The 273053-nt window shown below is 34.9% G+C and overlaps 2 protein-coding genes and 1 non-coding gene across 4 annotated transcripts; all 3 read right to left on the bottom strand.

Moving 5' to 3' along the window:
- Window positions 1-38492: 38492 nt before the first annotated feature.
- Trnal-aag lies at window positions 38493-38574 on the bottom strand. The gene has a single exon. It is a non-coding gene; the product is annotated as a tRNA-Leu (tRNA).
- A 13987-nt stretch (window positions 38575-52561) lies between these two features.
- LOC120625079 (glutaredoxin domain-containing cysteine-rich protein CG31559-like) lies at window positions 52562-166068 on the bottom strand. The gene is made up of 5 exons (XM_039892001.1): window positions 165839-166068; window positions 128372-130071; window positions 91745-91978; window positions 57580-57645; window positions 52562-53226 (listed from the first exon to the last, which is right to left on the bottom strand). The coding sequence occupies exons 2-5, from the start codon at window positions 129890-129892 to the stop codon at window positions 53050-53052; spliced, it is 1998 nt and encodes a 665-aa protein (XP_039747935.1). The 5' UTR covers window positions 129893-130071; window positions 165839-166068; the 3' UTR covers window positions 52562-53049.
- A 7060-nt stretch (window positions 166069-173128) lies between these two features.
- On the bottom strand, window positions 173129-201233 carry LOC120625414 (guanylate cyclase soluble subunit beta-1). Of its 2 annotated transcripts, none has more exons than XM_039892471.1 (15): window positions 201185-201233; window positions 182117-182148; window positions 181325-181398; window positions 180796-180896; window positions 180467-180585; window positions 179906-180061; window positions 179149-179302; window positions 178378-178532; window positions 177894-178025; window positions 177348-177430; window positions 176927-177097; window positions 176424-176661; window positions 174781-174918; window positions 174441-174598; window positions 173129-173947 (listed from the first exon to the last, which is right to left on the bottom strand). In XM_039892471.1, the coding sequence occupies exons 2-15, from the start codon at window positions 182117-182119 to the stop codon at window positions 173827-173829; spliced, it is 1803 nt and encodes a 600-aa protein (XP_039748405.1). In that variant the 5' UTR covers window positions 182120-182148; window positions 201185-201233; the 3' UTR covers window positions 173129-173826. The 2 variants fall into 2 exon arrangements, with proteins under 2 accessions (XP_039748405.1, XP_039748404.1); XM_039892470.1 differs by lacking the exon at window positions 201185-201233 and adding an exon at window positions 183897-184033.
- Between the last annotated feature and the right edge of the window lie 71820 nt (window positions 201234-273053).

Raw genomic sequence — 273053 nt, forward strand, 5'->3', positions numbered from 1 at the left:
AGACAGCAGCATCGCGAATAAATTTACTTTTATTAAATAATAGAGAAGTCTTGTTATACATAATTTATTTATTCAATTAACTGATTCCCTGTTCCCATATAACTGCTCCTACATTTATATTTCTTACAAATTGTATGCCACTTATCGTGGCTATCGTACAGATCTATATTTACTAAGCTATGAGAGTGATAGTAGAAACACAACGATCAAATCCAACTCCACCCTATCCCACGTGAAGTAACGCGTGTTTTGTCAAATCAAATCTTAGAATAATGTAAGCTTAAATCACGATACACGATATGACGTGTTCTAGCGCGTGTTTCTGAACAGAACCTAACGCCACGCATCTGCCAGATACAATATATATGTGATGTCACTAACAGGGCGTGGGCATCACACGGCGTTAGGCTCTACGCACAAATGAAATATTTTTGACAATGGTCTAACTATTCACAGTAATATTGCCAGTGCGAATCGTATTGAAGCATTGAAGTTTTGATTAAAATTATTGTCAATACTTATACAATAATTAGAATGTGTGGTAAGCTTTGGTTCCTGGCGTGAGTGGCACGTGGCATTGTTATGCCGTGGTATGGGGAACGTTGTTCGTTTGCTATTTATGTTAAATATTGTGCAGTGTACACAGCACAGCAAATAAAATTAACTATGAGATGTTATCACTGTATGGACGATATTTAGAAACATACATATAAGAATGACAGTGTTAGCCCTCGTTTTTATACAATGTTAAGCGCACTAATTCGTATGCAATTGTATAAATTGTCTACTTCCCAGGTCGATCATCACCTAAGTAAGTATTGTTATGTGTTTCTACCATTAAAACAAGATTGATGTATAACAATAGCACAATACAAGATGTATTTCGCACTTTATTTAATATTCGAGTCATGTAAATGGATCCTATCACTTATCCTACCCAATGTTCCGCGTCTCTTAAATAATGTATTGAAGATTTTGACAGTACAATTTGCATGGATGAGAGATTATTTTTGTATGATGACTTCGTACTTAATACTTTAGTCTTTATATACTGTAAATCTATGCTAATTTAAGTACTTGTACTGGTTTATGAATAAAATGTTGACATTTTTATATGGAGTTTTTATTTCGAGGGTGTTTATCTTTAAGATAAGTTACATGATATGATTTAATACTAACGAATGAACATAACAGTGCCAAAATGCAAGTGTTCTATTAACTGCTGACTCCAACTTTATGAAGTATAACTGTTTCCACTACCGATACCGATAATACAGAGCTTCTAGGTGTAAACAAAATCAATTATTTCAAAATAGATATATTTGGAGAGTGTGACCACACGGATCTTGTCGTTGAGATCCGGTGATGACACTCTGGGTTTGGAATGCGATCGTTAGGCTGATGTTCCACCGATATAAAATAAATAAACAAGTAAATAAATATACTACGACAATACAAACATCGCCATCTAGCCCCAAAGTAAGCGTAGCTTGTGTTATAGGTACTAAGATGACTGATGAATATTTTTTATGAATAATATACAAAAATACTTATAATGTACAGATAAACACCCAGACACTGAAAAACATTCATGTTCATCACATACATATTTTCCAGTGGTGGGGATCGAACCCACGGCCTTGGACTCAGAAAGCAGGGTCGCTGCCCACTGCGCCAGCCGGTTGTCAACGGACTATACGAACAGATTCTATTTTTGATGATAAACTGGTCTAGACAAAAGGCAGCTACTTACTGGTTGTACCGAGGCGATCCAGACCGGGTTTCCGTTGGCTAGTTCACCGCTGATTTAAAAAAAGGAGACGCAATGCCGTCTGGATGCAACGTTTCCCTTAGCTGATGTTGGCTTACACTCGTCTCACACACTCCACCAAACTCCGCCGTGTCGAATTAACTTTGTTGTTGGATGTTGGTTATATTAGAACATTAATGCTTCTTTTTGCTCGGATTAACAGCGTTCGCGTAGGTAGTTCGTTGACAACTCACTATCGGCCGTGGCCAATGGGCATACGTGTACGATCAGTACACTCGTAAAGCGAGCTCTGCCATTGGCGCTAGACCAGATTTAGAGTAATGGTAGGAAAATAATGGAATGAAGTAAGTTTGAGTGAGCCGTAAGAACGGATTGTATACGCGTAGCGTACAGAGAGTTTTCTTAAGAACTATTTGCCATAAGGCATCATAAGGATTGCATCCTTAGTAGTTGGTATCTTATGGACACCGTCGAATCGCATTGCATCCTTGAAACTTGAACTCTCAGAAATGCAGGGGGAGAGTGTGCCTAAGAACTTTTTGCCGTAAAACATCATAAAGATCGCATCCTTCGTAGTTAATATCTTATGGATATGTTCTAATCGCATTGCATCCTTGAAACTTGAACTCTCAGAAAGGCAGGGGGAGAGTGTGCTTAAGAACTTTTTTCCGTAAAACATCATAAAGATGGCATCCTTCGTAGTTAATATCTTATGGACATGTTCTAAGCGCATTGCATCCTTGAACTCGCAGAAATGCAGGTTTCCTCGCAATGTTGTCCTTTACCGTTAAATCCCAATCCCAATCTTAAGAGCGTGGTTTTCGATGTAATTACAGGCACATGAGGATAGGCCCTGGGTGTTGTTCCTTTACAACGCGTCATGAAAAACACACTTAACTTAAGGTTTGTAAAATAATAGTGTAATGTAAGTGTAGTAGAAGTAGACTGGATAATAATTAGGCTGATGGATTTGAAAGACATGTTAGAACAAGGTATTTGTAACATACTCTCGGTTACGTAGCAGCTGTTAACTTGATTAATGCTGCTAGTAATTCGTCAAACAACAGACAGCAAACTCTCTTAGGTATACAGAATTATTAAGTAATTGAAGCAATGTTTAATATACGAAAACATAAACAAAATCTGCTCGTCTCCTCATTTAAAAAAATAGTTTGTTTGTTGGTGCGCCCTTATTTCACGTAGCAATGTATCGAAGTGATGATTTGCAAATATGACTAGCTGTGGCCCGCGACTTTGTCCGCAGTTTTTATGCCTGCGGCAACCGTTTATTCTTACGGTCTAAAAGGATCCAGGATGCGGTCTACTCTGTGAAAAATGTTGTCAACATCGCTTGTGCTGTTTCGCAGTACATTTTTTATAATAGTTTGTTTTAGCATATAAATAGTTTACAAAGGATAACTACATTTTATCAGAAAAATAAAGGGTTCCCGCTGGATTTTTAAAACCTAAAACCTCTTTTAAATAGAAGTCGCGGGAAACAGCTAGCACCTAGTACAAATTCAAATCTATATATATAAAAGGCAAAGGTGACTGACTGACTGACTGATCTATCAATGTACATTTTCGGTCATTTGGCGCAGTGGGCAGCTACCCTGCTTTCTGAGTCAAAGGCCCACACGCACACACATTCGATTTCGATTCCCACTACTGGACAATGTTTGTGTGATGAACATGAATGTTTTTCAGTGGCTGTGTGTTTATATATAAGTATTTATGTATATTATTTCACACTAATTATTTATCAGTTATCTTAGTACCCATAACACAAGCTAAGCTTACTTTGGGACTAGATGGCGATGTGTGTATTAAAAAAAAACTGATTATCATGAAATGTTGCGAATGTGTCGTCAGGGATACCGAAATCCTTATCAATCCCTTACCGGCGCACTACAGGGCTTGGATTCTCTCAGAATAAGAATTTCAAATTCAAATTGAAATTTAACTATTCTTTATTTATGTAGGTCTATCACAGGCACTTATGAAGCGTTCATATTTACATCAAAATTGTGAGATTGTGAGCATCTTTAACTTAAAGCTACGAGAGTTCCAAACGCGCCCTGGTCTAAGTCGTGCCCACAATAAACTTAGCCGGGCTATTTTTTTTGTTATCACTATCTCACAGCCACAATAAAATTTAGCTATGAAGTTGGAGCAATTCCCAAACCAGCCAAGCTTTTGTATCGTTTTTTTAATCTTCAAACGCCGCTAAGAGCATTTTTCAATCATGCAGCTTTGCTCACGATATTTTCCTTCATCGTTAAGGCAAGTGTTATTCAATTGAACAAGTAAAAAACAATGGGACTATTATTTCCGAAAAAAAAATACTGTTCCCGAGGGATTGGAAAATTGTTTTAAGGAAAGGACAACTCGACGTGATTGATTAAATCTACATTAATGTGCGCGAAGTCGCCGACTACTTACTAATATTATAAATGTTAAAGTGTTTGTGTGTACCTATTCTGCTCGACCACTGCACTTACTTTTGCAAAATTTTGCATAAAGATAGTTTGTATCCTTAACACGGACATGGGACGTTTTAATCTCGGAAAAAGTAAATAAAGATACTATGACAATACACCCATCGCAATTTATCCCCAAGGTAACCTTAGCTTGTATTATGGGTACTAAGATCACTGAATATTTTTACAAATAATATACATAAACAGTTATAAAATACAGCTTAACACCCGGACACTGAAAAACTTTTATGTTCATCACACAGATATTTTCCAGTTGTGGAAATCGACTCAGAAAGCTGTGTCGCTTCCCACTGCGCCAATCAACTGTCGAAACGGTTAAATCCAAAGAAAACTTCCAGCAGCAGCTTGTTCATGTATATTGTGTAAAAGCGCAATATGTACTCTCGCTTATGTAAAGCCCGTTAACTATGGCGCATGTTTCGTCGTAGTAATGAATATCCTATTTCCTCCGAATTGTTTAGATGCAGTAACGACATCATAACATTGTTCATCACAAATGTTTGCTCGTTGTTGCAGGCTTCTATGGTAACTAAAGATTTTTTACTTGTATCGACAACTACAAGTTAGTTGACCGCATTCTCACCTGCCATAGCCCTTGACCGCATTCTCACCTGGTGGTTAGCCGTACCGTTTTTAGGGTCTTGGATTTGAACAAGCCCAGTTACCTAAAGGACTAATTTGACTCGTCATGACCTTTAAAAGTTACCGTTCTTGTTGTGCCAATTGCTAAAGAAGAAACAATATCAACTCATATTTGTAAAACACTACGATTAAAGTCAACACGCGAATTATGATAGGAAATTTCGATTGTTATTTGGTTGGATAAAGAAGTTTCTAAGCGCTATTTATGTGCCAAAATAAGAAAAAAAACACAGCCAACCATTATTAAATAATCTAGATTGTCTCTGCTAAATACATTAAAATTTTATTTTTTGATTGAAAGCATAAAATAAAAGCCCTATATAAGCCAAAGCGAGACCTTCGATCGTGTACGAAGACCCGATCTGAGCACGATCGTGATATTTCGCCGCTTACCCATAGAGCAACACCAATAAGCCATTCTATCAGCCAGTTGCTACCACAGAGTCTACCTGCCAAAATAACGTAGTGCTTGTATACTCATTGTCCATACATTATTGAGCAAAACTTAAAATATTGTGTTTATTTCCTCATTGGTATCAATAATAAATTATTTTGTTACTTGCATTTTGGAATAGTCGAAAAAGAAGAGTTATTTATTATAACGGCAGCCCGGCTTTTCGGCTTCTTTGCTACTACCGCCACTGGTGGTAGCGGGCTAAGCTTTCCCTAACACGTTAGCAGTATGGCAGTACAGTAAATCCATACCCCTGATCGTTAAATCGAATAGCGTCCGTGTAACCAGCCAGCCTCTCACCAGTACAGACCAGACCAGAAAAAAAAAGAATCGAAACTTAAACCCACAGCGATCACCACTGCGCCAGGTAGGTCGTCAAACCTACCTTATCACACTTACTTTGGGGATAGATGGTGATGATAGACGCTAGATGATAAATATAAATATAAGTATATATAGTGTGTGTACTTGTATTTATATTTATTCCGATTTTTTTCGTTAATCCTACTGCTATATGGTTAGGACTAGGCGCTGATTGCATAATGGTTAGGACTTTAGTCCTTTGCAATCGAAGGACCAAAGCCAGCAATAAACACACTGCTATACAATTCTACAACATATATGTGAATTAGTAACAAATATATGCACACGAGCGTCCCGCATACAGTTTACGCAAACATCTGGTCTGGTGTGTTCTACACAATCCTCTAAACCAGGGCTTCCCAACCTGGGCGCAACGGCGCTTTGGTGCGCTTTAGAATGTACCGCGCCTTCTATACTTCAAAAAAATAAAGAAAAATTTTGAAAATTGTGTGGGGATCACCGAGCGCAGCCGTTGTCATTCCGTAGTTTTATCCCACTCTGTAGTTTTATCTTTCTTTATTCTTTGTTAAAATTTATTATTAATTATTGTTTTATTAGTTTCATCATGGGGATGTTTTATTGTTTGCGTCTATCTGCTTAACTAATGCATTTTTTGATCTACTCCAGTCTTTGTGTTTTTCTAATTCGTCCTTTTTTTTCTAACTGTGTAGTGGTGTACAAATAAAGAGTTTAAATAAATAAATAAATAAAATAATTAATAATTACCTATCTATTTCGTAGCATGCAGTTAGCAAAGTTAGGGTGCGGGCACCGTGACAGATTTCTTAACTTTTAAGTGCGCCGTTAGGTTATTAAGGTTGGGGACCCCTGCGCTAAACGTGTAATGCAATGCATAGTGTGTGTAAACACACCAGGCGGGGTAGCGCAAAATCCATTAAAATACCGTTGTTTTCCTTCAACTGAAAACGCACATTAGAAAAGTAAGAGGTGCGTACCGGGGTGCTTAAGCTTAATTTGGCTTAACAGCCCGGCGTTTTCAACGGCAATGTTCACACCCGTGTTAGGAGAACCAAAATGAGGTTAAAGCCTAAGAAGACAGTTAAGTAGTGACTCCTAGAAGGCGCTGAACGTTTTTAACAAACGAACTGTATCCTATGTTTCTGTAGTTATTCGTGACCGCTGTTATAGACTACAGATCTTGAAAATCATCCATGTAGATCATCATCATATAAATTCATTACCGGCCCACTACAGAGCACGGTAGGGTATCGACGTATCTAGCGACAGGTTTGCGACAGGCGTAAATCTTGCAATCACTGCTGTCAACAGTCACTTTTCCATACAATGAATAAACAAAAGTGACGTTTGACAGCAGAGATTGCAAGATTTGCGCCTGTCGCAAACCTGTCGCGACATACGTTATCACCCTGAGGGTATCCTCCCTCGATGAGAAGTGGTTAGGGCCGAAGTCCACCACGCTTGCCCAGTGCCGATTGGTGGACTCCAGTCTCCACACACCTTTGAGAACATTATGTTACAAATATTGATTTTGATCTGTGATACAAAATAATAAAGTAAATCTTGTGTGGGTTTCACACACGGCAAAAGTGAAACTTCTGGAAAGAAAGAAAGATTTAGATGAATAAAGAGTATCAGTAGTATTGGGATATTATTAAATATTATTGAGTTTCCATGTTAACTAAAATAGGAAACAAAACGTGTAATGCATTCTATCTCATTCTCGCCCCTACATTTATGTGTTTCTTTCTTTATCGTGACGCCACTTTGACTTTGACTTTCCTATGCGTAGAGCTACTTTAGTACCCTAGCAATATTTTCTACCTCGCACACCACTTAAGTGGCAGTGTGAAAGCTGCCTTACAATCTAATCAAAATGAACTATATGCATATCAAACTAATATTAAAACGGATGAACCTAGTCAGTAACTAGTATCAAAAGTACTCTGACGTGTCAAAGGTACTCTTTAACAGACACGTGCTTCACTCTGAGTCTAATTTAAACGCAGGTTGAGTATAACTTCCAAGTTACCAGGACGTACCTTCAATCCGAGATTGGTTCCAGTATCAAAGGCATGGAACTCATTAAGATCCTGAACTCAAATAGTTGTGAAGATTAAAGGTAGTGTCGCAGTAACTAATCACGATTCTTCTAATTCCACTTATATACCTACCTAAATATGAGTAGCATTTCTTTGATTTTATTTGTGTTTAAAAAATGTTTTATATTTTCTTAACTGTCCTTAAATTTGAGGAAATATAAAACATTTTATAACGAAACATTTACGAAAAATAAATTGTGTGTCCAGCGTGGTGATTTTGGGAGAACCTTCTCGTTCGGAGAGGCCAGTTTAGTCCAGCAGTGGGCTGGTCATTGAGAGATAAATTTAAAGATTTTAAAATAATGACGGTGTATAGTCAGTAAATATTTGAAAAAAATGTTCATAAAAAAAATTCTAAATTTAAGAAAAAATGCAATAAACATAAGAAGTAAGAATAAAGTTACAGTGCAATATACTAGGTTACATAAAATTCATAATTCGTATAAAGGAAATTGCATACAATTCTACAATAATACTACTCTTAAAAAGTTCAAAGTTATAGAAAAGTCCTATTATAGTATAAAGGACTACCTAATCGATAAAAAAGCTTGGGTGTAAATTATTGCTCTAACCAGGTTGCTTTTCTAATAATTTTAAATGACATTGTGAGATGGTGATAACAAAAAAAAACACCCGGCTAAGTTTGTAGCGGGCTTCTTCTTAGACCAGGACGCGTTTGGAACCCTCGTAGCTTTAGTTTTAAGTTTACGAATGTGGTTATCGTCATCATCTCACTACCGTGTAATTCTTACGTACGCATCTAAAGTGCCACCTATGGGCCTACTTGAATAAAGATATTTTTGACTTTGACTTATTAGTAGAAAACATTTATAAACATATCTTGTACTATTCACAATATAAATCAAATTATATAAAAGAAGAATATTGATATGCTGATAATTTTATAATCACCTTTGGTGATTTTAAAAGATTGTTACAGCAAAACTTAGGCTGATTTTGGCCTCAGGTCCGTTAATATAGGGGTGCTCAAAATATTTCGAACGTAACTAATTTTATAAAGGCCATTTTGATTTTTTTTCTTTGGACTACTGGTCTGTACTTTATATTCAAAGAACTGATGAAAACAGGTTTGCCAAACCTTTTACGGACGTGTCTTGAATTTTAAACTAGTTTTAAGATGTATCTAACGAAATTAATTCAATTCCTTTTTTATTTTGATACGCAAAACTCCAACAGCTCTATACGTGATAAGCTGGCATAGCGAAAGATATCCAGCTATTATAAAAAAAAATGAAAACATATTTTTTTTAGAATGCAGTGAACGCTTCTTTCTTATAATTATGAATGCTTAGATTAAATAGCATAACGGACAAAATAAATCCTTGTAAAATGTTGCTACTCAACAACATTCGCATTTATAAAACCAACAAACTCAATTTTAAATTGATAGCATTAGTAATTGTTTTAAATTAAAATAATCCTGTTTATTATTTCAAGGCGGAAGATACTGCAAACCAATACAAAACATCATCAACATATTTTACCATCGTTAGATGGATCAAATCTAAAAATGTACTGTTTCACTAAATAGCCTGTGATTTTCTTTTGCTGGATAGCGATCGGGTCTTAATTTTTTTTTCAAAAAAACATATCGGTTATTATATGCTGCGCGAAATCAAAAACTTGTTAGCTGTAGTAAATCCATTCGGCTACCAAATATGCACACAATTTCACTATATTTTCAGGATGATTCAAGTAATGTGATTGAGAGTCTTAGAATATTAAGATTACATTAGCTGTAAACGAGGAAGCAAAATTTTTATTTTAATTGCTTTTTCCTTTAATTTATATATTTCATATACTATTAACATCCAAGTGCCAACGTTTTGTCACCTCTGCACCAAACTAAGATCCAAAGTTTCTCGTTACTTAAGGAAACCCGATACATAGTCGTTTTGGAACTTTTTGTTAACAAGATTCTAACGTTTTATTGTGCGAAGAAAATCTAGGTACCCCTTATACCTTTGATATAAGATACGAATCGAAAGAAAAGATTTTTCCATTTTTTCTTAACTTGACACAATTTTGTAAGAATCCTTTCAGATCATTCTTTTCATGATTTCGCCCACTTTTTTTTTGAATATATATTATTTTAAGAGTCAGGTGAATAATATGTAGGAACATACATGTAGTTTAAAAAGGTTGTTTTTAAATTTAAGAAAATGTTGAAGTAAAAATAAACTCGCAGTCCATACTACACAAAATTAGTTATTCGTTTAAAGGAAACAAAATACCATTTTAAATGAAACAATAGTTGACGTCTTAGAGATGTCTCTTAAAAGTTCAGAATTTGTAGCTTATAGAGAATATATAAGATTACCTATATGATAAAAAAGCTCGGGTATGAATGATGACTCTAACCAGCAACTCGGTGTAGTTTTAAACCGAACGTACAAGATGTATAGTAACATAAGCATAGGAGTTGCCGAACTGTACTAAGTTAGGCACTATTAGTTTAAATTCACACTGTCAGATTCACAAACACAGGACTTAAATTAACTTCTATAAATAACTCTTACAACGTGCCTTCTATTCCAATTATACGGACGCCCACGCACTAAGATATTGTCTTTGAGAATATTCCTCGTTCTATTTATACACCACCGATGATCGTGTATTCTATAAATAGGTCAAGGATGTAACCTTGGGTGTAAGTAGGTCGCTTGTTGCCTCCGAGGTTGCTATTGAACTTGAGTCGATACATAGCCACTTCCCAGAACGCTTTGAAATCGAAAGAGTCGAGCTTTAAGTTATTTTTGTTGTCAAAGGGTAGGGAGCGTGGATGTAATTGGAAATTTACAGTGTGTCTTTAAACGGTACACAGCGAGACACGATGCGACGTTAGAGTGCGATTGCATGGATCTACGATAATAATGTATCATCGGTATCGACGAAATGACCAGTACATGGCGCGGGACACCTCTCAGAACGAGAAGGGTATATATAGCTCACACTAGCCAAGTGCGGTTTGGTAGTCATCTCAAGGCTTTGAGAACATTATAAAGAACTCTCTGAGGCGTGCTGGTTTCTTCAGGATTGCCGCCAACGTTAAAGCATGCATAAATCTGATAATTTAGAGGTGCTGGGAATCGAATTCCATCACCTCCTACCACAAGGCTAATCTTTCTGATTTAACAGAACATTTCCTACACTTATTTTGCGCGACAAAAAAATTGCACTTTGAAAATGGCCCCCAAATCAATGAGCCCAAAAACGTCAGAACCGCCGTGATTTGTCGAGGAGGTGGGTTGGGTTACAAATTCACTTTTATACCCCAATTCATTTATGGTAATGATTTTTGAATAATGCACAGAAACCAAGGTTTTTACTTGTACAAATGTACTTTAAATTGCGCGAATCGATATAATATAACGACAATAACCATTTGGATACCTACGTTGGGGTATATGTAGGTTTAACTTAGTAAACTCAAGAAGATTCTCACATTAATCGGATTTACGAATGTTAATTGAACGTATATTGCCATCGGTGTGACGATCCCATCCCATCCCAATCCCATCGCTCTATTTCCAAAACAGAGCTATTAATATGAGATCGTGCCAAAATAATCGGTGCTCCTATCACTGGAAAAATCAGAAGACATTGATACAAATTGGATCGTGTTAGTAAATTATAAAAGTAGGATTCATTTTAAGTTAATTAACTTGTATTCATATTTCTTTGTGTCAATAAAATCGAACACTTTATGGTAACATTGCGTAGAGGGAACTGACATTTGACCCCAATAATCGGTAGACTTTGCGACTGTTAAAAGGTCAAAGTCAATGTGTTGGCAATCGGCAACGCTTGCGGGCAATTATCTGTTCTATACGCGTATTAAAGCTGAATTTTGTTTGAACGCGCTAATTTATTTTGTAAAGTGGTTTATTGACATGTTTCTTCATTTCGTGTTACAGTTTAAAACAGGGGGCTCACGTACATCACGTAGCAGTACCTATTATTTCAAAATTACAATTTGATATTATATATCTTTACGCAGTGGCGTGCATAGAGGGCAATAGATACTTAAGGGTAGGCTTTTTATAAGTATTTATAACTCGTACTGGAGATTTTCTTCGTTTTATATCATTTGCATACCCTGTGCATACCCTTTATGCACGCCACTGTCTATACGTTGTTTAAAAAGGGTTTTTTTTTAAATACAGTTCCGGTTTTTATTTCTAAATAAAAGCACGCACTGTATTAAAAAAAAAACACTTACTAAGTTATCGGAGAAAGCCCCAGGAATAATACATTACCGTGAACCGTTACATTAACGTCTGTCTACGTAAATTGCGGGTTTTATTAGCGGTTGAGATACTGCAGGCATGCCCTAAATATTTCCGGCACCAAAATATGAACAGCGTTTAGAGAATAAATAACATGACAGGGTGACGATGTTATTCCCTACGCATAGCTTCGCTTACAACGCTGACTCAGCGATAAAATAAAACACATTTCTCACAGGAAACAGGGTAATATTTTTAGCGAAATGTATTATTTCCTGACATTTCAATACTCCAAGGAAATCAGAGTACTACAGAAATTATTATTGCACATAGCTTCGAGCATGGAATTAAACGAAGAAATCGATGATAATCGTTTAAATTTAAAAGTATATTTACTCATTTCTATATTATCAAATCATTTAAAATACATATTTACTTTATCATAAAACCAAAATCGGATCAAAAATTATTTTTTAACGAAGGCACATCGCAGATACCTTTAAAACTTCATACATATTTGTTTTATTAATTTGAAACTAAAGCTAGGAGAACAAACCACGATAATATTTTTGGATTGGTCGATATTATCCTGGTATGTACCCGTTGAACTATATTTAAGAAATGTTGATTAACGACAAACATCTTAGTTTAAAATCTATAAAGCACGGAGAGTTCCAAACTTGCCCTGTAAAGGAGCCCTCAAAAATTAAACTTTTCATCACCATCTCAAAGTATAGTAATTATGAAGTTGATTTCCTTGATCTTTAATAAAAAAACCAGCCATAACCAGTTTTATGCGATAGCGTTCCGGTACGATGTAGCGTAGAACGGGAACGTAATTCCGCTGGCGGCATTTCCTTACTTCGTTGTTGTTTTTCTTCTTTTCCTGTCTCTCATAGCCATTTTGCGCACGTAAGCACTCGGCTTTGTTTTACGTTGAAAATCAGAATTATTATTATCTACATTTATTATTTAATATATAATGAAATAAACATTAATTAAAACCTACATTTAGTATATAATGAAATAAGGCAAAGTGACGGCTTCTTTTATTCAATTTCATCTGTGCTATCTTGTCAAAAAGGTTGTACCTATATAATTCCGACCCACTTACTCTCATTAGTGTTTAGGTGCCATATTGCGTACTAGTAGCAGCAGGTAGCAAACGACTGCCTGTCGCTGGCAATGTTTCGTTAGCCGATTTCTATAATTTATTGCCAGAATTTATCACGGAACGACTCAGATGATATTGGTGACATTGCAATACATTACAGGGTTAGGCGGCAGAGTTACCGACAATGGAATTTCTTAATTGCTTTTTTATTGCTTAGCTCTGGTGAAAAGGTTTTCAACGAAGCTAAGTTTTTTAGACCTTAAAGGCTAAGTTCACATACTTAACTTTGACAAAGATCACTGCTGCTTAGCTGGACCGCAAATTTCTAATGAGACGGCAGCTTAAAGAGCGTGCCGTGACCGGATTTGATTTCAGAAAGTTTCAAATGACGGGTCAAACGGGTTATAAAGAGCTACGTGACCGCTCTGTGCACTCCATTTCTGAATTTTTTAAATTTTTTAGTTGCCTTAATAACCTAACCCATCAGTAATCCCTAAATATTTTAAGGTTATTTTTATTTCAAATTTCAAAGTTAGCCTGTTATTAAATAAATAAATAAAATAAATAAAAATCGTTTATTTCGTTTCTTACATTGTAAATGATACATGTTGTGAAGACCTCCAAGTAAGCATCAAAATACCTGTGTCAGGAGGCATTACTCTTCCATAGCAAAACAAGTCAAAATAAAAATAAAACGATTGAGTAGTGTGTCTTGGTGTGTATGGTGTGTTTATGTTTGTGTGTGTGTGTGCGCATGTGTGTGTGTTTGTGTGTGTGTGTGTGTGAGCGTGCGCGTGTCTGCATGTTATTTAGACGAAAATGTGGTAAAAAATAAACTAACAGTTTTTTACCTGTGAAGAACTTCGTAAATATAGTAGGTACATATGTAGTAAATTAACATAACATTTTTTTCTCCATAAAGAACTTCAGAAATCTAATACACAAGTAGTATATTATGTTGTTTGAACCTTATTTTGGAAACCTCAGGTACTATTATATACATCATAGTTTGTATACATTTATATTCATAATGTGCGTGTTTTATGTTGTTGTAGGTATAATAATAACCATAGTCTATATATATATATATGTTTTCTATTAGATTAATAAGATAACGAGAAAGTAAGTGTGTACATACTCCATATGTGTATATTATACTCTAGGTTTCTCTATTAGGATAAAAAAACGACACGTTGCAGATTTTACTCCTAAAAAGAGTATAAATTATTACTGCAAACAATGAGAAGCATGAAAAATGAATATTCAAAGAGAAACTAGAAAACTATTCATAATACAAAGTTACATATACATATTCATATAAGGGATAATGAATGACTATTCAAGGCATATGTTACTTAAAACCTATTTACATACTGAGCAGAAAGGCGTCCCGTTTGCTGTGACTAATGTTCGTGAATTATTCACATTCCCGAATTTCTGAAAAAGTGCTCCAATGCGGAATTTATGAAAAAGCGGTCATGGATTCTGAGTTAACGATTATTTATTATCACAATGTGTTATTGATCGATAGATTAACATAGAGGATATCCGAGGATAAGAAAACCTTTTAATAACAAAAGAACGAAAAATAATAATAATTATTAAAATGAGTAGTGTGTCTTGGTGTGTTTATGTTTGTGTGTGTGCGCGCATGTGTGTGTGTTAGTGTGTGTGTGTGAGCGTGCGCGTGCCTGTATGTTATTTAGACGAAAATGTGGTAAAAAATAAACTAACAGTTTTTTACCTATTTTTTTTTTCATTTAATTTTCCTTACTTATTAACTTATTTACTAATAAAAATATTAATAATAATAATAATTAATCGAACCTAAAAATGCTAACATATACCTATTATCTCTTAAAGGTTTTGGTTTATTTTAGTTAAATAATTACAGATCGTTTAAGTATGGAATATTTTTTGTTCAACTACAAGTTCGCCCGTCACTGCTATTTTATCTGGTGGTAAGTTATGATTAAATCTAAGAAGACGAAAGTTTAAGAAGATACCGTTAGGGGAATGGTTTATGGGGAATTATATCTATTGCCCTTATTGGTTTTTACACGCCCAAGTACCGAGTGCCTAACATTTAGGGGCACGGCTTTATCGGTATCGTGGTAACTAACCACAGCCAAAGTCTCCGACTTAAAAAATAAACCAAAAAAATACATTAAAATAGTCTGAAAACTGAAAAGATGAAAGTAAATATTACGTTCTACTCAAAGTTCAGAAAACATATTCCGCAATTTTATTTGCGATTCTTTTAATTTCTTAAAAGGACATATATCTTTATTAAAAGACATCTCAAGTTTGTTTACATTTACTTAAGTACCTTAAGAATCCATTTTACTTGCTTACTTACATTATGCTGTTTAAACTGGCAGCTGTAATCAGCTAAATGGCGTGTGCTATTGATTTAAAATTACGTTTAAAAATCAATAGAATAACCTAACCTTCAAGAATGCAATTGGATGCTATGAAATATACAATGTAAGGTAGTAACCACATAATATTCAAGTTCTCGCAGACATTTTCCTTACTTATTTACTAATATCGAATAGCTATTGCCCGCGTTCTTTGTCCGCGATAATACGGTTGTCTGCATATCCCGTGGGAACCGTTTGTTTTCCTAGGACAAGAAGCTTGTGTTACTTCCTGTCCTTTCAATTAACTCGATGCCAAAAATCATGTTGATTGGTCGCTTAGTTAGGGCGTTTAATTAGGACAAACAATCGCATTTATAATTTGTTAGAATTAAGACCAGATATATTATTATTATTATTTAACTCTTTATTTGTATACTATAACATTAACATATACATAAATATAAGAAAAACAAAAACATGAAGAAAGAAGTAGAATACAACCTTATCGCTTAATAGCGATTTCTGCCACAACTGACATAGTATTTCGGTGCCTTTGATCTCGCGGGAAATGCCGACATCTTCTAGATAGCGCCGAAAGAGCGTATGGATGTAATGTAGGTTCCTTAATACTGAGACTAGTAAGGCTCCTTCTTCGTCCTGCACCACTCCGCACTATCCACATGATTGCTCTGACTTCGTGGATATTGACCGTGGATTTTGGAACTCTCTAGAAAAGAAATATGTCGAGCAGTGGACGTCCATCGGTGAAGATGATGATGATGATGTATTGTCGGGAACAGTATCGCAACCTGCAAGTTGTTATTTTAGTTTAAATGTTCTTTTGAGGTTTCGAAACACATTCGCGTAGCTAGCGAAGCATAAAACTAGCGAAGACATAGTTTCATATCTTTGGAATAGGCGTCATAATTGATGTCACTAATTTTTTGTATCTTTAGTCAAAACGCATGATTTTGCTGCGACAGTTGCTGACACTCGAGTTTGACGAATGTTGTATGGAGGTGCGAGGTCAAGAGTATCCATGTCCTACTTCACTTTAGTGTCCATCAATATTCAGTTATTATGTTACACTAGTAGAAAATTGTCTTAGCCTTCTAACTACGTTTGTTCATAAAAAATATATACAAATTGTCATAATATAACGTGATGACTAACTCTTAGGTATATGCCAATAATTTCCTTTGATGTTTGAAAAGCGATTTAAATCGCTGAGTAAGTATAATAAGAGGGGGAATAAAAGTGATTCAAACTGCCTCTTTGTTGTAGTGGTTAGCGTCTTCGACGACTACGGATCACGGGGTTCCGGGATCGATTCCCCAGGTACTTGCATGCTTAAATTTGAGCACGTGATGTTGAAGCGTACTTTTTAAGAACGAAAAAACTTTTAAAATTAAATACTTGCTGCACCCTGCGGTGTTGCCCGCGGCGAATAAGTTTGTATTACACATTTTTTTTTAAATTGCAGTAACGTGTACAAACCGTGAGTGCTACTACACTCAGTGCCAAAGTTGATAATATAAATATAAATAAATATACTACGACAATACACACGTCGCCATCTAGCCCCAAAGTAAGCGTAGCTTGTGTTATGGGTACTAAGATAACTGATGAATATTTTTATGGATAATATACACAAATACTTATAATATACAAATAAATACCCAGACACTTAAAAACATTCATGTTCATCACACAAACATTTTCCAGTTGTAGGAGTCGAACCCACAGCCTTGGCGCAGAAACCAGGGTCGCTGCCCACTGCGCCAATCTGCTGTCAAAGTTATAGTTTATTTAGTAATTCGGATTTTCACACATTGTGCGGGATCCATGAAATGTTACGTAGTAAAATGTAGCTTACCTGTTAAACTGTGGTATTTTCTCCCAACTACTACATACATACATTACTTGTGTATTATAACTATGAAAGGTCTTAAACCGCACTAACCTGCTTTGTAGATATTCCTTTCCAAGTTTGTCTGAGAGCGATCGCTCTGGCGTTAAGACCGCCTTTGCATATTTTTTTAAGTATACTTTTTGTGTAATCTCTACGTAACTTTCGTAAACGAAGTGGGTATCGCAAGAATTTAGTGGCCTTTCAATTCAATTTTTCATTTCCTATCTCACAAGGTCTTTGATCAGAATAGGGCAAAGAGAATTTAAAGCACATTATTTTATATCTTGAACTTAGAAACTCACTTCCGGATTATATTAAACCGTTTGGAGATAAGGTAGACACCATATTGAAATTAGTACAGCGGATATTCAACGTACATATTAAAAATTTGAATTTTTTGATACCTTTGAAAAATTTGTATATGTTCACTAAATTATTTCTTAATTGAAGGAAAATTGTGTTCAACCTTGTCATTAAGAAACTCATCAATTGTATAGCAATTGATGAGTTTCTTAATGACAAGGTTGCTTGGAAGCATCCGGCTCCGCTTTCAGCTCTCACAAGATAGAAAAATGAATGTTAAAATGCAAAATGTAAATTGTTGATGTTGGAAAAGAGCAACTGCTGAGTTTCTTGCCGGCCTCTTCTCGGTAGAATCTGCCTTCCGAACCGGTGGTAGAATCACTACAAACAGACAGACTTGAAGTTTCAAAAGTGCTTATATTAGGCCTACTTGAAATAAATGAATTTTGAATTTTGAATATCATCATCATCATCATAATGAAAACATTACCGCCCCCCTACTGGGCTACACTGGTCCCCACTCCGAATGAGAAGGGTTTAGGCCGTAGTCCACCACGCTAGTCACGTATGAAATATTAACGAGAACATTTTTCCTACACCGTAAATCAAATGACATTCAATTGCTTCAATTAAAAACGCGCGTAACCCTGAAAAGTCAAAGATGCATGCCAGGAATCGAACTTGGTCCCCCAAAGCAAGGCCAAAGATCTAACCACTTGGCTATATCCGCTCGGACGAGGCATTTAGTTCTATAAAACAAAATTCTTGAATCGCTTTTCTAATGGAACATGGTGATACCGGAGCCTTGAACGCTGTCGTGACCTCATTACCCATCCCCGAGGGGCCGATACGCTGTAGATTATCAGAACAGAGAGCTTCTAGAACAAAGGAGTCCGCCTAATTAAATTGTTGAGGATATCGTTAAATTGTTAGCACAACGTCCGACACGTGGCTTTCTTTTGTCATTTACGAGTACAATGTTGATAGATCTTTGCTACACGACTGCCCAGAGAAGAGTGTTGTTTTTAAGGTTTCATGAATGTATGTGAGACGATAGCTTAATCGTTAAAACTTCAGCCTAGCTTCAACTTTCAGCCGGATAGTTTGATGATGAAGTAATTTATTTATTTTCCATTTCAATTATTTATCATCTCTTTTCTATGTATAGTTTTGCAGATATTTTTATTTTGCTGTATTAGTTTAATAATATTTCTAATTTATAATCAATGTTTTGAGGATCTTCGCCCAGCGGTAAGCGCTGTGGATTCAAGTGGGAGGCCTCGGGCCTGGAAAATTTCTGAATTTTCTCTAGTTATCACTCTACCGATTGAGATGTGCCGGTAAGCGATTTAGCGTCCCGGTACGATGTCGCGTAGGAACCGATTAGAGGTGTGGGTTTTATGTAGTAACATACCCCTGACAGGTTAGTCGGTTACTATCCTAGACTAGCGTTTTATAATAGTGTGTGTGTGTACCATCCCCCCTCAGGTGATATCAACCAATTCGAGGATGTAATGGAAGATGTCCTTAAGCGATTGTGTATGTCTACTAAAAATGTAATAGTATACGGGGATTTCAATGTTGATATCTTATTACATAATACTACTACGACTAGGTTGTTAAACTTATTTAAATGCTTTAATTTGAATAATGCTTTCGATGAACCTACTAGAATCACAGCAACTTCAGCATCTTGTTTAGATAATATTTTTTTTAACTGTGATATCTTAGGTAAATCGATATTAAACAATTTAAGGTCAGATCATTGTGGCCAACAAATTACTGTTGTTGGTACAAATAGAAATAAACATATTGTTAAGTACAGGCCGATAACTCAGAGTAAACTGACGCGATTTGAAGGTGAAATATCAGCCAAAATTCCTGCTCTCTTTTTGGAAAACTGTCATCCCGACAATCTTTATCGTACGCTTTTCAATGAAATAGAAAGTGCATTTAATAAAGTATTTAATATTAAATACATAGATTCTAATAAAAAATGAGGTTTAGTGATTGGGCGACTATAGGCATTTACAAAAGCAGGGATAAGTTGTATGAGCTATATGATGAAAAACAATACAATCAGACTCCAACTTTCCTTGAATATGTAAAAAGTTACTCCAAAACATTTAAAAATGTTTGTAGACAAGCTAAGTCGCTATACATTAAAGATCGGATAGTAAAATCTGAAAACAAAATACAAACAACCTGGAAAATTGTTAATAATGAATCTGGGAAAACTAAATCTCGAGACGGAAATTTTGAATTAATTATTAATAATAATATGGTAACTACTGATACAGAAGTTGCAAGTACTTTTGAAAACTTTTTTCAGAATGTTCCTATTTTGTTAACAGATTCACTAAATTCCTCACCTACTGCAGCTCAGAATTTATTAAGAGGCAACATTAATGAGTGCAAAGTTTTATTTCATTTCAAACATATAGATGCATCGGATATCAGTAAAAACTTCAAGTTGTTAAAATTAAAGAAAACAGGTGATATATGGGGAATGTCGGTAAAGGTAATATCTCAAATTATTGACGTCATTGCTCCTCTTTTAGCCATAATTTTCAATGAATGTGTTGATTTAGGTACTTTCCCGAACCTAATGAAACATAGTAAACTCATTCTTCTATTTAAATCTGGTAATAAAAATGATATAAACAATTACAGACCTATCTCAATCTTACCAGCTCTTAGTAAGATATTTGAAAAAATTATATTAAATCAACTTTTATATCATTTTAATGTAAATAACTTACTACACCCTGAGCAATATGGCTTTACTAAAGGTCGTAGCACAACGGAAGCAGGCGCTAAACTTATAAAACATGTTTATGATGCCTGGGAATGTTCACAGAACGCCATGGGTGTTTTTTGTGATCTATCTAAAGCTTTCGATTGTGTTGATCATAAAACCTTGCTTCTTAAGCTAAGCCACTATGGTATCCAAAACGTTGCACTAAATTGGGTTGCCTCTTATCTCAGCAATAGAACCCAAAGAGTTTGCATAAATGATGCAAAGTCTCAGGGTTCAAATACTTCAATGGGTGTCCCACAAGGCTCGATTTTGGGTCCTTTTCTATTTTTAGTGTATATAAATGATCTACCGCACCATGTCAGTGGAACATGCGACATTGTATTGTTTGCAGATGATAAATCTCTAATTTTTAAGACTGATAGGAGTAAAGATAACTCTGACGAAGTAAACCGTGTTATGTCGCATGTGTCGCACTGGTTTACAGTTAACAACTTACTTTTAAATGCAAAAAAACAAAGTGTGTCGAATTTATCTTACCAAATGTAAAGAAAATTGATAAAAATATAATGATAAATGGTGAATCACTAAAAATAGAGACTTCCACAGTTTTTCTGGGCGTGACCTTGGATAATAAGCTACAGTGGGGTGCCCATATAGATTCACTAGCGGGTAAACTAAGCTCGGCTGCCTACGCAGTCAGAAAAATTAGTCAGATTACTGACGTTGAAATAGCTAGGCTAGTTTATTTTGCGTACTTTCATAGTGTTATGTCCTATGGAATCTTGTTATGGGGTAAAGCAGCTGATATCGAAACTATATTTATATTGCAGAAAAGAGCTGTACGGTCAATATATAAACTTAAATCACGCGAATCCCTCCGTGAGAAGTTTAAAGAAATAGGCATACTTACTGTAGCTTCACAATATATTTATAACAATATAGTATTTGTAAGACAACATATTAGTCTTTATAAACAAAAAGTGGACATAAACAGTCGACTTACAAGAAATGGTCATAAATTAGTGTCATCTGCATATCGTCTGCGTAAGGTACAGGGATAATTTGTGGGATTGAGTATACGCTTTTATAATATGATTCCTAAGGTGATTTTGGACCTGCCAATGCACAAGTTTAAAGAATTTGTTAAAACACATTTATTACAGCGAGGTTACTATACAATTGATGAATTTTTTAATGACAAGGTTGCTTGGAAGCATCCGGCTCCGCTTTCAGCTCTCACAAGATAGAAAAATGAATGTTAAAATTCAAAATGTAAATTGTTGATGTTGGAAAAGAGCAACTCCTGAGTTTCTTGCCGGCTTCTTCTCGGTAGAATCTGCCTTCCGAACCGGTGGTAGAATCACTACAAACAGACAGACTTGACGTTTCAAAAGTGCTTATATTAGGCCTAATTGAAATAAATGAATTTTGAATTTTTTGAATTTTGACTATACATCATATACCAGAACTTGAAGAGGAATAAATAAAAACTCGTTACAAATTAACATTGTTACCAATTTAACGAAATATTAATGTTCCATAAAAATACTCCCATACTCAACACATTTGGCATACACTTTTTGCTTACTAATGTCTTGTTAATAATATCATAATAATTAACGATGCATCCATCTCACAGTTAAGATAAACTTTCACGATGCCACTACGTAATGGACTCATGCCTCTAAGGACCAAGTTTTACGTATATATAAACTAACAGTAATAAAAACTATAGTTTGTGTAAATTTTGAAATATACGGCAAAGGATACAAAGATCAAGGATGTACGGACGATCCGTAAAACGAGATCGTATTGATTGTTACGGAACACGAGGTATTTACCGTAAAAAGCGCCGGATTTCCGCCGGATGTCTCCGTGGGATCACAACAAAAGATGTACAATGGGACGTACCTCCCGTTATCCTGACAATTGGACCTTTGTTCCGCAAACAATATGTCCGCTATAAAATACATTTTTACTCGTTTTATTTTTTTCTGTTCTGAATTCTTTTCGCTTTTTTTTGGTTAAAAGCTTTTCGCGTGTAATATAATCCGTAAAGGTTTGACGTGGATATGTCCACAGTATTATAGTTCAAATCGTTTACAGTGCAAGCCATAGCGCTATGGAATGCGCTCCCAATAGACATAAGGCAGTCTAAGACACTTTGTATTTTTAAGAAAGCTGTCAAAAACCACTATAGTTTGCATTGAAGACGACTTGTAATAGTATTTACTGTTGTTAATGTATTTATGATATGTTATAGTATATATTAGTTTATTATTATTTTTTATTTTTTTAATATTTAATTTATTATGTATTATTTTATTTGTGTAATCTAGTTTAAGTATTAGTATGTAGTTATTAGTATGTATTTTTTTTTTAATATGCACAACCTGCAGTAGGTTATCCTTTTGTTTTCCTTATCCTAAGGTTGTCTGGAAGAGATCGCTACAAAGCGATAAGGCCGCCTTTTGTATACTTCTTCTGTCTGTGTTTTTTTTTATTCTTTTTTTGTATTTTTATTTGTGTGCAAATAAAGAGTATTAATAAATAAATAATAGTTAATTCATTTTTATGCAGAGTACAAAGCCTACGCCTATCCGGCTCGCAGAGTAAGTTAAGTTGTCGTCATGTCCTAGTGATTATTAAAAGTCTAAGTCAAAACTTTCTAAAAATCATAGACAATTGAAATCGTACCAGTGGCGTGCATAGAGGGTATGCAAAGGGTATGCAGATGATATAAAATGACGAAAATCTCTTGTACGAGTTATAAAAAACTTAAGGATTGTATGATTTACTTGTATAACAGGTCACCCCTTAAGTATATATAACTTGTAGTATTTGATTTTCTTCATTTTATATCATCTGCATACCCTGTGCATACCCTCTATGCACGCCACTGAATCGTACATAGAATTTTTTCCTTTGTAGATATTTGTAGTGAGATCATTGTAACCCCTAACATGATCAGTCATTGTTTGAATGAATGAATGAATATACACACTTTCATTTACACACCACAAAGAGTACATAAAAAAGAAAAGTATTATAAAACAACGTTTACAATTTGGCGGCCTTATCGCTTCAAAGTGATTTTTTCCAGGCGAAGATAAAAACTACAGAAAATAGTAAGGTGTCGCATATATACATATTTAATATATATAAAACAATATTAATAACTAAAGACCAATAAATAAAAATAATAGATAAAAATGATATTAACTTAAAAATAATACAAAAAAAGGTTATGACGTAAATAAAGAGCTGTTACAATTTACGTCTCAAAACGCATTGCTTCCATGTTTTCGAATCTAAGATTTCAATGCAATAGAGAAACATGATTGATTGACTCGTAAGCGGGTTCAGCTACGGATCACGAGATCTTGGATTCGAATGCCGGGTCGGGAAGGGACAAAAATTTTAAGGTATTGTGTATTTTCTGTTAACCATTTATTAGTACCAGCCCGGAGTTTGAAAATTGGCAGTGTCATCCCTCGTGATCCGGAGAGCACGTTCAGCTGTCGGAGCGGTTATTATCATTTACTTGCGATAATTGTCTTTAAAGCCCACCTACCCGCATTGGAGCAGCGTGGTGGGTCAGTTCTCTAAAACCGTCTCTGCTGAGTAAGAGGAGGCCGGTGCCCAGCAGTGGAACGCTAATAGGCTGATGATGATGGCTCCGCATTCAGGTATTCGACATTGCCTTCTTATATATAGTATGCGATCGATTCCGAAGGATTTGCATACATCTACTTGTTACATCCGTGTCGTCACGTAACCCGTTAATATATTACGTGCATTATCCGAACGTAAAATCCGGACTTCCAGGAAAATAACAGGGTACGAGTAAACCAGCTTTGCAGTGACTGATGGTTTTCTCTGTGAACTAAGTATCACCTGTCTACGACGTAGTTATATAACGCTACTAAAATTACTTGGCTGGTCAGATTTTGTTTGTTGAGTGCATTAATATTGTTCTCTCTTTTGTTTTTATAATCTATACTTATAATAAAACTGTAACTGGACGAATTCTGTACATTTAATATATTTTGAAAATTTTGATAGGGGGATGCTTTATAATAGAAACTGAGTCCAAAACAGATTTTTATTTAATTTTTGTCTGTCTGTCTGTCCGGGCATCACGTGAAAACTACTGAACGGATTGAAATAAAATTTGATATAGTGGTAGCTGATATTCCGGGTCAACATTTAGGATACTTTTTATCCAATATACAATAAGTTTCCTTCGGGAAATAGGATTTAATTTTTTATCAATTTTACTTCACAGCTCCGTTAAATTTTAACCGATTTTAATAGTTCTAGCTTTTTGAATGACTCATACGCAGACGAAGTCGCGAGGGTCCTCTATTATATAATTGTTGCCTCGTTTTTTTACGTGTTCTTTTCGTGTTATAGTTCCTATCTTTAATTGGCGTCGACTAGAATAATCGTCTTCTGCTATTATCTACTGCGATCCCCAGTCCGGCTGGTGGACAGTGGTTATGTGAAAACCTGGGGAGGGGAAGGGAGAGACCTTTAGTCCAGCAGTGGACTATCATATAGATACATTTTTAATCACATAACATAATGTTCCAATAACCGTCAGGTTCTGAACTTTGCATTGCGAGGCTAGAAATATTGAATTTATTGCAAAATAAATAACATTTTTTTTATTATATAATTTAACAATAATGTTATTAAATATCCAATAAATACAAGACTATTGAGTTATACCAGTATTGGTCAGATTTGGTGTCAAAAGTGAAGAGTCTGTAAAAGATCCATTCGATTTAATTAGAGGTATCAGTACAATATTGCAATCTCTCACGTATATTTTAATCACATAAAGTAACGTTCCAATAACCGTCAGGTTCTGAACTTAAGTGTATTTGCATTGCGAGGTTAGAAATATTGAATTTAGTGCAAAATAAATCACATTTTTTAAGTATATAATTTAACAATAATTGAATTAAATATCAAATAAATACAAGACTATTGAGTTATACCAGTATCCGTCTGAAGAGTCTGTAAAAAGATCCATTTGATTTAATTAGAGGTATCAGTACACTAAAATTGTAATCTCTCACGTATAAATTCATCCAAGCAAAGAAGTCTTTAAAAGTATAATATTGAGAACTAGCGAAGAAAATCAACATTTCAACTGTAAACAACGTCCGAACTATTTTCAATCAAAACAAAACCCCGATGAATAGAGTGGTTCTAGAAATCTAATGGAGCAAATATCCGCCGTAGCGTGGAACAATAACTTGCGGAGCGTCCGTTAGTTTAAGGGTTAAACTTCGCTCGATGGAACTTTAGTAATAACACATACCGCCGTTTAATATGCGAAAGTTTTTATCGGCGCTCTAATTCCATTTAGTGTCTGTCATTTTTCTTCAATGTTGCCAGTTATGATCTTTTAATGGCTGGCGCACGTTATGACTGGTCCCAACGTGACGTTCTGAATTTAAAAATATGACCTCTATGCTTTCAACGTATATGTCTGTCATTTTTTGTTTCATGGCTCCCCTGGGCCTGAAGCCGTCGAGCCCTAGTCCTCAAGCTCGAGCTCTAAAGCTTGCTAGGACCCTCACTAGATTATCAGCTACGATTCTTTCCGAAATAATTGTTAAGTGACATTTTATTTATTTATTTAGCAAAAAGACACCCGTAAATACATCACAGTTACCCAATTCGTCTCCCTTGGGCTATAAACAGTATTCAACAATTTAAAATATTAAATTCAAACATATAATTATCCACTCTACCCATCCTCTTATAACATTGTATTTTTTTACATTTTCACATGTGCTGTGGCACATATTCATTTGGTAAAAACACCCGGGAACCGTTCCAGAACGCTTATCAGTTAAACCGATCTGACGAAATTTGTCAGACATAGAATGCTATCTAGGCCGGGAAAATTAACAGTCCCGCGGGATTTAAAAACTAAATAATCGTAAGCGAACCTACGGTATATGAAACTTAAATTTTGTTTTGTTGATGACGAATGTATCATACTAATCATTATAGCAAAATTTATAGAATCGGCTCAAAACTTATGATAAAGTTTTATTAAATTTAATATTAAATAGCACCTTGCTAAAAGGTCACGGGATCAAATTATTGGTCAAAGTTTAAGGTAACAGTTACTTAAAAAGCAAAGCGGAATAGATTTTTTTTTTTTTAATTTCAAATTGTTTTTGTTTTATGCGTATTTGAGTCTTATAGCGTATATCCACGACCACTTATCTAAGAGGAAGCCAATGACACTCAAATTATTATTATCGGCCCAATAGGGGCTTCATAAAGGTAGAACATCTTTTCATACTTACATTCATATACATTACTCTCCATTAGTCGGATCATCATCAACAGACTATAAAAGTCCAGTGCCAAACGTACCAAAGGCCAACCCACCCATTGCAGAGCCCAATGGGTGGGTGGGCGTTGGGCCCATACTCACCATGCTGGGCAGTCGGTTTGGTGATCGCAGTTTATGGTAGCAGTAACGGCACAGAGGACGCTGGTTCCCGTTCTCTGTTATATTCCTTTAGTCGCCTCGTACGACACCCGTGGGAGGAGGAGGGGTGGTGACAACTGTATTCTGACGTCACCACGTGGCACGGCGGTAGTCTGGTATATAAATAAAAACATATCCACACATCGCAATCTAGCCCCAAAGTAAGCGTAGCCTGTATTATGGATACTAAGATGATTGATGAATATTTTTAGTGAATATTATAAATAAATACTAAAAAAAAATACATATAAACACCGAGACACTGAAAAACATTCGTGTTCATCACACAAACATTTTCCAGTTATGGGAATCGGACCCACGGCCTTGAACTCCGAAAACAGGGTCGCTGCCCACTGCGCCAATCGGTCGTCACTAAATGTAAAATAGTAATAAATCAATCAATCAAAATCATAGTATCGGCTCATATATCACCAGAGGTCACAAGGTTATATTTGTTTCAGTTTTAGGTGACATAGGTTACAATATAAAATGTACGTAAGAAAGTTCTATTCAAAATTTACCCCTGAGTTGACGGCGAAAGACAGACTGTAATCAATCAATCACAGAAAGTTATTTTAGCTCGTTTAAAAGATATATTACTATACTTTATTACATATTTTTTTCATAGTTCGGATTACAGAGTATACAAAGAAAATAATATTTATTAATTATCTATGCTATGCCATGAGGTGGACTATCTAATTGACCTATCAATTGTAACTATAAAAATAAATATACTACGACAATACACACATCGCCATCTAGTCCCAAAGTAAGCGTAGCTTGTGTTATGGATACTAAGGTGACTGATGAACATTTTTATGAATAAAAAGCATATAATACTAATAATATAGAGATAAACACTGAAAAACATTCATAAAACACTAACAAAAATAATAAAATTAAATCGTGATGAAATGTGTCATCTCTTTTTTCAAACGTGTCTCATTGTAATAAGGACCTTTGAAAAAGTAGATCGAAACTGCAACGTTTCCCTCTAGATCATAGATGATGCTACAGTCGCTATAAGATTGATGTAAAATGCATATACAGTCGCTAGAAGATTGATGTCAATCGGCATTGACGGTAGGAGAGCCCTTAATAGCTTAATTGGAAAAAACGCTCAGGCCGCGTTTGCCAGAGAGTCGCAGGTTCAAATCCTGTCGGTTCCGAAAATATTTATATGCATTTTAAATTTATAAAACATTCATGTTCATCACACACACGTTTTCCAGTTGTGGGAATCGAACCCACGGCCTTGGACTCCGAAAGCAGGGTAGCTTTCCAAAGCGCCAACCGGCCTTCATTAAAAACTGTAGTTTTATAATAAGGTTTAAGAAATGGCTGTGGAGGGTTGATAAAAAGTTACATAAAATGTACAAAGAACTTTACAATAGAGTAAAACATTTTCTGTGATCAATCATTCGGGAAAAGGGCGAGGAAGGTGAAAATGTTTTACGTACAATTCTTTACTGACGGAGCGCGTCGACGCGTAGACATGACGGAGATTTTATAAAGGAAATTGAAATGAATCTTTCGAGATGTGATTTAATTATGTAAGCTTGTCAATTTCATTTTCGCAATATAATTCCGCCGCCCCCCGCCCAGAAATCCTGCAGAAAAAAATGTATGAGCTCTCTTAAAAAATGTATAAGCGGCTAAGATACAGACAGAGAGATAAAAATGAAAAAATAAAACAGTTTTGGCTTCAGTATCGATTCGTTAGGAAGTTTGAGCCCTGTAAAACAATTTTCACAAAACAACCGCGGACGATCTGACCTATAAAAGTCTCACTTGCCCCCCTAGACCAGAAGCTGGTTACGCCCATGCTCCGGAGGATTATTAAGATTTTTTAGAAAATCAATATATCCTTAAATAAGTCCGTCGAAAGATTCAAATCCATGAAACGGTGATCCGTTATTAAATGGTTGGGCGAGAATAAATTATATTCTACTATCTATTCATTGCCGGGTTCGATTCCCTGCAGGGACAATTTAGAAATTCATAATTTTCGCTGGTAATCTGACCACTTGGTCAGATTGTTAATGGCTTATTTGAAGCGGAAATAATAAAATATACTTATATTTAAATAAAATGTCAAAACTGTGAAACGCCAATATTTTTTATGGGCGTGTAATTTTCAAAAACAGAATAACGGCCGAGTGGCGCAGTGGGCAGCGACCCTGCTTTCTGAGTCCAAAGCCGTGGGTTCGATTCCCACAACTGGAAAATGTTTGTGTGATGAACTGGAATTTTTTTCAGTGTCTGGGTGTTTATCTGTATATTATAAGTACTTATGTGTATTATATTCGTAGTATATTTATTTAACTTCCCTCACTGACGCAACGGTGCGCGCTGTGAATTTTAATAGGTAGGGTCCCGGGTTCGATTCCCGGCAGGGGCAATTCGGGTGGTAGGCTTCGGTCGTGGCTAGTAACCATCCTACCGACAAAGACGCGCCGCTAAGAGATTTAGCGTTCCGGTACCATGTCGCGTAGAAACCGATTAGGAATATGTGTTTAATATAACTGCCATACTCCTAACAGGGTAGCCCACTACCATCTTGGACTGCATCATCACTTACCATCAGATGAGATTGCATTCAAGGGCAAACTTGTAGTGGAATAAAAAAAACAATATGAAGATATTTTCGAGAAAAAGGTTTTAGACACGTGGATAAATAAAATAATCAGACAGACAAATAAAACAATCTTAAACTCACCCTGGTTTAAGCGGTTTTCTAGTTTCAGGTACAGAACCCAAAAACACGATATTTCAAGTTAAATAAAACCTCAGGCAGGAATTAATTCGCAGGGCACTCACGTTCGCTCGTTATTTGATGGCGAACGACGGGCCAACGTAATGGGATATCAGTGCCCTTAGCACATGCTTTGTACGCTTGCAATCGTAAGCTCGTTTTCGAGTTTCGAAGCATATAACATCAGAGTACAATGAAACTTAAACATCTACATTTGGATATGACAATATATATTTATTAGTAGGCTTATAGAACTGTCCGGCACTCTGCCACAGGTTCTTTTTATGACAAAGGTTGCCTGTAAAAGATTGCTTGCAGCACTAAGGTCGCCTTTGCATGCCTACATTTTAATTTATACACTGGCAATACAACTCTCTATTGCACGCAAGACATAACAGACCGAACCTTCATCTGTTTCTTTCTTCTTTGAAAGTGCAAAATCGTCCGTACGCTACTGTTAATGCTTTTGGAGAAAAATTTAGGTTTTTTACGAATAAAATAACACTCATGTTTTCTTTATGCATTAAAAAAAATCGGAATTTAAGCTTGCCTGTCTTTCCAATGTATGTTTTCATTTAAACTTGTTTTTACTTTGGAAGTTGATTTTTGATGATAATTAAATATTGTGGAATTTCAAGTGCACATTTTGCAACTGATATTTTGTCTTCAATAACATTTATTGTACACCACACACAAAATACAAATATGATGGAGCGTTAAGGTAGAAAGTACAATTTGGCGGCCTTACCGCTTTTAATATTATAAAGTAAATAAAAAATCAAATACATTTTATTGTAATAGCTCGTTAAATATACATTTAACGAGATGTTATTATGGGGCACTGTATAATATTCATAGGAACTATGTAATTAAATATTGTCACTGAACTATGCAACAGATTGAAAACAAATTGATAATACTTAAAAATTAGAGTGAGATTACGTAATTTTTTCTATCGAGAAAATTTTCATATTTTTATGTTTTCGCTCATCAGGGCCCTTGGAAATATGATGTAGTTCTGATATGTTTTTTTTTTTTTGGTAAATAAAACTTGATGAACTACTGTAAAATCAAATCTAAAAGTAGCGAGTTTGCTTTGTACCCCCTCTTAAGCGATTTCTTCCAGGCAACCAAAAACGTAGAAGAAAATACTATAAAAAATTGGTAGGTGGTACAACATATAGGTACATATATTTATGATTATGACATAAAAAATAAACAAATATCCGTATTAATGTAAATATTAAATAACCAACAATATATAACAAAATATACAACAAAATAACATATATTCAATAATAATAAACATACCAATACAAAATAAAAAAAGAAAAGAGAATAAAATATAAATAAAAAAACATATTAAAAATAAAATAGCCCTTATTAAATAAAGAAAACCTATTCATACAATTAGTGATCCTTCACTTATTTATGAAAGGTACTTATAACTTTTAAAAGTAAATAATAAATTGTAAGTTAAAAAAAACTACTTCGTAAAAGTTAAATGATGGTTATAGACGTGGTGTAATTTGTACTATGGGTAGATATTGGTCTAAACCTGGGGGACCTAGGGGTAAAAAAAGTCTGGTCTTTAAAGATCAATAAACGAAAGGGCTCAAGGTAGGTAAAGCAATAATGAACGTTGGCAAAGACGTAAACAAGAAATACCAAAATGTTTTTATTATGACTATGACGTTGTACAAATTTCATATTTATTTATTCTGTACGAAATGACGAAGGGGTTAGAGGGTGCAGTTGACAGCCCTTAGGAAAGGTTCCTCAATATAATTCTACGAAGACCCAATGAAAACCCTGTGGCATGGCGAGTCAATGCCGCCAGTAAATAAGCAGTATCTTCCTCCAACTGTGGGCAGCTGCGTAGGTGATAGACTGAGTGAGTTGGAGCCAGGTAAGCCTGTACATTCACATGTCATATTGTTGATGGTATGAATTTCAGAAGGCAGCAAGCAGCGATGTGGAAGTCCACGGAATACCACCACATTATCATTCCCAAGAAAAATCATTATGGTCAGTGACATTGAACAATGTCAATGATTGGAAGGGCTGAAAAAAAGTACTTACAACATAATTATTTCCGGATTAAAACCATGTTTTAAAGCGGTGATAGCAAAGTGGTTAGAAGTTCTGCCTCCCTTTCGGACGAGTTCTATACGAGGCCTATCAGATAGACGGGGAAATTTTTCAGATTTATGCGCATTTTTAACTAAAAAAAATAAATTTCTCTTGCTTTAAAGGTAGGGAAAACATCGTGAGGAAATCTGTATGCATGAGGCCAATCTGCTATTTGCCATCGTGGCAACCAATTCTTTCTAAAAGGAGATTCGTGCCCAGTATTGGGTTGTTAATATTTAATAAAACAAATACTGCTTTTCTAAGAGTGAAAAAAAAACAGATACGTAAAACTCACCTCATCAGTTTTAAAAATATGAAAAAAAAAACAATATGACGCTTACAGGGCATTCAACCTGGAAGAAAGAAATCCATAGCGCACCTCTGCGCTTGCGGTAAATCAAGATGGGTGGTCGATCTAGTTTTAGTTCAATCAACGAGGACTGTTAGGTCTCACCAAAGAAATTCAAATATAGAAATCTAGAATTCGAAATTCGAATCCGTTGTACAGAATCACGTGAACACGTGACCGTCATGTGATTCACGCTTATGTGAAAGTGACATTGACTGATAATGTCATCTGCTCCAGTGGGCAAATGAGCGAAACAAGGGGAAACCTACAAAAACCAAATTAACTTAGAAACATCCTACCAAGGAAACTTCGACTTTATATCAAGCTCTGTAAAACTTATAAAGAATGCATTTGTTAAATAAATAAATGTGATGTCCACGTGGCTTAGCAAACTTATTTAAACAAGTTGATTGCTTATTTTGTACCGTATTCTCAAGGGTATAGGGGTCAGAATGAGTTCAAATTGTATTTGTATACAATGTGAGCTATTTCAGATGTCAAATGAGTCGTGATAGCGTAGGTGGTAAAAGGGTGGTACGACAGATTAGCTTAAAGAATAGAGAAATAATTAATGAGTGAATAGTTTTAATATTCACGAAAAGCTTTGATTTAATAAAGTACAACATTTAATTAATTAGTAATATCTTATATGAGTTATTTTATTCAAATATTCTGAATGGAAGCTTAATGTTATCATATTGAATAATATCAAGGGTTACTCGTCCTTGTGACTCGTAATCTGTACGTTAAACCTACCATTTTTTTGTTTTTTGCAATATTATGAAGCCTAGAACAAATTTTCCATAGCCAAGACTATTTTCTAACGTAATTATAATTTCCGGTTAAATCAGTTTAGTCTTTCCCATCGTGTCATCACTATTCCTCAGAGAGCATGTTATGTCACGGTACTTTTTCCACGTGCAATAATAATGCTTAAAGATCACAATGAAGTAGTATCCAGCATCCCACTGTTCTCCAAATCAGCTCCTTATCTTACGAAAGAAGAAGTAAGTGCCCAGCATCGGGACACTTACAGATTGAAAACTATGATTGATAAATAAAGCCAGAAAAAACTCACAGCTACTTAAGAAATTATAAGGTTTACGTACTTGATTCTCAAAAGATACAGTTTCACTTAATGAGAAATTAGATTAACATTAACTTACTTAAATAAGAAATTAACATTGACGGCCGAGTGGCGCAGTCCACTGCGCCACGCTTTCTGAGTCCAAGGTCGTGGGTTCGATTCCCCTAACTGAAAAATTGTTGTGTGATGAACAGGAATGTTTTTCAGTGTCTGCGTGTTTATTTATTTATACTCTTTATTTGTACACCACTCAAGCAAAGAAACAAGACAAAAAAAGAACAAACACATGAAGAATGAAGCAGGATACAAAAGGCGGCCTTATCGCTAAGTAGCGATCTCTGCCAGGCAACCTTAGGATTAGGAAAACTAAAAAGAAAACAAATAGGTGGGGTACACTATTTAGTACATACATACAAATATCTACATACTAATACATAAACCAGACTACACAAATAAAAAAAAATTAAAAATACTATTGATAAATATAAAAAAATAAATATACTAATACATATCCTAATATACCATAAATACTTCAATATGAGTTTGAGTAGATAAATAAATAATAATAAATAATAATAGTCGTCTTTACTGAGCGAGATAATGAGCCTTAACAGCATTTTTAAATATGCCCAATGACTTCGACTGTCTTATGATCAATGGGAGTGCATTCCACAATTCAGTAGCTTTGACAGTGAACGAATGCTTATAAAACTTCGTTTTGTGGAACGGCATGCTCAAAGTCAGCGCACGACTCGATCTAAGTTCCGACTGCACTCCAAGAAATTTAAACTTCTCCTTAAGATAAGAAGGAGTCTTAGGATTAAATAACACACAGTACAGAAGTGAAAGTACATGAAGATCCCGGCGACGGCGGATAGAGAGCCACTTAAGCTTCTGACGAAATTCAGATACATGGTCATATTTGCGTAATCCAAATATGAACCGAATAGCTAGATTTTGAAGACGCTCAAGTTTGTTAAGATAGTCCTCGGTCAAATTAAGATAGCTTGCGTCCGCATAGTCGAGAATAGAGAGAAAAAGAGAATGTGCTAACATAACTTTAGTCGGGATTGGAAGAATGGATCGCAGACGGCACAGCGACCTAAAAGTGCCAAAAGTCCTTCTACTCAAATCCCTGACTTGCACAGACCACGATAACTCTTTATCAAGATGCAAGCCAAGGTCCTTTACAGAGGCACAAAACGGAATTGTGACACCATTAAAATCAACACTAGGTAGATTTCCCCAATCAACCCTTGACCGCATACCAGGGCTTCCAATAATAATAGCCTGAGATTTTGCTGGATTAACCTTAAGTCCATACTGCCTGCTCCACTCAAAAATTTCATTAAGATCGGAGTTAATAGCAGCAACAGTAGAACCAAGGTTATCAAGGGTTGAATGGCGATAGATTTGGATATCATCTGCATACATGTGATAGAGAGAAGAGATACGTTTGGAAATTGAATTAATAAAAATAGCAAAGAGTAAGGGAGATAACACGCCACCCTGAGGTACCCCGGCCGCAACATCACACCAGGATGAAGAGGTCTCCTCAATCCGAATGCGTTGCCGACGACCAAACAGGTAACTCCGAAACCAATCTATCACCGATGGAGATATGTTAATGGAGCGCAGGATACTCAACAAGATATCATAATCAACTGAGTTAAAGGCATTACTGAAGTCTAGCAGTATCAGTACTGTGAGTTCCTTATTATCCATCGCCCACCGAATATCATCAGTTACTTTTACTAGCGCTGTAACTGTACTATGACCAGCACGAAAGCCGGATTGCAAGGGACTGAGAAGTAAGTTTTTATTAAGGAAAAGATGGAATTGTTCGTAAACTAGCTTCTCAAGAACTTTAGAAAGGAACGGTAAAATAGAAATGGGACGGAAATCAGAGAAAGAAACAGGATTGGCCTTTTTAGGCAGAGGGGTGACTTGTGCATTCTTCCAAGCTTCAGGAAATTTGCTAGTCAAGATGGAATAGTTGAGAATATGGGTAAGAAAAGGGGAAACAACATCAAGAATGGGAACGATCATATTACGGCTGACGCTATCAGTACCGACTGCATTCGAGGCGATGGACAATATGCTCTTCTTAACATCACATTCAGTGAAAGTCTTGAAGGTAAAAGATAAAAAGTCTGGAGTTGATGGCGAAGAAAGAATACTAAGAGTACGCTCCTTATTGACACTATCAACTGTATCAGAAGTAGAGAAATGTTTATTAAGGAGTTCAATATCAATGTTGATAGAAGTCTTAGGGGATGATTTACCAACTCCAAGTGACTCAAGAAATTTCCAAGTCTTAGCGGTATCACCGTTCTCGACTGACTTATGGATGTGGCGACGTTGGGCATCTCTACACAATGTATTACAGCGATTTCGTGCTTTATGATACTTTATACGGTTAGCATCGGAATCATTAATTTTATAATTAAATTTTGCCGTGTTCTTCTTATGCATTAGAATTTTAATCTCCTCTGATAACCACGGAGCTGGCAAGTGCTTAAATTTAATTGGTCTTACCGGAGCATGCTTATCATAGAGCTGTGTAATCAGCGTGTTGAATATTTCGACCTTGCGATCAACGGAATCCACATCCATGATAGCCGCCCAATCTAAATGTCTGGCATCATCTCATAGAAGACTCTTATCAATCCCTCCAAAGTTACGCCGCAGAAGAATTCTCGCTTTCGATTTAGGAGGACGTATATTATAGGAGAGATAAATCAAATCGTGATAGGAAAATGCATCAGCAGGACATTGACCATGCTTATTGACGAAATCTGGAGAAGAAACTATAATTAAGTCAAGAAGAGAGGGAGTACAGCCGGGAGAATAATGTGTAGCAGCAAGGGGGAGTAGCGAAAGACTACAGGATTCTATCGTAGCCAGAAGATTCCTGGAACGATAATCATCTTTAAGTAAGCATGTATTAAAGTCTCCCATAATAATTGAATGGCTGTACGAGGGGATTACTTTTTCTAACAGGGTTTCAAAAGAGTGAAAGTAATTGGAAATAGATGGAGGGCAATAGAATACACCAAGAAGGATTTTAGTATGAGATAGGAGAACTTCCACCAGTAAGTGCTCAGCCGCATCAGGAAGAGGGGGTTGAGAAGACGAACTAACAACAGAGAAAGGAATATAGGATCGCAAGTAGATCGCAACTCCACCCCCTCCCCTGCCAACACGGTCATTACGAATTAGCCGAAAACCTGGTAAAGAGAAGGCTGATGAAGGTAAAGAAGTTTTAAGCCAAGATTCAGACACCAAGATAGCATGCAAATTCCGGGAATCAAAAGACGCAAGCATATCAGGAAAATGAGCCGGGATGCTTTGTGCATTAATGTGAACAACATTAAATGTTTTCAGACAATCTGAGAAATAAGAATCAAGGGAGACATTAAGAGGAAGGAAAGATGTACTGTGGAAACTATTGGAACTAGAAGACATAGACAGAAAAAGATCACTATTTAGACTATCAGACGACATAATCAAATAATAAATATTAATATAATAAATATAAACCTAATAAAATAAATTAAAATTTAATAATAAAAAAAAAAAATATATATTAAAAAAAAAAAATATATGTATATTATAATAACAACGACAACGTGTCTTTTAAAACTATATACGAACTAATTTTCCCAATCCGCCAGCTGTAAAATAAATAATGGAAAACAGCAGAAAAAAAACAATTACACAGAAAGTAACAAAAAAAAAAAAAAGAACAAAACAATAGTAACTCAATAAAACTAACGGATATAAAATATTTTCTGACCAGAGTTTATCTGTATATTAAAAGTACTTATGTGTATTATATTCATAAAAAAAATATTCATCAGCTATATTAGTACCCATAACACAAGCTACGCTTAACTTGGGGCTAGAGATGGCGATGTGTGTATTGTAGTAGATTTAACATTAGTCTAGTGGGAGGCTTCGGCCACCACTCTACCGACAAAGACGTACCGCTAAACGATTTAGCGTTCCGGTATGATGTCGCGTAGAAACCGATTAGCGTTATGGATTATATATAACTGCCATACTTCCTAACAGGTCAGCACGCTACCATCTTAGACTGCATCATCACTTACCACCAGGTAAGATTGTAGTTAAGGTATAACTTGTACTGTAATTAAAAACTAGCAGCTAAACTAATATCAGCTTATAATAGGTAAATAAAGGTGGCGCGGTACATTAAGGAACGCTTTAATTTAATCAATGCTAGAGATATTGTACGCCTCTGTGTTCTTATTACTCTGTGTGGAAACCAATTTTCCCGCCTGTGTGGTTTGTCTAACTTCGCAGTACTCACGTGGTACAATTTGATGGCAATTAAATTATTATGTTTCGTACCAGTAAAGGGAAGTCAATTACTCTGAACAATCCCAAACATTGGGTGGCGGCTGATAGGAAATTAGAGAGGTTTTTACGTTAATTTAATCTATAATGTCGCCAATTTGAACCTCTTAGATAAATTTTCCGCTATAATAAATTGAAGAGCCGTGTCTTTCAGGCGTTATAAGTTTGACGTGTGTGCGTCTGAAATTTCATGAAACTTCATGAAATTTCGCACCAAAATGGCGAATTCCAGCTTTTTTTCACAAATAATTTAAGATTGGTATCAAATAAAAGGGCTTGACTTGTAAAATAATGTACATGTGTGTACTTATATATCATTGCTATTATATTATGTTGGAAACGATGATTGTATTACACCTACTACCATATATTTATGGGCACATTTGGATGGCAATTCAATTATTGTGTTTCTTCACACCAATATTAAAGTAAAATCAATTATTTGGAACAATAGCGGCTTAAAGGAAAATTAAGATTTTTTTACTTTTATTAGTCAATAATGGTGCACATAGGTAATACACGAATAAATTAGAGAAATTTGCCAATTTTTAGCATTATTTCTGGATGAATTCGATTCCTATTTTAGCGAATCGTTATCATCGTTGTATCTTATTCATCGCACATACGGACATAGGTGCGACACGCGTTTCATACTAAGTAATAGTTTATACGACTTTATTTTTGTTATTGTTAGAAGTACGTATTTTTTTCCTTGGTTTTTTAATAAAAATAAAAAGAAATTTTTGGCAGCGGTGGGATTCGAACCCACGCCTCCGAAGAGACTGGTGCCTTAAACCAGCGCCTTAGACCGCTCGGCCACGCTACCATGTAGTGCAGACACCAAAAATAGTTAACAGTTCGTTTCTATTGCACAGCTACATAATAAGTAGGCCTAAAAATTTGCATATCGTACACAAATATCACCGTCTGACTTCTATTTTTGCCTACATAAAAAAAATCTATTGCCGTGTGTATGTTATCAACCTATTCATTTTTTTGGGCGGCTTAGGGAATACCGAAACTGATAGTCGATTAATTTATAAAACTAAATTTGAATCAATACATTATATTTAAAATGGCGGTCTATACGAAGTTCACCGGGTAATCTAGTTATAATTATAACTGAGAGGCCATGTAGATTTGTCTCTGAAGATTATCTCAGCGCCACCTACCGGGTTCAAATGTGCATCTTAAACATTCAGGCCCCACCAACCACCAATTTGTCATTATTATTGTCTATTCCACCGATATTGACATGTTGATTGACATTTTACTATTAGACCGTTAACAACGAAAGAGATAAACTACGCTACGCTAGTTTATTGACTGCCAGATAACCCTAGATTCGAGAACCGAACTCGTGACCTTACGATCTGCTGTTAAACACGCTAACCACCAGACAGACGGAGCAGTTAAGCAATTTGTCTGGGTGAATTTATTTATAACTATTATAAACTAGCTGTCCCGGCGAACTTCGTACCGCGCATCATATTTTTTTGATGAATGTTATTATTTTAATACTTATTATCCTATTCCGGTCTAAGAGGAATCCAAAAAATCAAATATCATAAAAATTGGTCCAGCCGTTCTTGAGTAATAAATGGTGTAACTGACTTTTTATGTCAACTCAGACGGGAACGCTGTCGAACGGGATAAACAGTATCCTATGTCCGCCTCCTGGCTCTAAGCTACCCACCTACCAATTTTCAGCCATATCGGTACAGCCGTTCTTGAGTTATAAGTAGTGTAACTAACACGACTTTCTTTTATATATATAGATAAAGGAGAGATAGAATAAAGATTTGATTTTATGTATCTTTGTATTGAATAAATAATCTTAAGAATCACTTTAAAAATTTATTTCATCTATAGAAAGCTGCACGTGAGTGACATAGCTCTACTAAACTAATTCCGTGATCTGAAGATGTTGAATTCAATAGATCTTTTAATTTTGCGCAATAGTTCTATATAAGTTACTAACAGACGGACAGACTGTTAGATCAGGTATACCATGCCTTTCAGAATTGCTTTTATTAGGTACTTCGATCAAGATAAAGTTTTGAATAGCAATCAATTAGAGTCAATAACACAAACTATCTCAGGTATTTGTCTTTACGATGTCTCGTCACTTTTACGATTTGTATTTTGATTTTACGATTCCATAAATCTTTTGTAGCTGCAGTTATTATTGTGAGGTTTGGCTCATTTCATCCAGCACAGCTAGCATAGCCAGGAGACAATTTCCTCCCGGGGAAAGGATAAAACATTATCTTCTCCCACAGCTTTATCAACTATCAGGGCATCGGCGCACAAGTGGAAATAACATCCAAAGATTATATGTATGTGTAATAATAAACGGAAGTAAACTTCTATTTTTTTATGGTCCCGTGCTTTAGCAGGTGGACACGTTAATTACGGTCAGGGGCTCGTATCTTTGTCTCCTGCCTGTGCAGCTATTGTATTAATAGGCTAAGCTAAGCAGGGCTAGCTTAGCCTATTAATATCCCATTGTTGGGCCGTGTGTTGACAGCAGTACCTACAGTTGTCACCACCCGCCTCTTGTTCCTATGAGTATCTTACGAGGAAATATTAATTACTAGCTGTTGCCCGCGACTTCGTCTGCGTTTGTTTTTTGATGTGACATTAAATTTAGTTGTAGATCTAAAAAAAAAAGTATTCAGTATCGCTAAGCCTTAAATGAGGGCTTTGCTGTCCTCTGAGGAGTTCTGTCCTCTATCTCCAACCACAGTTTGGGCAAAATTAAACACATATTATAACCTCTAAAGTAAATTATTAAAATCGGTTAGAATTTGTCGGAGTTATGGTGTAAAATCGTCAAACACTCATCCCCTCTTCCAAAGGAACCGAGCTTAATGTTGGGATAAAAGTATCCTATATTACTTCTAACACTTCCAAGAATACGTGTACAAAGTTTCATGAGGATCGGTTAAACAGTTTTTGCGTGAAAGCGTAACAAACAAACTTACATTGACATTTATAATAGTAGTAGGGATTACGAAACGACTACTGCCATCTACTGCGATCACCAATCCGTCTGAACATGGTGATAATCAACAAACCCTCTCGTTCGGAGAAGCCGTTGTCTGGCTCTGGACTGTTATAATTGATGATCAGCATAGACCAGTCTCTCATAGGAGAGAGAGAGATTTAGAGAATGGGTCTATATACTACGCTTCACTGCTATGCTACGCTACGCTAATGTAAGTTGGCGGGCTCAAACGACGCGGTATTCAACACAAATCCTCTCGTATGTCTACTAGACATGCGATCCAGGGTACAGGAATGAAAAGTGTTTAGGCCGTCAACCACGACGTGGAAGTGCGGATATATGGAATTCCCTCTCCATGATAATTAAATATATTATGCAGAACTCTAAGGCATGCAAGTTTCCTCTCGGTTTAATGAAATGAAAATGAAAATACACTTTATTGTACACCTAACAGAAAATAAATTATAAACAAAAACAACACAATAAAACACAGGTACAATGGGCGACCTTATCGCTAAAAAGCGATCTCTGCCAGGCAACCCAACAAAGGAAAGGGGAAAAAAAACACAGGCTTAAGGGTTAGGTTGTACACAAGAGCAGAGCAGTTACCAAATTAAAAACAAAAATATATATAAATTATTATATCATACAAAGTACAAGCATACAGCACAAAGAAAAATGACTCAAAAGCAAAAAAAAAACTAATTAGGGTGGCATAAAATGTTTTTTAAGGAGTCTCTTGAAAATCGGCAGTGACTGCGCGCGCCTAATTTGAAAGGGGAGAGAGTTCCATAGCTGAACAGCTTCAACTTAAAACGATTTAGAATAGAAAGAAGTACTATGGGAAGGAATTTTTGGGATCAGATTATCTTCAGAACGGAGAGAGCGACAGTGAGAATGACTGAGAAACTTAAACTGTTAAACAAGTTAACCGGTTAAGTTGTAAAACAAGTGCTTTTGAATTAAAATGCATATAACTTTGAAAATTTAGAGGATATGTCGGGGATCGAACTCGGTCCCATCGAAAGTGAACCCGAAGTCCTAACCACTAGTCTAACATCGCTTTAAAATAATATATTAAAATTTAATAATCATTATCTCTTCAGTTACAATTACGTGACACCACGGGCAGTTGAAAACTGAAATTGGACTGAATTATATGTTGGAACCGCAAAACACAATAATTTGAACGTGAAAACTTTCACAAAGCTTTCTGTCAGTCAGCCATAAAATATGTTATTTTATAAAGTAGGTATAGTTCGCATAATTCGCAAATACCGTTTTACTTCACTTGCTTTAAAAGAAAATTCATTGTTCGTGAATGAATACACTTTTATTGTACACCAAAGAAACAAAAAGTAGTTACAAAGATATAAATACAATCAAGAGAGTACAATTTGGTGGCCTTATCGCTACATAGCGATTTCTTCCAGGCAACCAATGGCGTAAAAGGAAAAAACGTAGAAAAGAGGTAGGTGGTGCAATAAATAAGATTTAAAAATATAAATATAAATAAAATATATATATATATATATATAAATATAACTATAATATATATATAAATATATTCGTGCTAAGTTGTATGTATTCTTTTACTCATGTTTCTTTGTTTAGGTGTAATTTTACTCTTTACCTTCAAGTAGGAATTAATTTTGTTCGAAATTACTACATATTTGGTCTTCGGGGGTTTCCTTTACGCTATAAAGCCGCCAAATTGTATACGCTCACGCTGGTATGTTTGGTTCTCCTTTTTTTCAGTTTGTACTGTTGTACTGTTGTTGTATATTTTTATTATATTTATATAATGAAATTATATTCATCCATTAATTTTTACTTGGTCTCTGATAGAACTGATCGCGACATTGTCATAGTGGATTTAAGTTTCATCGTTGTGTTTTGTCCATAAAATTTCGTATTTTGACAAATTTTTTGGAATAAAAAGTCCCCAGTATTCCTGCCCAAAAAACAAGCTCTTCTTTCAATATTTGTACCAAATTTCTTCAAAAATAAATATAAATATACCACGGATACAACACACATCGCCAACTAGCCCCAAAGTAAGCGTTGCTTGTGTTATGAGTACTAAGATGACTGTTGAATATTTTAATGAATAATGTACATAAATACTTATTATTTACATATAAACACCCAGACACTGAAAAACATTCATGCTCATCACGCAAACATTTTCCAGTTTTAGGATTCGACCTCACGTTGGACTCAGAAAGCAGAATAGTTGTGCGATCAGCGATTCCAATAAACAAGTATGGGATGGAAGCAGGTGTAAATTAAGACAAATAAATAACATCTACATGTTTTTTTCCCCGGATTTCACGATTTATAGCAAACTAAGCGTAAATTAAATGTAAACTTTTATACCACAAAATAAATAAACCTCAAAACCACAAAGGCATGAAAAGTCTGTAATTTTCGGCACTGCACAGAAGTAATTCAACACTACATTGTTAGTGAAAAGGCTTTCCATTTGAAAACAAAGGAAATAGTGTAGGAGACAGCAGTTAAAATATAAAAAAAATATATTTTTTTTCCACTACAAGAAAGCCCTTGACTACAAATCTCACCTGGTGGTAAGTGACAAGACAGTAGCGGGCTAGACCATTAGAGAGTATGGTAAACATACCCCTAATTGGTTTCTAAGTCACATCGCACCGCAACACAAAATCGCTTAGCGGCACGTCTTTTTCGGTAGGGTGGTAACTAGCCACGGCCAAAGCCTCCAAACCAAACCAGAGACAATTCAGAAGTTATAAATTCCCAAATTGCCTGGTGTTCAATCCGCAGTCGAGTTATAGTTGAGGCAATCTGACGGACCATATTTTGCTGAAAAAAAAACCGTTTTCGTAGGGGGATTTCCGGTTCAAAGACAAAACTAATCTCAGTGGCGCTAAAAGAGGTCCAGCCGTTTAATTCAAATCAATATTGCTAATTTCGCTTGTTTGATTCGAATTATTGATATCGTTACACTCGAAGCGGTTTACCCTGCCGTAAGAAATTATCACTTCAATTACCTTGTTTGATAGTTCATAGCCATTCGGTCTTTGTACCGCGTATGTGTCACCTGTCGGGATAAATTGGCAATTCCAATTTTTAAGCAAACAAAGTTCCTATTTATCTTGGTGCCGCCTCTTGGACTACAATTTCAAATGTAATGTTACACACACGTTAGTTTTAACGGCGCCAGGGCTGGTTGCGTTAACGGGTAGGTTGTTTTTCCGTATTGTAACTACATTGTCACAACTCAAGGCTAGCTTAAGATGTCGATCGTTGGGTGTCTGGCAGTATCGCTAGACTGCGTCTTAGTGTCGAGACACGGCTAACATAGGCAGCAGAAAATAAAATTATCCTCAGATTATATGCATAAACAAGGGATAAAAAGTTGTCCACCCGCAAAAACACGGCAAGTAGGAAAACGAGAAGTTAACCCCCATTTATTATTGCACGTATAGACATTATTTCGTTAGTATTTCCAACCGTGCCCCCAACGCTCGGAGAGTGTATTTAACTGTGAAAGAAGATAAACATTTTGTCCTTTCCCCGTGGAGAAAATGTCGCCGGCGATGCTAGCCGTTCAGGAGATCTTATGGATATCCTTTTTTTCCCCTTTTTCACGCCCCCAACTAAGCAACCCATAAACTTGACTTTGATTTCATAGTGTTAATTAAAAGGACGAAGAGTATGGTACTTTTTATACCAGGAATACCAACGGTTCACGGGATCTGTGAAAAAACTGCTTTAAATGCCGACGAAGAACACGGGCAATAGCTAGTTGTTCCATAACTTTCAAGTGCGCGACAGAAATGCTCTGGCAGATCAGGATTAATGGAGGCAAACCAAAGAGGTTTTACCTGGGCACCACCATCTTCATCGCTATCCCAACAGATTGACTCTTTGGTAGAAATATCCACTACTATTTTAAAGGGGTTTCCATACAACACAGAAGTTCGACGAAGCCGTCTAGACAGAGCAAACGTGCGGCAAATGTGATGTGGTGCAGGGCGAAGGAAATACTTTTACTGACATGAGTAGTAAGGATCCTACAGTTGCGACCCTGTCTAGACGATGTCGGCATTTACCACGAAATCAAAGGCGTCAAACTGCTGTATATCAAAGAAAAAGTGTTAAGTTTTAACTTTACTATGGAGTGACGTAAATCATTTAGCTATTTATTAGTTATCAAATTCTGAAGTTTGCTTCTACCATTTTGTGGTGGCGGCCATCTTGGATCGATCTAACAACATCAACAGTCTTGACTAATTAACCTTTTTATAAAAAAAAAAGAAACAAAATCAGAACCCGTTCATTCGTTCGTAAAATACGACGCCACAGTCAGATTCACAAACGTACAGCCACACACGCACACACACACACACGCGCACCCAGACCAATAAGGCATTAATTTCCAAAAACCAACACAATTTGTCACATCAATATGATAACCAGCCTACAAGAACTCGCTTTCTAAGAGTGAAGCTCGTTCCATACAGTATTATATTCATCTAACTGAGGCTAAGATGTTAAGTCTCATGAGCTTTTAATCACACCACCGACCACACCCTATAGGCCGGAACATAGCATTGCAACAATGCTGCTTGGCGGCAGAAATAAGCAGAGCTCTGCCACATAACGCTTTCCTATTAGTAAAAGTTTATGTATCAAAAGAAAATATGATCATCGAGAACGATTAAGATTTCGCGGAAGGCAATAACCATACAAAAATACTTTAAAACATATCCTTATATAAGAAGAAGAAATTATTACTTTGTCATTTAATACGCTACCGCCAGGTGTAGGAACTTTTCTTAATACACCTTACAGCGCCATCTGTACACGTGGAGACGCACACTGTAGTGAAACTTGCAACCCCTGGCCCAGACAGCAACGAGCCAGTGAGAAAGGGATGCACGATATATGTTTGCGTGCTAGAGTGAGATGGATAGGTGATATTGACCTTGCGCGCGGTGACGTCATTCGCGACCTAGCTGCAGCTTCCATCCCTTTGCGTGAGTGCGTGATCCAGACCCTGAAATGTATTGGTGTGCGTGTGGCATTGATATAATCAGCAGCCCAAGATGTCCACTCTGGAACGATATAGAGTCTGCAGAAGACAATACGTGCTTTTATGCAACTATTCTAATAAATTAAATTGTATATAAATTGTATAAATCTATTTTAAATTGTATTTAAAAAAAAACTATTTTAAAAGTATTTTAATTATATCTTAAATTATATATTCTAATATGAGAGTCAAATTAATCCAGTGTATACTTCTCTTTGTCCTTAGTGGGTCAGATCGAACTAATTTTAAATTTCCAATCTGTCCGCCCACTTTTTTCTTAGGACGATAGAATAGGATTCAGGCTAGGACGAGAGTATAGATGGTACTAAATCTTTTCGGTCTGTTGCTGACGAACTAGTGTAAATGAAATATGCGATAATTATATTACTTTTTACTTCAAAATTATATATTTTTTTAGTCTATAATTAATAAAAAAAAGCTATTTATCAATAATATGTTATGGATATACAAGATAATGAGGAACTGTAGGCAACTGCGTATCTTTCTAGTTTTCAATAGCAATGTCGTGGAGTTCCGATTTCCCGAACATTAAACTGTGTTTATGTGTGTGTGTCTGGATTGTCTTTACAGGGGCGGTGTGGATAGCATGCAACAGGCAAGTTTGTATGTGTTGCAACATTGATTTCTCGTATAGCAACAGGCGTTACTACTTACTATACCTTTTATGTGTAATATTGTTTACGTTTTGCAATAAAATGTAAAACGCGGTATTGTAAGTTTCTTTACTTTTCATTCCACGAGTTACTGATATCTGTGAGTTCATCTTTTATAACACTAATATACAGTTGACTTAACCACTTACCCCTGTGACATCGCAGTATAAATATAAAAAAAATATGTTGTTTTCTCACTTAATTTGACATAACATTTAGCGCAATAAAACAAAACAATTTGTACATTTTCATAATTATTGGTTTTAATATATTAATAATAAATAACTATTCGTTAGATAAATAAACAATCCAAATATTTTTATCGCATTTTATTTGATATTCGTGTTAGCGATTACGACGTCTATTGTATCGGTCTAATATTTGTTATTTAAATTAATGCTGATCTTTTTTTTATGTTACGGCGTGTGTACAATTGAAGTGTTCATTTTCATTTTGTATACTTTGAAGCGGGGTGGGGTAACTGCAAAGTTATATCGTCCCTTGAATCTTGCCCTGTTAAGAACACATTTCTTCAACGGCTGAAATATAACAATCAATTTTCATTAAACAGAAAAGTCTGTATGTCTGGCAACATTGATTTCTCATTACTATGTGTGATATTGTTTAGATTTTGGATTTTGTAAAAGGCATTAACTGTATTGAACGTTGCGTTAATGTAAGTTACAGTAATTTTCTTGTGTAATACCCGTCATCTACACTGTACAAACTTAAATCTACATTCATCTTCATTCATTTTATATATATTTAAAATATAGTTATGTATTTAAAAGGTATTATTGAATTTTAAGGATCAATAATGTATGTCAGTCTGTTTGTGTCACATTTCAAAAGTGCTTATAAACTGGGCCTACTTGAAATAATTGAATTTTTAATTTTTTTATTGAATTTTAAGGGTCTATAAAAATATCTTTCTTTTTTGACGGCCGAGTGGCGCAGTAGACAGCGACCCCGCTTTCTGAGTCCAAGGTCGTGGGTTCGATTCCCACAACTGGAAAATGTTTGTGTGATGAATATGAATGTTTTTCAGTGTCTGGGTGTTTATCTGTATATTATAAGTATTTATGTGTATTATATACATAAAAAAAATTTCATCAGCTATCTCAGTACCCATAACACAAGGTACGCTTACTTTGGGGCTTGATGGCGATGTGTGTATTGTCGTAGTATATTTATTTATATTTATATTCATTTATTTATTTGTTTTTATTGATCCAAGAATACACGTTGTGTTGTGTTGTAATCTCCCCTCCTCTTCCAGCAGGTGTATAACAAAGCGATAAGAGAAAATAACGGAGTACGGCCAGGAGCGTCCATTGTGCTAGTACCCACTATCTTCTGCAATCACCATCCCGTCTGTCCAGCTTGGTCATTATAAGAAAACCCTGGGAGGGTTTACCCATACCCACCACACTTATGAGAGGCATTTAGTACAGCAGTGGACAGTGGACTATAGGCTATTAATGATTGATGATCAAAGAAGGTTGAATACATCATCTAAATACAAAATCCCATCCTACCGTACAAACGTAACAGTTTTAGTAAGGATAACAGATTGGCTGGAAGAAATGTAATACGATAGTTACACTTACGTTAGTTATAACAGATTATATGTATGTATATATATATTATTTATATATATCCTGCTATAATAATATTATAAATGAGAAAGTGTGGATGTTTGTTACTCAATCACGCAAAAACGGCTAAACGGAATTGGATGAAGTTTGGCATGCATGTAATGGACATGGGCCTTTTATCCCGGTTCCTTAAGTAGTTCCCGAAAGGAAATTGAAAATTGTTTACGAGCTAAGCCGCGGGCAGACAGCTTTGAAATTTGGCTATGGAAAAGGACATGTACTTTTTATACCAATCTCTCAAATAAATCTTCCTGTTGTGGGATTAAAAATTGTTAACGAACGAAGCTTTACAACAATTCTGAAGTCCACGTAGACGAAGTCGCGGGCAGAAGTTAGTTATATATATGTTTGTACCATTCGTATAAATGTATCTATACATCGGTATAATGTTGTTATTTCCCGGCTACCAAATGAGCTGAAATTTAACAGATATTTGAGGTTTGATGATAATAGAGAATTGCGATGCTATTAGCTGATATGATTTCGGAAATTTTCATGCGTTGTCTATTTAGCATTTTTGTATATGTAGACATATTGATTTCTCGTATTATAGAGGCGTAACTTTGTGTGATTATCTTTACATTTTGCATTTTGAAAATACATTAGCCATTATACAGCACATAATGATGCATGTATAATGTATTTGGAATGTCTTGGTTGCCAACCAGCCTTCTAGGTCTTGGATCGACCAGTTCCAATGCATCATGCTGATACTTGGTTTATCCAATGCATTGGTGTTTGAATTCCTTATAACTTGTTTAGAATCCTGGCAGATTATTGACTATTTTATAATGTCACAGTCACCAATGCATTAGAAAGTTCACCTAAAAGCTAAATAGGCCAGATATTTAGAATGCTGGATTCTCAACCACTGGACTTTTCAAATATTTTTTAATCAGCTCTTTACCCTTTACCAACCTGCTGGTAAATAATAGCTTCGGTACTTTGCTGCTCAAAAACCGATCAAGAGTTGGTTTTAATATTATAAAAGATTAAGCAGCGCATTTTGGACAAAGCCGCGTAACTATTATGTACCCAGCGGATTTGCATGCTATGTTCGCATCGAGAAGGCACAATTGTATACACATGCCAAATAGTGAGTTTATGTTAGAGTAAGCATTTGATTGTCAGTTTTGCGAACTAAATAAAATAAAAATAAAATAAACCGACGGTCTTTGATAGTTAATACGGGATTTTTTGAGGTATTTTCTCTCTATATCTTAAAACAGCTCCCTCCACGTCTTATAACATTCGTATAATTTAGTCGTAGTTATTTTAAAGTCAAACATTCAACTAACATCGAAGGGCTAAAGTTATTATAACAACTGACATAGGCCTTTACATTCATCGTTAAAATACCTATTGGTTGCGTATTTTTATACGATGTCGGATCGTATGATATAAAAATCTTCTGCTTTCTTATAATACAACAAGTCCTTCTATTTTAATAGCCCCCAAGACCTTTCATTTGACTTATAAAAACATTTTATGGGTTGGTAAGTACTTTTCCACTTTGGTTTTTAATGGATAATCTCTCGAGAAAAGACTGATTTGCTTTCTCTATTAGGATTCTATCGCCAGGGGGTTAATCCTTACCTCAGTCGTAGGTTCAAATCTGCGTTTACCTAGTAGGATAAAAGTAAATATATAATGATTTACACGCAATACTAAAATATATAATCACTTAGGAATGCCAAGATTAATCAATGAAACAATTAATAGATATAGCCCTAAAAATCGGGAACGCTTGGTAAAACACCCCAATCCGCTGGCATACAGCTTGCTGACTAAAAGAATCAGACGTCTGAAGCGGGCAGAAGTACTTGATACCTTACAGACTTGGGGATACTAAGTCAATGTAAACTATAAAAAATCTACTTATAGTATATCACCTGATTGTAGGTAAAGAAAAAAATTAATAATGAAACAGACTAACAAACCCTCATTTAAAAAAAAAGGTTTTCTGAACTGATTTGGAAACTTCTAATAGCTCTTTGGAAAGAAAAAAGAGAAGAGAAAAGAAGAGAAGAAAGAGCTTCCCGATCGTATTTAATTAAGCATTATATTTCTGCTTCTTCATATATGGAAATTTATTAAAAGCTAAACAAATTGTGCAATGCAGCAGGGTCTTAATAAAACAAGTTTAATATTTTTTCACGATATTGTTATTAAATGAAAAAATGTTATTTACAAAATGCCCTAAAGTTACTTAACATAGTGCAAAATATGTTGTTAAACGTAATTGAAAATTGTAAAATCTATACTCGTACAAAAATAATGTTCTTAAATTGAAACATAAAATTTAGATTAATTTTCATATAATTAATATTCACAATACCTACCTTACATTTTTATAATTTGTATCACATTTTATTTTACGCCGCTATGTAAAAAATATTATTATGTGCTACTTTAAAAGTAATATTCGATTTAAACAACACTATTTTAAAATTCAGAAATAGGTTTTAGATTTTTTATTTATTCTCTAATAATATTCTTGAGCTCCGAAATATTAACCTTTTATATTTCTACTCAAATCAACGAGATTTAGCACATTGGATAATATATTCTTTAGCTTGAGTGTAAATGATACATTTGCATTAACCATCTTTTTTAAGCTGATTATATATATATATATATATATACATATATTTTAACCGCTGGTAATGTTAAAATTACCGAATTTTTTAAAGCGATTATGATATTCTAATTAAGTATGAATGTACTTTATAAACTTGTGGTTCAACTCTGCTATAATGTACCATCAGCATTATTTCGTGCTTTTATCTTTAAGTTTATGTCCTGGAATACTCACATTAAAAAAATTTTAATATTAAATCTTACGTAATGATTTCTTAACGTAAATACAACGTTTTCTAACTTAAGGTATTGCATCTAATTTATGGCATACTATTTTCGATAAGTCTTAACAAAGATTATAATAATTATATCCTATTAAACATACAGTCATTGTATTGATAAACTTTGAATAAAATATATATCTTTATTACCAGTGAGATTTTGTCCGACAAATACGCAAGAGGTGAGATATATTTTAACTTTACAGGCATCAATTGCGTTTTTTTAATCGATAGCCAAGTCCTTTTTTTACCTATTAAGTATATTTCACCAAAATATTATTAACAGAAGTACAGGTATAGTAACTAAATAGAAACATAAGTTAAACACAGTATAAATGATTATATAAAAGTTTGTTTTTCAAAGTATACCAATAACACGATTTACTTTTATTATCACTATATTATAATTATATAAAATCTACCATACTCTATTTTATTCCCGTATAATTGAGCACATAAGAAATCTAAGAGCATTTAATCTTAAACCACATAAAGTAAACATCGTGTACAAATCTCATTGTTGCCTAGTAGTATCATCTTATTTGCAGTCATAGCATTTAATCATAATATTAAATCCACACTCCAAAAAAGATTCACGCCATATAAATAAGGCATAAAAATATTTAAGCAATTCCTATCGTACATATTTAATGCTCGAAACCCGATCGCGTACAGCATAATAGTTTTGCGTTCTTTGTTATGATCAGGGCCTTCAACAGGATTTGAAATAATGGATATTTAAATAAAATTGATTCGGAAACGATATATTCGAGTGCTCCTACATTGCCTTGCACATATAAAAGCACATCAAGAAAGAATACACGTCCTCGCGCTTCACCTGCTCTCCTCCGCGCTTTATGTATGAGATTGAAGAGAGTGGGTATTCAACCCAACCAACGGTCACACAAGCAAACCGCAAGTTACGGACTTAGTTCCCTGACGAAGTCCTCTAAAGCAAACTTATTCGTAGAAACGTCTATTATTAATATTGTTCTGAAAATTTACCCTTACCGATACGAGCACTTACATACCGGTTTACAAGCTTCTACATTTTAAAAGGTTACCCTAATTACAAAGTTCAAATATTGGCATTATTAGAATATTATTCGTAATATAAAGTGTATTTTTCCTAAGCTTGATTAAAAACGCAGATTTATTCTCGCAGAAGCGGGAAAGAAACGAAACAAATTAGACGTTGTTTACGCGATCGAATAATGAAAACGTTGTACAAATTAAAAATCGAGAAAAAACAAGCCATGCACAGTATTTGATCGATATTCTAATTTAAAAAAAAAGTTAATGCGAGTTCTCAGGCTTTTCACATGGCCCATTGCATTTTTTTTACTCATTCGATTTTGAACATCGCTTTTGAACACACTTTGAAATAATATGTGTCTGAATTCATATATATCTATCTACGACTGCTTAGGATTATTTATAATTTTGAAAAACATTCCTTAATTCATTACATATAATAATAAAATAAGAAAAGCGAAAATAATGAATTTTATTTAATAACTTTGCTCTTTTCAGTTTAGCTGTACAATTATATTTCTTCTTTTCTTCGTTACACTGTAGTCATAAGTAAAATTTTGAGCATTCGTCAGTGGCGACATGAAATAAGGAGAATGTAAAAATATAGTTTACATATTATCTAGTAATTTGAAAAGCGTTCAGGAAATTTTCAATAAGCTTAATGGAAAAGTGGAAAACATTTAATATTTTTTGCTTATCCATTAAGCTTATTGAAAATTTCTTGCACGTTTTTTTTCCTCTTTTATCGCATTCTCATCAATTTTGATCCCAGTAGACCACAACAATACTTGAAAAAAGTTATATTAAAAATATTTATATCATATTTTCTTACGAGTAAATATAATATTTCACATCGACGCGAGTAATATTCATAAGGCATCAATCTTCTATACATTTTTTTTTATGTAGCACTTTTTATAATGTCTAAAATATAGTACTATTATTGTCTGACTTCTGTTATATTCTGTAAAAATCGTTAAACCTTTTCAAGAGCACGCTTCACATCTAACGAGGCCAACTTCGTCGCAGTTCATGCATTTAAGAGCGACGAATTCGGCCGTAAAGTGATTTCTGTGTAAACTCTTTTTAGATCCTTTGCAAATGCGACATGGAAGCAAGCGGAAACCACCGCACATTTGACAAGTGTTGCAGGCATCGGGACTCTGAAATGAGAAAATTGTAAAACTTATCATCAAATTTATAAAAAAGTATTTACAGAAATTAGTGATATTTGCAACGTTTTTACGATTAATAAAACGCTAATATAAACAGATTTATTTATTTCCCTGTTAGCATGTAGGCGGTTTATTTTTTACGTTACATTTATTTTAGTTACTTATTATTATTATTGTGTTATCGATAGGTCGAAAGCATTATATCAACACTTAATGTTACATCGTACAAAGCTCACATTTCAATGCGTTAAGTTGAGGGGATTCAGTCGATATGGTGTCGCATATCTTTTTTGTTGGATAAACCGCAATTAGTGATTATTTTATAATTGCATTAGTCGAATACAGAGTAATGATAATATCTTCGAGGATGGGGGAGGGGGAACTCTCGACAAACAAAAACATATTACTCGCAATTAGTATAATCAACGTTTGCGGTCTCGCTCTGCGTCCGAAGGTAAGATTGATTATTTATTAATAATCCATTATGTCCTTTGGATAAGATTGTTTATTAATTAATAATCAATCTTATCCAATATCTTAAGATGGCAGAATGAATTTAGAAATGCTATCCTTAATGACAGGGCTATCGTCAGTACGAAAAGGCATCTTCAGGAGATGTTGTCTTTATAATGACAATTTGTCTGTTGAATTTATTCATTGTAAAGTCAACATCTCCTGAGGATGCTCCGGTTTAGCGAAACGTGCGTAGAGGATACATTGCCGAGGATCTGTTTAGTGTGGAGTGTATGGATTGAAGAAATTATAAATTACACCATACAGATTCTACTGCTTTTCGCGGAGTATAGCAAATTAAGCTTAATTTTCATAAGAATTTTAAGATAAAATGCATAATTTTATGTAGTTTTCTCATCGCGCGCGAAAAGAAAAATGTTGCTACTTTGGATTTTATTATTGCAATTTCCTTTTAATTTTTTTTTAAATAAATTATAGCCTATGTTACTTCGTGATAGTTTAGCTTGCTTGCTTCTTTAGAAATGGTTAAAATCGGTCCAGTACTTTCAGAGCCTATTGGGTAAAAATAAACAAACAAACAAAAAAATCTTTTCTTTTTATAATATTAGTATAGATATAGACTATTACACAATTTAACAAAGTAATAATAAATATTAACCATACTCGCAATAAGAAGTTTTATATCATATCGTAAAATCAAATTTTATGGATTTCAAGTTGATGTCGCAAAATAATTGTTGGCTGTAATATTTTCACTTTCCTGTCATTATGTTATATTAAAAAGCGGGTGGAAAGTAAGTGGTGAAATAGCTACTCGATGAGGTTAAGTGAATATTGTTGGGAAGTATTAATAACTGATTGACCCTTGGCGCAGTACGCACCAACCCTGTTTTCTGCCCAAAGGCCGTGGGTTCGATTCTCAGATCTGGAAAATGTTTGTGTGTTATTAAACATGGATGTTTTTCAGTGACTACTTGTTTATATGTATATTATAATATATTCATCAATCGTCTTAGTACCCATAACACGAGCTTTTTTTGGGGCCAGATGGCTATGTATGTATTGTCGTAGTATATTTATTTATTTTAACAGAAAATAATTTTAACGTTTTTTCCATCCAGGAGCAATAAATAAATAAATAAAGCGGTATAAATAATTAAAATAAATAAATAATAAGGTAAGCGTAGCTCGTGTTATGGGTACTTAGATGACTGATGAATATTTTTATGCATGATTGATTTGAAACATGAATAAACAAAAGAATTAAGAATATATAGAAACCGTTTAGGAACATGACTAACATTGAAGCATCAAAAACCACTCCACTTTAGTGGTGTTTCTCGAGCTGGCGGTTAGTAACTTCAATTCATTTAGCAGATGGCAACAAATATTATACCTGTAATGTTCTAAAAGGTTTTTTCCCCATTACAATGTCAATGTAATGGGCAAAATCGGAAAAGTTAGCAACATTCTGCGGATGTGTCGTAAGATTTGCGCGGGGGGCTTTCTCTGTTTTTAGACAGACTGTACTGCATGCAGTAAATGCTGAATAAGAGTTTTGTATGTGCTTAATTCTGTGAAATAAACTTAATTGTAATGAATGTTTACTAAAATGATTTAATGTTTATTCAAAATTCAAATATTCAAAATTCATTTATTTCAAGTAGGCCTAATATAATATTTCAAGTAGGCCTAATAACTTTTGAAACGTCCAGTCTGTCTGTGTGTAGTGACTCTTCCACCGATTCGGAAGGCAGATTCTACCAGAAGAAGTCGGCAAGAAACTCAGTAGTTGCTCTTTTCCAATGTCAACAATTTATATTTTACATTTTAATATTCATTTTTCTATCTTGTGAGAGATGAAAGCGGAGCCGGATGCTTCCAAGCAACCTTGTCATTAAGAAATTCATCAATTGTATAGTAACCTCGTTGTAATAAATGTGTTTTAACACATTCTTTAAACTTTTGAATTGGTAGGTCTAAAATTACTTTAGGAATCATGTTATAAAAGCGTATACTCAATCCCACAAATGACTTCTGCACCTTTCGCAGACGATATGCAGATGTCACTAATTTATGACCATTTCTTGTAAGTCGACTGTTTATATCCACTTTATGTTTATATAGACTAATATGTTGTCTTACAAATACTATATTGTTATAAATATATTGTGAGGCTATCTAGTTCTTTAAATTTTTCACGGAGGGATTCACGTGATTTAAGTTAAAATATTGACCGTACAGCTCTTTTCTGCAATATTTTATTGTGAACCGAAGGATCTAAAGCATGTCGGTGATCTTATGGTTGACCAATTTGTTAAAATAACAAGAATATTCTAATTTACATATTATGAAACTCTTTGAGCAAAAAACACCTGAACGATGCCCTCCCTAGCGCAGCGGTGACCGCTCTGATTTTAAGTTAGAGATCCCGATTTCTGTCATATCACTAACATAAAAATACGACAAGCCGTTTACGCTCTAGGCTGTGCAACAGAAATATACACATCAACATACATACAAATACTCACTCAGAAACATAACGCAAACCTTCTTTCGCAGTCGGGTAATAATGCGAATAAAAGGATCTACTTTGATACAATGTCTATCAATGAATTTCTACATGATTTTTATGTTCAACGCATGAATAAGTGCTTTTTTTTTTGCCGGGTGAAGTCAAAGTATTGGACAGCACCACGAAGACGATCTTACTGCCATAGGTTTACTGTAACAGAGATTAATTGATCTAGTTTCCTCGCTGTAACAGAAGCAATTAAATTGAACTGAAGGCTCTACCTTGGTACATCGTCTATCAATTAATTAATATAATGTTCAATATTTAAAGCAAATTGCCTATCAATATATATTAATTTGTGATACAAGTTTCTATTACGCTGTAAATTGTAGAGCAAAGATTTACGATGAACTTCGACTTTGCTAAACATAAACCCTTCCTGTGTTATAACTTATGAGTTTATGAGTCGTAACTTACAATATGATTGGGTCAATTTTGCCAGGATAGTCAGCCATAGTCAGGTTAGGCTTCCATCATCATTACCCATAGCTCATTAACATTAATGCACTGTTGGGCAAAATTCCTTTTAAAAACAGGAGAGGTATGTAGAGCTGGTACCCACCCTGTTGTTTTAATGAGGGTTGGCGGGCTTAACCAATTGTTTTCACTAAATAGTCTGATGGCTGGGGTAATGTTTATATGACTTGGTGGCTATCTTCTTACAACACTTACGTGCAGTACCCTACGTTAGTTACAATATCCGGGACACACAGTTTATGTAATTCATGTGATCGGCGAAGTACGGTCGCTTACCGCTATTTACCTAACGATGTACTGGTACTAAGAATTTTCCATATCCAGACAAAGGGACTCGTTATAACAATCACTACATAATAACTATTATATAGAAACAACACAGGGTTGCCGTAGATCTGTTTGGTGTGGAGTATAAGGGTTGAAGAAATTATAAATTACACCATACAGATTCTACTGCTTATCGCGGACTACAGCAAATTAAGCTTAATTTTCATACTACACAATAACTGATCATAAGTAACTTATAAACGTAAATCTTCTGACTAACTGACTAATATTATACATACGAAAGTGTGTTTGTTTGTTTGTCCTCCCTGCACACCCTTACTAAGCAAACAATCGATATAATTCTTTGAATTTAGTTAGTTGAAAGGATGGAGAGTAACATTTGACACAACACACACTATTTTTAGTCATGGAAATTGTTTTTCCAGGATTTTTGGAAAACAGAAAGTTCATATTTAGCATACATTTTTAATTTGATGAAGCTGCACTATTTAGCTCATTAATTGAACAATTTAAATTAAAAAAGATACCTTGTATGGCTTCAGCATTTTCCTGAGCTCGCCGTTCTCGTTCAGTTTCTCGACTGTTTCCGCGTCCTGAAAATAGAAAATTGCTTTCTTAAAATATGTTTTAGCGTGAGTTGAGTTTTAAAATTACAAGCTCGCGAAAGAAGAGAGATTGATTGTTAATCTTGGTTGTATATATTTTTTTACTATTTATGTAACTAGGTTAAGTTACCCTAGGCTGTTCCCATAGGAACTTATAAAAATAATTAAAAACATTTGTTTATAAAACAGTAACCAACGCAGCAGGAACGTCTTGGTAATTCACAATTAAGTTAAGATTGGTATATAAAGTAGAAAAAAATACATGTTTTCTAATTTAGTATTTCTATAATAACATACAATTTAAAATTCGTAACACTAAATCGTGTAAAATACTTAAATAAATAAATAAAAACTTTTATTTAATATATTGCAATTTGCAGGGCATGCAAGGACCATATTGATCTACAAAGTGCCGTGCTCTGTCCATCAACGTGAGGCGTCACCTACGCCGTTGATGGACACGACGCGCCTTTAAGCCTTAAGTGTCTATTATAATGTTATTAAACCGGCAACTACGCCATTCGGACCGAAAAAGCCGGAACACAGCAAGCTGCTTTGTGGCATAAATAAGCAAGGATTGCGGATATATCAAAAGAACAAAAAAATAATGTCAAACTCAAAAAATGTTATTGATGAAAGGATCAGTCGGAGTGTCTTTATCACTGCGATGCTGATCCTTTCCAACTAACCGCTGTGCGTAATAAAGTTCAAAGTTAAAGGGCAAAAATTGTGTTCTTTTAAGGGTACAATACCAAACAAAATAAATTAAATGAAGTCATATATTGAGATTTACACGCTAATATCGATTTGAGATATAATTTGCGAGCCCATGATTAATCTGAAAGCGAAGTATAGCTATCAACAATTGGTTGTACGTGACGCTGAATTTTAGCTGAATCTCGTGTGACGTCATCACTAAACCAACATAAGGTTATAAGAAGCTTAAACATTACAAGCCCTAGAGATCACGTACAAAGACCCCACTCAATTTAAGTACCGATAATCATAAAAGCCCAAATTCGATACGAAACGCGAGAGGATGAGTGACGTAAGGAAAAATAATAAAGGTTTATTCTAGGTGCGTGGGCTGGTAGCTTTAGAGTGCCTTACAGTTGAAGTATATTAGTGAAAATATAGCGAGTAATCCACTCTAATCCATGAACATTTTGTTTTATTATTTATTTATTTATTTAACTCTTTATTTGACCACCACTAAGAAGTTAGGGAAATAAAAGAAGAATAGAAATACATACACTACAATCTCTGTCAGGTCAACCTTAGGATTAGGACAACGCGAGCCAGAAAGGACAGGTGGTGTAAAATTATTATAAAAAACCTACATTCAAATAGTTTAATACAAATGGAGGGTGGTGGGCTGGTGGGAGGCTTTGGCAGGCTAGTTACCACCCTAACGACAAAGACGTGCCGCTAGGCGATTTAGTGTTCCAGTGCGATGTTGCATGGAAACCGATTCGGGGTATGACTACCATACTCCCTAATAGGTTAGCCCGCTACTATCTTAGACTGCATCATCACTTACCACCAGGTGAGATTGCAGTCAAAGGCTAACTTGTAGTGGGATAAAAAAAATAAAAAAAAATAAACAAAATTGCACAAATAAGAATAATATAATGAATAAATATAAAATAAATACTCAATCATATTATATACATAAATACTTAAGAACATAATAAAATTAAAAATTGACTAGGTACTAAAAGTCGTCAGCAAAATAATACGCTTTTAAAATGTAAAAAGCGATTTTGCTTCAAATATATTTAGTGGGAGCGCATTCCAAAATTGAATAGCTCGTAGTGTAAACGAGAGTTTATAGAAATTTGTCTTGTGGAAAGGCATGTGAAGTGCCAGCATTCGACATGATATCAGATATTGCCGTTTGGAGACGGCATATAAGAATACAGCTGTCACCCTTCCTCTTCCCGCGGGTGTTGTGCGAGGCTACTAAGGAAATGTAACGGAAAAAGGCAGTTACGTCTTCAGTAATGACATATGGAGCCGAGACGTGGACACTGACAGTCGACCTGATCTACAAATTTAAAGTCGCGCAACGCGCTATGGAGCGAGCTATGTTGGGAGTCTCTCTTCGGGATAGAATTCGCAACGACGAAATCCGTAGAAGAACCAAGGTCACCGACATAGGATAAGCAAGTTGAAGTGGCAGTGGGCGGGTCATGTCTGTCGTAGGACCGATGGCCGTCGGGGCAGACGTGTTCTAGAGCGAAGACCGCGAATCGGTAAGTGCAGTGTGGGACGACCTCCAGACCGCTGGAGAGATGACCTTAAAAAGGTGGTTGGAAGCGGCTGGGGGAGAAAGGCGGAGGACCGTGTGTGGTGGCGCGCTCTTGGAAAGGCCTATGTTCAGCAGTGGACGCTTGTAGGCTGTTGTTGATGAAGATGATGACGTCGACGTGTGTTAGCTTGTGTTAGCCTGTCCCTTTTGGTGTTAAGCAACACTTTTTTTGCTGCTGATGGACATTGCTGATGGACATTTTTTAAAATTTTACGCGTATGTATAAATAAGAAAAAAAAATGAAAAAATAAGTCTTCGAAAACTATAAATCGAATTGATTAACAAAGTGAGCATCAATGCGAGTGAAATCGCAGGCAAAAGCTTGGATCTTATAAACGCTTTCTCTCTTGACTGTGCACTTGACCTTCGAGTAGGATCTCTTTATAGGGCGAGATACAGGATCCTGTACTTCATTATCATTGCCAATTTTATCCTTCTAAGGCTTTTGACCCCATTTATTAAAATTGCATCAATTTTCCTTACTCTTTTCCATTGAGATATTATTACCTGTAGACGTATAAACCACACCTGTTATCAAAAACATTATGTCAACTTTTGTGACAATATGTTTTAATACAAGACAATTTTGAAGCAAAATTATGAATCCTCTTTATTCAGAAATTTTAAAACCTCGGTTTAATTTATTTGCTTCATTCTAAAGCGAAACTAGGTACAAATTCTTAGTTTTCTAGATTAATGAGTTTTCTAGTAATTGGCGTTGATGAGTCAGTCAGTGAGTTGATAGGGACGTTTTTTATAGATAAGATCGTCAATATCGGTTTTTTGTAGGCATATGTATCCTCAAAAAATGTTTTGTGCTGCTCATACCTTTCTACGGCTTCCCTGCGACATGTTTTCTGTGGTGCGACGCGTTTGGGTCTATTAACGCTGCGGTTTCCAATGCTGGGTCGTGGTCCATCTTGGACCCTAACATCCACCGGTCTTATAAGGTATTAAAATACGACTGTTGTCAGTGGCGTGCATAAAGGGTATGCACAGGGTATGCAGATAATATAAAATGAAGAAAATTTCCAGTAGATATAAAAAACTTAAGGATAGGCATTGTAAGAGTTACATAAAAGCCTACCCATAATTATTTATAGCTCGTACTGGAGATTTTCTTTATTTTATGTCATCTGCATACCCTGTGCATAGACTATGCACGCCACTGACTGTTGTCCAGGACTTCGTTCGCTTATTTTCCCGCAGGAACCGTTTATATTCCTGGAATAAAATATACACTATTGCCAGTGGCGTGCACTTCATATCTGCACGAAGACACTGCCTACTCTAAGAAGTTTATACAACTTATATAGGAGAATTTTTCAATTTTATGCGAACCTCCCTCTTTATGACTACCCTGGTTAACCATAACCCCTATGCACACCACCGCCTATGGCCATCTCCAGAATGCATAAGGTCTTTTCCAAAAATGCATTTTTTTAATCTTGCGGGGAAATCTTACTAGCTGTTTTTCCGGGATAAATATTATCCTATGTCCATTTCCAGGATGCAAGCTACATGCGTGCCAAATCACATCAAGATCGGTTCAACAGTTCAGCCGCACATAGGTAACAAACAAACTAATAGACACACTTTTGCATTTATTATATTAGCATGGAAGTGCTCTGCCCATTGCCCCATAAGCTTCGCGACTATAGATAATGCACATAGGTTGATAAAGTTAAGGTACAGAACTCTAAATAGACAACGGTTCCATTTATTCAATACACGGCTTGCAATTACAAAACCACTGTTAGTTTAATGCCTTTGATACAATTTAACAATGCGCAATTATCTTAACGTTGACGCTCCGGCGATAATAATGGTAGGTATTTATGTTAGGGGAAAAAATCCCGCAACTTTCTCACATGTCGCCAAGCCCATTGTCTGTTTGTTGTATCTAAGATACGTAGAAAATTTGTCACTATGTTTTTGAGCCGCGTTTTTCGCGTTCCCTACAGATATTATAAATGCGAAAGTTGCTATGTGAGAGGTCAACCATTGATCAACTAAAACTGAGTGGATACAACGACACGAATAAGTTGTAGTTCAACTTTTTGTGACAGAGCTAATCCGGGGAAGTACTACCGCCAAGCTTAATTCTTCCACCAAGCAGGTCATAGGTCTCAAGGTTGTCGGTTTAATTAAATACTTAAACTTTGAAACGTCTTTTGAAACGTCAAGTATGTCTGTTTGCAATGACTCTACCACCGGTTCGGAAAGCAGATTCTACTGAGAAGAGCCGGCAAGAAATTCTTTAAAATACTTGGTTAAAATACTTGGTAATTACATTAAAAATATGCTTTTCAAATCTCGAAATCATTTCAAAATGGATGTTAAATGAACGGGAAATTAAACTTGAAAATTATAAACAAAGGGCTTTATACCTTATATTTAAAGAATCAACGTTGGTAGTCCTTTGAGTTCGGTAAAATGTCAAAGTAAGTTGCACTCTTTTTCATAAAGAAAATACCTTTGAAAAGGTACGTCATCTTAAAACGCTGCCTTTTAATTGAGATCCAACTTTATATATATAGAATAAAGTTCAGTTTTCGTTGGCTAGGATGACTTTGCTAGGTTTCTGATTATCTTCGTAGTTCGTATTTGTTTTGTTTTCAGTTGAGCAAGTTCGCAGAATAGGGAAGTTTAATTGAATTGTTAAATGATACCTAGAAGAAGGTTCCATGTAGAGATGGGTCACTGTCGATGTTTTGAAAGTTTAAATGCTATTTTACCGAAAACGAACTAACTTGCAACTAGTTTGAGAATGAAAAGGACAACATCTACATACGTTCCTTGTTTTGCTTACAAGTTCTATAAAGTATGCCCGTTTGCATTAATTTTAAACTTTTCAATTTTATAATAATTAATGCAAAATGACTTTGCGTTGCTTAATTTAAGTGTCGAGCCTTAGAGAAGAGAATAAGCTATCGTCTGGTTTCTCTATATATACTTGAAGAAAAAACTTTGTATATGAAACCTTGTATGAGAAATATACAATTTCCTCATACAAAGTATCATATACAAAGACAGATAGACAAGGAGTGCAGAATAATATATATATTTTTTAAATTAAATAATCAATAATACGCATATGTACTCTTTTTTAATCATTTGGATTATAATATGTTTGAAAAAAAATAGGCAAATCGTCACAGTATCAGTGTCAGTGCATTAGCAAATTCTGTGATTATGGATTCTGTCTTTGACTATTACCGGCGACCACTAGCGGCGACCACTAGCGGCGACCACTAGCGGCGACCACTACCGACGACCACTAGATGGCGATAAATAGCTCATGATAAATAAGTATCTGATAAAAATAATTGTTAAAACTTAGCTGTGCTCTTAAATATATATAATGAGTTAGATGGACATAAATTGACTGAGAATAACGTTATACCCATAAAGCAACAAAGTATAAATTTGTTATGGACTTTTCCAAGACCCGGCTAGGTATCCTTGGGGCTTTTCTTAGACCAGGGGGCGTTGGCACCCTCCTAGCCTTAGTTAACGAAGGAAGTTATTACAATCACTCTAATATAATAAATATGTATGAACGCTTTGCAAATAAAGAATTTTTGAATTCGACTTTGCATTTATATCTAACAATTTAGAGTTATTTTATTAAAATTTAAAGTAACATTATATTTTGAATTCTCTCCATTTGTGGCAGGTTTTATTAAGCAAGTCTAATTTACTTAACGAAACTTTTTAGTAAGTTCTTCGGATAATTTTGAGGAAAGACCTTTGATAAATTGGCTCAGTATAATTGAGAGTTCAGGTGGAAGGCTTTCCAACTTTTACATTATTTGAAAAGGCACAGCGTATTAATTTATCGGATTTTTGGATACGCGCAGAAAAGTGTATCTATTTTTTATAAAAAGAGTATAGAGTTTTTAGTTGTAGTATAAATCTTTGCTATAGAGCTCGTCCGAGGTAGGTCATTTGTGGGATTGAGTATACGCTTTTATAATATGATTCCTAAGGTAATTTTGGACCTACCAATGCATAAGTTTAAAGAATGTGTTAAAACACATTTATTACATCGAGGTTATTATACAATTGATGAATTTCTTAATGTCAAGGTTGCTTGGAAGCATCCGGCTCCGGCTCCGGCTTTCATCTCACACAAGATAGAAAAATTAATTTTAAAATGTAAAATGTAAATTGTTGATATTGGAAAAGAGCAACTGCTGAGTTCCTTGCGAACCGGTGGTAGAGTCACTACACGCAGACAGACTTGACGTTTCAAAAGTGATTATATTAAGTCTACTTGAAATAAATGATTTTTTTTTAATTTTGGTGTACTACTACCTTCATGCTTATTTCATCCGCAAAGTAGCGTTGTTACCATGCTGTGTTCCGGTCTGGAGGGCGTGGTAGCCGATGCAATTCCAGGCACTTGAGGCTTAACACCTTTGCCTTAGGTTGATGGAGACGTTGCAGGTAGTATATATATTAACTAAAACCTCTTATTTATCTCTTACTTATAAATCATATTCATAATCATTCATTTATTGCATAAACTGTACATATAAAGGTCTTATAAGTTCCAAAGTAAGCGTAGCTTGTGTTATGGGTACTAAGAAAGCTGTTGAATATTTTTTATGAATATAATACATAAATACTTATAATATACCTATAAACACCCAGACACTGAAAAACATTCATGCTCATCACACAAACATTTTCCAGTTATGGGAATCGAACCCACGGCCTTGGACTCAGAAAGCAGGGTCGCTGCAAACTGCGCCAATCGGCCGTCTAAATACAATACAACAATAGTCCAAAGGTTTCAATCTCAACCTATGAAATATTATGAAAACGAAGCTTAATTTGATTGACTTAAGTTGACTTTACAATTATTCCTTGCAAAGTCAACATCTCCTGAGGATGCTGCGGTTTCGGAGCGAAATGTGCGTAGAGGATACATTGCCGAAGATCTGTTTCGTGTGGAGTATACGGATTGAAGAAATTATAAATTACACCATACAGATTCTCCTGCTGTTCGGGATATAGCAAATTAAGCTTAAATTCAAATTCAAATTCACAGGCAGTAATGAAGCGTTCATATATTTAACATGTTACACTAATGTTAGTGATGGTGATAATTGCATTCGTTAACTTAAAACTAAAGCTAGGAGGGTTCCAAACGGGCCCTGGTCTAAGAAGAGCCCACAGCAAACTTAGCCAGGTTTTTTTTTTTGCTTTCACCATCTCACAGTCTAGTTAATGTTGAGCTATGAAGTAAGAGCAATTCATACCCAAGCTTTTTTTATTATACATGTAATCCTAATAATATATTATGGATTTCCGCAGAGTAACGCCTGCTTCTATCTAATATTCTACCTATGAACTTTCGGATTTCAGTCCTTCCTTTAAACTGATGAAGTATGGAGGCTTTCTCTTTGTTAATTGTTAACGAATTACCATTTCTAATTAATTATTGTTATTATACCGGATTGTGGACTGAGTTACCGACGTCAGATTAACTCCAACCTTTGAGGGGATTATCTAATTAAACTTCGAAATGGAAACTTAATCGTTCGGTGAAAGAATAGGGCTGTCTGTTTTAAAGTCAGATGCAAAATCAAAATCAGCGGATTTAAGAAAACACTTCTGACGCAAGTCGAAGTCACACATTATTGAAAGCTGCTTTTTATAAGTAGTCACGACGAGCAAAAACTAACTTTGTTATCGAAGCTGTGTTTGCTATGTAAGTGGAAAATCATCGACGCAGAGAAACACAGAAACCCTTTTTCGCATACTTGGAACATGTTCCACAAAGTGCCACACAGCGTCCACCATAGGCGTAGGTGTAAGGTTCACGTGCCTGTTCTTACACTGGCAACCACGCCCTTCAGATCGGAACACAGCAATGATGGTGGCCGAAATAAGCTTGTCGGTAGTACTTCCCCAGATGATTATTGAAATTTCATCACAGACTTTAACTAGTGCCTTGACCGCACTTTGACCCTGTCTTATTGACCACGCACGCCCCACTGACTCGTGCGCTACGCTTGCTCATTAACCTAACTAATAGTAATTCGGAACTGGACATATTTCACACCCCGCCGCTTCAGCTCCAATAGCAAACTAAAATGTTATTAGAGTAGAGAGTAGGTAATCTAAGATATTAATTATATGTTTGAATGTTTTGTTTTATTATTATTTTGAATTTGAATTTTTGGTTATTGTTATTGCTTTTTTTTTTTTGTTAATTCTTAATGTTATATAGTTTATTTTTGTTTTAATTTAATTTAATTTGTTTTTATTATTGCTCGTTCATACATTCTTTTAATAGCCCCGGGGAGACGAATTGGGCAACTGTAATGTCTTCACGGGGTGCGTTGCTAAATAAATAAATAAAATAAATAAATAAATAAATATTGGAAAAGTGCAGTTGAAGTTCAGTGGCAGGGTAAGCATAAAGAAGTAAAATGGGATAGGATGGCAAAATCCTCATCCGTTGCCAGTAATATATACCAGCGCTTCTGTGCGCGTATGAAGTGCACGCCACTGATGACGTTACTTTTAGAAATGCTTAATTCGTTTAAGCGTGTAGCCTAACGTTTTAGGCGATCTCTATAGAAAAAAACATGTTTCACCAACTCTTAAGTTGACTTGAAGAACGGTTGATGTATGTCTAGGAATCTCCTTAGATTAGGAGTTACTTATTTGGGCGAATCGGGCATTAGTTAACTGCTGTTTTTTTTCAATTTAATACAGTAATTTCTTTAATTTTCGAAGAAATTGGTCAAAATGTGGTTACAGGGTAACTTTTTAGCTAATTTAGGCAATAGAACAAGTCTCTGGCCAGCCAGAAATTAAAATACTTGATAACAGAGTCAATTACAGGTGAGACAGAATAGGAGAGATATTGTCAAGAAGCAAACGAAAGAGGTTTGCTTATTTTTTTTTTTCATCCACTATCTTGCTAATACTTTTCAAACATAAACTGGCTTGATAGATCTTGTTTAATTTCTAAAGCTTTTATACTGGCAGCCCATAATAATTTATATCAAAAGAACTGGAATAACTTTTATTGCAAAGGTCATGAACTTAATTAGTAGTTTAAAGTTTCGATGACAATTTTATGTGACAAAATGGCGTTTAAGAAGTTAAAAAAGGTCCTTCTATTTCATTAGACGGCAATTTTTATATTTGCGCTTAAATTTGTAACTAATATTTTATTTCAATGAAATATACGGTAGGCAGTTTCGATCCACACCTCGTTTTATATTTCTAATAAAAGAATTATATTGTTTTTTTGTTAGGTTCTCATATGCTCATAATAATACAACCTTTTTTATTGGAAAATTGTTTTTCTATTTTATATTTTAACAGGTAGATAAAAATGTGTCTAGGGTAGGGGGTACGGCTTCGTTTTTCGGAGTTATTTGCGTTTTTTGTAAGCAATCAAAATATCACTTGCTTTAACGGTGAAGTTAAACATCGTGAGGAAATCGTGATACAGGCCAGTGTGATACGAGTAGATATAATATATAATATTAGTAGATAGACTTAGGTCTACAAACAAATAGATCAACCACAGTAATGGGTCTCATATTTCCGGGTTATCTCTTTTGTAAGAAGCGGATATTTGCGGATCGTTACGGATTTCCGCACAAATGTAAACAATCTACCTTGTACGCTTCAAAAAAATGCTTCTTACAATGATTTACAAAGCTTTAGAAATATGCTCGTGTTAAATGAATGAATATTTGAATCACAGCATAATATAATTATAAAATACTTTACTATTTTAACGTTTATTTAATTAAATTAAGTATGTTTACTAAACCGCACTGGGCCAGCGTGGTGGACAACAGCCTATGATGATGATGAATTAAATTAATTATTTTATTACAATGTTTTTAATATAATTAATATTTTTAAATAAAGTAAGATTATTATTTTTAACTTTTTTTCCTATTTTAAATTTATTTAGCAAAATAAAATGTTTTTATGAAACTGTTTGTTGTGTGCAATAATGCTCATACAAAACAAACATAATCTAATTTAAATAAATAAATATACTACGACTATACAAAATTCGCCTTCTAGCCCAACAGTAAGCGTAGCTTGTGTTATGGGTACTAAGATAGCTGATGAATATTTTTATGAATAATATTCATAAATATTTTATATACCTACAGTAAAAAAAAAAACTACGCCAATACACTCATCGCAATCTAGCTACTTATAAAATACAAATAAACACCCAGACACTGAAAAACATTCATGTTCATCACATAAACATTTTCCAGTTGTTGGAATCGGACCCACGGTCTTAGATTCAGAAAACAGGGTCGCTTCCCACTGTGCCAGTCGCGAAATGCAAGTAAGGCGAGTGCAAATAATCGCAAGGTGAGTTAGATGCCCTGTCCTAGCGTGGGCAGGAGACAATTATCTCACCGGGGAAAGGATAAAAGTTTATCTTCAGCCACAGCTTTATCAACTCTCAGAGCACTGGCGCTCAAGTGGAAATAATATCCAAATAATATATGTGTAATAATAAATGGAGGTGAACTTCTCCTTTTCCATGTTCCCGTGCTTTAGCAGGTGGACACGTTAATTATATCCCCTGTCAGGGTATCGGGGGATATAATTTTTGTCTCCTGCCCTTGCTAGCCCTGCTGGTCAGGTTTCGTTATGAAGCAATAGAAAATTTTATCCTTACTCCGGACTGGAACAGAGAATTTTTAACAGACAATCCCAACCTACTAATTTTTAGCCCGACGCAGGATTGCAGGGCCTCGCTAACGACTAGACCATCGAGGCAGTAATGTAGATCGAATTATTTAAGTACTATAGAATATGAAAGCGCTCGTGGAGGAGGCGTTTTGAATATTCTGTATAAAAACAGTTTCAAACACCGTGAAAAGGATTTTCAGACGGCCTTAGCTGTATAACTGGATTTTACATAAACAGTGCTATGCCAGAATCCATTTAAATTTCAAAACTGGGTTAAAAACAAACACTTGTCCAGGTCAGGTTATTATGCGAAGGCGTATTTTCACTATTCTGTAGTTTACTCAGTAAACATTAGTGAAACAAGTCAGGAAAAGTTAAACACCCCACCCTGTACAGTGTACACTGCTTGCTCAATAAAGTGCTTATATTACATTATAAACCGCAGTTTAGCGATATACAGTTGGTCATAATCTACTCCTGGGTATATACCTCTTTTATATTGAAGAGTGGGAATTTGACCTAGACCTCAATGCTCTTCGAAGCTTGCAGGATTTCGAGGCACCGCAAATTTCGTATTTTACAAAAGTACAACTGTCACAACTTTTAGTCCATTCGCCTCATGTTCCTATTTAAAAAATAATATGAGGCAGTTATGGCTGACTAACTTATGCGCACACAAACTATTATGAAAAGCAGACAATAAATTTAATAACACTATAAGAGTTTGCTTGTACTACAAGCTGTTCAAGAGCACAGCTATTATCTAATATTGGCTATAATTCCGTATGCAGCTTACAGAGTTACTTATTTTATTGATTATCTGTTTTTATACTTCTCTTAATGTTTATCTTTTACAGAGAATAAAATCCGCGAAATTGCCTAGCTTTTAAAATTTTGCGTGGTACTCACCCGTGATAACGTTGCACAACTTTATGATTGTTAAACTGTGACATTAACCGCGAAATTATGAGACACACCTTTCAAACTTAACAGGTAAAATTCCGTTCCCATACAAAAGATATGACATCATAAATACCAAGTAATTATGAACAAAAGAAATTACATCAACATTCTTATTACGAAGCAATAAAATACATAATTGAATAATAGGTATGTAAAAGATACAATTGTAATTTTGAAATGTACAGTCAACATAGTCATAACAAATGACCAATTATAAGTGACCTTTGATGACACAACACCTGTGATGCGCATGAAGGATCTTTTTCGAATGGTAATTGTATTTGTCTCCTAATTTCAACAGATCTGCTGGGAACTTCAAAGCGTGTCGAATTTCGGTAAATATTCTTTCATGCGTACTTACTCAGGTAATTCACAACCGTTTTAAATTTGTAGAGATTTCGTAAGAGAAGACTGTGTTTGGTGCAATAATAAATTAAAGTACTTTTTTATCTAAACAGCTATTGATGCAAGGTGCATTTTAGTTACTCTACTTTTATATCGACCGAAGGCAATTCTTTCATTATATTTTTATGTTTCAGATTTTTTTTTGAGGGTTGTCTGCCAAGCTTGGTGATTAAGGGCAAACCCTTTCGTTCCATGGAGAGGTCGGTCCAGCAGTGGACATATGGCTATTGATGAGTTTATTTTGAGATAAACAAAAAAGTAAAACAGCATCTTTGATGAGACTTTTACGTCATCATTGAATATCCGGAAAGTCGTAGAGTATTGGTAGTTTTTATGGCCCGAAGTGTACCTACTTTCGACATTTCTAATGTTTTCATGCGGTATATCCAAATCTAAAATGTGCAAACATTCTGCTTTTGTTTAAGCATACTACTTACTTAATTTTTAGATTTATAGTGTGTTTCATGCTTATCTCTTCTCGCTAACGTAGAACTATATTATATGAATGAAACAAAGCCTTTTACTTCCTCGCTCTTCCTTTCTTTTCTTTTGACGACCTAGTAGTGGTGATCGTTGCGTTCTTATAAGTGTAAAGTCCCGGGTTTGAACTCCGGCCAATTTATAATTTCTGTATTTTCTCTGGTCTGGTGAGAGGCTTCGGCCTTGGCTTTAAGCGCACTACCTATGTGTTTATTATAACTGCCATACCCCATCATCACCTATCATCAGGTGAGGTTGCAGTCAAGGGATAAATAGTGGAGGCCTAAAATACTCTTTCGCTGGATCACTTAGACAGAGTATGTCATAACCAAGTTACAAGATTGTTCAGTTACTTTACAAGCACATCCTTTTCATAGCGCTGTGTGATGTGGCCTTTACGGTGATGCGGTCACGGACATGCCCAATTTCCAGCTTTGGTCAAATTGCTTTATTTAGGCATCGGCATCAAGACAGACTTTAATGTTTTGCGTTTTAGTTAAGAGATTTAATAGATTGCATGTACACATTGTTATCAATGTCAGGGTATCATCTCAAATTGAGAAGTACCTACTGATGAAGTAGCGTGCGTAAAATATATTCATATTATAGTATGCTTCAGAACACTGAAGGTGAAAGGTGTGAAATTGTTCATACAAAGAGTATACAATGGTTTTTCTAACCCCAGATAGAATACTGTCTGGCATTGCCTCATCAATGTTCCTTTGGAGTTGAAGGTCCAGACATATCAATCCTGATTTTTCTTGATATAGCGTGGTTCGTTCTGCATGTTTGTATTGTACTGGAATCCTTTCTGATAGTGCAAAGGTTGGACTGTCCTTTGATCACGCACTAACGGCACAACGTGTATTAGATTTTTTTGTGGGTTGGACAAGTGATAAAAATGCTATTTACATACAACAATTGGTGTTATATTTTCGGTAATGCATGTATATTATGTTATGTATTAAGGTGTACATAATATAATGTTAACGAAAAAACTTGTTACATTCACGATATTTAAATAGGTATAGAAAAGCAATTTTTAGAATAACCACCGGTAAACATTCTCTATTTACAGTACTCCTGTTGAATTAGGTACAACATAAAGTATGTAAATAAAATACGTAGGTCTTCCACAATATTCGCACAGAGAAATTCTTCACTCTCTGCGAGTATAAAAAGGAATATGTCTTCAGAGTCTACAATCTATATCCTTTCAAACACTAAGGGTGCTTCCATACCTATTCGGACACAAAGAATTATGTCAGAGTGTCGTACCTCAATTGTTTCCATATATCGTAGGCCATATGGAAGTTAGGGATATCTATATCATATAATCCATAGGAATTCTTTGGTGCTGAGTTCTGACCGCACACAGAACAAAAATTATATAAGTGTGTGGACAGCAACGCCTCAGTGGAAAGATAATACCAGTCCAGACAGGAGCAGATTTTTTTCTTTATTCTTTTCCATAGGGAAAAGGCAAAGGTATATCACCGTAACTCGATGTATTCAGCCGTCAGCGGAAAGTATTCGCCTTTTTTTTGACACATTACAGTAAAGTCTGGCAGCTTTTTATTTCTTCTTCTTCTTCTTTGGGTGGCGTGGGCTTTACTAGCTTTTTATTTATTACAGTAGCCTGTGTCTGTAAGTCTGACGTTTGACTGCTCGTTCGGAAACTCACGTAAAGCATAGATCTTTAATAATAATAGAGCACAGCTTATTTAGTCCTGCCGCAATATTTTATTTTCGTTGCTTTTATTTAGTTACATACGGCTTGTTCTGTTTTTTTTGTTACTCTCTGTATAATCGTTTTATATTTTCTATTGTTTTTGTATTATTGAAAATGAGTATGTAGTCTTTATATTGGTATGGTAAAGAATTTTTTAATTGGTATATTAGTTATTTTTTTTATAAATAGTGTTCTTTTATGTGTGTAGTCTGGTTTACGTATTAGTATTTAGTTATTCTTATGTATTTTATTTTCACCTTTTTTGTTTTATTTTTAGTTTTACTAAACCTAAGGTTGCCTGGCAGACATCGCTACTTAGCGATAAGGCCGCCTCTTGTATCCTACTATTTACTTAAAGTGTCTGTTTTTTTTTATTTTCTGAACTTGTACATATAAAAAGTATATATAATAAATAAATCCCGAGTTTAAAAGGCGTAATCTGTGCCGGACGTGAGTCACGCGTTATTTGCAAAAAGTTCCTTTGATCATTCGATCGAATAATAAAGAGATGTCGAATTCAATGTGCATGGCCGAACATTTGTGAAGCTACTCCATAAATTGACTCAGGCAATAATGGGCTGTATTGCTTTATGGTAGGGATGTTTATTGCATGTTGCAATAAATAGTTTATAGGAAGTACCTATGTTCCACGGGTTTTGACGGTCAAGGTTCTTATGACCATGCACGAGGCCTGCCGTATATCATGCCGTTTGCCATGGACTGCACGAAGTGATAAATGGGATAAGTGATATTATATCCATTGAATAATTACTACAGCTAGCTATTAGCTAAGCGTATCTACGTTCTTCAAAGCAGGAACTATACAGGATATGTTATTATTATTCTTTATTTTATGGAATTACCGCTGCGACTATAGAACCGAGTGCGAGAACGTTGAGCGCAAGTTGTACACAAGAAACAGCTGAGAGCTATTGTAGGGAGCCCATAATTATCTTTTCCGGCTACTAATTTTTTGTAACTGTAAATTTATGTATCGTTCAGTAAAACATAAAAATAAAAAAAATATATGTACATACATTTGGTTTAATGTACATGTTAAAATATACGCACTGAAAAAAAAATATCCTGTATATGTTAAATGTTTTTTTGAAGTTAGAACCTACCTAAGCGAACGCAAGTCCGAAATGAATTACGTATTATTAAGACTTATGACTAACCATCCTTAGTCTTAATAAATTGTACCGATTTTTCTGCTTGATTATATTTCAGATCGACAGAATTAACTGCTGGGATCCTCCAGATACTGTTTCTTTATAGATTATTTAATGAAAATTTTAATTTAATAAAAAAAATTGCTACTTTTCTGAAAATTGGATACGAGACTGTATAATGGAATAATTCCTACATAAATCAAGCCTGAAAACTTTAAAGGTCTGTCCGTCGAGGCCGCAAAACCGTCTAATTACCTACCTAGAAATAAACACGCCTCTGTTAGTTATTACTGCTTTAGGTTAGGTACGAAGATTATAGCACCTTAGCTGTATGAGTAAATTGTAATAATTTGTTTGTTTATGTGAAGTATTCCTTCTTGGTTTAGTGGTTAGCTTGTTCGACAACGTACAACGATTTCCGGGATCGCTAACTGTCAGGCTATTAGGTAGTAAAAATTTATAAACATAAAAATTTATATTAAACAAAATGTAATAGTTTGGTGTATAAGAAGAATCCTATACGGAGTGTCAGCGGTGAGGTGCAGCGGTGGTTTCAATTCAAGCAATCGCGGTCTTTTCATTCAGCAGAAAAAAGATAAGAATCGGTACTTTATTTAATTAAGCTGCTTCTAAATTTCAAAACTTTTTTTTCCTCTACCATAAATCATCAGAGAGATGATGATTGCTTATTGCAATCTAGCCTATTTACTTGACTAATGAGTAACTTATTTAAAACATAAACTTCTACTATAAAAAGTTACAACTAAGATATACTCCAATGGCTTAACTCAATATTTTACTATGATTTAGCATTCACTTTGTTCACGTGAGCTTCTTACTTTAGTACAAACACTAGTTTTATTCACTGCACTGATCGACACTACAATTATAAAATTTCTAAAATAACAACCGGTGCAGTAAATGTACTGTAAATTTGTAGACAGACTGTAAATGTCTGGTGCAGTAAATTTTAATTATTTTGAATATTACTTACTTTTACTTTAGATCCAAAAGATTAAAAGGGCGATCGATGTTCGAAGATAAAATGTAGCTGTGTATAATTTAAAATCTTATAAAATTTTCGGAAACGTCAGAATTTGAACCCGTATATTTCCGACAGTTGCAGCCTGAGTGCTTTGCCAGTTAAGCTACGGTTCTCGTATAAGCGCTGCCGAAATCAATATATTACTCAGTTTAATATACGTTTATAAAACTTTGATAAAAATGTAACATTCAAAAGTTTTTCTAATCTTTATATATATATTTCTTGTGTGCGTGCGTATGTCACTAAACTCCTCCTAAACGGGTGGACCGATTTGAATGAATTTTTTGGTATGCGTTTGGGTGGCACCCTGGATGGTTTAGATTAACAAATCAGCCCGACAGATGGCGCTGGGGTCCGCTAGTATTTGTATATTATTTTACCGACATAATTTGAATAAATATGTGTTTAATTTAACTATGCAAGCATTATTAGTATTCAATATCTACTAACATGTATCTATGATACAAATTCCGATATGAAATTATAGACATTACATCGCTCGTTATTCGTATTCAGTACAGCAAGTGTCTAGGTGAAGCGTGCTCAGCTTTTAAATTGAGTTTTACATTACAAGACAAATACGTCGTACGATATTGTTAAGATAAGGTCACTCTCTTATCTTAACTTTGATATAGTAAATAATAAGCCATCTAGTTACAATGTTATTTCCCAGTATTATAACAAGATGGCGCTTTTTAGATTCCATACAAATCCTACTTAGCTTTCAAGTTTTTAAGACCTCCCGGCTGCAACGCTGAATACTATAAATTTAAGTACGAGGTCCCGGGTTTAATTCCTTGCAGGAGCAATTAGGAAATTAAAATTTCTGAATTTCTGGTCTGGCTAGCTTTGGCCGACCACCCTACCAAATTCAAATTCAAAACTTTTTTATCCATGTAGGCCTATCACAGGCACTTATGAAGCATACATACATATGTATACATAATTGTAAGGGATGGTGATAGCTCCGTTCGCCAACTTAAACCGAAAGCTACGATGGATGCAAACGCACCCTGGTCTGAGAAGAGCCCTGAGCAAACTTAGCCGGGTAAGTACCGACAAAGATGTGATCAGGGGTATTACAACTACTTCATACCTTAAAGCAATTGATTTTAATGCTATTTAGATTCAGGAGCTAACGCAAAGGTACAGCAGGCACTGCAGAACGCATCCTATGTCATTGGAGAGAGGGTTTTAAAGCATAGAACACAATGCTCCAATGCAGGTTGAGTGACTTTAAATAATCACATTTCATTGATAACCGAAGGCTTAATGTGCTCTTCAGGGCACGGATGAAATATTGCATGTGATTCGTAGCCAAGCAAATTTGTAAGCCAATTTCTTGTGATTTTAAAGCGTCATCGTATATTTTTATCCCATAACAATACTCGGGGGCCGGCTCTCCTATATATTATTGTCTGTCTTGGGTCGGCAAAAAAGGATTTTCTGTTCTCTATTTTATTATAAGGAAATATTATATTAATTGCTATACTTTTACTGACTACCGTATGGCTAAGCATTGGCATTCGTAATTTACTTTCAATTCTCTTAAGTAAACTGCGTTAGTACTTAGGTTCACTTATTTACCTGCTCTTAGTAACAATAAAAGTGTATTAAAGTATTATCAATATGATAAACAAAAATTTTGTCCTTGTAACTTCAGTTTAAGATAAAATTAACAGCAGAATCGTATCGATATCGGCTGATATAAATTAAAGCTTGAAATAGGAAATGGCGATCAGTTTTTGCTCTTTTCACTTCGAGATGCTATCCACGTTTGATGACGTCTTATAATGACTTTCATATTGCATTAACTTAGTACTAGACGGCAAATATAAATTTGCACTCAAATAGCACTTATTGTGAAGGCCGTAGGATACAGAATTCAAAATTTGTAAGTAGTGTCTAGTCTCTATATCTTTTCCGTTCTTCATTAGACAGATGTGCATTTTTAAATCTTCACAGAGCGCTTTTATTGCAAAAAGTTGACAGTTCCTAATTAAAGCTTAACTTCCGTTACAGGAGGGCGACGTCTATGAATAAAGAAGTAGATGTTATAATAAAGAAATGTGTAATTAGTATTTAAGCGACGTTTTGAAGGTGAACAGACGAGTGAGGAGTAATAGTTTAAAAGCTCATCACCATCATCATACCAATAGACATACCAGTCTAGATATACTGGGAGTTCTAAATTTGACGATCTTGTGCCGCTTCCACTATGACTCTCATGATGTTTTAGGTCATGGAATCGAAGACCATTAGAGACTTATAACTTATGTTTACTTGGTCTACTAATACAATCTTTTCTGGCACGGGGTCACACTCCCAGCGTTTTGGGACCCCAGTATCGAAAAGTTCTACGAGCTATCTGCCCCACCCAATTCCACTTTGAGCTACAACTCTTAACTACTCTGGATCACCAATATTCTGATTTAACACTGCAGAGAAACTCCAAGCGTTTCTCTCTCCATCGATTGTCTGCTTAGTAAATCTGAGCTTTCATATGAGGCACGTTTCACTTAAAGCTTATAATGCAGAGTTAAGCCAGCAAACAGCTCTATTGGAGTTTTCCCTCTTATTTATGTAGAGGTTACCTTATTTTACCTTAGTTCAAGAAGCTATAATAGCCTAGTGGTTAGGACTTCAGCTAAATCATCATCAATAATAAACATCATCATATTTTATCATCTAACTTTAAGTGATGTGCGGTTTAAGTAATTTAAATACCTTCCTAATATTTCCTTCAACCGTGAAGGAAAACATCGTGAGGAAACCTGCATGCCTGAGAGTTCTCCATAATGTGTACAAAGGCGTGTGGAGTCCTTAAACTGGGCCGTGCGGATTTGGACGCGGTGCGGACTTGGACGTGTTGGACTACGGTCTAAACCCTATTTACTGTGGAACCTGTGCCCTTTAACTGCAGGGTACGGGTTTGAGTCGGCCGGTAATGGGTTAATATGATGACCTTATTATAAGTTATTAGTTGTCCGGCATCTGCTACACTAGACGAGTCACGACTAAGAGCAATTAATTGTTTTTTTTTTTAATTCTCATTCTCCCTCTATCTCTTTAATACCTTATAATAAGCAAGGAATAGCAATTCATTTACAGGCTTTTAAGGAATTTGTAATTACGATAACACATAATTTTAGTTTGAGTATAAATAGCAGTGTTGATGGACCCTGGTTCAACATTTAAATACGTCAGGTAACCTTGTTCAATGGGGTTTTAAAACACTCAAAATTAGCCAATTAGATGATAACGGGCTAAGATGGTAGCGGGCTAACTTGTTAGAGGTATAATTAGTCTACGAATCATTGTACTGGAAAGCTATAACGCTTGGCGTCATGTTTTCGACGGTAAGGTGGTAACTAGCCACGCTTCATATTAGACCAGACCAAAGAAAATTCGGAAATTCCTATATTTCTGATAAGAAAAGAAGTGCAAGCTTTAATGCGAATAACTTCATACTCCAATATAAAGTTCGCCATCAAATACCTCACGCAACGGGAGACGACGCGCGACGGCTCTTCGAAGAGACCAACTCACATGACAACATGGGTTTGACAACATAATATCAACATAATATAGTTAGATACTCTGTAGCTATATATAAATAGAAATAAATATACTACGACAATACCCACGTCGCCATCTAGCCCCAAAGTAAGTTTAGCTTGTGTTATGGGTCCTAAGATGACTGATAAATGAAAAACATTCATGTTCATAACAGACATTTTCCAGTTGTAGGAATCGAACCCGCAGCCTTGACTCAAAAAGGAAGGTCGCTGCCCACTACACCAAGCGGCCGTCGATTTATATATGTTTTCAGTGAATAAAATCAAATGTTTTAAATGGGTTGTCTAGACCTCTCTCTCTCTCTGGTCGTTCCTTCATCACTGAAGATCGTGGTCCTGGTGAGATCTCAACTTCGCGTTGGTAAACTGTCTCCATCGGCTTCTTTTGGAGGCCATTTTGGCGATTTGATAGAAGCGGTCCGAATTTGATTTTTTCAACTGGTCTTTTGCCTTCGGTGTTGCCCGTAACTATAATTTTTTCCAGGCTATCTATCCCCCGCCGCATCATGATGTTGATGATTTTAGGAGTCTCAATAAAACCATGATTTTATAAAGATCTTATTTTATAAGGGCTTCTGCATTTTAGCTTATAAGCTTCCGTATTCAAGTCACATTTTAGTCTGACTGTCCGGTCACATTGCAAATGTATCTAGGCATGTAAGATGCTGGTAAACGCGCAAGTTCCATTAGCAATTACTAGATGCTATTATGTAGCCGATATGTTGCAGGTGGCTATGACATTAGGTACTTTATTTATATATCCTTTATATTTTTTTATTGTTGGACTATATTATATATCTTGCCATTCGCGTGTCCACTTTTAGATCCCAAACTTAACTTTATTGTTAAACTTTTTGAGTTATGACGGTTACTCTGATTATATGACCGAGTTCGATACCAGGCACGCATCTTGAAAATTTCGGAGCTATACGCGTTTTAAGCAATTCGCAATATCGTTGAACTAAAAAATATCGTATGGAAATCTTTCATGCTGAATTGAATGTTTTAAGGATGTACAACGTTCTTGAGGGTGTGATCATTGAGGTGTGAACTGCGAATTACGGCCTACACCTTTCTCATTCTGAAGAGACCCGGTAGGAGGGTTTATAATAATGATGCTAGAGTAAATTATATAAAATAAGAAAATAAAAAAAAGAATATAAAAAAAGATTTTTTTTACAGCTATAATTGACGGAACAATCATATAGCCTGATGGCAAGAGGAAAACTATCGCCTACAAATAGATCAACATTTCGCAGGGCATGCTAGGAACACGTCAAGTAACCTGCAACCCTTTGTCTACCAACTTGAGGCGTAGGTGCTAAGCCTCATGTGCCTGTAATTACACCGGACACAACCCCCTTCAGACCGAAACAGAGCATTGCAACACTGCTGCTTAACGGCAGATATAAGCATAATTTTGTACTTCCCCGGACGAGCTTTGTCACAAAAAGCCCTACTGCTACTAACAATTTAAAAAGTTAAAAAGCAAGCTTATGTTTTTACCATGGTTATTTCTTCCAACATAGTTACAGAACTGGGCTATATTGTAGCCCGTTTACGACTCAGCTGCTACAACTATATATTTACGTTACATTTGTTTGCGTTAGTGAGCTGCGCCTGTGTGGGTAGACGCGTGCTCGGATCAACAGGTGAGGTTATCGATTCGTCGTAAAAGCTTAGGCCTTGTTTGCACTGATGCAGTGTTATTGCGCTTTCTAGAACCGTCTGGAATATTCTTTTAAGGATTCCTTTATAGGAATTGACTATACGATAAACTAAGAAAAAGATGGCGCAAATACTACAAAATTATATGTCTTTCTTGTGAAACTTAATTAATTTAATGTTTGTAAAATTAAGAGCTCAATCAAAATGCTTCTTATTGACTTCACTAACTGGAGTTATTTTACACCGACTGAAGTCTCTACTATACAAAGCGTTAATTAACCAATAATTTATGTATTGATAATGACATTCAATCTATGATTTTATTAGTATTTACGAGTATTACTATAATATATACGATCTTTTTAACTGCATACAAAGAAGAGTAAAGCTTTTCAGGTGTATGTTTATATTCTCTATTAATCAGTCTACAGGGAAAACGGTTTATTACTTTTAATATAATTAGGTTATAGGGTCGTAAGATTTGCGTAACTGATTGTCTGACGTCATAACAAATAAAATTGACGGGCCATATAAAATATGCTCATCGCTACCCTTGCGTCGAGGTGGTGCGAGGTGGTTACTTGTGGGTATAGGTGGTGGTGAGAGTTGGTGCTAGATAGGTATTCGGGCTTAGGCACCGAAAAATATCATCAAAGGATATCTGTACACAGCCTAGCTTAGCCGTCGTATAAATTGCAATGAAGCGTTATGCGTCCATGGAATGTTAGCAGGGCAGCTTTGCCGCAAAGTATTACAGTAGGGTTGGGCAACATTTTTTATCTATTTGCCCATACAGTTACTTTTTTATCATCAAAGAATATCCTTCTATTCCCTTTAATCTATTCGATCTAAAGAACAATAAATAAATAAATAAATATAAACGTAGCTTGTGTTATGGGAACTAAGATGACTGATGAATATTTTTATGAATAATATCCATAAATACTTATAATATACAGATAAACACTGAAAAACATTCATGTACATCACACAGACATGTTCCAGTTGTGGGAATCGAACCCACGGCCATGGACTCAGAAAGTAGGGTCGCTGCCCACTGCGCCAGTCGGCCGTCAAATAAGCCAGTGATAAAATATTCAAACATTAATATCTGCATTTAGAAATTTCAAGGCACCTGATGGAATTAAGTATTGATGCGAATTTTTTTTTTGGCGTTATTTATTTGTGAACGCAGGATATATCAATGCGATAGATTTCACTTACTAAACTTCTCGTATATCCTTGCGGTAAGACGAATCACGAATAAAGATGAATCTTGAATCGTCAAAGTCGTTACCTTGCGTCAGTTTATCAGTGAGCTAGCTGAAATTTTAAACTGCAATGTTGTGTCTCGAAAGATTACCACTTCTGGAGTAACGTTATGAAAACTAATGGCTGGCAACCCTCGTTTAGTGCTCGACAAGACAATGCCGGAGTCTAGTCGGTGTAAAATAACAGTAGTCTTATACTGAGATAATTGCACGGGATTGATGTTCCCATTATTGTCTTTCAATTTCGTATTGGACACCTGTTTTATTAAGAGTTAATACTGTTTACAAAAGCGAGTTGCTAATAACTAAAAAGAAAAACCAAAAGGTGGGGTACACTGTTAAAAACATACATACGAATAACTACTGTGTAGTTCATAAACCAGACTACACAAATATAACAATACTATTGATAAATATAAAAAATATATACTAATACATACTCTAAAATACCATAAATACTTCAATATGATTTAGAGTAGATAAATAAATAATAGTCGTCTTTATTTTTAAATATGCCCAGTGACTTCGGCTGTCTTATGTTCAATGGGAGTGCATTCCACAATACAGTAGTTTGATCCCTTGGCACGCCTTACTATTTAGGAGTTACGCGCGTTTTAAACAGTGTTTATGGATTCGATTCGGATCATCAGTTACCACCAGGTGAGATTGCAGCCCTTAGCAGGGCAAAACTTGCATGCCAGAGAGTTCTCCAAAATGTTCTCAAACTCAACTCATCAACTCAACTCATTACCGGCTCTGTAGTCAGCCGGTGATGAGTTGAAAATTATTATGGTATGGTAATAAATCGTTAAAGCTCGTCCTGCATGAGACCAGTGTGGAGTGTCAAAGCTCTTTATCCCACTCTTACAAGGGGGAAAACTATATATTGCATCAAACCCTGCATAGGTTGCAGGTGATGACTTACAAATCTGAGCCTTGTGGTACACCAAAATCGCTTCTAGCTCGCGCTAAATAAGGTAGTTTTCGCAATGCTTTCAGCTTTCGCCCTATAATCTTCAATCCCCGCACATTATCTACTCGTAGTGCTTTTAGTATTGGTACAAAATATATTCTACTAATGTTACGATCGAAACTCATAGGAGATACACGACATTAGTTAATTACTGATTATTTTGGGGACAGACCTCTTAGCCTAGATTTTTTTAATGACTAGCGATTAACTGCCACTACATTTAAGTATCCTTGAAGATACTTATATTGTAGGGAATTCCAGATTGTTACGTTCCAAAATAAGAAAACAAAGCATTTTGTACGCATTCATAAAAAAAACTTGGTTAAAGTTCGAGGTTATAGAAGTTTCATGTTAAGACACAATTAAGATATAATATGTAGTTCAAACGTACGAAGTACCTTTTAAAATAGTAACAATGGAGATTAAAAACTGACGAATGTAGAAAGGCATTTTAAAATGTCAAGTAGATATCGAACTTATTAACCTGTTTAGGACTTAAATTCAATATGTTTAAGGATATAAATCCAATGTATACCGTCTGACCATCGTAAATGGTACTTGCTGGTACTAAGGTTATAAAAGTTTGAGAACAAGAAAAATAAAGTTGTCTTTGCAGTCTAGACACTCCTTTGTCCTACAATCCTGAATATATGTACAGAAAAATGAAATGGAAGAGTCTGTCTGAGATTTTAGAATAAGTAAATAAGCTCATAGTGATTAATTATTAATGAATACATTTACTTTTATTGTACGCCACATAAACAAATAGAAAAATTGTAAATAAAAATTTAACGAAAAGTATACAACTATTCAATTATGTTTGAACGCAAGGTTTAAAAACGTGTGTTAGGACGTTTTTTTCTAACTTTGTGACTGCTGAACCGATTATGACTCGGTTTTTACAGGCTAGAAATAAATAAAAATGATTTATATACTACTTCTTACTCGAGAAATATAACCGCAAGAGTATGATTGGAGGATGGTTTGGATGTATGGAGAAGTACAAAAGTATATTTTTGAAGTCAGAGACAAATAGTAATCTGAAGGTAGATTAATCTTTAGGTATATTGTAAATGCGAAACTGTGTTTGTTTGTTTGTTTGTACTTGCTTAGCGCCCTAAGTAAGCAATCAATTAACTTGGTTTTTCGCATAGAGTTAGTTGAAAAGACGGAGAGTAAAATTGGCTACTTTTTACACAGGAAAGGATTAAGCGTTTAAAAAATCTATGTACTTTTGCTACAGATCACAGCTTATTATGCAAACATTAACTGGCCCATCACAAATTATTTGCGGACAAAGTCACGGGCAAATATAAATATATAACTAGTATAGATAATAATAATATTAAAAGTGCTGTCTTTGGTCTGTACAAAATAGACGTAGTTACCTTCTGTGGAATTTCATTAGTAACTTTCACCCTTCGGGATGAGAAACAGTAGATTTTGTGTTATGAATATTATTTAACTATACAGATATAAATTTATTAAATGATTCTGTAATAGGCAATTAACCTAGGAGTCAAAGTTTAGTTTATTCAAGACTCTGTTTGGACTTGAATGATTAAAAATTGGTACTTGTGTTTCGCAATACAGGCGTTACATGAGAATCATACCTGATTAAAATCTGCGAAAAGATGATGCGAAATTATCCTCTCGTTGATACCGTCTTAGGCTGCCCACACACAATTAATATTATTGACAACATAAATATTGACAATATTTTTTTACCAATACTACAACTCTTCACACGAGCAATATTATTTTTCGTGTGCCCCGTATTGAAGTGACGTGCGTGGGCAGCTTTAGATTTTTTTACAAATATTTGATTCGTCCAGTTATCCTACGACAATTATAATGGAACATGCCTCTCTAAAAAGTATGTACGTTCTGAAATTTTAGTGTCGTTTTTATCGAAATCTAATATCTAACGAGAATTCACTAGAAAACACGAACGACATGTATATTTTTTGCATGAACCACGGTTGTGTAGTAGAGCGTTTGTACATTGAACTTTTTATATGTGCAAATAAGTAAAAAGTCAACACAAATAAGTAATTTTCTCTTGTTTGAAGTAGTAAACGTGCGCTTTATTAGAATAAATAAAGTATAAAAAATATGACAGACAATTCGAACAGGTCAAAATCTTGGTTTCGTTCTGGGACTCGTCGTGTATATTTTTACGTAGAGTTTAGGATGTACATAAAACATTAAATGCAGTCATCATTCAGAATTTAAAGATTGAATCGAAGGAATGAAAGGAACTTAGCAACCTTATTAACAGTACTTACTACATATAATATCCAAATAAGGTCATAACAAATTTCTAGATCCCAATGTACGCTACTCTAGATAAGTGAATTTACCTTTATAGGTAAGTGCAAACCTATATGCTGTATATTCTAACCTTCTCAGCAGACAAAGTGCCAAGTATGTACTAGTATACCTTTTGAATTTTCCAAGAAAATTAAGAAATTAATATAATTTTTATATACTATATTTGTATTGTTTTATATAATGTTTACTTGTCTTTAGTTACAAATATTGTTTCATATATATTATATATATTTATTTAAGTAATGATATATATATAATTATATATATATTTATGTATATGTGCACCACCAACCCATTTTCTGTATTTGTTTTCTTCGCTATTGGTTGCCTGGAAGAAATTGCTATGAAGCGAAAAGGCCGCCAAATTGTATACGTTGTTTTGTTATACTTTTCTTTTTTTTATGTTATTTTTGTGGTGTGCAATAAAAGTATATTTATTCATTCATTACGTCGGATCATCGGTTGTCGTAAAGAAATTTGGTCTTATTATAACCTTTGCAGCAGTTAAAATGGCGAGTGCTGTATTACTATAACTTTCAAACTTTCCGGGAATACCTTTATTAAGATTGGTCCATCGGTTGCCCAAAAAAAAAATTTACCATCTTAAACACCTCTAGAGTGATCAAAGACTATTAAAATTTAAAATTTCTACGTTTAGCCGTGTGGGCAGTAGGTAGTCCGTCAGTCCAAAGTCTTTAAAGAAGATAAAGATTAAGTTACTAAATTTAAATTTTACGTACTTATCCGCCAGAGATATTGTGCGAGCTAGACGGTGTGAGGACGCATAACGGCACCGTGAAATTGCGACGGGCTGCCATGAAAGGGTCAAACGGCTCAGCGAGTTTTGTAAAGCGGCAATGGGTGAGGCACAAAGTTCAGAGTACCGATGGACGTTGGAATTCAGTTCGTTATCCCAATGACACTGATTTTTCGAACTATGTGCCTCGCTCATTGCTATTCCAGCTTTGTTTCTTGATGACCTACTTCAGTTGCAACAGTTCAACGGTTCTCTCTATTTATGGCTAGCTGTTGCCCGCGGTTTCGTATGCGGTTTCATGAGTCCTGCAACAACCGGGGATAAAAGTAGCCTATTTGTTAATCCAGGGTATAATCTATCTTTATTCCAAAATTCATTCAAATTGGTTAAGTAGTTTTTGCGTGAAAGAGTAACAAACATCAATCCATACAAACTTTCGCATGTATAATACAAGTAGGATTTAATCGCATGCTTTATGCATAGTAAATGCTCAATGTAACTTGACCAGCGACAGATATACTTGACGTTTCAAAAGTCCTTAGAAAGGAGGCCTACTTGAAATAAATGAATTTTGAATGTTGAATATATATATAATACGGACATGTCCATAGTTAATTCTATTTAATTAAATAAGTTTCTACTGATAGTAACTTTTAGAAAGCAAGAAGATAAACATAATTTTTTTGTATGTACCGTGAATAACTTTCTGAGGTTTCCTTGGCGATGTTCATGTTAAACATTCAGACGAAAAAATACGCTCGATCCCTTTCTTGGAAGTTACATAAAAGGATCTTGTTTTCCGAATCGAAACAAAAGTATTACGATTTATTAATTATCCTTGGATGCGCTTTTTTAAGAATTTTGGGTAGATTTCAATGAGAGTTTTCTAAAGTAATAAAATAACCAACTAACTATAATTAAAAAAATGTTGATACAAAAATTGACCGAAACATTACTTGTAAAGAATTAGTTTAAGTAATATTTCTAGTTGGTAAAAATCTGTTCTATTGAAATATATAACCATCAATAAAATGTATTTATTTTTTAATCACTTTAATGTATATATGTTTGGTGGTGCTTGGTTGGTTTGGAAAAAAAAGAAAATTAGTTTTGAGTTAGATAAGCATTTGTATGCAAAATTAGTAATATGGATAAAATACAGGAGTTGTACAGAGTATGCAGAAAATTTGTTCAACGGCCCTTCAACGTTATTGGGAAATTATTTGGTCATGTAGAATAGAGTAGTAAAGTACACATTATTCTGTAAAGTGTATATGCCGAAAGTTTATCACATTAGAAATTGGGCCATATTGTTATAGAAATACATGCAGTTTTCGCATAGCCGGAGGCAAGTGTTTGATTTGATATTACCCAAACAACAAATCAGTGTATCTCAAGGGGATGCGCTATACGCAACTCGCTGCAATAATATTTGACCATTAGGTCTGAACAATATACCTAATTGGGAAGTTGTCTATTTATTACTTGTTCTAACGACGAATTATATCTGCAAATATACATTAATGTTGAGTGTTCAACCTTCTGTAGTTTATTTTAAAAGAAAACCGGAGCGCTTTCATCTCACGTAAGACAATATAATAATAGTTAAAATGTTGCTTTTGGAAAAGACCAACTGCTGAGTTTCTTTCCGATTTCCTCTCCGTAAAATCTATCTTCCGAACTGGTTGAGTCGCTACAGTCAGACTTGACGTTACAAAAGTGCTTATGGTAAACAAATGAACTTTTCAATTTAATAAACATTTATAATGTTTGCCACATGTTTCTTGAGATTAGATAAAATCAAAAATACTAACCAACTCTTAAGCTTTATAATATGAAAGTAAAGATACGTGGTGATAGCCTAGTGATTTCCACTTCGGCCTCCCTTTCTGGGGATTTAAATTTGATCTTAGCAAGCGTAAGTTTTAAATCAAAGCAATTAAATATCCCTTCACATAATGATTTGACTATGAAGGAAAACATCGTGGAGAAATCTGCACGCCTGAGAGTTCTCTATTGTGTTCTCACAAGAGTGTTATGTCTAAAAGTCCCCACATGGCCAGCCTAATGGATTACAGCATAAGCCCCATGCTTGTAGTGTATAATGAAGATGATGAGTACATATATTGGTGCAGTGTCACGATATTTTTCAACTAAGTCTTCTTTCTTCTAAGTAACTTGCTCAATGGGTACTAACCCAGCTTTACACGTGGAAACTGCCGATGGTTTATGGAAAATGTAACAATTTTAGCAAGAATACTACTGTATTTCCGATAGCCAGAACTCCGATAGAAATTTCAATATAGCTGGGATTTTCCTTTCCTTGTTACTTGACTAGCACCGAACAATAAATCTTCTGTTGCTTAACAACAAATAACGAACTGAAGGAATTTATAATTACTGAATAATTAGATTTTGGAAAAAATCTGGGAGGGTTCCAAACGCGCCCTGATCTAAGAAGAGCCCACAACAAACTAAGCCAGGTTTTTTTTTTTTTTTATTAAAATCTGCGAAAAGATGATGCGAAATTATCCTCTCGTTGATACCGTCTTAGGCTGCCCACACACAATTAATATTATTGACAACATAAATATTGACAATATTTTTTTACCAATACTACAACTCTTCACACGAGCAATATTATTTTTCGTGTGCCCCGTATTGAAGTGACGTGCGTGGGCAGCTTTAGATTTTTTTACAAATATTTGATTCGTCCAGTTATCCTACGACAATTATAATGGAACATGCCTCTCTAAAAAGTATGTACGTTCTGAAATTTTAGTGTCGTTTTTATCGAAATCTAATATCTAACGAGAATTCACTAGAAAACACGAACGACATGTATATTTTTTGCATGAACCACGGTTGTGTAGTAGAGCGTTTGTACATTGAACTTTTTATATGTGCAAATAAGTAAAAAGTCAACACAAATAAGTAATTTTCTCTTGTTTGAAGTAGTAAACGTGCGCTTTATTAGAATAAATAAAGTATAAAAAATATGACAGACAATTCGAACAGGTCAAAATCTTGGTTTCGTTCTGGGACTCGTCGTGTATATTTTTACGTAGAGTTTAGGATGTACATAAAACATTAAATGCAGTCATCATTCAGAATTTAAAGATTGAATCGAAGGAATGATAGGAACTTAGCAACCTTATTAACAGTACTTACTACATATAATATCCAAATAAGGTCATAACAAATTTCTAGATCCCAATGTACGCTACTCTAGATAAGTGAATTTACCTTTATAGGTAAGTGCAAACCTATATGCTGTATATTCTAACCTTCTCAGCAGACAAAGTGCCAAGTATGTACTAGTATACCTTTTGAATTTTCCAAGAAAATTAAGAAATTAATATAATTTTTATATACTATATTTGTATTGTTTTATATAATGTTTACTTGTCTTTAGTTACAAATATTGTTTCATATATATTATATATATTTATTTAAGTAATGATATATATATAATTATATATATATTTATGTATATGTGCACCACCAACCCATTTTCTGTATTTGTTTTCTTCGCTATTGGTTGCCTGGAAGAAATTGCTATGAAGCGAAAAGGCCGCCAAATTGTATACGTTGTTTTGTTATACTTTTCTTTTTTTTATGTTATTTTTGTGGTGTGCAATAAAAGTATATTTATTCATTCATTACGTCGGATCATCGGTTGTCGTAAAGAAATTTGGTCTTATTATAACCTTTGCAGCAGTTAAAATGGCGAGTGCTGTATTACTATAACTTTCAAACTTTCCGGGAATACCTTTATTAAGATTGGTCCATCGGTTGCCCAAAAAAAAAATTTACCATCTTAAACACCTCTAGAGTGATCAAAGACTATTAAAATTTAAAATTTCTACGTTTAGCCGTGTGGGCAGTAGGTAGTCCGTCAGTCCAAAGTCTTTAAAGAAGATAAAGATTAAGTTACTAAATTTAAATTTTACGTACTTATCCGCCAGAGATATTGTGCGAGCTAGACGGTGTGAGGACGCATAACGGCACCGTGAAATTGCGACGGGCTGCCATGAAAGGGTCAAACGGCTCAGCGAGTTTTGTAAAGCGGCAATGGGTGAGGCACAAAGTTCAGAGTACCGATGGACGTTGGAATTCAGTTCGTTATCCCAATGACACTGATTTTTCGAACTATGTGCCTCGCTCATTGCTATTCCAGCTTTGTTTCTTGATGACCTACTTCAGTTGCAACAGTTCAACGGTTCTCTCTATTTATGGCTAGCTGTTGCCCGCGGTTTCGTATGCGGTTTCATGAGTCCTGCAACAACCGGGGATAAAAGTAGCCTATTTGTTAATCCAGGGTATAATCTATCTTTATTCCAAAATTCATTCAAATTGGTTAAGTAGTTTTTGCGTGAAAGAGTAACAAACATCAATCCATACAAACTTTCGCATGTATAATACAAGTAGGATTTAATCGCATGCTTTATGCATAGTAAATGCTCAATGTAACTTGACCAGCGACAGATATACTTGACGTTTCAAAAGTCCTTAGAAAGGAGGCCTACTTGAAATAAATGAATTTTGAATGTTGAATATATATATAATACGGACATGTCCATAGTTAATTCTATTTAATTAAATAAGTTTCTACTGATAGTAACTTTTAGAAAGCAAGAAGATAAACATAATTTTTTTGTATGTACCGTGAATAACTTTCTGAGGTTTCCTTGGCGATGTTCATGTTAAACATTCAGACGAAAAAATACGCTCGATCCCTTTCTTGGAAGTTACATAAAAGGATCTTGTTTTCCGAATCGAAACAAAAGTATTACGATTTATTAATTATCCTTGGATGCGCTTTTTTAAGAATTTTGGGTAGATTTCAATGAGAGTTTTCTAAAGTAATAAAATAACCAACTAACTATAATTAAAAAAATGTTGATACAAAAATTGACCGAAACATTACTTGTAAAGAATTAGTTTAAGTAATATTTCTAGTTGGTAAAAATCTGTTCTATTGAAATATATAACCATCAATAAAATGTATTTATTTTTTAATCACTTTAATGTATATATGTTTGGTGGTGCTTGGTTGGTTTGGAAAAAAAAGAAAATTAGTTTTGAGTTAGATAAGCATTTGTATGCAAAATTAGTAATATGGATAAAATACAGGAGTTGTACAGAGTATGCAGAAAATTTGTTCAACGGCCCTTCAACGTTATTGGGAAATTATTTGGTCATGTAGAATAGAGTAGTAAAGTACACATTATTCTGTAAAGTGTATATGCCGAAAGTTTATCACATTAGAAATTGGGCCATATTGTTATAGAAATACATGCAGTTTTCGCATAGCCGGAGGCAAGTGTTTGATTTGATATTACCCAAACAACAAATCAGTGTATCTCAAGGGGATGCGCTATACGCAACTCGCTGCAATAATATTTGACCATTAGGTCTGAACAATATACCTAATTGGGAAGTTGTCTATTTATTACTTGTTCTAACGACGAATTATATCTGCAAATATACATTAATGTTGAGTGTTCAACCTTCTGTAGTTTATTTTAAAAGAAAACCGGAGCGCTTTCATCTCACGTAAGACAATATAATAATAGTTAAAATGTTGCTTTTGGAAAAGACCAACTGCTGAGTTTCTTTCCGATTTCCTCTCCGTAAAATCTATCTTCCGAACTGGTTGAGTCGCTACAGTCAGACTTGACGTTACAAAAGTGCTTATGGTAAACAAATGAACTTTTAAATTTAATAAACATTTATAATGTTTGCCACATGTTTCTTGAGATTAGATAAAATCAAAAATACTAACCAACTCTTAAGCTTTATAATATGAAAGTAAAGATACGTGGTGATAGCCTAGTGATTTCCACTTCGGCCTCCCTTTCTGGGGATTTAAATTTGATCTTAGCAAGCGTAAGTTTTAAATCAAAGCAATTAAATATCCCTTCACATAATGATTTGACTATGAAGGAAAACATCGTGGAGAAATCTGCACGCCTGAGAGTTCTCTATTGTGTTCTCACAAGAGTGTTATGTCTAAAAGTCCCCACATGGCCAGCCTAATGGATTACAGCATAAGCCCCATGCTTGTAGTGTATAATGAAGATGATGAGTACATATATTGGTGCAGTGTCACGATATTTTTCAACTAAGTCTTCTTTCTTCTAAGTAACTTGCTCAATGGGTACTAACCCAGCTTTACACGTGGAAACTGCCGATGGTTTATGGAAAATGTAACAATTTTAGCAAGAATACTACTGTATTTCCGATAGCCAGAACTCCGATAGAAATTTCAATATAGCTGGGATTTTCCTTTCCTTGTTACTTGACTAGCACCGAACAATAAATCTTCTGTTGCTTAACAACAAATAACGAACTGAAGGAATTTATAATTACTGAATAATTAGATTTTGGAAAAAATCTGGGAGGGTTCCAAACGCGCCCTGATCTAAGAAGAGCCCACAACAAACTAAGCCAGGTTTTTTTTTGTTATCACCATCTGACAGTCTAGTTAATGTTGAGCTATGAAGTTAAAATTTAGGGTTTAAACTGCCGAACTGTATTAAAGCAGTTTTATAGATCCGGATAAGGCAATGCCCAACAGAGCAAAGAGAGAGAGAGGGCAAATTAGATACATTTATGATACTATATATTTATGGTAAAATGTTGCAGTGCTATGTCATGTTTATATGCGGCTGATTTTTAACTAAACTTACCCCAACATGCTGTCCATCGATAAATAGCTGTGGAACCAGGATTTGGTCGCTTCTCATCCTGTCTCTGATCTCGTCTTGGTACTCGGTGCTCATGAAGACGTCCCGTTCCTCGTACTTCACTAGCAAGTTCCGGAGGATCTTCTTAACTAGGAGGCACCTCTGGTACGTGCTGCGTACGACGCCCATCGTTGTGGTGTATAAAACCACTTTGCCAGCGTCTTTTTCTTTGTAACTCTGTAAGTGAGATAATCTTGTTAATGAATTGATTTTACAATATAAAGTTATTACCAAGACATTGCCTAAATTCTTAATTAAATTAAAAAATATATTTATATTGTTTGTATTACAGATGACATATGGAGCCAAGACGTTGACACTGAAAGTCGACCTGATCTACAAATTTAAAATAGCGCAGCGCGCTATGGAGCTATGTTGGGAGTCTCTCTTCGGGATAGAACTCTTGCAACGACGAAATCCGTAGAAGAACCAACGTCACCGACTTAGCTCATAGGATAAGCAAGTTGAAGTGGCAGTGGGCGGGTCATCTCTGTGGTAGGACCGATAGCCGTTGGGGCAGAAGTGTTCTGTAGTGGAGACCGCGAATCGGTAAGCGCAGTGTGGGACGACCTCCAGCCCGCTGGACAGATGACCTTAAAAAGGTGGCAGGAAGCGGCTGGATGAGAAAGGCGGAGGACCGCGTGAGGTGGCGCGCTCTTGGAAAGGCCTATATTAAGCAGTGGAGGCTTGTGGTCTGTTGATGATGATGATTACAGATTACATTTTGTTTTTGTTTTGATTTTTATTTATGACAAGCGTACCCAGCCCGCTTCGCCGGGCTAGATTTTACTGTATTTTATTTAAACAATAAACTTATATCATTCAATTTTTAATTTAAGTCTCATAATATATTAAATCATTTATTTCTCTCCGTATTCATTCTCTTCTATTCTCTTATTGACTGGGTGAAGATCATTATCTACACCAATGTACACCCAACAATAGAATATCATCATAGTAAATAAAAGCTGTATGTGACAGTTTGACAGTTAAAAAATAGGAGTGCTCCGATCGTCATCAAACTTTACAGGATTACTCGCCAGGTCAATCCGGAGATTCCCTGAAAGTTTCATTGAAATCGGTCCAGCCGTTTCGGAGCATATACGGAACATACCCACACACTTTCTCTTTTATATATATAGATAGATAGAAGATAGATAAAACGTAATGAAAATGCAAACATTTTTGTGCAGGATGGGTTGATTCTTTGGTCTTTTATGATAGATTGGAATAATCCCTTTGGTTTAATAGTTTTGATATTATATCAAAAAACTAACGAAATTTGACGCACCTACTCAAAAGTTATGATGCAGTTTAAGATGATAGCAGGCGAACCTGTTGGGGGATAGAAGTTATATTAAAGCCATACCCCTAATCGGTGTCTACGCGATATCATACCAGCACGCTTAGAAAGGTCAGTAGGTTGGTAACTAGCCACGTCCCAAAAACCTCCCACCAGACCAGAGAATTATAAATTCCCGTAAAGCTGGGAATCGACCCTGGGGACTTCCTTCAACGACCCTCGGTGCATACTGGATAAATACCTATACCTAATCGACTATTCGATAAATCTTCTTAAATTGTATATGCAACTATGCAGGACTTTCTAATAGTATAAGTAAGTAAAATTTCTCTTATCACAAGACTTTCAAAATATTAATGGGCTAATCTTAGATTAATGAATAGTCTCCACTCAACTACTGTGGAAGCCCATTAATATAATGGGTGCTATCATTACCCTCATTATATCATTAAGGATCGATCTAGCACAAGCACTAATTGGACTTTTTAAACTCATATCCAACACCGCGTTCCATGCAAATAGCACAGTATACGAGTTGACTATTTGATAACAATAAAATTGCATATAACTATGCAAAAAACAAGAGCAACATTTTTTGAAATTTTCACAAATGTTTTTTTTTTGCTTTGTGTGATCTTTTATATCCGCTGTATAAAGTATGCAGTGCTGGAGGAGAATGCTGCAAATCCCGTGAACGGCACACAGGACCAACGCATCGAAATTGAGACAGCTTAAAATTACAAGAAGGCCACCTGTCTTCAGAGGATTCTCGAGTTCTACGGTCACATTGCAAGAAGAGATGGAGACAATCTTGAAAAGATATTGGTCACGGGCAAAGTGGAAGGAAAGAAACCTCGAGGACGTATCCGATTTGTTAGTCAGATACAATCCGCCCTGCTCTCGACAACAAAGTGCATACTGCTTTACGGGTTGCTAAAAGCCGAATCAAATGGCACAGAATTGTCCGTAAGATTGGAAGTGGAAGGGGTCACGACCCTCAGCAATGAGGAACGCGACGGAGAGAGCATAAAGTTTATTGTGACATAATATACCCAATGACACTCGCAGTACAAAGATGTAACCAACGTCGTCCCAATTATTAAAATCGGTCCAATAGGAGCGACATAAAAGTGGAACATCCGAACTCAAGACAATCTTCATTTCGGGGTACACCAAAGACTTAGTTACATTTTTATTAGTATAAGTACATAATTTCGTACCTTTGGAATTTACACGTTAAGATGTGTTATTTCATACCAAACATGGAACAATATTCTCAAATATATTTATCTGTTTCTGTCTCTTTTAATTTATTGTGACGTCACATATCACACGTACGACACGAACACTAAGGTCATTGAGAGGAAGCCAATGACGCATACTATTAAAATCGGCCCAAAGGGGCTTCACAATACATACACAGACTATCAAACATATTACCCTCTTGTAGTCTAGTAAAAAAAGGTATAATTGTGCAAATGCAAGCACAGATTTTCGTTCCGTTTTGCCTTTGATTCGAAAAATGCAGGTTTATTGGTCATTAAGTAAGAAGTAAAGCGATATCCGAGGCTAACCGCAAGGCGACTAATGGTACGTTAAACTGGCAACTTGTAATATCATCCTAGGTTCTTATCGCGATGGAAATCTTAACGTAACCATGCGTAAAATGCACTGAGCATGTAGTCTTATAAAAGATGCATTATCAGTGTTTGAAGTTATAAAAGTCGTATTCATAGTAGACAGAGTATTAACAGTGACCCACCACACTGCTACAATGATACTATTATTAAAAGAAAAATGATGAAAGTTAGAAGCAGGTCTTATCTTGCGTATTCCATGAATACAACGAACATTAAGGTTAATTTGCTGTAATCCACGAAAAACTGAAATACTTTTCGCAGGACACATGTAAATGATGATGACTGGGACCTACCGCTACCGCTAGCGTGCTCTCCGAAACACGGGGGAGGAAACCGTCAATTTCCCAACTTCCAGTTGGTAAATTCCTTATACAACAGAATTATTTGTATTTATGTCGCAATTGTTATATATTTCATTTCAAAATAAGAACTCCTTTACAAGATTACTGCATCGCCATCTGTAGGTAATAAGTCGGACTACAAGGTTGTGACTTTTCTTGTTAAATCATCAACCCTTAGAACCGTTTTCTAAACCTTTCACGTGGTTCAAACTTTTCAAACTAGATGGCATCTTACAAAATAATATTTAAAATAAAATCTTTATATACAAAAATGTTATGTTGGTTTGTGTACGCTTCAAGAACTCACAAAGTTCTGCACCGATCGACCTGAAATTTTAGCATGATATATAATACGCATCAAGGATTGTTTTTATCTATTTTTCTAAACCATTTAATCAGAATTTGTAACAGCGAAGCGTGGCAGGGTACGGCTAGTATAAAATAAAAATATAAAATATTAATAATATATATTTTATTCTGTGTTATAATAGTGTAAATGGGTCATAGTTACCAAATAAATAATTATTACTATTACTATATTAAAATAGCATAACATATTTTATTTTTGTTTTATTACAAGACTGCGTTTTTTTGCTGTAGTGGAAAAGCGTTATGGCTTCCTCCGTCCTTTTGGGCATCACTGATTATGCGTAACTCGTATACCTGAACTTAACCCCCACGGCATGTCCAAATATTGTCAACGTCCATGTATGTATGACTTTATTACATCATAACTTCTTGATGTCTGAACATATTGGATTTGACGACCTCCCTGGCGTGGTTGAAAGCGCTGTGGTCTTGCATGTGTTAGGTCCCAGGTTTGATCTATATCTGGAGTTTTTTGGAATTTTATGATAACTTAATTTTCTGTCTGGTCTAGTGGCAGGCTTCGGCCATGGCTAGTTAGCAACCCACTGATAAAGACGTGCTGCTAAGTGATTAAGCGTTCCGGTAGGTTGCCGTGTCTTAGCCATGATGGCTATACAATTTTAATATAAATGGTTAGCCCGCTACCATCCCGCCCGTGGAGTGGTTTTTGATGCTTCAATAATAGTCATATATACGGTTTCTGTATGTTCTTGATTCTGTGCACTTAGTGTCTATGGCACAACATCAAGAGGTCAGCTCCGTGATTTTAAAAAAACCTATTTATTTTTTAAGTTTTCAAACAACCGTTAAGGTTGTTTGAAAACAGTTTATAGAAGCTCTTTTGAGGGATAAATAGTAGATATTAGGTATGCAAACAATCTCGCTCTTCCATACTTGCTATTACAGCAATATTGTTTAGTGGGTCAGTTGGTTAGAACGCATTTGTCGTCAAAGCTAGACCGCAAGTTCGCTCTTGCGTAGGTACACATTTGCGTAACTTCCTATTTGATCCTACTTACTATGTATACTCGAGTCTGGACGATTGCAGAATATTGCATAAATTATAAAAGTAGCAATATTTACTACCGTATCGTATTTCGCAGGATCGCCAACTAGGCAATTTCGAAAATATAAGCAACCTATAATCTAAGGAGATTCCTAGGCAAACTACAACCGTTCATAATATTAGTAGGATGGTACGGATGCATTCGATCGCTGTCCCATATGCCTTGCGACTTGCTGTTATTTGCGAAGAGTTATGTCCTTTATCTCCGATAGTATTTATCTGATCTTAATAAAAATTAGACAATACACGCTTGATAGTATACACTTTCAAATGAAAGAATTATTAAAATGGGTTCAAATTCAACGGAGCTATGAAGTAAAATTTGAAAAAAAAATCATCCCATTTCCTGGAGGAAACTTATTGTTTATCGGGATACAAAGTATCTTATATGTTGACCCGGAACATATACGATACTTTGTATCCACTATACCGGATTTTATTTAAATCCGTTCAGTAGTTTCACGTGATGCCTGGACAGACAGACAGACAGACCGACAAAAATTAAATAAAAATCCGTTTTGGACTCAGTATCGATTATTAGATGTACAGAAATCTTCCAGTCTCTTTGTGAATTATTATTTTTATATTATCTACATTCCGAGCCCTACAGAGAAAAGAGTAAAGGACCTTGATTCTAGGACCATACGTTTTTCTCTGTGTACATTTAAAATTAAATCTGGTTTCCAGAGAAACTCGATTCAATTAGAAATGTAAGCACAGCTGATGTTATGGTTGTTACTGCGTATTTTTGTATAACAATTCTCCTGAAGTACTTATCTTAGAAAGAACTTGTATAACATTTAATTTTTTTATTTTAATGAATTCTTTAATTCGGTTTGTGTGTCATCAACCATTCGTTCGAAGATTTCCACTGAATAATCTAAACAATAATGTTGGTTTATAGTTCTTGACTACTTTATTCACTAACAAAAGCACTGATAAAATTCAATTTTAGGGCTCCATGCATGTTTTTATCAGTGTTATGGTCAATCACAGTACAGTCCCCACTTCCTAGAGTAAGTGGTGATTACCTGGGACCACTTTACCGTAAAACGTGCAATCCAGTTATTCCTAATCAATGTAGGTAGGTACACCTTGACTATGTCATTAGGGGATAGGACATTTACACCAGAATGAATAGTTGCTGTACGTGATGTCGTGTCGTATGCTTAAAACTTAGCGTCAAATAATTTCAAGAACATGTATAGATTTTATTTCTTTTACAATAAGCATCGAGTTTTCTAGCTATTGTTTTCTAAATAAAATAATATTTAAAAAATATTTGTATTTAAAAAAACTGTGATTTTCAGAATATAGAAATATATAGCTAAGTAGAAGAAAAATATATAGATACAGATAGAAATTCTGAAGCATAGTTTATAAAAATCAGATATATGTATGGAATCAATTACCTGAAGAGCATGGAGAGCATAGAATTTAAAGCAAAATAGCACTCGGAATCCCATTAGGGATAAAATGATTATTAATAATGAAATAAATAAAATGATTAACATTAATTTAACATTTGTTATAGGGAATTAAAAGTATTTTAAATAAGGCGAAACGGGAATAGATTTGCGGCCCAGTCATTTATTTGCGTTTGTCAATGTTTACATTGACAAACGCAAATAAATAAATGACTGGAGAGTGATTGGAGGTTTTAAAGAGTGGGTGATTAAAGCTCCTAGAGAAAGAACAAGTATATTATTCACCCACACCTCAGTCGTTTGTTTAAATATATTTGAATACCATTTGTACTTAATATCAAACTTAAGTTTGTATAGTTGGCACTACCACCAGTACGATTCAATAAACTTTACGTTTAGTATTTGAATTTACTGTGGTAGACGTAGTCTATGTAGCAGTATGGTGCGTCCCATAATGAACCCGTTCGAAGCCCCAGGGCACATCAAGTATGGTAATAAATTAAGGTAAATTTTTATTTGAACCCCTTATTTGAACAACCTTAGCCGATTATTCTTTTTGTAAACACCATCTCACAATATGCCGGCAATATAAAGCCGGCAACGCATCGGTGGCTCCTCTGGTGCTGCAGATGTTTATGGGCGGCGGTGATCACTTACCATCAGGTGACCCACTTGCTCGTTTGCCCGCTATTAATATAAAAAAAAAGTGCTTAGCTACAGCAATTCATTTTCAAAATATTCTCCATTATAAGTAATCCGTTAAGTTATAAGTTTGAGAGCAGAATAGAGCATTAGGCAGAGACCCTGTTTTCTGAGTCTAAGGCCGTAGGTTAGATTCTCACAACTGGAAAATGTTTGCGTGATGAAAATGTTTTTCAGTGTCTGGGTGTTTATCTGTATATTATCAGTATGCATTTATATATATTATATTCATAAAAATGTTTACCAGCTATCTAGTTAACCATATCACGAGCTATGCTTATTTAAGGACTAGATGGTGATTTGTGTACTATCTAAGTATATTAATTTATTTATTTAATAAGATTTTGCAGTACGTACTAATCAAATATCGTGTGGTATGGTGTAAAGAAACTCGCAAATCGCTTGCAAGTTGCACGGTATTCAACGGTACTGTTATTCAAATCCACGCTTGCACACCGCTTTGTTATTTACAAATAACACCGTATGGGTAGATGATTAAGGCTTGGCGCACACGGGTCACTACAGAAATTAATGCCAGACGCCTTAACAGAAATTAAGCAGTAAATCTTAAAGAGATATGCCAGTTTGCCATGTGCATGAGGACGAGGTTAGAGCTACGGTTTCCCTTCGGAGGGAACGATTTCAAACCTCGAACTTTTCAGACTTTTGATTTTTATTTATAGTATTAATTGACGAACCAATTACATGGCCCACGTACTATCCAGTAGATAGTACGTGGGGAACCATCGCCTATAAACAGAGTACAAAGTGTTCGTAGAAACAGAGTTCGTAGTGTACGAATGACATGCAAAGAACACAACCTACAAATTGTGCCACCCTGTGTCGGCAGAAATAAACATGGCGGCGGTACTTTCTACTTTTTTTTTTCTTTTTCTTTTGCAATTAAAGTTCACTTGCTTTAGCAAACTTCCGAAAAGGAAACTTCCGTCAAGAAACCTGTAGACCTACGAATTTTTCGTAACGTTCCTAAAAACATGTGCAGTCTACCAATCGGCACTGAGCCAGCGCAGACCACGGCCTAAACCCTTTTTATTCTGAGAGGAGGACATCTTATTCCGTTATTTTAGGGCTAAAGGGAAAGCTCAAAGATAGTCAACGAGAGATGGAGAGAGCCGTGCTCTGGGCTACAAGTTTGATGCAGAAATGAGTAGATCCATAAAAAAACCAGCAATGCTCAACGAGTCGCAAAGCTGCAGTGGCAATGGGCGGGTTTACTATAGGTGCTTATGTATTTATAACACGCTATGCCGTCTATGAATCGATGCAGGCTCTACGGAACCGGTCGGAGCGCCTTGCTCGCCTTACAAGGTCGAATGGCGTCGTGACCAGACAACGGTCGTATACCGTCAATTGTATATTAAGTAAAGAAATAAATTTCATAACAAGCTCTTAATTGAATCGGCTCCTTGTTATTGGGTTTAATAGTTTTAATACAGCTCGAAAAACCTTTAGCAAGATCATTAGAAGACTATATAATTTGTGTATAAATTTAAAAGTAGTGGTAGAAAACTATCTGCGTTCACCAACCCGTCTGCCCAGCGTGGTGATCATGGGCGAACTCTTTCGTTGGGGAGAAGCCTTTAGTACAACCGTGGACTGATACAGGCTACTGATGATGGTAGGTAACAAATCTAACCTCAAAGGTATATGACTTTTTTAAATCCAATTATTAAAAGCCTTATCCAACCGCACACGTTAAACGTACAAGTGAAAACATTAAAAACAATTAAAATACAACAGTTATGTACGTTGTAAAAGATAGTGCTACAAAACCGTGACGCCATAAATCTCTAACACAAATGCAGAAGATAATTTTCGTGTCACAAGAAAAGGGCAGACCTTTCCTTAAACCCCAAAATGTTAACGATAAAAGCATTTATTTTTCACATCAATGGTTTTTGCTTAATGGATTGCTATATTCCAACATAGAACCTCTCCTGCAATGCCTTTGGGATAGATGAAATGAGAAAGCTTACCAACTGAGAAACTGACTAAGAGATAGGTTTTATATACATACGATCATCATACGCATCTAGTTGAGATTGCAGTTAAGTGCTAGCTTGTAGCGGTAATAAAATAAATCTAGCTTAAATTTAGGTATAGCAAATCTAAATGATGCACGTGTCTTAAATTTTTCATTTTGTTTAATGTCTTCACAATGGAAAATTTTATGCTTGATAGTCATTATTCTCATGCCCTCATAGGCGCAAGCCTCATCTTTTATCTGAGAGAGATTAAAAGCTCACGTTTCATACAAAGTTACATAAACATGTTCAATAGCTATATGCTATTGAACATGTTTCAACAGTCCTCTACTGGACTAAAGGCCTCAACCAATGAGAGGGTGCCCATAATGGTGATCGCAGTAGATGGTAGAAGTAGCACAGAGATGATGCACCGTTATCGGTTATATTCTCTTAGTCGCTTTGGACTAGGAAGAGAAGCGGTGGTGACAACTGTATTCTGATCTGCCGTAACCATAAAACGCACCATAAATAGTACATGATATTTAAAACATCTGCATTTATCATCTTAAATTAACTCTTGCAATTATCTCGATATCAGGTGATCATAGCTTAAAAGGAAGTGGTCATATAAATCGAATATCTGAATATTCAGCAAGGACATGAAATGTATTGCAATACATTAACTCGAAGGCAATATCTTTGTAATGCTATATTATTGCCCAATGGTAATGCATTCAGTAATTAGCGGTGGTTATTTCCAATAATAATTTTACGGCGAGCCACTTTTGTTGTGGAATTTTAATTCTTATTGTTGTAAAATATGCATCGTAGTTTTTGTAATGTCTAGTCATTTTGGCAGGTGTGGCCATTATTTTTAGGGTAAAGTAAAACCCGCCATTTGCGCTATAGCAACGTTCCAGCCTATAATGTTACTTCCGGAGCAGGAAAAATGTATCTTGGATGGGAAAATAAACATGTAAATTATAAAGAGTTCCATTGTAATATTATCGTGGTATACCTAACTATTAGTAGGTATTAGGTAGTGGCGTGCATAGAGGGTATGCAGATGATATAAAATGAAGAAAAATAAAAAACTTAAGGATAGGCATTGTAAGAGTTATAAAAAGCCCACCCTTAAGTATTTATAACTCGTACTGGAAATTTTCTGCATTTTATATTATGAACGCCACTAGTAAATACCGTAAATTTTTAGTTTTAGTACTATAATACTCTAATTTACTACTTTAAAAACTGTATATACTGCCCTCTGTGAATCAATAATATCATATTGTATTACTGTTTGGGGAGGATCTTGTACATCTCACATGCTTCCACTTGAGAGAGCTCAAAGGATGGTACTCAAGGTGGCTACTTGTAGGCCCTTTGACCACCCAACTGGTGACCTCTATCAACACTGTCAAGTCCTGACCGTCCGACAGTTATTCATTTACAACAGCATAATGCGGCAACATGCAAAAAACCAATTTAAAGAAAATTTTACCGAAAGGCATAGACAAGACAAAATTTGTGGTGTCACACCGTGCCGAACCAGATTTGCTCAGAAACACCAAACTTTTCTTGGCAGATTCTTATATGATGCAGCCAGCAAGGAGATAAATATTCATTCTTTGTCAAAGCATAATTGTAAAATAAAGGTTAAGGCCTGGCTTCAAACACTAGATTACGATAAAACGGAAAAGCTATTAAGAATTACCAGATAAAATTTAACCGTATCAATATTTAAACCTATCCTTACACACGCACGCGAAACACACACATGCACAGACACACACACACACACTCACAAACACCCATACACCCACACCTATTCACACCCAATTCGCCACACTTATTAAATAATCTATATATTATATCTCAATTCTCTTAACTCAAATAAAAAAAAAAAAAAAAATTAATTGATTCAATAAATATAATAGATTGCAATTTTCATCAATTATATTATTTGAAATTGTAAAACTTAGTTATAAATTATTATGTGCAATAACGGATACCTTCTATCAGGAAGAGATCCAAAAGCTATACCACAAAATCGCAAGATTTTAGCTTAGTTTTTGGTTCAACCATTTTAAATTAATTTATTATATTTTGCATCATTTGAAAAAGAAAACTGTATCTTAGATAAATTATGTTAAATTGGTATTTGTAATGTTTTCACCACAATGAATAAATAAATTTATTATTATATTATTATTATTAATAATAAGAATGGTAGATAGCCTTACCTCAAGAAACTGTGAAAAAATTTGCAATATCCGAAGAAGAAAGAATGATGAACGGGATTCCTGGTTGACAAGGGAATACAATATTTGTGTGAATCTTCGCGAACTTTAAGAGCAACATCACTTGAAACTCTAAGATTTTATTCTAAACGATTCTAGCTGGGTCTTGTCGACATCGAAGGTTCAGTAGAGAAGCCGACATAGTGAAGAGAAAAGAGAAGAAAATGGAAGACACGTTTCACCTTTAGCGTCAAAATAAACGTAGTACCGAAACCACGAGCCTTTAAATTCCAATCCCTTGATCCTAGAACTTAATGAAAGCTATTTAAACACATTGTTTGAAAAAGCCACTTGATGGGCGATCACTATAACTTTAGCTTCACTGAAGTTCCGTAATTAATAACTTGCACTGAACTAACTTCGTTGCTGTTATATTAATTAATCACAACACCTACACAGTTTATGAAGATAATTTTTAATTTCAACAATTTGCAGCAGCTTTAAGAAAAAAACCGCACAGCGCGAGTCAGTTTCACGTACCACGTAAAGAACTTTCTGATATAAAGGTTTCCTGAGGTTTTCCTTCACCGTTAAAGCAATTAACATTTAACTTGCTTACATGTCTTAAAACACACGTATACCGTTGCGTGCCAGGATTCGAACTCCCGTAAGGTAGGCCATCACAGCTTATATAGAATAATAAGTAATAAGTATATATTTAAAAGTGAATATAATATCGCTTCTGTATATATGTATGTTATAATAGACAAACGAGGCAGGCAAGTTGGTTGCAAGCCAATAAATTGTAGCAAAGTTATGGGTATAATGACAAACACAATGCTCTTAGGCCAGTCTTCCCACGCTTTCTGCCCGCCTTCCCTCGTTTGCATTTAACGTGATTATAACATTGAAAATTTGTATATAAATACGGCTATTTATGTCGCTGTCCCGTTGGTATAGTGTTATGCATGTTGGGCTACGCATGACAAAGTCCTTATATCGATTCTCGGATCAATCAGTTTTTTTAGTTGGATTTTTTTTAGTAGTTATTGGGTTTTCTGATATGAAATTGTCAATAGCAAGCAAAGTTTATATATTGGTAATGTCCATCCCTTTACCTTAATTGATCGCGATTATTGTAATTAATAAATTGTAACATTTTTTTTAACCGGCTTATAAAAGGAGGATTTTCTCAATTCGTCGGAATCTTATTTTTTTATGTATGTTACTCGAAGACGCCTGAACCGTTCATTTCATTCACGGATAGGTGGACTATTAGTGGAAAAGTCAATGTGTTATTGCATTACCCGAGAAAGTAATATAAGGAATGAATAACTTACTTAAGACATTGGCGTGCAGAAACAAAACTGCCTGCTCTAAAAAAAAAATTAAATCTCACAAAGGAGAAGATTTTTTTCCATTTTATGCCTCTTCCTTCTCTTCCTTCTTCATGCATATCCTGGTCAAAACCCTAGCAGTGTGCACTATATTATACTGCATATCATCAGTTAAGAAAACACCAAACAGATTTTTTATCTAAATTTTGCTTGGAGCTATATATCTATTACACGATTGATCGAAGGTTAAAACTGTCCAACCCGCATTGGTGCAGTATGGTGGTATTACGCTTTATTTTATATTAAATTTATTTCGTCAACTCCTTTAATATGCAAAAATGCTGTTAAAGCCCATTATCTTGAACAATAAAGACGACAGTGATTAACTCTTACTCATATTTAAGTATGTTTTAGTATATATTAGTTTATTATTTTTTTATATTTATTATTATTAATATTTTATGTGTGTAATCTTGATAAGTATTAGTGTGTAATTGTTCGTAAGTATGTATATAATAATAATACACCCCACCAATCGGTTTCCCTTGGTTTTCCTAATCCTAAGGTTGCCTGGAAGAGATCGCTACTAAGCGATAAGGCCGCCCTTTGTATCCTACTTTTTAAGTTTATTTTTGTTGTGTGCATTGTTTTTTTTTTACTATTTGTAGTTTACAAATAAAGTGTATAAATAAAATAAATAAATAATATGGACCGTATCTGTAAACGCAGCGTTGGTCGACCCCCACGAGATGGATAGACGATATCAAGCGAGTCGCTGGGAGCTGATGGAAACAATCGGCCCAGGACCGTGGATTTAGGAACTCTCACAAGAAACCTATGTCCAGCAGTGCACGTCAATCAGCTGAAGGGATGATATGGAGGCCTTTGCCTAGCCATAGGATATTAATAGAATGAGGATGATGATGAAACAGTAGAACGACGAGACAGTTAAATATATCGGGATATTTTTTTCTTCTCACATAACGTGTAACTTGAACTAGAATGCGAAGTACTCGTACTTATGTAAGAGCTCACCTTGAGTCGCCTACAGTGCGATGGGCCTATTCAATGATAACATTCCGTAGATGGAATGGTCACCGTTAGGTAATCCGCCACCGGGGTCGTTAATTATCTCAGCCATTCGCTACATAGCCACTTATGTGTCCACACACATATGCTGTACTCACGTAATAAGACACACACCCGGCAAACACACACTATATTTTGCTTTATTTTTAATTGACTACAAACCGGCCAAAAAATAGGCATAAATAACAATACTACGGAAAGAAAATAAATTGAATATTTAGAAAATGATTTTAAACGCGGAATCGAGAAGAATCAATTTGTGGTTCTTTTTCAAGGAGTTTCTTTTACAGAATGTTAATAGAGAAAACACTATGTTTCGCGTTATTCATTATCCTAAACAACAAAGCGTGTTAATAACAAAAAGAGTGTCAGATATACTTAATATATATTACTATTTTGCTACTTATAAGAATCCTTAAACGGAGATTTCCGGTGTTGCTATGTTTAAAATATATCTTATTTATAATTATTCAGCATTCATAAAAAGATGTTTTTATTTATTTATTTAGGGTGTATCTATAAAAAAGGCCAAAATAATCTAAATGTCTGTTGTAACGGAGCGCCCTAAATATGTATTTTATTCAGTAATTTTATTAGTAGCGACTGCAAGAATTCATCATCAGTGAAAATTTCAACCAACAAGGTTCTAAGATATAACCTGGTGACGGACGGACAGACAGACTTACGGACAGCGTTTTACCCTTTTGGTTGAGGAACTCTAAAAATGATTGGTTTAAATTTCCCACGTATTTTCTAGCAAAGCTTCTTAATTCATGTTTAAGACTATTATACGAGACGATGCGAGCGAGTCAACGGAATATATAAATGGGTACTCGGCTTCTTCTTTTTTTCCTGGGCTTGTTTCCATACTTGGTCGGCCATAACCTTCGTACTTACAACGTAGTATGGGTAACTTAATGAGATGCTAAATGATGCTTGGCTTCTATGGGATTTAACTAAAACTTTTTGGTTAAGTTGCTATAGGTGTCATCAGAATTTTTATTCACTGGTGCGAAATAACATAGATGTTTCTTTTGCATTTTATCAAGCCGATCAAAAATTCAGAGTCAAAAATATCTTTATTTAAACTAGGCCCATAGGCAGAGGATATGCACAGGGTATGCAGAAACGTGTCCTGGTCTAAGAAGAAGCCCAACAAATCTTCGTCAGTGCTCTAAGTTAACTTAGTAGGTACAGTTACATGACAAAACCTATGAACTGTTAAGTAAGGCGATTTTGTTTGACAATACTGCTTTGTGTTCGCAGCAAGTTGCGAATTTCTCAATTCTTTCAACACCTATGTTAGTGTTAACACATATGACTTTAAGTGATTTATTATACATAACTTAAAAGTCTTAGCACTGAGTGTTCGGTAGTTGTTAGGATAAGTTAGTTATTTATGGGTTTAGAACAATCATTATTTTTAATGCCTCTATGTTCATCGTCATCATCCCATCAACCCATTACTGGCCCACTACAGAGCACGGGTCTCCTCCCACAATGAGAAAGGTTAAGGCCGTAGTCCACCATGCTCGCTCAGTGCGGATTGGTGGGCTCCAACATGTTCTCAACATGTTTCTTCGTGATGCTTTTGTTCATCGTTGGAGCAAGTGATATTTTAATTACTTAAAACGCACATAACTTAGAGAAGTTAAAAGTTAGACGTTCGTGCTGGAATTCGAACTCGGTCCCCCGAAAGTCAAGTCGAGCTCCTAACCAATGCGCTATCACCGCCTCTCTGTTAAGCATATATAAATCTCAATGACAAGACACTTATATTAAGAGTTTTATGGTTAAGCACAACGCATCGTTCTTGAAAGAGGAATATTATATTATGCTGCAGTGCTGGTCGAAGAATTTAAGTAAGGAACTTCTCGAAACAGGAATTATTATGCTGTAGTGCTGGTTGAAGAATTCAAGTAAGGAGTTTTGGCTCTGATAATAGTGATTTGGCTGACGGGGTTGTAGTTATTTTACTCTTTAAGAGCCAAAGTTATAGCATCAGTGATCAGACCTATCTTTCGGATCAGAATTTGGTTTATATGTTAGTTTCAGAGAAGAGCGCGTCCTGCAAATACACTTTCTTCCCATATTTATATAAACCCTGAAAAATATATCAGTGTGGTTTAGGAATAAAGGATTTGAATTGGGACTATCAAATTTAAAAAGGTTTTCAATCCAAGAGTAGCGTTTAGCAAACAAAAAAATTGAGCTTAATCATTAGAATAAATATTCAAGTGACCTGGTAGGTATAGTACCCATTAGTTTACAAAAAAATTATATATTTCTAGTGAAATAATTTTAGGTAAATACCTATTCTTCGTTGGTATTTACCTGAAATTAGGAAAGCTTTCTCAAAACCGCAGCCATTTGGGGTTAGCATCGGCTTTGTTATTTGACACTGTTTACTTTGTGGTAAATTGTTTAAAGTAAAAGCAGTTTAGTATACTATCTTGGATCGTTCTTGAATTTTCTCGTGATTTGTTTAAAATGTTTTAAAATTGAAGACAAATAAATTAGAAGGCATTGACTTTTTCTGCTATTAATATACTTTATAATAATAATAATTAATATACATAATACCACTGAGCTTACCAAGTGCGTTTGGTATTAGTGTAAAATATTTAGCATTGAGAAAATTCACTCGTCACGTAAAACACTAAATTGCTTGTGATTTTGGTTTTATCATAAACTCATAACATTGGTAACATCATAAACGTGTTTGTCTCACCATTTTGTTTCACTTTAGTAAGCAAGTATGTATGAAAATAAAAAAGAAATGAAATGAAAATGAAAATGTAATTTATTGTTATTGTAGACCGCGGCAAAACATTAATTTTACGGGAACAAAGTCATTATCGACTAGCTAGTAATATGAGTTATATTAAAATAATTAATGAGAATAAATAACTATTAATGGACACATTAAGAATTCAAAGAATCGGTCGGACAAAAATATTACAATATTTTTGTCCGACCGATTCTTTATTTGTAAATCTATCTGCCTATTTATAATAATCATGAACGTTTAAACATTCTATATTCTGTCGGACCTTCTACATACCAGTAATGATATAAATATTTAAGGTTTACTATATAAAACAATGATTTATGTACTTCATCTTTCTAACACTTTCGATCGATTCATTTTTAGAAAGATTTGGTCTGCTCCTTTCATAAAATTAAATACTTTTGAGAATATTAATTAATGGATAAAACACATCATAATTTATGTATCAGACTGAATGCAATTTATTATGTATTTTAATTTATTACGTTACATAATTCTGATGATTTTTACGTAACACAAAATTATGCATACATTATGATAAAGGAAATTTCGATTTATTGGGATAGTCAGTATTATATTATTTTAAAGTTGGTGATTCGAAGTGTTACAAAAGTTTAGTTTTGTTTAATATTTAATTGGTTGGTGGATTGACGGCCGATTGGCGCAGTGGGCAGCACCCTGCTTTATGAGTCCAAGGCCGTGGGTTCGATTCCCACAACTGGAAAATGTTTGTGTGACGAACATGAATATTTTTCAGTGTCTGGGTGTTTATCTGTATTTAATAAGTATTTATGTACATTATTCACAAAAATATTCATCAGTCATCTCAGTACGCATAACACAAGCTACGCTTACGTTGGGGCTAGAGTGCGATGTGTGTATTACCGTAGTATATTATGTATTTAATTATTTTATTTATTTATCTGTCCCAGCACGTCCGGTACTCCGGCATCTTGTGGTCCCAACACTTGTATAGGTGAACCGAGTTATGTACACTGCTTATTGCTATGACAAAGTGACTCTGATCTGTCTTTTCATTACCATCGCCATAGTTGACGACCGAAGATAGAAGATCTAAGAGCGTGAGCGCTGGTATCTTATAGGTGGAGGTTCGATAATATATTTGGGACAATTATAAAGAGTTTAAGTAAATTTCGCAACTGTACCAGAATCATTTCTTATTCAAATTAAATTAATTTAGAATAATAAGCAAGGCACCGTTTGTAAAAACACTTGTGGTAAGATTGTGTAGTAATGCATAGTATTAATAAAAAAATAACCAACCTATCTACGGAAATCGATACTGTGGTTTGGCATTAGACTTCCAATCGCATGAAAATGTTAGGGTTGCTCATAGAAACTTTGTATGCTACTTTTAAAAAATGAAATTTAAATTTCTACATGGGTATAATCTTGACTGTCACCATTGTTTAGCGGTTAGCAGCTCGACTACGGATCATTGGGTTCTGAGTTTGATTTACGGAAATAAATTTGGGTATAATAATTTTCTGTCAATAAATTCTATGTTTATATCCAGACAGGAAAGTGGCCTTATCTCAGTTCGTACTTAGAATACTGCGTTAAGCAATCAGTCCAAACTGAACCCGCTCAGTATAAGAGCAGCGTGGGTTGTGTAATTAAGCTCTAGATTTCTTCATCCTATTAGAGTGGAGGCCTTTGTCCACAAATAAAACACTGAACTGCTTCCCATCGCTTAGTAATATCAGGTTCAAATCTGTCACTCAAAGTTCAAAGGTTGAAGTATTTTCACCTGTTCAAACATCGTTTAAAAAAATATGCCTATATTCTTGTACTTATTACATAAATATGGTATGTATGTTTCTGTAAGTTTTTTTTTTTTCCTTCGTGCATCAACCACTATCTACCTTTTTTTAGGTTTCACAAGCTCAGGTTGGCTTCTAGTAGCCTTTGCACCCTAGTACTAAGTATCTTATTTGTGTTTTGTTACAATAAAGTTTCTATATTCTATTTCTCTTCCGAATAGATAAAAGTAATAATTAAAGAATTAAGTAATACGTTCCACCTGAAAGGGTCAGACCAGTAACTCAACCAAACAGTAATCAAATTCATCACTTACTTGTTGAGTAGAGGTGTTCCAAGCTGGTATGTATCATCATTTCGAATGATCTTTATTATTTATCATTTTTAAAAGCGCCAACCCTAACCTTACTTTATGATACCAGTACAAAATCTATCAAGCTACCGTTAGTTCTATTCTGTACTTACCACTAACTTATGGTTAGACCTAAATTTGTTATACGTATATCTTGTAACATAAAAAGAGAAACTAAATTTTCAACCATACACTTTTTAATACCCCGAAATTATGGGTTTAACAGCCCTAGAGGATTGTTTGAAAAAATTAATATTTCACACAATATCATTTCAAATGCGAAGAAGCGGTGAAAGGCCAGTGATTAGGATTTTAGCTTCACTTTCTGGGGTCCGAGTTCGAATCCCATCACGTACAAGCTGTACTCGTTTTTTAAGTAATTTTAAAATATTGCTTGCTTCAACGGTAAAGGAAAACATCTTGAGGAAATCTGCATGCCTGAGAGTTGAGCTCCATAATATTCTCAAAGGCGTGTGAAGTCCACCAATCCGCTCTGAGCCAGCTTGGCGGACTACTGCCTAAAACCGGCTCATTGTGGCAGGAGACCGGTGCCCTATACGCCGGTTATGATGATGATGAAACGAATCAAACAAAATCAATTGGTATTCATATTAATTGATTGATTAAATAAGTCTCTACTTATTGACCACACAAATAAAATAAAGTCAAGGAATTTAAAAAACAGCTTAGTCTAAGCATCAGAGAAAGCAAAGTCAGTATTTTTGCTACCGTTTTTCGCAGACAACCAACGAAAATTTGCACACAAAATATGGCGCATCTATGGTGTACTAAATATGAATAGCGATTTTCTAACGAAGGAACAGATATTAAACAAAAGATTAATAAAAAAATGAATTGTTACAAATTAATCGCATAAAATTAACCGATTTCTTTTACAGTAGATTATAGGTTGACGGTATGCAGCTATGACAAGGCAAATTATAGGTTAACGTGTAACCAGTCAGTTTTCCTGTTAATGTCACAATACCAAAAGAAACCATTGCGTCGGTGAAAGTTAATCGAGTTATAACCGGCCCAGTATTTACTGTATGTCAATGGATGATCAATGGAACAATCGGTGCTAGGAAGCGTGGCGAATTCTTCCTATTGGCGCAAAAAAGCGATGATAGCGTTCCGTTCGTTTGCCTCGTTCAAACACGATGAATTGTTGCGAACCACGTTCTATCTAAAGACATGCATAGAATCAGAATTCAGTCTCGATCCGGCCGGAGTTTTAACCACCCTACCGACAAACACCTCCAGCTCCACGATTTAGCGTTCCCGATTAAGGAAATGGGTTTAATTTAACTGCTATACCCTTAACAGGCTACCACCCATGAACCCATTACTATATTAGACTGCATCATCACTAACCAATAGTTAAAATTACAATTAAAGGTTAACTTTTAGTGGAATAAAAAATAATAATGTGGATAGTAAGAACGGCAATCCTACGAGTGTTTTACTTGCTTATTCATCTCGCATTAACTCTTATAAGAATGCTTTCAAGCAACTCATTTGTGTTCAAAGAAGAAGAAGAAGAAACACTTTTTTACACGCCAAACATTAAATAATACAGAGAACACAAAATAACAACAATAAGAATTACATTAAAAATGTAGGCATGCAAATACGGCCTCATTGCTAATAACAATCTTTCACGGGCAACCTTTGTAGACAGAACCTTTGTTTTATTTGGTTTATTTTGGCTAAGGTCGTCGACGCTGAGCATGCTAACCTGTATGGTAAGCAATTTGCTGGTAGCCGGTATTTTTTTATTCCATTAAAATATAGCCATTGACTGCGTCAAACCTGGTAATACATTTATTCGTCGGGGTTGTCATTAGCCGCGGTCGGAGCCAAGAACAGAGAAAATTCTGAAATTATAAATTCCCAAATTGCTCTTGCTGGGATTGGAACCTGGACCACCAACTTATAAGACCTGCTCCAGAGATCGAGAAAATATGTTAAATGAATGTTATTAACTATATCCAGACGCGAACAACGAATTATAAACGTATTATTGAATCAAAAATTCTAATGTATTGGGGGCTTATTTAAAAAAAAAACGAGCGAGCGATCTCATCAATAGCCTCTAACAGTCTACTGCTGCCTCTCTTAATGGAAGGGATTGCCCATAGACATCTCGCTGGGTAGACGGGATGGTGATCGCAGCCCGTTCTCCGTTATATTCTCCTAGTCGCTCCGTATGACTTCCGCGGGATGAAAAGAGTGGTGGCAATCCTGTTCTGATCTGCCGGTATCACACTGCGCAATTAGTTTGGATTTTATAAATGTTTAAAATGCATATAACAATTTATAAAATTGATATTTCCCCCAAATGTAGGTAAAAGCATTATGAATTAATTAGCTTGTATTAATTTACTTATACTGCACTTTTGTGCTACGTTTTGTATCCTACTTTTTAATCCTGTTTTTTTAATGTTAAGCTAATGTTTGACTTATATCTTACGCTATTATGGAAGAATTATGGCAGTTTCATTTACGTTAAATCGCTTAGTGTTATTCTGTTTTACAATAAGATAGCTGTGGCTGAATTCTCAAGTTTAGATAATCATTATAAATTTGCAAATAAAAGTCCGCCGAAAATCAATCCCGCAATTTCCAACATAACTGTGCACACCACTGGATCAGGAAGGTTGTCAGGTAAAATAAACTAGTAAATTATTACAAATACCGTTCAATCATTTGTACAAATAATAATAAAAATGTTTTTTTACATTATATAAATATTTATTTGAATTTCATTTTATATAATATAATACATTTAACGTTACGGATGGCACGTTATCTAGGGTTGCAACTTTAATGAGGAAATACAGTTACTTAGTTCTCTTTATAAATATAAAATATAAATGGATACAATCGAACAACTACAACCAACACTAAAAAAACCAAAAAAAAAACGAATCATCACTTTTGTGTAAATAAATACAATTTATGTTGATGACATTTTAAATGGACAATATTAGTTCGTATGTTATCGCCAGATCTACACCAATCATAAGCAGATAATGTAACGATACCGTTTACAATAGACAGTGAATTTACAAGTATATTACTTACTCTAGGCAATAATCTAAATTCCGCATTAATTAAATCCATTAGTTTACAGCGATTTTTTACCCCGTATCATGCTAATGTACGCATATTTGTTCCAGCGAAGTGTAGTGAAAATATAATGCAGCCATACAACTTGGTTTTTGTGGGACCATTCCAGTTTTAAAATCTTTATACCTACTTAAAGGACTTGGTGAGCGCGTTGGTCAAACTAGTGGAAAATCCCGAGTTAATTCCCCGACAGGAGCAACTTAGGAATATATAATTTCTGAATTTTCTTCGGTTTGGTCTAGTGGGGGATTTCGGCCTTGCTAATTAACTACCCACCATCCCACTGAAAAAAACATGCCGTCAGGTGATTTCGTTTCGGCACAATACCATACAATATGCATACGTGGAAATCAATCAATGGTAAGGGTTCCATGTAACGGCTGTCTTAGTCTGCGTTGAAATTACAATATTCGGATAGATATTTCGAGATTATCAATTAAAATTAAATTCAAAATTAATAAAGCTTTTGGAACCTCAAGACTGTTTCTTTGTATGACACACCGCATCGATTCGGAAAGCAAATTCTACCGAGAGGACACCGACATGAAAATCAGGTGCAGTTGCTATTTTCCAACATTAATTTATCATTAAAATATTCATAAAACATACAAAGGTTTTCGATACCTGACGACACTACAATAGTGAGCGAGTAAACTACATACTAAGGGTATCAAATAGGTTTTTGGATTGATGTTTCATAAAAGACACAAAAATTATTCGGTTCGAGTTAATGTGCGAACAGTATTAAACGAGTATCTCGCTTTGACCCGAAAAGAATGGTCACCTTAATAACGCCATTCTCGAATTATAAACAGGTGTAGAACAGTCGTAGAATAGTCACGCTATTTATAATTTATTATGTGTGTAGTCATATTTTTTAAGTAACTTAAGATAACTCACTGTACCTACAGAATATAGGTACAGTGAGTTATCTTTTCTTGAACATAAATGTATGCGTAGTCTTTATGTTTGTGGTTATAGTGAAAGTGTTTTTAATTCACCACAGGTTTACGTTAGCCAGCGTTTACGTGTATGGAAAGTGATGATGCAGTTTAGATCAATTTAGGTTCTGAACAGTGGCGTGCACTGGGTTTCTTACCAGAGTATGCATACAGTAGGAAAATTGCACAAAATGGAAAAAATCCTCCTTCTATACGAGCTATATTTCAATTTTAGGGTATGCAGTGCTTTTGTGCATATATGAAGTGCACGCCACTGGTTCTGAATATACATAGAAGTGGTACCTATTGCTCTTAATTTAATATGTTAATACTGATTTGGAAATACTAAGAAATAAAAAATTAGCCGAATTTGAAGAATTTTTTTTTTTTGTATGTAGTTATATAGATTTCTGTGCCGATTTATTTATTATTCATTAATTTATTTTACATCTTGTTAGTACGAAAGGGCCTATAACACTAATTAGAGGGAACTACATCATTTATAGAAAGACAAATGAATGAAAGATGATATTAAATATTATAAAAGACATGATATTAATATAGTGTTACTCTGCAAATATTGAAGTAAAGGTGATGATATGATATTTTACGTTAGTTTTTGGTAAATTTGATTTTGTCGTTTATAAATATTTATCCAAAATATTAGGTAAGCGGAAATCCGAAACATTTTTTTTAGAAACCAGCAACGAAGTAACAAAAAAAGGTTTTTATTCGTATTCTGGAGTACTAAGACAACAGGAAAATCGTGGTGGGATTATGCAGAATACCTTCTCGCCTATGATAAAGGAGCCCTGTGCCTGCGAGTCTTTAATAGGCTAATGATCAAGGCGATTTTGAATTGCTGAAATTCTGTCTAACCACCTAAAATTTTTTTTTTTGTGAATACTATAGCCTATAAAGAAGGCCTCATTAAACAGGGCATGCAAGAACTCGTCCTGCAACATGGCGTCCTGTGGCCACCAACCTGAGGGGCAGGTGTAAGCATAATCCGCCTGTAATTACAGCGGCAATTACGCCCGTCAGATCAGAACACAGCATTGCATCAATGCTGCTTTGCGGCAGAATTAAGCATTGCGGTAGTAACTACTTCCCCGGCTATCACAAAAATGTTGCTCTTGTATTTCAAATAAACCCACGAACCCACATAGGAGCGGCATGGTGATTATTCCCGGTACGTACCCTATCTCGTCTATGAGAGAGGGGCCTGTACCTGTTGGACTTAAATAGGCTGGCTAGGATGATGATTTTTAATCAGCCATGTGATATTAATTTTCAGAGATCCCGGAAAACCGAATAGAGGTACCGTACAGGATTAAAGCTCTAATATCCGTTTTCAATACTTCATCATCCTCATGTCAACCAATCGATGTCCACTGCTGGACATAGGTCTTTTGTAGGGAGTTCCACAATACACGGTCCTGGGCCGCTTGCCTCCAGCGACTCGCCTGATGTCATTTTTCCACATCGTTGGGGGCCGACCGACGCTGCGCCTACCGGTGCGCGGTCGCCATTTCAGCACCTTAAGACCCCAACGTACATCGCTTCTCCGAGCTATGTGCCCTGCCCATTTCCACTTCAGCTTCGCGACTCGCTGTAGCTATGTCGGTAACTATAGTTCTTCTACGGATCTCTTCATTTCTGATTTGATCACGTAAAGATACTCCTAGGATAGCTCTCTCCATAGCCCGCTGAGTGAGTTTTGTTTTCAATGCTTAGTAACGCCTAATCAAAGTGGATTCCTAGGCATACATTTACCTTTCAGGAATCGATTTTCACCAGGCAACTCATATAAGCTAACTTGTCTATGATTCTTGCCACAAGGTGTGGTTTGTGTTTGTATATTCATTTTAATTTATCGTATGATTTTAAAATTTAAAAAAAAAGCCGACTTTATATTTTATTCATCTGCCAAGTGTCAGTTTACGAGTTCCTTAAACATTAAGCACCGCCTAATCGTTGTTTCCTCTACGCATCACCAAAATCATAAGGTGTTCGATTTAAGCGTTCAAAAACATAGGTCTGGAAACTGGAAACCTGTGCCCAGCGTAGAAAATTCACAGGTCGAGGACGTAACTGGAATATGTGGCAAGAAAAAACGATCAGTAGCGACAGTAGGCAATTTAACCAGACGCGTTTCGTGTACGTGTTATGCAAATTGACATTTTTTGTTCGGAGTATGAAAGTGTGCTTAAAATATCAAGGCCGATTTTGAAGTTCCGCAAATATCATGTGTTTTAGACAGAGTGTTGTAAAAATAATATTTTAAATGCCTCTTTGGTCTAGAGGTTAGCATATTCTACTAAAAATCACGAGATTTATGGTATTCGCTCAAACGAGTTAATAAAATGATGTATCAGGAAATTGGCGCTGTCAACCACGATCCTCGCAATCATATTAAGTCGTCGGACTTGGTTATCACCAATATGTGATAAATTCACCAATCCGCAATGGAGCAGCGTGGTGGGTCTGAGCTCTAAAAACTCTCTCATTGGGGGTTGTGCTCTGCAATGGGGTGTTAATAGGCTGAGGAAGGTTAAAGCTTATTTAACATCGCACTACAATCTTTAGGCTGAGCGAACTAAGTCGTAGTATATTGCATAGAGTAGCGGATGAGGTTTATATGGTAAGAAATTACTTTTCATATCTATATTATACTATAGTAGATCAATATGTGTATACCTATATATATATACTATGTGTAATATATGTGTACTTAGTATTAGGATGTATGAGAAAGTGGTTTATTATTATTTTAAATTTAAATTGCTGCACCAACCAGTTCCTTCTGCTTTCCTAACATCAAAGGTTGTCTGAAAGAGATCTCTTTAGCGATAAGACCGCCTTTGCACGCCCCATTTTCTATTCTAAGTTCCTTCTGTGTATGAGTTTACCTTGTCAAAAATGTGTGTGTCCAATAAACTTCTCAAACACAAAGACTGGTATGCGGCCCAAGACACGAGTAATGCTTTGAATAAAATCAATAAATATACTGGATTAATACATTTTTCGAGACAAATTAAATTTTAAACTTTAAAATGCTGTCGAAAGCCCGCAATATTTGAAGTACCTATGTATCCAACATGTTTTATTTTTTTATGTTTAACAAAATATAATTATATCGTTTATTAAAATGTAAATGACATTACACATGGCTCTACAAAATTCATATCGGAAGCACTTTTATTCGTTCCGGTGCTAATACCTAACAAGCTAGCGCGGGTCATTAATTTTAATTCTGACTACAGAGCTAATGTCTAAAACATTATAATGAAGTCTGTGTTTGAATAGAAAGTGAACTTTTGCTTTTTAAAGTGATATAACAGATTTTATTTAACTCATGAAGATGTACGAATTTTATGGAAATTTTAAAATGTTATGCTAATAGGTTATTTTTGATGGAAAGTAATGGATTTTGCAGCAAACGATGACATGTACTTATCTGGCACTGGCACTCAGCCGTTGTTTTGGATTGTCTGTAGCAGATAATTACCATAAGGGTTGGAACAACGTCACGAGGGTTTGTCTGGTGGAAGGCTTCGGCTCTGGCTATATACCAGCCTACTGAAAAAGACGTGACGCTGCGTGCCGCTAAGAAATTGACGGCCGATTGGCTCAGTGACCATAGAACTTCCTTTCTGAGTTCAAGGCTGTGGGTTTGATTCCCAAAACTGGAAAATGTTTGTGTGATGAACATGAATGTTTTTCAGTTTCTGGTTGTTCATCTGTTTATAATAAGTATTTATATATTAATCATTAGTCATCTTAGTACCCATAACACAAACTCCACTTACTTTAGGGCTAGGTGGCGATATGTATATTGTCGTAGTATATTTATTTACTTTTTCCAATGTCGTGTAGACCGATGAGGGAAATATGTCAATTGTAACGACCAGACACCTAACAGGGTAACACCCTACCATCTTCGAATGCAGCATCACTTAACACCAGGCGAGATAGCTATCGAGGGCTAACGTTGGGGTATAAACAAAACAAACTAACGGACAAACGGTTTAATTGTCTTCTGCAGTTTGGTTGTTTGGCAACGAACGCTTTTTAGCGATAAGGTCGTGTTGTTTTATGTAGTTTTTGTATATTCTGTTTCTTGGTGTGCAATAAAGTGAATTTTATTTTCTTCTTTATTTGTTAATATTGTTAGGGAGTCGTCTTACTTTAATACTTTGCTTGATAGAGTACCGGTACACGAGTATGATTCATTTTGCTCTGTGCGGCTATTGGTAGATATATAAACACACATAAATTAGTAATGCACGTTACAATATCATTTATGGAGATTTCATACTTAAATAATTTTTAACATGACTTTAAATTGAAGCGGAATAATTTTCGCAATCACGCGCAAATCGACGCCTTGACCGATTAAAATCGGTAACATTGCATCTTATTTGTAAGTTAAGTGCAAATTCGTGTAGAATGTGTTACGTAAAAACTATTGCTTATTTATCTTAAGTAATAAGAACACCAAACAAATAATTAATTACATTGTGCCTACACTACAACGTTTGTAAGGCGCTGAAATTCTGGACTTGTTCATCAAAAACAAAAGATTTCATTTGTGTACCAAAAATTGCGATGAAAACCTAGTCACTAGTGGCTTCGGCTCCCTACGGGGGGCTCCCTCCCTAGCTATCCCTATAACTTTTCATTTTCGGAGTTATGTGCGTTTTTAATTAAGTTTATTAAAAAGTCACTTGCTTTAATGGTGAAGGAAAATTTTTGTGAGGAAACCTGCACGCCTGAGAATTCTTCATATCGTTCTAAACGGCGCGTGAAGTCCAGCGATCCGTAATTGACCAGCGTGGTGGACTAAGGCCTTAACCTCTTCTCATTGTAGGGGAAGACCCGTCCCCCGTAGTGGGCCGGTAATGGGTTGATATGATGATTTTATAAGATGCCATCTAGTTTGAAAGGTTTGAACCACGTGAAAGGTTTAGAAAATGCTTCTAAAGGTTTAAAGATTCATTCCGAGAGGAGACCCGTGCCCTGTAGTTGGCTGGTATTGGTTTGATATGATTGATTGACGGACGAACAGCATTGTTCCGTGAATTGTTTAGATACTCTGAGAATATTGAATGTCCTTTACTTCATTATAAGCAGAGTATCACTATAGTACACTATATTAATATCATGTCTTTTATAATGTTTAATGTCATCTTTCATTAATTTGTCTTATAGTTGTCCATAAATTATGTATATGTGTAAGTGCCGAACTAAGAAAATGTAAAATAAATAAATAAATGATGAATTTAAATTACCTATGCTATTTTTGTAACGCATCTTTTTTTTATTGATACACGATAAGGCGCCGTTTAAAAAAACGATTTTTCGTACCTCGCCCGTAACATATTTTAGACGGTATTTAAAGATTTAAAGATCCTATTATAAATAAATATACTACGACAATATAAACATCGCCATCTAGCCCCGTAGTAAATGTTATGTGTACTAAGATAGCTGATGAATATTTTTATGAAAATAATACACATAAATACTTATAATATACAGATAAACACCCAGACACTGAAAAACAATCATGTTCATTACAAAAACAATTTCCAGTTGTGGGAATCGAACCCATGGCCGGACTCAGAAAGCAGGGTCGCTACCCACTGCGCCAGTCGGCCGTCACGTAGGTAAAGGTATGTTATATATTTCTCAGCACATTTGTATTCTTTATTCAAATTTGCAGAGAATTATATTAATTGTGCAAAGTGAAGCGGTACAAAACTATATACTTCAATCCTTTAAACTATACATTTTTGTTGTATATTAGCTCAGACAGGCATTGCTCATACTCTTAAGACAGAGGTAAGGGATGTAAGGCTTAGACTCACTACACTGCTCCAACGCAGGTAGGTGGTCATTATTGTTTTTTTTGAAGTTATACTTCTTTTGGCGCGATAGAGAAAAATGATCAGAGTGAATTTTTACGATGCGCGCGCAAACCGACACCTGAATTCTACATCGTAAAGTTAGTTCTAGGTGGCTTTTTATTTTTAGAACACGTGTTTCATAACACACGCAACAGTGTGAATAAATAAATATTATTACGTTAATGAAACCTTTTTTATTTAAATAAAATCTTTTTGATTAATTTTAATATTTATCGTCAATCACTACTGCATTTTAGTTATTTTTTTTCCATACGCCAAAGAAGTATAACTTTTAACGCGTGTACATAAGTACACACACTCTTTTTTTATGGTTTATTATTAGTTTATTCTACAACTGAACAACTTTATTATCAATTTAATCGCTTAAGTTTACTTTACTTTAGTTTTACGAATTAAGACTGCTAAATTAGTTACGACATAACTCCATTAAAAAAAAAAACAATTTTCTAGCAATTGCAACCACTAAAACACTAAAATTAATAACACTTTGAACGGTAATCATAGCAATTAAAGACTGAATACCTATATTATTTGTAATTGCTTTTTAATATAGAGTGAATGGGAAGTAGAGCTTTGGACATTTATATCAAGGTGACACACGGAGGGCAACGATATTATAAAGTAATGCCCATATTTCTTCGGAATCAATGATAGATTGTATTTTAATAGTAGATTTAGGTTGAATTTTTATACCTATATGAAATACTACTGAAATTAAAAAAGTTAAAATTAACGAAAGCCACTCTGTAGGAGTATCTATTTTAAATATACAATAAGAAAACCAAACAATTGGACAAAAGTATACCTTAACGCAGCTTGCAATATGAGTTGGTAGAAAAGTCCTATGGTCCTAATCCTAACATAGCTTGAGTTTGAATTATTGCTCTAAACAGGTTGATCGTGTAATAATTTTAAATGACAATGTGAGATGGTGATAACAAAAAAGAACGCCCGGCAAAATGTCGTGGGCTTCTTCTTAGACCAGGGCGCGTTTGTAACCCTCGTAGCTTTAGTTTTAAGTTTACGAATACCGTCTAAATATTTTTCATATAATGTATGTACCTACGCATCATAAGTGCTAAATACGGGCCTACTTGAATAAAGATATTTTTGGCTTTGACTTTGAAATCGTCACGTAAGAAAAAAACATTATGCCCTCCATGTGAGTAATTCGGTACTTAAAAATTACAGGTTTACAGGCTAGACCGCTACTATTTTAGGCTGTATCATCACTTCGCTAGCACCAGAGGAGATTACAGTTTGTTGTAATGCCATAATTCCCTATCCTATCCTATAAATCATAATTAAATTTAACTTTTCGAACACACTATGTCAACATACCATGTTAATAAATAATTAATATACGACGACATACACACAACCCCATGTAGTCCCAAAGTAAGCGTAGCTTGTGTTATGGGTACTATGATAACTGATGAATAATTAGCCAATTAGCCCCCCCCCCCCCCCCCCCCCGAATGAAGTCCTAACCACTAAACTATCACTGTTTGTTACAGGACATTAAAAACTAACTTTTTGCTAACTAAATAACCCAGCTGTAGGTACATATTTCGACAAACAAACTATAATAACGGTGCTTTAGAAAATAGATGTAGCATCATCAATCAACTCGAAACATAACAAATTGCCAATAATAAGCGAAGTCACAAGCAAAAAGCTAGTCATTTGTTACAGATTAAGTCATAAAGTAGTAGAAACTGCGAGAGTGCGCTCCATTGCGCTAACGACGTTTCACGGAGAGGCGATTTCTCGATACTCATCAGCATCGGTATCGAAATCTCGACTCTCGATTAATATTATAAATAGGTACGTGAGTCTGTTTGTACGTTACATATGACTGCCTCAATAAGTGCACAGATCTTGACGAAATTTGGCATAGAAGTAGCTTTTGTTCAAGCGGGCAAATAATAATCTTTATTGTCTATGGCTTTAAAGCAAAACTGATCTTGACGTTGGTACAATGATAGCTTTCATTTGGATGCAGAAATAATGAGACCGAAATAAATGCGGAAAAAACACACGATTCAGCTTGTTTTGACATTGAATTGACTTTTTTATACCCTTGTCTGGTGTCTTACCTGATGGTTTTTTTTTTTTACGTCTTGTACGGCGACGGCTTACGAGTACGGCAGGGCCAATTACACTAACTAGATGGAACTATATAATTTATGGATAACTATAACAAAAATGAATGAAAGATGACATTACAAATTATAAAATACATGATCATATAGTGTAGGTACTCAAAAATTAAAGTAAAGGTCATTCAATATTCTCAGAGTACCTCAACAATTCACGGAAAAATTCTGTCCACCCGTTATGAAATAGATCCCATTGAGCAATGCTGTCCAAGAGCGCGTGTAATGAGTACAATGAACGCGATGCTTCGTACAACAGTGTTGCAAATGATACAACAGTAGGTATGTGATGTGTTGATGCAGTCTAAAATGGTAGCGGGCTAACCTACTACAGTTACCGCAGTTATATTAAATAATATATAGATATACCATACCCCTATGGTTTCTTCGCGATATCGCACCGAAAAGCTAAATCGCTTGGCGGCATGTCTTTGTCGGTAAGGATGTAATAAGCCAATGCAGAAACCTCCCACCAGACCAGACAAGAAATAATCCTTAATGCCTGTTGGGACTTGAACCCGGATCACTTACGTTAAGTGGTCGTGCGTCGGTAACTAATATAATGAAATAAAATGAAAATTCACTTTATTGTACACCTAACAGAAATTAAATTATAAACAAAAACAACACAATAAAACACAGGTACCTTGGGCGGCCTTATCACTAAAAAGCGATCTCTGCCAGGCAACCCAACAGAGGAAAGGGAAAAAAAACTCAGACTTAAGGGTTAGGTTGTACACAAGAGCAGAGCAGTTACCAAATTTAAAATAAATATATATGTCAATTATTATATCATACAAAGTACAAGAAAAGTGACTCAGAAGCAAAAAAAAAAACGAATTAGGGTGGCATAAAATGTTTTTTAAGAAGTCTCTTGAAAATCAGTAGTGACTGAGTAATATATGTTAATAACTATTATAGACACCAATCCACAATAGGTCAGTTTAGTAGCTCTACAACTCTCTACAACTCTCTCTCCTAAGAGTAGGCTTGTGCCCATCAGTGGGACATTACGATGATGTTCATGCACTATGTTCTTGCTAACATTTATAGAAAAAGAACTATCAACACAATACCAACAATTTGTAATATAAATGGCTAGCCGGTAAAGCAAACAAACTGACGACAAAAAAAGGCATTGTGATTGACTTTTTGTACTATTCAAATCGATTACTGACACAATCCGATACCCATAAATAGAGCAGTCTTATTATACCCTACGGTTTCTAAGACAAGCATTTTTTATTACAACTTTCCCGTGTACAAGTTCTATTGAATCATTGGATGTTTCTTCCGACATGCGTCGTGGGACCTTTAGTTAAGGAAATGGCACTTTTACTTTAATAGCTGCACTTGGAAAAGAGAAAAATCAGGCTTCCTTCGACGTGGTCTATAATTACACTGATTATAAGCTTTCGAGCTCATTAGAGGATGTCAAGTATCAAGAATGTCTGAGCCAATTAATTGCTCATTTATAAGAAGAAAATGTTAAAGAAAATTGATTCCACTATTTCTCAAAGCAAGTAATAGTAAAATTTTATTCCTGAAAAAAAAATGCAATTAAATTAAAGCATTAATATCATCACCTGAGCAATAACCTTCTTTCTCATAGGAGTAAAAGAAGGCAGTTGATGGGCGGCTTCGGCCGTGGCTAGTTACCACCCTACCGAAAAAGATGTGCTGCTAAGCAATTAAGCATTCCGGTACAATGTCGCGTAGAAACTGATTAAGGGTTTAATATTACTGCCATACCCCTTGGATAAGCTATAAGCTTTTACTGATCATGACGACTTCTCAGCTATTAAACTGGAAACTTTTTTGGACAATATTGATAAACTATCCACAATAGCTATACTACTTACGTTACATACCGATACCGTATATTATTTTCGTAAATTTACATAAATTAGTCACGGTTATTAGTAACGTTATTCAAACAAAGCGACGTAAGTACGTTACTCGCTCTATGTAACGCAGGGTTATCTGTTTTATGGAACGTTATCAATACGTTATCGTAAATTATTTATAAAGCTGTTTTATTAGCATTACTCGTTACTAAATCCTACATACTAGATTTTCTGGGCGTAAAACTATACGTAATCTTTTAAGCTATATGTTACGGTATTGACTTGATAACATACAAATAACTAGCATTATCTTACATTTATTTATTTATTTAGCAACGCACCCCGTGAAGACATTACAGTTTCCCAATTAGTCTACCCGGGGCTATTAAAAGAATTTAACAACAAGTAATAATTACAAAACATAAAATAAAATTAAAACATAAGAATAAGCAATATAAAATTAAGAATTAAAAACTAACAATAATATTAATAACAATAACCAAAAATTCCATAATAATAAAAAAAAACATTCAAACATATAATTATTATCTTAGATCACCTACTCTCTAATAATATTTAATTTGTTTTTGGAGTCGAAGGGACGGGATGTGAAATATGTCCAGTTCCGAATTACTATGAGTTGGGTCATTGAGCAAGCGCAGCGCACGAGTCAGTGCGTGCGTAGTCAATTTAGTTTTGCAGCATGGTAAAGCAAACAAATGACGATGATGCGCACTGGCATAGCCATCCGGTACATGCAAACCTATCGACCCTTACATGAAGAAGTCACTTGTTTTGCCCTAGACTAGATTGATCACGTACTGGAGCAACGCTACAGTACGTGATTATACGATGATTATAGAGAAGTGAGTGCGAGACGACGATGTTTAAGGCAGCCCTACTTGAATGTTATTAGTCCCATATTTTTGAAATGTTATAGTATCATATGTTATGCTATACTATACTAAAATTAAAAAGCATGATCGGTATACAGTTGTACACTCCCCACGGTTGTTGTACGAGACGACTAAGGGAATGCGATGAAAGACTGGTAGCAGCGTCTTCTGTGCCACGACTATCATCCACTTTGATTACCATAACGTCTGCCCAGCATGATAATTATGGGCAAACCCCGGGTGGGTTTTTCGGATGAGGTCTATAGTCGAGCAGTGGACCTTTGTAGGCTACTAGCGGTCCCTCGCGACTTAGTCCGCATATAAGTCAATGTCATAAGATAGTCATATACTGTTGCGGACTTTTTTTAAAAACTTTTAAAGGAGAACAAGTTTATCATACATGTTATCATCGAAACTTTAACCGTTTACCCAGCGCAAGCAGCTGAAGTACTCCAAAGGAATAAAAAAACCCCATTCACATTCTTCATTGATGCTATGCTCCTTTTGGTATAAGCGTGATGATATATAACCTATATATAGCCTTTCTGTATAAATGGGCTATCCAACACTGAAATTATTTTTCAAATCGGACCAGTATTTCCTGAGATCATCGTGTTTATTTAAACAAACATAACAAACCCATTCTGCTTTATATATTAGGATTAGATTGGTGGTATAGCGTAAGAGGAAGACTGAATCATCATTTTTTGCTGTTTTATTATTGTTTATTGCCTTTAGAAAAAAAGTACTGCGATTACCAATCCGTCTGCACAGCGTGGTGATTATGGGCAAACCCCCCCTGTTGGTAGAGGCCTTTAGTCCAGCAGTGGACTGTTATAGGCTGTTATTTAAAGGCTGTTATAAGCTGTTATTTAAAGGCCGTTTTAGATTGTTATAATCTGCTGAGTTCTTTGCTGGCTCTTCTCACTGGAATCTGCCTTCCGAACCGGTGGACTGAGAGACTTGACGTTTAAAAAGTGCTTATAAACTAGGCCTTCTTGAAATAAATGAATTTTGAATTTGAATTTTGAATATTGATGATACGTCATCATGTATCCATCAGTAATTTAAGTTTATTTTATCACAGCTCAAACCCAAAATGGGAATGAAAACTAAGATATGCACGTTACTAGTTAGCAAGTAGATCGTCTGCGTCTGCCCTTAGAATGACAATTGGCCTTTGTTTTGCCGCCTTTAGTAATAACCAGATCACCCGTTCATAATTATAAATGTAATTTAGCTGTTGTATTCTTGTCATTAGTACATTGTTTGTACCATTGTTTTAAGAACAACCATGAAGGTTCACAATTTGATTTCAAAACTGGGAACAACTGTAGGTACTGTCTTTAACACAAGGTTGAACTTCGGTTTAGTTGGTCAGGGAGGATTCTCACACGTTTTCAATCACGATATTACAGACAATATCGTATTTGCTGCATTTTATATTGTTTAGTATAGTTTTTCTTTCTGTTTATTTTACAAATGTGGTATTATTTAGCCACGTTAGGTTGAAAACTATATGAAAATAAATAAATAGATACATTAAACAATAATAATCTGAATCTTCCGAATCGCGAAGGTCCAATGTGCTCGCCGAGTCTATGAAGTAGCCGACGTCTACCTTGCAGTATGGCATGGTGGCCGCATTCGAAACGGGATTTATTTTACAGCGAATAAACTGTGGTAGTATTTACGTTCAGAGGCTTTCATTCTAAATTTTTATGAAACGTTTTGCTATGTCACTGAGAAGTTCAACAATGTTTTTCGAGATACAGTATGTATGTACATATTTAGCATTTTCATAAAATGATAAAGCCATTTTGGTAAGGCTTCGGCTTGCCTTTCGTGGAGACCGAGTTCGAACCCCGGCACGCACCACTAACTTTTCGGAGTTATGTGCGCTTTTAATTCGAGCAATTTAAATATAATGGAGTGATGATGATGATGATGAGTCATTGTTTGCTGATAAGATCACTGTTCCTAAATATGATAAAACCACCTTGGGATCCCAACGTCTATTAGTCTTCCGAGCAGCGAGTACTTTTTTTTAAATATTTTTTTTCGGATTGTGTGTAGCTGATTAACCCTAATGATTTTAACAGCGTAACGCAGGCTTGTTGGCGAGCCTCGGAATGGGGCTCTGCCAGGAAGAGTTTAAGCCCTAGGGCTCGAAGAAGCGAAGGGATCGTCGGCCTGAGGGCGCCTCATGTGAGGGCGAACCTCGGCTCAGGCGATGATTGGAGTGTAAGCAGCGAGTTCCAATTTTATCCCTTTAGATAAGCAATTTAGATATGTCGCTTACCCGAAACCCTGATTGCTCCCTTATTTCTAAAGAATTAAACGTAGTGATACTCGTTAGAGCCCTATCACCTGCTAAGTTATTTTAAACTTGCTTATGAGACCTAACTATCTACAATCAACGTCTTTGGAGTAACTTATTACTTTGATCCATTGTTCAGCATCATCATTGTCACTTTTTCTGAACTAAACGTAACTAACTATTAATTTTATTGTTGTACCAACTCGCTTCAATGTTATTGCATCCGAAAGTCATTAAAATGTTTACAATAAACAACTACGTGCAAAGGCTTTCAAACTCTTGACTGTGACCTCTAAAATCAGTTCGTGTAATAAGCTGTGACAGCTAGTGCAAACTTTCGGATTCGTAATATTTTCATAGTTACCGGCCCACTACAGAAAACGTGTCTCCTATCACAATAAAAAGGAGTTAAGGCCGTAGTCTACGCTGGCCAAGTAGGAATTGGTGGACTACACAATCCTTTGAGAAAATTATAGAGAACTCTTAGGCATACAAGTTACCTCACGGTTCGATTTATTCCTTGACCGTAGAAGCAAGTGATATTTTAGTTCGTAAAAAGCTAATAACTTAAAAGTTAGAGGTGCGTGCTAAGATTCTAACTCGGCCCCCCGAAAGTGAAGTCGAAGTCCTACCCACTGGGCTATCACCGTATCACATATGCATATAAAGGGCATACAATAAAGCTATAATTGCATAAAAGGTTTAACAGTATTCAGTGTAGTATGAATACTATTCGACCCTAAGCGTAATTACTTAGTATACACATTCATGAAGTAATTTTGGAGAACTAAATCAAAAAGTTATAAACGTGACTTTGTTTAAACTTAATAAAATTCTTTTACTTAGTTTTTTTTAACAAGAACAATACTATTATAGCGAAATAATGAAAATAAGAAAACAACATTGCATAAATACCTTTGTCGTGCTTTGTATTTGAAGGAATGTTGCAATGCCAGCTCGAACGCGGTTTTTTACACCGCGAATTGTCCCTTTTGAACTTTTTATCGTAGACGGCAACTCTTCGTTTTTGTAGTCTTTTATGCCGGCAAAATACTCCATCTCCGATAGGTCATTGCACTCACTTTTATTTTCACTTGCACTTTTCACTGACACGTCATCGAACTGTTTTTCGTTAAGATGAAAATCGTAAAATTTGTCCGTATCGAAGTAGTGACTGCTGTAAAACAATTGCTCCTCTTTCATTTTGTCCAACTGCTTTCGGTCCTCGTACGTGCTCTCACTTATAAGAGGCGTTTTGTTTAAGGTTTCCGGCAGAGATACGGAGCCGCTATCTAAGGAAACCGCACTATTTTTCATAGACTCTGAACTGATTTTCAAACGTTCCGCACTATTTTTCTTCACCTCATTATTAAGTTGGGATACTAAAAGGAACGATGTTAGTTGTGGACTTTCTTTCGATATATCTGCAGTTTCAATAATACTCTGGCTTACTTCCTCATCTCGCTCAGTCGGCAACTCACTCTCGGTTTCGACGGTGTTGAGTTTCGCTGAGCGATCTCTAATGTCTTGCAGCAGACCTTGAGGTAGAAAGCTACTGTCTTTATTGTTCGCTTTGGCTAACGCTTGTAGCGTTGGTTCGGAAGACTGTTTCTTTTCTTTTTTACTTGCGTCGTCGCTGTGACTTTCGTCGGCGTGCACGCTTCCATTTAACTCGCTACTATTTAGCGAGTCGCACGATATGTTTGAGTCGTTATCTTCGAAATCGACCTCGCTTTGATTCCGTGTCGAGCTAATTACCGTGACGGAAACGGCTTTCTTCGCGGAGCTGGATTTTGACGTCTTCTTTTTTGGGAGCGGCGGCGGCGTACCATCAAGGTCGCTACACGTCCCTGAATCTAAAGTGTCGCTCGGAGAGCACTGGCCGCTCGACATTACCATACTTGATATTGTGTTCACGTACGAGTTACAGTAAATGTACGGAGGCTTATCCACTTTAGATAGATCCTCATTGTCTATGCTCTTCGGCGGTCCGTCAGTTTCGTCGACGTTTATTCTAACCAAGCTACTTTTCTTGGACTCACTCAGCTTAAAAGTATCGAAGTCAATGTCACTTTTCAAGTGAACGCTTGAGATTTTCGGTGCTTTTGGCTTGTCGACATCCGTGTTTATTCTGATAGTCACCACGTGAGGACCGTTCGTGGTGAGTGCGTCTGCGCTGGGCGTATTCGCAGATCGCTCTGGCTGGGTCGCCGCTACGAATACCGTTGTTGTTGGTGTCTTAGAATTAAGGACAAGAGAGTTCATCGAACTTAGAGAGTCCATGTCTGACCGGCTATCGGCGAATCCATTCACTCGGAGGCTAGAATCATCGCTAGTTATTTGTGTAAAAGTAGTCGATCCAGTCCTCTGCTTCGCTTTTGTTGGAAGAGGGGGAATGTACTCGACATTCGGGCGCGTGGTCACCTCCTCCATCATGTTGTTGATTAATAAATTGGCATAATTAAGTAACGGTACTTCCGGTTGTTATTCCAGTCAGGTCTATCGGTTTAGATTGTTGTCGATGTATAAGGCATAATAGTTCCGGTGGCCGGTTAGCTGCCGAGTGTGGGTCAAGAATCCGCACGCCTGCTCCGTTTCTCTCGTGCGCTATTTACCTGCAAATAAATATTTCGATTAATAAAAATAGATACGAAATCTACACTATTCAGTTATTTTTGAAGCGAGACAAAGATTTATAAATATGCGTATTTTTTAATACCAACTTAAAAGTACTGAAAACTGCGAAACTGAGTACGATTAGAATAGTAGACTATTCAGTCCAATTTTGAAATAATAGTGACGGGCAATATGTACAAATTTCAATTTTAATAAACTTATTAAAATAATATTTAAATCAACCTTAAAAATAACATTAAAATTAAATGATTCATTATAAATTATTTTATTGTAATCCATCATATTATTAAATATAATATATATCTTAGTGTAATTAAAATTAACCATAATTAGGCTTCTTATCACTTTCTACCACCGGTTTGTAAGTTAGTTTCCAGCGAGAAGAAGCCGGAAAGAAACTCAGCAGTTGCTCGTTTCCAAGTTATTTTTGCAACACGGTTAGTTGGGTTTAAGTGCTGCAACTCTTAGTGTGCAGTTATGTTATCCTATATTAAAGTAACGAAGCTTTAAGTGCTCTCCGAAAAATGGCGGAATGGTTTGCCAAGTTGCCCAGCCAGTACACCCACCATTTGTAGACACAAACGATTAATTCGAGCTTCGACTGTCAGACCACCGTACCATTCAGCAAAAATACAAAATTTTATGTTGCAAGTGTAAGTGTCGTAAGAATGTACAAGTTATCACAAGAAACACCGCTAAAAGTAGGTGATATTTCATTAACCTTACACAGGTGCGTATATTACGCAATATCTACTCTGAAGATTTGCCTCAAGACGTAATTAATCGCAGAGTAGCCGAAGTATGCAATAAATCGTAACGATACGCCCAAATAAAATTACCAATTTTGTAATTTCAGTATCGTCGCGTACGAAATGTGTGGAGTCATCGTCTCCCTTAACCTTTTTATGACTCTTTGCTGGGCCTCCTCTTTTATAGGAGACAGAGAGTTTAGGAGATATCATATATGCTTTGGCGGGTTTAAAAAAAATATGATCAGTGATTATAATTCTTAAAGTCCAGTAATTGAATAGTGCGAAAAAATTACAGGTTGGTTGGTGATCTCTGAAGCACGGGGTGTACAACATCGATTTACTAACTCCAAGCTGGTATAGACCTCGTAAGATAAATTCATTGGACTATTATTTTTAATACTGTTTAAATGGTTTTATTCAAATAATTTTAGGTGACTCTGAGAAAATCTCCTACACACTTACAAACAAACCTATTTGACCTTATTATTACTACAAGATTGAAGAATAAACTTTTGAGTACGCCTGTACTGTTACGTATTTTTACGGACATCATTCTAGATACATTTTGTAACAGATTGCGTTGAAGTGTATTTTAAGAAGATTCCAATATTCGCTCTTATTTAATAAGATTATCAAAAAAAATTGCACGACAGTGCACACAAATCGAATGTCAATAAATTGAAACAAAATAAGTATATGTAGATTGACGGCCGAGTGGCGCAGTGGGCAGCGACCCTGCTTTCTGAGTCGGGTCGTGGGTTCGATTCCCACAACTGGAAAATGTTTGTGTGATGAACATGAATGTTTTTCAGTGTCTGGGTGTTTATCTGTATATAATAAGTATTTATGTGTATTATATTCATAAAAAAATATTCATCAGCTATCTCAGTACCCATAACACAAGCTACGCTTACTTTGGGGCTAGATGGCGATGTGTGCATTGTCGTAGTATATTTATTATTTTAATTATTATTATTATATATGTAGATGTATTTTGTCTGGTAAGAAAAATTGTGGCCATAGAGGAGAGGAAATTATGGAATATTTGAAAGTATTATGGATAATATCGTCACTATATTATTACCATTATTGCAGGCTGAATTTGCAGAAACCTTTCACCTATCATTCACATTCAATATAAATATAAAAGTTACATAATGTTCACTTTACACTCAATATATTACTTTATTTTAAAATTTTGCTTTAATACTATAAAAAAATACCCAGTGTCTCGGTGAAGTGACAATTAAAAAAAAAACTGGGTTTTCCTAATTTATATTTTTTAACCCAAAGGGACTAGACATTTAAAATTTAGTGCGAGAAACATTTACGGCTTACGGGTTTTTTTTGTGTACACGTAGACTAAGCGATTCGAGATGTCCCAGGTTCCTAGGTTTTTCCTAGGTTTAAAAAAAAAAAATTCAAAATTCAAAATTCATTTATTTCAAGTAGGCCTAATATAAGCACTTTTGAAACGTCAAGTATGCATGTTTGTGTGACTCTACCACCGGTTCGGAAAGCAGATTCTACCGAGAAGAGCCGGCAAGAAACTCAGTAGTTGCTCTTTTCCAACATCAACATTTACAATCATTTATTTGCGATACGTAGTAAATATTTAATTTTGAGATAGAATAAGTTAAAAATAAGACACCGATGAAACAGTAGTTTTGAACTTTACTACGTATAACACATAGTTTGCTTTTCTTTACCTATAATGTTTCTTTTGTTTACACATTAGACAGGGTTATGTTGACAATTGCAGCACTTTCACTGGCCGTTAGAGGTCGAAACTACTTTGTTGCAAAACTGAAGAGTGTAATGTGATTTCTAGTAAGTGTCTTATGTCAAGAGTCATACTATCTACTCATAAATCATGTGAATTTGTGAGAAAATACATTTATTTCAGAATGTATATGATAAAAGCGTTTGCGTTGCCCCCTCAGGTAAACAAGATTCGTTTGGTAATATTTTAGACTCTTAGTCTTAACTGTATTTTGGAATTTCGAAAAATATCAATAAAGTTAAAATAATTATTTCAATAACATCAAATTAACAAAATAAAATGTAAAACAAATCCTAAAGTAAGCAATTTTGTTACGAAATAACTCATCTTAATGTTGATCTTAAGTCGCAATATATAGAGGACCGAAAAGATTTCCAAAAGAACGGAAAAGAATCCAGTATCGGAAAGGAATCCTGTAAAAGAGTTTTAGAAAAAGGAAGACAACGTATAATTTCAAGTAAAAAGAATTATTGCGATATTGTTACTGTTTTGATTTTGGCTCTAGTTATTTATAACGTAACATTAATATCTGTGAGATAAAAATTGTGTGACTAAAATAAACAAAAGGCTTAAAAAAGCATCTAAATCTGCCAAGTACCAAAAAAATACTTTTAGGGAAATCCACCGACGCGACATGCAAAATGACTATAAAATGTTTCCATGAATACATACATGCCCATGACTCTATTACGAATGCACATTATTCAATAATAATTAATATAACGATCAAACGTCACGATACCAACTTCATCGTCCATGAAAAGATATAAGATATTCACATTTTCTTTCTAATGCAGACACGGCAATGGCTATAAAAATATAGTCAATATTGTTTGTTACTTTTATATTATAACAGAAAATTGCTTGGTTATTCATCTAAAGAAAGTTATTACTAAGAGAAAAGTAATATGGTTTTGTGAGATTACTGATATTCTCCGACGCATCCATTTCATTATGATTGAATTCTTTAGAAGTTTTAAAAGTGACAGTATTGACATTCGATTGGCGCAGTGTGCAGCGACCCAGCTATCTGGGTCTAAAGCCGTGGGTTCGATTTCCACAACTGGAAAATGTTTGTGTGATGAAAATGATTGTTTTTCAGTGTCTACGTGTTTATATGTACATTATAGGTGTTTATTTATATATCACATCAACCGATAGACGTCCACTGCTGGACATAGGTCTTTTGTAGGGAGTTCCAAGTTCCACGATTCTGAGCCGCTTGGATCCAACGGCTACCTGCGACGCGCTTAATGTCGTCTGTCCACCTCGTTGGGGGTCGACCAACGCTGCGCTTACCAGTACGGGGCTGCCATTCCAGCACCTTGGGACCCCAACGTCCATCCTTTCTCCGAACTATGTGCCCGGCCCATTGCCACTTAAGCTTCGCGACTCGTTGAGCTATGTCGGTAACTTTGGTTCTTCTACGAATCTCCACATTTCTGATTCGATCGCGTAGAGATACTCCGAGCATAGCTCTCTCCATCGCCCGCTGAGTGACTCTAAGGCCTTCTTATGAGGCCCACAGTTAACGACCATGTTTCAGAGCCATAGGTCATCACTGGCAACACGCACTGTTCGAAGACTTTCGTCTTCAGGCACTGAGGGATTTTTGACGAAAAGATGGCACGATGTTTCCCGAACGCTGCCCATCCGAGTTGGATTCGGCGGTTCACCTCCTTCTCGAAATTGGACCTACCTAACTGGATCGTGTGTCCTAGGTATACGTATTCGTCAACAATTTCGAGTGCAGTGTTCTCAACGATTACTGGTTGAAGCGGAACGTGAGCATTAGACATAATCTTCGTCTTGCTCATGTTCATTCGTAGGCCATTCTGTTGAGAAGCTTATTTATATATATATATATATATATATATATAAAGGTTATGTTGGTTTGTGTACGCTTCAAAAACTCAAAAAGTTCTGCACCGATCGAGCTGAAATTTTAGCATGATATATAATCCGCATCAAGGTTTTTTTTTTCTATTTTTTGCATCAGTCACATATCCGCGACCGCGAAACTACAGAAAGCGAGAAAAACGCTCGCTGCCATATGTAATGTATTCTTTGTTTTGTTTCTCATTTCTCAACCATTCATAAAAATATTAATCAGTCATCTTAGTCCCATAACACAAGCTAAGCTTACTTTGGGGCTTAATCGCGATGTGTGTACTCTCGTAGTATATTTATTTATTTATTAAACAATATCATTATGATATTTACCGATGGATTTCCTCTGCTGAAAGTGATTTTGAGTCCTATGTAGGGAGTTTTAAATTCCTCGGTATTGTACCGCTTGCGACCAGCGGCTTCCCGTTTCGCTTGGACTTAAGACAACATTTAACGGCGCGAGGGTGGCATTACAGCATCTTGGAATCTTGCGTTCATCGACTAATTTGTAATATAAATAATTTATGATTTTAAATTAATTAGTTTGTATTGATGACGAATTACCGAATATACTATAGAATTATGAATATATACCGAATTATATTTGATAGCAGGATAAAAAATCATGTATTCGAATTTTTTATCCGTACTCTGGATGTATTATTTATAAATCATCATAACCAAAGCTATAATCATCTGGGAGATCGGTTGCATAAGCAAATAATTATCATGCATAACAAAAGGAATGCTGTTTAGAATTTTAAGGTCACTCAAAGCTGTTTAAGGTTGTTACGGCAATGATATAAGTGTATTAATTAACGCAGATTTTTCTAGAGTACGACGACTTTTTTTATTGAGTTGAAGATTTAAAGAATGAAGAATTCTCTAATGAAGTTAAATAGTGAAATGTTAATTTGTTCCAAGGTGCTTTAACTGGGGTTGGAGGGTTTTAACGGACCAATTCTGTTGTAAATAAATCTTGAAGTAAACTGATTTAACAAGAAAATTGAAATTGTGAAATAATAGAACTAAGTTTAGACCAGTTTAAACCATTATAATGTTATGCTTTTTTGGAGCTAGTTCCGAATAAAATACAGTCATAAACGATATTAAAAAAAAAATTTAAGTATGGGAATTTATCTGATAATATATTTTCAACGGATCATCTTATCTTAATCTTGAAGAAATGTAGGTTAGTTCACGGGACCGACATTTCATGATAATTCTTGCGATACCCCCATTATTTTGTTTGCATGGTTGCACCCTGATTATACTTTCATGATACGGCCTCAGTTTAAAATAAATATGAAACAGTCAAGCGTGTGTTGGGCCACGCACAACGCAGGGTTCCGCAGCGATATGTGAAACGACGTCCTACAGAAAAGGGCTTTTGTGTTATGTTCAGATCAATATATCAAGATACCAAGATACTCTGAACCTATTTACACTCCAGAATGCCCTATGCGATTTGAACCACTATTTTCTTAGCGTGAACATTGTTAAAGATAAACTTAATTATTATTTTTATGATTTTATTGTCCATCAGCCTATTGCCGTGACATTGTAACTTTTACTAGCCGCATGAAAATGCTTGCCAAATTTCAAAAAGATCGGTACAACGGCAGAAAATGCCCACATTACAATTTTCACGCTCTAAATGTGACGTATAGCGTCACATTTAGATTTTAGTCTATCTATCTATCAATATCACCACATCAACCCATTACCGGCCCACTGCAGAGCACGGGACTTCTCCTACAATGAGAAGGGGCTATCTGTAATACGAGGGTCCAAATAAATAAATAATATACGACAATACACTCATTGCCATCTAGCCCCCAAAGTAAGCGTAGCTTGTGTTATGGATACTAAGATGACTGATCAAAATTTTAATGAATAATATAAATAAATACTTATAATATAAAATATAAACACCCAGACACTGAAAAACATTTATGTTCATGACACAAACATTTTTCCAGTTGTGATAATCAAACCCACGGTCTTAGACCCAGAAAGCAGATTCGCTGCCCATTGCGCCAATCCGCCGTCCAAATAACCAAATAACTAAGACTTTAATGACAAAATCGCTTAGGTAATTACTAGTTTACGGGACACCCTTATGTCTCATATAGCGCTTCAAAATTTATTCTGTTATTTATAAAAAGACAGCTAGTCCAGTGTGTTAAAGCCACTCTGGTTAAACTACTACAGATCAGTTATATAAAAGCACTCGCCACTACAATGATTTTCCCTATTACTACAAAATTAAAAAGCCACTTTGCATCAGTTGCGAGTAAACGCAAGTGGACAATAGTGATCGTTAGTAAATGAATTATGACACTACAGCAGGTGTCCAATTACAGTGGTCGTACATCTATTCCAAGATCATAATCCATATAATTATGATGATGAGATGATAATAATAACCGTGGCCTTTCGAGTTATGCTGCGTTCCCGACATTTGGTGCGTCAAAAGTCACGCAGTCAAGGCCAACGATGCGCCAGCGTATAATATGTGATCCATGACTTGATGTAGTGCGATAGTTACCTTTTGTTAAATTGGTGTAAAAATATCTTAAAAGGAACAGAATTCAAAATCTATTACTACAGGTAAGATTTTAATTTTTTAAACACGTAGGTATGTATCTACTTAAAATAGATAGATTTTAAAGCGACACAAATAACGATCTCTTTCCTTACTTCAAAATACATGGTAATTATAAAATTATATTTTTTAACCTATAACTTTGGAAGTCAAAAGTTTGTTTGTATCATAGTAGAAGTAAAGTCAAAATGTCGAGAGCAGGAGAAAGATTTGTATAGCTTATACAAATCATGCAACTGGTACACAGAATCTTTACAATAGCATTTACGGTTTTTTTTTTATTTAGTTTTTGTTAATACAAATGACAGCGTCCATTTTATAAAGTTCTTACGTTAACACGAATAGTGCTGATTTGATTTCAGAACGTTGCAAAGCTAAAGCGCGATCTGTGCTTCGTGGATACTTTTTTTTTTTTGTAAATTTTTTACCAACATAATAATAACCTTAAACAATAATCCATGACGTGGTATTTTTAATCTATCTCAAAACTCTATTAAATAATTCCGAAAACCTTACTGATATTTGCTTGTTATATATACAATGTCCTGTATTTTGTACATCAAATAACCAAAAATATGGTTAAGAATTAAACCTTTTTTCGCGGACGAAGTCTAGTCACCCACTATAAATAGTTCATACCTAAAAATATATAATAAACTTATAAAGCTAAAAATATGTTGTTTGCTTTATAGAAATAAAAGTACAATATGTACATATATGTAAGAAACCTATTAAAATCATAATATGTTATTTACTACAAAAGTAATTGAATAACGTATACGGTGAAAATAAAATTCTCATTTTTTATTCTTATTCACATAAACGGTAAATATGAATATAAAACTAGTATTAGTATTTAAGTATTCTCTAAAAAGCTACTTTTAAGTCTTTAAACAGCATAGCATTATATTAAGTCATACATGATCACCTTCAAATGACCAAGAGTGATATAATAATTTCCTTTAGCGTTTGAGATGCTTAGTTGCGCAACGCAGTTACTATCAGTATGGCTACATAAATATAATAATAATTAATGTAGTTAATTAAATGTGATATAGGTAGGGTCCGCATCGCCTATAGGAATAACGGGAGCAAAATTTTACGTTGTACATATTTTTAATTTTATCCGAATACATGATATTATCATGGCGGTGAAGATGGAATATAGTATGACAGCATTGACTAATATAAGATTTTTATTATACCTTTTGTTTCCTTAAAGAGGAAATTATGCGGATTCTCCTACTATTGTTTTCGGTTGATATGGTTTTGCATTAAGAGATCAGAAGTATTGACTATAGATAAACGACTAAGACACCGGGAGGTATCTTTGCATCGTTTGAGTCTATGTAGGACGCGTATCGAAAATGCATCCGTATTTATATCGAAATACCAACCAACTCAATGTCATGAACATTGATTTAATCCAATATAATTTTAATTGTTTCTTGAAACTATTTATTAATTAAATAATAATTATAAGCGTATTTGTAAAAATCCTAATCAATTTAATAAATTATCTGGGCAATATGAATGTATAGTTATCAAAAGTTTAATTATTTATCCACTTTATAAAATTACTTTAACACTATACCTAATTCCGATCTCTTAAGGCAAAACCATATCCATACCTGAAAGTACAACGAATCCATTACACAATTATTGGAATAATTTCATTAATTTGAAAGATGATAGTAACTGGGTGCACGTTCTGTAACAAGACCAACTAACTATTCTTTACCTTCTGACGTTCGATTTATTTAGTACAATAATATTTTACACCTATGTAAGTTATATTTTTACATTAGCAAAAAATGTTATGAAGTATGAGCATAATTATAACCTTTTTGCTCCTTAACTAAGCGCAGTGTTCGTAGATCATAGTATTTATTATGCTTGATATTTATTCTCATGGATATATTCGACAAAAACATGTTAAACAAGTCTGAAAGGGAACAAAAACTAGAAATATACAATCAAATAAAATCAAGTTATAAAAACGCTTTGACAGTTAACAAGAGATCCGCGTCGGTGATAAAATTGCAGGTCCTTTTTTTTAAAGTCCCTATAAAAGGTTGTATACAAAAAACTACAATATAAAAATACAACTTTACTAATATGCGAGTCGACCTTAACATACCGCTTCGGATGGATCGATAGAGTGGTTTTACTACTTGCTATATATAGGACGTTTACAAGTTTCTATTAACTGCTTTTATTTATGGGGATGAATAGAAACATAGGCGTCTGAATGGTTCTAGAACGGAAAGTCATTTGCTTTTAGAAAATCGGTTGTCGAATAACTTAGTCCGATATTTTTTGATAACGATGATGATGTAGCGCTGATTGCTGTGGTTTTAAGTTGGGGGTCCGGGGTTCGATTCCCTTCAGGGGCAATTTGGGAATTAATAATTTTTGATTTTCTTCTTGTGAGAGGCTTCGGACATAGCTAGTTAACATTCTACCGACAAAAACGTGCCGCTAGGCGATTTAGAGTTAAGCGAAGATATCACGTGGAAACCGATTAAGTTATTTCAGTTTAATATAACTGCTATACTCTCTTAATGGTTAGCACGTTACGATCTTTGACTGCATCTTCACTAACTACCAGGTCCATAAAGCACGTATGTATTTTAGAAATAGTGAAACAAGCAATCAGGCCGAAGCGTAATTATTATGGTTGAGAAGCAAGTTGCCATGACAAAGGTGCGAGTGTTAAAAGTAGGGATAGCTTGAAATGTACAAAAAGTTTTCCATCTGAAAACCGTAGCCGATTAGGTGAATCAGCTCTTCCTATTCGAATTCCCGTGAAAAAGTAAATTTATTACTTATGATAACGACTAAGACGGAGGTCTGAGTTATCTTTGCATCGTTCGATTCCATACAGGAGTGATGGGTATCGAAAATGCGGTCATATTTATTTCAAAACACCCACTGGCAAAATGTCATGAACATCGGCTGTGAATCAAATATAATTTTAATAATATTTTGAAAGCTATTTATTAATTAACTAAGAACTACTAGCACATTTTCTAAAACGCATATAAAATATCTGGGACACATCAAGTTATAGTTATCAACTGTTTAATTATTTACCCACTTTATAAAATTACTGTAACACTTAAGATGTTATTTTATACAAATTCTTATGTCTTACAAGAAGATCATTGATTACGAATCTTTGAGACATGCCAAGGACATACCTATTTATCCTCCGATACGCGAAGAGTATTAAAATGGTATTATTATATCATTTAAAGCAAAGGCCACTTCACACGGATGACATTTTGTGTCCTCTTTTTCGATCATTTTCAAATAGTTTAATTGTAGAATTATCAAACTATCTTAGCTTAATGAGCTCCTAAATAAAAGCTACCAGTGATAGCACAGTAGTTAGAATCCGGCCTCATTTTCAGGGGGGCTGAGTTCAATCCCCAGCATGGACCTATAATGTTTAGGAGCTATGTGAGTTTCAAGCAATTAGATATAATCATCTTTAGCAGAACTGCATGCGTGGGATTACTGTCAAATGTTTTCCGTGAAGTGTAGTATTCCAATTCACACTTGGCTTGGTGCACTGGTGGCGTAGTAGTAGAGCTATTTATGACAGAGCTCGTCCGATGAAGTACTATCGCCATGCTTATTTATGCCGCTAAGCAGCATTGCAGCAATGCTGTGCTCCGGTCAACAAAATGGTGTTGTTGCAGATGTTATTAGCCTCATTTGCCTTTTCTCGTTATCACCTATGCCTCGATTTTATGAAGACTGGTACTTTGTATGACGTGTATCTAGCATGCCTTGCGAGTGTTTCTCTGTTAAATTCTCTGGTAGCAATAGTTTCCCACTAACCGTCAGTTGGACCATCCTTTTTCCCGTCGATTTTAACTATAAACAAGGTAAAAAAAAATAGCGTGTCCGTAAAAACAAACGAGTTGGTCTAATTGTGACAGTCAATTTCACGCGGGCAGCATTCGTGAAACACTTTGACATATTTTCGTCAAAATGTCGTTGCTGATCTAAGCTCTAAAAGCACACGCTGTCTCTCTTATAGCAGACAGTGCTATAAATGTGTAACTGGATTTTATTAGACTGATGATGTTGATAATACAGGATATCTAGACGGTCGACTGGCGCAATGGGCAGCGATCCTGTTTTCTGAGTCCAAGGCCGTGGGATGGATTCCCACAACTGGTAAATGTTTGTGTGATGCACATATATGTTTTTCACTGTCTGGGTGGTTATCTGTATATTATAAGTATTTATTTGTTTTATTCATAATAGTATTCATCAGTCATCTTAGAGCCCATAACACAAGCTACGCTAACTTTGGGGCTAGATGGCGATGTGTGTTTTGTCGTAGAATATTATTATTATTATGTAACTATGATTGATAGACGCTTATCAGTTGAGACAAAGTAGTTGACTAAATCAGTATTGAGACCGTGGGGCACCTGCTAGAGATATCCATAAATTACGCATAAAGAAATAATTTATTGTGTTGCTTAGTCATAAAGAAACAGGTCAGAAGAATTTTTAAATACGCAGTATTTTTATTCCGTATTCGATGTGTTTTTCCACGGAATATAATGCCAGGTTTCCATATGCGTTTTACCGACGCTCGATATTCACATGTCTATTCGAACGAACTCAATCTGTGGAATATAGCACGGATATAGGTTGCATCCTAAGCATGTATATATGGCTTTTTATACTGGGAAAATATCCTTCGGGATTTCCAGTAAGTGCATGAATATGGAGACAAATGATGCTAAAAATTAGCTTACATTTTGATCATTGTATATTTCGATTAATTAGTTAAGATCTTCGATTAATTAAGGTCTCGGAAAATTATCTTCTGCAGTCAAGAGTAGATAAGTATTTTTCTAATGAAATAAAAACACCTATGTATGGGGACTCAGCTTAAACGTAGCTTGCCGACTAAATGAAGAGGTATCACATTACTGATGCGATTATGAAACATTAATAGGCTAATATATATCTTTTTATGTTTCTTAGCAATGGTTTATGTAATACAGAATCGACAGGTTATTCACCTCAAGAGGTAAAAGAAAGATTACGATCTTAAGTAGGTATAATAGATCTACAAGGCTAAGTGATGGAGTACCTACTAGGAAAGCATAAATAAAAGTAAATACTTGATTAAGAGAATTGATACTATGAAAGTTTCCTTATAACTCTAAGAAATCAAATCAATCAGTTGCCAGAGTATTCAGTGAACCCATGCCCAGTGAAATGTGAAAACAGCTGATGTTTTGGTTTTAACTACATATTTTTTATGGAAAATCTGTACAGTTATTTCTCTAAAAGTGTTTATATCAGTAAAAAGTATTTAAACAAAAGGTTTTTTCTTATTAATATTGATATATTCCTTAAGCTTAATAACCCCTTCCCAACTAGTCTTCTATATCTAGTATAGAGCTATGTATGCAATATGGTAGACTAAGATCCTTAAGAAACCTGCTACCTTAAGAATTTAACATATTAATAACCAGTGCAGATTAAGTATCTTATATTTTATTTGAATGTATTGTAAAGGTCTGACTTAAAAATGCGAGTAAGAATATAAAAGAAACTTTTTAAAAGTAACTATTAGGTATATCATTTATATATATATATATAAAAATTCATCGCAGTTTGTTAGTCTCAGATTCAGTGATTTGGCTAACTTAGGTCTTGAAATATTTGTGGTAACTAATCTAGGTTTAAACAGTGAGAATATATGGAAAAATTTGAAGGAAAATACTAAAATCCGCCATTCTGTCACCATCCCAATATGTAACAAAGTTCGCCGGATCAGCTAGTAAGGTATAAAAGTAACTATTTATTAATAGAAAATACATCAGGTAGAATTGAATTACATGTACGAGTACATTACGAGTTCCATTACAATCATTAATATAAATTTGCTAATTTTAACATTGTAATTTAACTTTTATAATTATGGTTCTAAGGTTCAAACGTTTGAACGGTAAGCGGCAATAAGTTATGAAGTCGTGACTGCTTATTTAATCGAATCTCTTATTAACGGTGATTGGTAATCAATTTGTCCGTATGTCGCTTTCATTTAATCATTTAGTATATGCATGTGTACGTTAGGGTTAGTGAAGTGCAGTGACATGATAAAAGTGAACTTTAAATTATAGTTAGAGATTGAGCAGTCATTCGATATTTGGATTACATATCCAATGAGTAGTCCGCATTTTTAACTTATTACACTCCAAATTCAAGTTTACTAAACTAGTAATGAAAGTAGGTAATAAATAGTAATAATAATAAATAGCATTCAGTGTGACGCTTTATTGTAGACTGATCCGTCCCCGCGACTTTTTGCATACAAATTTTCATCCCTAAATATACAAACTTAAAGGTAGCGTTTTAAAAATAATTAAGTTGAAGTATTTCTTACAAAAGGATTATTCCAACAGGGCTGTAATGTATAATGAGTGTTGGAGGTAAGTTGGCGGTAAGTTGTCGGACAATTTTCTTTTCCTTGTCAAAGCGTCAAATGTCTGTCAGCATCCAATATACTTAGTTTTTGTACAAAGCAAACTGAGGTTTTTTATATTATCATCATCATCATATCAACCCATTACCAGCCCACAACAGGGCCCGGGTCTCCTCCCACAATGAGAAGGATTTAGGTCCACGCTGGCCCAGGATTGGTGGACTTCACGTGCCTTTGAGAACTTTATGGTTAACTCTCAGGACTGCAGGCTCACGATGTTCTCCTTCACCGTTGATAAGCAAGCAAGTGATATATTAATTACTTAAAAAACGCACATAACTTAAAAAAGTTAGAGTTGCTTGCTTGGATTCTCGCAACTCGGTCCCCCGAAAGTGCATATTTATGGCTTTTTACGGTATTTCATTTGGTGCTCTCAATCTCTATTCTTAAAAGGACGAGACAATTAAGGGCTGATAATCTGCTAGCCCCCATTTTACCCACCCAATTTCGGATGGATTTAAGTGAAACCCTTTCTTAGCCGACAAAATCATCCATTAAGAAACCTACCTTCTGAATTTTAATGACCCTAAGAGAACCCATAGAGAAGAAAGACTTTAGCTCCAATTTATTATCTTGCGAAATATTATAAAAACAAAATTCTAATATGGTTAATAACTAAAATAAAGCAGTATTTCATATCCTCGTACTGTGTATAGTACATTGCTTTTCTTTGCAGTGCTTATGTGCTTGCCAGCATCTGGGTGTGAAACATATTTTTAGCGCTACAAATATCTTAAAGACAAGCGACAAAACGAGTTTGTATTATGAAGGCTATGAACAAGGCTTTCGACCAGTTTTAAGAAAATTAATAAGTTTGCTGTTTACTAGTTTACGCGAACGGGTTTTGCTTTATTATCAGGGTTTTTTTTAGTACTTTTTGTTGCGACAACTAAACGCTATAAAATATTAATGATATTTGCTATTTCTTCGTTAAGGGTTGGTGAGCAGTTCCTTCTGATAGTTGTCACAATTAGTGGTTTCTATAGACATATTGGAATGGTTATACAGTAGGTATGCTTGTTTAACTTGATTGCTAATGGAAAACAACAAACGTAGTGGCAAATCTCGATTAAGTGAGATATCATTTCATGGAGGACGGTGTAAGTTAGTTAAAGAATATCAGCCATTTTATGAGCTTACATATTAAAATTGTAATTAACGGCTAAACTCACGTGGATTTTGTCGGAGATTGTCCGACTAGCTTCGAAACCATTCGGGTCTCTTAGTTATGTGAGCTGACATACTATGTTACAACAGGACTAATTCTATTAATAATCCGAAACAATCAGACAAATCTGTTCGGACATTCAAATTTTTTTTTCTTATCACCGCAAAGATCTTAAAAATTTGGCATATATGTAGTTATACCTACAGTGTCTAGTCACAGTGACAGCACCTTTCAAGTGTAAGAGCGTGACAAAACACTGCATTACAATTCCGACGTTATGCCACGTTCATTAAGTACCTCTATATAATACGCTAAGCACGTTTCGCTCCGATACCAGTGCCTCCTCATCACAATTCACAATTGCCAGTCATTAGAACATGTACCAGTCATATTAATTTTCGGCTAAGAAAATATTTGTAGCGAGTTATAAACTCTCTTGCTTAACAATAACAACATTTTATTTATCAGGTTTTAACGTCATTATAAGGACACGAAAAACACGTTTGAACTAAAAAAGGTTATTATTTCATTTACATTCACTATTCGGTACACGTTTTTAAACAGCGTTATCAACTCACTCATTTACCTTTTTGAATTATTTTTTTATAGATCCGAAGCATTCATCTAAAATAAAACTGACGAGCGATTATCGATTATGATTATAATTATTAATATGTAATAAGATTAATATTTGAATGTTTCAGCATCTAGGTATCTACTTTAAACACTGTGAAGGTAAATATTTATAAGACTTTAGTCGTTTCTAAGACTGAATAAACAATCAGAAAAAAACTTAAATCAAAAATAATAATAATTTTATTGAAATCTCATTGCATCTCAAGCGTCGGATCGGATATCTATATACACCAAAGTAGGTCTATATATATTACTAGCTGTTGCCCGCGACTTCGTCTGCGTTTGATTTTGTTTTTAAAGTATTCAGTATCGCTAAGCCTTAAATGAGTATAGTTGTATATACATATAACATGTGACTGTCAATTAATTATAGACAAATAATTAGCAATAAAATAAAATTGTGACTTTACTTAAAGATCTAAGCTATCCTATCTCTTAAGTTGGACCAGACTGCTCACGGTGTGCCAATTTCATTTAAAATCGGTTCAGTAGTTTAGGAGTCCATCGCGGACAAACATCGTGACAGGAGATTTATATATATTAAGATGAAGTCTTTATAATTTTTTGGTCATCTTCATTAACATCATATTAACGTATTGCCGGCCTATTACAGTAAATGGCTATCCTCCCACAATGAGAAGGGGTAAGGTTCAACACGCTGGCCGACGCTGCACCATTGGTGGACTCCAGGCACCGTTGAGAACACAACGGAGAACTCTCAGGCATGAAGGTTTCCTCACGATCCTTTCCTTCACGGTTGGAGCAAGAGATATTTTAATTAGGTGCGTGCTGGGATTCGAACTCGGCCCCCGGAAAGTGAAGTCCAGATCCTACCCACTGGGCTATCACCGCTTCGTTTGATACTTGAACTTAATTTTATAAGAGTTTGCACAAAGATTAGCATTCTACTCTCAAACTACTTTCTCTTTCTTTTTTGCTCTCGAATAGGTCCCACTAAAATTTAATTAATTTTGGTTACGTAGGTTATTATTATAAACATATTTAACGATTTTGTTATAATTGTTGTAAAATAAACGTTATAACAGGGTAGATGTCGTAGATGTCGGTAGAAAAGACAAATTCTAAGTGGACGAAATTGAAAGTAAAAAAAAGGTTTATTCCAAATAAAATTCAAAAGCGCTTATATTGCTTCAAAGGTGTATTCACCTGAGCAGTGAGTAATGGACCGGAAATGCTACCTGAGCCCATCCATACTTTCCAGGACATTGTTATGAATACATCTGCACAACGTAACTTCACATTCTAAAATTTAATTAAGCCAATACCACTCATATGTTGTTCGACGGTGAAATCAATATCCTTTGCCTATTTTACAGACATATTTTCATAAAAGACCTGTATACATTCAACAAAAACATGGGACCCTGACAATTAAGCTTGGAACATCGATAGGTTGGGATTTTCAAGGTTTGGAATTTTTATACATATTAAAGGTTTGGCATTGCAAATATTTATCGTCCCGTAATGTCATTGATATATACTAAATAATTTCCATTCCCGCGTCACCTTAAGGATAAAAGGTATAAACTTTAAGTTTTGCTTACGTACGTATGTGACATGCAAAAGCTTGATTTTAAATGTTTATATTTTAATATTCTTCAATAGTAGTAAAAGCAAATACAGTATTTCGAAAGCGGACGGATAGTAAGACGAAAGAAAGGGTCAATGGACATAACGTCATAAGGACTAAGATATTCTAATGGTTATGTGTCTGATTTCTGAGAAGAGCAAATCATGCTTGCATAGCAAAAGTTTCATTGCATTGATACACGATTTATTTTTATATAAGTGTTAACATCTTTGTTTCATACCTACGTGTTAATGAAGCTCCATGTAAATGTAGCTCTTATTACAATGCAGTAAATCCTTACTTAAAATTAAATTAAAATTCATTGGTCTGGGAGCCAGCATATCGGAATGAAACCACAAAAGTTGCATATTCCTATAAAAAAGTTCTCTAAAGACCGCCATACAAAACCTTGCGTGCCATATCCCAATGAACCGCGTAACAAAAGTACCACGGCTTTCTCTATTAAATCTGACCGAATAAAGAAATCGATTATTCAACATGGGCATTAAGCTTGGCGAGTCATTAATGACATAGTTCGTAATTACGCCTCATTAGTGTTACGTATTACTCAATGGACGTTGTGAGTTGCTTTCAACGTCAGTCAGTTATTATTGGTAAATGGAGTCGGGTAGGGATTCTGATGATGAAATAGTGAAATTTATTAGTACCTCCCTTCTGGTAGTTCTGTCGTCCTCCCTGGTGCAGTGGTGAGCGCTGCAGTTTTATAAGTGTGAGGTCCCCAGAAGGGGCAATTTAGGAATTTATAATTTCTGATTTTTTTTTTCTTGGTGACTAGGTACCATCCTAACGATAAAAACGTGCGGCTAAGCAATTTAACGTTACGGTACTATGTCGCGTAGAAATAGATTTCAAATTGATTTTAATAGTATTAAATTGAGATTTCATTATCGGGAGAGGGTTTAAGGGTATAGAGGCATCTCACTATATATACCGGAGATTTTAACGATTATTGCTGGGATAACAACTGGGACTGACGGCTTAAGATTATCTTCAATGTTCAACTTAGTTTCATAAATAGATACTACGCAGAAATAAACTTTAGGACGCCTAGTTTACTATATGGTATTACCGTTTAACAAGAACTATCTAAATCTGAATCTAAAACTAAATAGCGAGCTGGGGAATTGGAATATAGTATTCATGCTACATCTTTTTTTGAGGTTATTATACAACGTGTAAATAAAAACCGAAATAATACTTTGCAGGTTTTAGAGGTACATTATGTACTATCTCTCAGACGTATCTGTGAAACCGAAAACCTAAAAGTTCTTTAACAAACCACTGCCATTGTTTTTACTTAAAGAAATCAGATACAGCCCTAACATCACAAGCAAAATTAAAGTCATGAGACTTCTGTCATAAGTAAACACTTAGAATGTTTTGAATTCGTTTGTATGGAAAAATAATTATGCTTCTTTTGATTTAATATTTTTACAGGGTTAATAATACTTTGCAGACTTTAAAGGTACATTATGTACTGTCTCTGATACTTATCTGTGAAACTGAAAACCCAATAGTTTTTGAATAAACCACTGCCATAGTTTTTACTTAAATAAATCAGATACAGCCCTAACATCACAAGCAAAATTAAAGTCATTAGTTACTCCTGTCACTTTATCACGCGTCGCGTTGCGTGTGCCGGTCTTTTATGTTCAATAGGGTTGCCATAAGTAAACACTTAGAATGTTTTGAATTCCTTTGTATGGAAAAATAAATAAGCTTCTTTTGATTTAATATTTTTACAGGGTGATCTTCCTTATGAAATACACTTATGCATCCTTCAATATTATTTCGAAATTCTGTTACACGTTGTATACTAAGCAAAAACAAATCTTATCTACTTGAATCATATTTTTAATGAACTTACACATTAACATCTCGAAATACATTATTTTTTATTAAATCAATTATATAAAGGAAGTGGAGCTTAATTCTTAAGGTCATACCACAACGCTTCGTTTCACAACGATTTTTTTTTTAACGGCAGTTTTTATAAACAATAGCGGACGCGAGCAACTACGTCTGTGTAGAATTTCTAACATTCCGATTGATCAAGAAATTCCGCGGTGCCTAAGCCCGTATCCAGAATGCAAGATGCAGCCATACCTTGAAGCAAATTCAAGTAAAAATACCGTATTTATGGATATAGGTAACTTGTAACTAAAAATGAAAAACTTTTTTATAAACCTTTATTCTCTATTGATACTTTTGGTGTTGGAATTAATAAAATCTGCAACACTTGTTTCTTATTGTTAACCTATTACCTATAGCTCTTACTGACGAATTGGGACGTTTACAGTATAGGCGGCTCTTACGCTCATCATCATAAAGCTATTGCCGTCCCACTACAAGGCACGGGTATGTGATACCAAGTGTTGAGGATATAACTTATATAATAACTCTTCTTGTTTTATTTTTATAACACGCATCCGGAGTGAGCAAAGAATGGAATATTCTTCCCAATTTTCTTAATTTATTCTTTCAGTAGTTCACTTTATAGCTATACATTTATAACTGTTAAACAATTAAACTAAGGAAGTAGCGATCAATTTTTCTTGCCATATCACACGGTTCCGTGTGCCGACGTGTTACGTGTATTAAAAAGGACATTGTTATGAACTTATAAGTTTTAATTGATTTTTTATTATAAGTTTATGCACGATTATTATTATCGGTGGCCTTCTAGAGTCGTGAGCAGCGCCGGGTGATCAAACGTAACCGATTCGCGGATATGTTGTCATGCTGCGACTCAGCAAAAAACTGCTTAAGTACGTATCACTTGCGATACTCGATATACTAGGTTCTAGTTCTAAGATTCGTTGAAATTGAAACTTAATATTCTCAGCCTATCAATGTCCAACTGCTGGACAAAAGCCTCATAGGAGACCGAGATGTAAAGCTTAGACGTATTTTTGATCACATTTTATTTATATCCCGATTATCTATCTTGTAATGAGGCCCGCTTCAGCGGGTGCACTTCGACCCTCCAGGATCTTTTGTGCTCAAATATCCCGATTAACTAATGGCTTATCCTGGTCTTGATGCACGCGGTTGGATTACATCAATATTCTTACTTCGAGATGGTATTAAAGAGATCTAGGTAGAACACTATAGTAAAAATTAAACAAGATAATGATTTTGAATGTTTCATCATGAGAATGGGCTTATGATTTCCGTTATAGTTTTACATTATACTATAAGAATGATGAAAGGACCTTAAACCTCCTGTATTTCGTTCAAAACTTTTACCTGCGAAATTTCGGATGTAATAAATGAGAAGCGTTTATTGATGTTTCTTTCCTAAATATTAGTCATATTTTCTTTGCGGTTTTCATTAAATAACCAGTGCAATGCAAATGGGCAAATATTAAATAGCAACTCTTTGTTTCTGAAGCGTATATAATTGTAACAAAAACTCTTCTAAATATAACATAAAGGGACAAATGAGCCGTGTTATACCAATGCCGGAATTATTCATTGTTACTGTCAGTCCGTTTCAATGTTCTATTGAGAGATATGACAGCGTTTTAACTATAAATGCATAGATAATGCAATTAAATAAACTGCTATTTTAAATACTAGGTTTGGTTACTAACGGTATCCGCGAGAGCAGACCTGGGAAAATAAATATCACGGACAGTTCCAGCCAACCAATTTCGGGGATAGGCCCAGGAACAGAAGAAGAAAAATATGAGCTTGGCACCTCCCCCGCTTTGCATATTGCGGATTTTAATACTTGGATATAATGGGTCGTTGAAGATTCGGCTGGTAAATAATAATGATACGAAGGAGACAATAAGATCATATCGTGGCAAAGGGGCGTTAATTTTCACAGACTCATGACGGTCAACGACAGGTCGTTCACACTTCGCACACAGTATTGGCATATAATAAATTTGGGACTTTATTCTACGTAACTGTAAAGTGATGGCGAACTGTTGCAACTGCATGTTGTTCAAGTGCTTGGCATGTTGAACTGTTGATAACGTTTAATATGAAAAATACAGATGCAGATGATATATAAAGCCAAAGAGTTTGTATGTTTATTTGCTTTAAATGCGATGATCTCAAGAACAACAGGTCTGATTTAAAAAATTCTTTCAGTATTGGTTATTTCTTTCGGTATTTTCAGTATAGCCAATTAATCGAGAAATGCTATAGTTTATATATCATCACGTTAAGACCAAAAGGGGCATAGCACCAATGAAGGTTTTTTTTCAAAATTGGGTGTTGTTTTTACTTCGCGGCCGCAGCGTTGTTTGCGTTAAAATTTAGATAAAATCAAAATTGTTCCCCTTTAAAAGTTCTAAAAGTCTGTGACAGCATGTTTATCTTTTAAGGTTGACTTATACGCGGACGAAGTCCCGAAGGATCGTAAGTAGGTTATTATGAATTTCTAATCACATTGTCAAGTTATAATTTAAGCGTGTCCTATTTTAAGCATCAGTCAATTAATGATTTAATTATTTCATAAATGTAATCATTCATCAAATTCATTTATTATTCGTGGGTTCGATTCCCACAACTGGAAAATGATGTGATGAACATGAATGTTTTTCAGTGTCTGGGTGTTTATCTGTATATTATAAGTATTTATGTGTATTATATTCATAAAAATATTCATCAGCATCTTATCTTTGTACCCATAACACAAGCTACGCTTACTTTGGGGCTAGATGGCGATGTGTGTATTGTCGTAGTATATTTATTTACTTATTTTATATTTATTAAAATCACTTTTGAAATCACAAATATGTTTATTTGTAGTGACTTACTACGGTTTTGTCCACCGATCCGCGCTGTGCCAGCGCGGTGGACTAAGACCTTAGCCCCCCCCCATTGTTGGAGGAGACCCGTGCCCTGTAGTGGGCCAATAATGGGTTGATATGATGATGATGATTATGATGACTACGAAAAACAGATGCTAGTTTATGAAAATCAAAGACAAAGATTTAGAGAAGGTACTGTATTTTTTTATCTATCTGAATATTTAAAATTATACCTTTGTATTGTACACGGAGTGGAACGTAACAGTAATTTAACAAAGAAACCCCTGTTTTAACTCGTTTATAGACAAATAAGAAAACTAAGTAATGAAGTTGCGAACAGCAATGATTTCCTTATTAGATACTTATACAGTTTTTTTACATGCGATTACTAGTTATAGCATCTCGTATACCCAGTTGCAACGGATATGTCGTAGTGACCAAGAATCCAAAGAAAAACGTTCCGCAATTAATATTCATAAGGCAATTATGGTGACAAAAGTGGCCATTCCCTTGGTAGGTACACAAACCATGTAAACAAAGTTTTAAAATGACAAACGGCCACTTTCACTGAAGAAACGAATAATAAAAGAGAATTTTGAGCTCGCCAGTTGGTGCGTAACGGAGTATCTTAGGCTTAGGACTCATTCTATAAATATTCAATAGACGCCTTCTATTGGCCAGTAAATAATTAGGTTGTGTTTTTTTACATTTATTCTACTAAAGACAGGTTAAAGTAACAAGGAAAACTGTATTTTTTTGTATATATCAAACCAAGAGTATTCACAAAAGTCTTTATAGTCTAACTTATCACATTCACACAGTCTTAACTAATCACATTCTCTTATATATAGGTATAATTTATTTGGTTATATTTTATTTCTTTCTTCCTTTCTTTTCGAGTTTGGGTTAGTATACAGATCATAAATATTATGGTTAGTTCTTAACCAAATTCCGCTTAACAGCTTGCAAATCATTTATATATAATAATAGAAATCATGTCAAATTTTTGTCACACCTTATCTATAGTCATTAATTGTATAGTAACTTTTATTCATTAAGAATTCCTTTAAACGAAGCAAAGTACCTACAATTGCATTAAGTTCATCTCGGTTTTCGATAGAAAAAAAACACAATGTGTACTTATCTTTACTCTGTGTAGTCGGCAAATAGGCTGCGAATATCGTGAATGTATCGTACAACGTAATAACTACCTAAGTATTATGTTGGTAATTGTCGGACAAAGCAGAAACAGATTTATTGTTTCGCAGATATAGATGTCATAACTCCGCGCTGTAAACGAAAGATGTAATAAAAACACACACAAAAACTCTTTTGTTTTGGCATCTAATGAAAACCTCTGTTGCTGTTGAAGCCTTTTGTTGGCAAAACAATTCGCGAATATTATTTATCATTAAATAAAAGAACTGGTAAAAGCCCAGTGGGTAGTGGTGGTGGGACTTCGACTTCACTTTTGGGGGGACCGAGTTTGAATCCCAGCACCTCTAACTTTTCTAAGTTATGTGCGTTTTTGGAACTCAAATAACACTTTCTTTAATGGTGAAGGAAACATCCTGAGGAAACCTGCTGGCCTGAGGGATCACCGTAATGTCCTCAAAGATGTGCGGAGTCCACCAATCCGCTCTGGGCCAGCGTGGTGGAATACAGTCTTAGCCCCTTCTCAATTCCCATTTCTCTCTTTTTTAAATTCTAATAAGTAGGAATCCACCAATACAATCAAGAATCACAACGTTCTTTTAAAATTAATTTTATGTACAAAAAACAAGAGGGATATTTTGAATATTTTTTTACGAGATCTTTTGTATTTGTCCTATCACAAAGTCCGGGGTATACCTATCCCCACGGACTTTGTGATCCTTAGTTGAATACGCTTAAAGGGACTTCTGATGGCCCTTGGCAACCTCTAGATAATCACAATCATTATTAACTTTTGAACGTCAACGTTCGGAGAGTTTATTCTAAAGCATACGACTGTTCTAATGCTGATTGGTGGGCTTTTAAAATTATCACATGCCATGATAATAAATCTCCAAGGCATGAGGATGGTCACCAGTTTTCATACTCATGATATTGAGGAACTTTTTACAAATCCAATACCTACTTAAGAATTCTTGGCCCGATACGGGAATCAAACATAGTGCTCAACGATCCGCATCGAACATGATAACTAACCGACCAACGAGACAATTTAGGTAGGTATTTAAACCAATAATGCAGTGTGACAAGTTTCGTAATCCAGGGGTTGTGCTCTAATAAAGCCATTTCAGAAGATTTAGCGATTACCAATTCAGCGGTGAAATACAGCATTCTTGGCAACATTCCACGTGGATATGATTAACATAATAATTAGAATATACGTTTAGGAATGTTATAAAATAAGGCCTACTCGAGGATTTATTTGAATTGGTATTTATTTAAATCAATCAGGTAGTTCAGCAATCTTTTCCTCGAGAGTATTAGAAAATAACGGTAGAACAAGATAATGAAGACGCTCGCAATAGACTTTAATTTCACTTCAAAATTCAAAACACAAATGATCCCCTTACATTCGAGCTCCGCCTTTTTATATCGTTGAATGAGTAAGATTTCAGACAGGTGTCAATCATCTTACTATTTCATTAAAAATCATTAAAGTAGGTACGTTGTTATTGTGTAAATAATATTTATAAACCATAATATTATCAAGTTTATCAATTAAAAATCACTTTTATATAGCCATTAAAATATTATATTTAAAAATAGCACACGTGTTTGAAACTATACCCTGTATTTAAATTCAAGTAAATACAATATTATTATAATTTAGGGAATAATTTATTTATTTATTATAACTAATTTACACAGTTTCTTATAAGAGTAATTTGTAAAAGTTTGATACTAATATTGTCATGTTAGTTTTATATAGGGATTTTTATAAAATCGCAATACGGTAACAGCCTAGTGGTTATAGTTTCGGCGTCGCTTTTGGTGGGACTGAGTTCGTTGCTCGGCGCGCACTTCTAATATTTTGTTAGTTTTTGCGTTTTACGTAATTGAATGTCACTTGCTGTAACAGAGAAAGCAAACGTCTTTAGGTAACCTGCATGCCCGGGAGTTCAACAAAACGTTCTATTCTTCTTTCACAGAACGGTATGGAGAAATATGTCATGCCAATCTGCACTGGGCCAGCATGGTGGCCAACCTTTTTATTCTGAGACGAGATCCGTAATCACCGCCACGCATAATTCTGATTGCACAAAAATGCCTCATCCAACACTTTGTACATTAACGGTGGGTCGTTATATGACCAGTTTTTATCATCGGACCCTTAATTTAAAGTTACAGAGGCAAAAGAAAGTCCAGGATGCCTAAGGTCAACAACCTTGGAACCTGTTGGACCCGCGGCAGTCCAGCTTTTATACAATATGCTGTAATAAAGTAACTTTAACTTGTAAGTGGGTATGTATGGTATTTTTGAAGGCAAAACTTATCTTTGTTATTGTAATTTTGAAGAATATAACTTTTGAAGATTAAAAATAATGAACTAGTCGCAGAATTATTAATTCTACTTAATCCTAACTTGAGGTATAACTAAGGAATAAGACATAAATTTACTGATTATAAAAAGTATAATATAGATATTAAAATAGAAGATTAACTGATAATTAAATAACAATTAAAAACCTATTCACTGATCTAGAATACCACCTAGAATTAATGACATTCTTTTTGAAGTAGGTTAAAAATACAAATGTCACAGGAATACACACACATGCATTGAAATCTCCAAGTACGAGTTGATTATAGTTCTAGAGAAAGAAAACCTCAAGTTTTAATCGTATCAAATTGCTTTGCTTTTACTTAATATTGTCTGGGTACAAAAGGCAACAATTCGTTATTTTATTACGAAACTACGACATGTACACGCAACGGTTTGGGAAACGCATACAATAGTTAGTGGTAAAGGTGTGGTTGAATCGAAAAATTTCGACAATCGCACGCTCGATCGACCGGAGCGAGTGAAATTTTCCATGGTGTTCTCTTCCTATTGTTTGCTCTATTTAAAGGTAAAATAGTGCAATTACCTATATAATACTCATGAAGAGAGAAAATCCTTTTTGAAACATATTCTTTATTAAAAAAGTAAAAAGTATGTATAATACTGACTTTAACGCGTTAAAAATGCCTTAGTTAGTAATGGTATTTCTGAACCTCGAAAAGATCTCAGGATAGAATATTTAATCATGATCATAGCAAATTAAGCTTATTTCTTTGAATTTCAATTAAATTAATGTACATTGTGCTAGGTTAATCCTTCATATATTAAAAAAATATATTTCCCGCCCATTATAAGTATTTTGCTTAGAATTATTTTTTGAGAAAAATTCTAAGTAGCTTCATACTACTCAGTGCACCTACTTAGAAATTCTTCTCGCTGTCATTATAGTGTGAACAATGGCATGTTTTAATATCTATTGTTTTACTGAAGGGCTCAGGTTAAACATAAACCATTCCAGTGCAGACGTAAATGATATTGTCTGGAGCTTTTAAACTTATGGCTTGCGATTAGGGTTGTCTCGGTTATTTATTGATTCTATTTTGTAACATTGGTTTTTTTGATGTTTTATAGTTTTTTTTTAATAATATATCAATCCCTCTCTCGTTTTCTGGCTTTTTACAACCGACAGACATAATGATTTATCTTTACTTCTATACTAGTATTACATAGAGTAAAGATTTATTTGTTTCTTTATTTGTAGTCGATAAACATAATAATAATAATTCTCTCATCATTGGAAAGCAATTTTATCCAAAAGTAACAAAGGCTGTATGTAGAGGCTTGAATTCAGTAATAATAAGATTTCAGCCTCAAATTACAGCCTTTGTAAATCAATCCCAAAAAAATACAATAATTTGCGGCCACTGTCTAAATGGCCAATAATTCAAAAATACTTGTTCTAGGAATATCTCTGCTGGGATTTTAAAAACATTCTAACATAAAATAATTAAAGATCGACATACAGAAATAGTTCGATAGTTTGAAATAAATATAATATTTTATAGATTTACGTATAATTTTAATAGCAAATCTAACCTTCGGATAACCTCAAATAATTCTATACTAATTCGCACTGTTGAATATTTAAGATATTCAATATGTTAAACATATACAGCAAAACCAGATTGAAATTTGCAAATCACTTCGAGAAATGTTGAAATAAATGGCTGTCCTTGATTCCGCTCGGACCCTGGAGCCAGAAACAGGTTCCGAAGTCATAACTTTGAACCTCCATCGATGCATAAATTTGCCGCCCAAGATGGATATGATAATTGCATTCCAGGCACGCTGAATCAAAAATAGTATAATCCCCAGGTTTATTTTACGACTTACAAATATAACTATAGTAAGTGCGTCATATTATGTGCATAAGATATAAATTTCTTGTCACGTTATCTTCATTTGGATATGTACATACTGATCATTGAAAGACTTTGAGTATTTATCTTATTATTATTACACGAACCCCGATTTGCATACGGGCACGATTTGCTATTGCTTTGTTAGATATTAATTCGAGATCCGAGGTACTCTTGTATAAGTTATTGAATTAAAAAAAAAAATATATTATGTAGCTTTAGATTTTTCCTTTCGATAATCCAGAAAAATATGGAATAATTCATGGAGTCATCGATGAGAGCAAAAATTCCATATTACTAAACAATTTAACATTTAAAAATCCTTCTTAAAAGTAAGATTTTTAATATCATAGATTGATTAGAAAACAATGAATTAGAAAACAATGATTAGTTACTTGATTCAAACAAAAAAAAAAGAAGGAGTCGTAGTCATGGTTTTTGTAATTTTATGGTATTGTCGTATTCAATCGTGGCTTAACATTAAATAAAAACAATTGAAAAAAAACAAAACAGAAATAACCTGTTTTTTATGCAAATATGTGTAGTAAAATATACTTCTACGACAGAAGAACGCCAGTGAACTGCTAAACTAAAAATCAAACTGAGAGTTTTTTTTCATTTGGCTATAAGCATTTTTCTCTATTTTATCTTGCATTCAATTTGTTCCTGATTCTTCTGTATTTTCATTCATTTATCCTTATTTACATAAACCTAAAACATAATTTTTAGTAAAGTTGTTACCCTTCCTTAGTGAAGAGCACACTGGGCTCGTAATCCCATAATCATATTCAAACACAGGTTGTTGACACGCAACCTGCCTAGTAAGTGCGTATAATCTCTATCTGACATCTTGATTATACGATGCGTCTCGTATTTAGCGGAATGCAAATGGTACATTGCTAGTGCATTAAAATTATCCTCTGCACATGCATATAAAGTTTGCTTAATTATTTTATGTATTTTCTACTGTAACCTGGAGCTTTTAATGTTTATGTTGTTTGTACTCTCGAACAACATACGTGAAGCCACACGAAGCTATTGTGAAGACCTAGATGCAAGTTATAGAAGTTTCGTGAGAGATTTAATCTAATCAGAGAGGTTTTCTTATCCTTCAGTAGAAATATCAATACATTGCATTGAAGAACTCTATCCCGGTGGCTTGCAACATGGCGATTTGCGCAGGCGCTTGAGACCCCCCTAGCATCCGCTTTTGCACGCACGTCTAATGTTGGACTATTTATTTGCTATCAATAATATTAATTTAAATTCTTGATTATTCGATTAAATATTTATGAAATTTTCCATAAAACCGTTGATTACGTAAGGGGTATATTCTCGAACGTGAGTAAAACCACTAATGAACATACACAATGTTATCAAAATGGCAGTTCACATAAAAAATACACGAGCTTACCGCTTACCCATTTACCTGCTCGTAATTCTGATAAACAATGATTAATTAATTTCAATTCTTTGTACCTATGTAAGCGATGATTTTTATCAAATAGAATCAAAATAACGCTTTATTAATTCATATGAGCCTATATACTTTGATAGATTATACATTTTTACATCGTGGTCTGACGATGGTGACTTTAAACACCACCTGACACATTTATTTTACTAATAACAAAATACTTTTTAATAAAAGAAATATGTCATGTGGCAGGAGGAATTATTTTAGTTTTAGTTAATATTTATTACACTACTACAACATTGATGTTTTCCAACCGCTGGGCGTTGTATTTGTTCTATAATATATTTCATATAGATATTTCGTTAATACCACATCCATTATTTTTTTATAATGTAGGGAACAAGAAAGATCGGTGACGCGTATCCTTGCTCTTTCTTTTTTTATTCCCGGGTTCCCATCGAAACCTTACACGGAATGGTTCAACCGAGACGCTTATAGCTTTTAAACTTACCATAAACCATTGGTGAGGAATTCTAAATTACTTCAATTTATTTATAGGTGTTTTAATTTAAAACATTTAGCTGGTATTTACTTTTTATTAGGTAATACGCATGAGTTGATTCCTCTTCTTTATGCTATGGTGGTGTTTTTTTATTATATTCTGAGAGAGCATACTGCAAATCATTGTAAAGAGATTCAAAGTCTGGAAATAAAATTGACTTGCTAGATAAGACTAACTTCGTCTGATGGTAAACAAGACCTTCAGTATAATTATTGCACTACTAATTTTATTATAAGCTTATTTTCAATGAGGGCTAAGATTAAATAGCGAACTGAGACGTTGCTCAGATTTATTACTTTGGGGTTAGACCAACGTCGATTTTCCAACGTTATGCCACGTTTAATTTTAAGAGCCTAAAATTAATTGGTATCTTAGGTATAAACGTCGGTATATACACACTTGTCTGAGAGAACATTTAAAATGTAAGAGCGTGCCCATCTGCTTAGTCCTTAAATTAACACTATACAGAAAAAAACGCACAGCCTATACCGTTAATAAGTAATTAAGTTTGTAATATTATGACAACCCAAACACTTGCGTGGGGTGCACGTTCGTTAACAACTTCATTTATGCAAGCGCATGTTTCGTGGTAAGTACTTGCTTAAGTTGGCTTAAGCTATATCCGCCATGTAGAAATAAATGTAAAGCTTTTTCGCTTTTAAGTTAGTCCGGCGGGTCGTAACAATGATTCTTATGTTAGTGACTACAACCGGGGTCGATGGCTTAACTTGCTCTCCGAGGCAAAGTCAATTTCTTAAAATAACAACTCTGCTAACAGAAGAATCCTGAAGGGTTACCTAGTAATTATTTATAACCAAACCATATCACAGTTTATACCACTAGCAACGAGGTTCTACAGTACACACATAAAGACAGTCATGATGAAGAGCTGTGCATTATTTCAGGGTTTAAAGCGTTTTTGACAAACAAAAAAAGTAGAAGTAAAGCCCCAGGAATCGAAACCAGGACTACGTGATCCGTGCCGCGTGTTAAATTACACGCTAAGAACTAGACCAGCTATTTAAAATATAGTGTGTGTACATAAATGTTTTACATTTTAAAATTACTTAGTAGTAGTAGGTATATTACTACAATTATTACGAACTAGGCTGCTGTGCTACCTCGTTTTGAAATACAAGTCATTATAGAATAACTGGAATATTGACATGGTGCTTTTATATGTAAGATGATACGGTGTGTACAGGATGTTTGGATTTACATCAAATAGGTCAAATGGTTTGAATAACGGGTTGGTTTTTTAAACCAATTTCAAAAAACACCCGTTTTTAAATCCAGGTTACTATATTTTAGTTTTACATCTCAGATCCCGTTTCCCAAAGTAGGTGTACAGGGAAAAATGTTTGTGAAATAATTATAAATATTATGGAAACGGTTGGGTCAACGGTACTTGACTGTTGACAAGGTGCTATTAAGTATAAAATGAGTCAGTTTATACATGATGTTTCGATTTACATTTAGATGATTGGTTTCAAAAAATGTTTTGAAAATAAGAGGTTTTCTATAGTATATAATACTAGTTGCACTCGTCCACTCAACGCTGTGAAATGGGAAAAAAAATTAGCTAAGTACTTTTCCGCTCATCAGACTGGTTTTTCTTAATGTGTAAAATCAGTTTTATGTAAAAATGCAAAGTTCTGTAAACATTTCAATTTCTTTGATCAATTTATTTTTGAGTTTTGTCGAAACATACATGTAGATGATGGACTTTTATAATAGATCGTCGTATCCAATCCTTCGAGCCAACCCGGGATATAAACTCAGGATCTCTTATCTGCACTCTAAACTGACACCAACTTCACAAACAAATTCCTTTTATAAAGTCGTGAATATGATAAATTTTTAAACTTATCGGTCTAGTTTAAAGAATGTGGGACAATGCTTGCTTTCAGTTCACAGTTTCGTTTTATTTTAGTAGTGAAATTTTATACTATCGCGAAACTTTTTTGCTGTTTAGCGAAAGTAGTTTATATGCTTACTCCGGAGTTCAGACTTCTGTGAAATTTTATGTTATTGTTGGTGTAATTTTACTATTCATTTTACTCGGTTTGTTTTCGGTCTCTTAATGTTGTCTTAATTTAAATAAATCTTATTTTTATTACTTTTTTCCTATCTTTAAAACATACTTCACAATAAAAGGATGTGAAAATCTTTCATATCCTTTTATTTGCATTGTTGCATTTTTTTCAATCACTAGTAAGATATGTTTAAAAAAACAGAAAAATTGGCTTATGTTTGTTAATAGGTGCACATTATAGTAAATTCTGTAAATATGAATATTCCTACATGTAATAAGATATCTCGCCACTTTTATCTATTTTTCGAACAGAAGCCCACTGCGGCATCTTGAGACGTGCTCATTGGCTTTTTCGAAACTAACATAAATAGTGAAACTAATCCAATTCGTAGGTGAGACATAGTTATATTACATACACTTTTTATGGTATGGTATAAGATAGTCATCTAAGACATAAAGTAAAGTTTTAATTGCTAGACCAAAATAAACAAAAATATATAAATGAAAAATGTAGAAAATCCCTAAAATTTCAATATTATGTTCATAATTTTAAAAAATATTTATTTTATAAAAATATATTGTCCGCCATTTTGTGGCAGAGGCCATCTTGGACCGATCTTCATCAAACATAGCTAAAAACTCCCAGACCCCCAAAAACATACACTGACATGTCAAACTTATAACACAGCAAGCTTTTTGTCGCAGGAAAATCTTCCCATTGTAAAACGAAAACTACACCTAATGAAGAGTAAGGTGATAAATAACTCAACTAGTACATAAAACTGAAATAGATTTTTTTGTTTAAATATTATTCATAACTTCATTCAAATTGCGGCTATAACACTTTCCACTCGAGTATGCGCGTGCGCACCTTAAGTGTGAGAGCTGGGTATGAGTGACCTCATGCATACGGACATAGATTTTCATACATATTTATGTTTTATTACTTACAATATCGTCACAAAGTACAATATACTTTGTAATACTTAAATAGAAAGCCCGACGGTTTATATTAGAAAAGAGTATGATCATTACCTACTTGGCTGATATGACAATATTTAGAGGTAATTCCGCAAACTTATCGTCATCAGTGTAGGCAAGCTTTGGGCAATTTCGTGTCATTATATTATCTTCATCATTAGCAGCCCAATCAGATGCCCATAGGTTCGGAACACAGATGTTTTCGAAAGTTCCAACCTTTTTGGGTATGGTGTAGACCAGTGGCGTGCAGAGGGTATGCACAGGGTATGCAAATGTTATAAAATAAAGAAAATCTCCAGTAGGAGTTATAAATACTTAAGGGTAGGATTTTAATAACTCTTATAATGTCTATAGTTATGTTTTTTAAAACTCGGACAGGAGATATTCACACTGGTGTAGACAATATCAATAGGTTAATTAGTATCAGTGGCGTGCATAGAGGGTATGCAGAGGGTATGCAGATGATACAAAATGAAGAAAACGAGTACGAGTACGAGTTATAAATACTTAAGGGTAGGCTTATTATATTCTTAAGTTTTTTAAAACTCGTATTGGGGATTTTCTTTCATTTTATATTATCTGCATACCCTTTGCATCCCTCTATGCACGCCACTGATTAGTATTAGTAGGTTATATTATGGGATTCATTCGTTTTTTTGCCCTTTCAATTTTATTATTATGATAGTCACACATAATATAGCAATTTTATTTGTTTAGCAACATTGATTTGTACGGAGTAGGTACGAGTTTATATGCCCGCTACGTGGTTTTACGGAATGACAATTGCTTACAAGTAAAATGACCATGTGTATTGGTGTCAATGTATAGAATATGTGATAATGTCACAACAAAACGTGATAAATGCTACTTGTTACATACATACTTCTAGTCTTTTGAGTTTATTTACAACGCTTTAACGTACACACGCACTACTCTATTATTGATATTGAAATAGAACGGTTTTCTAGAATATTTTGGTTTTATTGCGCTTTTTATTTTGTCATTTTTTTCTGGATATTGGGTACGTCTTATAAGGGTTAGATACCATTACAGAAACTATAAAGGGCCTATCAGTCCATAAAAACCAGTAATGGATCAGCTCGGCTACGACCCGGCTTCAGTTAAGACAGTCCTCCCAAACTCACAAACCAGAATTGGAGCAACCTGTTATAAGTATAATTCCCGTATAAGGTTTTCTATGCCCAACAGTGCCATATGACAGACTCATGATTACGCATTCTCAATTTATATTTTTTCAATCGTGCGTTCGTTTGTGGGTTCCACGCGTTAACTATCAACCAATGTTTATGAAATTTAGCGTACACGCTGTCAGGTACATAAGCATACACATCAAAATTTCCTCGCGAATAAAGTCGCGGGCAATGACTACTGCATATATATGTTAGTTGTATATGTTTTGTGGATTATTTGCGTGTCAGTGCAGTTGCAGTGTCCATCACCCGGCACACCACCACATGAGAAAAGCGCGATGGGTCGTAGCCATTCTGAAGAGTCATCAATAAGCTGATGATGATGAAAACCAGTGTGGTTTTATCAACAGAAACCTGCAGAAGCATGTTTAGTTTTCACTGCTCGCTACCTAAATTTAAGAGGTTCTAAACTTTCACTATTAAATGACTTTACAACTGATATTAAAATCAGTGTAAGCCAACGATCACTTTCTATGTAGATAAATTTAATGGTGTTGGGAAAGATACATTTTAAAGCAAACCTCGTCTCTACTATAATAATTTTTTAACAGTTTACGTGTTGGTTTATACGCGTGAGACTATTGGACTTATCAAGATTAAACTTTCGTAGTTTGGAGATGACTTCATGATTGAGATTATGAGTTTTAGAATGCCATCAAAAATTGTTAAAAGAACCCAAATGAGTGCAGTCCATGGCAAAAGCTAGTTCATTAAAACTGTGCATTATAATTGTAGTTACTGTAAACCAAAGTGATTGTAACAAACATGTAAGTTTGTATACTGGTACAATTGTAACTGCATAATGCATAGCAAGCGGTGATAACCCAGTAGTTAGGAGTTAGAAGGCTTGACTTTCGGGGAGCCGAGTTCGAATCCTAGTAGTAAAACATCGTGAAGAAAGCTACATGCCTGAGAGTTCTCCATAATGTGCTCAAAGGCGTATGACGTCCATCAATCCGCACTGGGCCAGCGTGGTGGACTAAGACCCAAACCCTTCTCATTGTGATACATGTGACCCGTGCACTGTATGTAGACTGTAGTGGGCCGGTAAGAGGTTGATGTAATGAATGCGTAAGTTATAACCAAAATACTAAAATTGTAGAAATAAAAAATGAATATTAGCTGTTCATTATGTAAAGTTCATTAATCATAAAAAAGTAGGGAGCATATAAGAACTTTTAAACGATGAATTATTATTCTATGGTAGCAGATAAGATCTAAATAGATTCCTTTACACTTCATCTAACGTAGTCTTGTTTGTTATGATTGAATAATGATTTCCCATAATGAAATTGAATCTTTGGTGTCTAGCAGAGCGTGACCTGACGGCAAGTAGTGAAAATAACTGGAAGTGGCACATACCGAGTTTATGTTAAATGTTTGTGCCACTAAAGCAAGGCCTACTTAGAAATGCAAAGATTCTCTCGGCATCTTAGCGATTTAAGTTTGCATTGTTTTAAACTCATATAAAATTTAGCTCTTGGTCTAAACTCAGATATTCTATGAGAGTGGAGGCCGGTATTGGGACATTATTAGCTTAGGTTATTCATTGCACTCCAAGTTAACCCTTGACTTCAATCTAAAATCGTAGCGGGTTAACGTGCTAGGGATATGCCAGTAATATCAAACCTATACCCTTATCGGTTTCTGCTTGACGTCGTACCGGAACGGTGAATCGCTTGACAGCACGTTTTTGTTGGCAAGGTAACCAGCTAAGGATGAAGGCCCAGACCGGGCCCGAGAAAAATCAGAATTTATTTATTACCCAAATTGAGGCACTGAAATGTCATCGGTCGGTAATAGCTTACACAGATTATTCAATGCATCTTTAGGGCTTTGGAGACAACATCTATATGATGATCTGCCTTCTAAATGTACGTAAACACACACACACACACACACACACACACACACATTGATCTTCAAAAATACACCCTATGACATAAAATATGTACCTATGTGTGGTCAAGCCATAAAGATTATCTAGTTCTAGCGGTATAATCCACATGTACCTTATACCTACTTGTTATTTGTAATGATAATTGCCAGTAATCTCTTAATTATTGAAATTAATACCCTCTTTGTAATTTTCCTCATTATTTGATAAATAATCTGTTTGTAAAATTATGTTTTTGCAAAACGTCCTTAACCGGATCTCATAACTTTTATAATCTTAAGTCGATAAATCTTAAGCGAACCTACATAATATTAAAATATCGATGACGATGTGCCGCGATTACTCCTGTACTTAAATGCGTTTTAGAAATCTTCTGCACAATATATTTATAAAATTGTAATATTAAGTTCCTTTCAATTGTTGTATGCAATAACTTATTAATCGTTATTACTAAATTAATTTATTTAAACACAAATAGCTTACCAGAAAAATAAAAAGGAAAACATCCAACCACCTGATGGAATATTAGGACCACAAACAACTGTCATAAACAGTTTTCAATGTCACATGCACAACACTAACGGGACACTCTGTATATGTAATGTAAAAGTCGCGAATAAGAAATCGAACGCAATTGGCCGACACGGCTCGTGTTAAACGCAATGAAATTTCGAATCCGCCAATGAGAGCGATGCGCGTGCGTCATGCGCAGGTGACGGACGCAGACTGACTGGTTGAGGTAGTTTCTTAAGTGACGATTAAGTTGAAACGGTGTGCATTCTCCATTCAAATCGACAAGTTTCCTGCGAATTGACAACCAATTATCGACCTTCTTGCCTCGTGACAACACGCAATTATACAGAGCATAAAATCGTTCCTTGAGCCATTCAATCATGCAAAATAAGAGGCACCTGGGCTGCGTACATATGTGTGCGAGTTGATTTTTTTGCGACAGATATGTTCTGTTTTATTTTTTTCGACGACAGGTAGGTAAGTCCCGAAATGTCCGAAGAATAACTTTTGCAATACAGCCTAAGCTAATGTATTCAAATAAGAGATAGCTACATTTTAAGAATGCATTAGTTAATCAGTACATGACGAGATATATGAATAATGGCATACCTACATTTGCTTTAATAATGATGTAATTACTTAATCTACTGTTAAATGGAATTAAATATTCATTTTGCAATGTGGTTTAGTTACGGAGTTAATTAAATTTCGTCGGCTTGATCTTTCTTAGATGAGAGAATGTAGAATAGTAGAATAATCATCAAATAGCTTAGGATGGGCTAAATAAAGCCTAGAATAATCATCAAATACCTAGCTTAGGATGGGCTAAATAAAGCCTAAACAGCGAAGACTAACAAGCGGTGTTAGCCTAGTGGCTGCCATCGGCTTCCTGTTCCGGGGGACCGAATTCGATGCCCGGCGCACACGTCTAAAATTTTAGAGTTATGTGAGGTTTTAAGTTAAGCAATCATCGTGAGGAACCTGGCATGCCTGAAAGTTGGGATAACGTTCTCTGGGAAACTAGGTAGGTATTATCTTTACATTTACGCGTAAATATTATTGACTGTCTAATTGTACTTTACGATATTTAAAACAAAAACAATTTTTACCATTTTTGTCTGTCTGTTGATCCGGCTATTCGGCTATTTAGCGGTCTCAGGAACGGCTCAACCGATTTTCACGTGATTTACTCTGGCACTGATACACTGCCAATAATTTACTTAGTAAGTAAATAAGGTTGACGCGGTCGAAGTTGCGGAGCTACGCTGGTTAGATGGTTAGCTATTCCACAAATGTTTTATTCAATGATTTGTAAGTATATGGAGATTTTGTAATAAAGATATTTTTTATATGGATAAGAATTCAGGCTCTAGTGTGCTGTTAATAATAAGTGGTGTCAATAACAGTCGCATCAGAACAAATAAAAATGATTAGGCTTACGTTAGTAAAGTATTAATAGTCTACAATTATTTTTTTTAAATTGTTATAATCTAAGGCAAAGAAGATGGCCCTAACGCTAAGTGGAAAACCTTCACCTATAAACTAAGCAATTAGCAGGGTATGCGAGGAGCAAGTCCTAAGAGCGCAGCCCTGTGTTCATCAACCTGAGGCGTAAAATTCAAAAAATTCAAAATTCATTTATTTGAAGTAGGCCTAATATAAGCACTTTTGAAACGTCAAGTCTGTCTGTTTGTAGTGTCTCTACCACCGGTTCGGAAGGCAGATTCTACCGAGAAGAAGCAGGCAAGAAACTCAGTAGTTGCTCTTTTCCAACATCAACAATTTGGATTTTACATTTTAACATTCATTTTTCTATCTTGTGAGAGATGAAAGCGGAGCCGGAAGATTCCAATCAACCTTGTCATATTAAACCTTATGTACCTGTTATTACACAGGCATCCACCGAGCCCACAGCAAGCCTTGGCGGCAAAAACGAGCATGGCGATATCGCATATTTCAGACTAACCTAAAGAAAAAAAATCGACAACCCTATCTTAATTTTAGGACTTAAACTAACACGTGTTAACTAAAAAATGTTAGTATATCTACATTCTGTACATATAATAACAAAAAATGTTAGTTCTTTATGTTGTCGCCGTAGTAATCTATGATCCCATTTGTCCTGTAAACACAGCTGATGGTTTGGTTGTCACTCAGTTTTTATATCTGACAACTTTGGATAATTATTTTTCTAAAAGTGTTGATCCCAGGAAAGAATTGTGAAACCTAAGTTTATCACTATTATTAATAATTGAGGTTTATTTCAGTCAAGTTTTACAACTTATTGCGTTTAATCATATTGCAATTGACATAAACATGTATATAAAATATAGAAATAAAAAAAATATGGGTTATATTTTCATTTCTATATTTTTAAATTAAAGTCGTTAAGATACTTTTGTAATAATACTAACAACTTTATGCTGGTATTAAATTTGAATTTTATAATCAGCGTGATAAATTCTGCAAACCTTTGTCGAAATGTTCCTATAATCGACAAAAAGAACAAAAATGTGTATAGCATCATGCAAATAATATGAGATAAGCGTCCACGATTCAAAAAGCAATGATGTCATGTAACTTAAATAGCCGTGTACTAATTAAACACTAGACATCAATAAGTTACGAGCGTAACATTTATTTACAACACATTGAACAGTTATATTATCCATGACGAATGTAAGTTTAAAATAATACGGCAATGCACATTAAAGTTGTGGCAAAGGTTTTTATTAGTACGGGAAAGGCCGTACAAACTTTGACCGCAGTCCGATTTACTGTTAATGAGAAAAAAAGTGGCCGAACGAGTATAATATCTTGTTATGGGTTTAATGGTTTCTTATTTCATCTTCAAAATATTGATCATATTTTTTTATTTGTCATAGGTTTATTCTTTTCTAGGGCCTTATATTTGATTTTTTTTATAAGTATTATTGCTGAGTAGGTATGACATTAACATCAACACCAAAAAGACAAAGTTCATGGAAATTAGCCGAACCCCTGCTCTAATAAATTCCTACCTTAATGGTCAGGTTCTTTGTACTTTAATGGGTATGGATACCCATTAAAGAATTCAGATTTCTAGGCACAATGGTTGACGGCAAAGGGGATCATAGTCTTGAAATTCGCTGCAGAATAGAGCGAACACGCAACGCCTTTTCTAGACTGATAAAATTACTCTGTGACCGAAACCTAATAAGGCTGCGATTAGCCTTATTTGAGAGTACAGCTCTTCTCAGCCAGTGGCGTGCATGCATAGGATATGCAGATAATATAAAATTAAGAAAATCTCCAGTACCAGCTATACATATAATAATACTTAAGGGTAGGCTTTTATAACTCTTACAATGGCTATCCTTAAGTTTCCTGTGCAACCCTCTATGCACGCCACTGCTCTCAGCCCGCAATGTTGTCACATGGTGGGTCTATGTTCTATTTCACGCCCTCCTATCAGTGAGGACGCTTATGATGTGTGAATTTGATAGGCTGATTTGATACCATAACTTCATTTGTAACATAAGAAAAATCAAAGTTGGTGAATGATGTAGGGAAAATGCTTAGTTAAAGAACTGTTTTCTTCTTCTTTAGGTTCCTCTCCAACTAGTGAAGGTTGGCCGTCAGTTTTCGATAATTTTCCGTTTCTCCCGCGAGGCTAAACAGCTGGGCGGCACCCGCGATCCCAGTCCACTCCCTAATATAGCGCAACCAAGACTTCCTCTTGCGACCGATGCGTCTCTTTCCAGCAACTTTGCCCATCATTATCAGTTGCAGTAGCCTGTATCTATCATGCCGAAGTACATGACCTAGATAAGCAACTTTTTTTCTTTTTGTCGGTCTTCCAATGTTCGCGCTGACAACCAACTCATCGCAAGACTTCCTCATTGGTAACCTTTTGAGTCTAACTAATTTTCACCATGCGTCCATAGGCCCACATCTCGAATGCTTCTAGACGTTTCCTGAAATCCTGAAGAACTGTTTAACAAAGTGAAACTCTTCTTTAGGTACATATAATAAAACAAAGTCTGTCTGGGCGCGAAGAACTGAAAAATTACCGAACGAATTTCCATACGGTTTTAACTAATGAACAGAGTGACTTATGCGGAAGGTTTTAGTGTGTATTATAGTTTTCAGAAAATTTAACGATGTTTGTTAAAGATGCCAAATCGAAGCTTTATTGGCGTACGCCGCAAAAATAATTGATGATACAAAAAAATTATGTAATACATGTTTAAAGTAATAATTATTATCTACAAAAAAGTCCGCTAGGCTATACGTCTAGCTATTAATATGTTAAGTCACAATAACTTATAATTTTTTGATCGAAATTGGTGTACAATCGAAAGATGGCGACTTTTCCAAATAAATAGTTTTCTAATTAAGATTGATTATCTACCTGATAATTCCGGTTTAAAGTATTTAAATTGGATCTATTGCTTGAAGTTACGACGGTTATAGAAATGCTAAAAGCAAGAAAAATGACGCGGGCTGCCCGCCCGCGTGCGTTAAATATAGTTTGAAAATAAATCTCGACCCGGTAGGTGGCGCTGCAATTGGGGTCTAGGTCTTGTTCTGACTAATAAGGCAATGCCTAAACAACTAACGCCTAATGTAAGGAGATTCCTAAGTATACATCTACGTTGTGTGTAGATGTTGAGTTGGTGAAACGTTTTTATATATACATCGCATAAATGCCTCAGTTTAGTGAAAACGGGCATAAGATGCCTTCTTGGACTATTTATCTAGAAGTTTAGATTACAATGGAATTGTTATTTAGTCAATTGTTTTGGATACGAGTTCTTTATTTGAGTATCCGATTAGTAATTTTTAGTATAAAAAAATATCTGCTGAGACTCTTTACTAATGAAGTGTGTCTTTTCATTCTACTTTAATTACTGATACAGTGACCTAATCAACAAATTTTAGGACAGCGTCAAAACCAGCCACGGAGATCTTATATACTTAAGTAACTTGAAATTTATTTGTGCAGTGCGTCTGTAGTTTGCATAACTGTAAGACGTTATGAGTCTATGTCCATATTTTAATCTGTGTCATGTATATTTTAACTAAGTATGAAATGGTTTCCTTATTTTATTTTTGAATATAATTTGACTTAAAAATTTACGTTCTGATTAGCTAAATGTTCATATATATTATTACTTTTTAGCTTATCAGAACGTTAAGTTTTTCGGCAATAATAGTATTAAATTTATATTAAAATGTTTGCTGAATTCAAAAGTGATTGCTTTTTTGGAAGTGAAACTTGATTCTTTCGAATTTAAAATCTATGTTAATATAGAATATAGTCGGCGAGCGAATGAGATAAAATACATTACAGATTCTCTTTTAGATGCCATGGAAACTGAATAATATATAGATATCTAATTTAATATTTTATATTGAATGTTAAATCATATTAACTTAGACATTTAAATGACTCCCGTAACGTGCTAGAATGTTTTCCACGATGGGGCCTCGATCATACTAAGATATCTATCCCTTAATCATTGAGGCAATTATGAGCCCACAAACTATATATTCTGTAAGTTGCTTGCATCCCGCATACCACTGATGCTACAGCATCAGCTCAAGGTTCCTAAATCTTCAAAAAAAACTACTGAAGTGTAAGTATGAGACTGTGCAAGTAGGTATAACCCTATTTTCAAGAATAAAATTAGCTTATGATCCGGAGCAGAATATTAATTAGTACCCATCCTAAAACTATCGCGATAACGAAAGCTTTTAAGCAAAAAATACATTTAAAACCTACGTTTACAGCTCCCTCTAGTTTCTTAATACTGTCAAGATTTGCAATCGGTCAATTAGTTTGGGGGACGGACAACCCCACGGATAAACACACGTTAAACCCATTAAAGCCTTATTTTTGCGTCCGAAGTGTACAGTACGCCAATAAGTATACTTGATTTGTTACATTTATTTGGATTTAAATGCCAAAGACAATCAGGGGCTTGGTGAGTTTTCGAGGTACAGATCTCAATGTGACTAAATCTTTATACCCATCAAGCACATTGCACGCGGAAGTCAGTTGCGTATTTGTTTGAAATCCTATTCACTAAGCCGACAACTGGGGAATATACAATTTTTAATTCATTTACAAAACACGCATAAAACCTCTAAAGGCCGTTGGACATAAATGCCTAAAAATAAGCGGCAAGGAATGTCGACGGCCGACCTCGACCATCCGGTTAAGTTGATACAAACCGTTCCACGAAACCGCCAAAATCAAGATTGGAACGATACGAGATTTATCTAAAATGCCTTTCTCTTTATGAGTAACAGGTAGACGTAGATTTGTTTTTCTGTAAGGGATTTATTGATGCCATCTTCGGTTTTTTTTTAAATTTATGAGTTAAGATGTGTTGTATTCACATATGCAGTAGCTGTACTTGTACAAAAAGTGTGGGTGGAGGTTAATTGCCCCGGGCGGCAGATTACAGGGGATGGTATGTCGGAAAACAAAAGATACTGTGGCGATTTTGAAATACGCTGGGTGCCTTCTTAACGACCCTTGCTATCGAAAGTGCTCTAACCTTCACAGGTAAAAACATTTTTAAGAAGCTCTCACTTTTTTATGGCCGATGAGCTACCTACTTAGTTTTAGAGTCCAAAGGAAGCCTTATCTTTTAGGTTGATCTTTTAAGGACAAAATAGTACAGAGATTAAACCCTTCACGCTGCTTCAATATGGTGTTAAAGGACTTGGTTTGAAATTGCTTAATGAATTTTTTTTTTAAACATAAACTAATGGGAAAACAAAAAAAAAACAAATACGTTTACGACATTTATTTTATTTTATTGTAACCACTGATAATTAATGATCATAATAAATAATTTATATTAATCTCAGTTTGACTAGAAAATGATAACAGTTGTCTAAATATTTAATTTTATATCAATCCTCGTGTTGCGTAATTTCAGTGACTTCTAAGCAGCAACTTATATGTATCAACTTCATATAAATTGATTCAGATTACCACCACTAGTTCACAACTGTCTTCTTTCTTTCTTTCAAAAGTTACGCAATACGGACATAATAATATCATAATTTATATTTAAGAAATAAAGTTTAAAATTACAAGAGAATCAATGAGAACAATAAATAAAATGTGAATATCATAGTAACATTCATATGATTTAGGCCTAACAATAAATATGTTTTTTTTTTTCTAAAATGTGAATTATCTTTTAATAATAAATTTCATTAATATCTGACCATCGAAAACAACAATTATTGTGCTAAAGAATAAATATAAACCAATGAAAATAGAATCAATTTTCTATATCAAGCAAAAGCTTGATGAAAATTCTTAGTGAGTTTCTACAAGATACGAAAAGATTGTTTAAACAAAATCTACTACAGGTAAGAAGCCAATATCAATAATATTATTTAGGCTTTTAATTATATAGGCCTATAAGTTTCTAACATAAGCCTTTTTTCTATGACTGCTATTTAAATCACATTATACACTAAATTCTAATAAACATCTATTTGAATATTCAAAACTTTCATAGGTCCTTGACTGGAATAAATAAACTATATATCAATTCATCTAAGAGATCATCTAACTTCGGTTGAATGATTTTTTTGCAAGTAGGCCTAGTTTATAAGCATTGGTAGTACCAGGTTAAAGATTATCTGGCTATTGAAAAATCACCTCTAATGCAGAGACACCTTAAGTTTCATAATATGCCATCTCTTACCGCAAGTACAACTTGCTCGAAGATATTAAAGTTACTTCAAGCGGTTTTAGAAATGTAGACATAAGATTCATAATAACTTTGCAGGTACATAAAGCTTACTAATTCGATCAAGTATTTATCTGGATTAAATATTTTAATCTATGATAATCAACTAAGTATATTATTTGGTATGATTACAGACTTTGTGATACATTCTAATACATAGGTACATATTTTTGAAGTACAGTGCATCATCCTACTTTAGGCATTCTTCCGAGTTAAGAACCAGGTCTGCATCGGTTCGGCCTTGCCTTTCATGGAGACATGACCGCGGTAGGTAAGTTCAAACTGCTCGTCGTAATTGTCATCTCGCATCAGGTAACTGAAACAAAAAGGTGAGGGGTGATATTGCTAGAAAACCCTAAAGGCGAGAGTGTAATAGATTGCGTTAACATAACTCACAACTTTCAAAAACATGAAATTACAAATGAAAAGAGGTCATAAAAAAGGAACCTGTGAAATATTTCATAAAATTCTTAAGGCCAGCATAACGGGTTGGATGGTCACCGGTCCCAAAGACAGACTGGCGTTTAAGTAATAAAAAGCCTGTTACTGCAACTATCGAAAGTTAAATTGGGCTGCATATTGATGTATTTGTTGAAATTTCACTACTTTATAGCGCATCGAAGCTGTATTTTTGATGCTCGATAGCCCTTAACACTGTAGGAGTCCAAAATTTATCACCGTTTGTATCTACCATATCGAGAACTCTGGACACAAGCGGCAAGTTGAAATTTCTACGATAGATTTGTCCAACAGCGGACCTTTGGGATGACAATGATGTGCATTCTTAAAACTGAGTGTCATTGTTTTACCTGTATGTATCCTCGCTGACGTTTATAGTTCCAGGAACACCAGTTGTCTCACACCGACTGGTCAGGTTCACTGTGTTACCAAAAAGACAGTAACGTGGCATACGATGTCCAATAACTCCAGTCACTACTTCCCCAGAGTGAATACCGATCGTTATACCCTGTGAGGTAAAATTTCTTATTACAGAGTAACTTAATTAATACAAACTTATTATTAATATGAAACTATAGTTAGGTATGAAATGTTGTAACTTGCATTGCTCTTGGTCTTGTTATAGAATACACAAATTGGACACAGCCCAAAGTTCCTCTTGGGTTGATAACTGTGATGATTTGCACTCACCACCGGTTCACCATCCACAGTAACGGTTCGAGAAAGATCCATCATTTCAAGAGCAAGTAACGAAATATGCTTCGCGTGTGCCACTTTATATTCCGGTAGGCCGGATACTGCCATATATTTATCACCAACTGTTTCAACCTGAAATAATAGATGTTATTATTATAAGTGTTTTATTTGTGTCTTCTAATTGTAATTAATTTTGTAGTAATAAGTATGTATTTTTTTTAATATGCACAAACTGCAGTCTGTTATCCTTTTGTTTTCCTTATCCTAAAGTTGCCTTGAAGGGATTGCTACGAAGCGATAAGGCCGCCTTTTGTATACTGCTTCTGTCTGTGTTTTTTTTCTTATTCTTCTGCTGCATTTTTATTTGTGGGCAAATAACGAGTATAAATATATAAATAAATAAATAAGACAGCTCAGCTCCCTAAATGTTCATATACTAATTTTATTTATGGATACGTTGAAGAGAAATTTATATGGTGCAATGTATGTGCATGTAATGTGAATATCGAAATTAAATATTGTGTAGTAATCTTTACTGCAAAGAATGAGCTTGGTACTCAAAGCCGTAAATAAAATTTTGAATTGACGACACTGGGTTGTAAAAAATCAGTCTGAGTTGATGTATCTGACCAAACGGCACATGACTGAACGCGTCCCCGCGCGCACTGCGCAGTTTTTCGTTCCCCATCTTGTAAAGTTGACTGTGCGCTCGTTTAAGTTTGATATATATTGTTTACTATTACGTTAACTTTGGCTCTTCTACTTTGGACATTGATTTAAACATAGTGATTTGACTCAATTTTTGTGTTTGTTGTTATATAGTACGAACTCTGTTTTAACATGTTGAAAAGTGGACATATAATCAACAGCCAGTCACGCGAATTGATTGTGAAGTTAAAGGAATACTTTGAACGAACGAACACTTTATATACATAATATATCAATCAAGTACTGATACAAACTTGAATTGATTTTTCGCGAGTATCGAGTACCGAGTCTTATGGTTCCATAACTAGTTACGTCGCGATGACAAATGTCAAAACGGGCCTATTACTTTTTTACGACTATAGTAGGGAGTACTGCTCGATTGTATACTGATCAGCGTAATTGGCATGCCAATGCCGTGTGGTGGCAGATCAGAACACAGTTGTACGAGGCGACTAAGGGAATATAACCATGCCCGGCATGGTGATTACGGGAAATCCTCCCGCTGGGACAGGCCTTTAGTCCAGCTGTAGACTGTTTTAGGCTTTTGATGATGATGAAGTCAAAGTCAAAGTCAAAAATATCTTTATTCAAGTAGGCCCATAGGTGTCACTCTTGATGCGTACATAAGAATTACACGGTACTGAGATGATGGCGATAACCACATTCGTAAACTAAAACTAAAGCTACGAGGGTTCCAAACGCGTCCTGGTCTAAGAAGAAGCCCACAACAAACTTAGCCGGGTGTTTTTTTTTGTTATCACCATCTCACAATGTCATTTAAAATTATTAGAAGAGCAACCTGGTTAGAGCAATAATTCACACCCAAGCTTTTTTATCGATTACGTAGTCCTTTATACTATAATAGGACTTTTATATAAGCTTACGTTTAATGATGATGATGATGATGACTAAAAAATAATTTTACCTACCTTGTAAACATCAGGGTTCCTCTTCGGGTCAGTAAGTACATCGAAGGCTGTATATAGATCGTTGAGCATCTTCACAATCTTCATAGCGCCTTTGTGGTCAATGTTCCTAGCGCAGTAGTTAGCGAAGCCCACGATGCCACTGAAGAGGAGAGTGACGGGGTCGTATCGGCGAGCTGGTACAGGGCGACGATGACGTAACTCAGTGGCTACACTGATTGGCAGCACTGAGTATAGAAGTCTGAAAGTTTCTATGTAAATAAGTAACGCTAGAAATTCTATATTATTGCGAAACCGGGACATTAAATAAAAGGTAAAATGTCACAGGTTTGATTCCTTCATGGGTATTTTTTAAAAAACGATGAATCACCTTCTTTTACTTAGATAAACTGATGTTTGGAATACATATTAGAACGCTAAGTTAAATTATTATATATCAGAGTTATGATTTCTAAGAGAGAATTTAAGTAAATCAAGTTTAGATAATATGTTCTTCAATAACTTACCTATCAGTTTTTTGTTTCTCAGTTTCCAACTCTCGGAAGGTTTGCTGGAGCTTATCAGTAAGTACTTCCAGATTTTGGGTCAACTTGTAATCAGCCTCGAACTGTTCGGACATTAGCACGAGGTCTCTTGTAGCATCGTGAAGTGGAATATCTGAGATGCACAGTCCACGGCTGAAATTATAATAAGTTCAAATTAAGTAAATTTGATTTGGTTATAGCTACACATACTCCTTCATATATTTATGTCGGTCAATCAGGTTTCCTGTACGCATTTTTTTATTTCAAAATCGTTATAGCTATTTACGACCATGGGTGACAGACAAACAGAGTTAATTTCGAATTCACATTTAAAAGATGTGTAGTTATAAATGAAGAGTACCTAGAGATAGGCTTTTATTACTAAAGGCTTAAAGAGGCTTACCGTGTTAAGTCATCAAGGTTAGTAACACTGGGATAACACTGAAAGACAACCACGTCAGTGTCTGGAATGTATAACATTTGACCCTGAAATTAATAATAAATTTGTAAGCGTGTTTGTGAAATCCATTAATATACCTGCCAATCTGCATCATTGACAAAAAGCATACAGTTTTTGGATCCTATTGATAATTATCTGTAACGTAAGAATGACCTAATCGTTAAGCTTCATGTTCCAATTTGAATGGCAGACATTAAATATTAAAGAACAACCTGTATGCAAAAAATAATGGAATTAAAATATTCATCAAAATTCATTTATTTCAAGTAGACCTAATATAAGCAAGACTATTTTGGAACGTCAAGTCTGTCTGTGTGTAGTGACTCTACCACCGGTTCGGAAGGCAGATTCTACCGAGAAGAAGCCGGCAAAAAACTCAGCAGTCAACAACATCAGTCATCTTAGTACCCAAAACACAAGCTACGCTTACTTTGGGGCAAGATGGCGATGTGTGTATTGTCGTAGTATATTCATTTATTTATTTATTACCTTTAACCGTAAAGAAGCAATTTCTTCATGTGGATCTGTGACAGCCATTTCTTCTGCCTTGGTCTTCAATACATAAACAGTATTTATATGCGCCAGAACATTAGCAAATGTCATCTCCAAATGTGGGCGGACCTAAAAATGAGGTTAAAGACAAGGTAGACAGACAGCGAGGGTAAAAAGAGGGTAAAGGGTTTGAGTATAAATGTCAAAATACGTCAAATAGAATCAGGTTGAATAACTGGGAGTCACACTTATTCAGGACATTAATTTATTATGTTTTTAACTTTGCTATATAACTAGCTAAAACTAGACTGCAGGTTTTAGCTCGCCCTGGTAATTGAACAAGCTCGTGATCCAAAGTTAAACTTGCCGACTACGACAAAATTAAGGTTATTGATGTTCCAAAAATAGGAACATAAAATAAGTTTACAGAGAGAACTAAACCAAATTGTTAACTAGTAGATATGCGTTGGTAATATATTACCGTCTCTAAAACGTCAGAGATCTTGCATCCCGGACGCGTTACCCTAGGTAGCAGACGGGAAACTGTGCGTCCTGCTTGAACTATGTTCAGCTCACGATCGAACATCAAATGGAACGGGAACACACGACAGAATGTTGAGGGGCTGACCTTCGGTTCTGAAAAATAGGAAAACCACAATTTTTTAGCATTTAAAAAATAATTAACTGTTATAAAAATATACTTACGCACAAACGATAATCAGTGATCTTATTTATTTTTTTATCCTCAAACATTTAGGTATACTTTTTTCTTTTTTTTCTGATTACCGATCTTGTCAGGCCAGAGCTTGTCGACAATCATGCCCGTGAGCAATGATCAGGTCTAGGTTAGAGCACGCTTGCCTAGGAAGCCATTCACTCTAGCCTTGAAGGTAGCACGGTAGATACGTGGTAGATACGTGGCAGGAAACACAGTTGCCGGGAGGTCAACTGTGTTCCACATCCTACCGTTTTGTGCGTGTTGATGGAATATCAACCACATAAGGTTGCCACCGCTCACGGTGTCTCGCTGTTCTGTGGTAGAACGGGGGAAGAGGGACAATACTACTCTTTACTTGTAATCTGTGTTACTAACATAAAGAGCGATGACATAAATAGGACTTAGATTAACATGAAAGCTTCTGCCTTCAAGGAATAGTTTGAAGAAATATCTTAAAAATATGACTGAATCTAATTCATTATTATTTATAGATAAGCTATTTAAAATATAATCAGTCTAGTATTAAAAACTAACCAAGTGACAAGGTTTCAATCTCTGCAATCTCGGGTACAGAAACGCGTCCTGGATTAGATGTCTCGGTGATAAGAAACTGGACATGATCGCACTCCTCCTTAGTCTTCAAAATATCTACCTTTACTTCAGTTTTGTGGAGCTTGCTGGTCACAGTCTGCAAAACACAGAAAATAGTACTCTAAGCGCAGAAAACCGCTCGAAGTCTTAACCTATTTAATGACTAAAACATTTTTTGGCTTTTTTCATAAGGTTCAAAGTTGCAAAATTTGGCTAGTTTCTTTTTTAATTGGTTACGTCACTATTCAGGGAAATGCTTATAAAAAATAGCCAGACTACCTATCATGGTTCTGTAAGCGGTAATGGCTTTCTCAATAATTTGAAGCTTGCTGGTCACAGTCTGCAAAATACAAGAAATAGTACTTTAAGCGCAGAAAGCCGTTCAAAGTCCTTACTTATTTATTAACCAAAACATTTTTTGGCTTTCATAAGGTTCAAAATTGCAAAATTGCAAAAAATGGCTAAGTTTGTTTGTTTGTAGTTTGTGGGCTCTTCTTAGACCAGGGCGCGTTTGGAACCCTCCTAGCTTTAGTTTTAAGTTAAGGAATGCAGTTATCACCATCACTAAAATTAGTGTAACATGTTAAATATGTGAACGCTTCATAAGTACCTGTGATAAGGTCTACATTAATAAAACATTTTTGAATTTGAAACAATTCCATTGTATAGCTGGAAACTCTCTGAATATTACTACACCGACCTTTACAATCCCGATAACAATGTGCTCCAAGCCAGGTCTGTCCGAATAATAATGTAGCACCAGGGCTCCATCTTCTGGTCTCTCAGTACAACGGAATGATGGTGCACGCATACCAGGATACAAAGTGCCCAAATGGTCATGAAGACCATCTAAGTTCTGTACAGTAATAATAAGTAAATGATAAAGAATAATTATATGGAATTTCACTGGTTGAGAAATTTATATCTTTGTCACAAAAGCGGGTCAAATAAGTGAAGTCAAATAAAAATATAAATAAGTTACTGTATTGTAAATCAAATCGGTAAATTGGTGAGTTAACTTGGTTGTTAATGCCTAAATAAATCCCATTTATTAAGTTATTGGTTTAAAGTTAATGTTCGTTCCAAATATTTTCCAGTTTATGTACAGCGAAACTATTTTTCTTTCATTTGGAAATGATATTTGACTCGACCTATTAAAAAGACTGATTTTCATCAAAGTTTTAACTTTATCTGCTTCATTACACTGTTACACACAGACGAATACTGCGGTATCAAAATCATCATACTTATTACAAATTACCTGTAAGAAATCACGTGGTGTGGCACCAAGAACTTGAAGAATTTTATCATATCCAGAGTCTTGACAAAATTCAAAGAAAGTCATTCCAAACAATTCCAATATAGCGTCTGCCGGTTTTTCTGGAACGGTATACAGAACATATTAAATCACATAACGTTAGCTTATGATAGACAAACTTTTTAAATTATAGTTTGAAATTCAACGAAACAATACAATTTCTTTTCTTCACAACATTATTGTCGTGACTAAAGAGAGATATTACACAGAACAGTAGACTTATAACCTTGAAATATTTAGACTAGTTATACTAGGAAAGTTTATTAGCTTACCCAAAATTTCAACAGCAGCTGTAATCAGATTATAGGTAATCTCGTCCTCATATATCTGCCGTACGAGGAAAGATCCCTCCATAGCCACTTCTGCTTTTTTCCTGAAATTATAGAGTATATATTTTATCATTATTTCGTCACAATAGAAACATTTCTATATTAAGAATTAACTTTTTGAAGTTAATTCTTGTGCTTTGGCACAAAACCTGAATTTTCTGTAGGGGTGAAATAAATATATTTGCACTTGTAATATAATTAATTTCTGTGGAAGGTCTCAATAATTTAATTTATAGAACGTGGACTTTTACGTGTTCTGTACTTTTATTATCCAATCTACATCGCTGGGTTTTGGAAGGCAAAGGTATATTTGTATTTAAAAAGAAAAACTAGGGCAATTTTTGCAAATTTTGGTCACCTGTTCGAAATTTGCGTAATACTAAAAAAATATGAATATGTAATGAGAAATTTATATCTCTAATCTACATAAAATCATATTAACATGCTTATAATGTGAACATATTCAACTTACTTGATTTTTTCCCATATTTCTTCTCCATAGGTTTTAGTCACCAGCAACTCCAAAGCGTAGTTGACAAAACCGTACTGTAATTTAATTACATAATCATGTTACAAGAATCTATCTATATATATATAAAAGAGAAAGTGTGTGGGTATGTTCCGTATATGCTCCAAAACGGCTGGACCGATAAAATGAAACTTTCAGGGAATCTCCGGATTGACATGGCGATTAATGCTGTAAAGTTTGGTGACGATCGGAGCACTCCTATTTTTGAACTGTCAAACTGTCAAATACAGCTTTTATTTCCTATGATGATATTCTATTGTTGGGTGTACATGGGAGTAGATAATGATCTTCACCCGCTCGAGAAGAGAATAGAAGAGAATGAATACGGAGAGAAATAAATGATGTAAGTTTATTGTTTAAATAAAATAAAGCAAATCTAGCCCGGCGAAGCGTGCTGGGTACGCTAGTATATTATAATTTTTATTAAAATTATTGTGAGTGATTAGAAGTATTTCTATTAACGAATCTTATGATTATTTTGTTACAAGAAAAAAGTTAAATAATACGTATTATTATAAAGAATGAAGTAAACAAAATAATAGTAAGCTGGGAGCTGCCATGTGTGTAAGAAGAGTTTACACTGAGTAGAGGCTTATAAAAGTATCTGGAAGGAGTCAACCCTTAAATCGTGGAAGGTGGCATGCAAAAGGAAATCTTGTTAACATAAACTGGTCGTCAAATGTTATAAACGATATAATCTTCGCTAACATCATAATAACAACGTCATAACCTTACCATTTTGGGGGTTTGTTATTGTGGCCTCGAGTCTGCAATGAAAAATTTACACATTATTTTTCGAATTTATCTGATACCCATCTTAATATCTACTTATTTCCACAGGAAGAGTTCTGAACCATTAGTATAATCTGTAAGTTGCCATCAGGGCACCCAAACAATTTTACATCCCAAATCTTTGTAGATATCGATCTCAAATCTCAATGACCAAATAATCACCATCTTTAGTGTTTTTTACAAGCTTCGTTGAATCGTTTACAAACAAAATTCAGAGAAGGATTTATCTTTCTTCAAAGTCAAAGTCAAAAATATCTTTATTCAAGTAGGCCCACAGGTGGCACTTTTGATGCGTACATAAGAATTATACGGTAGTTAGATGATGGCGATAACCACATTTGTAAACTTAAAACTAAAGCTCACAACAAACTTAGCCGGGTGTTTTTTTTTTTCAATTCAAGTTATTCAAGTTCAAGTTATTATTAGCTTTCATTTATTATGTAGCTTTAGTTCAAGTAGAGATAAAACCAGGGTCAAAAATCACTTTGGTTAGCGAAAAAGTCGTCAAGAAATTAAACTAGGTATATCTATTAATACGTAAAGCAAAAAATTTTTACCCCTCTTTACGAAAATTGCGAGGATGGAGGAGTATTAAATTTTCCACACTTATAGTTTATATAGAGAAGAAATGCAGAATGTGGTCGTGTGTGTAATATATTTAACTAAAACATTACACACACTACCACGCATTTGATATGAACACGCATACCTAAATATACCTACTCTTTGTTTGATTATGATTCGTTGGATTAATTTTTTGGATCATAATTAGTTTGATAGGCAAATTAACAGAAGCAATGAAAGCCTTGGTGAAATCTGTGGTTAAAGAAGTATAGTTTTTGATAATGGTCGAATTTTGGAAAGTAGGTGACTACTATCATAATACCATCTGCGGTCTCAAAACAATGTTTATTATTCCACGGGATTTTGAACTTACATTACAAACTCTTGTTTATTGTTCAACAGGAGAATTCATTGTTGTTCCTGCAATCATTTTCGAGTGGCAATATTGCAATTTCATCTATTTCTCGGCGGAAGGAAGTCTTCCTAGCAAACGATTAATGTTTTATAGTAAGTACTTACTATTATTACGAGAAACGGAGTAAAAAGAGGTTTTCATGAACAATATAAAGTAGGAGTTAGTAGATTATTACTTCTCCTATTTTTCAAAATATATTAGGTATAAAGCTACTTATAAATATATGATACTAAAAAGGAACTGATTGAGTAATTATTGCAAGTGGCGCCATCTCTGATAACTTTAAAATAATATTAATGTAGCCACTAGCAGTAACAGCAAGAATGCTGTACAGAAAGGTTTGAGTAGAAGTAGAAACTGCGCAACTCTGTATCACGACAGATGTCGCTACTAGTATTTTGCGCGTGAAGTTTTCAAAAGGCGCAGTTATTATTATTTGGATATAAATATTACAGATTTGACTAAAGAAACTTAAATTTTTTTATGAATAAATTTTGCTGTTATTTAATAATTTTTTATTAAAATTAGAGATTAAATGTATTGATTTTTACAAAAATATCATAATAAATACTTACAAATTGATTTACTTAATTTAATTAATTAATCAGTACGTGTTTTTTATTATAAAAACGAAGTTCCGCTAGATATAAATGTTTAAAATACTGAGTTAAATTGTTTTTGAACATTATAAAAGTATAAGTGTGATGTCAAAAATAAGTGCTAAAAATTAAAATAGCTTCATACCTTTTGATTCTCACTTTTGTAAAACCGATTTAGAAATTTCTACAAATTTCCGCACTGAAGCCATATATTTATAATTACGTAGTGTTTGTTTGTTTTTATTTAGGCCGAAAATTCACTCCCTACGTAACTGCACGCACCAAGAGTTAGGCACCAACTGCCGTGCCATTCGTGAACTACCATAGATAGAATCACAAACTTTTCACGAAAAAAGCCTTTGCTTTCGATAAAATTAATTCTTATTTCCGATTAAATTTAGTAATAACACCAAATAAAATAGTGATGATATAAAAAAATATTATTTTAATGGGTTTTAAATATCGTTTGTTGAAGAGCTATGTTAATAAGTAGAGCCATCTAGCACAGATTTCCATAACTGTTACTTTGACCTACGTCTCACAAGATGTCGCTAGGTGTATAATTTCACTTTAACAAACTAATTAATTTCCGACAAAATAATTCTAACTTTTCTAATAAATTAATGATTTATTACAAAAGTTAGTATTAAGCATAATATTTACAAATGAAGTTTGATTAGTTCCGCAGTAAACAGGAAATCAATCAAAATCAGAATACAAATTGAGAGTAATTTCAAATTAATATATCTCATAGAGATATACTTGTGTGTCTCTCTTTGTGAGTAAGTAATTAGGCTCGCTAATCTTCTGGAAAACGCAGCATTGGATGATTAGGTGGACAGAATATGACATATAGCTGATCGTTGGATAAACATGTGAAAACAACGGCTAACTTTTAGTGAAATAAAATATACGATATATCGCAATACTTAAGTTTTTTTTATAGAAGTCTAAACCGATAACTTTTGCTTTATTTATGAAATCATAACAGTTAAACAAAGAACAATATTTTAACGGGCTAATTACTAAAACTTACCGGTAAATTGAATAGGTTCTGAGTACACTAGACTATTAAAACAATTATATAGAAGACAGAAATATACTTACCATGTAATTATTTATTCTTCTTAAAAGAAGAAAATGTATTTTTCTCAACATCGTAAGTTCCATTAAAGTTAGCAAGTGACAGCTTGTAGGTGCGGCCAGTCCATTAAGGATGAATACTTTGCGAGCAAAAGTATGGAGTTTCATAAAAATTCATGAAGTTAACTTCCCTTCTGACACTTTTATAGGGAGAAATATAAGTTGCTGGCATGAATTAATAGTATTAAATTGCATTAGTATCTCTTTTAGCCAAGAAGTAGAATCTTTTAAGACTCATATGTCATCACAAATAATAATAAATAATTTATTTGTGGTTAAGCTAAACTTTACCACAAATATTATATTAACAGTCGACTTACTAGAAACGTATGTGAAAGTAGAATAATTGAGGCACCTGCATATCTTCTACGAAAAGGGTTGCGTATAAGAACAATGTATTTAATATTATCATAATCATAACAAGTTGATTTACAAACATGAAATACATTACTATACAGCCTACAGCTAAGACAATACTTTTATTTATTTAAAAAAAATTGTCTTTAATAGATAGGTATACCTTTTTCTACATATAGTTTCAATCTATATTAAAATACATTTAATATGTAACGCGTTTATAACATGACAATTTGTAGGATCTTCCATTGCCTTTGATTTTACAGTCGAGGCGATATTAGGGGCGTAAGCTGTAAGCGAGCGCGATAAGGAAGCCGAGAGTGTAATAATCAATGTACCAACCAAACGCGTTTTATACGAAGATTTTCATCACACTTGCTAGGAAAAAATAGGCTTATAAAATTCGTTCTCAGAAAATAACATTGTTTGTGTTTAACAACTCGCGGTTTGTGCCTCGAAAATTATTCCCAGCGCGGCGGAGTGAAATCTACTATCGCTCTGCTTTCCTAGTCAAACTGGGCATTTTAAATTATTAACAATCAACCACAAAGCGAAAATATTAACTAAATTATTAATTACGGAAAATAACACGACGGTTATTTTTCACACGCGTAGGTAAACTGACATATAACCAGCATCGTTCGCCGCATACAGCCAGTATTCAAAATATAATGAAGACAATATTTTCCCATTTTAAACAGGTTTCAAAACATAACTAGTTATGAATTCTTAATAATTTGATAAAATGAAACGTTCTTGTATCATAATTAAAACGGTAAAAATATTTGTTAATTTAAAAAAATGCGTACGTACTATTTTAGGCCGCATGAAAACTGTTTATTGTTAAAAAAAAACTGTATTATACCCGATTAAATTAAATTAAATTAAATATGTTCATACATATGTATATAACTTGCAGTGAGGTTCAAACTTAACTTACTCGGGATATATTAAATAAAGCATAAGTATGGTAATTTTAAATAAAACATGCGTGTCTAAAATCTTGGATTATAAACCCTATGTTGATGTATTAAGGTTTTGAGCAAGTGTGCTTAAAATGAGAAAAATTTTTATTCGGAGTAAAGTCATTGATATAATCTCAATACCGCTCAAGCAAGTTGCAGAAAAGGTCAAAAGTACTTAATCTTTCCGAGGGATAAAAAGAGACTTATAGAGAAAAAGCCGAATTGATTGAAAAAATCTCCATTTAGATCCGTGACATGAACGGATTCGATTACAGAAACTAAAACGCATCCTACAATGTAGCGTGGCCGTTTCGTTTCACTTTCCATTTCCACGTTTTAGGTTTGCAATTTTTAGTTTCTGAAATACTTATGCTGCGGCAGAGGTAACCAGGTTCTATTTATCGAGAAAAACAAAATCATAGATACAATAAAGATATATTACACATTTTAGAATACTGTAGTATCTAAAGCGAGAGAAGCTGCAGGCAAATGCTAATTTTAACTATTCTCTTAAATTATTTATTGTTTTTTAGGTATTTATATATCAGTATGTTATCTTTAAGTGATGTTTTCAGGGGCGGTTATGAACTTTAAATTTTTTTGCAATTAGTTTCTTTGTAACAATAATATAAGTTGGAATGGGAATGTATGTACGTTCACGCACCGCGCAAATTAAAGCAACTCCCAAACGGTCAGTAAACGAGAATTTAAAAAAGTTCAGAGATACCAGATTAATTTCCTCAAAAAACCTTATTTTCATGTCGGAAATTATACCGCGGCCGCTGTTTGTACCTGTACCGCAAATTGCTTTTTCGCATGTCCCCGAGCAATGTAAATGGTAAAACTTCGGATTCACGTTAAATGTTGTTGTCTTTGATAAATAAGGTGTATGTAATGTATTTTTTTTTTTCGTATTTCGTCATGGTTTGTTGGGTGTTTGGGTGACTTCGATCTTCTATCTACTAGAATTGCTTTGTGCAGTAAAAAGAAAATTAAAGTGTGAAAATATTACCGTCACGGAAGGAATAAAATACACATAGAATTAACACAGGGATATCAAGGTTATTCCGGTTGATTTTACTCCTTAGCGGCCTTATCGCTATACAGCTATCACTTCCAGATCAAAAATTCAATAGATTCTACTTATGTTAAAAATATTGATATTATATTATTAAATTTGTAGGTCGTTAAATAATAGGTGTTAGTCCAGTGGCGTGCAGAGAGGGTATGCACAGGGTATGCAGATGATATAAAATGAAGAAAACTCCAGTACGAGCTATAAAAAACTTAAGGATAGGCATTGTAAGAATTATAAAAAGCCTAGCCTCAAGTAATTATAACTCATACTGGACATTTTATTAAATTTTATAACATCTGCATACTCTGTGCATACCCTCTATGCACGCCACTGGGTGTTACAGGGGATTTTAAAGTTTTAACATTTTGGCTTAAATTTTTATAAACTTCTTGTATTTCAATTTTCAGAGTAAACTAATAATGTGTCTATAAAATATGGGATGGCGTTAATAGGCAGGTTGCTTACTCTACGTCAATATCCTTCTTTAAACCCCGTTATATTAAGTATTTACGCAATAAATAGGTAAATATTGTCAGACTTAACGAGAAGGGCCTTTAATGGGTTGTTGGAACTGGCCTACTTTTCCCGCGACTTTGTTAAGCTGCCGCCAAACACTTTACCTTGGTTTTAATTACTCCATTCCATGGAGTTGACTCAGAAAATTGAGTAATATTTTTAAGTTACTTTCAGAAAAGGCTGTTCTTATTTTGATTTTGAAAAAAGTTCAAACTTCTTTAGCCGTAGTGATTTTATATATAGAGGTACAACTTATTTGTTCGTGTCACCGACTTGCGATATGCTTATGACGTGTAACTCCAGACTGGAGACGTCGTATATATGTCACCGTAAAATTTAAAATACCATAGGATGAAATTTCGGAGTTTTTTAACTGGAGAAAGATTCCGATACATATATTATGCATAATAATACGAAAAAATCTGTTACCTAAGTGTCCGGGAATGTTTCTATTCAACTTCTAACCTAACAGCAACTTTATCAACCATTGTTTGTAACATTACTAAATTATAAATAAATAAATAAATAAATATACTACGACAATACAAACACCGCCATCTAGTCCCAAAGTAAGCGTAGCTTGTGCTATGGATACTAAGATAACTGATTTTTATAAATAATATACATAAATACTTATAATATACATATAAACACCCAGACAGTGAAAAACATTCATGTTCTTCACACAAACATTTTCCAGTTGTGGGAATCGAACCCACGGCCTTGGACTCAGAAAGCAGGGTCGCTGCCCACTGCGCCAGTCGAATTATATTGTAGAAAGAATTATAATACAATAAATTGCAAGCAGTATTGTTCATAAACCTTTGAAAGTTTACAACCTCGCAATTACAATTTTGTCTCTCTCACTGTTTTGTTCCAATATTTTCTAGTCTATTACATATTATGTACTAGGTTGTTTAATTAAAAGTCAATGCAAAGTTATAAGTCAGTATATCGTCTGTTAATACTTTACTTCTAAATATTTGTTCAAACGTAATTTATTTTACAATTAAATTTGTAAATCTGCGGTAACACACATGCCAACAAACTCATTACCTTTATAACATTAGTACATACTCGCTAAAATAAGCACACCGAGTTTTTAGCGTTCCGTAAAATTTTCACACGATGTAAAGTAAGTATTTTATGTTACCATAAACCCCTAATGGTATTTTCCCGCCATTCGCCATTCGTTATATGTTTTTGAAATTCTTAACATAACAATAGGTATTTACGTATTTTTTAATAACAAATACATAATAAATATTATATATTCAAATTGAAAGAAAGCGAGAAAGAAAACAGCTTTTCACGCTTCGCATACATTTCATACAACGTAAAGGTTTTTTATGTTGCCATTAATCCCTAATGGTATTTCTCCGACATAAGGTTTTAGTAGGTTCTTTGGTGAAATTAATATGTTTGTATAATTCTAATCATTATAATAATAATTACTTATGTTTTAATATCAAATACATGAATATTAAATATTATAATATTTTGGGTGGTTTACAAAAATCATGGAACTGCTGTTGCTTTCCTTGAGTTATACGTATACTTTGTACTCATAGATTTAGTTTTTAATTCTATCGGCAATCTCCAATGACTGCCCAGCTTGTTTGTAGTATGTTTTAATTTAAAAAAAAAGTTATATTTCACTGTTTTCGTCAATAATATACTGACTTTGTAACGTAAACGCCATACCATGCGTTGTAGGTAAATTGAATATTATCAGGGTTGAAAAAGTTCTAGAAAGTTGTGGAAGGATAAATATTGCATGCGAGGCGGCATGTCGGGTAATGAAATTCCTGTCAGGCTGCAGCTGAAGGCATGCGATGTCAATCGATGTGTGTTCAAGGATACTAGTTTTATTGTCCCGAGCTATGAGCCACATAAATGGAAATTTCATTTAAACTTCACTGGAAAATAGCCTTCTTTATCACCTGAACCTAATGCAGAAGTTAAGTTACGTGTAAGTTCTAAGAGGTTAGTTGTAAAAGAAACCCCAAATTCATATCTTACAAAGTTTAATCTTTTTAGTATCTCTAATTACAACATAGCACATTATAAATTCAAACATCAATATATTTGAACTTATCACACTTTTAATTAACTACAAAGAAATAACTTCTTCAATATTCCCTTGACACTTCTGTCCGTACTCCTCTGTACCTCGTTTTTGGTCTTCCTGTCTTTTCAAATTTCTACTTCAACTTATAACGACCACAGTTTATACATAATTTTGACCAGTCTGAACGAAGATGACTTTTATCTTTAACCAAATGTACAGGCAGATTTGCTAACAGTTGTATATATGTATTATTTATTCCGACCTGGTCTGGTAGGCTTCGGGCGTACTTACCTATCTTTCTATTGACAAAGACGTGCCGCCAAATGATTTAATTTTTTTGTGATGATACAGTCTTGGTAGCGAGCCAATCTGTTAGGGTTATATAGCATTTATATTAAACCAACTAGGTGCTGCCCTATTTATTCGTCCGCGTTTGTTACGGTTTTTTTTAAGTTAGTTAATTAGTTAGTTACGGTTTTAAGTCCTGGGATAAAAAGTAGCCTATGTTACTCTCCACCTTTTCAACTAACACTGTTAAATTATGAAAATTAAGCTCAATTTGCTATACTCCACGAACAGCAGCAGAATCTGTATGGTTGAATAATTGTTAATTTCTTAACAATTATTCAATGTAAAGTCAACATCTCCTGAGGATGCTCCGGTTTCGGTGCGAAACGTGCGTAGAGAGTACATTGCCGAGGATCTATTTGGTGTGGAGTATACGGATTAAAGTAATTATATATCACACCATACAGATTCTGCTGCTGTTCGCGGAGTATAGCAAATTAAGCTTAATTTTCGTAATATATTATGGATTTCCGCAAAGTAACTCCTGCTTCTATCCAATAACACTGTTAATCAAATATAAGTTAATTGGTTGCTTGGTTAGGGCATAAAGGAAGGGCGAACAAACAAACAAAAAAGCACACACAGTTTTGCTTTTATAAAATTAGTAAGAATTACCTTAATCGGTTTCTACGTGACATCGTTCCGGAACGCTAAATCGCTTGATAGCAGGTCTTTGTCAGCAGGATGGTAACTATCCACAGCAAAATTCTCTCATTAAATCGGACAAGTAAAAATTAAGATATTTTAAATTCTCAATTGACGTTGCTGGAACTCAGACCTGGGACCTTCCTCATGTAAAACCAAACCTGTCCGCTGCGCTGCCCAAACAACGCTAATTTAAATGACTTCAGGCCGTTTAAAAATTCTAAGTTCCCTCTTAAATTTCTAAGAGCATTATAATTTTTCCAACGTTCGCAATCTCACTTCAAAATTGTTCATTGCAAAGTTTTTCGATAATTGCTACTAATCCCGCCTCTACATTGGCCGAGTGTAAAAACTTTTCCAATGCTTGCAAGTAATTTTATGTCGGAGATGTGAAAGCTTCGAGGTTGAGTGCTTCGATACACAGTGACTTGTGGAAACTGCTCAAGTTCAACATCTTGAGAGTACCAGATTAAGTTGAAGCTAAGCTTGTGAATGTTGTGCTACATTAAGATACTGAATTAATGCTTATGCTGAACACGATTAGATCTACTTTACGAGGAAATTATACACTAGCGGCTTTACACGATAAGGTCAACGTATATTATGTTTCCGATAAGTAAGTTTTTTTTGCACACTTTCATCCGCAATACTTACTCTTCGACCAACAGCGTCAGAGCCCAGGCTATTACTCCATTGACTTGGCTTCGGGCTTTATGTAGCTTCAAGCTTAATGTAACGTAGCCTATAATATTCCTCAAATTCAGCTATCAAATGCGTAAAAGATTTTCAAACACTACGGGTAGTTTAAGAGAATGAGCGCCTTCAAACAAACAGACAAAAAGTTTCAACTTAACTTGAATACCCCTACAACCCACCCACGGCACTACTAAAGCAACTTGGCAGAAACAAAGGCAATAAATACATGCATTTATAATATCCATTATTTTAGTTTCGATCTTCAGCATCCTTTTTACTCGGTTTGAATCCCGGCACGCTCCTCTTTAACTTTTCGTTAAAAGAATAGAATAGAATGGAAAATCTAAATATGCAACAAAACACAGCCTTGAAAAACACAAATAAAACAGTAATAGTACTTAGTGCTTGAGTGCAAAGGCGGCCTTATCGCTAAACGTGATGTTATGTGGTTATGTTCGGCGTAAACAATTCTTTTCTTCTTTATTCCACTGGAATTTAGCCCTAGACTGCAATCTCACCTGGTGGTAAGTGATGATGCAGTCTAAGACGATAGCGGGCTAACCTGTTAGTGAGTGTGGTAGTCATATCGCTACATGGTTTCTTCTCTAAAATCACACTAAATCGCTAAGCGGCAAGTCTTTGTCGGTAGGGAGATAACTAGCTACAGTGAAAGCTTCCCACCAGACCAGCCCAGAAAAAATTCAGAACCGAACCTTGGACCTCCTCCTGTAATTCATAGCGCTCAACGTTGCGCCAGATAGATCGTCAATAAAATATCACTTGCTTTAACGGTAAGGAAAATCATCGTGAGGAACCCTGGGCTAAGATTTCTACAGCATATTCTCAAATTTATTCTCGTGTTAGGTCTACCAATCTGCTCTAGGCCAGCATGGTGGAAAACGACCTAAACCTTTGTTATTATTAGAAGAGACCCTTGCCTTGTAGGTAAAGGGTTGATGAGGACTCTCCTGCATTCTAAAGTGATTTCATCGATCAATTCAGAGTAAATTGGACCCTAACCTAACCATTTATCCTACATGTTTGCATCACTAACAACATGCATGTGTTCGGTAATTATATTTACTTGTTCGCTTTACCGCCCCTAGCCATATCGGAAAACCACTTTAAAGGAAACCAATTTTCAAACTAAAATGATATTTATTGACTAAAACATAAGAGTCAAGTAAGAACCCAGATCTATAGTTGCGATATATTGAACTAAGAACGTTTATTAGAATAGATTTATTGAGAAATCAGTCTAGTTGTACAAAGATAAGGTTCACTATTAATTGCATATAGGATAGGGTCCCATATACTGTTTCATATTAACGGATTTTGTTTAAGTTCTATGTCATTGTCTCTAAAAAGGCTTTTATATAAATACACGAAGGTTTTACTTAAAAATACTATCTGTTAAGAAAATTAAGCTTCATTTGCTATACTGCCCGTAAAAGGGAGGGAGGGTACATTGCCGAAGATCTGTTTGGTGTGGAGTATAAGGATTGAAGAAATTATAAATTACACCACACCGATTCTCCTGCTTAATTTTCATAATATATCATGGATTTCTGCAAAGTAACGCGTGCTTCTATCTAATATATATAAATAAAAGATGTGTTAGTTATACCATTTATAACAAACGGCTGGACCAATTTTTATGATATTTGATTTTTTGTTTTCCTCTTAGACCGGAAGGATAATAAGTAGGTATTAAAATACATATAAAATTCATAAATAAAAAAAAAATGATTCGCGGTACGAAGTTCGCCGGGACAGCTAGTATTTAATCTGTGTCATATAAAGCTGAAGAGTTTAGTTTTTACAGTTGGACAGTTTGAGCTACCACGATTCCATTCTTGAAGAAGGTTAAGGTATATGCTTAAGTCACGCGCCTTGATCTTTAGGAGGAATAAGTTAAAATGTTCGTATTAGTACCTTTTAATATTAATTTTGTTTCGTTACATGTAGAGATAGTTATTATAAGTAGGGGATATTAAGACGCAAGAGACATTTAAAACCACAATAATAGAAACTTGTTTTGCGAGCAAAAGAACAATGCTAAACTCTTAGTACGGAATCGGTGCAAAAGCTTTCGTAGTTTTTTTCAATTGCCATCATTTTTATGAAAAGCTCTCAGGTGCGGTAAGTATTTTCCTCACCTGCCATTTTGTTGTTTTTTCAAAGTGCTGTCTTTACAAAGATGTATTTTTCCGTTGGAAATATTATGGAAAAATTACTCAGGTAAAAATGTTTTACAATTTTGCTTGGTTATATTGATTTTCTTACTAGAGTTGCTGAAGGGTTTTATAGCTTTACTAGCGGACCCCCGCGACTTCGTCCGCGTATGAGTCAATCGAGAGGCTAGAATATATCTAACCTATTATTTTAAGTGGTATTTTAGTTCATACATACATACATCCATCCAAACATCCATCCTCACAAACTTTCGCATTTTTAATATTAGTAGGATTACCATCTTCATATCGTTGTCCCTAACCTTGCGACTAACAGTTATTTCTGAAGGGTTATGTTCTTTATCTCCGACAATTTTTATCAGATCCTTATTAAAATAAAACCGTACATGCTTGATAGTATATACTTTCAAATAAAAAAATTATTATTAAAATCGGTTTAAATTTAACGGAGCTATGAAGTAGGTAACATTGATAAAATTTTCATCCCATTTCCCGGAGGAAACTTATTGTTTTTAGGGATAAAAAGTAGCCTATATGTTGACCCGAAATATCACTATACCAATTTTTATTTGAATCCGTTCAGTAGTTTTCACGTGATGCCCGGACAGACAGACAGACTGACAAAAATTAAATAAAAATCTTTTTTGGACTCAGTATCGATTATAAAGCATCCCCCAGGTCAAAATTTACAAAAAATATTAAATGTACAGAAATCTACCAGTTACAGTGTTATTATAAGTATAGAAGATAGATAGCATTTAATGTTATGTAATAACTATTATTCAAGGTAATATGATATACTATTTTATATTAGATCTTACCCAAATCGTACACAATAGACGACGAGGGAGAGGCAGAGGGAGGAGAAGAAGAAGAAGTACAGAACACCGTTATATTATAATAGATACATAGATGGGGAGGTAGGTATCTTTTTTCCTGTGAGTTGCGGGACAGGATATTTATAACAGCCGACACAGGAAGCCGAGAAAGTGAAAATCGCGAAAAATTAACTATTGTATATATTGTATATACTCTCGGTATCATTTTTATTTCCTGTAATAATTGTTGTTTTTGCTACGAGTAAGCGGACATTTTTGCTATGAGTAAGTGCATTTTATGATCTAGTGCAGCAATATATCATCATCATCATCATCACATCAACCGATAGACGTCCACTGCTGGACATAGGTCTTTTGTAGGGAGTTCCAAGTTCCACGATTCTGAGCCGCTTGGATCCAACAGCTACCTGCGACGCGCTTAATGTCGTCTGTCCACCTCGTTGGGGGTCGACCAAAGCTGCGCTTACCAGTTCGGGGCTGCCATTCCTTGGGACCCCAACGTCCATCCTTTCTCCGAACTTTGTGCCCGGCCCATTGCCACTTAAGCTTCGCGACTCGTTGAGCTATGTCGGTAACTTTGGTTCTTCTTCGAATCTCCACATTTCTGATTCGATCGCGTAGAGATACTCCGAGCATCGCTCTCTCCATCGCCCGCTGAGTGACTCTAAGCCTTCTTATGAGGCCCATAATTAACGACCATGTTTCAGAGCCATAGGTTATCACTGGCAACACGCACTGTTCGAAGACTTTCGTCTTCAGGCACTGAGGGATATTTGACGAAAAGATGGCACGAAGTTTCCCGAACGCTGCCCATCCGAGTTGGATTCGGCGGTTAACCTCCTTCTCGAAATTGGACCTACCTAACTGGATCGTGTGTCCTAGGTATACGTATTCATCAACAATTTCGAGTGCAGTGTTCTCAACGATTACTGGTTGAAGCGGAACATGAGCATTAGACATAATCTTCGTCTTGCTCATGTTCATTCGTAGGCCAACCTGTTGAGAAGCTCTGCTGAGGTCATTGAGCATCGTATTTAGGTCTCCCAGAGTCTCTGCCATTATGACTACATCGTCGGCAAACCGAAGTTGAGTGATGTACTCGCCGTTAATGTTGATGCCAAGTCCGTTCCAATCCAGAATATATACGTAGTTAAAACTAACTGACTCTAAGTTTCTAGTGCTTTTGATCCTCAGGCGTTACTTTTACGCTTGGAATTTGTTTATTGCATCTTTTTTCGGGCATTTCTTGATGATAAATATTTATTCCTTAATGTCTCCAATACTCGAATCGAACGGCAGCAATGAAAAGAAAATAGTATTCGTTGTTTCTGATCTATATTGCTTTTGCTTAAAGATGACCAGTTGGCTGAAAACCATGTAACAACGTGTAAATACTCGTATATTCTAGTTATATTCTAATCAACACAGGCTTTTGCTATTATCTTGAAATATTCCTTCAGAGATAAATGTAAAAATCTAAGATTAAGGTAAATTTAAACAATTTGACACGGCCAATTTAAAACGTATGTAGGACTTAAGTATTTACCTTGATCCGACCCGGGAATCGAATCCTCGACTTTAAAAAGATTTCCTTGTAGTTCAAGTCAAGAGTATAGTGGGAGCTCGTTCTCCTCAACTACTCCCGTTTTATCATGACTTTAAAATGGGTTATCCATTTTTGTTTTACTTTATTAAAAACAGTTATGCGTACAAAACTTATCTTTCAAAGTTCTAGTCGGTATCAGGTGAAAAAAGACAAAATTGCAACAAATCGGAATAGAAAATAAAGATAGAAAAAAAATTTCTATTTTTGTACGGATTCCTATCCTACGAAAGATCCATAAAAGATTGCAGCGCGAACGGAAGTATCCCTCTTTCCACAGGCAGATGAGGCCTTTGCAAGACTCCGGAAACTAGCATAAACTAATAGGCTGTTGTAGACGTTCAAGGTAGAAAAATGAAAGGACGTCCTTTTTTTGAATATTCAGTTAAAGAATATATATATGAGAAGAGAAGAGATATTATAGTTAGCAGTAGTAGAGCCTCTTGGGACAAAGCTGTTCCGGGCATTAGCTTATTTCTGCCGCCAAGTAGCATTACCAGCAGTTTTGCAGCGGGCTGAAGGTCGTGGTTGCCTGGTGGAATTACAATTTAAATTCTAAATTAATTTATTTCAAGCAGGCCTAAAATTTAACATACACGTTTTAAACGACAACTCGATCTGTTTGTTGTGATGTAAAATCCGGTAGTGAAAAAACTGACCTAGAAAAAAAAACCGTACTCTTAAAAGATAACTTAATTTATACTGCCTGCAATAAACCGTTCAACGGGAAATGGTCGGTCCAGAAAAGTCATAAGAACGTTACCCACTGGCCGTGTAATTGTCGTAACCCGGGCAAGTTTCACGCTTGGTTGAAAGAAAATTGTTATTTACTACATCATGTAAAATCGACAAGAATTTTTTTCCTTGCTTAATCTTCATAGATTCCTTGCTTCATTACTTATTCGTTCTTAATATCAATATCAAACTATTACCTAATGTGTCACTTAGTAATATTGAGGTAAATAGTTAATACTGAAAATGATTGAAAATAAAATAATTTATTAATTATTTCAGAATAATAATAATGAAGCGGCGAAAGCCCAGTGGGTAGGGCTTCGACTCCCATTTTGGAGGGCTGAGTTCGATTCCCACCACGCACATTTAATTTTTCTAAGTTACAAGCGTTTCTAGCAACTTAATTATAACTTGCTTCAGGGTGAAGGAAAACATCGTGAGGAAACCGGAGTCCACTAATCCGCACTGGGCCAGCGTTGGCGGCCTTAACCTCTTCTCATTGTGGGAGGAGAGCCGTGCCCCGTAGTAGGCATGATGATCACATTGTCATTTAAAATTATAAGAAGTGCAATCTGGTTAGAGCAAAAATTCAAACCCAACCTTTTTTATCGATTACATAGTCCTTTCTACTATAATAGGAATTTTCTATAAGCTTAGCTTTTTAAAAGTTTTTATTAAACAATAAAAACTTTGAACTTTTTAAGAGACATCTCCAAGATGTCAAGGTTGTTTATTGTAGAATTGCTGCCCGTTCTTCGATATATTCTTTTAGACGCCTCGTACGACATTCGCGGGATGAGCAGGGCTGGTAACAATTGTATTCTGATTCACCGTCAAAGGGAATGTTAATAAAAGCCCTTAAAATTAAATCATTAAAAACTTGCACATTTCTATCAATATTCAATTATTCCCTGCAAAATAGTTCAGTATTCAATTTATGGATCGACGGAAGACGATGAATGTTTATTACGCCATCATTGTCCACGTATCGCGACAATAAATATTCATAGCGCCAGGCTCATAATATAATTATTATCGTCCAATCGGGTTTATGATGGCATTACGTTTCATTTTACCGCCTGAACCGTAAGCTATATTTTGACGAGCTAGTGGTAGATAGGAACTAGTGGCGATAAGTAGATTAGTGTGGATTTCAGATTTTCAGAGAGATTTAATTTACCAATCGACATAATAAATTTAATAAATTACGTAGAATTTATTATTGTGGTCGATCTCATTAGGGACTTTGCCATGCATGAAATCGAATATATTTATTTAATTTAAACATACCTACTTATTAGAATCGTATGGCTGAGCTAAAGGCCAATAATGCCTAAGGGGCAATGCTGCCAGCATCTTAGGTATGGGGCCTCGCTGTGATGGGCTCGAAGACGAAAGGAGCAACTACTGAGTTTCTTTCCGGCTCTTCTCGGTAGAATCTGCTTTTCGAACCGGTGGTAGAGTCACTGCGAACAGACATACTTGACGTTTCAAAAGTGCTTATAAAGTAGGTCTACTTGAAATAAATGAATTTTGAATTTTTAGAATTTTAAGAATTTGTTTATAATTATTTTGGTACATAGATTATTTATGTTTTTAGATATTTTAATGGTTTTATTTTACTATTTAATTAAACTGTAATTATTAATATAGTAGAATGCTAGAATAACTTGTAATAAATGATAAATATAAGGGGTCAAGCGTAGAAGTCTTTATTCCACACAAATAGGAACTGCTATTACTCGCCATTCGTATAATTCCAATAACTAATATTTAAATTTTATATAACGTGGGTGTCCGTCGGCATCTATTGTCATGTCTCGTCCATAGTTATTATCACAAATAAGACTCAATTTACGCTTCATAGATTTAATTACAATAAATGGCTCGGTGGCAAGCAGATTACTGTAGAAATGCGGCATAGTCGGACTTAGGTTGAAAACTTAATTCTATGGCACCGCCACACACGTCAATATTATTGCCATTAATATTGCCTGTGTGCGAGGGGTACTGAATTTTATCAATATTTCGCACTAACTGTCTATTAATGAGAAATATTGGTAATAGTATATTGTGCAACAAGTGCGACAAGTTGTCGATTGCCCACGAAAGCGACGTTGAACTCGCTTGAGTGGGGGTTGGGGGGGCGTTGGGTTGGGGGGCGGAGCTCCCTCAGTCTTTACAAGCAAATAACAAGCTTGAAAAGAAGAAAAAAATATATTTTGAACAATAAATAAAAATTAATTAATATTAATAAACAAAAAATAATAAATTTATTTGGAACAATCAATGCGTAGAATTAAACAGCTCAATATAATTAATTATTTTTACTTTCGTTCAAATAAATTGTAACAATTTGAAAACGTCAAATAGTAAGTATCTGCAACCCGTGCGATGTTGTCAACGTCATTTTGCGTGCGACAAGGATAGTTTGCGTGAGCTAAGTACAATTTGCGTGCGTGCAAAAGTAAACTTGTCGCACTGAAAAACAGTTTCATTTACGAAAAACTCACGCGTCATTTTAAAATGGGCAAACAGCTCTTTTTCAACCGCAACAGCGAGCGTCAAGATACTACTTTCCCCGCATGAGTAATACAAACAATATTATATAACATTGGCTGTATGCGGGAAGCCTAACGCAACGTTTATCCAAAAATGTCTATTGCCACTATGACATATTTACTCTTTCAGTGCCTGTGCCAGTGTTATTGCCTCCCACATTTTTTGATTTTCTTTTGCCGAAATCCGCAACTGAATACGCCCAAGTTAACTTACTTGACTTTCCGTTCTTTTTTTCCGTTTTTCTCTGCGATCCATATATTGTTGGAGAGCTACTGAGAAGAAAATACCCTCATTAAAACAGCATACTGAGTTTCGCTCTTATTATCTCCCACACCTTTAGATATTAAAAGTGTCACTAATCCAACGATGCGATGATACTGTGGATCTCTCTGCTCTAAACATCAATAGAAATGTTTGTTTGAGTACACTTCATATTGCGTTTGATTAAAGCCTGCCTCAATAGCGATGCACATTCAACTCTCTACGAATGCTGTTCATTAGGAGGTGAATAAAAGGAGGTCAGTTGATAACTTTTCAAGAGTGTTCCAAGTATTTCTCTGCACGAAAAATAAATTGTTATGCGCAACAGATTTCTTATCCAAAAGCCTAACATTAAAAAAATGTAAAACTGGTTGCACAGTTTTACAGTTTTAGTTTGTTTAACTGGCTAAAGTTTAGGTACTACTTAACTCCTTATATTAGGTTCCATTAATCGAAAACTAGAAGCGATGATGAGGTGGGAAGGAGGTGGAATTCACTTTCGGGGCCCGAGTTTAAATCCCAGCTCGCACCCGCCATGTATATTGTGAGTTTTAAACAATTTAAATATCACTTGCTTTAACGGTGAAGGAAAACTTCGTGGGCCGATAATGGGTTGATATATATAAGATTAATCAAAAATTGGTTCAAATTTAACTTGCAAGATTTGACGATTAATTTAATTTGCATCCCAGATAGACATTACATTGCCAAATCAGATGAATTAAATTCGAACAAATGCATTGATCGAATTTAATTCATGTGATATTTATCTTGTTCTTTGTTCGATCTTTACCCATAAATTGTTGGGTAATTTGAAAATAATATAACAGGGTAATTTAAAAAAATTATAAATTATTATGTTCCGCGAACGTCTACGAGGCAATACGAGTATGTGAAACGTTTTCATGTTGGAATACAACTATAGTTTATCGTTGTTGGATTGCGCTGTTTTGCCGTAGTTCGGTGTTGCGAACGATCTCTTTCCGGAATAAATCCAGTGTAAAGTGATGTCTGTGAATCAAGTCTGCTGTGCCGAAGGAGCTTCGCGCGAGACGTCAACTGTTCATCCCATTCGGGGTGAGATGGATACCAGGTTAGTGCAATTTAAATTATTTACTAATCGGGCAAGGATCAATTGTATATTTCTTATTAAAAGATACAATAATATAGTCCACTTCTTTTGTGTTACTCACCTGTTGGAACATTGTTTTTTTTGTTTGAAAATTTCTTTATTTTGTCAATCAAATGTGACAAATGTTAAACAATAGATATTATAAGTTGCCAACGTTACGTAAACTAATATTTTTTGTTGTTCAGGCTAACACATCATTGTAAACATATACAATGAGTAAATAAAGATACAATAACTAAAACTTAACCTTATCACCTACGCAAATATAAACATAACATATTTTTTACCTTATATAAACGTGATGCTTCCGAACGCAAGCACATTATTCACACTTATTAAAATAAATTATACTATACTTATAACTTGTGCTATCGACGATCTCACATAATACTTATGCGTAGTTACATAGTTTTGAGGTAAGAACAAATTTTGATTTTACACTATGTGGGTGGACATAAAAAAAAATTAAGCAACGGAATCGGTAAACTGCAGCGTGAACCGGTCGCTTGTTCTAACTCACTGCTATGAGTCACCAGGAAAATAGCGATGTGGCAATCTATACCTCTTATAAGTATCGGCGTACGACAATGTACTCAGCTTACTTTTTCCAATTGTCGAGACCAAAATATTTGGATGATTAGGGATTTTACGTTCATAAAAATTATGGTAGTATTTGAGTATATAATCTTTCCGAAAAGGTAATCCTCAATAACTCTTCTGCAAGGGATACCTTCTTAAATTACTGTGTTAAAGTAGCCAGAGTAGCAATAGAAAGAAATAGGACACAGTAGTAAAAGGCGCAATCTATAATTTATATTATAAGAATATAAAGATTTACATGTGTAACATCGTAGTGCCCTATCTCTTTCTACTTCTACTCAAAAATCTGTAACAAATATATGAATAAACACTAATAATAATAAATAAATAAATAAATAAACAATAAATGGATAAATAAAAACATAAATAAATACATAAATAAATAAACAATAAATAGATAAATAAATAAATTAATAATAATAATACATGAATAAACAAATAAAAATACTTAATTAAAAGTTAAAAGTATACAAAAGGCCTCCGACCACCACATCGGAGGAAATCAGCGCTCCAGGAAGATGAAGTTTAAAAAAAAAAACCACATACATAGCATTCACTAAACACGTTATCATGTTAAAGCAAGGAAAAGTAAGCTTTATGCTGTGCGAAATAAAGTTAGTTGTTTTAAAAACTTTAAGAAATTTACGATGAGTGGACGATGCTTTACCTATTCGTTACACTTATATCCATCCATCTAGCCCTTTTTCCAATAGTTGGCAAGGCGTAGGTAACTCGCCGAGGTCGCGTAGGCCACCTCAGTTACACGTTGTCAACTCGTAGATTGAACGATGTCAACTTGTTGATAAAACGCTATCAAATCATTGTCCCCACGTTGACGTGCTGTGATGTGGTAGAAATAATAGTTGATGCCAAGTTTTAGACTGGTTGATGACGCACTGTCTACTCGATGACGCTGCTCTGATGACTACAGTAGCCTTAGTACAAGATTTGCTGGCTCGCAATCGAGGAGTCGTTTTCGAATATGGAAATACTTGGCACTAAACTAAAGTATGGGACAGTGTAATGGATCTTATTTGCATTGTATTAAAGCACAAATTTGCCAACCATTTATTAGCTCGGTCTTTGGTCAGAACAAAAATCAGAAGAAAAACGACCATAAGGTCCATTTTGACTTGTTGACGGTGAGTAAGAAAGTTTGAGCTGTACCGGCTTTGATACGTTGTTGGAAAGGTGTTGAGTCTATATGAGATCGAAGCGCCTAAAACTGGGTTAACTATGTTATCTCGTTTCTATACCTTGAACTTTACAAGGTCTTGAACCTTGTGCCGAGTTATATGGCCGTAAAATTGTTAACAATACATAGTTTTATTTGGCAATGAAACGCTTTCTGGAGCCTCGCCTTTGTACAAACGTTATTTTCGAGATTTATTGTTGCTTATATTTTTATAACGATTATAAAAGTAAATTTAAGTAAAATATTATTGTTTAAAACTAAGGCACGGTGTAGGTGCTGAGGTTGAATTTTTACGTAAAACTGAAAAATTGCGAGTTAGGCTCGCGTACTGAGGGTTCTGTACAAACTTGTAGGTATGTAAATATTCATACATTATACAAATATCGGTTTTATTATGATTTTTGTGCTCCCTCTACCTTTTTTGTGATCGTTTCGGAATCTAAAGCAGTTCTTTAGGGTGGTATTAGCAGATAGCAAACTAGAACATAACAAAATATAAATTAATGACCAGAATCGGGAAAACCCAAACATAAAACCAAACCACTGCGCTATAGGGGTCCACAGTTGTTTCGTTTATGTGAAATTAAACAGATTGAATTATTTATTCTAAACACTAACTTATTTAGTACTAAACATTATACAAACATGATAAAGGACCGAACGTGCCCAAGTACAAGTTATCTTTAAAGAGATTTCTTCCAGGAGCCCTCGAATGTGAGAAAAATTAAATGTGTGAATGCTGAGTAGGTACTTAAAAATAACTGGTTACTAGCAATACTTATTGAAATAATAACGTTTCGTTAGGAATACATATATAAATACGAAATAACGAATAATATACAGAAACGAGATAGTGCTGCTTCAGCCTTGACCTAAACACATTCAGGGATAGGTTAACGTTAAGAATATTATTTGGGAAAGAATTTTAAAGTCGCGCTGCAAATTATTTGGCAAAAAACTAATTTCAAATACCTATATCAGGCCTATATCAGACAAATAACTTTAAATATTGCTTAAGTCTGAGGTACTATGTAAGCCTTAGTCCTACAATGAAACAAGCTATAAGTAGTCATTATCATTATCAGGCTAACTAAAGTAAAGACATCGATTCTTATTACCCTAGTACCTCACAATTTTGCCGCACATCTCATGATCTCATCATGAAGTAATTGTTTTTGGTCAACGTTGGATTACCAGCGAATTATTAATTTAGACTGTAGTAAATATACCTCCCATCGCTTTCATATAGGAGTGTGATAGCTCAACTAGAACTTAAAAAATTGGTAACACACATTACCATGAAGTTATTGTCTTTGATATACGTTGCTTTACCAGCGTTACCTAGCTGTAGGTAATCTCTTTGATTTGTAGCCGACGCATTGGAAAAACGTAGTGGATCGAACCTCCCTACCATATGCTTAGCTGCGAGACATTGCTACCAATTCTGTAGATAAATCTTAATAACATATCTAAAAGTAGTGCCGTAATACACCAGGCTTATTCAATTTATGTGTGTAGTGAATTATTGACATCAATAAATTATGATGATGTTAAATTCTTATTCCAATTTGTTGACATCTATAAAATTGATTTTATCCATAAATAAATTAACTTCGAGTTACAATAGCATCGTCACTGGTGACAGTTTGAAATGACAGCTCATTTCGTGATAAGATCGCATTTTATTCTACTCAAGAAAGTTCGGTAACAGTGTTTCGTAAATTAATGTATTTAACCCTGGATATTAGGTATATTTAGTTAAGTTTTTAATTATTCTGTTATATTATAGTGTAGATGGGTCATAGTTACCAAATAAAAAAAAAATATTAATATTATTAATATTATATTTTCAAATGTTTTCGAGAATATTCCAACAATAATTTCCCGTGAGTTTCATTCATTTATTTATTTACAATTTTGACCGCATCACGTGCTCTCTCAGACATGGGGTGGACAACGCCACATCCCATACTGGAGGAAATTACAGAAAAACTCAACACCTAATAATTAATATGATCCTCGGAATATAAATAGTAGTCCAGAAAAAGACTTTTAATAATGATCATCAGTATGATTAAAAAGTTGAAAGTACTAGGCATACAGAAATCGTGATCAGGGCGCGATCTTAGTATCAATTGATTTTTGTACGAATCCAATATAATACATTTCATTACTTGCGTGAGCAATTATCAATGTATTTATTTAGGAATAATAAAGCTGAGGGGTTTATTTTAATTTTTGGAACCCGCTTAGCTCTAGAACTAACCGTTTCCTCTTTTTATATTGTATTCAACATCTTTAAAACCCAAACAAAAGAAAACGCCGAACAAAACATTGGCATAATGAGCGTGTAAAGGGACGCGATGGGTCGGGGTATATTGTTTAAATTTGTGACATATCAGATGGAAGTTTGTGTGATAATATACTTATTAGAGAACCGACGATGTCGTCGCTAATCAGGAGGCTTTTTCTCCAGCTGTGGGATATTAATAGTCTGAGGAAGATAAGGATAGTTACGAAGTGAAACCATTTACTACAAGAATGATATATTAAGCTAATATGATTATTATAAGACGAGAGGAAATGTTGCGACTTTCAAATTTTTGTAAGTTACTGTATAAGTTTTTACTGAAAATGGCGAGTGTCGAGTAAATTAGACAGCTTCGTTTCGATTTACTTACAAGTCTTTGAGAGGTTTTCCTTCTACACAATAAACAGGCATTTGAGACAACCATTTTGAATGGTCTAGGCACTTTAAAAATGATGAAAATTACTTAAAATATCGCAACATAACTTTAATGTATAAGAAAAATTCATTTATAAAGTCCAAAGTACCTACGATATGGATTCCTTAGATAATATGAAACGGTAATTTTAAATTAACCCTAACAAGCTTATTTTATCATAACCCGTTGGTGCGGAATAAGGATTTTCATTTTCTCGACAATATAAAAGTATTAAAGTAAGCTTGTAAGTAGAATGTAAACCTTGCACATTTAACGATTTAAATGAAAAATTCTAATTGTTTTGTAAACTTGTGGTTGTATTTAAGCAATCCCCTAGTAAATACCCGTTGGACTGTTGCATTTAAACGACTTACAAAAAGGAGAGCTTATCAATTCAGTGCTTTTTTTTTATGTCTGTTACCTCGGAAAGAACATCATTATATCCTTTATAAACCGATATGAAAATATTTTTTTTGTTTGAAATCGTATACTTCGCATGTAGTCCCATTTCAAGGTCAAGATCTGTTGACGAGATCCTGGAGACATCGAGGGCACTCTTAAAATTTTGTACAGACACCTATAGCGATTTGAGTATTTTTCAAATTAACTTAAGTATTTGCTTTCAAAAAGCACCATTTCTTACACACGTTGGTTCGTTAGAACAACATAATAAAAAGTAGTACACGGGTTGCGATTCGATAATGGTATATGGTTTGTAAGCAATTTATGCTCGTCGCAATAAGGCTGCTGAGGGTAAAGTGCACGGAAAACTCCTCAACCATTAACCCCGGTTCAGGAAAATAAATATTTTGTAGAAGGTTGAGCATTTTGCATTTGCCCATTACAACATAGATAATTGCAAATATAGCCGCTAAAAAGCGTGAAAAAACTCTCTCTTCTCAACATTTTTAGGTCGGAAGCCATGTAAAATGTAGCAAAATTACTGGAACTTTCCTTGCTACTATATAAAAGGGAATACGAAATATATGATCTATACCTAGTAATTTACTACATGCTACTAGGCAATGACTTAAAAATTATATAGAAAATATTTATTTTTGTATTTGTTTCTCATCGGCTCTTCTCCGAAGAAGAAACTCTGGTAAACTGGTAGGTTAGTGGTAATGCAGTCTAAGATGGTTGAAGGTATGACACTTAAAATAAACCCATACGATTCCTACGCGCCATCGCACTACCAGATTAGAGAAAATATAGAAAATATTATAGGAGATCGAACCTCTAGGGAGGTCTTCAAAACCGAAGCATCCTTCTTATTATATAAGAACGATTTAAAATACCCTATTTATTTAAATAAAGATTTTTGGACCTTGAACCATTACAAAATTTACGAGCAACATTCTGTCCAACACAGTACTAAAAATGAAAGTTTGTACAAAGGATACCTATCCACTCTGACTAAAAGAAACAAGAAATATTATAGGACGAACGAGAGAATAAACTACGAGCATTTTCTTGCTTTGAAAATGAGTGGGAAAATTGTAGGTGCATTAGTTTCTAACTGGAAAGATGCTGTGACGTTTCCAGTGATTTATGTTCACTTTGAGATATTCCGAACTAAATGCTGAGATAGTAAGGGAGCCGGTGGCTATCTGTGTTTGAAAGTACCTACATAATATATCATGCTTAATGGATATGGGTGTTTAACGTTTATGTAACTACGGCATTACAACGAGTTCCTGCTTACAATTTCTGGGTTGGGCCATTAAACGTCAAGTGATTTTTTTTAAAGATAATATTATCATTAACAGGGGATTATAATCGATATCGATATCGATCGATGTAAGTGGATAACCAGGATCGACCACTTACATGCTTTCCAGTGCAAGGGGGTGAACCCCGCAAATTTTCTCCAACTCCAGGCACAATTCTACTTTCAAAATGAGAAGGGTTTTGGCAGTAGTCCACTAGGCTAGACTTTCATCCAGGATTACTCAAGGTGTTTGTCTTCACTGAAAAAGCAAATGATATATAATTGCTTAGAACGTACATAACTCAGAAAAGTGACAGATGCGTGTCGAGGGTTCGAACTTTGCCTTCCAAAGCTAAAGCCGAAGTTCTAATCACTAGGCTATATTCGAATTATTTATATTTTGCTATAAAATAATTAAAACACGATTTCTATGATCTCTTGAGCTATGAGATAAGTTATCGGAATGCTTGGAAAATACGGTTTCCCGGCAGCTCTGCTTTTAATTAAGACCTATGACGCGGCTCTGGGCTACATTATATGAAATAAGGAGTAATATCAGGGGCTGAGTAGCATTTCATTGAGTGGATATTATCAAATAACTTCAATATGGTTCGAAAATCTATTTCCGGAATATAAACGGACTATCGTCTTCAAATAATATTTACTGCCAAATTAAATACTATTTATTGGACAAACAGGTGTGATTTCAAGATCATATGGCGTAGTTATCTTTTCTCTAATCATAAACTTTACGTTTAATTTAAATGTTATATATTGCTGTAGTTCGTTTAAATTAACTTATTTTTAAACTGTGTGTCTGAATTATTTATAGATACATGTACGATTTTATGTTTCAGTTTATATAAATATATGTTAGTTTTATTTACTTGTAACTATTTTATTGCTGTATTTTTCATTATATTTCTTTCCTTTTATTTTGTTTAGTTACGTAACGCATTATGGCACCAATCTGTCTTGCTTCCTTATTATTACGCATACGGCAGCGGTAAGCAGTCTCCTCTCTCACTCTAATCCAAAGCTCCAGTCGAAATCAATAAAAGTATTTATTGATAAATAACCTTTCCTTACATTATCATTTCTTCAGAAGACTGTGCATCAGAACATTCTTCTGATAGCGGACCATTTTTGGCAACTCACTCCTTTCATGACAAGCGTCCTGAAAACCACTATGGCTTTTTCGAGCACATTGGGTTCTGGGTGGGGAAGCGGTGATAATCCCGAACACTCACGACCCCAAGGCCCCTTCCGGAAGTTGTTCACCGCCACCTTGGCGTCTTCTTCCCGCTCAAGGACCTCCTTATTAATCAGATAGGTAGAGGATTTTACACCTGTGGGTTTCCAGCTAAATAAGCCTTGCAAAAAAGACAATTACCAATTACTTTTTATTATTGTAATAAGTTTTGCGGCATTCGTTTTATCGTGGTCAACGAATTAAAGCATAATATTAAAATGCGGTTGGATTTGCATAATACAACAATGCTAATTATACACAAACATTATTGATCAATTTTATTTATGTACATGCACGTTTAGCGTTTTTGCACCTATAACTTTTCTGAGTTATGTACATTTAAGAAATTAAATATCACTTGTATAACCGGTGACGGAAAATATCGTGAGGAAACTTGCATGCCTGTGAGTTCTACATAATGTTCTCTGAGACGGTTGAGTTCCACTAATCCGCTCTTGGCCAGCGTGACCAGCGTGGTAGACCTCACACGCCTAGAACCCGTGCCCTGGATTGGGCTGATATTAGGTAGTGGGATGACATGATGATGATAATGACGATGTCTTGCACGCTTGGTTGACCTCACTAGTGTCGTAGTTTGATCCGTAGAAGTCCGAGCAGTGCTGCTATTTTAAAAATGGAGGTCCCAGTTTCAATCCCCGATGGCTGCAACTTGGCAATTTAAATTCTCTCTGGTCTAGTCTGGTCTGGTCTGGTCTGGCCGTACTCGACCGTGACCATACCGAAAAAGTTAGGCTGCCAAGTTTTTTTGCGTTTTAGTGCGTTCTGGATCATTGCAGTAAAGGCCACTTGTAGTCAGTTAAAATGCAGGAAGATTCAGTTTGAAGACATGATATTCATATGTAAGCAAACCTTTGTTCTCTAAAAGCATTTAAAGTTGAACGCCTGGCGGTGTCCATAACTATATACCAGAGAATCTTAGGTCCAGTTAATAAACAATAAACACTATAAATAATAATAATAATATTTATCTGTTACTATATATCTATCATAGTCCACAATTATAAAAAAGAAATAACTAGCAATATACAATATCAAATTCAAATATCAAAGTAAAGCGGTCACGATAAATGTTTGAGGATTAATTTCTTCAGTAGCCTTAGCATCAGAATATAGCAACCAATATAACTGTGAAATACATTATATTTATATCAGTATTTACCCATCAATTTATTTAATTGATATTTGAAAGCTCTTTGATTTGGTTTTCTCTTTGAACTTCGCTTTATTATCCGAAGTGGTGGTTTCTACTATATTATGATGTTCTTTTAACGTTCTGCTCTAAATAAATTGATCTACATTTGAAATTTTAGTTTCGAACGTAACATATAAAAAATGCATTTAAAAAAATGGATTACTAGCTGCTTCCCGCGACTTCGTCTGCGTTTGATTTTGTTTTTTCATGTGGCATTAAATTTAGCTGCAGTTCTAAAAAAATTAAAGTATTCAGCATCGCTAAGCCTTAAATTAGGGGTTTTCTGCTGTCCGCTGAGGAGTTCTGTTTTCTATCTCCAACCACAATTTGGGCAAAATTAAACACATATTATAACCTCTATAGTATAAAAATAAGTATTTCAATCGGTTATAATTTGTCGGACACCATAACGGTGTAAAATCGTCAAGCACTATCATCCCCTCTCTCAAAGAAACCGAGCTTAATGTCGGGATATAAAGTATCCTATATTACTTCTAACACTTCCAAGAATATGTGTACAAAGTTTCGTGAGGATCGGTTAAGTAGTTTTTGCGTAAAAGCTTAATAAACAAACATACATTGACATTTATAATATTAGTAAGAAATTAATGATGAAATAAGTTCGGGTATAATTTTTATTTTTTATTCCTTGTCTGCAATGTCACCTAGTGGTATGTGGTGATGCAGTCGATGATAGAAGCGGGCTAAGCAGTAAAGCATCGTAGGGACCATATGGCTAAATAGCTTGGCGGGATGTCTTTCTCGATAGGTTGGTAACTGGTCACGACTAAAGTCTCCAACCAGACATTTACAGACGGCCGATTGGCACAGTGGGAAGCGACCCTGCTTTCTCAGTCTAAGGCCGTGGATTAGATTCCCACGACTAGAAAAAACAGGAAAGTTTTTCAGTGACTGGGTGTTTATCTATATTTTATAAGTATTTATTTATCTTACTTTAGGGCTAGATGGCGATGTTTGCATTGTCGTCGTAGGTATATATGTATAGATTTATTTATTTCATTTATTTATGACTAGCGTACCCAGCCCGCTTCGCCGGGCTAAAATTTGCTTTATTTTATTTAAACTTACATCATTGAATTTTTAATTTAAGTCTCATAATATATTAAATCATTTATTTCTCTCCGTATTAATTATCTTCTATTCTCTTCTCGAGCGGGTGAAGATCATTATCTACACCCATGTACACCCAACAATAGAATATCATCATAGTAAATAAAAGCTCTATTTGACATTTCAAAAATAGGAGTGCTCCGATCGTCACCAAACTTTACAGGATTACTCGCCAGGTCAATCCGGAGACTCCCTGAAAGTTTCATTGAAATCGGTCCAGCCGTTTCGGAGCTTATACGGATGATACCCACACACACACTTTCTCTTTCTATAAATATAGATTTCCAAGGCTTATACTGGAATAGATAATATTTTTTACCAAAACATGGAATCGAACCCAGGGCCTTATGACCTGATGTCAATCATACTAACCATTAGACCAACGAGAAAATTAATAAACACGTGTAAACGGTGAATACTACATCATATTTTGCCGCTTTAAAGGTAGCACCAAAAAATAGAACACCGCATATTTTACTCCATTTAATTAACGTGTCATAATATATAGGTAACACAACCCAATAAGCCAGCCAGAAGAACCAGAGCAATATATATGTAGCGACGTATTCGACTTCACTTTCGAGGGGCCGAGTTCGAATTCCAGCACCTCGAACTTTAAAGATATGTGCGTTTTAAGAAATTAAAAATAACGGCGAAGGAAAACATCGTGAGGAAACCTGCATGACTGAGAGACCTCCATAATGTTCTCACAGCTTTGTGGAGTACACCAAACCACACTGGGCCAGCGTGGTGGACAACAGCCTTAACCCCGGAAGGAGACCCGTGCCCTGTAGTGAGCCGTTAATGGGTCGATATTGTTATGATGGTGATGACAACCCAACCAATCCGGGAATCGAACCAACCACCTTATGATCTGATGTCAATAAAACTAACCATTCGTCCAAAAAGAAAAATTTAAAAAAACGTGAAAACTGTGAATACCGCATCATATTTCGCAGATAGCAGATCTATGAAACCGTAAAAATAAAACACAGTTTATTTTACTCAATTTTATTAACGTGTCATAATTTAAACGTAACACGTTCTTTATTATAAATAGCCTGATAGGGTTCAATTATGAAATTGATATTGTTATAGTGGGTGTAGCCGTTTACTTCCATGATTAAAACCTTGAACAAATACAGTTGGTGTGAAAAACTGATGTGCAATCTATTTTGACTTATTTCACAGTGAATTAGAGTTCATATTTGTTTCAGCACTAACAATGCTTTAACCAAATTCGGATATTTTTATAACATTGATTGGATTTTGGATTTTTTAGTGGGTGGTTTTGTCTGTAGTAAAGTAAAACAGAAAAATTTATCAACTACGTATAATAAATATTCATTGATTAAAAGTAAATATATGTCTTCTTTCTTATAGCTTGTTAATTTAGGATTATAAAGAATAATGCAATCGCAATGGTATGAATCACTGATCCTTACATAACATAAATTTCTGTTCGTTAGTCTCTAAAACTCGAGAACGGCTAGACCGATGTGGCTAATTTAGGCCTCGAAATACTATTCACTGTCGAAGGGTGCATAAGTATATTTCATAAGAAAAAACCCTGTAAAATATTAAATGTAATGAAACATATTTATTTCTCCAAACAAACGAATTCAAAACATTTTAAGTGTTTATTTATTGCAACCACATGGAACATAAAAGACCAACACGTGCTTATTACCTACGCTATAAGACGCGTACCTTATAAAGTGACAGGAGTCACTTGTTTATACTTTTGCATACGATGGATTACTTTCAGTAAAAACGATTGCAAAAGTTTACACAAAAACTATTAGTATTTCGGTTTCACAGATAAAACTCAGAAACGTTAAATAATGTACCTCTACTAAATAAATAAATATAATAAGACAATACACACACCGCCATCTAGTCCCAAAGTAAGCGTAGATTGTGTTATGGGTACTAAGATGGCTGATGAATATATTTAATATATATTTTTTTATGAATACAATACACATAAATACTTATAATATACATATAAACACCCAGACACTGAATACTTTCATATACGGCCGTCAATATACCAAGCCTTGTGTATACATGTTCACTAACCAATTGTACTTCATTAAAGTGCAATAAATCACAGCTATATATTCCTCAAGAATTCATCGTGCGGCTCATTCGATCCATGAAAGACCGCATGGAAGCTGTAATTAGGGCAAGAGGGGGTAACACTTTAACTTACTAACTAACACTTTTAAGTTTAATTTAATAAAGGTTTTTTTATTTTTCTGTATAACTTATTTCTGTTTCTGTTTGTAATTTTTTTCACAATAAACATCTTTTTTTAACACTAATAAAGGTTTTTTATAGTCAATATTTATCAAATTTTTAAACAAATATTATCATTACAATACCATAACATTGATTAACAGGGCTTAAAACTGATTTAAATTTATTTTTTCAAAAGGTGCTGTTTTTTATGACGCCGAGTGAAAATAAACATTACAAAGCCTTTAAGTTATATGATATACCTATGATAGCCTAGTAAGCGTTGATAGTTAAAACTTTAGCTTCACTTTCGGGGGGTCGAGACGAAACTCAAGCACGTACCTCTAACTAGTTATTAATTGCACTCGCTTTAACGGTGAAGGAAAACATTGTGAGGAAACCTGCCTGAGAGTTCACCACAGTGGTTCCAAAAGCATGTGAAGTACACCAATCCGTACTGGGTCAGAATGGTGGACTACGGCCTAAATCTTCTATCATGTTAGAATTTATTTTGTTCTACTACCGTTGTTAAAATTAACTGACTGATAAGGTTCCTTCTTGGAAGACGGCCGATTGGCGCAGTGGGCAACGATCCAGCTTTCTGAGTCATAGTCCGTGGGTTCGATTTCCACTACTGGAAAATTTTCGTATGGTGAACATGAACGTTTTTCAGTGCCTGGGTGTTTGTATGTATATTATTAGTATTTATGTATATTAATCATAAAAATATTCATCACCATAACACAAGCTACGCTTACTTTGGGGCTAGTTGGCGATGTGTGTATTGTCGTAGTATATTTATTTATTTATTTATTCTGGAATGGAATCTCCAGTCCGATTTCTATTCTGTTGGTTTATTTTGTCCGTTCAATTCATTCAGAGAGTAGACCCGTACCTATAGTGTGCCGGTGATGGGTGGATAAGGATGATGAAGTTGATAATTAAATTTTTAAGTTTAATTTCCTCTTGACCTGTGTGTCCTGTGTAAACGTACCTAATACCTTAATACCTTAATCATTAACGACCCGGAAAATAATCTATCCAATTACCAACAGATTACTAACGTTCATAGCCTTCATTAATACGAGATCATACCGTATAATATACTCGTACATCTACCGGTTAAATAGAAGCTATTATAGTAAGATGAGAAGTTAGCCATTCAGATCCTTCTTGTAGTAGTCTAAAAGGTGTAGGTTATATTTTACCATTAAGCTTCCCTTCTTAGTAACCGAGAAAAACCGGACGCGACTTCAAGTATAACTATGATAATATGTAAATAAGGAGTTAGGCAGAGTCAGACGGCAAAACAGGGTGTCATGTCATTTGCCGTGACGGTGTACGAGTTGATTTTACTCCAGAGGTGCTCCAATAAATATATCACATTATAAATCGGAACAAGGAAGCGGTGATAGCCGAGTGGGTAGGACTTAAACTTCACTGTCGGGAGGCCGAGTTCGAATCCCAACATGTAACTTTTCTAAGTTATGTGCATTTTAAGCAATTAATAGGATCACTTGTTTTATTGAAAGTAAAGATCGTGAGGAAACCTGCATACCTGAGGGTTACCGTAATGTCCACCAATCCGCACTAGGCCAGCGTGGTGGACTACGGTCTTAACCACTTCTCATTGTGGCAGGAGACCTGTGCCCTGTAATCGGCCGGTAATCGGTTAATATGATGATAACTATAAATCACCATCCTGTAAGTCGGTAGAAACTCAAAGATAAACATGTATAAACGAAACCTAACCCTTACTAATATTAAAAAAGATAACGCAACCAAAAAAATATTATTCCAACGGCATATCATGAAAAACATCAGAATTGTCTAACAAACAAGTATGTAAATCATAATGTTTTGACACTTGGAGCTGGCGCCGTCAATGCTCTATGATATATGTTTATACTTTATATAATCTTAAAACAATATAATAGCATGATATAAGTAAATAAAAAAAGGGGTTGGATGTAACCAGAACATAAACTGGAGAGCCAAAAAAACTGTATGTTTTTGAACATATTGAAATTAAAAAAACTAAAGCTAAAAAAAGGAAACTAGGTACAGATGTGCCAATTTTAAACATTAGTTTGTTTTCTATGTTGGGCTCACCATAGATCTTGAGGAAATAAGCCAATAATCATATAGTTTGCTTTTTTTTTATAACGCCTGTAGTTATCAACATTTAGGCGTAGTTTTGAAAAGTTAAATCACTCTGTTAGTTGTGACTCTACCAACGGTTGTATTAATAAATACATTTTCAATTTACCCACATACATTGTTAATTTGGCCGTATCACGAGTTATTCAAATCTACTTATGTTAACTCCACGAGATATAATTACTCCAAATCTGTTTACGTATTCCCAGCTTGATTCAATAAGGAGAACACGTGAGGTTTATAGGTGCATATTAATGTCGATATATAACTCATTATGCAATTTAATCATCACTATCATACGACCTTTTTAGACGACCTTCCCGGCGCTGTGGTTTTAAGTTGGAGGTCCCGTGTTCGAATCCTTGCACGGGCAAATTGGGCAAATCTGAATTTTCTCTGGTCTGCTCTGAGCAAAGGCCGTGGCTAGTTACCGCCCTACCGACAAAGACGTGCCGCTAAGCAATTTAGCAGAAACCGATTAGGGCTCTAGGTTTAGTATAATTGCCATACTTCCTAACAGTTTACCCCGTTAACATCTTAGAATGCATTATCACTTACCATTAGGTGAGATTGCTCAATGACTAACTTGAAGTCGAATAAAAAATAATAAAAGGTGAAGCTGGGCACAGGAGTCCAGGGGACTCCTGTGCCCAGTTTCCATAAGAAATGAAAATCCGCCGCGCTGCTTTTACGCTGGTTGGCGGGTTTTATTGATTAACCGACCGAAAACTTAACGTGTCGACTTAAGGCAGAAGGGTGAATACCGCTAAATCTGGTACTTTAAAATTTGAATTTCTTAAATTCTTTGTTTATTTACTTATGAAGCTTTCATAACTAAAGCTAAGAGCGTTCCAAACGCGCCTGGTCTAAGAAGAGCACACAACAAACTTAGCCGGGGTTTTTGTTATCACCATCTCAAGCATTTTACTGTAAATTTTGTATTATCTGCGTTACAATAGCAGAATAGCAGAGGTAACGAGACTATTAAGTTGAAAACTTTGATTTTGCACGCTTCATAAGCGAAGCGTTGAGGTGGGTATTACTGTCAGTTTTTACTGCCATAGTTTTTACTAAAAGAAATCAGGTACAGCCCTATCTCCAATCCTTAACTGAGCCTGCCGTAGCTGATTTTAATGTTGCATTAGCTTATGAAAAGCACATGCAAAATGAACATCACTGTGTCACTTTATTAGGTACTATGTGCGCGTCGGTCTGTTATGCTTAATAGGGTTGTCATAAATAAACACTTAGAATGTTTTTAATTCGTTTGTATGGAAAATAAATTAGCTTTTTTTCATTGATATTTTTACAGGTTGATTTATAAAATATACTTATGCATCCTTCAACATCACATTTCGTAATTCGGTTACACGTTTATACACTAATTAAATAATGACATATTTTATTTTCATATCTTCAATGCAATCGTATTATTTTCATTACCATAGAACAAGAAGAGTACATATATTGAAGAACAAATTGATAGTTGTTAAATAAATTTACTAGAATGGGATTCAAATTAAAGTTAAGTAATAATTGTTAAGTAAATATGATTTTCGATTTATTTCGGCAACAGTTCTTGTTTCTTAGCCAAGTGTTTCGGGTACTGTACATTGATTAAAAACTCTGCTTTGCTTTTCCATTTTCTGTGTTCTATACATATAATCTAGGTTGTTTACACAGCACGTAATAATAGTTGGATTTAATGGGATAAAAAGATATTTGAAAAGTTATTCTTCCGTCAGCATATAATATGTATATTATTAATAAGTTATTAATCACTTATCTTGGTATTGGCCCATTACACAAGCTACGCTTACTTTGGGGCTAGATGGCGATGTGTGTATTGTAGTAATAAATCATTTATTTATTTAATTACTTACAACACAGGCGATAAACTAGTATTGGAGTCGCATGTAGGGTGTTAACTCTATATATTTCTCTTCTATAACAGAAGATGCCCTTGACTAGTAGTAGGACACTTAACTTGAGGATTATGAGGTCACCGTAGTAAGTTGCATCGTAAGTCATTTAAGTAAACAACGCAGCTTAAACTGAGTTTCAAGCGGATGAAAGTTACTTGCAATAATGTTATTACGTAGTTATTTTGGCGATGGGGCACTGCTATCGAAGTTTCAGCATAGCAAACTTAAAACCATTATTTCGCCGTTCAAGTTAGTAAGTGCAACCCTGTAGGATACTTGCGCTGGCATTTCAGCGGTACTAACTTTGTTTAGTTAGTACAGTTATCTTAATTTAGTTGTATGTGTATGTAATTTGTATTGAAGATAATGTTTTCTGACGACGTAAATATATTACTACCTGGTGAAACTTGCAGTCTTTAAGTTGGGGCACAAGGAGGGTTCTTATTTTATGGTGTTGGAGAAAACGTCTGTGCAATAGAATCTATGAACATAGTGTTAATAGCTAAGAAACCATAAGGTATCTTTGCAAAATCGGAGCGTTTTTGATAAACATGACGCCGTGTATCGAAAACGCACCCGTAATTACATGAAAATGTCATGAACATTGGCTGTGAATCGAATAAAAGCACAATCTAAATGATCAATTAAATAAAAATCTGACGCATCTCACGTGATAGTTATCGAAGGTTTAATTATTTATTCACTTTTCAAAATTACTTTAACAATAGTCAACACCTTTACGAAAATAAAGATAGAATGAAAGAGTCAATGTATCTACACCTGATATGTTAAGTATATTGCTTTATTAAGGAACTTTCTCTGTGTTGCTCTCAGTGGCGTGTATATATGTATAGATTTATTTATTTCATTTATTTATGACTAGCGTACCCAGCCCGCTTCGCCGGGCTAAATTTTGCTTAATTTTATTTAAACAATAAACTTACATCATTGAATTTTTAATTTAAGTCTCATAATATGTTAAATTATTTATTTCTCTTCGTATTCATTATCTTCTATTCTCTTCTCGAGCGGGTGAAGATCATTATCTACACCCATGTACACCCAACAATAGAATATCATCATAGTAAATAAATGCTCTATTGTTATACAGTTCAAAAATAGGAGTGCTCCGATCGTCACCAAACTTTACAGGATTACTCGCCAGGTCAACCCGGAGACTCCCTGAAAGTTTCATTGAAATCGGTCCAGCCGTTTCGGAGCTTATACGGATCATACCCACACACTTTCTCTTTCTATAAATATAGATTCCCAAGGCTTATACTGGAATAGATAATATTTTTTACCAAAACATGGAATCGAACCCAGGGCCTTATGACCTGATGTCAATCATACTAACCATTAGACCAACGAGAAAATTAATAAACACGTGTAAACGGTGAATACTACATCATATTTTGCCGCTTTAAAGGTAGCACCAAAAAATAGAACACCGCATATTTTACTCCATTTAATTAACGTGTCATAATATATAGGTAACACAACCCAATAAGAAGCCAGAAGAACCAGAGCAATATATATGTAGCGACGTATTCGACTTCACTTTCGAGGGGCCGAGTTCGAATTCCAGCATCTAGAACTTTAAAGATATGTGCGTTTTAAGAAATTAAAAATAACGGCGAAGGAAAACATCGTGAGGAAACCTGCATGCCTGAGAGACCTCCATAATGTTCTCACAGCTTTGTGGAGTACACCAAACCACACTGGGCCAGCGTGGTGGACCTTAACCCCTTGTCTTTGTGGAAGGAGACCCGTGCCCTGTAGTGGGCCGTTAATGGGTCGATATTGTTATGATGGTGATGACAACCCAACCAATCCGGGAATCGAACCAACCACCTTATGATCTGATGTCAATAAAACTAACCATTCGTCCAAAAAGAAAAATTAAAAAAAACGTGAAAACTGTGAATACCGCATCATATTTCGCAGATAGCAGATCTATGAAACCGTAAAAATAAAACACAGTTTATTTTACTCAATTTTATTAACGTGTCATAATTTAAACGTAACACGTTCTTTATTATAAATAGCCTGATAGGGTTCAATTATGAAATTGATATTGTTATAGTGGGTGTAGCCGTTTACTTCCATGATTAAAACCTTGAACAAATAAAGTTGGTGTGAAAAACTGATGTGCAATCTATTTTGACTTATTTCACAGTGAATTAGAGTTCATATTTGTTTCAGCACTAACAATGCTTTAACCAAATTCGGATATTTTTATAACATTGATTGGATTTTGGATTTTTTAGTGGGTGGTTTTGTCTGTAGTAAAGTAAAACAGAAAAATTTATCAACTACGTATAATAAATATTCATTGATTAAAAGTAAATATATGTCTTCTTTCTTATAGCTTGTTAATTTAGGATTATAAAGCATAATGCAATCGCAATGGTATGAATCACTGATCCTTACATAACATAAATTTCTGTTCGTTAGTCTCTAAAACTCGAGAACGGCTAGACCGATGTGGCTAATTTAGGCCTCGAAATACTATTCACTGTCGAAGGGTGCATAAGTATATTTCATAAGAAAAAACCCTGTAAAATATTAAATGTAATGAAACATATTTATTTCTCCATACAAACGAATTCAAAAAATTTTAAGTCTTTATTTATGGCAACCACATGGAACATAAAAGACCAACACGTGCTTATTACCTACGCTATATATACGTACCTTATAAAGTGACAGGAGTCACTTGTTTATACTTTTGCATATGATGGATTACTTTCAGTAAAAACTATGGCAAAAGTTTACACAAAAACTATTAGTATTTCGGTTTCACAGAAACGTTAAATAATGTACCTCTACTAAATAAATAAATATAATAAGACAATACACACACCGCCATCTAGTCCCAAAGTAAGCGTAGATTGTGTTATGGGTACTAAGATGGCTGATGAATATATTTAATATATATTTTTTTATGAATACAATACACATAAATACTTATAATATACATATAAACACCCAGACACTGAAAACTTTCATATACGGCCGTCAATATACCAAGCCTTGTGTATACATGTTCACTTACCAATTGTACTTCATTAAAGTGCAATAAATCACAGCTATATATTCCTCAAGAATTCATCGTGCGGCTCATTCGATCCATGAAAGACCGCATGGAAGCTGTAATTAGGGGTAACACTTTAACTAACTAACTAACAGTTTTAAGTTTAATTTAATAAAGGTTTTTTTATTTTTCTGTATAACTTATTTCTGTTTCTGTTTGTCATTTTTTTCACAATAAACATCTTTTTTTTAACACTAATAAAGGTTTTTTATAGTCAATATTTATCAAATTTTTAAACAAATATTATCATTACAATACCATAACATTGATTAACAGGGCTTAAAACTGATTTAAATTTATTTTTTCAAAAGGTGCTGTTTTTTTATGACGCCGAGTGAAAATAAACATTACAAAGCCTTTAAGTTATATGATATACCTATGATAGCCTAGTAAGCGTTGATAGTTAAAACTTTAGCTTCACTTTCGGGGGGTCGAGACGAAACTCAAGCACGTACCTCTAACTAGTTATTAATTGCACTCGCTTTAACGGTGAAGGAAAACATTGTGAGGAAACCTGCCTGAGAGTTCACCACAGTGGTTCCAAAAGCATGTGAAGTACACCAATCCGTACTGGGTCAGAATGGTGGACTACGGCCTAAATCTTCTATCATGTTAGAATTTATTTTGTTCTACTACCGTTGTTAAAATTAACTGACTGATAAGGTTCCTTCTTGGAAGACGGCCGATTGGCGCAGTGGGCAACGATCCAGCTTTCTGAGTCATAGTCCGTGGGTTCGATTTCCACTACTGGAAAATTTTCGTATGGTGAACATGAACGTTTTTCAGTGCCTGGGTGTTTGTATGTATATTATTAGTATTTATGTATATTAATCATAAAAATATTCATCACCATAACACAAGCTACGCTTACTTTGGGGCTAGTTGGCGATGTGTGTATTGTCGTAGTATATTTATTTATTTATTTATTCTGGAATGGAATCTCCAGTCCGATTTCTATTCTGTTGGTTTATTTTGTCCGTTCAATTCATTCAGAGAGTAGACCCGTACCTATAGTGTGCCGGTGATGGGTGGATAAGGATGATGAAGTTGATAATTAAATTTTTAAGTTTAATTTCCTCTTGACCTGTGTGTCCTGTGTAAACGTACCTAATACCTTAATACCTTAATCATTAACGACCCGGAAAATAATCTATCCAATTACCAACAGATTACTAACGTTCATAGCCTTCATTAATACGAGATCATACCGTATAATATACTCGTACATCTACCGGTTAAATAGAAGCTATTATAGTAAGATGAGAAGTTAGCCATTCAGATCCTTCTTGTAGTAGTCTAAAAGGTGTAGGTTATATTTTACCATTAAGCTTCCCTTCTTAGTAACCGAGAAAAACCGGACGCGACTTCAAGTATAACTATGATAATATGTAAATAAGGAGTTAGGCAGAGTCAGACGGCAAAACAGGGTGTCATGTCATTTGCCGTGACGGTGTACGAGTTGATTTTACTCCAGAGGTGCTCCAATAAATATATCACATTATAAATCGGAACAAGGAAGCGGTGATAGCCGAGTGGGTAGGACTTAAACTTCACTGTCGGGAGGCCGAGTTCGAATCCCAACATGTAACTTTTCTAAGTTATGTGCATTTTAAGCAATTAATAGGATCACTTGTTTTATTGAAAGTAAAGATCGTGAGGAAACCTGCATACCTGAGGGTTACCGTAATGTCCACCAATCCGCACTAGGCCAGCGTGGTGGACTACGGTCTTAACCACTTCTCATTGTGGCAGGAGACCTGTGCCCTGTAATCGGCCGGTAATCGGTTAATATGATGATAACTATAAATCACCATCCTGTAAGTCGGTAGAAACTCAAAGATAAACATGTATAAACGAAACCTAACCCTTACTAATATTAAAAAAGATAACGCAACCAAAAAAATATTATTCCAACGGCATATCATGAAAAACATCAGAATTGTCTAACAAACAAGTATGTAAATCATAATGTTTTGACACTTGGAGCTGGCGCCGTCAATGCTCTATGATATATGTTTATACTTTATATAATCTTAAAACAATATAATAGCATGATATAAGTAAATAAAAAAAGGGGTTGGATGTAACCAGAACATAAACTGGAGAGCCAAAAAAACTGTATGTTTTTGAACATATTGAAATTAAAAAAACTAAAGCTAAAAAAAGGAAACTAGGTACAGATGTGCCAATTTTAAACATTAGTTTGTTTTCTATGTTGGGCTCACCATAGATCTTGAGGAAATAAGCCAATAATCATATAGTTTGCTTTTTTTTTATAACGCCTGTAGTTATCAACATTTAGGCGTAGTTTTGAAAAGTTAAATCACTCTGTTAGTTGTGACTCTACCAACGGTTGTATTAATAAATACATTTTCAATTTACCCACATACATTGTTAATTTGGCCGTATCACGAGTTATTCAAATCTACTTATGTTAACTCCACGAGATATAATTACTCCAAATCTGTTTACGTATTCCCAGCTTGATTCAATAAGGAGAACACGTGAGGTTTATAGGTGCATATTAATGTCGATATATAACTCATTATGCAATTTAATCATCACTATCATACGACCTTTTTAGACGACCTTCCCGGCGCTGTGGTTTTAAGTTGGAGGTCCCGTGTTCGAATCCTTGCACGGGCAAATTGGGCAAATCTGAATTTTCTCTGGTCTGCTCTGAGCAAAGGCCGTGGCTAGTTACCGCCCTACCGACAAAGACGTGCCGCTAAGCAATTTAGCAGAAACCGATTAGGGCTCTAGGTTTAGTATAATTGCCATACTTCCTAACAGTTTACCCCGTTAACATCTTAGACTGCATTATCACTTACCATTAGGTGAGATTGCTCAATGACTAACTTGAAGTCGAATAAAAAATAATAAAAGGTGAAGCTGGGCACAGGAGTCCAGGGGACTCCTGTGCCCAGCTTCCATAAGAAAAGAAAATCCGCCGCGCTGCTTTTACGCTGGTTGGCGGGTTTTATTGATTAACCGACCGAAAACTTAACGTGTCGACTTAAGGCAGAAGGGTGAATACCGCTAAATCTGGTACTTTAAAATTTGAATTTCTTAAATTCTTTGTTTATTTACTTATGAAGCTTGCAGTACTAAAGCTAAGAGCGTTCCAAACGCGCCTGGTCTAAGAAGAGCACACAACAAACTTAGCCGGGGTTTTTTGTTATCACCATCTCAAGCATTTTACTGTAAATTTTGTATTATCTGCGTTACAATAGCAGAATAGCAGAGGTAACGTGACTATTAAGTTGAAAACTTTGATTTTGCACGCTTCATAAGCGAAGCGTTGAGGTGGGTATTACTGTCAGTTTTTACTGCCATAGTTTTTACTAAAAGAAATCAGGTACAGCCCTATCTCCAATCCTTAACTGAGCCTGCCGTAGCTGATTTTAATGTTGCATTAGCTTATGAAAAGCACATGCAAAATGAACATCACTGTGTCACTTTATTAGGTACTATGTGCGCGTCGGTCTGTTATGCTTAATAGGGTTGTCATAAATAAACACTTAGAATTATAGGTTTATAGGTGCATATTAATGTCGATATATAACTCATTATGCAATTTAATCATCACTATCATACGACCTTTTTAGACGACCTTCCCGGCGCTGTGGTTTTAAGTTGGAGGTCCCGTGTTCGAATCCTTGCACGGGCAAATTGGGCAAATCTGAATTTTCTCTGGTCTGCTCTGAGCAAAGGCCGTGGCTAGTTACCGCCCTACCGACAAAGACGTGCCGCTAAGCAATTTAGCAGAAACCGATTAGGGCTCTAGGTTTAGTATAATTGCCATACTTCCTAACAGTTTACCCCGTTAACATCTTAGACTGCATTATCACTTACCATTAGGTGAGATTGCTCAATGACTAACTTGAAGTCGAATAAAAAATAATAAAAGGTGAAGCTGGGCACAGGAGTCCAGGGGACTCCTGTGCCCAGCTTCCATAAGAAAAGAAAATCCGCCGCGCTGCTTTTACGCTGGTTGGCGGGTTTTATTGATTAACCGACCGAAAACTTAACGTGTCGACTTAAGGCAGAAGGGTGAATACCGCTAAATCTGGTACTTTAAAATTTGAATTTCTTAAATTCTTTGTTTATTTACTTATGAAGCTTGCAGTACTAAAGCTAAGAGCGTTCCAAACGCGCCTGGTCTAAGAAGAGCACACAACAAACTTAGCCGGGGTTTTTTGTTATCACCATCTCAAGCATTTTACTGTAAATTTTGTATTATCTGCGTTACAATAGCAGAATAGCAGAGGTAACGAGACTATTAAGTTGAAAACTTTGATTTTGCACGCTTCATAAGCGAAGCGTTGAGGTGGGTATTACTGTCAGTTTTTACTGCCATAGTTTTTACTAAAAGAAATCAGGTACAGCCCTATCTCCAATCCTTAACTGAGCCTGCCGTAGCTGATTTTAATGTTGCATTAGCTTATGAAAAGCACATGCAAAATGAACATCACTGTGTCACTTTATTAGGTACTATGTGCGCGTCGGTCTGTTATGCTTAATAGGGTTGTCATAAATAAACACTTAGAATGTTTTTAATTCGTTTGTATGGAAAATAAATTAGCTTTTTTTCATTGATATTTTTACAGGTTGATTTATAAAATATACTTATGCATCCTTCAACATCACATTTCGTAATTCGGTTACACGTTTATACACTAATTAAATAATGACATATTTTATTTTCATATCTTCAATGCAATCGTATTATTTTCATTACCATAGAACAAGAAGAGTACATATATTGAAGAACAAATTGATAGTTGTTAAATAAATTTACTAGAATGGGATTCAAATTAAAGTTAAGTAATAATTGTTAAGTAAATATGATTTTCGATTTATTTCGGCAACAGTTCTTGTTTCTTAGCCAAGTGTTTCGGGTACTGTACATTGATTAAAAACTCTGCTTTGCTTTTCCATTTTCTGTGTTCTATACATATAATCTAGGTTGTTTACACAGCACGTAATAATAGTTGGATTTAATGGGATAAAAAGATATTTGAAAAGTTATTCTTCCGTCAGCATATATGTATATTATTAATAAGTTATTAATCACTTATCTTGGTATTGGCCCATTACACAAGCTACGCTTACTTTGGGGCTAGATGGCGATGTGTGTATTGTAGTAATAAATCATTTATTTATTTAATTACTTACAACACAGGCGATAAACTAGTATTGGAGTCGCATGTAGGGTGTTAACTCTATATATTTCTCTTCTATAACAGAAGATGCCCTTGACTAGTAGTAGGACACTTAACTTGAGGATTATGAGGTCACCGTAGTAAGTTGCATCTAAGTCATTTAAGTAAACAACGCAGCTTAAACTGAGTTTCAAGCGGATGAAAGTTACTTGCAATAATGTTATTACGTAGTTATTTTGGCGATGGGGCACTGCTATCGAAGTTTCAGCATAGCAAACTTAAAACCATTATTTCGCCGTTCAAGTTAGTAAGTGCAACCCTGTAGGATACTTGCGCTGGCATTCCAGCGGTACTAACTTTGTTTAGTTAGTACAGTTATCTTAATTTAGTTGTATGTGTATGTAATTTTGTATTGAAGATAATGTTTTCTGACGACGTAAATATATAACAACCTGGTGAAACTTGCAGTCTTTAAGTTGGGGAACAAGGAGGGTTCTTATTTTATGGTGTTGGAGAAAACGTCTGTGCAATAGAATCTATGAACATAGTGTTAATGGCTAAGAAACCGGGAGGTATCTTTGCAAAATCGGAGCGTTTTTGATAAACATGACGCCGTGTATCGAAAACGCGCCTGTAATTACATGAAAATGTCATGAACATTGGCTGTGAATCGAATAAAAGCACAATCTAAATGATCAATTAAATAAAAATCTGGCGTATCTCACGGTATAGTTATCGAAGGTTTAATTATTTTTTCACTTTTCTAAATTACTTTAACAATAGTCAACACCTTTGCGAAAATAAAGAAAGAGTGAAAGAGTGAGTGTATCTACACCTGATACGTTAACTATATTGCTTGAATAAGGAACTTTTTCTGTGTTGCTCTCAGTGGCGTGCATAGGGGGTATGCACAAGGTATGCAGATGATATAAAATGAAGAAAATCTCCAGTACAAGTTATAAATACATAAGGGCAGGGTGTTTATAACTCTTACAATGCCTATCCTTAAGATTTTTTATAACTCGTACTGGTGAATTTCTTCATTTCATATCATCTGAATACCCTGTGCATACCGTCTATGCACGCCACTGGTTGCTCTATACTAAAGGCGCAGGCAGCATTAGTTTTCAGTTGAAGAAACATATTAGAGAAAACGGGATAGTGCAATACTTAAATTGTGCTAATTATAAACATTTCATATACAATACATAGCAATACTACACATATATAGTAAAAACATATATATTTATATATATGTATATAAATATTAATATATATATATATATATATATATATATATATATATATCTATCAATATATAAACTTAAATACATAATACTATTTATACACATAAAACACACATACACATAAAATAAATAGATATTTTGCTACATACTAGACAGAAAATAGTCTTTTAACCGCGATTTAAAGATATTTAATGTTTTGGACTGTCTTATATCCTTCGGCAGCTCATTCCATAAATTAACCACCTTTACCGTACAAGAATTGCCATACGCCAATGAACGACTAGCAGGAACGTGTAACAAGCTGTCATTATTAGCTCGCAGATTTAAGTGAACATTGCTACCAAGAAAGGTGAATCGCTCTTTTAAATATGGTGGAGTTGGCGGATAATATAAAATGGAGTAAAGGAGAGAAACGCTCTGACTGAGCGTGTCCTCTAACTGAGGAGTTCCGCACTAAAAAAAAAAAAAACGCCGTAGAGTAACATTCGTAGAGCTTTACTTTTTTACTAGCACCATGCTTATATATGCTGCCAAACGCCATTGCTGTGTTCCTGTCTGAAGGGTTTGGTTGTCAGTGTTATTATAGGCACATGAGGTTTAACAACTACGGCTCAGGTAGATGGACACGGGAAGGCACTTTGTATTACGTGTTCCTTGCATGCATTACGAAGATGACGTAATTTTCCCATAGATAAAAGTCATAAGCTAACTCTGCTTGAAACGGTAAAGGTTTCAATTTAAACATAATTATATTCGAGTTATAATATCTACCAATATTTAATTTTAAGGATTTCTAACATAGGATTTCGTACAAATAATTCGCATACACACAACATTATACGTGAAGGAAGAAGTGAATTTAATAACCAGCCGAAACGTCACAGCATGATTGCAGAAGTAATTAAAGCTCATATATTACGCCCCACTGACATGCAAAATTAATATCTATTCCATACAACTCCGTGGGTGTCACTCCTTCGAAAATAGGCCATGGTTGTTTATATTACCTACTGTAAATGGAAGGTACATTAATTTACCGGGCAGAGCTAATTTTCTTTCCGCATTCTCCAAGCCAATATGGTGCTTCGGTCGTACTTGAACTAAGTCATCGATCTGGAGGTTGGCATGATTAACTGTGTGTTATGAAGTCCAGAGTTTGATTATTAAGGTCCGAACTAATATGTGGAACGCTAACCGGCTGAAGAAGAACTTAAAGAGGGCTAAATACTTACCTATGCGATATCAAAAATATAATTTTTACTTTCATGTCATTAAAAAAATCCAACTGCTCGGCTTCAAGGTTTTTAATATGGACACAATGATTAATATACGATATTTATTAAGATACAAGTATTTTCGTCGCACAACATTTCGGGCACCGAATTATCAACTTCTGAGATCTTAATAAATAAGCACTTAATAGAATATCAAGATATTAAAATTTAACTTAAGTTAGCTACATTGATATTAAAAATATAAGATACATAATTCCCCAGAGATGTGTTTCTTTCATGATGGATCCATCCTCTGCTATAGGAGGCAGAGCTCTAAAAAATATGTTCGTGTAGGTCAAAATTTCTCAAAACTGAATTTCAAAACAGCAATCTACAAACGATTGCACTGAAATTTAACATGCACGTTTAGTTTGGATGACAATAAGTGGCATAATTCTTCATCCAATGTGATTCTTGATGATTCGACTACTAAAGCTGACTTGTTATTTTTTATTCGACCCTATGATATAGATGTCAGTTAAAAGTGCATTTAAAGTATTTTAATATATTTTTAATTTATCTTTTATTAATATTAAATAAATACTTGTATCTATTTTTATCTGTTAGTTAACGATGTAAACAGTTATTAGTGATAATGACTGAGACCAACGACCAACAGTAAGGAGTGAAGTAAATGGCAAAATCTGGAACTGTAGGTACACAGTTGATATAGTTGGTCATAAATCCAGTTGTCTATGACTCCGAGGTGGGGTGATTCCGCGATTGGAAGACGTAAGAAAACGGGGAAGTCATCTTCAAGAGTATCTTAAAGTTTCATATCATTGTTTCTTAATAAGTAATAGATATATAAGAATTCATGGAATTTATTTAACGCAGAAGATACAATTTGTTTCAAGACGTGCCTTAAATCGAATACCCGTGATTAGGAAGATTTAAAAATAGAATCACTTAAAACGAATCTCGTTATAAAGCGTTCGAGACATTATTTTCGTTGGCAGATAAATTTAAAAAAAGACTTCTTTAATTTACAACAAAACCAAATCCATATTAGGATAAAATTATGTCTAAACTAATTATTGTAAAAATCATGCCCGCTGTTCGTTCAAAAATGCTGGCTGCATTTCTGCGCTGACCAGAAAGGCTGATCTGAGGTCCTACGTGCAAAAAATCAAGAGATCTGTAACCAGATGAGGCAATCAACCGCGATCTAATGTCTCGCAAGATTTTTTTTGACCTTATAGCCTAAGGGGCCTACATGGCAATCGGAACAAATAATATGTAACTCTGATGATGCTGTCACCCTGGTATAAGATGAGGATAATGTGTTATAGAATGTTGTGCCCCACAGAAGTGCACGTCCCCGTTCCCAGTGAACGAACGTCAATTCATCAGAGGTCTCTTACCAACGTCCTGGATTATTCCTGACGGCTCAATTAGAGCGGAATAACAATGTAAAATAAGCTGCCCCGTTGATCTAGTAGCTAGCTTGTTTCACTGCGGAATATGAGGTTCGCGGTTCGATTTTCAGTTCACGCCATAATTTTTAAGTATTGAGTTGTCCCGTTAAGATAGTTAAAACAAGGAGTGGGGCGGTGTTCAACCCTGTGCGTTGAAGACCACGTTAACAGTCGCAGATGTTTTCTTCCTATTATCTGCAGCAAGTCTATAACCGTTAAAGCGCGCATGCTTCAATGGTTATATCATTGCTGCAGATGCAGATCCGTGGATCATTGCTCGAAATCTGACTTCTTGAGAGAAAGAGGGCTTGTGCCCGGCAAAAGGACTTTAATATTATAAGGATGATGATGATAACACTTAATTTGATTTCACTGATACAGCACGTGTGCCGTTGTTAGCGGTGTGATGGCAGCCATTGTGGTTCCGGCTTTAAGCCAATCGGCGAGGCTAATGAAACCTCCGGGTAAAAGCTAATAACCGAAATGGATTAATTAACAGAACATCATTAACGAATACTCGTACACTTGCGCATTAAAATGGCCAATCCAATACACAAACATTTATTTTAAATGGTATTTTAATTATTAAAGCGTAAAAATATTTTTTGTTAATCTTCTTCGAGTCGATGTTTTTTTTTTTCAGTATTATCGGCTTTAAAATATGACCCACTTTCTGATATAAGGAGCACATTTCACAAAGCGATATATCAAACTTTGCAGATTTCTTTGTTTCGCTGTTTTCGACACCCTTTCTGAAGCTGAGGAAATAAGTATCAAAGAATTTTCCGTAAGCGATACCATTCAATTTTTATAGCGAAGTAAAATCTGATTTTGTATAAAGCTCCCTTCTAAAAAAATAATAAATTAATAAATAGTTTTATGAAAAGAAAAACCGTGTAACGGAGCTCACTCTATAAATTTTGAGATGGGGAAAAGTTTTCCACATAATATATATGTACTATTTATTTTGCATCTTTTCTTAATATTCTCCACCATGCTCTAGGTATAGGAAGTTCGTTTCGCCTAAGCCAATTTTTAAATAATTTTTAACAATCTTGATCCCTCAGGTCAGAAATTGATCGAAATCGGTTTTTTTTTCTTACACTCGTGTTAATACGAATAATATACAAAAAATTAAAAAAAACGAAAGAAAAAATAAGTCTGGCGAGTGTAAGACAGGGTTTCAAAACCAGATTTCTCAATAAACGCCTTTGTTATAAAAGATTTAGGTGTCGTTATCGTTATGGAGCATGATTCCCCAAATCACAGCTTTTGGTTTTCTCTCCCGTACAGCTTGAAAAGATTTGGGAAATGCTACTGTGGTATACAACTCCAACTAACCTGATATTGTATTGATGTATAGAGTAAACGTTCTTGTTTAATTTGAGAAGCGGGGAGAGCCTACTTAACTTTCGGTGAGCAGAGTCCGAATCCGACCCGATTACCCGATTAACCGAATACCTGATTCTAACTTTTTAAGTTATTTGCAAAAAATATCACGTTTCAAAAGTGAAGGAAAACATCGTTAGGAAACTGCATGCCTCAGAGTTCTCCATAATGTTCCCAAATGCGTGTGGAGTCCACCAATCAGCACTGGGCCAGCATGGTGGACTACAGCATAAAACTCTTCTCATCGCGGGAGGAGAACTGTGCCCAGTAGTGGACCGGTAGTGAATTTAATATTTGATTTTAACTACACAAACTCACCTGGTGGTAATTGATGGTGCAATTTTAGATAGCCAGCTAACCGGTTAGAGTGTAGGGCTCTGCGTATTCCCCTATTCGTTTTTTACGTAACATCGCATCGGAAAGCTAAATCGATTGTCGGTACATCTTTGTCAGTAGAGTATCTAGACACAGCCGAAGCCTACCACTAGACCTGATCAGAGAAATACCAAAAATCATAAATTGCCCTTGACGGGGCTCAAACCCGGGACCTCTACTCATAAGACAGATCTCATCATTGCCAGGTAAGTCGTTATCTTCCAGGGTAAAATAACGAAAAACCTTCTTCGAACTACTTTATTTCTAGAAAATTCATAACCTTTTGGTTTATCAGTATTCAAAAGATCAGCTGTTCTCAACACTAGCACAGCAAGTGAGAAAGGAATAATAAAACGAAGCCTTAACAGAAGGTCCTGTACTAGATAGACGTATTGCGAATATTAAACCTTGAAGCCTGTTCCTATCAGGGACTTTGCGACTTATGTTGCCGAACAAGGAGTTAACAAACTTCAGACTCGGTTTCCTGAATATTGTCTAGTAATTTATGTCATAAGTTGACGGCCGATTGGCGCAGTGGGCAGTCCTCCATCCTGCTTTCTGAGTCGAAGGCTGTGGGTTCGATTCCCACAACTGGACAATATTTGTGTGTTGAACATGAATGTTTTTCGGTGTCTGGGTTTTTATCTTATAAGTATTTATGAATATTATTTATAAAAAATATTCATCAGTTATCTTAGTACCCAGACTCAAGCTACGCTTACTTTGGGACTAGATGGCGATATGTGTATTGTCATAGTATATTTATTTATTTATTATTTATTTAAGTGTCTTAAATAAGAGCCATACAAATAAACGTCGAATAACGTCTTGTAGTAATAGATTCACACCAACTGAGAGCACCTTTGAAATGGCAGAGTATGATAAAAAATTGAATAAAAATTCCAGCGTTATTTCTCAATTACCTCGTGTGTATGTTTGTTTGTCACCTATATTCGTCTCATCCACTGCACCGATCTTAACAAAATTTGGCATAGATATAGTTTGCATCTTAAAAAACGACTAAGGGCATTTTAACACCGGGATGAAAAGAGGTCCCCTTGGGATTTATAAAAATCCACGAAATTCTGTCTATATTGTTGGCAACAGCTAATAAGATTTGAGGTGTTTGGAAATAAAAATACCCTAGGTATGTAAACCTTCAAAATTTTCACTTACGGCTTTTTACCTCAAATGCATATACTATTTTTAATTTGTACTGTTCTTTTTTTTATTTATATTAAACCTGTAGCCCCTCGTCGGTTTCTACGCCACATCGCACAGGAACGCTATATCGCTTAGCGGCACGTTTATGACCACCAGACCAGAGAAAATTGAGATTTTATGAATTCCCAAATGGCCCCTGCACGGGAACGAGCTCTTGTCCTCCCACTCTCACTCACACAGCTATTTATTTATTTATTTATTTATACTCTTTATTTGTACACCACTCAGAAAAACGAGACAAAAAAAAGAACAAATACATGAAGAATGAAGCAGGATACAAAAGGCGGCCTTATCGCTAAGTAGCGATCTCTGCCAGGCAACCGCTATGCCGATGAGATCGTCCAAAAAAAAATACCTTAGAAAGAGGGAGCTTTTGGTTTAGATAATATGTGATATTTTTTCTTGTTTAGTTATTTAACGCAGATTTAATACCATCGTTGACACTAATAAATGAAAAGTCTTATCAAAAAAAGTTCTTACCTCCTTGAAACAAATGCAGATCTTTCTACCGCAGTCATTTTTCTTTGTTCTACATTTTCTACGTGATTTTATTCCTTATGGGTTCAAAAGTTATATTTATATATATTTCTGTGTTGTATGAAATATTTTTATATTTTGTAATTTCCGCTACGATTGGTGACAGTAAAAATTAAACGATTATAAAATTTACCCAAATTGCCTTCACTGTTGGTACATTTATTTATTATTAATTGTTCAGTAGCAATTATTCATCCGCAATATATGCGGATAGAGGCAGGCCTAACTTTGCGAATTGCAAATCCATGATATATTAGGAAAATTAAGCTAATTTGCTGTAGTCCGCGAAAAGGAGGAGAATCTGTACGGTGTAATATATAATTTCTACAATCATTATACTCCACACCAAACAAATCTTCGGTAATGTACCCTCTACGCACGATTCACGTGTCGCGGACTGTAGCAAATTAAGCTTAATTTTCCTGGATATAGTAATCGATTTCCATTCGTAACTGTACGTGAAAGCTAAATGGCTTAACAGTTTTGTTTTTTGGAACTTGGAAGCTGTTAACTAGCCACAGCCGAAGCCTCCCACCAGACAAACAACAAAACAAACAGATAAAGTACACACTTTATCTGTTTGTTTTGTTGTTTTGGGAGCTTAAGTAAGATATATGGTTTTAACATCCGATTTAAGCTACAATAGGTTTCTACAAATCACAGGCATTTAGTTATATAATTAACTAACTTACTTTAAACTTCAATGGGGTCCTCATGTAAATAATTTATCGAACAGGCTTAGTTCTGCCGCCTATGCAGTGAAGAAGATACGTTTCTATGTCTGTCATGTGGCTAGTCTATTTTAGTTACTTTCACAGCATTATGTCATATGGAATTTCACTATGGGGTAATGCTACTGATAATGGCACTATCTATAAAATAGGACCGAAAGAGTATTTGAGAGATAAATTTAAAGATGTTAAGATAATGACAGTTTTTAGCCAATAATACATATTTGAAAATTTAATATATATATGTATGCTCACAAAAATATATCTAGATTTAAGAGAAAATGTGACTGCAATAATTTGAATATTGAATGAATGAATTACTTATTTTGTAAATTGCACATATACAAAATAAGTAATTCATTTAAAGGAAATTGATGTCTCTGAAAAAGTTTAGTTTCTATTAAACGAAAACTTATAGAAAAGTCCTATTATAGTATTAAGGACTACGTCAACGATAAAAATGCTTGGGTGTTAATTATTGCTGTAACCAGGTTGCTTCTTTAATATTTTTAAATGACAATGTGAGATGGTGATAACAAAAATACAACTGGCTAAGTTTATTGTGGGCTTCTTCTTAGACCAGTACAGAGCACGGGTCTCCTTCCAATATGGGTTAAGGGGTTAAGGTTGCTGGCCATGCTGGCCCAGTGGGATATTGATGTATATGTAAACCTTCATGTACCTAAATTAAAGAATTAAAACTAAGATTTTGGTGGTTAATCAACATTTTTGAAATATAGTATAACGGGTACACACCACGATCAAATTTTTGGATTTGTCGATATTTCGACCCAGTTGCATGGATCGTGGTCACGATGTCAAGGTCAGAATCTGACTACCTTTCGTGTTCTTTTTTAGATATTACACGAACTGTACGACATCCTACACTGACAACGTCACTTTTAAATTGAGAAGCGTTACGATGCTTTCTTGGAATTATGCAAACCATAGAATTATGCAAACAAAGAAAATTTTATCGTGGTATTTACCCGTTGAACTGTGTTTAAGAAATCTTCATGTACCTGTAATTACACTGCAACCACGATCTTCGAACCGGAACAAAGCGGTGCTTCTTGACGGCAGAAATTGCGGTAGTGCATCCCCGGACGAACTCTTATCTTTAAAGATAGTAAGTGAGACTTTATTTTCCTGTTTCCTTTAAATTTGCTGTTTTCTATTAACTTACAGGGAAGGGATACTAAAAGTCTTCTTTTTTTAAGTAGTCCCATATATCACATCCTTAAAAAGAAGTTATAGTCACTGCACTATTCTAGTTTCTTTGTAAAATTAATTAACGCTAAGCGTCGAGGCGTGTTTTTTCATAAAATATTCCATGTTTTTATTATAGCGGTTTCTTAAAAGATTTCTAAAGGGGAAAATGGAGCTTGCTTACAATTATTAAAGAAAAAAAAAGTTTGTAACTAAAATAACTTTCAATAAGTACAAAGGAAAGTGCAGTTCGTTATTTCTCTTAAACATTTAGCTACACATTATCATCGACCCATTACCGGCCCACTGCAGGGCACGGATTGCCCACACATGAGAAGGGTTTAGAACGTAGTCCACCACGCTGGCCCAATGCGGATTGGTGGACTCCACACGCCTTTGACAACATTATATAGAACATTATATAGGCATGCAGGTTTCCGCACAATGTTTCCCTTAACAGCTGAAGCATGCGATATTTTAATTGTATTAAAGGTATGTAACTTAGAAAGTTACTGGGGTTCGAACTCGACCCCCCGAAAGTGAAGCCGTAGTACTAACCAATAGGCTATCACCGCGTATTTAATTACTATTAAAAATCTATTAACCTATCCCGCATTTCTGCGACCGCCCTGGCGCAGCGGTGTGTGCTGTGTGGTTTAAATGGGAAGTCAATTCCCGGAATTTATAATTTCTGTCTGGTGTTGATCTGGTCTGGTGGGAGGCTTTGGCCGTTGCTAGTTACCGCTCTACGGATAAAGACGTGCCGCATTTATCGTTCGGTTCCGGTACGATGTCGTTATAATAATATACCCCATAACAGGTTAGCCCGTTACCATCTTGGACTGCATCTCAATTATCAAGGTCTAAGTTGTATTGGAATAAAAAATAAAAAAATGTGGTTGAAAACAGATTTGCTTTTGTGGTTTTAGCGTATTTATTACCGACCATCTTTCTGACGTCATTAAAATACACTATCGTATGGTGTAATTTATAATTTCTATTAAAATAGAAGATAAGATAAGTATAATATAATGATAAGAAGTTCTCTTAAAAAAACACCCACGTACATGCTTAAAAAACATACTTCGAAAACAGTAAATTCGATTCTACAGAAAAAGGGTCCCACATTAAATGAGCTTCGGATATCTTGTTTTATCAAGATGGGCTATCAAAGACATGTGTTAGATCGAATCTTGTTTAGCGAAAAAACGCAATGTCTTAAAGGAAATAAAAGCGACATACGATCACAATCCAATCACGTAAGCTGCTCATGTAATCCCGCCGAAATGAGAGCCGCAGTATCGCGACCAAGTTGTGACAGTCGACAAACGACTTTAGAATAAGAGTGGCTTACGTCGCTTTATTCTAGAACAGTGTAATCATTTTTGTTTTTTACTAAAGTGAGTTGTAGTGATAGTGGTTGAATTTTGTAAGTATTGTGCGTTTTAAGTAATTAAAATATCACTTGCTTAAACGGTGAAGGTAAACATCGTGAGGAAACCTGCATGCCTGAGAGTTCTCCATAACGTTCGCAAAGGCGTGTGAAGTCCACCAATCTGCACTGCGCCCGCGTGGTGGATTACAGCGTAAACCCTTCTCACTGTTGGAGGAGACCTGTGCCCTGTACTGGGCCGGTTACGGTACGGTACCGGGACATGGTTGATTTGATCATGATGTCTAAAGTGAGGTATCATCATTTTTATATCAACCTGTTGCCGGCAAAGGTTGTTTGTAATTACATTAAAAGGCTGATTTGGAAATGATTATGATGTACTGCCTTTGCCTAACTTTGCCTTAGGAAATCCAAACAAGCACCTATGTACGGCGATTCCTATTTTATCCTAGGACATCTAGGAATCGCCTTCAGTGGCGTGCATAGAGGGTATGCCTGTGCACAGAGGGCAGAGGGTACAATGCCGAAGATGATTGTACTTGTTTGGTGAGGAGTATAAGGATTGAAGAAATCATACCATACAGATTCTCCTGCTTTTCGTGGAGTATAGCAAATTAAGGCTTTTAAACTCAAATTTCATTTTATATCATCTGCATACCCTGTGGTATGCAGATGATATAAAATGAAATTTGAGTTTAAAAGCCTACCCTTAAGTTTTTATAATACTGGACATTTTCTTCATTTTATATCATCTGCATACCCTGTGCATACCCTTTATGCACACCACTGATCGCCTTAATCGAATGCCTTATAATTTAGGCAATGTCTATAGAAAAAAAAGTTTCACCAACTTTTTGATGATAACTATTGGTAAAAAGTTTAAGTATGTCTAGTAATCTCCTTAGATTAGCCTAAGCCTCCTTAGATTCGTCGTTAGTGAAAACGGGTATGAGTATTTTAAATGAAACATCATTAACTTCGCCTTAATTTATTACTTTTTGTGTTTTAATCAATCTTGTCCAGCCGGCGTTGCCTCGACTCGACTCGCCTGGCATATATATCTCAATTTAGTTTTGCTTTGTATTAATTTATCTTAATAGCTGAAAATAAAAAAACGGTAATAGCCTAGTGGTTAGAGCTTCGGAGCTTCTGCCTTTTGGGGGTACCAGGGTCGATCCCTGGCACGCAACACCCATATTTTTATGTGAAATTAAAATATCACTTGCTTTAAATATTGGAAAGAAGCAGACGTTACTTAATTTGCTATACTCCGCGAAAAGCAGGAGAATCTGTATGGTATGATTTCTTCAATCCTTATACTCCTCACCAAACAAGTACAATCATCTTCGGCATTGTACCCTCTGCGCACGTTTCTCTCCGAAACCGGAGCATCCTAAGGAGATTTTGACTTTACAATGAATGATTGTTCAGTAAAAAAATCGTCAAATGTGTCGCGTTTTATACCTTTTTTACCTCCACCTTATCTATCTAACTTTCTAAGCACCTCCCACCTCCATCCATCCATCCATAGTGGACCGGCAATCAGTTAATAACGATGAACTGAAAGCTATGAACTATTTGAAACTTGCCAGCTAGAAATATAGTCTTCCAAAATATCACCATGTGATTCGACTTAACTCTATTAAAACTCGATTTACCCAGTTTTCCGATAACTCAATAATATGTTGACGATTTTAATTAAAGCCGTATGATATCTAACTTCAGGAGGCTCGTAAAGTAATTTAACTTTTATAATTATGCTTTTTGCTGGAACTCTGTTTTATCACAGGGTATCACAGGTTTGTTATTGAACTGGCTGTTCTCTTCGAAAAGGTGTTTTAAGGCAATCGCAATCAAAGTTTTATTGCCCTAAATATGCGTCGGCTATGAACTGGCTCTTTTGTCTAGTGGTTAGCATGTTCGACAACGGATTACAAGGTCCTGGATTTGAATCAAGCGGGGAGCAGGTAATTTATAGGTATTCTGCATTTCCATCTTGAAATTTTTAGTCCCAACTTTGTGGCTTGAAGAGAACGTAATGTTGTTGGTCTAACTCATTTTAAGTAATTTTCTACACATTAAGTATCGTTGTAGCCTTTAAACTCGCATTAGAGTAACGTGGTGGGTCAATGTCCTAATTAACTTTCTACTATGAGTGGGGCATTAATGGGCTGGAGATCATGAATTTTGATTCTAATAAATCTGTTACATACGTCTTATTTCGCATTTCACGCATAGACTAGTTTGCGCATAGAGGTAGTTTATGGTTCACATAGGTTACTCTATTACTTGGAAAATAAAGATTTAATTTTACTTTTTGTTTTTCCTTATTCTCTGTTTTGTGTGCAATTAAATATTTTTAATTGTATGATTGATTTATTAATAGAATTTAGTAAGTGTCTTTAGATTTAGCATTCTGGATACTATCAGCCTTAAATTTACCAACCAATCTTAGAGTTGCAACAGCAACTATCATAATCTCAACGAGATTCCTAAAATTCATATTAGCAACAAAAACAGTAACTGTAGCTTTTACAGTGAGTGAGTGAGTGAGTGTAGTGTTAGAGAGTATGTGAATATTACAAGATAGCAAATGCACGGGCCGATAGCTGATGATGATAATAATGGGAGTCAAACTGGTGACTTTTAGAAGAAAAAGTTAAACATAAATTTTTTTTTTCAACCGTCGTTTGTTTTGCCGAGCACGCAAAAAAGCGTTAATTATAAGTGATTAGGCAGTTAATGTGTTTTGTAAAACTACTGCTAATTACCAACCGACGGGAACGTCTGAGACTCAATTACACAGATTATCTGGCACTTAACGTTAAATGGAACGCGAAAGAATGAAATTACTTGCAGACAAGTCCAACTTGGATATACCTCTAGATAGTATTACGTTACTAGCATGCGTTAAGTTTTCTGTCTCAGTAGTGCTAAGACAGAAAAACCTAATGCATATGAGTCTGAAATTTGAAAATACCACAAATATGTATAATATTATATCTATATATATAAAAGAGAAAGTGTGTGGGTATGTTCCGTATAGGCTCCGAAACGGCTGGACCGATTTCAATGAAACTTTCATGGAATCTAAGGATTGACCTGGCGAGTAATCCTGTAAAGTTTGGTGACGATCGGAGCATTCCTAATTTTGAACTGTCAAACTGTCAAATACAGCTTTTATTTACTATGATGATATTCTATTTTAGGGTGTACATGGGTGTAGATAATGATCTTCACCCGCTCGAGAAGAGAATAGAAGAGAATGAATTCGGGGAGAAATAAATGATTTAATAAGTATATTATGAGACTTAAATTAAAAATTGAATGATGTAAGTTTATTGTTTAAATAAAATAAAGCAAAATCTAGCCCGGCGAGGCGGGCTGGGTACGCTAGTATTATATAAACAAACATAATATACCGGCCTAGGGCGTTAAAGTACGGATTGTTATTAGTATTTTTACTTCCTGCATCTTTGAGAACATTCCCGAGGACCTGAGCATGCAGATTTCCTCATGATTTTTCTAATACCGTTAAATCACGTGATATTTATCTATACTCACTCTATAAAAAGCAAAGATTTATTTTGTCCGTTTATAACCAATATCTGGAAATAACGTATGCTATACATATGTTCATAAAAACATTTCTAAATTTAAGAAAAAATGTGACTGCAATAATTTAAACATTAGAAGTAAGAATAAACTTACAGTGCAATATACTAGGTAAAATAAAATTCATAATTAGTTTAAAGGAAGTTGCATACAATTCTACAATAAACTTCCCATTGACATCTTGGAGATGTCACTTAAAAAGTTCAAAGTTTGTATTAAACGTAAGCTTATAGAAAAGCCCTATTATAGTATAAAGGACTACGTAATCGATAAATAAGCCTGGTGTTAATTATTGCTCTAACCAGGTTGCTCTTCTAATAATTTTAAATGACATTGTGAGATGGTGATAACAAAAAAATCACCCGGCTAAGTTTGTTGTGGGCTTCTTTTTAGACCAGGACGCGTTTGGAACCCTCGTAGCTTTAGTTTTAAGTTTACGAATATGGTTATCGCCATCATCTCACTCTCACTACCGTGTAATTCTCATGTACGCATCAAAAGTGCCACCTACCATCACACTTGAATAAATATATCCTACTTGAATAAATATATTTATGACTTTGACTTTGACTTTATAATTTATTAAAAAAAAAAAGATCCTTAGGTTATAACCTATCTTTATTAGAAAATTTTAATTTAAATTGAATATTAATTATTAATCTGTTATAATAGCTTCGTTCATATTAACATTATCATTTTTAATAGTTTTTAGTTTAATACATATTTTGGTTTTTATTTTTTATAATTAATAACGATTATGCTGTATATACCTATAATTGATTATTGTAATGGCACTAGACAGAATTTGTAATTCTAATACAAAATTAAATTTTTTTTGAATGTTTTTACAATTAATTGATGGTGTGTTGTATTGTGGTATTAATTCTTATTCAAATATGTAGTTTAATTATGAACAGTGAACCGATTGCGATGAAACTTTAAAGGTAATACTAAATCGGGTGATATCGGGGTAAGGTAGCAAGTTGCCTATAAAACACGTAACGCCATAAAGTTAATGGTACTTGCCGGGGTCGGTAATTCGGTCCCCCGAGATCCTTCTTGGGCTGCTCGATCGCTGGCAGCAGTCTTACACACTATAGGCTTTCACAGCTCAATCATCATCATCATCACGTCAACCCATTACCGGTCCACTTACAAAGCACGGGTCTCCTCCCACAATGAAGAGGAGTTAAGGCCGTAGTCCACCACGCTGGCCCAGTGCGGATTTCTGACGACCGACTGGCGCAGTGTGCAGAAACCCTGCCTTCCTTTGCCTTTGGGGCTAGACGGCGATGTGTATATTGTCGTAATATATTGATTTAATTAATATATTTATTTATTATTAATTTGTGGACTCCACATACCTATGAGTGTGTGCTGAGATTCGAACTCGGCCCTTCGAAAGTGAAGTTGAACTCCTACCCAATGAGCTATTACCGCTTCACAGCTTAATATGTCTAGTTAAATAATTATAGTGTAATTAAAAAACAAAAATACAGTAAATCTTCAAAACTTTCATAGACTGACTAGAGTTCTTCAAAATTTAAGCTTATACTTAATTACAAAATTCACTATTTTAATAAATTTTAATAAACTGTTTTGAAATTTATAGACGACCGATTGGCGCAGTGGTCAGTGACCCTGCTTTCCGAGTCGAAGGCGGTGGCTTCAATTGCCACAGCTAGAAATTGTTTGTGGGATGAACATGAAAATTTTTCAGCGTCTGGGTGTTTATCTGTATATTTAAGAGTATTGACGTATATTATTCATCAGTTATCTTAGTAACCATAACACAAGGAGCTAGATGGCGATGTGTGTAATGTCGTTTAATTATGTGTGTAATTCGTTGTTGGCCTAGATAAAGTTTTTTTTTTATTAATATTATTACTATTTATTTTTTATCTCCAGGGTAGATATTAAGTATTCATCTTTTGTTCGGGTCAACTCTGACCTACTCTCCTAACATGAGATAATACGCTCAAACCATTAAGGCTTCAAGTAGTTATTCAAATCTCAGAAATTCCTCGGAACGTAAAAAATCCACCTTTTTTATTTTTCTATACACAGATAGACGCTCATTATGATAGAGTTGAGACTCTGTTGAGATAAAAAACATAATGCGTCGAGGGTAAAGGCGGTTTCTTTTCATCTTTTCTACTTCTGACTCACAATAATAAAAGGTGAAAATAAAATCGTTGCAAATATAGTACTTAAGAGCAACAAATTAACGAAAATATCATATTAAAATATCATAATATAATTATAATTCGATATTTATTTTCGATTCGGTGCAACGGTGTGATAGCGGATTGTATGCAGGTTTGAGGTATACTAGGTTACATAAAATTCATAATTCGTTTAAAGGAAATTGCATACAATTCTACAATAAACTACCAATTGTCATCTTGGAGATGTCTCTTAAAAAGTTCAAAGTTTGTATTAAACGTAAGCTTATAGAAAAGTCCTATTATAGTATAAGGGCTACGTAAACGATAAAAAAAGCTAGAGTGTAAATTATTGCTCTAACCAGGTTGCTCTTCTAATGATTTAAAATGACATTGTGAGATGGTGATAACAAAAAAAACACCCGGCTAAGTTTGTTGTGACCTTCTTAGACCAGGACGCGTTTGGAACCCTCGTAGCTTTAGTTTTAAATTTACGAATGTGGTTATCGCCATCATCTCACTACCGTGTGGTTCTTATGTACGCATCAAAAGTGCCACCTGTGGGCCTACTTGAATAAAGATATTTTTGACTTTGACTTTGACTTTGACTAAGGACACAGGTTCATAAATATTTACGTGTTTAGGGAGTTGACACAATCGCCGGCTGCTATCGCTGGAAACTGGTTAATTTTGGACAAACGGTTCCAGGCTTGTTACTCATCAGCTTTGGGATAAATGCCGTCTACTTTTTTCGCCACATATGACTGTAGCGTATCAAGTAATTATACATAATAATAAATATTCCTGAAGTGGTGATAGCCCAGAGGGTAGGAGGCAATGGGCCAGCGTGGTTGACTACGGCCTTAACCCCTTCTCATTGTGGGAGGAGACCAGTGCCTTGTAGTGCCGGTAATGGGTTGATATGATGATAATAATGATATTGACAGCGTATTTAAAGGTAAATACTCATAAAATAAACATTTAATTTTACATGCTCATAAAATAAAATATGCACCAATAAAATCCCCAGGACTGGACTTAATTTATTGATACAAATATCTATAGCTCATAAATACTATAGAAGGGAGAAAAAATAAACTAAGATACGGTGTATTTAATTGTTTCATAGCAATGTGTAAAGATTAATTTAACACAGATGTCAAGTCGTATTCAAACACTTGTACTTCCTGAGTGAGCAGAAAAGGAACAGCCCTAAAACTTAACGATTTCAGAGAGTAACGGAGAGAAAAAAAACTATTTGATCCTTTTTGAAAAATATACACTGTGGAAGTAAAGGTTTAAAAAAAGGCTTACTTGTGAGTTGGGAGCACGTAATATAATGCACCGTTCTGACTTGTTAATAAGTTACAGTGACAAATGATTAGGTGTTACAACTTACAAATAAGGACAAGTATGTAACTAATAATAATATTCTGTATCAATAAAAGTTACGTCGAAAGGTATGCATTTTATATTACGTATAGATCTAACATTCTAAATATACGCACCTAGTAAAACGCCACTGAGAACAAAATTAAGAAACAAATTTTGTTTGTACCTACCTACTATGTATTTTGTCCTGGCTGGGTGGGCATATGGAATGGTAATTAAATTAACGAATTACGTGACTTTTGGAATTGATTTTGACGTGACAACGTCTTATAAATTGGTTTGCCGGGTGACACTTCAAGAAACTGCGTTAAGCTCCGCTCACGTTATGCGCTCACAATGAGAGCGAGTGAGAGGCACGCGCCCGCCTAAGAGCGAGAGAGACAGACATAAAAAGTGAAAGGCACGCGTCCCTTTGTAGTAAACGCTGTTTCATTGTACGCAAATGTATTGCAAGTTATTGTATGTATATTTGTATATAAATACGTATGTATGTGTAAAAATAAAATTTTGTTAATATGAAATTCAGTGCGAGATTCTTTGTATAAATTAATGTTTTAAATATAATTCTTTGTAATTTAAAAATAAATGTTTTAAATTGTTACTATTATTTCATCCTTCTTCCTACTATACGAATGAATATTCACATTAAAATTATTTTACCACTCAAAGTCGTTGTCACGTAAAACTTTCGCCCGTATACCGACTTTACAGGCAACCAATTTTTTTTTTAATGTTGTGCAAGTAGTTTAAAGAAAAATAATTTGTTTGTGTTTTGTTTTATTTGAAGTAGGAATTTTTATTGGTATCTACCTAACAAAGATTGATTGATGTTTAAGACACTAAACCCAATCCGAAGTTCGCTTAATTTAAAAATCTTACAAAATACAAACGAATTAATATAAGTAGGTTCTTTAATAATTACAATCACATGCAAGTGTGTCAGTATTATGATGTTTTTGTGTAATAAATTATTACCAAATGCTGTTGAAACGCTATTCTAAATTGTTAAAATAATGTTATGATTTTCCTTAATAACAAATTCCAATTCTAAAATTTTATTCTAAAACTTATTCTTCTTCATAACGGCTCCACGGCCGGTATAAAAAGTCTCAAGTAGACTAACCTAACCCCTAAGGGTTACGGGTTAGTTTATAGCTCTCAGCTGTCGGCACTTCGCATTCAAACATTGTTCTTACCATATGCTACGCTAAGTAGGTAAGTTTAAATCAAATTTTAAGTGAATACGTGATATATGATAGAAGAACCGAGGTGTCGAGTTCGAATCCCAGCTCCTCTGACTTTTCTAAGTTATGTGCGTTTTAAGTACCTAATTAAAAAATATAAATATCACTTGCTTCAACGGTGAAGGAAAACATCGTGAGGAAACCTGTACGCCTGAAAGTTCTACATAATGTTCTCAAAGGTGTCAGAAATCCACCAATCCGCAATGGGCTAGCGTGGTGGACTACGGCATTAACCCTTCTCATTGTGGGAGGAGACCCGTGCCCTGTAGTAGGCAGGTAATGGATTGATATGATGGTGATGACGTGATGTATTAATACTAGCTGACCCGTGCAACTTCGTCTGCACCAAATCGGTTATTACCGGAAAACACGAATAAAATGACATTTTCTAAAAATGAATCCTAGCTAGATCGATTTATCGCCCCCTGTATACTAAATTTCATGAAAATCGTTGGAGCCGATTCCAAGATTCCAATTACATATTTACAAGAATTGCTCGTTTAAAGATATAAGATATATCTACCTACTTACTGTAACAGAAAAAGAACACATCGATTACTATTTTTTGTTTATTTGATTCGAAAAAATTTTACATAGATTCAATCAATACTAGGAAGAATCACAGTGAATTCGCACACATAGTATACCTTGCTTCAGTTTTTTTAGTATGTCAGTGGATAAATAGTTTCAAGTTGTCTATGGTCATTAATAGTGGACAGCCTGTGCTCCAAGTGCGTTTACCAAAACTGGGTGGATAGAAAACATGTAGCTAGTAGTATTTTTTTTTTTATTTTAACCGATAAATAAATCTTAGTTACAATTCCATGCAAAATACAAGAAAAAATCATATTCGTAAAAATCAGCGAATATATATGTGACCTTGATCTGCAACAATGTAAAGCACAATTTAAATATGGAAGTTATAAATTCCCAAAATTGCCCCTAACTGGGATCGAACCCTGCCCTCTTACTTAAAAGACTAAGGCGCTGACCATTACGCCAGTTTCGACAAGCTTAATGTCTTTAGAGCTATTTAAAGTTGTACCCATTCGAATTATATTTTATATTCCGTTTATTTAAACTGTGTCAGTATTAACGTAGTAAAAGGTCACACCAAAAATCTAAAAGCATATTCATTTGTCAAACTGGCTTTCTCGCTAAATACCGTTCAGTGTAGTCTTTCTAAGAAGAACAAACGTCAGGTCCGGTTAAAGGAAATGTACTAGTGTGGTTAAACAGTCTAATGAGTAATGGGCAATATGTTTTACTACTGATAACCAAGGTCCTGGGTTTGATTTCCAGTTCGGACAAGTCTTAAGATTTTCTGTTAAGAAATTTTTAATATCATCCTTGAATTTGCCTCGCAGTGCACTTTAAACCGTTAGTTCCGGCATTATCATTAATTACTGATGAAAAACCGCCAGCATATTTTGGAGCAGCGAGGTTGGTCTTTATTCACAGGTAGTAATTTTTCACTATCTCCTTTTTCACATATCTTTAAAGTATCTCGATAATAACATTACTCTTGTTGTCAGTAATAAAATATTTAATTACGTAATATCTGTACGTAAAATTAGTAACTCCACTTGCACTGTAAGTAGAACTCAGTTATACACAGTTATGTAGCCGTTTGAATGAAAACAAACGTCAGCCCGGCCGGTTCAAAGGAAATGGGAACTAATGTGGTTGAACATGGTGAAACACAGTGGAATATAGTTGAACAAGCCTGAACATAGCCAAGAACAAGGGTAAACTGGGGCTGGTCATAATCCGTTACTAGTTTTCTAACTCGTAGCTCTGAAGAGAAATACGACCTGCGGTAAATTAATTACATCTGTGCTGTGGGTTTTAGCGTAGAGTTAAACGGGCTGTAGATATAACTTAATTTTCTCATTTCTGTTTTTTTAATGTGTCTACACTTTTTCTTCCAAAACTCCTAATGAATTTTACTAGCAACCTGCCCTGCTTCGCATGGGTGCAATGTTTATACCTACTGATGGGGGGCAGTTCGGAGTGATTTATAATACAATTCCGAGGTATATTAATTATTTCAATCTATCTAGATGGCGATGTGTGTATTTTCGTATATTTATTTATTATTTACGTGAAACATCTATCAAGCGTAAACCTGATTGTTGGCGTGGTGATACAGGCCGTGGCGACGTTTCGCCACACTATATGATGGAATATATGTACTATACGTAGTGTTACAGTAAACTTATAAAGTGGTTAAATAATTAAACTTTTGATAACTATCAATTCATATTTGCCAGATATTTTATTAAATTGATTCGGATTTCTACAAGTACGATTAAAAACCAATGTTCATGAGTTGGTGCGTATTATGATAGAAATACGGGTGCATTTTCGATACACTTCTGCCCTACATGGACTGGAACGATGCAAAGATACCTACCGGTGTCTTAGTCTTTTACAAGCTTGAGCTTACATTAAAATATTATTAATTTTTGTCTGTTACATAATCCATGAGATGTGAAGGAGGTCTAACATCTCTATTAGACCTTCTTAACAGAAGTGAGTAGTTACTTCTTTAGATGATGGATGAGTGATGGACACGGGCTGCTCTGTAGGCACAGCATCTTGAGACCATGCTGACTGTGTACAGATTTTACCACTAGTTCTATCCTGAGATCCATCTGCTTTAACAAACCATGTATTTCTGGTTTTAACATTTCGCATTTCATCTTGTAGTGTTATTGATCGGAGATTTTCATTTATTTTTATAACAGTGGCTGGTTTCCATATATTACTATGCTCATTTTCTTTAAATACTACCTTTTGTCCTTCCTTAAATATGTCAGTTCTGGGTCTTGTATGTCAGGTCATAATATGTTTTGTTTTTTAATGCAGTATCTCTTAGTATATTTTTCATTTCTGGATGTAATTCTGGTCTTAATAATGTATTCTTAATAGGAAGTTTTGTGCGACATAATCTATAATAATACAATAATTGAACTGGTGATATGTTCATACCAAGTACAGGGGTATTTCTATATTCCAATAAAAATTGCTCAATATCTGTCTTAGTTTCATTTGATTTTTTTAAAAAACTTTTGCAAATTGCTACAGCTCGTTCAGCAGCACCATTACTTTGATGGTAATGAGGACTTGAAAAAATTGGTTCAAATTTCCATTCTTTACTAAATTCTATAAAAGCTAGTGAATTAAATGGCATATTGTCTGAATATATTATTTCCGGTATACCATGTGTTGAAAATATGGTCTTAAGGATCGTAATTGTAGCTTCTGCTGTTTTATTGTTTAATTTATGCAACTCAATCCATTTTGAATAATGATCTACTAGAGTGATATAGGCATTATTACCAAACTGCAATATATCTATTGAAACATATTGAAATGGTAGTTCTGGTTGCTCTCTAATGACCATGGGCTCTTTTATGTTATTATTAGAAAATTTTAGGCAAATTTTGCAGTTTTCAATATATCTTTCAATATCAGAGTTCATGTTGTGCCAATAGAATAACATTTTTGCTCTTGCTTTTGATTTGGTAATTCCAAAGTGACATTCGTGAAGCTTGCTTATCATTAAGGTTTGTAGCGACACAGGAATGTACAGTCTATTATCAATAAAAATGAAATTTTCTTCATAGGAGATTAATTTATTCAATTTATATACGTATTTGAACTCTGTAGGAACTTTAGTGAGTGAATTTGGCCACCCATTTTTATAAAAATGTATTAATTTTGATGCTATAGGATCCAAAACTGTTTCACGTCTTATTTGACATAGTAAGTCATCTGACACATTTACATTGTGCACTATTTCGTTAAGATCGGTATCACAGTCTTGTTGTACACTAGCAGTAGAACAAGCTCTGCTTAATGCATCTGCAATGTGCATTTTAGTGCCTGGTACATGTTTTAAAGTAATATTGTATATGCTTAGTTTTAAATTTATTCGTTGTAATCTAGTTGAGGGAATGCCACATAGTGATTTTTTCATTATTGAAATTAGGTGATCTGTTCGTAAGACAATATTTTTCCCATATATGAATGTATGAAATTTTTTACAAGAGAACAACACTGCTAAAAATTCTTTTTCTATTTATTTCAGTCTCTGTTAAAGATTTTGAAGCATAATATACAGGCTTGTTCTCCTGTAAAAGCACACATCCTAATCCTGTTTTACTTGAGTCAGTCTGAATAGTTATGTCTTAATAGTATGGGTCAAAAGTGTGTACTTTTAGGGTAAGTAGACAAAATAGTTTTAATTTTTAGAAAGGTGTCAGTGTATACTATTTGCCAAACAAATATAGTGTCTTTTCATAATAAATCTCTCAGGGGACTAGTTATAGTATACAGATTGGGAATGTAGGAACGTAAATAGTTTATAAGACCAAGTAATCTTTGTAAATCGGTTTTATCTTTTGGAATATCATATTCATTTATAGCTTTAATTGAATCTGGATCTGGACGCACAGTGCCGTTTTCAAAAACCTGTCCCAAGTATTTTACTTTTGTCAACATACATATATAGAGCCAAATATTTCTGATAAAAGTTTTTGAAAAACTTCTGAGGCAATAGATACACCAAAAGGCAAACGATTAAATTTGTTCATACCAAACATAGTAGCGAAAGTACAATAATTAGAGCTGTTTTCAGACAATGCAATATGCCAAAATGAATCTTTGAGTTCTAATACTGAAAATAATTTAAATTTATTTAACTTAGTTGTAATAATCTTTAACAATTGCATTGTTTAGATCCTTTGGGTCGAGGCATATTCTAATGGTTTTATCAGGTTTTTCAATTATTACTAATCTATTTACCCATTCAGATGGCTCTCATACTTTACTAATAATGCTAAGACCCTCCAGTCTAATCAGTTCAGCTTCCAATTTGGGTCTTTGTTTAAGTGGTACTCTAAATGGTGGTTTGGAAGTTGGATTATCTCTTTCTTTAACTTAATATCATAAGTTTTATTAAACTTACCAATACCTGTAAATAAATTACTATTAACTTTGATTAAGTCCTCTTTGTTCCATTTATTTTCTTTTAACACAGAGAGTACTCTTTTTACCAAGTTCAGCCGCACACATGCATCACGACACAATATTGGCATTGAATTTTCATTTCCTGCTATGCAAAATGTCTCTAAATATGTTTTGTTATTTACTTCAATACTCATTTTAGCTAATCCTTTAACTGGTGACTTAAAACCATTCAAACTTTCCAGTCTTGCACATGTGTCGGACAATATTATAGGATTAGTTGAATTTATTTTTTCAAAAAGGTGCACTGGCAAAATATTAACATCAGCTCCAGGATCTAATTTGAAACTTATTTTATTGTTTCCTGGTAGCATTACATCTTGATACCAGGCTAATGAATCGACTGACAACTTGAAGGTAACCGTTTCAATGTAGTAATCTACCTCAGGTTCGATTGTCTCTTCATTAGCAGTTTTAATAGTACGGCACATTCTAGCAAAATGTTTTTTTTTATTGCACTTTGCACATGTTTTAGACCAAGCAGGGCACTGACCGTATGGATGAGTGCTCCCACAGACAGTGCAAACACTTCCTTTTATTGGTTTTTTCTCTATTATAGGCCAAAGAGTCCACTTCATTTGTTTGAATTACTTTTATTTGGATGTTTGTTAACTCAGCTACTCTAAAGGCCTCTATAACATCTTCCAATGAAGGAACTCCTTTTTTTATTAATTTTTTCTGAGTTTCAAGGTCACTTGACCCAAATACTAGTCTGTCTCGCAGTGCCTCATCTTTGTTTTTTATAAACTCGCAGTCACTACAGAGACGTTTCACGTCAGTCATAAAATTATCAAATCTTTCTCCTGCTTTTTGACTCCGATTATAAAATAAGTAGCGGGAGTGTAGCACATTTTTTTTACGATTACAATAACTTTCTAATACTTGTTGAACATCTTTAAGAATTCTTAACCCCTCTGTTTCTAACGTATTATATATATTTAATGCATCCTCACCGATAAGATTAAGACATATTGCTATCTTCCTCCCCTCAGCAGCTTCCGATAAACCGCCCGCCTCCAAATATATGTCCAGAGACTGTTTAAATTTTTTAAAGTTTTCACTTAAATTGCCTACTATAGATAATTTTGCTGGTAATTATAACCTGTAGCCATGATTGATGACTGCGCCATGTATTATAAGCTTAACTTTATAATAAAACACTGGTAACCATTTCTTGGTTGGCTTGGTTTAATCAATGACCATAGAATGTTACACTATACAGACCCATAATAATCATAGAGTACATTCATAACATAGATATATGACACTGTATTTATTCGATATCTTGATAATGTTATGTCTAAAACTTTATTAACATATTTCAGCTACCATCCACCAATCGACAGTATTGTCAGAGGCAACATCCAATGTAACTATTAACTAATGAAAATAATTGAGTCATTACGATTAAAAATTTTTTTATTTGAAAATGAAGAAAATAAATGTATATTAAATCACCTGATCTGTACTTTTGTGCCTATTACTTGCACAAAATAATTACGATATTTCACATCTGCAAGGCGTCCCGTAACGGCTCAAAACCTTAGCTACCCCTTCGCAATATTAAGCGCACAAAAATATGTTTTCTCCGGAGCCACATTACAAATCTGTGAATTTTATTCTACTATAATAATAGGCATGTTAACTAAGTTACAGTGAAACGTTTTCACGTGCTAATGCAATAACGTTTATCGTGGTTCGATAGCCGTTATTCTTATTCATTTCCATTCTACGGTATTGCGAAAGACAAGAAGAAGAAGAAGAATTTGCAAGAATCAAATACAATGGAAAGTGCTGTGTCAAGTCTTTTAAGCCGGAAGAGCACTGTGCGTGACTTCAGCTGTTCATCCCATTCGGGGTGTAGTGGATACAAGATGGTGTAGTTTAATTATTCACCGATTTGAGCGAGGGTCGAAACTTATTTCTTATTTATAGACAAAAATACAGTGCACTTATATTTTCTATCGTTTACCAGTAGCGCATAAGAGTGCTGCGAAAACCGCACAATTTTTGGTTTTCGAACCGGATTATTTAAAATTGCGGTCTTCTAATCGAACACAAATTTCCGTATTAAACTAATTACGTACGTGTTTAAATGCATACGCCTTGGTTACTTACCTACACGTGCATACGTATGTAACATATTGCAACTGCTGACGTTCAGTTGGTAACTACCTGTAAAGTAGTTGTTTTTAAATACATTTGCACCTTCCTAAAAATCTAATTGCAATAACATTATTACATATTGCTTGTCGTTCAAAAATATATAATTGTGACTACCTGACCTGCCCAACTTCGTCTGCACCAAACCTGTTTTCATATCTTAATAAAACCTAGAACCTAATTTCAGTGTAATTTTCAAACTATATTATATTTCTTGACCCTTCGTAACTTTTCACCTTTCCGGAACCTCTTCACTAACACTAAAACTTTATGGCATTGTATTAAAGTTCAAAATGACTTTTCAGTATTACTACGAATGGTTTGTATGGGAGTATAGAAATGTGTTGTTTTAAGAATTTTTCAGGCAATTTTTAAAAAAATTCCCTAAATATCGTCAAAAGAGCTCCGATTTTAATTTGTGCAATAAAGACTTTATCTATCTATCTATCTATCTACTTCTGTTAGGCTGTACAACTGTAAAATTAGGTGAAAGAAATTGTCCACCACATGGGGTACACGACCATATGAAATTAGAACATAATAAGTCCACACTGCATTCGTCAATAATTGACGACTTTTTTTTTTTCTTTTTTTAGGTACTGAACCCAATTAAAAATGGTGTTACCGGTAGTCAATTCAAACCATCGGTCATAAAAATAGGACAATCGGCCCGCGATAGGTACCTGAGGTTCCACTAGTGAAGCCTCTTCGCGTACTGGTGAGAGTAGCCAGCCGGGCGGCGGCCGCGCAGCGGATGCTGGCTCCGGTCCCGCGGCTGGCGGGGCGCGGAGGTGGCCGCAGCGCGGCCGCTGCTGCTACTCGTGGCGTCGCCCCCTCCCATTAGTTTAAAGCGCCCCGATGCACCGGTGTCGCTTCTGCAGTTACTCTGTATGAAGGTCACTGAGCTATCGACTTAATCTTTGCAGGCCGGAGCTGAAAAGGTGCTCAACAATTCTTGACCGTGTCTCTAATATTTTTATTGAGAGTTTTTAGAGCCGCCAACCTTCGCGACCGGGACCAGAGAGACTCATTATAGAGATAATGGATATCGCAGATGAGTCTGCCCGCGTCACTCAAGGTTTTTATTATTTCTTGGGCAACATTTTTAGAAGCCAGGGCCCAATTAAGTACTTGTCCTATTGCGGCAAGTCTACTGGAAAGTTAGTTTGGCTGTATAAATCCTTCTTTATATTGACCTCGAAATTTCTAAATGTAGTATTGAAACTCTCATGTTTAGACAGATTTCGAGTGGTAAATAACGTTTTTCCTGCTCCAATTGGATATCTTTAGTTAATTCTCTTGTCAATATGTGCATCCACCATGATGCAATATCCTTGTGTCAGTTTTCACCTTAATATTCCTTCGTTTTTTTTTTTTTCTTCCTCTCCAAGTAGGACTAAAATTTCAGGTTCCAATGACGGTATAGTTTCGCCAGGGGGCTTGGTATGGACATTTTCCGAATCTACCCCTAGCAGTTCAGGCCTGGTCTGTATTAGCGATGTGCACGCAATAGACGCCACGGCCGACGTGCTAGGCCCGGGCGGCAAGTCGGTCAGCTCAACCTCGTCATTTTGAGCCCCATCGTAGTTTGCATTTAAATTAGAGCTAAAAATGAATAATACTTCCTCATCACTTACCTAGGTGGATTTTGGATCTTGTAAATTCCATTAGATATTAAACTAAAGTTCTTTATATTTACTCAACAAGGCTCTTGTGGAGTATATGTGCCTTTATAAGGTGCAATTCTTTATCCTCTACACGTTTTACGTATTAAACTTTTCATACAAATATGTTAAATATTTACAAACTTACTGTTGGCCGATGCCTAGGCCTAGGATTGTTTCATGTTGTTTGATGATATTTACATTTTGTTTTATTTAGCTCACAGCTTTTTACGGAACCAGACGATAGGGTTACTCGGCAGCTATATATTATGTATTATAAGTTTTACCTTCTCTTCTGTTATTATATTATGTTCCCCTTAACCCAGACATATCGTCTTTCACTCAATCCATCCATCTCCTCTTTAGTCAAAAACATATTTAACATTCTTCTGGTAACTTTCTTTTCTCCTAATTATGTAACCTGATCACGAAAAAGATCTTCCATCTTTTGTTTTGGGCTGCACAAACTTCTCCTTTTACGTAAAAATTACACAATGTGATTGTGCGATATAAGAAAATGTTAGGATTCCCCGTTATCTTACTTTCCTTTTAAAAGTTAGACGTATAAACTTGACTGCCCGTATTAAGGCCAATGTATTTTCAAACTTAGAAATATAGTTTAGCGATTCCGGGCGAATGTTACCAGGATGCGAACCGTCAGAACATCTAATAGCATGTTAACGAAGTCAGTACCCTGAACAATGTTATGGAAAGCAAAGTTGTAAAACACATTCGTTTGTATACTCGTGTGTTATGAGAGCCTGGTACTTTTGAGCATGTAAATTACTATATTATCTTAATTATCCACCATGAGTCTACTAATCCACACTGGGCCAGCATAGTGGACTACAGCCTAAAACCGTCTCATGTGGGAGGAGACCCATGCCTTGTAGTGGGCCGTAAATATTATATATGTAATATAAATAAAATATAAAATAGTTGATATGTGTATGAATCATTAGATTACCAGTTAATTAAGATATTTTAAAAATAATAGTTATCCGTTTAAATAAATGCGTACTTAATGAAATAAGAATTAATATGTTCTACCCGCACTGGGACTGCCGTAGACTACGGCTTATAATAATGGGTTGAAAATGAAAATGAAGATTCAAAGTAGAGGTGGCAAAAAACTTGGCATCCTCAACAATGTTAAGCGCTACTTCACGCCGGAACAGTTTCTAACCCTGTACCAAGCTCAAGTTCGGTCGTGCATGGAGTACTGCAGCCATATATGGGATGGCTCTGCCAAGTACCAGCTTGATGCTTTGGATTCGGTGGATCGTCGTGCTAGAAGACTCATTGGCAACGACCTTAAAGTCAGTAGACTTCAAAGCCTTGAAAACCGGCGGCGCAAGGTTGCCTGTCTAGCTGTTTTTTACAAGATATATTTCGGAGAGTGTGCTCAGGAGCTATTCGATTTGGTAGTACCCATCTCCTTTCTACCATCAAACTGCGAGTTACCGAAAGAATCTGCACCGTTACGTTGTTGAAATACCATCAACACGTACGAAGCGTTTTGCTTCTTCCTTTCTGATCTCTGATCTGATATTATAATATGTACCTATAGATACAGCAACATTTTCTTGTTTTTATGCAACTAATAAATTTGAACTGTCTTACATTGGTATTTATTCTAAAACTTATTTACATTATAGGTTGATTTTTGGTTGCAAAAGGTTTCTAATACATTTAAATTGCATTGAATCTCTGACCTTTTGAATATCAATATTATTTGAGAATCATTCCCACACTTTATTGAAATAATTATTTGATAAAACAACACACATATCGAAGTTGACGCGAGAGTACGATTGATTGTGTTGTTATTAACATAACATAATTAGTTTTGCACTGGAAATATTATTATTTAATATAAAGTTAGAAGCAACTTCAAAGCTAACAATGTTCTGGACTCCTGTATTTGGTTTTATAAAAGCGTTATTGCTCAACTACGTGGAGTATTTTCTGATTCAAATTAATTAATATTAATATTGGCAACAGAGGTAATATTAAAACTCAATTCAAACACACTTCACACCCACTCCACATACATATAATTTCATTTCATCATTTAACTATGTCTATTATTAGTAATACTTTTCATATTTAAATTTTCCTTGTTAAATTATTTGTTAAAAAACCGTCGTGTTGGTCGTAGTATATTATGATCCCACCAAAAACATTCGGTCAAAAACTAGCCAAGTCTCGATGGAGCTGCTGGTTTATCTCTAAAAAGTAATGAAATCTAGATAAAGTCATGTCAAGTCTAAAGTTCCTTACTGCGATTTCTTTATCATTATAGTTAATGTTGTGTGACTTGGCTGTTGAACATTCTTTATACGTTGGTGGGTACAAGTCAATTTCGTTTACACGTGATGTTATATCTGTTGTAACTACCTATGTTTGTTAAGTGAGATAATAGCACATACACATGGTATTGGACCCTAGTGTCTCATTTTAGGCTGTTGTTGATTGTGCAACACATGCATTCAGCATTGCCAATGCCAACTTCTGCTCTCTTCTTTTTGGAGCGTCAAATCGACCACCAATCTAACATAAAATAGACGTACAGACGGACTTCTATCAATATTTAGAAGTCCGTCTGTACTGACTTCTATCAATATTTAGAAGTCCGTCTGTACTGGAAAAAAAAATATATTGTCTGTTTTAGGCCTATACGCAAGTATTATTGAAATACGCAGCTTTATCAAGCCTACAATTGACTGGTTATCGAATCGACGTTTTCGAAAGGGCAGATATCACTTCTTTTTGCAGAAACGTGGGCATATTGATTTATATTATTAGATTTTCTTATTTGACATAGTTTTTTTCCTTTTTAGGAGTAGTTTTTTTATTATTACAAATCTTTCTTTTCTTTTTTTCATTGGTTTTTAGACGAAGTAATATCTAACTAAATAAAGTAAACCTAGAAAACTTAGAGTACTAAATAACTAATTAAATAAAGTATTCAATTAAATCTTCTTTTAAAACTAATTATTAAGTAATAATCAGTAATCCGTCACTAACCTAACCTAACCTAACCTAATAAAATCTTTGAATTTTTATAATAACAACTTGCTAAATAACCTAAGCAAACCTCACGAAATAATAAGCGAAATCAATAAAATGCAAATAGTCCCTCCTAATTCCTAGCAAACGCTTTCAAGCGCAGTAGAAGAATCTCGTAAATGACTGTAACGCGGCCGGTTGCTACTACGCCATTTAAGGTTATCGGAAAAACAAACGTAAGCACGTTTTAAAATACAGTCAGCGCTATGAAGCGACGTGTGCGTATTACCACTCTTTGTCCAAAACTTTATATTTAGACCAAATTTTGAGTGAAATTAATATTTTAGTATAATTTGTTTATTTATTTAGTGTAATGTTCGAGTAGAATAAAGTTAATCGTTCAACTATTTCTTCTTGTAAGCTTGTAAGTATATCCAGTATATATATTTATGGGCATCACTAACTCTTTATGCCATTTTGCGTCACGGTTCCACGTGCAATGACAGTTTCTATGCTCTTGCAGGCAAGGATGCTTTCTTATCAGCAATACGTCGCTAGGAACTTTAGTTATGTAGTAGAGAGTTACAGAATTGTATGATTTTAACAGAACTATTTATAGGCTATTGATGATTGAAAGTAGGTAATCGGAAATGACGATTCCCCGTATGAAGTTATTCCTATTTTGTTTTTATTAGCAAGAACGGCTTCCGTTTAACCCATAATCTTAGTTATAAAAAAACAAAAGTTGATTCTTACACCTTAAAAAATGCAGTAATCCTATAGAAGGGAATCTCATCTATAAAAAGCATTTCACATAAGTATAAAGCCACTTCACACACCTCTACATCAAAGAGGCACCAAAAAGGAATAAAAAGAGAAGAAGTAAATTTCTAGATGTTTTTAAAATTTCGATCACGTAACGTATTACTTGAATAGGGCTCTAACGATATTTGAGAGCATCCGTGCGGAAAGTGAAGTCCTTTTATAAATAGTTAGTAAGGTTTTTGGAAGTTGTTATTTCTAGATCAAAAATATAAGATGATCATATAAGTCAGATTCAAGAAACCTACAGTGTGATAACATTCACAATTGCATAAATATTGGTAAGGACCTACATACCTCACAAGGTTTAAAAATATTGTTTGAAATGCAAAAGCATATCGGTTCACGTATCGCGTTCATTTATAATCGTGTAAACTGCCTCAAGTGTAAGAACAAACGTAGCACACAAGTATCAGGGAGCACGGCAGTGCCCCCGCCAAGTCGAGCGCGAAGCAAACACTGCCGTACCATCCTTTACTATTAAGCCCCTATTTGAATCTGGATAAGACAAGAACGCAAAAATTTTCTTCATCCAGTAAGCCATAATCACATACTTGAAATCCAAAATTTCAAGTCTGTAGGTAATTTTGTTCCGAAGTTAAGCGAAAGCAAAGTTTCGCATTTATGACACTCACTCATGATCATCAGAATAGAACTAGTACTTTTCATAAACTCAGACAGCTGAAATGTGGTACAGAGTTAGGGTTAAATGGCCACATAAAGGGAAAACTGTAAAAACTAGGATAATCGAAGTTCTGGAGTACTACCACCAGCCCTGATTAGGAAACACAAGAGCCCAACCAAACTATGAGAGATCGACATACCGCCTTTACAAAAAATATTCTTCTTGGTAGGCCGCTTCAATTGATTTAAAAAATCGAAGGTCTGAAGTATCTGATAACGAACCATCTAATCTCTGTAGCTGTATTAGAGATATAGTAATGCAGGGGGTATTACTATATCTCTATCTACTATTGGTACATAAAAAAATCGACTGTCATTGCAAAAATGTAGTGGGACACATCTTCTTACCTAATTTTATCTAGCCTATAGCGTCCCACTGCCGGGCGAATGCCTCCCCTTCTCCTTTTTATAGGCATATAAATAAAATTAATGGAAAACTCTGGATAAGACTCTACTATATACTGATAATTAATTCACCGGGAGATCTAGTCCTCAACGTTGCTAGCAACTGCAGTGTTTAGCCTGGTTCTGTCAAAATCATACAATTCTGTAACTCTCTACTTCATATCTAAAGTTCCTAGCGACGTATGGCTAATAAGAAAGCATCCTTGCCTGCAAGAGCATAGAAACCGTCATTGCACGTGGAACCGTGACGCAAAATGGCATAAAGAGTTAGTGTTGCCCATAAATATATCAGACCTGTGATATATTTCTTTCCCAGATAATAACTCGCATTGCGCGAAGGTGTGTAATAAAGTAGCTATATCGTTCCCACAGCGGTTGGTGTTACAAACATGATTTATTTTAATGTTCCAGCTATACGTTATACCTAGGTAGTTCAGGACGGTGAGACCTGGGGGCCTAGATAAACTTTCTTGTCTCTGACGCGTTTAAATTATTTATTTGTAAAAGCTATGTTTCGTATCTACTCACGTGAATATGTGTACCTACATGCTCGACGTTCTTACTCATTATATTTTATTACCTAACCTAACCTCACCTAACAAACAATGTATTACTCATACAATACAAATAGAGATTCAGGTTTTCCGTTTAGAAAAGAGCTAAGTTTCTTGCGGCTTCTTCTGGGTAGAATCTGCTCTTCGAACCTGCGGTAGAGTCATTACAAAAAGACACAACTAATGTTTCAAAGTACTTATTAAACTGTACGCCTTCTTAAAATAAATTAATTTTGAAATTTGAATTATACGCTCACAACACTATTCTATCTATTTTTATAGATCTATTTTTGTCTATTTTTATAGAATGAAATTAATATTTTGATATATGACGACTTGTGTTGAGAATGTCAAGTACGTGTCAACAATAATACAATACTCAATACGTTAAAAATATTTATTTCATTCTATAAAAATAGACCGTGTTGCGAGCGTATAATTCAAATTAGTATATACAAATTAGGAGGTCACGTCCTAAGTGTTCGTACCTACATGCACAACCGTTTTAAATTCATTAAATTTTGTTCGTTCCATTTACCATACGTTGTACTACATACTCGGCATAAGTCGACCAATACTATAATCAAATTGAAGGTCAATATATTTGAAATCCACTAGACATAAACATTAAACATACACTCGACACTACATGTCATGGTAATACAAATAATTGATTTACATTTTACGTTATTGCTCTACATAATTGAAAACGAGGTATCCTGGGGTAGTATAATTACTCATGTCTCTGACGTATCTGAATTATTTGTTAGTTGAACTAGATTTCACGTTCCTTCAACTGTCATATGAACGAAGAGTCTAACAATCATAATATTTTAGTCTATGGGCGGAAAACACTCAAAAGCGGTCTGCGAGACGCCAGAATACGAACTATACGAAGAATACGTTTTGACGAACAACTTATCCACATATTAAATCTTACAACCGACAAGACAGTCAGTTTAAATAACAAGGCAGTCAGTGGGGCCGTGTACTGTTACACGGCCGCACTGACTGCCTTGTGATTTAAATTGACTGTCGTAAATAGTTAATTTAAGTTTATCATGCTAATTTTTACACCAATACCCCTAGGTATACACCATTGGTTTCTCGTATACTGCATCGTACCAAAACGCTAAATCGCTTGACAGCTTATTCTTATCGGTAACATAGCATAACATACTAAGGCAGCGTCCCTATAGAGACTTTTCATAAATTGTAACGAATTCCTACTGCCAGGCATCGCACCATGAACCTCCCACTTACGAGTCTTACTGAGTCGAGGTAGACAATTGAAGTACTTTATTACATCAAAACTACTTCATTCAGAAAACCCATTCATAAAAGTATAAATATCCTCTATCAACAGTGTAAAGTTAATTCCTTGTCAAAGCATAATTGTAAAATAAAGGTTAAGGCCTGGCTTCAGACACTAGATTACGATAAAATGGAAGAGCTATTAAGAATTACAAGATACAATTTAACCATATCAATATTTTAACCTATCCGTAAACACGCACGCAAAACACACACATGCACAGACACACACCCACACACTCACAACCACCCGCACACACCTACACACACCCAGTTCGCCACACTTATTAAATAGTCTCTATATTATATCTCAATTCTCTTAACTCATATAAAAAATTAAATTGATTAAATAATTATAATACTTCAAAAAAAATATATTATTTGAAATTGTAACATTTAATAGTTATAAATTATTATGTAATAACGGATACCTTCTATCAGGAAGAGATCCAAAAGCTATACTACACAATCGCAAGATTTTAGCTTAGTTTTTGGTTTATTATATTTTGCATCATTTGAAAAAGAAAACTGTGTCTTAGATAAATTATGTAAAATTGGTATTTGTAATGTTTTCACCACTAAGAATAAAATAAATATATTATTATTATTAAACACTTCTATCCTCAAATAATAGTTCAGTAATTAATTACAAATTTCAATTACTCTGAAGTATTGACTCTAAGACGCAAGGGCCGGATTAAGTTTGTACCAAGAAACCATACCATTTACTGTAATTTACACGTTATTAAAGGGTACCCTATTTAGTATGAATACTCTATTTACTAAGAGTTATTTCAGCTATTAGCTGAGCAGAACTCTGTCACGGTATGTAGGTACTTATAAGGACTAACCACTACTACAACTAACCACACCAATAAAATTGTAACTTCTTATTGAGCGATAGACAGTGTGTGGCATTATATGTTTAAAACTTGACACATTGTGTTCCTAAAATGTATTAAGAAATATTGTTTTGAACGATTAATTCCTGATCGGGAGATGAAAGTTTCATCATATAAAGGGGTTAGGGCCGTAGTCCAACACGATGGCCCAGTGCGAATTGGTGGACTCCACACACCTTTGAGAACATTATGAAGAACTCTCAGGCATGCAGGTTTACTCACGATGTTTTTCTTCACCGTTGAAGTAAGTGACATTTCAATTTCTAACTTAAAAAGTTGGAGGTGCGTGCTGGGATTCGAACTCGTCCCCCCAGAAAGTGAAGTCGAGTCCTACCCACTGGGCTATCACCGCACCACAAAATATATTCATAGTTAATTAAATCATATTGTAAGCAAGCAATAATTACCTACGATTCATCCAATTATTTTATATTATACTAGCGGACCCTCGCGACTTCGTCCACGTATGTGTTAATCGAAAAGCTAGAATATGTCTGATGCTAACATCATAATCATCGTACCTGCTATTATTTTACGTGGTATACTGAGTTAGTAAGTTGACATTATTTTAGTTGATACTTACATACATACTCGTACATCCATCCATAAATCCATCCTCACAAACTTTTGCATTTATAATAGTATGGTACGCATGCATTCGATCGTTGTCCCATATGCCTTGCAATTTGCTGTTATTTGTAAAGAGTTATGTCGTTTATCTCCGTAAATATTTATCAGATCCTTATTAAAATAAGACAATACATGCTTGGTAGTATACACTTTCAAATAAAAAAAGAATTATTAAAATCGGGTTAAATTTAACGGAGCTATGAAGTAAAATTGTCATCCCATTTCCCGGAGGAAACTTATTGTTTATCGGGATAAGTATCCTTTATGTGACCCGGAATATCAGCTACCACTATACCAAATTTTATTTAAATTCAGTAGTTTTCACGTGATGCCCGGACAGACAGACAGACAAAAATGAAATAAAAATCTGTTTTGGACTCTGTATCGATTATAAAGCATCCCCCAGTAAAAAAATCTTCCAGTTACAGTTTTATTATAAGTATAGATAATATTAAACATACCTATATACGAGTAGTAACTTAATAATTTTATAATAATTTTAAATTTTGGGAGAAAACGCTGAACATTTATACTGTTAAAAAGCCATCAGTTCCTAAATGCGAAACCGCTTATTATATCTTTCAGATGGTACCGAGCAAATGGCTAAGTAAAATAAAACGCTAGAATTTCGTATAGATGTCAATAAAAATAAAACGGTATACTCAACACGTTATCGAGCATAAAACTAGATTGTCGGGAATTGGTAAGTGAGGATAAAACCGTAAATACGCCTATAAATGTATCTCTTTCCCAACAGATTTGATACAGATTTCAAAACAAGAAAATCCTTACATATGCGGTAACTTACTTATATAGAATCAGATATAGAAAATAAAGAAATATAAATTAATAACTGTTGCCCCCGTTCTTCGTGCGCGTTTATTACGGATTTTTTTGGGAACCGTTTTTTATATATATATATATATATATATATATATGAAAAGAATGCTTACGAATGAAATGATGAATGAATGAATGCTAGATTTGTCCTGGATATGCAAAGAAGGAGCCAGTTCCATATAATAAAACCTGTGTTTTTCTTTCCGAGTAAAGATTTATAAACTTAAATAAAAAAGCTTAAAAAATGTTCTTTCCAAAAACAGACTTTGTAAGCCACTGCGAAATGCAAAAAACATGAACGAATTGTATCGTGCAAGGCCGTTAGTTTACTGTCAAACGTTAGAGGGTTAGTTTTGTTGTGTGTTTTAGTTTTCTTTAGCTTTGAACACTTTTTATAGGGTTTAAACACAAGCTATCTTTGCATCTACCTTAAATAAAATACCTACCTCTTTAAAAGACCCCAAATCGATCCCCTTTAGGATTGACGTAGAGATTTGTTTGCACGGGAAAATTGTATCTATGTAAATAGGTTCACGGACCGATTTCGTCCGGCCTAGGTGGTAACGGTAAAAAAAAGATGGAAGGTGGTGTAGTTGGAGAAATCACCCTGGAGATCGAGGAGATTTATCCCTGGAGATCAGGAAGATTTTTCCAACTACGCGGAAAGTATTATATGCACATGTGCGTGCGCAAACACGGGTACACTCTCTATTCCCCGAATCGTAGTCCGTGGGATGACCGTACGTGACCGGAAATATATCCTTTGCGATGCCCATTATACAACTTATTTATGTTTATAGTGACCTGCCCCGCCTACTGCGCGAAACCCCGGGTCGAAAATGATTTGCGGGAATAATTATATCTCTACAACTATAAATAAACTTTACATCCTTGTAATGTTCATAAACTATATTTAAAAAAATAAACTGTAGAATAAAATTCAAAAAATAAAAATTCATTTATTTCAAGTAGGCCTAGTTTATAAGCACTTTTGAATCGTCAAGTCAGTTTGTTTGTAGTGATTCTACCGGTTCGGAAGGCAGATTCCATTGAGCAGAGCCAGAAACTCAGCAGATTGCTCTTTTCCAACATCATTTTATAGTTTAGAATTTTTCCATTTCGTGAAAGATGAGAGTGGAGTCGCCTGCTTCGAAGAAGCAAATAAGATATTTTAAACAAATATTTCGTGATCTTCAGTCAAATATGCTCACCACTAGATCAACGAGTGTTCGCAAAGCCGTTTTCCAAGCAAGCCAAATCCGTTTTGTAACGATCCTCAAATAAATAAAACATTATTATGTAAAGCCTTTTTTTCCTGTCTGCCTTATAATGTTAACAGTCATTTCGTTACTTTTTAGCGTAAAGTTTATTATAAATTGTAAAAAAAATTATATAAACACACTTGCATAAAGGTAATCCATTTTTATCTTGTTTGTTTTTCATTTATTTTATCACACTTGTTTTGTTTTCTTACAAAGCTTTTGTAATTTTAGTAAAGGGGTCTTAATAAGGCAACAAAAGTTTTGCGACATGGTGAAATGTATTTTTACAAATATGTAATATTAACAATCCCTAACTTATGTATGCATACATAAGCTTTTTTTCTACTTTATTATAAAAGTTATTTTTTTTTTTAAATTTGTTTGCCCAAAAGAAGAATACCTTTTACAAGCCATCGTGAATTTGCATAATGGGGATGAAATTGATCCGACGCTTGGGGTCACCCCGCCTCCTGGATTAATATTCATGTCAGATAATTTGCGGCTTACGAGTAATAGACTTGGAAGTTAAACCTTTTGATTTTAAGAATACTTTAATAATCCTTATCACCACTTTTCCTTTTTCATTCTCGTTCTTCGCCTCTAATAAGCCTCTGTATTCTGGCAAAGATTACAGCGATAAAAAAAAATATTAAAATCAGCTCACAAGCTCACAATGATTATATACTTAACAATTATTCATTGTAAAGTCAACATCTCCTGAGGATGCTCCGGTTTTGGAGCGAAACGTGCGTAGAGGGTACTTTGCTGAGGATCTGTTTGGTGTGGAGTATACAGATTGAAGAAATTATAAATTACACCATACAGATTCTCCTGCTGTTCGCGGAGTATAGCAAATTAAACTTAATTTTCATAATATATTATAGATTTCCGCAAAGTAACGCCTGCTTCTATACAATATTAAAATATATAATGGAGACCCCGCACCGGTAAGCGCAGCGTTGGTCGGCCACCAACGAAGTGGACAGATGACATCAAGCGAGTCGCTGGGAGCCGCTGGAGGCAAGCGGCCCAGGACCGTGTATTGTGAAACTCCCTACAAAAGACCTATGTCCAGCAGTGGACGTCGATTGGTTGACATGATGATGATGGTGATGAAACTGTATCTCAATCTCCATTGAAACTATGATTGGCTGTCCTTCATCTGTGCTGATAAGCTAAGAAAGGCCTGGGAATCGAATCTAGTTTCTGTAGGTCCGTACACATGTCAATGCCTCAACTAATTTTATTTATGGAGAACTCTTAGTCATGCAGGTTTCCTGGCGATGTTTTCCTCCGCTAAAGTAAGTGATAATTTGTCGCTTAAAACAGAAAATAAGAAAAGTTAGAGGTATGGCCGAACAAGCTCATCTAAAAATTAAGCCGAAGAATTCCTAAACACTAGGCTAACCACCACTTTTAATTTTGTTTGTTTATTTTTATTTTATTTATACTCTTTATTTGTACACCACTCAGAAAAACGAGAAAAAAAAAGAACAAACACATGATTATTTTGATATTTAAACGTAGCTGATTTCGATAAACCATACAAATGGTATTTAAATTGCTTTGTCGAAGGGTTGTCTGGACGAGATATCTTTAGCACTTGCATTCCAACATTTGTATAAATTTATTTTATTTATTTATTTTCAATAGGACTACCAACAAAATTACCTGTAATATGGATAAAGCTAGCCTTAGGTTACTAATACACATAATTTCACTTATAAGTAGTCACAGCATGCACTGGTAGTACTATAACTAGTATGTACTAGTATGTACGATAACTTAATTTAATAAATGAAAAAAATAAACTACCTCAAATATTGCACAAGTAACAATAATATTATAATTTTTTCATGACAAAATTGGCACTTTTAGGAAATTGATCATGGCAAAATAAGTATTATAAGCTTTAAAGTTTTTGTTTTAATTTAAATTTTTTTTCTTTATTTTGTATAATTTTCGCTTGGTAGTTGTGGTGAATGTTATCGTATTATATGTGTTACTAAGTTGTGAAAACTTCATTGGTTTATGTGATATAAAAATACGGCATTACTTTTATGTGTAATAGTACTGTTGGCTTCCTTTGAAAAGCTAATAAATAAATATTTAAATAAATAATATTAATATAATACGATAATACACACATTGCCATCTAGCCCCAAAGTGAGCGTAGCTTGTGTTATGGGTACTAAGATCACTGATGAATTTTTTTTAATGAATAATATATATACATTAATACTTATAATATACATATAAACACCAAGACACTGAAAAACAGTCATCTTTCTCACACAAACATTTTTTAGTAGTGGGAATCGAACCCACGGCCTTGGATTCACAAAGCAGGGTCGGAAAGCAACAATAAAAGATGTTTATGGATAAAATTTAAGCAGAAATAGTAACTTATATAATCAATATTAATATTTCAGGGACTGGGAAAACAAAGTAGGAGTAACCATCAAATTACGAGTCACCTTCTAGCGATGCGCCAAAAGTTTTAATAATTTTAGTTTTAAATTAAGTTGCCATTTTTATTGTTTTATTTTTGTGTACAATCAAGTCTACCTATCTTCTGTCTGTCTAACCTAAGAATCGAAGTTGTATGTTTTAAAACGTATTTGCTAGACATTTTAAATCGTGTAAAAATGGTAAAACAGGGTGATTGTAGCATTGGCGCCAAGACGAGACAAAATAAGTGAGAATTTACTCGTAGTACCCATCAAGTAAATTAGGCTAAGTGATGAGTAAGACATTCGTTTAAATGAGATGACTGTTGTCGTTCTTCGTCGTATTCTTTCACTTTAGTATTTACATGATTTGAGTGTACTTATTTTATTCATACTAACATTATATATGTGAAAGTTTATCTGTTTGTTTATAACCTATGTTCGGTTCATCCACTGCACTAAGCTTAATGAAATTTTATATGCGCCTAAATATCTCACAATTTAATTTAATTTCAAATATAGATTAAAAATGTATGTCAAAATTTCGATACCGGCAGGATTTAAACCTGCTTCTTTCTTTCATATATGAATTTTAAATTTGTTATATCCTCACATTGATAAAAAAGATTAAATCGTATTACGTCACGGCCATTAACTGTTAAGCTGATCCAATGATTATATTCACAATACTATCACAAACTTGCAAAAACCACCTTTTTTGTTTTCCTTTTCACTGTTTTTTTTAATAGGTATATTTTTCGTTTCTTACGGTTTAAAAATAATACATTGAAATTGGGGCCATATCATTTAATTACATGAAATTGCATAGTTTGGTCATTAATCAGTAGGTAGAATATTTTTCTATATATGAATTCTGCGAAAACGGTTTGTGGGCGGGTGTTTTTTCAGGATAAAAGGTACCCTAAGGTAAACATATTTTTGGCTGATAGTGTATGCACAACCTTGTAGTTTAATGGTCGATACTTACATAATTAAACTCAACCTCGCGTACTAAATCGCATGATACAGAATGCATCTAGAGACATACATAATTACATGAAACAAGATATGAAGTGAAATACCAAAATGTTTCAAATATAAGAAATCTGAAATAAAGTTGTTGATTATTTTGAACAATTTTAATTAAAAGGTATTCAGAGTATGCTCAAATAAATTTGGGGCTTTCATTAAGTTTTAATTAATTTGCGAAAAAAGTTCCGATTCGTTTTCCCTTCAGAACCTTTTTTTATCAGAAAGAACTTATAAATAATAAGAGATGGTAGGTCATGACCTTACTTTGTTATATATTTACTATCAACTATGTTTCTTCTTCTTTTATGGGTAATTTTTCGCACGTAAACTCAACAACCTCCATAGCGCAGTGGTTTTATTAGTGGAGGCCCCGGGTTCGATTCCAGGCAGGGACAATTTGGGAATTTGTAATTTCTTAATACTCTTTTGTTTTCCTCTTACGCGTTAGCGCGCCACCAATTAGATTTTATCATCACTTAACAAAAGGTGGGATTGCAGCCAAGGTCTAACTTTTAAAATTACAGTATAATAAAAATAAAACTCTTGGTTTGGTGTTTATGTGCGTCAAATTTACCCACTGGCCTCGCAACTCCAATAGATCAATCAAACAATTAAATCCTTATGCATTTAAGGCTATAGTAACAGCACTTATGAACGTCATACATTTATGTTGAAAATAAAAACAATGGTCAATAGATGTTTAACAAAATTTTGTGCTAAAGCATTAATAAATTATTTTTTATATTACCACTATATAGCATTCATTAATAAATTAATGTTTAGTTGAATTTATTAATATTATGGATTAACTTCGCAATCAATAACCTATGTCCAAACTTCTTTATCATTTAAATAGTCTTTAACTTTTACTCCTGCCTTCCAAGCTCGTTCTATAAATTTTAGCCGGTGTGCCACGTCCATTTAATTTAAATTAAATTAAATCAAAAATTCATTTATTTATGATCAGATTACATTGGATCAATAACAATAGAGACGATGACGCCCGGTAAAGTTTAAAACTGCGTTCCAGCCGCCGCGCCCACCTCCGAAACTAAAGCTATGATTATATTATGTTCTAAACCAAGTTGTTGTATAAATAAAGTATACAGTTAGTTCAGCATGCAAGAAACATAATAATTGTTGTGTGTATGTGTGCGTGTGTGTGCATGTGTATATGTGTGTGTGAGTGTGTATGCTTGTTTTGAGTTGGAGTGATAATGCGAGCGTGTGCATGTGTATAAAGCGAAAGAGTATGAAAATATAACATTATTTAACTACTAATTGCAGTTTTTCAGTCTCTTCGTAAGAGAGTGACTGAAGCCATTTGGAACATTTTTCTTTACAAATGTGAGTTGTGAGGGGGAGTATGTTTAATAATTTGTTAGCTCTGTTGTACAGTAGACAACTTAATAAAGGATAATGCCGTTTGAAAATTGCAGTACGAACAGACTTATATGTAGCCGCCAAATCCGTTCTTCGTTGTGTTTTAATAATTGGATCGTAGGGAACTTCGGGGTGTTTTCGTAAAATGGTACATAAAATAAACAGTTGTCGCACTGTCAGGACCTTAGTGTTTGCATAGAGCTCACAAGTTGGAAAAAGGATGGGTTTATTACACATGACTTTTAAAACTAATCTTTGAGCCCTTTCAAGTCTCAACATTGAAGTTGTCCCGGAGCCGCCCCAACAGGTTATGCTCATAAAAACTCTGCTCTTTCGCACTTAAGACAGCGCACACCATTGCACCTGAAACTTTGGTCTTTGGTCTGGTCTGGTGAGAGGTTACAGCCATGGCTAAGAGCTAAATTTGCCAAGAGTTTTAGCGCTTTCCCACTCAGAACCACAGCGCTCTCCGTTGCGCCAGGGAGGTCGTCAAAAAGTCACTTCCTGAAGCACTCAGCGATCCTGCGGCCAGATATGTGGTCTCAGCTGGCCGGAGTCACCCAGCGTGGAGCTGCATCAGTGGCCCCAGGTACAATAAACATTACCGGCCAACCCAGTACGGAGACAGGCCCAGAAACAGAAGAAGAAGCGCTAGTCAGTCAGTTGAATGTTACAGTAAATTTACAAAGTGGGTAAATAATTAAACTTTTGATAACTATAAATTCATATTTGACAGATATTTCTGTTCATGATATTGATTTTATGGGTATTTTGATATGAATACGACGGCATTATCAATGCACGGCAGTTCTACATGGACTGACGATAGACGAACGATGCGAAGATACCTCCCGGTATTTTAGTCGTTTATCATGAGGCTACTCAAATGATAACAGCGGTACAGTAGTGATATTTGACGGCCAATTGGTGCAGTGGTAAGCGACCCTGCTTTCTGAGTCCAAGGCCGTAGGTTCGATTCCCACAACTGAAAAATGTTTCTGTGATTAACACGAATGTTTTTCAGTGCTGGGTGTTTATAAGTATATTATAAGTATTTATGTATATTATTCATAAAAAACAAATAAAAAATATTCATCAGTCATCTTAGTACCCATTACACAAGCTACGCTTACTTTGGGGCTTGATGCCGATGTGTGTATTGCCGTAGTATATTTATTTATTTGAGAAATGCAAATAGCCCTGGAGAGTGTGCCGTGGTCGACTACGATTACATCAGTTAAAAAAATAAACGCTCTTCATTTATGAACATACCTCTTAGATAATTAACTCTTTTGTGTGCAACCTTTACCGGCTCCAAGATAATGATAGGCGTGTCCCCATTCATACAGAACTGGGTCATTCGTATTCTATCTTTTGTAAAGGTAGTTTCCTCTTGGGGGCTAATTTTAACGGCAATTAAGTACAGCATAGTTTATAAGAGAGATATCATACCTGCGACGGAATACTCTGTTGTGTGGTGTGTCCGACACCAGTTTTCTATAAATTATTAGACGCTTTATGGAGATTTTTATTTCGCTATGTAATATCAGTATTCTGTATCTCCCGCCAGTATGCTAGCTATGTATAATAAAAAAAATGCTATATTTATATAATTGAACTTATAAACCAATGTAAAAATCTTTGTGATTGTGATGAGAAATAAATGCAAGCTAGTACCAAATTTCCTAAAGATCGGTGCAGTAGTTGAGCAGGTATAAAATAATTAAATAAAAAAACAAAAATACACACTTTTGAATTTATAATATTTGTATGGATACCTATGTAACTAACAAAAACATATATTATGTGCATCTCAAGGATGCAAGCTATCCCTGCAAAGCATTTCAACAAAGGACACTTTTTTGCATTGATAAAATTAAAAAAAAAACGAGGGCGCATTTTCGTTTCGTTAAACTTTCTCAATAATTTCAATCACCTCACAACAGTCGAAAAATGTATATGATAAACAATAAAGCGTATAAATTTAAATCAATTTCAATAAAGATAATTCTGATAAAAGCCGTCCTATAATATTAAAATAAATATTTACCTTAAAGAAACCTATTTGTTTAAGCCGCGAAAGAACATTAAGCTTACATTATGTTGGCAAACACTTTATTGGATCAGACAACAAAACCTCTATAGCATTTTGGCTTGGTACAAAAAAATATGAGTAAATTGATCGGCTTGTGGATTTGTAGTGAATAAACAAAAATGCCTAATTGGTTTAGGGGTTAATATTGTAGTCACGAGGTTTTTGATGATGAAGAAGAAATCGGGGTTTTTTGTTAAGAAAGCAGAATTAGCCCGGATATAGAAAATTAGCGATCTACCATTACCTCGAGAATTAAAAGACATTAAATTATTTTTTTAAATGTATTTCGTGTCATACGTTAATACTCTCTTGACAATTATCTCTTGTTCTTTCGCTCATTTTATGGAAAATTGAGTCGCCATGTCACGTCAACTTGAAGATAAACTTTCTGGTTTGTTACAGTAATTATCATGGTGTGTGTGTATCAAACCCCAGGAATGAATAAGTCGTACCGAATAAAGGCCATCCCTCGGTGCAATTACCTATTGAAAAGTAATAAAATATTTTTTGTGCACTAGGTAGGTGACCTGGAACCGTAAAATAAATAAGGAATGAGACAACTTATGTTAATAATATAGACGGTCACTAACACCAAACGGGTTTTATTGCGATGTGGACAAGAATTAATCAAAATAACAACCAAAAGAAAACTTAAATCGATTTTCAAATATAAAGTACTTACTTTCCCACCGAAACATAATGAAAGTCAACTTAAAAGTTATACCTCCACCCCGTATTTGTACTAGGGCTTAATAACTCCTTAATGACGTGTTTCGGTCGTAAACTCAACCGGATGAGAGCAAAGTTATGGTTGAACATAGCCACTTTTACGACTCATTTGGTTAAAATCCAATATCGGCTATATTTATTGATATTTAAAGCTAATCGAATTTAAATTGGGTCCATTTTGATTACGTTCGAATCATTATCGATTATTTATCCAAATAGACCCGATTGAGTGTGCGATAATAAATATTGCTTAGTTTGTATTATGCTTTAAGCATTTTGATCGGAAGGAGTGCTTTTCTACTGTTTGGCTTGGTTTTTTACGAAGTTTCGTATGGCATACAGAGGCAAAGATCACTGGAATACGCTCACAGACAGGAGGACAGAGAAAACAAGAGTATTCGAAACACATGTTCGTCAAGAAAAACTAGACACTCGAAATGTGATGCTGGACGAGAATGAACCTGGAACAAAACATAGGAGGAGTTTAAAATGAAGTAGTGTCTATACGGTCTATGCACGTATCCTTAGTTTCTTTGGACACCTGTCTAAGTGCCAGTTGAAGGGCTTGTAGTTCATGAAAACTCGACGGGACCAGAGCACGCGAAAGGTCACCACCGATTCGCTAGACGAACCAAATAAAGGCTGCGATCAACGCACTACTACACAAATGCACCAGAACCGCATCCGTCAAGAAGAAGTATAGAGGAAAAGAGTCGCCAAAAGAGTTTGGCTTCAAAAATAATGGATGCATAATATAATGTCTGAAATGTTTTTACGTCTTACATACTCTTAGATCTCACTTCGCTCGGTCTATGTTTACAACCGTGGCGTAAAAGTTCTAGTAGATTAACCTTTATCGGAATTACGTAGGCCTAATAAAGGAATTCATGATGCTGGACCTACATAAAACTTAACAGGCGTAAAATTTTGCGACTGCTATGGGACTTCCATAATAGCTAAGGAGTATCCGCCCATTAACAGCCTCGTTGGTTTATTGGTTAGCTTGTCCGGTTAGGTATCTCTTGGTCATTGGTCTCTTGGTTCATGATCGGACTGAAAACGTTTAGGTTTTCATGTAAATATTTTTTTGGCCTAGCCTAGAGTAAAAAGGTTTACATTGTCAAAAACCGTAAACATGGATTTTGGCAAGGGTTTTGATGTTATGCTAACCTGGATTATTTTGTAGGTATATCATTTAATCTTGTCTAATATTCGTTTAAATAGTTGAGCTAGTAAAACTTACTCATTGGTCCAGTGATTAGTAAGTAAATACGAACCACGAGGCCGTGGGTACGATTCGATTCGAGTAGCCCAAGAATTGTTTGTTTTTTGGTTATTTAATTTTGTTTTTTTTTTTTAATTGTTAATTGTTAGGTATTCCTATAATTACCAGACTCGACGGAGTTAGAAAAATGGAGTCCACTCCAGACCACAGAAAGCACGATACGCTTTTAGCTCGGGTTATCTATATATATAAAAGGCAAAGGTGACTGATTGACTGTCTGACTGACTGATCTATCAACGCCCTGCTCTAAACACTTGACGGTTCGGG

Source organism: Pararge aegeria, chromosome 7, assembly GCF_905163445.1.
Source record: "Pararge aegeria chromosome 7, ilParAegt1.1, whole genome shotgun sequence".
Classification (NCBI taxonomy): Eukaryota; Metazoa; Arthropoda; class Insecta; order Lepidoptera; family Nymphalidae; genus Pararge; species Pararge aegeria.

What these genes read in the sequence shown, in the direction of transcription:
- LOC120625079 (XM_039892001.1), bottom strand. Translation starts at nt 129,892, where the DNA reads ATGATGGAGGAGGTGACCACGCGCCCGAATGTCGAGTACATTCCCCCT. An exon ending in AAATACAAAGCACGACAAAG is followed by an intron (nt 91,979 to 128,371) that starts GTATTTATGCAA and finishes TCTCACTTACAG; the next exon opens with AGTTACAAAGAAAAAGACGC. An exon ending in AAATGCTGAAGCCATACAAG is followed by an intron (nt 53,227 to 57,579) that starts GTATCTTTTTTA and finishes TTCTCATTTCAG; the next exon opens with AGTCCCGATGCCTGCAACAC.
- LOC120625414 (XM_039892471.1), bottom strand. An exon ending in GAGAAACAAAAAACTGATAG is followed by an intron (nt 176,662 to 176,926) that starts GTAAGTTATTGA and finishes AGAAACTTTCAG; the next exon opens with ACTTCTATACTCAGTGCTGC. An exon ending in GTCAGCGAGGATACATACAG is followed by an intron (nt 173,948 to 174,440) that starts GTAAAACAATGA and finishes TTTTTGTTTCAG; the next exon opens with TTACCTGATGCGAGATGACA.